Source organism: Scyliorhinus torazame, chromosome 7 (genome assembly GCF_047496885.1).
Source record: "Scyliorhinus torazame isolate Kashiwa2021f chromosome 7, sScyTor2.1, whole genome shotgun sequence".
NCBI lineage: Eukaryota > Metazoa > Chordata > Chondrichthyes > Carcharhiniformes > Scyliorhinidae > Scyliorhinus > Scyliorhinus torazame.
In genome coordinates, this window is record NC_092713.1 from 260089263 (window position 1) to 260377620 (window position 288358).

A 288358-nucleotide genomic window follows, 5' to 3' on the forward strand; every position below is an offset into this window, starting at 1 on the left:
CTCCATGAATAAATCCCCTTTTTGGTCCTGAATTGGCCCCACTCTTATTTTTAACCATCCTTTTATCCCCTTTATGTTAACTGATTCTTTTCACACTACCCCTTTGTTTATCATTTTTTTCCCCCACTTCCTCTCTGAACCTTTTATATTCTGTTTATTTGTTGTATTATCCATCTGACCTCTATCATAAGCTCATTTTTTCTTCTTTGTCTTAACTTCTCCCTCTTTTGTCATGCAAGAGCTCTGTATTTGTTTGCCCTACCTTTCCCCTTTGTGGGAATATAGCTTGATTAGTCTGAACTATGGGTGGCACAGTAGCGCAGTGGTTAGCACTGTTGCATCACAGCTCCAGGGTCCCAGGTTCGATTTCCCACTGGGTCACTGTCTGTGCGGAGTCTGCACATTCTCCCCGTGTCTGCATGGGTTTCCTCCGGGTGCTCCGGTTTCCTCCCACAGTCCAAAGCAGGTTAGGTGGATTGGTCATGCTAAATTGTCCCTTTTTGTCCAAAAAGGTTAGATTGGATTGCGGGTATGGGGTGGAGGTGTGGTCTTAAGCAGGTGCTCTTTCCAAGGGCCAGTGCAGGCTTGATAGGTCGAATGGCCTCCTGCACTATAAATTCGATGATTCTTTAAAGGCAACCCATTGTTTAGTGACCGTTTACTGCCAACAGTTAACTCCAATTTATTCAGCTCAGATCCATTCTTTGTCCCACTAACATTCTTCCCCCCACCCCTGCTAATTATTCTTACTCTGGATTCTTCTTTGTCCTTTTCCATAGCCAGCCTAAACATTTTTATGATACAATATCACGGCCCCAAAAATATTTTCCTTTTGACACTTGATCCACTTGGCCCACTTCATCCCCAAGAATCTGGTGGAGCAATGCCTCCTTTCCTGTAGGTCTGGAAACATGCTGCTGTGGAATATGCTGAACACATTCTAGGGAATCTTGCCCTATTAACATCACAAATAATCCAGTTTATATTTGGATAATGAAAGTTCCCCATTACAATGATTCTATAATTCTTACACCTCTCTTTAATTTAATTGCAAATTTGTTTCTCTACTAGCTGATGGCCTGGAGACAACAATATGAGCAATTTAATTGTACGTTTTCTGTTTCTCAGCTCTAGCTAAATAGATTGCATCCTTGACCCCTCTGGGACATCCACTATCCAGCGCAATGCTGCCCTTAAACAATATTGACGCCCCTCCCATTTTTCTTCCTTTCCTACCTTTCTTGAACACTTTTTTTCCCCAGGAATATTTAATACCCAGTCTAGGTATTCAATTTTGAAATTGAAATCAGGCACAATGGGCTGGATTCTCCGTTTTCGGGACTATGCCCCCATGCCGTCATGCAAACTGTGGCCAGAGAAGCTGGCATCAAAAGGCCACAGATTCGCAGCCTTGCTGGGGGCTAGCAGGCAGCTGTCGTGAAGCTCCGCTCCAGCTGCAGATACGGCCCCCCGCACCTCCGGGTCAGAGGCCGCGCACATGCACGGCTGCAGCTGCCAGCGGCCGTGCCGTGCTCCATGGCGGACTCAGACTGCAGAGCTGGACCGCGGAAATAGTGCCCCCGATCGGCCGAGCGCCCATCCCAGACCGCCCGCACAATAAAGGCACAGTCCCGTATGAGGCCCTCAATACGGTTTGCCTCTTAAAACCCTAGAAACAAGCATGAATAGCACCAAAACTTTCTCACTGTGAACTCACAACTTACTCAAGTCATCACATAAGCTTTCACTTGGCTGGCCATCATACCATGTGGCACATTGGATCAAAGACTAACAGAAACTGACACGTTTTCCCATATTTTCCATGTTGTTGCTTCTCGTATGAATGATCCTGATATCACTTAAAGGTGTCACAATGTGGACTGTGCTTTATTTTTGTCACCATTACCACAAATTGTTCTTGGTAGCCCAGGCATTTTTCTGATGTTAACTACTTGTTCTCTGGCCTCAAACAACTTTACAAATTCTAATTTAATTTCTAAAGTGGTAGTTTTTCTTCTGTGTAGCACCAGCCTCATGGATGCATGTTTAAAACATAGAACATAGAATTTACAGTGCAGAAGGAGGCCATTTGGCCCACCGAGTCTGCACCAACCCTTGGAAAGACCTCCCACTTAAGCCCACCCTTCCACCCTATGCAATTTAGCATAGACGATCAACATAACCTGCACATCTTTGGACTGTGGAAGGAACCCGGAGCACCCGGAGGAAACCCACGCAGACACGGGGAGAACGTGCAGACTCTGCACAGTGACCTATTCCGGAATTGAGCCTGTGACTCTGGAGCTGTGGAGCCACAGTGCTAGCCCCTGTGCTACCGTGCTGCCCATTAAGAGGGGTTCTAAAGGATTAGAGCAGAAAATTACCTGAACACACTAATCACACGTTTCAAATAACCCCAAAAGACTTCAAAATTGCTTCCATCCAGCAATGTCTCACAAGGCCACACCTGGTGCTCCAAAATCAACAGAAGTTTGCAGACTCAGTACAACAGTGAGTAGACCAGGCTGAGTACCACAATTCACCTTTTCCTCTGCAAGCAATTGGGTCCTGCACTGTGCATCACCTTACTGTACAACAAGTTGCTGAAGAAACAAAAGCACATGAAAGCAATCTTACCGTTGCACTCCTTTCTCACTCACATCAATATGATGCTGCCGAGATCATGTGAAAGTGACCAATGCCTTGCACAAACAACTTTATGACAAAAGTTGCAATGTTCAATGCAATAATTTGCCCTATTGAAAGCTCTAGGTTAAAGCAGAATAATTTTTTAAAAAAGTTATTAAGATTTTGCATTGAAAAGAATTACACAACAGAATTACAAAATAATTGTGGTGTTCTTTGTGTTGCTTATTTAGGATGGATTGTGTAGTGTTCCACAAAGACCACAGTACAGCTTTTACTTAAACAAAGCTATGATTTTATTTACACTACTAAACTGGGTTTCGACACTTAGTCCTTTTAGAATACAGAATTGATCAAAACATCTAACTACATTCACCGACTGCTAATCTTCCTCACTGGTATAACTATAATCTAACCTTCTCACACTAACTGCTCTGATGACCTTCAATAGCTGTCTCCTGCTTACCCCGCCCCAGAGATCTAGCATCACTGCTTTATATAGTAGTATCTGCAACTCCCTTTGGTGGCTATTCATGGTACTACATTAACCCAAGTAATGCGGATAGTTATGATAATATCATGATATATTCCCATAAGTAGTATTATGGAGCAGGGTTTAGCGAACACCAAAGTATATCGTGGAGTTCACCTGACCCACAACTTTGAATAGATTTTGGTTATGGGGAACACAATGGCCCACTTTCCAGGTGTGATGCAACAGACATCTTAAGTACTTTTAAACAAAACAAGGTTTATTCTATGAATCCAGTTAACATTTTATAAACACACAGTAAACATCTTCTCAATCACCAACACTGATCCCCCCCCCCCCCAAAGATACAGTACTATATAGGTAGCCCTCAGTAACTTTCCTAACAACATCTATAAGTCAAAGACCCTTTTCAACAAAGACAGTGGGTGGGATTCTCCACTACCCAGCGGGGCGGGGGGTCCCGGTGGGATGGAGTGGCGAAAACCACTCCAGTGTCGGGCCGCCCCAAAGGTGCGGAATTCTCCACATCTTTAGGGCCAAGCCCTCACCTTTAGGGGCTAGGCCCGCGCGGGAGTGGTTGCCGTCCCACCGGCTGGCGTGGAAGGCCTTTGGCGCCAGGCCAGCTGGGGCCGAAGGGACTCCGGTGGAAGTCCGCGCATGCGCGGGGATGACGTCAGCAGGGGAGGGGGTCACCTCCGCGTCGGCCATCGCGGAGGCTATGGCTGACATGGAGGGGAAAGAGTGCCCCCACGGCACAGGCCCGCCTGTGGATTGGTGGACCCCGATCACGGGCCAGCCCACCGTGGGGTAACCCCCCGGAGCCAGATCGCCCTGTGCCCCCCCCAGGACCCTGGAGCTCGCTCACCCCACCTGGTCCCGCCGGTAAGGGAGGTGGTTTAATTCACGCCGGCAGGAACGGCATTACAGCAGCAGGACTTCGGCCCATCGCGGGCCGGAGAACCGCTGGGGGGGGGCCCGCTGACCGGCGCGGCGCGATTCCTGCCCCCGCTGAATCTCCGGTGCCGGAGAATTCGGCGGCCGGCGGGTCGGGATTCACGCCGCCCCCCGACGATTCTCCTACCCGGCGGGGGGTCAGAGAATCCCGCCCAGTAGGTTTGCATTCCTTACAGAAACAGGTATTACTTTGAAATCATCAAGTAATCTGGAGACATTATTTAGCATGCAGAGACCAAAATACACCACCTTGATTTGAATGTAGTTCTCCAATGAAAACAAAACTAAAACTCAGCTACAAAACAGCTTCCAACTCAAAACGAAAGTAAAAGCAGAGCCAGAACCCAGCTCCACCCACACAATGACATCACTGCAGCCACTTGAGAAGACAAGCATTTCTTAGTGATATCCCCATGACAACTCTCCCCAAGAAAAAAAACCATCAACTTTAAGATGGTTTCATTTTTCACCTTTTAACTTTCTTTTAAACAACATTGAAAGTAAATACACTTTTTTGTTTAGCAAAACAAAACATGCAAACATTTATAATAACATAGACCATTTTAGTTCTTCTTCCTCTACTGAACCTGCTTCACTTCATCACATGCGTGACAAAACATCGGCGATCACGTTTTCTCGTCCTGCCACATGTATTATTTTTAAATGAAATGGCTAAAATAAACTCAATCGAAACAGTCTTGCATTGTTATTCCGGAATCGCTCCAAAAATGTCAATGGATTATGATCAGTACATATAATTGTTTCAGACGAATTGCTGGGAATATAAATTTGAAAATGTTGCAAAGCCAGCACAAAGCTCAAACTTTCCTTCTCAATCATTGAATACTTCTTCTAGTGCATATTAATTTCTTTGAAAAATAACCAAGAGGCCTCTCTAGTCCTTCGTCGTCTTCTTGTAAAAGCACCACACCTACCTCCACATCACTCACATCAACAGCCACTTTGAATAGTTTTGTATAATTTGGGATGGCCAACACAGGAACAGTGGTTAACACAGCCTTCAGGCCATCAAATGCCTGTTGACACTGTCCACTGAAAATTGCTACGCTTCTTGAGCAAGTCCGTCAGTGGAGCGACCACACTGCTAAAGTTCAGCACAAATTTCCGGTAAAATCCACTCATGCCAAGAAATTGTATTATTTCCCTTGTCGAGGGTATTGGAAACTCCCCAATAACTTTTGTTTTCACATCCCGTGGGACCAGTCGACCCTGTCCGATTGTATGGCCAAGGAAAGTGACTTGGGCTTTTCCAAATTCACTTTTGGCTAGGTTTACCACCAAACCCGTCTCCTGAAGTCGATTGAATAACTTCATCAGATGCTTCAAATGTTCTTTCCATGTCTGACTAGAAATTACCAGATCGTCGATGTATACCGCACAATTGGGTAATCCTGAAACGACTTTGTTAGTTTTTTTTTCTATTTTTTCTATATTTAGAGTACCCAATTAATTTCTCCAATTAAGGGACAATTTAGCGTGGCCATCCATCTACCCTGCACATCTTTGTGTTGTGGGGGCAAAACCCATGCAAACATGGGGAGAATGTGCAAACTCCACACGGGCAGTGACCCAGAGCCGGGATCGAACCAGGGCTAACCACTGCTCCACTGTGCTGCCCTTTGGCTTTGTTAGTTAACTGTTGAAATGTGGCTGGGGCGTTTTTCATGCCAAATGGCATAACTTTGAATTGGTATATACCATCTGGAGTCACAAAAGCTGAAATCTCATTCACCCTTTCGGATAAAGGTACTTGCCAGTAACCTTTAAGTAAATCCAGTTTGGAAATAAAAGCTGATTGTCCCACCTTCTCAATACAATCCTCCAAACGTGGGATAGGATACGAGTCCGTTCTTGTAACTACATTAACCTTTCTATAGTCCACACACAACCGTTGGGTACCATCCGGTTTCGGTGCCATCACTATGGGTGAGCTCCATTGGCTGCAACCCACTTCAATTATGCCATTTTTAAGCATACTTTCAACTTCCTTGTTAACCTGTGCAAATTTTAAAGGGTTAAGTCTATATGGATGTTGTTTAATTGAAACAGCATTTCCCACATCTACATCATGTATAGCCATTTTAGTACTTCCCAACTTATCTCTACAAAATTGCCCATGTGATATCAATAACTCTTTCAGATCATTTTGTTTCGCCTCTGGAAGGTAACTCAACAATTTATCCCAATTTTTAAGAACATCCTCATTTTCCAATTTAATATGAGGGATGTCAAATTCAAAGTTATCTGGATTTGGTTCTTCACTTTGAGTTAGAATCATTAAAACTTCCTCCTTTTGCTCTCCTTTCCTTTCAAAGTACTTTTTAAGCATATTCACATGACATACTCAGTGAGTTTTCCTTCTATCTGGCATTCTTACCACATAATTCACCTCACATCATTTCCTTTCAATCTGATAAGGTCCACAAAACCTTGCTTTTACAGGTTCACCTGCCACGGGAGGGTTTAAACTAGTATGGCAGGGGGGTGGGCACGGGAGCAATAGGTCAGAAGGTGAGAGCATTGAGGGAGAACTAGGGAATAGGGACAGAGTGGCTCTGAGGCAGAGCAGGTAGGGAGATGTTGCTGAACACAGCGGGTCTGGTGGCCTGAAGTGCATATGTTTTAATGCAAGAAGTATTACGGGTAAGGCAGATGAACTTAGAGCTTGGATTAGTACTTGGAACTATGATGTTGTTGCCATTACAGAGACCTGGTTGAAGGAAGGGCAGGATTGGCAGCTAAACGTTCCAGGATTTAGATGTTTCAGGCGGGATAGAGGGGGATGTAAAAGGGGAGGCGGAGTTGCGCTACTGGTTTGGGAGAATATCACAGCTGTACTGCGAGAGGACACCTCAGAGGGCAGTGAGGCTATATGGGTAGAGATCAGGAATAAGAAGGGTGCAGTCACAATGTTGGGGGTATACTACAGGCCTCCCAACAGCCAGCGGGAGATAGAGGAGCAGATAGGTAGACAGATTTTGGAAAAGAGTAAAAACAACAGGGTTGTGGTGATGGGAGACTTCAACTTCCCCAATATTGACTGGGACTCACTTAGTGCCAGGGGCTTAGACGGGGCGGAGTTTGTAAGGAGCATCCAGGAGGGCTTCTTAAAACAATATATAGACAGTCCAACTAGGGAAGGGGCGGTACTGGACCTGGTATTGGGGAATGAGCCCGGCCAGGTGGTAGATGTTTCAGTAGGGGAGCATTTCAGTAACAGTGACCACAATTCAGTAAGTTTTAAAGTACTGGTGGACAAGGATAAGAGTGGTCCTAGGATGAAGGTGCTAAATTGGGGGAAGGCTAATTATAACAATATTAGGCGGGAACTGAAGAACATAGATTGGGGGCGGATGTTGGAGGGCAAATCAACAGCTGACATGTGGGAGGCTTTCAAGTGGCAGTTGAAAGGAATACAGGACCGGCATGTTCCTGTGAGGAAGAAGGATAAATACGGCAATTGTCGAGAACCTTGGATGACGAGTGATATTGTAGGCCTCGTCAAAATGAAAAAGGAGGCATTTGTCAGGGCTAAAAGGCTGGGAACAGATGAAGCCTGCGTGGAATATAAGGAAAGTAGGAAGGAACTTAAGCAAGGAGTCAGGAGGGCTAGAAGGGGTCACGAAAAATCATTGGCAAATAGGGTTAAGGAAAATCCCAAGGCTTTTTACACGTACATAAAAAGCAAGAGGGTAGCCAGGGAAAGGGTTGGCCCACTGAAGGATAGGCAAGGGAATCTATGTGTGGAGCCAGAGGAAATGGGCGAGGTACTAAATGAATACTTTGCATCAGTATTCACCAAAGAGAAGGAATTGGTAGATGTTGAGTCTGAAGAAGGGGGTGTAGATAGCCTGGGTCACATTGTGATCCAAAATGACGAGGTGTTGGGTGTCTTAAAAAATATTAAGGTAGATAAGTCCCCAGGGCCTGATGGGATCTACCCCAGAATACTGACGGAGGCTGGAGAGGAAATTGCTGAGGCCTTGACAGAAATCTTTGGATCCTCGCTGTCTTCAGGGGATGTCCCGGAGGACTGGAGAATAGCCAATGTTGTTCCTCTGTTTAAGAAGGGTAGCAAGGATAATCCCGGGAACTACAGGCCGGTGAGCCTTACTTCAGTGGTAGGGAAATTACTGGAGAGAATTCTTCGAGACAGGATCTACTCCGATTTGGAAGCAAATGGACGTATTAGTGAGAGGCAACACGGTTTTGTGAAGGGGAGGTCGTGTCTCACTAACTTGATAGAGTTTTTCGAGGAGGTCACTAAGATGATTGATGCAGGTAGGGCAGTAGATGTTGTCTATATGGACTTCAGTAAGGCCTTTGACAAGGTCCCTCATGGTAGACTAGTACAAAAGGTGAAGTCACACGGGATCAGGGGTGAGCTGGCAAGGTGGATACAGAACTGGCTAGGCCATAGAAGGCAGAGAGTAGCAATGGAAGGATGCTTTTCTCATTGGAGGGCTGTGACCAGTGGTGTTCCACAGGGATCAGTGCTGGGACCTTTGCTCTTTGTAGTATATATAAATGATTTGGAGGAAAATGTAACTGGTCTGATTAGTAAGTTTGCAGACGACACAAAGGTTGGTGGAATTGCGGATAGCGATGAGGACTGTCGGAGGATACAGCAGGATTTAGATTGTTTGGAGACTTGGGCGGAGAGATGGCAGATGGAGTTTAATCCGGACAAATGTGAGGTAATGCATTTTGGAAGGTCTAATGCAGGTAGGGAATATACAGTGAATGGTAGAACCCTCAAGAGTATTGAAAGTCAAAGAGATCTAGGAGTACAGGTCCACAGGTCATTGAAAGGGGCAACACAGGTGGAGAAGGTAGTCAAGAAGGCATACGGCATGCTTGCCTTCATTGGCCGGGGCATTGAGTATAAGAATTGGCAAGTCATGTTGCAGCTGTATAGAACCTTAGTTAGGCCACACTTGGAGTATAGTGTTCAATTCTGGTCGCCACACTACCAGAAGGATGTGGAGGCTTTAGAGAAGGTGCAGAAGAGATTTACCAGAATGTTGCCTGGTATGGAGGGCATTAGCTATGAGGAGCGGTTGAATAAACTCGGTTTGTTCTCACTGGAACGAAGGAGGTTGAGGGGAGACCTGATAGAGGTATACAAAATTATGAGGGGCATAGACAGAGTGGATAGTCAGAGGCTATTCCCCAGGGTAGAGGGGTCAATTACTAGGGGGCATAGGTTTAAGGTGAGAGGGGCAAGGTTTAGAGTAGATGTACGAGGCAAATTTTTTACGCAGAGGGTAGTGGGTGCCTGGAACTCGCTACCGGAGGAGGTGGTGGAAGCAGGGACGATAGTGACATTTAAGGGGCATCTTGACAAATACATGAATAGGATGGGAATAGAAGGATACGGACCCAGGAAGTGTAGAAGATTGTAGTTTAGTCGGGCAGTATGGTCGGCACGGGCTTGGAGGGCCGAAGGGCCTGTTCCTGTGCTGTACATTTCTTTGTTCTTTGTTCTTTGTTCACTGGTAACAATACTAAAACTTTATCTCCAATGGCAAAACTATGAACTTTTGCTTACTTGTCCACTACCCGTTTCATCACATGTTGAGCAACCTTTAAATGTTGTCTAGCCAATTCCCCTGCTCTATTTAATCGTTTCCTAAAATTTGACACATAATCCAATAATGTAAGTTCCGACTGCCCACTCACCAATTATTCCTTTATCGATTTAAGTGGTCCTCTTACCTCATGACCAAATTTAGTTCAAAAGGACTGAATTTGGTTGATTCATTAGGTGCATCCCCAAATTGCAAACAGTACAAATGGAATTCCTTTATCCCAATCCTCTGGATAATCTTGACAATACACCCTCAATATTGTCTTTAATGTCTGATGCCACCGTTCTAACACTCCCTGCGATTCTGGATGGTACGCAGTTTATTTAAATTATTTTATTCATAAACTATCCATAATTTCTTTGAATATCCTTGAGGTAAAATTTGATCCTTGATCTGATTGTATTTCTGTGGGTAGTCAATATCTAGTAAAGAATTTAAGTAACTCCACCACAATCGTTTTAGCTGTAATATTACGTACTGGAATGGCCTGTGGAGACCTAGTAGACACATACATTAGTCAAAAGATATTGATTCCCACTTTTCGTTTTAGGAAACGGTCCTACGCAAATGGTTCCTCAAATGCTGGAATGGGTATTAAGGGCACTGGCTTTATCACTGCTTGAGGTTTCCCTATCACTTGACATGTGTGACATGATTGACAAAATTTAACTACATCTTCATGTAGTCCAGGTCAATAAAAATGTTTTTGTATTTTAGCTTGAGTTTTCCTTACTCCCAAATGACCTCCCAGTGGTACCTCATGTGCTACTCGCAACACCTCCTTTCTATACCCTACTGGCAATACCACTTGATGAACTTCTGCCCACTTTTCATCCGCCTTCATATGCAAAGGTCTCCATTTTCTCATCACGACATCATTTTTACGGTAATAACATTCTGGTATACACTCAGATTCCTCTTCTGTCTATACTTTCTGATTGATCCAGGGGGAGGGAGGTATCTTTCTGCTGTAACTTCGCCAATTTTCCTGAACTAAAAATATCCGCCTCATTCTTCACCTGTTCTTGTTCTTTTTCAACCATCTGATCAAAAATTGTTTCTGATAATGACAATTCAACTTCATCTTCACTCTTTGATTTCTCCTCGTCTTAACCTGTGACTTTGCGACCTTGTTACTACACAATCAGGAAAAATCCCAGGATATTCGTCCTTCAACACTTCAGTTGACTGATTTTCCACTGGCTTATCAACCTCAACCACAGTAGGTATCATTTCCACCTGTGATCCAGCTATATCATTACCCAAGATAAACTGTATTCCTGGACAAGATAGTTTCTCTATTACTCCTACTACCATTTCACCACTCTTCACTGGACTTTCCGATCTTTCCTTATAAAATGGAACACTACTCTTCTCACCCTGAATTCCACATATTATCACCTTTTCTGGCAACATTCTTCCCAAACTACATAACTCGTCATCTCTTGCCATCAAAGATTGACTAGCTCCTGTATCTCTTAAAATTGTGACTTCTTTACCTACTCCTCATGGTACACCTGGGTAAACTTTACCCACACAAGTAAATTCTTTATAGAGATCTGGCACCTTCTTATCAATCACCTCTTGATCAGGCTGTACAATCTTTTGCACCTCCTTCGTTTCACTTGGGCTTTCCTTTACCACTTTAACAAACCCCACTGACATCCTATTTTATCACATCAGCCTTCCCAGTGCTTTTCTTCAACCACCAACACTGTGACTTTACATGGCCTAGTTTATTACAGTGAAAACATTTGAAACTTTTCATTTCTCTTCCACCCTCCTGGATTTCTTTTTTAATCTGAGGTACACTCTCCTTATTATCTCCCATCAGATCTCCTTAACTTCTACCACTTGAGTATTTCTCTTTTCCCCAGTTTCTATCCCTCACCGGCTGAAACTGATGTCAGAAACCAAACTTTGATTTATGAACTAATTCATAATTATCTCCCATTTCTGCTGCTAACCTCACAGTTTTAACCCTCTGATCTTCCACATGAATTCGCACTACATCAGGAATTGAATTTTTAAACTCCTTCAAAAGTATAATTTCTCTGAGACCTTCATACATTTGGTCTATTTTCAAAGCCTTTATCCACCTATCAAAATTATTCTGTTTGATCCTTTCAAACTCCATTTTTGTTTGATCAGGTTCTTTTCTTAAATTTCTAAACCTTTGTCTGTAGACTTCAGGCAGTAGTTCATATGCACCTAAGGTGGATATTTTCACCTCATACGTCCCAGATACCTCATCTGATAGTGATGTGAACACTTCACTAGCCCTACCTACCAGCTTTGTTTGAATCAGTAATATCCTCATGTCCTGTGGCCATTTCATTTGTTTAGCTACCTTCTCATCAAACCTTGGCAATGCTTGGACATATTTAAATAGTTCCCCACCAAGCCTTCGACTATGACGCTCTTTCTCTTTATCCTCATCACTATCCTCCAACTGTACTTTTCCCTTTACATCTGCCAATTTTGACTGACTGTCATGTTTCATGGCCATTTTCTGAAGTTCAATCTCTCTCTTTTTCCCATTCCTCTCTATCTCTTTCTCTTTCTTTTTCCTCTCTATTTCTTTCTCTTTTTCTTTTTCCCTGATCTGTACCTCCCTTTCTCTTTCTTGTTCTTCTGCTGGGCTATTCTTTCTATTTCCCTCATTTCGTATTCAAACTGCTTTAATTCTTTTTCATGTTCAAGTTATTTAATCTGTAACTGAATCTTTGCCATTTCTAATGAGTCAGATTGTATCTCAGGCAATTTTAAATGCTCAGCTACCGCCATAAATGCAACAGAGATCTTAAGTATTTTTAAACAAAACAAAGTTTATTCTATGAATCCAGTTAACATTTTATAAAGACATAGTAAACATCTTCTCAATCACCAACACTGATACCCCCCCCCCCCAAAGATACAGTACTCTGTCAGTAACCCGTTGTAACTTTTCTAACAACATCCATAAGTCAAAGACCCTTTTTAACAAAGATAGTAGGTTTGCATTCCTTACAGAAATAGGTATTACTTTGAAATCATCAAGTAATCTGGAGACATTCTTTAGCATGCAGAGACCAAAATACACCTCCTTGGTTTGAATTCAGCTGAAAACGAAAGTAAAAAGCAGAGCCATAACCCAGTTCCATCCACACAATGATATCACTGCAGCCACTTGGGAAGACAAACATTTCTTCAAGTGACATCCCCATGACAGGTGGAAAAAATGGCCTCCTATACATGAATACAGAGTGGAACAGGAGAATGACATGCAATTCGACTCGATACAATCATTAGACAGGATTAGATGCTCATTTATCCCCACCAGAGACTGAGAGATAGATAGGATAAAGCCACAGAAACACAAAATAATGCACCCGCTCCCAAGCCCACAGACCCACAAGCACCACGGACAATCATAATGATTCTCTTTGCGCCATGGTTGGGTGCACACGAACATACATCCCTGTCGACTCCTCTCAATTCCAGCAGTGCCAAAAGGCGCCACTGGCCCATCACAGTCTCGTTTCTTCGGGTACCAGACCCATTTGCACCCATGGAGAAACCAAGAGCGGATTAATCCTTATAAAAAGTCCTAAGGGGAGTTACTTCAATGCCACACTATACAACTAAACCCAATCCATGCCCCAGACAGAAGCAAAATCATCCCAGACAAATGTAAATATAAAGAGAGGACTGGCAGCGACGTGTTTGGATTATGATCAAACTGACAGGGTCTTCCAGCAAATAAGGAATGGGAGTCAAATGCCTCTCCCACATTCCAAACCCACCCATGAAGAGAGAGAGAGACCTAAGCAGATAGAGAAAAAGGAAAAAAAAACAAAATCATCCTCAAGGGAGTCAGAAGGAACCCAATCCTCCTCAGGATAAGGAAGCCTGCACAGGCCGTCGCAGGATAAAGACATGAATTCTTAAATTTAACAACTTAAAAAGACCCAAAAGGGATTAGCTCTAGCCGGAGGTTTATCTTCATTTCACACCGCCCTGCAGGAAAAAAGACAGCAACAAAAAATCAACAACATGATTAACAGGGAGCTACGTTCACGGTTACAAAAGAACTGCAGGGCAATTTTCAGGATAAAGACATCTTCCATGTTGCACGTGAAGACAGAGGATCAGGCATAATCAACAAGAGCTCTTCAGATCTCCCAAGGATTCCAACGATCGGAGCAGGAGACACCATTACTTCCACCATTCCATCTTTCCGAGACCTCGGCGGTCCACCACCTAAGTCCCAGCTGCAGGGAACAACCCAGCAAGCACAGCCTTTCCCAATCCCACACGATAAGCATTGATAACAGGACAACAAAGGACCAGCGATCAGTGGGCCAGAACAACTGACCACTGGCTTCAAAGGCAGAATACGTTGTGCTCCATCGAATCTGATGCACCAAACCTCCAAATTAGGATTACAAAGTCTGGAACTTGTCTCCCACTTCTCGCCACCGTTACTGAAGGCAGTTTTTGTGGGCGGCTTGTTATGGAAACTTAATTTGGAAGAAAATGCAGTTCGTGGGTCAACCAATAAAGTAAGATCTGCATTCCGAAATCCAGAACAGGTTTTCCAAATTATACTTTTAAGCAAATCTTCCGCTCTACTTTTAACAGCCCATTGTGCATGATTTCAATTTCAAAATTGAACATATAGATAGTGTATTAAATAATCCTGGGGAAAAAATGTGTTCAGGAAAGGTAGGAAAGGAAGAAAGGTGGAAGGGGTGTCAATATTGTTTAAGGGCAACATTGCGCTGGAGAGTGGATGTGCCATAGGGGTCAAGGATGGAATCTATTTAGCTAGATCCATCTTCTTGTAACACCACAGCCCCCCACACCAATGTCACAAACATCCACAGCCAGTTTAAACTGTTTGTCATAATTTGGTGTGGTTAGCACTGGCACTTTTGTCAACACAGTTTTTAAATGTTGAAATGCAATTTGACAGTCCTCTGCCCAGTTAAATTTCTTCTTCTTCAAGAGTTTATGGTGTTAGTGGCGATACCACACTGCTAACCTTCGCCAAGAACTTACAATAAAATCCACTCATTCCCAGAAATCTTAAAATCTCTTTTTTTCTTGTAGGTTCTTGAATATCCCAAATAGCCTCTATTTATATTTACTGGGGTGGCGTACTGGACGAGTAATCCAGAGGTACACTCTGGGGACCTGGGTTCGAATATGGCCAGGCCAGGTGGTGAAATTTGAATTCAATTAAAAAGAAATCTGGAATTAAAAGTCTAAAGATGACCATGAAACCATTGCCGATTGTTGTAAAAACCCATCTGGTTCTCTAATATCCTTTAGGGAAGGAAATCTGTCATCCTTACCTGGTCTGCTCTACATGTGACTCCAGATCCACAGCAATGTGGTTGACTCTTAAATGCTCTCAGAGATAGGCAATAAATGCTGGTCCAGCCAGAGACACCAACATCCCATGAATGAATAAAAACAAAATTCACATCTTGTGGAGTCATTTGACCATGTCCCACAATATGCCCTAATTATGAAACTTGAGCTTTAGCAAATTGTCTTTTTGCCAATTTCAGAACCAGATTAGCTTATTTTAAGCATCCAAACAATTATTTTAGATGTTGCAGATATTCTTCCCAACTTCAGCTAAACACCAATAAATCATCAATGTACACTGACAGTCCTTGAATAACTTTATTTTTTAGTCTCTGAAATGTTGCGGGTACGTTCTTGATCCAAATAGCATAACTTTAAATTGAGAAAGACCATTTGGCATCATGAATACTGAAATTCTCTTTGCCCTCTTGGAAAAAGGTATTTGCAAATATCCCTTTAGCAAGTCTATTTTTGTGATGGATTTAGATTGTCCAACTCGTTCAATGCAATCCTCCAAGCGTGGTATAGGAAACAAATCCCTCTTGGTAACAACATGCACTTTCCTGTAATCCACACAAAGTATTTCTGTTCCATCTGGCTTCGGCCCCATTATGGCGAATTCCAATCACTGGAACTCAATTCAATAATGTCATTTTGGAGAATATATTCAATTTCATTGGGTACTTCATTCTGTGATACCTTTGCTGAATTTAACCAATATGGATGTTGTTTTATGGGAACTGTTTCTCCTAAATCTGCATCATGCATCACTGTTTTGCCTAATTTATTCCCACAAATACATTTATACGGCTGCAGCAATTCTTCCAATTCACCTCGGCTCTTGGTTGCAAGCTAACTTAGCCGGTTGTTTAACTTTCCCAGTACTTCCTCATTGCCCAAATTAATTAAATAAAGTCACTCTCAGAATGTAACCCTTCCTCTTCTCATGCACGTCTTCATCTCCTCTATCCCAATACCTCTTAAGCATGTCATCTACCCGGTGTGCGTACCAGATAATTTACTTTGCTCCATTTTCTTTCAATCTGGTACGGTCCACTGATTCTAGCTTTGAATCGGTCCAGGTGTGCCGTCGATTTACCGACACAGGTAATGACACAAACATTTTCTCCCCGCTACAAAACTACAAGTCAGTGCTCTCCTATTAGCCATTACTTTCATTCCCTGTTGTGCTATCTTTAAATGCCTCTTTACCACCTCATAAGCTGCATTGTCTTTCTCTGAATCTCGCTATGTAGTCCAAAAGTGTCATTCCTGATGCCTTCCTTTTTCTTCAATTAATTCTAGTGGTCCTCTAACTTCATGTCCATAAACCAATTCAAAAGGACCAAATAATACAAATGGAATCCCTTTGTCCCAAGCTTGAGGGTAATACGTTCTCATCCCCTTTTTCAAAGTTTGATGCCACCTCTCTGATGCTCCCTATGACACTGGGTGATGCGCTGATGATTTCTACTGTTTTATTTCCAGGCTATTCATGACTTGTTAAATAACCTGACATGAAATTTAACCCTTGATCTGATGGTATCTCTTTCATTAAGCCATATCCATTCAAGAACTCAATGAATTGCTCTACCACTCACTTGGCCGTAATGTTTCTTAATGGTATGGCTTAGGGAAATCGAATTAATATATCCATAATAGCTAACAAGCATTTGCAGTCTCGAAAGTGACCCATCACAGTCAACACGAACTCTTGTAAAAGGTTCTTCGACAGCTGAAATGGGGATCAAAGATTCTTGCTTCATTGCAGCTGGTGGTTTCCCTATTACTTGACATGTGTGCCGTTCAACAAAATGTAACTACATCTTTATGTAATCCTGGCCAGTAAAACTTTTTCTGTACCTTTGCTTGTGTTTTCTTTATACCCAGATTTCCTCCTATTGGAATTTCATAAGCAATCCTTAAAATGTCTTTCCTACACACAGGAGGTAATACAATTTGATGTATTTTTGTCCCATTTGTCATCAGCACAAATATGTGCGGGACACCATGGGCGGGATTCTCCGCCCCGCCGCGCCACGTTTCTCCCCGACCGGCCAGCGGGATTCTCCGTTACACCGGCTGGTCAATGGGGCTTCCCATTGTGGGGCAGCCCCACGCCGCCGGGAAACCCGGCATAACGGAGAATCATGCCGGCGGAGAATCCCGGCCCATTTTCTTATTTTTAGACAACCTTTTACATAATAACATTCAGGAATACACTGAGCCTCCAACGCAGAGTAAGCCATTTGATAAATTTATTTTAATTTGATTTGCCCTGTTGTAATTCTGTCCATCTCTTTAAGCTAAATACATCTGTTTCTTTCCTTTAATTTTTGCATCTTCATTCAGCTTACATAAAGATGTTTTTGTAATGTTCTTTTATTGGGCTGATGTTGAATCTTGATATTGTACTGTGAACAAAGAACATTAGACTTTGTTTTAAAACACAGTTATTTATTACTAGCACACTAACGAATTACTAAAATGTTTAAGATTAATACAGTTGGAAAAAATAACACTAACTTACACTAAGATGCTACAGAGGTACTCTAATATGCGACTGCTACAAACTCCTTAATAACACCTTCCCCTGTAACACATGGGGCTGGATTATCCATTTCTGAGACTAAGTGCTGATGCCAACGGAGAATCCGTGGACTTTTACGACAGAAAAATCGACGGCACACCTGGACCAATTCCTCTACTGTTGAGGGGCTAGCACTGCCGCCGCGTGGAATGCAGTCGATTCCCATGAAAAATGGTGCGGGATTGGCAGGGTCCGTGATTGATATTCAGGAGGCTGACAAGCTGCAGCTGCACACTTCCCACAGATACACTTACCAAAGCCAAAAGGATGACACTGATTTTTCTGGAGCGTGCCCATATAGCTGATGGGCGGCTGGGGCCAGAGGGCACCTGAGGGGTGCCCCGGGAGTACACCTATACAACCCCTGGCACTAAGTTTAAAGTGGCTGTTAGCGGCGTGGGCAGCTGCATGGCTGCCTTTCCAGCCGCGGCAGTGGTGCTCTCTGTCCGTCCACTCCAACCCCACATCCCACCTCCTGGCCACCCCCAGGCCCTGGTAGAAGCACCCTGGCCAGTGGCACAACTGTCTGCAAAGTATGGCAGTGTTGGACACTGGCCGTACGCCCACTCTCTCTCCCTGCAGCCACCATGCCAGATTCACGATTTATGAGAGCACACGTGGACCGTGTTGGGAACTCAGCCCATCGGAGGTGGAGAATCGCGGGTGGGCCTACTAATGATATGCAACAGTAATTAAAGTACGTGCGGTGTGCATCGCATGAACGCCATTTCGAACCGATGCCTGCGCAATTTTGGCGTCAAAATCTATTATCCGCCCAATCGCATGTCCCGATATTGGGGTCAGCTAACGGAGAATCCCACCCATGGTGGGTTCGGATCACGTGCCTGCATACTCGTACCACCTGCTGGAACGACAATAGTTCTACATACGTTATTATTTACATACAGGATGATAAATGTCATGTTAGAGTACCTTTAAGAAATGGGTGTTTATAAATGGGTGTATATAAATATCTGTAGTGAAAGTACCTTTAAGAAATGGGTGTTTACTACTGCAGTGATGTCAGAGAGTGGGCGGAGCTGGCCTGTCTGTCAGCTTTTTACTTTCGTTTTTGAGCAGGCTGCAGGGTGTGTTTTAGTTTCATTTTCAGCGAGTTGCACATGAGTGGGAGGTCATTTGGGAATAAGGAAAACTCAAGCTAAAATCCAGAAACATTTTTATTGGCCTGGACTACATAAAGATGTAGTTAAATTTTGTCAATCATGTCACACATGTCAAGTGATAGGGAAACATCAAGTAGTAATAAAACCAGCGCCCTTAATACCCAATCCAACATTTGAGGAACTTTTTAACAAGGGTCTTAATTAATTGCGTAGGACCGCTTCCTAAAACAAAAAGTGGGAATCAATATCTTTTGACTATAATGGATGTGTCTACTGGGTTTCCAGAGACCATTCCAGTACGTAATGTTACAGCTAAAAAGATTGTGGAGGAGTTACTTAAATTCTTTACTAGATATGGACTACCCACAGAAATACAATCGGATCAAGGATTAAATTTTACCTCAAGGTTACTCAAAGAAGTTATGGATAGCTTAGGAATAAAACAATTTAAATCAACTGCGTACCATCCAGAATCGCAGGGAGCATTAGAAAGGTGGCATCAGACATTAAAGATAATGTTGAGGCTTATTGTCAAGATTATCCAGAGGACTAGGATAAAGGAATTCCATTCGTACTGTTTGCAATTAGGGATGCTCCTAATGAGCCAACCAAATTTAGTCCTTTTGAACTAATCTTTGGTCATGAGGTAAGAGGACCACTTAAATTGATTAAGGAAAAATTGGTGAGTGAGAAATTAAAATCACATTATTGGATTACGTGTCAAATTTTAGGGAACGATTAAATAGAGCAGGTGAATTGACGAGACAACATTTAAAAGTTGCACAAAATGTGATGAAACGGGTAGTGGACAAGAAATCCAAAGTTCGTAGTTTTGCCAGTGGAGATAACGTTTTAGTGTTGTTACCAGTGGTAGGTGAGCCTTTAAAAGCTAGGTTTTGTGGACCGTATCAGATTGAAAGGAAATTATGTGAGGTGAATTATGTAGTTAAAAACACCAGATAGAAGGAAGACTCACCGAGTGTGTCATGTGAATATGCTTAAAAGGTACTTTGAAAGGGAAGGAGAAAAAAAGGTTTTAATGATTTTAACTCAAAGTGATGAACCAAATTCAGATGACTGTGAATTTGACATACCTCAAATTAAATTGGAAAATGAGGATGTTCTTAAAAATTGGGATAAATTGTTGAGTTACCTTCCAGAGGAAAAACAAACTGACCTGGAAGAGTTATTGATGTCACGTGGGCAAGTTTGTAGAGATAAATTGGGAAGTACTAAAATGGCTATACATGATGTAGATGTGGGAAATGCTGTTCCAATCAAACAACATCCATACAGACTTAACCCTTTAAAATCGGCACAGATTAACAAAGAGATTGAGAATATGCTTAAAAATGGCATAATTGAAGTAGGTTGCAGCCAATGGAGCTCACCCATAGTGATGGTACCTAAACCAGACGGTACCCAATGGTTGTGTGTGGACTATAGAAAGGTTAATACAGTTACAAGAACGGACTCTTATCCTATCCCACATATGGAGGATTGCATTGAGAAAGTGGGACAATCAGCTTTTATTTCTAAACTGGATGTACTTAAAGGTTACTGGCAGGTACCTTTATCCGAATGGGCGAAGGAGATTTCAGCTTTTGGGACTCCAGATGGTATATACCAATTCAAAGTTATGCCATTTGGCATGAAAAATGCACCAGCCACATTTCAACGGTTAACTAACAAAGTTGTTTCAGGATTACCCAATTGTGCAGTATACATCGGCGATCTGGTAATTTTCAGCCAGACATGGACAGAACATTTGAAACATCTGATGGAGTTATTTGATCGACTTCAGGAGGCGGGGTTGGTGATTAGCCTAGCCAAAAGTGAATTTGGAAGGCCCAAGTCACTTTCCTCGGCCATACAATCGGACAGGGTCGACTGGTCCCACGGGATGTGAAACCAACAGTTTTTGAGGAATTTTCAATACCCTCAAGACAAAGGGAAATAATGCGATTTCTTGGCATGAGTGGATTTGTTCAAACATTTGTGCAAAGGTTTTGTAGCGTGGTTACTCCATTGATGGGCTTGCTGAAGAAACGTCAAAAATGTCAGTGGACAGCAGACTTTCAACAGGCATTTGACGGCCTGAAAGCTGTGATAACCAATGCTCCTGTCTTGAAGAATTACAAGGGACTCTGTGATCAGATTGAACTAAAGTATCTGACTTTAAAGAGAAATGCCGAGGCATAGAGAAATGGACAGATCGTGCAGAGACCTTCTTGTTCAAAGACACTGTCAATCAGGAAGGATTTCAGTTGGAGGAAGAACAGAAATGGACTATATTATTGTACCTGTTTGCGTGTGTTGTTTTTTTCAAACAAAAAAGTATATTTACTGTGTGCATTTCTTAAAGGATAGTGAAAAGGTGAGAAATGAAACCATGTTAAAGTTGGTGGTTTATTATTTTTTTCTTGGGGGGGGGGGGAGATGTCATGTGAGAGTATCTTTAAGAAATGGGTGTTTATATAAATATCTGTAGTGAGAGTACCTTTAAGAAATGGGTGTTTATTACTGCAGTGATGTCAGAGTGGGTGGAGCTGCCCTGTCGGTCAGCTTTTTACTTTCATTTTTGAGCAGGCTGCAGGGTGTTTTAGTTTTGTTTTCAGTGTGGGAGCTGAAGCCAGACAGAGCAGCTGTACTGTTGTTCTCTCTGCCATCAAAAGACTATCTCTTGATCATTTGGTGAATTCAGAAATATAAATGTTTTCAGTAGTGATTTTAACCTGATGTGCTTCTGATAAAGGTTTTGTTTTAAGTTGTATGGATGTTAAAAAGGAAAGCTTAAATGTTTACTTAGTGTTGTAGTCTTTGGGGGTTGTATTTGAATTAATGGTTGCTAAGATGTTCACGGTGTGTTTTAAAAAGGTTAACTTGAGTTCATAGAATAAACATTGTTTTGCTTTAAAAAATACTTTTCCATTTCTGCTGTACCACACCTGTAGAGTGGGCCATGTGCTCCCCATACCACATTCTAGTAAAAGTTGTGGGTCAGGTGAACTCCATGATACACTTTGGGGTTCTCTAAACCCTGGCCCAGAACATAATACAGATGATAATCTACTTATCATCACAGTTTTCAGATAACCGTATCTCATTTTTCTCATCCTGTATTCTTAACACCTTCTCTTATCTCATCTTATGTGCCTGCAATCTCATTATCACAGAATCAGGAAACACGCTAGAATGCCAGTTTGCAATTTTTCTACCACCTTTTCATTACTATCTGTGATCCAGCTATATCATTCCTTAGAATGAATTGAATCCCTGCAATGGGTAACATTTCTACCACTCCTAAAACTACTTCTCCTGTCTTCAAGTTACTCAAGTTTATTTTCACCAGAGGAATTTTTTTGTCTTGCCATGAATACTGCTTACTCAAACATCTTCCTTCAATATCCCTTCTGGACAGAAATATCTGTATCCTACATTAGTGATTGACTTAAAAATTTGATATATCTGCCCATTCCATTTTGTAAACATGAAAAAACTTTCCCTTCACATAAAAATCCATAAACAAATCAGCTACCTGCGGTTTACTTTGCTCCTGCACAAGTTGTGCACACATTTTCACCTCTTCATTCACTCCCATTGTTTGCAAGTCTGTGTACAAACCTGACAAGCTTATCCTGTTCGTCATTCTCTGATTTAATATAAAAATAATCTTTATTGTCACAAGTAGGCTTACATTAACACTGCAATGAAGTTACTGTGAAAAGCCCCTATTCGCCAGATTCCGGTGCCCGTTCGGGTACACAGAGGGGGAATTCCGAATGTCCAAATTACCTAACAGCACGTCTTTCGGGACTTAGTGGGTGGAAACCCACGTATACACAGGGAGAACGTTTAGACTCCGCAGTGATCCAAGGGAATCGAACCTGAGACCCTGGTACTGTGAAGCAACAGTGCTAACCACTATGCTATCGTGCCGCCCCATTACATCTCCAACCGGCTTGCTATTTAACACCCAGCAGACTGATTTGCCACATCCAGTTTATTACAACGAAAGCAGCTAACCTTCTTCATATCTCTCATTCCCTCAGAACCATCTTTTTTGCTTTTAAGGTGAAGTCTCCTTGGAATTTTCAGCCACTCTCTTGGTTGACTGTCTTTTCTTGCACCATCCATTTCCCATCTTTCTCAGAGTTAAGTGTGTCGTAAAAAGGCTTTAACCTCTGAACCAATTCAGCCGTCGGCAAGGTCCACAGCTTGCCTCGCAATTTTAATTCTTTGTTCCTCCACGGATTCTCATCACTGCAGGTAATGAATCTTTGAATTCTTCTAACAGAATTACTTCTCCAAGAGCCTCATAGGCTTCTTACCATTAATTACATTGTTTTAACCCTTTCAAATTCAATACAAGTCTGTCCAGACTGTTTTCTTATATTTCAAAAGTTTTGTCTGTAAACCTCCAGTACCAACTCCTAAACACTCAATATAACTTTCTTCCCTGTATCATACTCCCGAGACCTTTCCTCTGACAAAGACACATAGACTTCTCTAACCCTACCTACAAGCTGAACAGCGTCCAAATATCTTGCAACTATTTAATTTGTCTTGCTATTTTCTCAAATGAATTTTACAAAATGCCTCAGCATGCTTTGTCAAATTTTGGAAGTGCATGTACAAATCTAAACATCTCCCAGCTCGGTCCATGTCTAGAACTGCTTTCTTCCTCACCTTGCTGTAATGTTTCTGCTTTAACTACCAGCATTTTAAATTGAAATTCTCTCTTTCTCTTTCTACAATGGTTAACTTCTCCACTTCCAACCCTTGGAGAGACACTCGCTTTGTCCCTTTCCTCACTTTCCCCTTTTCCCCCCTGAATCTCTAATTTCTTCCTATTTATTTTTCCTGCATTTCCAACAGTTTCATTTGTAATTAAATTTTAACTAATTCAATTTCCTCACTTTTTGAAATACTTGGTCTGACAACTCTTGTATATTTTAAATGCTTCGCTATCTTTTCAATTACCTCAGCTTTCTTAGTCCTTGCAGGTAACCCCAATTCTAACATATTCACCAATTCCATCTATTTAGCTTTAGGTACACTTTTCAAACTTTCCAAGGTTATATTCTTTATTCCCAAGCAAGTTTTAATCTTGGCAGGAGTCACGTTGCAGTCACCTTATTTTAAATCACACCTCTTCACTTTTTACACACTTTCCTCGCTCTTGCTACATTTTAAAGTCACAAATTCCCCTACAACGGAAGAAGTAGGCTTTTGAAAATCCCCCCAAAGAGCCCCCAATTTTTGTTACGAACCCGGCTGATGTTAATTTGTTCTGTGGTCAATTAATAAAGAATATTTATTATAAAAAAACCACACAAGGACAATAACAGTACAACAGTTAATTACACTGATGACCATGCACACATTATATGAAGTTCCCCCTTGGTTTCCCACTAGCTACATTTCCTGAACGCTGATATGCTTCTGGCGGATCTGGGAACCGCAATTGCAGCCAGTGGGCTGCATAATTGCGATTTATTTCCTACGGCACTCCAGAAATAGGCATAGCATGGTTACTACTGGCTCTCAAACTGTTGTATGGGTCCACCACCGCATTTTACCATTATGTAGACTTTTGTGCCCGAAAAGGAATGAATATCTTGTAAATTATGTATTATTTAAATTCTAGCCATTGCTTTCCTGCAGTCTTATCTTTTAACAGTTTTCCAAACTACCTTGGCTAACTCATCCTATATGGTTTCCATTGTTGAGATGCAAGACCTTAGTTTTGGATAATTTTAAATTCAATATAAAATTGTTTCTTATTATAATCACCCTTGCCTAGAGACTTCTTTCCTACAAGGTTACTAATTAATACTTTTTTATTACACAATGCTAGATAATCTGGTCCCTTGTGGGTACTGTGACATACTGAGTCAGGCAATTATCTTGTATACATTCCATGAACTTGTTGCTCATTCTATTACTGCAAATTTGGTTTGCCCAGTCCATAAAATCAATGTCCTCCATGATTATTGTATTACGTTTACTTGTACCTCTGATTTCCAGGTTTATACTCTATTCTGCACCACAACCATTAGAGGGCCTTGCAACAATGATTGTTTCCCCCCATGCCATTTACTTCGATTCAATCCAGTTCTACTTGTGGATTCGGAGCTCAATTCCTTCTTCGCTACTGACTTTATCCATTATTATCAGGGTTAGCCGCCCCCCTTCTATTTGTCTATCTACTCTAAAGGCTTATTAAAATTCATTCATGGGATGTGGGTGTCACAGGCTCGATCGTTGACCTATCCTTGAACTGATGGCTTGCTGGCCATTTCAGAGGGACGTTAAGTGTCGACCGCATTAGATCAAACTTATTGATGCATCTAATTTGTATTGAATGCTTCGCATAATCAGCTATAGTGCTAATGGTTTTGATTTTTTTCAAATTGTCCTGATATCACCGATATTCTGTGGTCTCCCAATACTGTGCAGAGGAAAACATGAACCAGTGAATTAGAAAGTAGAAATGAGAGATCCGAATGCTCAAGCTATTAGCAACCTCATATTTCGGACTTGATTCTGTTTTCTTCTGCAAATCGTTCCTGCTCTTGAGCATGGGGAAGTATGCACATTTGACGTTTTTGTAGAGCTTAGAATATTTTTTGTAACTTCAAACAAGCTCAAAGTCACTTTGACGGAAGCAGGGATAGGGAAGGAATAAAAAAGGAAAAGAGAGAAGAGTACAAGGGAAAATTTGAAGGGGGGGGGGCAGGAATAGAAAGTAATTTCCAAACATTATATACTGGTTGTTCTCCACCACAAAATCTCCACATCCTTCTATATTACATAGATTTAAGAGAGGCCAACATTCTAATGCACATGAAGCTCAATGCTTTTGCCATTATTAGCTGAAATTGAAGGAAGCTGTTTTGTTGAAGTAACAATTGGAGACAGTTAGTGGAAAAGCAATTTATTGTCCAATTTCTGTCCATTACCTGCAGTTTTGAAAGCTATTCACAATTATTGGACTTAAACACTTGCACAATAAGGCAAATTACATCTGTTACAACATGAGTAAATGAGACATGTTTTTAGAAGTACCACAAAAGGTCAACCAGTTCAAAGCGTAATAAAGATGGGAAGCAGGACCCTGGGAAAAAAAAACTTACATAAGCATTTGACTTCAGGTTTTACATAAATTCAGGCCATTGAAAAGGTATTTTTAAAAAAACCACACATCCATTTTATCCCATCGATGGGCCATTTTACAATGAGCTGAGAAATTGAGATTGTGGGGTTAAGCAAATCAGAATTATTCAAATATTGATTTTTAAAAAATCATTCTTATGAAATTACCATTTGTTCATTCTTTTCCTCCATGTTTAAAAAAACTGCACATCAGTAATTATCTACTATGCGCAATTCTGTGTATAATCGATATAAGCAAATTTTTGAGGTAAGAGGGCCATATTTGATTGTCTGGTCTTTACACAGAATCGCATTGCATGCACATTAAATTATACATTCAAAATTAGATGCAATTCTGAAAAATAATTAAGAATTTATATCTCAACGTACAGTAGCTGCAAATTCTTCTGCCCTCCTGAAAAAGGCACACCTTTAAAATAACTAAAGTGACAGTGTCCTTATTTTATATTTGTAGAAGCAAATTTAGGAAAATATTAATTAAAACTATTTTAAACATTACAAATTAGACATATCAAAATTGGTAACTTTTGAAGGACTAATGTTAATATCATATCCTAATAGATATAATCTATGTCAAGGGGATGCAGTAAGGCAATCGTTTTAAATATATACATATAAAATATATTGTCATTTTAACAGCTCTTATTGTCTAGATTTTGTTAAAAGCACAATGTTTTTATAAATTCACATTAATAGGCTGTATTAAATTTATTAATAGAAGTGAATTAAATATTTTTAGGTTTGGTTAATTTCTCTAATTCTACATGATGTACATGTCTAAATTTCTCGTAGGTTTTGTAGTTCTTCAACTCAGTATTACATGTGAATTCTGTGTTCATATTCTTGGGCTCTACACACATTGGTTGCTTTTTTTGTTGTTTTTGATCACCGTGTCATAATAAATCTGAGTTTTACCTATGCCCTATTTAAAGGGGAAATGCCACCTGATCGGTGTCTTTGGAAAATATTGTGTAGGACACTTTTTAAGAGTATAGCCTGTGTTGTCCTTTTTTTTGGAACTGTAACATGTAGATATTTTGTTGCATTGTGACAATAGATTTCAAAACTCAAACATGGTGAAATACTAAGTGGGTATTGTGTAAAACAAATTTTACTCGGATGAAGCAGGCTATGTTTATCCAACATCTCTTATTGTTCTCTCCCCTAAATTGATCCATAACCTTCTTGTCAATTAGCAAAAAGCAGAAATTCAGTCACAAGATAGTCTGAGAACCAGATGTGTGACTTCAGAAAAAAGTCAACAATAATGTACAGCTCAATCTATCTCATCAATGTTTGAGCCATTTCTCATTATCTCATCTTCCTTTCCTTTTTGATGTTCTGCTCAAAACATGTGATTTATTATGCTTTCCGAATGAAATTAGGCAAAGATCTACTAGTTATTCCTCTTTTGGAGGGAAGTACTTGCAAAATTTGAAGCAGTCCAAGGTACCCAAGATTTTGAGTTTTTTCTAATGCATCCTATGTCCTGAAATGTGGGCTTCAGCTCCTCTGAGAGGTATGGGTAGATTTAACTTTGTTTCTGAATTGGGACTGCCTTTTAAAATTTAAGTAAAGCACACATCCTTTACAACTGTCCTTGTTAAAACAAAGATGAGTGAGCAAAGATGAATGAGTTTCTGTATTGACAAGGGAATCAAAATCAACATACAAGTTACCAGAAATAGCATTCCCAAAGGATCTGCTGCAGATTTGAAAAATCTTGTTGCTACCTATATATAGGCCAGGATTCTCTGTCCATTCACGGCCCATTCTCCAGTTCCCCAGCAGTGAATGGAGTTTTGGCTGAGAGCCATATTCTCCATTCTCACTGGCAGCTGTGGTGGGGCGAACCCAGATCAGAGAATCCCGGCCATAATGTCTATTTAAGTAAATACTGGGATCTGTATGCACGCATGAGATAACATTTTGGAGCATAACTAAATTTGCTTGTAGCTGTCTCCTTACTGTGGAAGGATACAGTGCTGTGTTCAGAATTGGTTGGTGTTAGAATTTATTTTCGCCATTGTTGACTGGTGGCTAGAGCAGAATCTCCTTTTTGGTTCTGAAGACAGTTTCTTTTGTTTTTCTGGGTTTCGGGCATAAATTCAAAAAAATATATATTCTCCCCAAAATGGGAATGGGACCAGCCCATTTTATATGCTTTTTTTTAAAAAAGCATAGTTTTTAAAAAATCACTCCTGACAATTACTGACAGCTGGACTTCAATTATTTTTGTTTATCCTATAATGGATGGTACTAATAAGGTATTAAATATTTTAGAACAAAGAAGTCATCAGAAACATTGCTCTAATGCACAATTTAAAATCAGGTCCCCGGTCTACAATACTGGTAAAAATAGTTCCTGATCACCGAGTATATGTCACTGCTACTTTATGGCACATTATTTAGATTGAAGAAAAAACGCAGCCATATTTTAAACAGCATATTCCCTTCCTCTGGGAAATTAAGAACCAGGGGCAAAATTCTCCTACCCGCCACGCCACATTTCTGCGTCGACCGGCCGGCGGGAGTCTCCGTAACACCGGCCGGTCAATGGGGTTTCCCATTGTGGGGCAGCCCCACGCCGTCGGGAAACCCCCCCGGTGCCGGCAGAACGGAGACTCCCGCCGGCGGAGAATGACGCCCCAGATGTTCAAAATAAAAATAAATTTGGCATTATTTTTGAATCCACTGTTAGCTTGGGACCTCTAGCTAACTGCCAACATCGGGCTGGAAGTGTTTTTAATAAGGTCATGTGCTACATAGATTTGAATTGTCTTTAATGGACTCAAATTATCCATTCATGAGGAACAGAAACACAGGGCAGCATTTTATGTGCCCCCACCAGGCAGTACTTGCGTACCATATTCAAATAGGTAATCAATGGTCAAATGGGTTCATTACCAATCCAATTGACCCCGATAATGCACGGGCCACGCCATGAAATGACTGGCATGGGCAAAAACCAGTTGGGAGCGGGAAGTCGGAATTTTGAGCTCCATTTTTCAAAGGGCGGAAAAGAAAGGGAGGTTCGAGCTTTGGGGGCTCTTCTTTGCAGATTTGGAGAGGTGGGGGGGGTGAGGCCAAGATGGAATCCGATCTTTCATCCTAACCCTCTGCAGCCTTAAACCCAACACCCATCAACCCCTCCCAGCTCAAAACCCTGGATATTTATCAGCTTTGGGGATCTGGGGCTTCTTACTCTTTTTCTTGCAGTTCCGGCAGGCCACTAACATGCACTTGGCACTGCCAGGCCTGATGGAGCTGCCGGTCAATTGGGTTGGAGGGTGGGACTTTCTCCCCAGTGATAGTTATAGGACGGGTTGGCATGGAGTGTTTTCTCCACACCAACGTTACATCGGCGGGGGTGGGGGGTAAAAATTTCTCTGCACCGGACCTTCAACAGCATGATAGCTCTAGTGAAGCATGGGCCATCCACAGAACCAAGGCCGGATCCTCCTGAAATACAGCCGAATGTTATTGTACATCATACTAACAAGGAATCAGCAGTTGCAAATCAGCACATGTTTGGGAAAAATACCCCAATATGCAAAAAAGAATTTAGACCATGACATAAGAATGCAGTAATATACAATCCTGTATTTTTAATTGCCTTGTTCTAAACATCTGGTATCAATATCCAGGATCAGATTTTTTTCTCAAAAGCCACAATTCTGTTATGCCATGGAACTGAATTCATTGAAAAGTATTGGTGACTGAAAAGGGGAAACATTTCCAGGTCAAGCAAAGGAGCATCAAGTTGGGGCTAAAGATTATAGCAGCTCTAAACTGGAAACTGTTGTGCAATTATTTCAGATAGTCCTCCTCCCTGTTTAGAGAGATATTCGATGAAATAATTCCTGAAACATTGGATGAGATTACATTTTCTGTGGACATAAGCAAATCCTCCCCTTAAACACACAATGGAAATTACACCAACACAAGAGAGCATCGGTAAAGAACCTGTTTAAAGACTGAGCTAGCTCGGAATAATTCAGACTTCCACATTATAATCTCAGGGAAATCACATGCTCCGATCTACTTGCTCAATACTTGTCTCTTTTGAACGAATTAAGTGATTCACTTTTTAAAAAAAACTTGCCTTGAGATACCAGTTAATGTAAATCACCAGTCAGACTTGTGCCCCTGAATAATATCTGCGCTAGTTAACACTGATCAAGCAACTATCAAATGTAGCATCACCTGAAATTTAAAATAATTATATGAATACATTTTAAAACAATGGAAGATGGTAAAGAACTGAATTCAATATAGAACACAGAAGGAATGCAGTATACACACACAGATACATATGTAATATCTATCTCATATATATGTATAGGACTTTCAACCTGAGGCAAATGCTATGAGTAGACTCAACCGAATGCTGATGTAGGCACATATATACACTGGGTATTTAGGATTGTTTTCACTTTCTAATGCTTCAAGTCACCTATAATCCCACATTCATTGCATTATTTTCAAGATATGCCAAATGGAGCATTAAGTATGTTCGATACAAGTGTGTACAATACTTCAGAAAATGAGTCAGGATGATAGGTTATGTCATAACGATTAAAGATGCATTCCAAAAGTGACCTTGTGAGGCTGCTGCATGCTTTCATGATAAAACACATGCAAAATAAATCAGACAGTATATGCATTGCACTATGGAAAACCAAACCTTATCCAATAAATGTAGAAATACCAACAGGAAATTTACTGAGATATGTTGAATTTAAATGATAACATGCATCAGAGTTTTTCCGATTGAAGAGACAATATTTTGTGATATTTTGGCATAAAAACTGCTAATATATTTAGTGGGGTTCATGTTAACTTGCTACTGGCATGTGTTGTGCTGCCACCTGCAGCATCAGATGTAATAGTTGCCAAAAAAGGACTCAGCAGCATTTCATTGACTTTGAATCAAATTAAAAACATTACTAGAAATTTCATATCCATAAGTGCATCATTTCCTTTGTATTTATCATAATATTAAAAACATGGTTGCATCACTTAGCATGTGGGTACGGTTAATGTCCCTGTTGCCTCCTCTGCCTGAACAGAAAGACTGCATCTAGAAAGCCTGTATCTGAATGCAGTGAACTGAAACTAGACCCATTTAGGATGTAAATAAGCATCGATTTCCTACGACTGTGATATGATTACTGCAATACTGGTACTACTGTGATTAAAAGCAAAGCATTTTGTCTAAACTGGCTGTTATAATTAGGCTAGTTGGGCAGATAATTGATGTCAACGTCTTCAGATACAATTGATAAGTGTCAGAGGATAAGTTTACTTTTGCCCCATCAATGTGAATGCCATCAGTTCTCTATTCCAAAGTACAAGCGTATTGGAAATTTTACACACTTGATAGTATACAGCACAAGCAATGTTGTGACTTAATTTACTCATGTGGCAAAAAAACAAAACAGAATTTGGAATTAAGCAGTTGAAATGTGTCAATCGCCCACCCACGTCCTACTTTCCCTGCCAATTTTTCAAACTGGCCATTACTGTGCTACATCAAGCCAATATCTTGAAAACAAGCCTCATAGTTAGCTTTGCTGTTGTTGTTTGACAAACATCTTACTACGTAATGAGGCTCAAAGCAAACTGAACAGAGGGTTTTCTGGACTCATATGTACACTAGTTACTGCAATAACTGTGGCTTGTGTGACAATGCCAAAAATGGTGCAAGGGTTTTCTCTTTCACAAAAGGATTTAAAGACAGACATAATTTTAATGCTCCAACTCAGTTAACTATACTAGTTGTTAACCATTCACCAGCTGAGAGTAGAGTGCCAAATTTTGAAGGAAAGCAGAAAGTGACATGTTTAAATTATTTGATTTGAATTACACCCAATTGTATAACACCATCCATGGTGGGTGCGGTAAATTCCTTGGCCCTGGCTGTAGGTGAATGGACCGCAAATAAGAGTAGAAATAGATTTACAAGTTTTATCTGCTTTTACATTCCCTGATTTCTTTTTGCTTTCAGCAGGTGCATTCTGATTACTTACATTTAACTACAATAATAATCAGAACATCTTGAATTACCACAACACTACAATTGTGAACATGAATAGAACTCCCATTCCATGGCAATATTGTCGTCTAACATATTACAAACTGCACACCAGAGGGAAGCATAAATATGGCTGAAATCAACTAGAAATGTATTGAATACAAAGGTAGATTGTAATTAGATTAAGAGTTAAAAAATATAAACTTTTATCACCAGGATTAACTGCAATAAGCTTCTGTCAGTCTAAACTTATAATATGCTTACATTAAGGAATGCATCAACCCCGTCGACGCTGAGAGGGGATTTTCCTAAAAAAGGTCCAGGTGCTTATTGCAGAAGCTGTGCTAGCTCCATTATGGAGCACGGGTACAAATCTAATAGCAATGATGAACCAACAAGCATCGGAACCAACCAAAGTAAATTTTAAAATGTGGCATGGATGGCATGGGCAAATCATTGGCAGAAATTTTGCAGCTTCTTCAAATGTGGCCACTGCATGTTCCTATAAACTATCTAACCTAGGCCATGAGTTTGCAGAAGGGCTGCAAACATGTATCCATACTCTCCAGAAATTAGAGGTTTGACTTGCGGATCACACACCAGTTTTTTTTTGTTGAGTAATTCAAATACCAGTTTGTTCATCTGTAGTTGATCAGTCTCTTTCGAAATGATCAGTTTTTGCATATTTACATGAGAGCAATGAGCAGGCTCACTTGTACAACACGGAATTCAATGATGGCTATAAAGAAAAACTTTAGCAGGCTCAAATTCCACTTAATATAAAAAATACGTACAGATAGAGAGAAAAAACTAAGTTAGCAGTTCTCCTGCATTAACAATACAGTCAACTGTCCAAATTGGCTACATTAGACTTAAAAAGCTAAAAAAGGCACAATTTTCCCTTTTCTGATATACACTGTAAACTTCTCATTAGAATGCATGCATAAAATCAAATCTGTATCACAGTACACAAAAATAAAGTTTACAAACAAAATACATGCAGATTTTCTGTCACCTATGTTTTTCCAATGTACAGTCCTTAGGCTGTAAAACTTCATCTTCTTTTCGCCTCAACCCAGGCCTGATCCTCTCTGTAAACTGTATGTAGTGCTTATGACATAATGGCAAAGCATTTGCAGGACAGACATTTCCAAAATCCCGATCACTTTGCGAAAAGAAAAGCTATGCAGGATAATTTTAAGGCATATTTGTTTCCTGTTTTAAGGCAGTCATTTGTGGTGAAACCGGAGCTGTTTGGCCATGCCAGCCATGACTTTTGGTAACTGATTGCTGATAATTTCCACCAACATTTCAGGGAACTCCACACTGAGTGTCTTGGATTCCACAAAGGTGTAGAAACAAAACTGCAACAACCCTTCAACCAGCTACAAGAGAAAAAAAAAGCACATTAGTAAAGCATGGCATTTGTACAATGGGTTAAAAATCACCAAAATATGAAGAGAATAAAAAATAGACCTGCGAATACAGACTGAAAGTTAGAGATTACATTATTCTAGCAGCAACCTCCCAGGTTATCCACTGTTCCCTAATGGGTGAATAGGTAACTAGCTTAATTATAATAGGAATTGTTGGACACTGCTCATGGAGGTATGTAGGTTCTCAGTTTTGTAAGAAGTATTTTGCTTGTACCTTCCTTGCATCGTAGTCAAAAGTCAGGATCTTGATGTGCGGAAAATTGCAGGATCAGACTTTTACACCATTACTTTCAGATTTTATAATATACCTGGTTTTTCCATGTATTTTATTTCCAGTTTTATTATTCAAATTCTCATGTTACACTCTTGTTAATGATTCTTCCATTACCTATAACACTCATGTCTATGGGTCAGATTCAATCTAGGAATTGAACACATTGGGCGCGATTCTCCACTCCCACGCCGGTTGGGAGAATCGCCTGGGCCGCCAAAATTTCCGGGGACGCCGGTCCGACGCCCTCCCGCGATTCTCCCAAGAGGCGGGAACGGCCCGGTCGAGTTTCGCGGGCCGCAGGCCGGAGAATCGCCGGAGACACCCAAAATGGCGATTCTCCAGCACCCCCGCTATTCTGAGGCCCGGATGGGCCGAGCGGCCAGGCCAAAACGGCGGGTTCCCCATGGCGCCATCCACACCTGGTCGCTGCAGTCGTGGGCGGTGCGTGAATGCTGGAGGGGGGCCTGCGGGGGTGCGAGTGGGGATCCTGCACCGGGGCGTACCTCAGATATGGGTGGCCCGCGATCGGTGCCCACCGATCGTCGGGCTGTCCTCTCTGAAGGAGGACCTCCTTCCTTCCGCGACCCCGCAAGATCCGTCTGCCATCTTCTTGCGGGGCGGACTTATAGAGAGGACGGCAACCGCGCATGCGCGGATGACGTCCGTTATGCGGCGCCGGCCGTGTCATGTATGCGGCGCCGCTTTTACGCGGGCGACAAGGCCTGGCGCGGGTAGATGACGCGGTCCCGATACTGGCCCATTGTCAGGGCCTGAATCGGTCGGGACCGGGGCCGTTCCGCGCCGTCGTGAACCTCGACGGCGTTCACGACAGCGCGGCCACTTCGGCGTGGGGGTGGAGAATCCCGCCAATTATTTACTGCAGATGCCATCCTTCTGATGCAGTATAAAGTTGAGCCCACGTTCACCTTGCAGTTAAGAACGACATTAAAGGTCTCATAGCAAGGGCAGCACGGTGGCGCAGTGGTTAGTGCTGCTGCCTCACGGCGCCGAGGTCCCAGGTTCGATCCCGGCTCTGGGTCACTGTCCGTGTGGAGTTTGCACATTCTCCCTGTGTCTGCGTGGGTTTCGCCCCCACGACCCAAAGATGTGCAGGGTAGGTGAATTGGCCACGCTAAATTGCCCCTTAATTGGAAAAAATGAATTGGATACTCTTAAATTTATTTTGAAAAAGATCTCATAGCAATACAGTGAAGTTGTGATGCGTCAGACCCAGAAGACATGAAATTCCAGTTGAAAAATGAAATGAAATGAAAATCGCTTATTGTCACAAGTAGGCTTCAAATGAAGTTACTGTGAAAAGCCCCTAGTCGCCACATTCCGGCGCCTGTTTGGGGAGGCAGTTACGGGAATTGAACAGTGCTGCTGGCCAGCCTTGGTCTCTTTCAAAGCCAGCGATTTAGCCCAGTGTGCTAAACAGCAAAGTTGCCAAATGCCAGCAGAATAGCAAATTCCATAGAATGATGGCCATGATACCACTGAAATTTCGCACTGGCAACTCTGGATTAGACAAGCTCGTCAATAAATCAGGGTCAAATTAGACCACACAAGAGCACAAAATCATGGAGCCCAAGAAGGCCAATGACCCTCCTGAAGAGCCCAATGAATGCTCACCTATTGTGTAGCTTTAATAATGTAGTTGGAAATGCAAAACATTACTTAAGGGTATGCCACACACTGGGCAGAATTCAATCCTTCTGGCAATGCATTTGGAGGCTGCGGAGCATTTAATCAGGAGGGTATTTTCCCACCTCTGCCAAATTAAATCTGGGGCAGTGAGACTCTTGGGTTTCCTTCTCACCCACAAGCTAAATGAGGCACTTTAGTGGAAATTAACGTCACCTGCTGATGTTTAATCAGCAGTGGGCAGGCAGTGGACTCACGGGGAACTTATAAACAGGGGCTGTTTAGCACAGGGCTAAATCGCTGGCTTTGAAAGCAGACCAAGGAAGGCCAGCAGCACGGTTCGATTCCCGTAACAGCCTCCCCGAACAGGCGCCGGAATGTGGCGACTAGGGGCTTTTCACAGTAACTTCATTTGAAGCCTACTTGTGACAATAAGCGATTTTCATTTCATTTTCATTTCAAAACGCCTCATTCAAAGGCACTCAGTGCCTGATCAAGAGATCTGGGAACAGGCATGGGGTGGCTGGTGAGGTCCTCACCTCTGCCTTTCTTCCGGTTCTCCCCCCACCCCATCCCAGCCCAACTAGCGATCCCCTCCCTGCGATCCCCACCCCACTCTTAGTCAATTGTGGTCTGGGTCCCACATCAACTGTAGGCCTCTGCTGGGTGCATTACCAGCAGCAATTATGCACTGATGGGCAATGGAGAGCTGCTGGCATCTGATTTGCTGGCAGCTATTTAATAACTAGGTGGTATTTTCTTCCATGGGGAAGGTCCAATGTTGGCCTGTTAACTGCCCAATGGGCATTAATTCTGGTAGACATTCTCTAATGGAGGCGATGCAGGCTCCAGTGGGATCTCCAGCCGGCAGGCGAAAGCCCCACACCAACATTAAATTCCGCCCATTGTTGGCATAATCTCTTTCCCACGATTGCTCTGCTTTCATGACTGTCACTCTGGGGCTGCAACCCGCTAACAGGGCAGGTGTTAGGAGCAGCCCAGGTTAATTTCAGTTCTGTTTATGTCACTCCAAATCTGGAGCACACAGTATGATAAAATTCCACTGCTGCACAGTTGGTCTGACCAACCCAAGAACTTTACTTAAAAGCTATACACAATGATAGGCGAATATCATACCACAACAGAGTGGAACAATATGACCGATTCCCATGACAAGACTCCAATCGCAACTGGAATGACAATTAGTTGACTAATAAGCGAGTTGCACCCATCGGTTCTTGCTAGCCTGCTGCTTAGTACTTGAATGTTGAGAGCCTCATTATCAGAAGATTGAAATTAAGCACTTTAAAGAAATGCCAACTCCTTTATTTGTGAAATAAGCATCAACTGCAGCCCTTATTCTCCAATGTACAAGTTGTGCCTCAGTTGGTCGCACTTTTTCCTCTGCATCACCAGGTTCTGGGTTCAAGACCCACTCCAGAGATTTTTTAAAAATCAAAAGGGAACTTTTGCACTGTCGGATGCGAGGTTAAACTGAAGTCCCATCTGCCTGCTTTTGCGGATGTAAAAGGTGCCATGGCACTATCTGGGGAGAAGAGCAGGGTAGCTATACCCATTGTCACAGCCAATATTGCCCATTCCTTTTCACAAGCTGTATGTCAATGACTTCTGCATTTTCCTTCAATCATAAATAAAATAACAAATTTACTGTTTATGGGAGTTGCAATCCTTTACATTTACCATTGAAAATATTGTAAATTAAGTGGTTAAGAACTTTGAAATATCACTGCTTGAATTCATAAGTATTACTGGCAAGTTTGACATGTCCCATCAAAAAAAAAACTGACCAGTACACAGAATTCCAATTAATAGAGATTTTGAGTTGGTAAAGTGCTGGAAATTCAACCCCATCCGGTGATTATTACATTGCTGCTCTGGAAGTCTGCTATTGCTGCCACATTTCCCTAGATTTGCGTCAACCGATTATGGGGGGAGATTTCAACATGGTCCTTGATCCAAGGCTGGACCGGTTCTAGGTTCTAGGTCTGGGAAGGTATCAGCTATGGCTAAGGAACGGGGGTTCATGGAGCACATGGAGGGAGTTGATCCGTGGAGATTCAGGAAGCCAAGCGGTAAGATGTTTTCATTCTACTCCCATGTGCATAAGGTGTATTCTGGGATAAACCTTTTTGTGATGGACAAAACGCTGCTGGCTGAGTTGGTAGATGCTGAATATTCAGCAATAGTGGTGTCAGACCGCGCCCCGCGCTGGGTGGACTTGCAAGTTAGTAAAGGAAAGGCCCAGCGCGCGCAATGGAGGTCGGATGTGGGGCTGTTAGCGGAGGAGGAGATGTGTGAGTGGGTGAGGGTGGTCATTCGGGGATACATTAAGAGTAATGATACGGGAGAGGTGTCGGCGATTGGTCTGGGAGGCATTGATGGTAGTTATCATGGGAGAATTCATCTCAATTCGGGCCCATAAGGATAAGGCTGAGTTGAACAGATCGGTAGGCAAAATTTTACAGGTGGACAGGAGGCGCGCCGAGTCTCCGGATGACGGGCTTTTGGAAGAACGGCAGAGACTGCAGCTAGAATTTGGGCTCCTGTTCACAGGTAAGATGGTGGGACAGCTGAAGAAGGTAAAGGGGGCGGTTTATGAATATGGGGTGAAAGCTAGTAGGATGCTGGCGCATCAGCTGAGGAAAGAGAAAGATAGGGAAAGTGAGGGACATGGGGGAAGGTGGTTCTGGACCCGGCGGGGGTGAATGATGTGTTTCGAGAGTTTTACAATAAATTGTGTAAATCGGAACCCCCAGCCGGGGAGGAGGGGATGAAACAATTTTGGGGAGGGGCTGGAGTTCCTGAGGATAGATGAGGAGTTGGTGGAGGATCTGGGTGCCCCAATTGGGCTTGGAGAGGTTTTGAGGGGTTGGGGGAGGTGCAATCGGGCAAAGCCCCGGGACCGGATGAATAGTTGGTGCAGTTCTATAACAAGTTTTCCGGGCTGTTGGGGCCGCTTTTGGTAAAGGCTTTAATGAGTCAAAGGAGTTGGGTGTGCTCCCCCCACAACGTTATCGCAGGCATCGATTTACCTTATCTTAAAACGGGATAAAGATCCGGAAAGCTGTGTGTCGTTTAGGCCAATCTCCCTGCTAAATGTGGATGCAAAATTACTGGCAAAGATCTTGGCCACACGGATAGAGGTCTGTGTTCCAGGGGTAATAGGGGAGGATCTAGACGTGATTTGTTAAGGGACGACACCTGGCATCCAACATTAGGCGGCTCCTTTACGTGATAATGATGCTTGCGGAGGGGTGGGAGGTCGAGGTGGTGGTGGCCATGGATGCAGAAAAGGCCTATGATCGGGTGGAGTGGAAATATCTGTGGCAGGTCCTGGAAAGGTTTGGGTTTGGGCAGGGATTTGTGGATTGTATCTGGTTGCTATATCAGACACCGGTGGTAAATGTAAGGACGAATCAGGTGCAATCAGAATACTTTAGCCTGTGTCGGGGGACAAGACAGGGATGCCCACTCTCCCCACTACTGTTCACCCTGGCCATTCAGCCGTTGGCAATGGCGCTGTGAAAATTGAACATTTGGCGGGGGATAGTGAGAGGGGGTTGGAACAAAGGGTCTAGCTCTATGCAGATGATTTGCTCCTTTATATAACAGACCCGTTGGGGTTTGCAGGAATTATGGGGATACTTGAGGAATTTGGCCGGTTCTCAGGTTATAAATTGAATATGCGTAAAAGCGAGGCTTTTGCGATCCAGGCAAGGAGGCAGGAGAGGAGATTGAGGGAGATGCCGTTCAAGGTGGTGGGAGGGAGTTTTAGGTATCTGGGGATTCAAGTGGCAAGGGACTGGGGTCAGCTTCACAAAGTAAATTTGGGCAGGTTGATAGAGCAGATGAAAGGTGACTTCCGAAGGTGGGCCGTGCTCCCGCTGTCATTGGCGGGAAGGGTACAGACTGTGAAACTGACAATCCTTCCGAGATTGCTGTTCGATTTCCAGTGTCTCCCAATTTTCATCCCTACGTCGTTTTTTAGGAAGATGAATGCGGCGATCTTGGGTTTTATTTGGGCCGGGGAAGATCCAAAGGTGAAGAAGGTCCTACTTGAGCGGGGGCGCGGGGAGAGGGGACTGGCCCTTCCGAACTTTATCAACTATTACTGGGCGGTTAAAATATTGATGGTTAGGAAGTGGGTAGTGGGGGAGAGGTCAGTGTGGGAGCTGGTAGAGGCGGCACCTTGTAAGGGCACGAGTCTGAAGGCTTTATTAACTGCACCTCTGCTGTTCTCGCCGGCTCAGTACTCCACAAGTCCGGTGGTAGTGGCAGCCCTGAGGGTGTGGAGGCAGTGCAAGCAGCACATGGAACTAGAGGGGGTGTTGGTGTGGTCATCGATCTGTGACAACCACCGGTTCGCTCTGGGAGGAGGGGGGGGGGGGTCGGACAGGGGCTTTAGGAGGTGGCAGCGTGCAGGGATCGAGAGATTCAGAGATCTTTTTATTGAGGAGGGTTTCCCGAGTTTGGAAGAGCTAGAGGAGGAGTTTGGGTTGCCAGGTGAGAATGGGTTCTGGTACTTGCAAGTGCAGGATTTTGTTTGGAGGCAGGTCCGGGGCTTCCTGCATCTCCCACTAAGGGGGTTACAGGATAAGGTGATGTCAAAAACAGGAGTTGGGGAGGGAAGTCTTGGAAATATATAAGGAACTGATGGAGTGGGAAGGGGTTCCAATAGGGGAGGTGAAGAGGAAGTGGGAGGAAGAGTTGCAAGGGGAGTTGGATTATGGGAGGAGGCCCTGAGGATTGTTAATGCATCCTCCTCGTGTGCCAGGCCGATGTTTTGGCCTTTGCCTCCATGATGGCCTGGAGACGGATTCTGTTGGGATGGAGGGACTCGGAGTCTCCAAAGTCGGGTGTTTGGGTCAGCGACATGGCGGGGTTTCTCAGGTTGGAGAAAATCAAATTCGTCTTAAGGGGTTCACTCGGAGGTGGCAGCTGTTCATCGACTTCTTCAAGGAAAATTAGGCCGTCAGCAGCCTCGGGGGCGGGGGGGCATGGAAGTGACGTATATGGGTAGGAAAATCAATGAAGGGAGAACCGTGAAATGGAGTAGTTAGAAGGAACATGATAGTCAGGGTTTATGCTTGGTGGAGAAGGTTATGTTATTGTGGGTTTTTTTGATCTCTTTGTTTAAAAATGTTAAAATTATAAATGCCGTAATAAAATATTTTCTAAAAAAAAAAAAAAAAAATTTCTGCCACATTTCCGACATTGCGAATTACTGTATTTCCAAAAATTACTTCATTAGTTGTAAAGTGCTTTAAGACATCCGGTGGTTGTGAAAAGCGCGATATAAATGGTCCATTCTTTAATCATGACAAGATTTGTAATTTGAATAAGTTGGATGTTACTGTAATGTCATTGAATTACATTCAACTGGCAAGTCGGCTGGGACCAATGATACATTTACTGAAGTTCACTGAAGTTCCCTGGAGTTTTACTCACATCATGCATTGAATCCAGTAGTTTGGTCAGCTGATAAAAACGTTGCCAGTTTTGACTTGAGCTTCCCTCTTTCTTCACTATGGCTTTTCCTAGCTCCTTAATGTAGGAGGTCCGGATTTCATCAAACATAGCCTGGCTCTTCAAACTGTCTATTGGTACTGAAACAGTGCAAAAATAGTGAGGTGAACGTGTTAATTTGTAAATGACAAAAGGCATACAAATTTTCTCCATTTCCACATTTGATTCCTTCAAAGGCAATGACCTCAAAAGAAAACAAGAAACTCATCTTTTCAAGAATCTGCTTTCACTGAAAAACATTTCTTCATTCAAAGAACTTGCATTTGTACAGTGTCATTCGTAGATACCAGTGTTAATGGTCGTCAAATGTGGCCAAACATTTGTATACAACTAGGTTTCACAAACATTAATGTGATAATTGAATGCTAATCTATTTATGGTGATGCAAGTTATGGTTTATGCATTGGTCAGGCCATCAGGAATACACACAAGGCCCCATTGCACTATTCAAAGAGAAACACAGAAGCTATTCCTGAACCGGCATTTAGGGACTTGATGTAGCAAGCATTGTCACAATATTGCACTGATATGTCAGTCTTAGTCTTGGAATAGGGCTTAAATCCATGACCTGCTGATGTAGAGTCTAAACAGCCACCACTGAGCTAAGGTGATAACTGACAACATAACCAGATTTCATACATTTATAACCTTTCTACGTGCGTACAATTGCATTCAGTTTTTTTTTCATATGATGTTTGGATTGAACGCATTAAGAAGTAGGGAAGATTAAAATTTTGCTAATCAACAACTGGTTTGCATTTGTATTCAATTATTTTGCCATAATTCAATTTTGAAATATGTTTTTGAGTCATAAGAGTTTTACAGCACAGAAAAGGCCCTTTGGTCCATTGTGGCTGTGCCGGCCATTAAACACCTATCTGAAGCCCATTTTCCAGCACTTAGTCCACAGCTGTGTTTGCTGTGGCGTTTCAAGTGCTCATCTAAATGCTTCTTAAATGTTGAGTGTTCCCACCTCCACCACCCTTTCAGTCAGTGAATTCCAGATTCTCACTACCCTCTGGGTGGAAAAGCTTTTCCTCAAATCCCCTCTAAATCTCCTGCTCTTTACCTTAAATCTATGTACCCAGATTATTGACACCTCTACTAAGGGGAACAATTTCTTCCTATCTACCATATCTATATCCCTCATAATACTGTATACCTCAAAGAGGTTTCCCATCTCAGCCTTCTCTGCTCTAAGGAAAACAACTCCAACCTATCCAGCCTCACTTCATAGCTGAAATGCTCCAGCTAGGCAACCTCCTGGTGAATCTCCTCTGTACTATTTCTAGTGCAATCACATTAAGAGTGGCCTTGCAGTCATCTAATGATTCAGCTGTAGTCACATATCTTCTTACTTGGCACAGTGCCCACATTGTTACAATGATTAATAGGCATCGCACTGAGACTAAAATCGACAAATTAACAGAAAACAATATGATGTGTCCAGTCTACTTACTATTCCCAAGCAGAATACCTACTTGTACCAAGCAGCAATAATGCCTTCATGCATAGATATTCTTCATAGGCAACCTTAAGGTTTCTGAAATCCATCGCAATGTTGCTCATTCCTTTGCACAAGCTGTACATTGATGACTGCTGCATCCGTTCCCTTTAATCGTAATTAAAATGAAAAATGTCAACAAATTAAATGGTTATGGGGTAGCAGCCCTTTACAATTACAATTGAAAACATTGTAAATTAAGTGGTTAGGAAAATGGAAATATCAGAGGGCTGTTTGAATGCAAAATCTTCCTTTTATAGAAGAAATTATCTCCCAAGTCTAATAAATTTGAAGTTTGCAATTAAAATGCTGTGGGAAATACATGAATATTTTCATCATCAGAACAGCTAAGCAAGATGGGGAACCCTACACAAGTTTCACCTGGCTGCCAGGGCAATTTAGTGACTAATCAATTCCAGCTACAAGAGGAAAGCACCCCCTCTTTAAATTCTGCACCATTCATCCAAAATTATCCACAGTCCATGAGCGGCTGTAGACAACTCTCTTTTCCCTGCTAGTTTCCATGCCACTGCCATTCCTCCCTCTGTCCAGTTTCTGATGTTGTCCACTCATCCAGTCCTTCTCTGACCTCACCTGTTCTAGTCCTTCACTGACCTGTTCTTTGCTGAAGTTTCACCTTCTATTGTTGTCAACATCAGATTCTCACCTTATCTTTTCTAGTGGTTCTACTTTTTCCATGACTCCACTTCAGCTAAAAGTCAAGGAGATTCTGGAACTCCAATTTTCCTGCAAACAAGTTCAATGATTCGTTCTGTCCAGTTGATTTTAAGGACCATTTGCCAGAGCAACATTTCAAATGCTGCAATAATCTTCTCATCAGCCTTATTGTGTGATCTCACATCCTTTACAGTGCAATAATGCTCCACACCAGGGAATTTGCAAGTTGCTTTTCAAGTGCAGGTTGATGTTGGATGCCCTTCATATTTCATTCAGCTGAATAGTTGCAATGTGGGCAATTGCTAGCCTAGCAGTGCTGCTATTCCCATGTGATCATGTTTAATCACATAAATCAAAATTGATCTACGTTCACAATGGTTGGGAACTGACTGTCACACTGCTCTCACCATGAATTGTCATAAATATGTCTTGCTGTTCTGATGCTCAACCTAGACTTCAGACTTGACTTTCTCAGTTCTTTGGTCATCATGGATAGTTCTTGCTTGCCTTCAGCCATGAGTGTGCTGTCGTTAGCAGATCTGATGTTCCAAATGCTGTGACAACCACTACTGTTCCTAGGTATTCTGGGAGAGCAGAACAGACTCATTTTATGACCGTTAACCCTTTGGCATTGAAAAGTAATGGTGAAAGTAGACATTGTTGTCTGACTCTTTTGCCAAACCTGAAAACTCCCAATGAACACTCATCACATTTACCTGTTTGTAAACTCTGAACGAACCAGATTAACGATGTGATACTCCAAATCCACTCTGGGTTTTTCATAGTTCTGCATGGTGGCCTGAGCCAAAGATCTTAGCACAGTGTACAAAGGGTACCTACAATTCCTTGTTATTTTGCTTTTTGACATACTTGGTGTCATGAACTTTAGGCAACGTCACCAGCTCCAAAACTAACCAATCATCTGGTCAATTTCCACTTCTTCCTACTAGGTCAATGGCTTTTTTCACGGAATTTACTGTTGTTGTTCCTCAGGGGGTATGGTAGCTAAGATTTTCAGCTTTCCATTCTCTATGTTTTTAATTGTATGCTTATATTCACTAATCAGCACTTGTGATTTCATCTCTTCCCAAGTTGCAGGCTGCATACTTTCTGCATTCAGATCTGATCCATCGAGTTGGGTGCTGCATAGCTGTCACTGTTTCTTTTTCTGATCAACTTCATAGATCATATTCCTGTCTGCCCCTTTCACACAACTGCCAGCGGTTATATTTATTTTTCCTTTGATAGAGCTGTGACAACCGTGTATACTTCTTTGGTCTGTCCTTACTTTTATTCTTTCATGGGGTGTGGGCGTCACTGACGAGGCCAGCATTTATTGTGAATCCTCAATTGCCCTTGAGAAAGGGCATCTTCTACTGCCTGCGCCTTTTCTTTAAGTCAGGTCATTTTGGCTACTCTGCAAACATTTTTCACTTTCTTAGAAATTTTTGTAACCACTCCTTGATGGCCCATTTGCTTTCCTCCCAGGCACTCTTCAATCAGCTTCAGACATTTGACTGTTATCCGTGGTTTCTTGCCAGTCTCAACTTTCCAGCATATTTCATTCAATGCAGTCTTTATAACAGATGAGAAGCTTTCCAAGTTGGTTTAATTTCTTTCTTTGAAACCATCTCCTGCTGTATGACTTGTTCAAATATACTGGAGTTCTTATGTAAACAATCTGTTTGCCATTTGGGAGAATTTTGCATGTTTCTATCTCCACCACATGTCCTTAGTCCATACAACTGTTGGTCAGACCCACAATCTGCACTAGCCAGAATTCTGGAATCAACATGTTCTGCTTTGTCACATGTACTCATCTAAATATAAAAATCAATTTTTGGGGCAATATCCATTTGTGCAGTTCTTTTTCATGATGCCATAAGAATCTGTACACCTAAATCTATCTTCTTTATGACTATAGATATTAACAAAACATTCAAATATATAGGGAATAAACACTAGTGGTGCGATTTAACGGAAACATTTCTAAGTGCCATTGTGGGTGTGATTGATGGGGTGTTTGACGGCTGCGTTGGTGAGATTTAAAAAAAATATATTTTTATTGAACTTATTTTATATCAAAAAAATTTAAAACAAAATTAATATGCATCAACGAAGCAAATAATTTAAAACAACAGTAACAATACCCTCCTTAATGGAAATACAACCCAAACAATCCTCCACCCCCGCCACTAGCAGTGACCAAGTACAATATGAACAGCTACCACCTACAGTAGAATCCATCAATCCCCCTCACAGTGAACGTGACTTTTGAGATACAGAAACTCCATCAAGTCACCTAGTCACACTGAGAGCCTTGGTGGTGTCGCCTGCCTCCAACTCAGCAGAATCAGCTGCCGAGGGATCAACGAGGCTAATGCCAAGGTATCGCCCCAGCATTCATCCTTAACTCCAGTTGGTCTGACACCCCGAATACAGCTACCAATAGACAGGGCTCGAAATCAAAATTCAGGAGTGTCGACATGGTGCTGAAAAAAGGCCCCCAAAAACCCACCGATTTCAGACAGGACCACAACATGTGCATGTAGTTCACAGGGCCTCTCGAACACTGCTCGCACCTATCTTCAACCACTGCAAAAAATTGACTCATTCTGGCCTTGGCGAGCCCTAAACACCACCTCGAGCTGGATCAAGCTCAACCTCACACGGGATGACTTAGCACCACACTGCAAAAGGCACTCGCTCCACATCTCCTCGTCCAAAATGGGTCCCAGCTCCTCCTCCCACCTGCCTTTCCCCCAAGATCCGTTCGCTGGAGCAAACGGCAGAGACACTGTCACCTCCAAGCCAAACCCTTTGCACAGCCCCAATAATAAAATATCAAATTCAGCAGCCCCAGTCACCCCCACCTGCCTGTCCTCTGTAGAACCCCCCTCTGAATTCGAGTTCTCCCTACCTATATGAAACCCCTTATGAGCCGCTCCATCCCCGCAAAAACGACTTGAAAAACTGTGAGGCATTGAAATCAAAATCGTGGCAAGATATTCAACTTAATGGATTGAACCCATCCTGCCAGCGACACCGGAAGGCTGTCCCACCTTCGTAGATCTGCCCTGACCCTGCTCGCCAGGCTAGTGTAATTCAATTTGCATTGCTGCACCCAATCCTGAGCCACCTGGACGACCACATACCGGAAACTAGTCCCAGCAAGATGGAATGGCAACTTCCCCGCAGCCCAGCTCCTCCCCCTGAAGGGCTAATCACAAAGGACTCATTCTTCTCAAAAGTTTAATATATCCCCTGAGAAGGAGCCAATTTACCCATAATATCCCCCATAACTGGCCCCGGACCTCTTGCATGCAGCAAGATCTCATCCTCATACAAGGACTCCATATTCCATTCCACCTCTCACAAATCCTCTCCAATTGTCCGAGGCCCTCAAAGCGATAACCAATGGCTCGTTCGGCAACACAAACAAGAGACATAGGACATCATCGTCTCGCACCTCCCCATCCTCCCACAGGCAGCCTAAACGATAGAATGGGCGGCATGGTGGCACAGTGGTTAGCACTGCTGCATCACAGCTCCAGGGACCCGGGTTCAATTTCCAACTGAGTGACTGCGTGGAGTTTGCACTTTCTCCCCGTGTCTTCATGGGTTTCCTCCAGGTGCTCTGGCTTTCTCCCACAGTCCAAAGATGTGGAGCTTAGGTGGATTGGCCATGCTAAATTGCCCCTTAGTATCCAAAAAGATTAGGTGGGGTTACTGGGATAGGGTGGAGGTGTGGGCTTAAGTAGGGTGTTCTTTCCAAGGACCAGTGCAGACTCGATGGGCCAAATGGCCTCCTTCTGCACTGTAAATTCTATGATTCTCATAGAATGAATTTGTGGTGTTAGTGCACAGACTAGCAGACGGAGCTTCATATATCAGCCGCACCCATGACACAAACCCAGGACCCAGCCCAAACTTCTCCAGAACCAAGAAAAGATAGCTCCACCCAACCCAATCAAATGCTTTTTCTGCGTCCAGAGACACCATTATCTCAGTCTCCGGCCCCACCGCTGGTGTAAGAACTAAGTTGAGTAACCGCCTCACATTGGACAACAGGTTTTCTACCCTTCACAAAGCCTGTCTGATCTCCCCACTACCTCCAGGAGCCAGGGCTCCAACCTCAATGTTAAGACTTAGCCAAAAGTTTTGTATCCACATTGAGCAGCGAAATCAAGTGGTACAACCCACACTCTGTGGAATCCTTAGCCTTCTTCAGGAGGAGAGAGATGAATGCCTGCCCCAATGTCTCTGGGAGGGTACCCAATGCCAGTGAACCGTTAAACATCCTCAACACCAACGGGGCGAACTGATTCGCAAACTTTTTATAAAATTCTAAAGGGAACCCGTCTGGCCTTGCGCCTTTCCCGTCTGCATCTTCCGTAAAGTCGTGCAAACCTCCTCCAACCTCAGCAGCGCCTACACCTCATCCTACAATTCCTCCTCCAATTTCCCTTAAGATGCTGGTGATCCAGCATAAAATTTTTTTATTTTTTTTTAAGAGTACCCTTCATTTTTTTCTTTTATTTTCTTTTACTAAGAACTCTGCCATCCCCCGCTCGTCCTCTGGCGGCTCCGACTTATAAAGCCCACACAGAAGACCCAAAATGCCTCGTTCACTTTTTCTAGGGCTGAGACCAACCTACTCCCCGGCTCCCGCGGCTGCACAATCTCCCTAGCAGCCACCGCAACTGATGAGCAAAAACACGGCTAGCCTTCTCCCCCATATTCATACACCACCCCCTTTAAGCACCGCAGCTGACGTACCGCCTGACCCATGGGCAACAGGTCGAACTGCATTTGGAGCTTCTTCCTGCGTGATCATAACTCCGGTGTTGGGTCATTTGCATAAGACCAATCTATACCCAGAATTTAGTTCACCAGCTCCTGATATTCCTTCTTGGCCTCCCTATCTACATATGCCTTGTACGAGTTTATCTCCCCCAATTCAGCTTTGGCTTCTCAAACTCTGTTCAACTCAAACACCTCACCTCCGCCCACCAGCTGAGAAAACATCTCCGAAAAATACTCAGTTGGCTCGAGCCCTCCACTCCTTGCGGCAGCCCCACCAACCTGATATTCTTGACCAACGATCCTCCACTTTTAGCTTCAGGCCTTAGTTGCTCTCCGCCACGAGCAGCAACTTAGTGAGGCAAACCGATCTTCATGCTGCGACAAGGCATTCTCCACACTCTTCAACGTCTCACCTTGCGCTTTCTCCACTGTTATAACCTGCCTGCTTACCATTGGCTGGGGACTAATGACAATCCCACAATCCTGTGGGAGTATGAGCTTCCCCAATGAGGGGGGCGGAGAAACCACTAGTAAACTCCAAGTATAAATAAAGCTGGCCAGTTTGGAACCAGCAGGAAGGAGTGTGCAGCAAGGGAAGTTGCTGCTGTTATATATATATGTTATTGTAAATAAATGTTATTACTTTGTATCCTTAAAACTCGTGCTGGATTCTTCGTGGCCCTCACAAAATCCACATTTGAGATCTTTACAAGCTGTTCACGAATCAGGACCGCAGCTCAACAGTGGCTTTAAATGATTCCTTTATCATAGAATTTACAGTGCAGAAGGAGGCTATTCAGCCCATCGAGTCTGCACCGGCCCTTACAAAGAGCACCCTACTCAAGCCCATGGGCGGGATTCTCCACTCCCACGCCGGCGAGGTTCACGACGGCGCGAAACGGCCCCGATCCCGAACGATTCGGGCTCTGACAATGGGCTAGGATCGGGGCCGCGTCATCTACACGTGCCAGGCCTTGTCGCCGCGTAAAGGCGGCGCCGCATAGATGATGCGGCCAGCGCCGCATAACTGCCGTCACCCGCGCATGCGTGGTTGCCGTACTCTCTAAGTCCGCCTCGCAAGAAGATGGCGGACGGCGCCGGGGGGAACCCGCCGTTTTGGCCTGGCCACTCGGCCCATCCGGGCTTTAGAATAGCGGGGGTGCCGGTGGATCGCCATTTTGGGTGCCTCCGGCGATTCTCCGGCCTGCGGAACTCGACCGGGCCATTCCCGCCGCTTGGGAGAATCGCGGGAGGGGGTCAGACCGGCGTCCCGGGAAATTTTGCCGGCCCAGGCGATTCGCCCAACCGGCGCGGGAGTGGAGAATCTCGCCCCATGTATCTACCCTATCCCCGTAACCCCCACTTAACCTTTTTGGACATTAAGGGCAATTTAACATGGCCAATCCACCTAACCCACACATCTTTGGACTGTGGAAGGAAACTGGAGCACCCGGAGGAAACACACACAGACACAGGGAGAACATGCAGACTCCACACAGACAGTGACCCAGCCAGGAATCGAACCTGGGACCCTGGAGCTGTGAAGCAACTGTGCTAACCACTATGCTACTGTGCAGCCCTGCCCTGCCACTCGAACTGCTTTTCCATCTGTTGGCCGAATTCAGCTCCTGCACTATCACCACAGCCAGCGTGTCTAATGCAATGGGCGCACCCATCCAGTTCTTTCAACGGGCTACCCTCCTGAGTTTTCTTTGCACTGAGCTTCGTTGTCGACGTTTTCGACAAGTCTCTGTCGGGCGAAAGTCCCCCAGATCAACTAACTGGGTTTGGGAACCAAAATCCACCGCAACAATGGGTAAATGGCATCAAAAACAAAGATCCAGCCGGGAGCCATCTTTTGTGCGTTTCACTCTTGCAGGATGTCACCGGAATTCCTCACGGCATGTATTTAACGGCACTTTGTGCCGGAAATGAGCCCCCACGAGCATTTCACCATCCCATTCGCCAGAGTAGTGCCACACTGCCTCACCACTAACAAGAGTGAGCTGCTTTTAATGTTCCCTCAACACTCACTCCCAGTCAACACACAAGCATGGCAGTGTGCAGACATGCTCTTCGCTTTGGGGATGCTAACCTGGCCAGGCTTCTCGTCACTGTGGATGCGAGATGGGACATCCTGTTCCCCCGAGAGGGTTGGAGGACCAGCAGCAGGGTCCCCAATACCGCCTGGGAGTCAGTGGCAGCAGCTGTCAGTTCAGGCAGCATGACAAGAAGGACCAGCGTCCAATGTACGAAAAAAACCAACAACATCCACCAAACTGCAAGGTAAGTTTTCACCTCTCTCCTGCCATCAGTTCCACCTGCCACCCCTCAAATTCCCAACCCCGCCCCACACAAATTACTGGCTGACACCTCGCACCTCACATCTTTGTGCTGGTTACTTAGCACCCCCTAGCATAGCCCCTTCATGTCCAGTTGCGATGCCCACACATGCCACCCTAACCTTCCTTGGACACCCCCCCCCCCCCCACCGATACATCAAGTGTGCGGATTACAAAGCCCTCTCTTTGTCCCTCAGGAGAAGATAGCCCATATCCCATATAGATAGGGGCAGCACGGTAGCATTGTGGATAGCCCAATTGCTTCACAGCTCCAGATCCCAGGTTCAATTCCGGCTTGGGTACTCTGTCTGTGCGGAGTCTGCCCATCCTCCCCGTGTGTGCGTGGGTTTCCTCCGGGTGCTCCGGTTTCCTCCCACAGTCCAAAGATGTGCAAATTAGGTGGATTGGCCATGATAAATTGCCCTTAGTGTCCAAAATTGCCCTGAGTGTTGGGTGGGGTTAATGGGTTATGGGGAAAGGGTGGAGGTGTTGACCTTGGGTAGGGTGCTCTTTCCTAGAGCCGGTGCAGACTCGATGGGCCGAATGGCCTCCTTCTGCACTGTAAATTCTATGTAAATATAAAGTGGGGAATGGACAAGAATGGGGGGGGGGGGGCGCGGAGGAAAGAGTACAGAGATCAGAGTCCTCACCCTCTATGAGGAATGGGCCCTGGAGATCACGGGGTTGACCGAGGAGAAGACAGACACTGACAGAGAGGTTGGGCTGCGCCACATAGGTGAAGATCCACTGCCTCTTCACCCAGATGACCTGTCTCAAATGGGTTGCTCAGTCAGAGAGAATTATCCTTCTTTCTCACTGACCACATGCCCATTCTCTCGCAGGACCTCCATTTGATGGGACCTGGCCATCCAAAGTTGTCCCCCACCCACATCCAAAAGGCTATCTCGGAGGAGAGCTACAACGCCGGCGGGATTTCTCGCTGAGGAGCTGGTTAATTCCCGGGAGACTGTTACGGGGCTTTTCACAGTAATTTCATTACAGTGTTAATGTAACCCTACTTGTGACAATAAAGATTATTATTATTACATTTAACTTCAATCTTGCTAATGAGATGGAAATTAATGCAAATTGGGGTCAATGATATGCTTGCCCTATTTGGGCTTAATCCGGAATTCGCCATTGGGAGCATCAGTTATGTGGAAACTGATTCGCGTCCAGTGCGAATCTCAATTTTGGCCGTTCCCGCTATTTAATCGGCGCATCCAGATCCGCTTGGGCACAACGCAGTGGTTAAATCGAGCCATAGAAAAAAATGTGATACACATGGTAAAAGAAAAGCCAACAGCTGGAATAGCAATGACTCAATATCACAGACAAAAAAGAATACTGAGATTCTGTGCCAATAAGTCTCAAATAATAAACACAAAGTTCAAGACAGGGAGATAACAGTGAATGCTATCCTCAGTGTTGTCTCTTCCACATTATGCCAGCATAATCCTACTACTGAATATAGATCACTTTCCATCATAAAACTCATAATTGGGGAATAGCAATTCTACTGAGTATCTGCCAAACACTGGAAAAGAACCTTGAAGCAATCATTACCTTCATCCATTGGCATGTCCAGGAAATGCCAGTCTCCCTGCCCTAGTATTACATTCTCAAATAATGAGAAAAGAATATTACACAAATAAAGTGACATGGATATGAGGAGTGGCTTTATTCCAGTATTATTGATTGTATGCATCAAAATTAAACACAAGAATTTCCCAGACTGCAGCAACGTTTCAATACAGGACCATTTTTCAGATGATTTCCAACTAGCTGTTTTTCCTTACATTCCGTAAACCTTTCCCGTAGCATGATATTGGCTCTTATGTAATTTGACCAAGGTTTTTTGACCAAGTTAATTTGACTGTGGGCAGCACAGTATCACAGTGGTTAGCACTGCTGCCTCACAGCACCAGAGACCCGGGTTCAATTCCAGTCTTGGGTGACCGTCTGTGTGGAGTTTGTACTTTCTCCCAGTTTCTGCGTGGGTTTCCTCTGGGTGTTCTGGTTTCCCCCCACAGTCCAAAGGTGTGCAAGTTAGGTGGATTGCCATTCTGAATTGCTCCTTAGTGTCCATCGACATGCAGATTAGGTGGGCTTATGGGGTTGCAGGGATAGGGCGGGACAGTGGGCCTAGGTGGGCTATTTCAGAGGGTCGGTGCAGACTCCATGGGCCAAATGGCCTTCTTCTGCACTGTAGGAATTCTATGCTTCCATGTTGTTTAACTGCATGTGAGCTTTTGAAGGGTTAATTATATAAAATATTAGTTTGAATATTTGCTACTGTTTGTAGATTTATCCATTAAAGGTTCAGCCCAGTGTGCTTTCGTCCATTGGTTTCACATTCCGTTAAAGTTTCTCTTATTTACATTTTAAACTTTGGTTTGTGCCTTGCCCATCTGTCCCCTGAACCACAATATTAAATTCAATCAAATCATGGTCACTATTTGTAAGATGCTCCACTACTGTCAGGTTATATATTAGTTATGGCTGACATAAAATCAGAAATGTAAGCAACTAGCAATCTATGAAACTAGAGCTGTTTCACATTATAACCATGCCAATGTGACTACGTAGACACCAGTAGGACTGCATGTTCTTGCTATAGAGGGAGTGCACAAAACGTTTACAGACTGATTTATGGGATAGCAGAATTGACGTAGGAGGAGATTTGAGTCGGTTAGCATTGTAATTGCTGGAGTTCAGAAAAATGAGGGGGGAATCTCAAAGAAACCTATGAAATTCTAGACATGGTAGATACAAGAAAGATGTTCCCGATGGTGGGAGTGTCCAGAATCAGGGGTCACAATATGAGGGTACGGGATAAATGATTCAGGACTGAGATGAGGAAAAACGTCTTCATTCAGAGAGTGGTCGGCCTGTGGAATTGGCTATCAAAGGAAGCAGTTGAGGAAAACATTATTTTCAAGAAGCAGCTAGATATGAGGGGGTCAAAGGATATGGGCAGGGGGGGGGGGGGGGGGGGGGGAAGAGAGAGAGAGAGAGAGAGCCGGGATCAGGCTATTGAGTTGGATGATCAGCCATGATAATAATTAATGGTGGAGCAGGCTCGAAGGGCCTCCTCCTGCTTCTATTTTCTATAAAAGATATTTTTGTTGCTCTCAGTTCTAAATAGAATCACAGGGTACCATCGAATCTCATATTTAATTTTGTGCTCTCTGAATCTTGAACTCACAACGAAAGAAAAAGATCTGTTTTTATCCACCCTATTCCAATATTTCATAACTTAAAAATTCCATCAAATTAATTCATAGTATTGTTCGAACAAAAACTGTTCGACCGTCCAACTTTTCATTAGTATGGTAAACTGAAGAGTGCTCTGCAGCACCAGAAATTTCAGCTAAAAGTGAGTGGAATAAATTGAAATAGTTGAATATTAAGGTGCACCAGGTTTCATAGAACACGGAAAGATAGTCAATGAAAATTACTCAATTCTGTGCCCAAGAAAAACTGAAAATGATAGGTATTGGAATCTCTGCATATCATTAAATCAAAAGTATAAACTGTACCTTCTGCTCAGTTCAATGCCATCTCTGGGTGGGCATATAACTTACTGATGTGATTTGTAATGTGACTTATTCAGATCTACTATTTAAAATAAAAATGCACTCGTAATAAAAATCTTTATTAGTGTCACAAGTAGCTTTACATTAACCCTGCAATGAAGTTACTGTGAAAAGCCCCTAGTCGCCACATTTTGGCATCTGTTCGGGTACATAGAGGGAGAATTCAGAATGTCCAAATTATCTAACAGCATGTCTTTCGGGGCTAGCAGGAGGTCGCAGGAGGAAACCGGAGCACCCGGAGGAAACCCACGCAGACACGGGGAGAACATGCAGACTCCGGCACAGACAGTGACCCAGCCGGGAATCGAACCTGGGACCATGGTGCTATGAAGCCACAGTGCTAACCACTGTGCTACCCTAATCATTCTGACTCCGATTACGTTTTTTTGCCGCCTGAGACATAAAGCAAAACTTATTTTGGGGTACAATGACCTGGGCCCGGTAACACAGCAACAATACATTTTATTATCTCGCAAAGTCAATGCGTAAGTGACCATTTTGACTTCCTTATATTCATAACTTTCGAAATTTTCCATGGACCTTTGAAGAAAATGTAATACTCACTCATTGAAGACTAGGTCTGGTGCGAAGAAGAGCATACTGCTATTGACATGTTGATACGATCTCCAGCCAAGACTGAAAACCATTAGAGACATCCATGAATACTGCAGCAAAATCATTTGGTCATCCAGGTGCAAGGATCTAAATCCTGTAGAAGCAGATCAATGCTCATCAGTATGGTTCTACATGGATGGCAACAAATTTTATTGTAAGACAACAGTGCATTACCCACTAAGATATTTACTACGGATGCTGGAAATTGAAACAAAAACAGAAAATCCTGGACAATCTCAGCAGATCTGACAGCATTTGTGGAGAGAGAACGGAGCTAAAGTTTCGAGCCTGGATGACTCTGTCAAAGCTGGAGAGAACTGGAACTAGAATGAGATTTATATGTTGTTGGCGGAGAGGGGGGTTTCTCAAAAAGAAGTTTAACAATTCCTTACACATGCATGAAAAAAATCTATTTATTCTGCCTTTTGAGAATTTGTCACTGAATCAACTTTGTATTCTAATGTATACAAAACCTTATTCCCAGAGAGTGCGCTTAGATTTCATCAGAGGCATTGAGACTCTAAAGCACAAAAACACACATTTGCAGGTATACCTTCCAAATAACGTCAGCAAAATTTCAAGATTGGCTCAAAATATGGACATTGCATGAACAGAGAATCTGGTGTCTATTTTTCCTGCTAAGTTTTTCCCATCATAATGCAAAAAGTGGAGGCTCTCCACCATTGTGTGACTATGAACTTGTCTGGACTCTCTTGAAAAGTTTTCATCTATCCATCTTAAAAACTAATATTCTGTGTGCACTTACTGAAATATACTTGTTTAACAATTTTGAAAGGCATGTAGATCACCTCCACAGACAAACGTTTCAGATGACACTGGGGGTTTGGTGACTATGTCGACCATGTTTCCAGCTGAAGTAGTGTCGTTTCTGTTATGTTAATTAACCCCAGTTGGAAAAATAGGTTTAATGCCTAGATAGATAATCTGGAATTTTTCTTGGTACCCATGACAAGTTGTAGGAGGCATTTGGTTGGTCAGAGCCAGTGATAAGGCATATGATAATGCTTAGGGGGAATATGTTGAATGGCTTTTCCTGTTCCACACCTCTTCAGTTTTATACTCATAATTAGTCCTTCAGCATAGACTGCAACGACAGGATGATTTTAGAAATGTATTTGTAATTACACTAAAAAAAAATTGACTTAATTTTCTAGAGGAAATTTTCTAGAAGGGAACAAATTTATTTTTGTTGGTGAATATTTATGAGGTGCAAGTGCTGGGAAACAAAAAAAAAACATTTTTGTATCCAATGTCAACACCATATCCTGTCAAGATAAGAATAGTGTGAGATGCAAAGTAAAGGACACATTGTACAATCCTAATGATGTTTCTTAAACACCTACAAGGATCTCTACTGCACTAATGTAAAAATATTAGTTTCTGTAATCCCATGTGTGAAGGAGTAGGGTCGGAAAAACTAGAACACGAGGGCAAAGCCTCAGACTGAAGGGACGACCCATTAAAACTGAGACGCGAGGGCAGCACGGTGGCACAGTGATTAGCACTGCTGCCTCACGGCACCAAGGTCCCAGGTTCAATCCTGCCTCTGGGTCACTGTCCATGTGGTGTTTGCACATGCTCCCCGTGTTTACGTGGGTTTCGCCCCCACAACCCAAAGATGTGCAGGCTGGGTGGATTGGTCACACTACATTGCCCCTTATTGGAAAAAATGAATTGGATACTCTAAATTTATTTTAACAAACTGAGACGAGGAGGAATTTCTTCAGCCAGAGGGTGGTGAATCTGTAGAACTGTTCTGCAGAAGACAGTGGAGGCCACATCACTGAATGTCTTTAAGATAAGAGATAGATAGGTTCTTGATTAATAAGAGGATCAGGGGTTATGGGAAGAAGGCAGGAGAATGGGGATGAGAAACATATCAGTCATGACTGAACGGCAGAGCAGGTGGAACAGGCCAAATGGCCTCGTTCTGCTCCTATGTCTTATGGTCTTATGAATTTTTGGTGCTATCCAGTACCCATGATGATTAATAATAGAAAGATACAGGGGATGTATCCAACCAGGAACCGAGTTATACACACCAGAACATTGTTTTTTTTGATTTTATACAACTGACTTTCATGCTCCTGATTTTGGTTCAGGACTCCTAATTCCTATAAGTGTGATTGTGGGTTTTGAAATAAAAAAAGGACAGCATCAAATACAGTTGAGGTGTTCTGTGTGATTGAATAGTGTATCAATACTTGCTGATGTGCAAGAGGACAGCTGTTGCCTATGAAAACGTGCCCTCGTAAGAATTTAACACTTTCAGGGGGGCAAGGGAGGTAATTAAAAATAAATTAATTTTTTCAAAAAGGCAAGGATATATTCAAAAACTTTCACCACAATATTCAAAGCCTTTCATGGAACTTAGTGGTGCGTTACTTACCTGGTAGCGTCTTTGCCCATTTCACAACTGACACCATCTGTAGCCCACCCAAGTTATTCAGTCCTGACAGAAGCCGGTTGGGTGTGTCAGGCAGGGTGCTGTCATATCCTGCGTATAAAAGATCTGGCTCAATCAGCTCAAGGATCGAAATCATGGGAAGATTCAGTGTGGGCAATGGAGAACAAACTAAAGAAGAATCCGGTGATGGTGTCTTTGCTGCAGTTTCTGAGGTGGTGGTATGTGGTGCCTTCATCTTGTTCAATTTCTTTGTCTTCCGAGCTGTAAATAATATAATAAATTGACTGACAGAAGTTTCAAAGTTTTTCATTCAGAAGAAACACTCATCTATAATATAGTTCAGTCCGACTGGAAAGGCCATTTTTGTGCTTGACTAAATAATATTAATTGGTCATGGTTTAGTGAAAAAAATGATTATTGGAATCTATCATGGATTCAAATTTTGATTATTTATTTTTTCTTTTAAATTTAGAGTACCCAATTCATTTTTTTTCCAATTAAGGGTAAATTTAGCGTGGCCAATCCACCTACCCTGCACATCTTTGGGTTGTGGGGGTGAAACCCACGCAAACATGGGGAGAATGTGCAAACTCCACATGGACAGTGACCCAGGGTCGGGATCGAACCTGGGACCTCGGCGCCGTGAGGCAGCAGTCTGACCACTGCACCACCGTGCTGCCCAAGGAATCTATCATGGATGATCACTGCATATTGTAAACGTCCAGCAAAATTAGATCTTTTTGGAGCAATGTAAACAGGAATGTCCTTATTCCAGTAAAATAGAAAACTCTGAAGTGACTGAACAATGCTTTTTTAAATTCATTCATGGACCAGCATTTATTGACCATCCCTGAAGGCATTCAGGGATCAATCACATTGCTGTAGATCTGGAGTCACATATAGGCCAGACCAGGTAAGGATGACAGATTTCCTTGCTTAAAGGACATTGGTGAACCAGATGGGTTTTCACAATAATCGACAATGAGATTCATGGGCCATCTTTCAACTTTTAATTCTAGATTTGTATTGAATTCAAATTTCACCATCTGCTGTGGTATTCGAACCCGGAACCCCAGAACCCTCGCTCTCTGGATTACGAGTCCAGCGACAATACCACTGCATCACTGCTTAAGCGACATGACATTATCATAATAGAAACAACCAAGAATATGTGTAGCTTGATAACTAAATGTGAAACGGAAATGCTTTAGTCAGATGTTAGTCATAACATACCTGAAGATAAGCATGAAATCCCCAAAATCCCCAATTGTAAAGAAATACAAATATTTTGGATGCGCAACATCAACTTCACGAGCCAATCCTGTGTATTTTAGTATTACTGAATAATTATTTAATATTACTGCATCTCCAAAGGAGATGTATTGATCAAGATAAGGTTGAGAATAACATGCCGTGTTTTATAAGGAGAGGAATTTCTTACCACATAATCCACTGGGGTGGATTCTCCACTGCCCAACGCTGATATTGGGTTTCCCAATCGGGTGGGAAATGGAACGTCGGTTAAAAACAGGATCGGCGCTAGACGCCAAACCCCACCCCTTTGCGAGGCGCGGATCCCTTGCCAACGGCAGCAGCAAGCTACACGCTCCGTGTCTGTGGAGTGACTTGCATCAACTTTCATCTGATTAACTGGCTACAAGCCTGAATCTCTACCACTCCAATTATGCACCAACCCCGATAGCGGGAAATCCTCTGGACGGCATTTGGTGCAAGTTTGCCAAGTGTGGCCCTGATGTGGCTGACCCTGTGTTGGGCAAAGGGGTCCAGTGCATGACAGAGACTCCCCCACCACAGCACACATGCATGAGGGCGACCTGGCCTCCCCTCCCCAAACAAAGTTTTTTCTGTAATAATCAACACAAATCAGAGCAAAAGACTGCACAAAATCACAAGCAAATATGAACGCAAAAAAACCTTAACACATAATTAACTTAAATACTTAAACTAACCTAAACAGCTGACCATGCCTAGATCCTTAAAATGGAAATAAATGGCTGCCGTCTCCGGTAGATCTTCTCCACCAACCCTGATGGGTGAATTTGACATCCTCCTCCAAGTGTGGGAATTACATTAAATCACCCAACCGAACAGAGGCACTGGGTGGAGCAAAAGACCTCTAACCAAGCAATATTCATCTCCGGGATATCTGTGAGGCAAAGGCGACAACATCTGCCTCAAACTGATATTATTTGTGCGGACGCTGTCCCTCGGCTCCTTATATATTCGCTTTACCCAGTCCACAAATCTGGGTCCAATTCCGAACCGCTCTCGAACTGCCATCAAGTACCCCCATTCTACCCAGTCAAACGCTTTCTCGGCATCCAATGCCACAACCACCTCTGTTTCCTTCCCCTCCGCCAGATACCATAACCACGTTCAATACCCTCCTAATGTTCGAAAAGAGCTGCCTCCCTCTCACAAACCCCATCTCATCTTCACCTATCACCTTCGGGAGGCACTCCTCTAGCCTACTTGCGTCCACTTTGCGTCCACGTTTAAAAGTGATATGGGCCATATGACCCACACTCTGTCGGATCCTTATCTTTCTTAAGTAACAGGGAAATCGATGCCTGCCCCAAAGTTTGTGGTAACACCCCCTTCCCTATTGCCTCCTCAAACATCCCCACCATCAGCGGTACCAGCTTATTTTTGAATTTATCCTAATATTCCACCAGAAACCCATCCGGCCCTGCCACCTTGCCAGACTGCATCCTCCCAATCCTCTTTTATCTCTTGCTCCACTATTGCCCCCTCTAATGTAGCCCTGTCCCCCTCCCCTAACCTTGGGTACTCCAGCCCATCTAGAAATTCCTGCATCTTCCGGCCTCCCCCAGTGGCTCTGATCTGTACAACCGCTCTGTGAATTCCTTAAAGACCTTGTTAATCTGATCTGGAGCTACCACCAACTTCCCTGCCCTGTCCCGCACCTGGCCCTGTCCTGCACCTGCCGACATCCCAAATATGGCCCCCAGCGGACATGGATCTAAATCTACATGGAGGTGTCTGACATGGTACTAAAAAGGAAGCACAGAAGCCTACGAGTTTGGGGCAGGACCAGAACACATGCATGTGGCTAGCTGGGCCAAGGGAACAGCGATCACACCTATCCTCAACATCTTGGAAAACCCACTCATCGTTGCCCTAGTCAAGTGTATCCTGTGTCAACTGAATTATGCTCAACTGAACACATGAGGACAGGGAGTTAACCCTGTGAAGGGCCTCATTCCAAACCTCACTCGTAAGAATAGGGCTCAATTCACTTTCCCATTTCGATCACACGCTGCTTAGTGGAGCGGAATCTGACGAAATAATATAGCTACATAGGTCCGAAATAGATCCCTCGCCAGGCGGAGCCAGGGACAGATTCCTCTTCATCAAGGAAGAAGGTAATGCCAAAGGAAAGGAAGGAAAAGTCTTACGTCGGAAGTCCTTAAGTTGAAAATACCGAAAAAGTCTGGAGTTGGGTAGCTGGAATTTATCAGCTAACTCCCTAAAACTGACAAACTTCCTCTCCACGAACAGGTCCCCAAAACGCTCCAAACCCTTCAGATCCCAAGATTTAAATGTTGGGTCCAAACCAGAATATAGGAAAAGGTGATTGTTGCAAATAGGGCTAACGAAGACAGGGAAAGGTGCGTAAAATGCTGTTTGACCTATTTCCAAATCCTAAGAGAGAAGATCACCACTGGGTTTAAGGAAAATCTACTGGGGAGAAAAGGGCAATGGTGCAGTGTCTATGGCAAGAAGAGTAGAAGCAGTGTTAGAGCGAGCCTCCATTTGTCCCCAATTAGAATGGGGGGGTCACTGATCCAGAACAAAATTCTTTGAATGTTAGCGGCCCAGAAAATAAAATAAATTGAGGCGGGTCAAGCCCCCTCCCACTCCCTGAAGGTCTGTCCTTTTGAAGCAGAACACTACGGAATCTGGGATTCTTACCTGCCCAAATAAAAGAAGATATCAATTTGTTAACCTTGATAAAAAAGGATCTGGGGAGAAAAATGGGAAGAATTGAAAGAAAAAGAAAAATCTCAGGAGCACGTTCATTTTAATAGTTTGAATCCTACCCGCCAAAGATAGAGGAAGATTGTTTCACCTCCATTTTGACACAATTAATCAGGCCTGTGTAATTCAACTTACAAAGTGAGGCCCAGTTGTGGACCACTGGAATGCAAGATAACAAAAGCTTGTAATAGAAAGGCGAAAAGTTAATGTCACCAGGGTGGAAGGCAGGATCAGGATATTGAACTTGATGATCACCCATGACCATAATGAATGGTGGAGCAGGCTCAAAGGGCCGAATGTCCTCCTCCTGCTTCTATTTTCTATGTATGTTTCTATGTATGTTACCCGGGAAACACTCACTCCTGCCTAAACTCAATTTATCCCCAGAGAAGGAGCCAAAGTTGTTAAGAAACTTCATTATGCCATCGATGGAGAGGGCTGGGTCTGCAAAATAAAGAATTAGGTCATCCACATAGAAACCCGATGCTCTACCCACCCCAACTCCATTGATTAAAACAACCTCAATGCTATAGAGAGCGGCTCTATTGCCATGGCGAACAAGAGTGCCCCTACTCAAGGAAAAATAATCAGAGTACAGTGTTTCTATGAACATTGGCCGTAGGGGCATTATATAACAGGCGAATCATAGAATGTAGTGCAGAAGGAGGCCATTTGGCCCATCGTGTCGGCACTGGCCCTTGGAAAGAGCACCCCACTTAAGCCCACACCTCCACCCTATTCCCGTAACCCAGTAACACCACCTAATCTTTTAGACACTAAGGGGCAATTTAGCATCTTTGGACATCTAAAATAAACACTTCCATTTCACTCTGACAAATGCCTTTTCAGCATCACCTCAGTTCTGGAAGGGACGTATATTGGCCGACGATTGTTGGCCTTTCACGAAGCCTGTTTGATCCTCCGAAATTATATTTGGGAGGCAAGGCTCCAACCGGAGTGCGAACAACTTAGCAAGCAGCTTGACATCTGCATTCAAAAGCGAGATAGGACGATATGAACCACACTCTGTTGGTTCCTTCTCCCTCTTTAGAAGCAAGGAAATAGAGGCTTGAGTGAGGGTCGGAGGCAACGACCCCAGGATAGGGAATCATTGAACGTCCAATAGTAAAGGTAAAAACTGCTCCGAGAACTTCTTGTAAAATTCAATCTGAAAGCCATCTGGACCAGGGGCCTTGCCAGACTGCAGCTGCCCAATACATTTTAAAATCTAATTCGGGACATAACGGGGAGTCCAACTCACTGCTCTTATTCAACTTGACTGTTGGGATGGGTAGACGACCCACAAAGTTGGACATGAAAGATTTATCTGCAGGGGGCTCCAATCGATAAAGATCACGGTGAAAGGATTTAAAAGTCGCATTGACCTGGAGAGGGGCGGAAATGAGGTTACCACCCAAATTGAGTGCCCGAGTGATCACAGCAGGCACTTGACATTTGCGTTTGGTGAGCCAGAAGATGACTGGCTTTCTCCCTGTACTCATAAGTGCCTCTGGAGTGTTGTAACTGATTTATCGCCCTACTAGTAGACAGTAGCTCGATCTGGGTCAGTGATTTTTTTCCTACTTCCAAATAGTTCCGGAGAAAGATCCAGTGAATAACGGTACTCCACCTCTAGAATAGAATCCATCGGACTTGCGGGTGCGGCTATGCAGAGCTAGGTCACATATTTGGTAGCTCCTGCTTGGAACGGACTTTTGGGCTCGTTACAGGGCCCCCACGGCATTTGTTTGCCATTTCCCGGTGTGGGAAGAAGGCTGCAACATTCCCCCGACAGTGTCCCCCAGGAAGGGTATGTCTCTTGGTTGCCAGACACGGCAGAAACAGTAAAAGATTTGGCTGAAACTGCAGGATAAACAGGGCCTCTTCCAGCATGCAGGCAGGGGAAGGGCAAGCTTAAAGCTGCAAGCTGACCTGAGGGCCTGTATCAAAGGTGAATTCTAGCAGCAGAGGGAACAACTGTGAAAAGATCTCATCAAGGCCACTGAAGGGACTTCCGGTTGCGGTGATGCCTAGCTAGCCGCACGCTTCGGCTGCTCCAGCTCCGACGGACCTTCGGGCTCTTTTAAGAGCCCCAACGGGGAATTTTCCGACGACGCAACCCGGTGTGGGGTGTGTGAGAAGGGAGTCCCCCCCAAACGAAGGAGGAAAAAAACGGCGGCGGCGGCTGCAGCGCGAGGAATCGTCGACCAAAGGGTCAGAAAGAGAGAAGTACAAGATGGCGGCGGAGAAAGCGCAGGCGACATGGGGGCCCGAGCAGGATGAAATCGTGAGACGGTGCGTGGAGCTGCTGAAGAGGGAGGTGCTGACCCCGATGCTACAGGCAATTGAGGGGCTCAAGGAGACATTAAAGACCCAGGAGACTGAGCTCCGCGTGGTGGAGCAGAAGGTGACAGATATTGAGGACGAGATCCTGGGCCTGGCGGTTAAGACTCAGACGCACGAGACACTTCATAAAAAGTGCACTGAAAGGATCGAGGCCCTAGAAAACGGAGCGTGAAGGAAGAACCTTCGGATACTAGGTCTCCCTGAGGGTGTGGAAGGAGTGGACTGTGGGGAGTACGCAAGTAAGATGCTGAGCTCACTGATGGGTGCTGAGGCCCCTGCGGGCCCCATGGAGGTGGAGTGGGCAAATCGGATTCCGGCGAGAAGACCAAAAGCGGGAGAACCACCGAGGGCGATAATCGTGCGATTTTACCGCCTTAAGGTCAGAGAAGAGATCCTGAGATGGGCTAAAAAGGTGCGGAGTAGCAGATGGGAGAATGCTGTGGTACGGATATACCAGGATTGGAGTGCGGAGGTGGCGAGGAGGAGGGCGAGCTTCAACCGAGCCAAAGAGGTGTTGCATAAAAGGAAGGTGAAGTTTGGGATGCTGCAGCCGGCAAGACTATGGGTCACGTATCAGGAGAGACACTATTATTTCGAGACGGCGGAGGAAGCATGGTCCTTCATCAAAGAAGAGAAATTGGACCGGAACTGAGGGACTGATGCTGCAGGAAATGTTATTGTTATTGTTTTTGTTAATGTTACGGTGGAAGTTAATTGAGAAGTAAACAGGGAAGGGGGGAGACATTGGGGAAATGTGGGCGCCGGTGAGGGGGGAAAGACGGGACATAGTCGGAGAATGTGGAAGGAGAGGGGGAGGGGAAAGGGAGCTGCGCCATGAGAGGCGGGTCAGGTAAAGGGATGTTCCCGCGCCAGAAAGAATAAGGCGGGAAGACAGGCGCAAGGCGGATGGGAGTTCTCCCACACTGGGGGGGGGGGTCGAGGAGTGAGCAGGAGTAGCCGGGGTCAGTTGAAGTCAGCTGACTGACGGAAGTGATATGGGGGGAGCAATCATGCTAGATAGGGATCTAGCGGGGGGGGGGGGGGGGGGGGGGGGAAACTGGGTTGCTGCTGCGGAAATCCAAAAGGAAATGGCTAAAGAGTGGGTGGGCGGGGATGGTGTGCGACGCTGGGGGAGCGAGCGGGAGCGCGGAGGCGGGATATGGGACTGGCCTAGAGAAGGTAATGGCTAGTCGACACGGGAGGGGGGCAGGTAGCCCCCTAGTGAGGCTGATCACGTGGAACGTGAGAGGCCTGAACGGACCGATAAAAAGGGCCCGAGTGCTCGCGCATTTGAAAGGACTAAGGGCAGACGTGGTTATGCTCCAAGAGACGCACCTAAAGGTGGCGGACCAAGTTAGGCTAAGGAAAGGATGCGTGGGACAGGTGTTCCACTCAGGACTGGACGCAAAGAACAGAGGGGTGGCCATTTTGGTGGGGAAACGGGTAGCATTTGAAGCAAAGAACATTGTAGCAGATAGCGGAGGTAGATATGTAATGGTGAGTGGTAGGCTGGAGGGAATGGAGGTCGTGTTGGTTAATGTGTATGCCCCAAATTGGGACGATGCGGGATTCATGAGACGGATGCTGGGGCGTATACCGGACCTGGAGGCAGGAAACTTGATTTTAGGAGGGGACTTTAATACGGTGCTGGACCCGGGGCTAGATAGATCCAGCTCAAGGACCGGAAGAAGGCCGGCAGCGGCCAAGGTACTTAAGGGGTTTATGGACCAAATGGGGGGGGGGGAAGTGGATCCATGGCGATTTCTTAGACCTAGGGCTAGGGAGTTTTCCTTCTTCTCCCATGTCCATAAAGTGTACTCCCGGATAGATTTTTTTGTGTTGGGAAGGTCGTTGATCTCTAGGGTGGAAGAAGCTGAGTACTCAGCCATAGCGGTTTCGGATCATGCCCCACATTGGGTGGACCTGGAAGTAGGAGAGGACAGGGAGCAGAGAACACTTTGGCGATTAGATGTGGGACTGATGGCGGATGAGGGAGTGTGTGCAAGAGTGCGGGGGTGTATTGAGAGATACCTGGAGGTCAATGACGACGGCGAGGTCCCTGTGGGAGTGGGCTGGGAAGCATTAAAAGCGGTGGTCAGAGGAGAGCTGATCTCTATTGGGGCCCACAAAAGGAAAACAGAGGCCAAGGAAAGGGAAAGATTACTGGGGGAGATTTTAAGGGTGGACAGGGAATTTGCAGAGACCCCGGAGGAGGAATTGTACAGGGAGAGGAGACGACTCCAGACGGAGTTTGACCTTCTGACCACCAGAAAGGCGGAGGTACTGTGGAGGAAGGCACAGGGGAGGAGGCATGAATATGGGGAAAAGGCTAGTCGCCTGTTGGCGCATCAATTGCGAAAGAGGGCAGCAGCGAGGGAGATAGGAGGAATTAGAGACGAAAGGGGAGACACGGTGCGAAGGGCAGGAAAGATAAATGAGGTGTTCAAGACCTTCTATGAGGAACTGTATAGGTCTCAACCCCCAGAGGGAGAGGAGGGGATGCGGCAGTTCCTGGACCAATTGAGGTTCCCGAAAGTGGAGGAGCAGGAGGTGGCAGGCCTGGGGGCGCCGATTGAGGTGGACGAGGTTATTAAGGGACTGGGAAGCATGCAAGCAGGGAAGGCCCCGGGGCCAGACGGGTTCCCGGTGGAACATTACAGAAAATATGTGGACTTGTTGGCCCCGTTGATGGCGAGGACGTTCAATGAGGCCAGGGAAGGGGGGACTCTACCCCCGACGATGTCGGAGGCGACGATATCGCTAATTTTGAAGAGGGACAAAGATCCGTTGCAGTGCGGGTCCTATAGACCTATTTCACTATTGAACGTGGACGCCAAATTGCTGGCAAAGGTACTGGCAGCGAGGATAGAGGACTGTGTCCCGGGGGTGGTGCACGAAGACCAGACAGGGTTCGTAAAAGGGAGACAACTGAATGTTAACGTGCGACGACTATTAGGGGTGATAATGATGCCCCCAGTGGAGGGGGAGGCAGAGATAGTGGCGGCAATGGACGCAGAGAAGGCATTTGATAGGGTGGAGTGGGATTATTTATGGGAAGTGTTAAGGAGGTTTGGGTTTGGGAACGGGTTTATTAGCTGGGTTAGACTTCTTTATGGGGCTCCAACGGCAAGCGTAGTTACAGGTCGACATAGATCGGAGTATTTCCGATTATATAGGGGAACAAGACAGGGATGCCCGCTGTCTCCATTGTTGTTCGCGTTGGCAATTGAACCTCTGGCCATGGCGTTGAGAGACTCCAGGAAATGGAGAGGGGTGATTAGAGGGGGAGAAGAACACCGAGTCTCGTTATACGCAGATGACCTATTGTTATACGTGTCGGACCCAGCGGGGGGGATGATAGAGGTTATGCAAATTTTGAGGGGGTTCGGGGAATTCTTGGGGTATAGGCTAAACATGGGGAAGAGTGAATTATTTGTGATACATCCAGGGGACCAGAGTAGAGAGATAGAAGGCCTACCGCTAAGGAAAGTGGAAAGAAACTTCCGATACCTGGGGATTCAGATCGCTAGGAGCTGGGGAACCTTGCACAGACTTAATCTGACACGGCTGGTAGAACAAATGGAGGAGGACTTCAAGAGGTGGGACATGCAGCCTCTATCGCTGGCGGGCAGGGTGCAAGCAATTAAGATGATGGTCCTCCCGAGGTTCTTATTTGTATTTCAATGTCTCCCTATACTAATCACCAAGACCTTTTTTAATAAAATAGATAGGAGCATCACGAGCTTCGTGTGGGCAGGGAAAATTCCGAGAGTAAGGAGGGGGCTCCTCCAGCGTAGTAGGGACAGAGGAGGACTGGCACTACAGAACTTGGGTGATTATTATTGGGCCGCCAATGTGGCAATGATACGTAGATGGATGATGGAGGGTGAGGGAGCGGCGTGGAAAAGACTGGAGAGAAAGTCCTGTAAAGGGACAAGTTTAGAGGCGCTGGTGACGGCGCCGCTACCGTTCTCACCTAAAAGGTTTACCACAAACCCGGTGGTGGCGGCAACACTGAATATCTGGGGACAGTGGAGGCGACAGAGAGGGGTGCGGGGAGCCCTGGTGGGGTCCCCTATCAGGAACAACCATAGGTTCGCCCCAGGAAGAATGGATGGAGGATTTCAGAGCTGGTACCAGTTGGGAATTAGGAAGGTGGGAGATTTATTTATAGATGGGACTTTTGCGAGCTTTGGAGCATTGGAGGAAAAGTATAAGTTGCCCCGGGGAAATTTCTTGCAATATATGCAGGTGAGGGCGTTTACTAGACAACAGGTGAGGGAATTTCCGTTGCTCCCGACACAGGGGATACAGGACAGGGTGCTTTCAGGGGTGTGGGTCGGAGAGGGCAAGGTGTCAGAGATTTATAGAGAGATGAGGGAAGAGGGGGAGGAGTCGGTGGGTGAACTAAAAGGAAAGTGGGAAGAATTAGGGGAGGAGATAAGAGGAGGGTATGTGGGCTGATGCCCTAAGCAGGGTAAATTCCTCTTCCTCATGCGCCAGGCTTAGCCTGATTCAATTTAAGGTGCTACATAGAGCACACATAACGGGGGCAAGATTGAGCAGGTTCTTTGGAGTGGAGGACAAATGTGGGAGGTGTGGCGGGAGCCCGGCAAACCACGCACATATGTTTTGGGCGTGCCCGGCACTGGAAGGGTATTGGAAGGGAGTGACGGGAGTGATTTCGCAGGTGATGAAGGCCTGGGTCAAACCAGGCTGGGGGTTAGCTCTATTTGGAGTTGCGGAAGAGCCGGGAGTGCAGGAGGCGAAAGAGGCCGATGTCATGGCCTTTGCGTCCCTAATAGCCCGGCGCAGGATCCTACTCATGTGGAAGGAGGTGAAACCCCCCGGACTGGAGGCCTGGGTAAATGATATGGCGGGGTTCATTAAACTGGAGCAGATAAAGTTTGCCCTGAGAGGATCGGCTCAAGGGTTCACCAGGCGGTGGCAGCCATTTCTCGACTACCTAGGGGAACGTTAGAGGGAAGACAGATGACCAGCAGCAGCAACCCAGGGGGAGGGGGGGGGGTTTAAGTTTAGTTTAGGTCAATAGACAATGGGGTTTTGTTACCTGTGTATTGTTAAACATTTCTGTTTTGTTATTGTTTCGTTTGCTTTGTAAGACGGAAAAATTGTTGTTTGGAAAAAATTTTCAATAAAATATATTTAAAAAAAAAAAGAATAGAATCCATCAGCCTCAGCTGCTCTAATTTCTGTAAGCTAACTTACCTCATAGGACTGCTTTAAGAGTCTCCCACAGCCGGGAAGGTGAGATTGAATTGGACCAATTACATTTTGTATAGTCGTCTACAGAGATGGACACCGCTCACAAGGATTTTTATCAGCTAACGATGTACTATCTAATCTCCAGAGTGGACGTTGGGTGGGGCCAGACTCTGGCAACAAATCAGTGAAGTGCGGGGCATGGTCCGAAATAACAACTGCTCAATATTCAGCAGTCACCAACAAAGGGAGGAGAACCCTTACCAAAACAAGGTAAGGGTTCTCCTCCCTTACCAAAAGGGAGGAGAACCCTTACCAATACGCATGGTGCACATGTGGAAAACAAAAGGCGAAATCCCAATCGTTTGGGTGCAAAAAGCACCAAGGATCCACCCAACCCCATCTGAGTCATAAAAGACAAAGCTCTGGCCATCCCAGATGGAACAAAGAGATTTAGGTTTGGGATGATCCAATCTGAGGTCCAAAACACAGTTCAGGTCCTCACCTAAAATAAGGTGATGTGAATCAAAGTTGGTGAGGGAGGCTAACAGAGAGTTAATAAAATTTGTACCACCCCAGTTGGAACCGTAAACGTTGGCCATGACTACTGGAGTGTTCAACAGGGAGCCCCTACAATAACATATGGACCATTGGGATCGGCTATAAATCGGAGAGGAGGGAATCTGGACACTTTTATTAATTAAAATGGACCCTGCCATTGAAACCAGAATGAAAAACCTGCCCAACCCATCCCTTGCACAGGCCTGGTCTGATCCCTGACACACAAGTGGGTCACCTGCAAGAAAACAACATCAGAGTTTAAGCTCTTGAGATGGATAAATGCTCTTGACCTTTTTATTGGGCTATTCAAACCTCTAACGTTCATGGGGACCAAACGGATTGGAGATCTCCCCCGACCCCTAAATTCAGAGTCAGTCATTCCCACCAAGAGAGATCAACCAAGGGATACTGAAAAGATGAAGCAGAATGATTGACCCAAGATGGCTATCAAGGAAAATCAGAAGACTGGACAAAGGAAAATCAATAGACACCATCAGCAGACTACCCCACATACCCCCTTTCCCTCACCAAAACACCATCACCATTGGATGTAACCACACCCAAAAGCAAATAAAAGTGAGGCAAACAAAAGATTAATCCTAAAACTAATACTTACATTTAACAAAATCAAACAAAATAAAAAAGTTCATTTTTTATAGAAAACTACTATAATGAGCTGCAACGAACCCTCCCAAACCAATCCAATTAACTAACTCTCTAGTTAGCAAGGAGACTCCCAACTGGAGTAAAGTAAATAAAATAACAAAACCCCAATTAATTTGTACGCTCCACTAGCAGCTAAATGTCGTGCCAAACAACACAGATGAAAAAGAAAGGAAACCCTATACTACTGTAAAGAACAAAACCCCACATCGTAGCGAACCTCAAATCTAATCCAAGGAAATAAGAACACAACCCCAACATGAACAAGAAAATAAAAACAAGAAATACAAACAATGCAACACGCTAGTCGACAGAGCCATAAACCAGATTAGACAACGCACAACTTGTGCCTTTTAACAAAAGAGCCCGCATCTCCCGGCATGTTGAAAAATAGTCTTTTTCCTCAAATGTGACTTTAAGACGAGCTGGATAGACCATCCTGAACCTGACTCCACTCTTATACAGGGTGGACCTTCACTCCATTAAAGGCGGTTCTTTTTTTCGTGAACTCTGCGCTCATGTCCTGATGCAGCCTAATGGAGTGGCCTTCCCACTTGAGATCACGGTGTTCCCTTCCCCATCGCAGAACCCTGGGCGGGATTCTCTGACCCATCGCAGAACCCTGGGCGGGATTCTCTGACCCCGACGCCGGGTCGGAGAATTGCCGGGCCGGGCGCGACTCACGCGATGCCGCCAGTTCGCCGATTCTCCGGGAACCGCCCGACGTGGCCCCCGCCCCGGCAATTCTCCACCTGGGATGGGCCGAGTGGCTGCCGAGTCCCGCCGGCGCCGTTCACATGTGGTCTTACCCACCACCGTACTGCCCTGTGCACTATTTTATGAAAGAGCAAAAATTAATCATAACACTAGTGCTACAACTGTAGCAGCATGACAGAAACTGATGGAATGAATAGTCAAGTTGATAAGATGCATGCAAATACAAAATGCTTAGAAGATCATTAACATATTAAAAGTTAGGGTGGCACGGTGGTCCAGTGGTTAGCACTGCAGCCACACGGCGCCATGGACCCGGGCTTGATCCCAGCCGTGGGTCACTGTCCATGTGGAGTTTGAACATTCTCCCCGTGTCTGTGTGGGTCTCACCCCCACAAGACCATAAAATATAGGAGCAGAAATAGGCCACTAGGCCCATCGAGTCTGCTCCACCATTCAATCATGGCTGATATTTTTCTCAGCTCCATCCTCCTGCCTTCTCCCCATAACCCCTGATCCCCTTATTGATCATAAACCTATCTATCTCTGTTTTAAAGACACTCAGTGATTTGTCCTCCACAGCTTTCTGCAGCAAAGAATTCCACAGATTCACCACCCTCTGGCCGAAGAAATTCCTCATCATCTCTGTTTTAAAGGATCGTCTCTTTAGTCTGAGATTGTGTCCTCTGCTTCTAGTTTTCCCTACAAGTGGAAACATTCTCTCCACATCCACTTTATCCATCCCTCGCAGTATCCTGTAAGTTTCAATAAGATCCCTCCTCATCCTTCTAAACTCCAACGAGTACAGACCCAGAGTCCTCAATCGTTCCTCTTACGACAAGCTCTCCATTCCAGAGATCAAACCAACCCAAAGACAATCAGGGTAGGTGGATTCGCCACGCTAAATTGCCCTTTAATTGGGAAAAAAAGTTGTGAATGCTGTGCACTTGCTGTAGATACAACTCTAACTTTGTGCATAAAGATTTTTGACTGATGCTCTTATGCTAACACTAATAACGGAAAGCTTGATGTCAACGTTCTTGACATGCTGTAATTCAAAGTCCCTGAACAATAGATGGCACTGTTCTTCCTTCCTACTGTAGTACCTCTATTACCCAGAATTCAGGTCTTCCCAAGGTAACAGCACACCAAAAACGATAAGCAGTAAAGTATTTTGGTCTCAACAGCTGAAAATAAAAATTCATATTAATGCTCCCCCAGTGTTGGCAGACAAATGGCAGTTTCAATCCTTGGCCCCAAAACTCTTCCAGCAAAGTGTTTGTTATATGCCTGATTCCCTCCTGCTCTGCAATGTTCCCACTGCCGTTGCTGGTTAAAATGACTTTTCACCCATCCTGGTCCCTTCTCTAGATTGAATCCAGGTTCTGTCAGTAGCTCCCAGTCACTGCAAAGCAGATTTTGGGGTGCGCTTTTCTGGGCCCGTTCGTAAATCCAGTTATGGCCGCTAACTCTCGCGAGAGGGTCATAACGGGATCTGTGCCAGGGAGATCTCAGAATGAGATCTTCCCCAATCCCCACTGGCGTGGTAATCAGGTTCGCACCCAGCAAGGACGTGAAACTGATTACCATCAATTTGAATGTATTTAAATAAGTCTAAACTGCATAATAGTGTATCTTCCGGGAGACTTCCAATGTCCCAGCCGGAATCAGTATTGCTCTCCAACGGGTGGGATGATTGCGCCAGAGGCGTGTAGGCCAGTGTAGTCCCTGCGTGCCATGTGGTCAGGGCAGGGCAGTGATGGATAGATGGGGGAGGAGGGGAAGGAGGGGGGGGCAGAAAAGAGAAGGCGCTGTCTCTTACCTTTGAGATCAAGACACCCTTTAAAAAAGGGGGCGTCCCGATCTCTGGGGAGCCGGGCTTGCCAGTGTCTTTAGGCCCGCCCCTCAAGAATGACAGCACAAAACACAGCCCTCTGCTTTTAAAATTTTTTTTAGAGTACCCAATTCATTTTATCCAATTAAGGGACAATTTAGTGTGGCCAATCCACCTACCCTGCACATCTTTGGGTTGTGAGGGCGAAACCCACGCAAACACGGGGAGAATGTGCAAACTCCACACGGACAGTGACCCAGGGCCGGGATCGAACTTGGGATCTCGGTGCCGTGAGGCAGCAGTGCTAACTACTGCGCCACCGTGCTGCCCTCCTCTGCTTTTTTTTGGACAAAATATCAGATGATCTGGAGGGAAAACCTGGATGGATAAACAATTTTCAGTCAGAATCTGACACTTTGCCATTTTCTTTGGAAAATTCTGCCCTATGTCTTCCATACTAATGCACAGCTAACATGACAACACAAAACTGGAATTTTTAAACAGCCGCCTGAATGAATTTGATCAACAGGTCATCGCCCAAATATGATGACATTGCTACTTTAATTTTAAGCAAGTTAACACTGCAGTGTATAGAAATAGCACCATGTTTGTTGCAACCTCAAACATGCTGCATTGCACTATCTGACACAACCAAGTGAAACAAACAAACAAACCTCAGGCCAATTCATCCCAGAGTTGGTGTAAATAACATTTTACACATTTGACCATAGTATCTTACGATGGTATGAACATTCATGCAGATTTAATCAAATTTACCGTCAAGATTCATCCCAGCCTGGAGGCACTTTCTATAACGGCAAGCAGGGCAGTTCTTTCGGCGAATCTTATCGATGATGCAGTCATTCCTTCCAGCACAGAGGTAGTTATGCTGTCCTACACAAAAACAGGGGAATAAAATGTTTGAGCAAACCATTAACATAGGAACTTGGGTGAAAGGGCAGAAGAAACACACTCCTGACAAACACAAATTACAACAATCTGTACTGGACAATACCGGTCTGGCTCCAAGCAGGACACGATTGGGAGTCTAAAATTCCAAGCTGTAAGATCCTTAGGAAGGACAGAGAAACTTGGAAAGGAAGAGAAATATCGAAGCTGATAAATGACCTACCTACTGTAGTAGAAAGAGCGGTTTTCAGTAATGATGATCAGGCAGTGGAAACACAATAGAATTAAGGAATAGCAAGGGATTGTAGCAAGAGTGCGCAATCTAACTATGAAGATTAAGAAAGTAGATAGCAAATATAATTTGGCCACAGTGGGAGGTTTTCATTTTCACAGGTTGGGTTCAGTTTCTGAGAACAGTAGCATCAATTATTGAACTAACAAGAGAACGGAGTAATAAATCAGAATGAGTTGATTAACTATCTGCTGATAAAACATCTTAAGCAATCTGACCATTGCTGAATTTAATATCAGGTTTGAGAGACAGACAAAAGCTTTTTTTAAAAATAGGATTTAAATATACAAAGGCAAACTTCAAAGGGATGATTAATAAATTGATTGCAGTAAACATGGCTGAACTGTTAAGGTCAATGATATGGACAAAAATAGTGGAAGTGCCAAAATAAATATTTGACATGCTACAAAACCATCACTCTGAAAAGGCAAAGGATTCACTTGTGCACGTAAGCCAGCACGGTGAATAAATGATGCAACTAATGGTATCAAGCGAAAAGAAAAATCTTACCCGAATACCAGGAAACAGGCCAGGTATAAAAATCAACAAAGAAAGTGGTAAGAGCTAAAATTTAGGAATATGAAAAGAAAAATCAAAGCAACAGTGATAAATGAGAAACTGGGCCATTTAAAACAGATTTTGATGAGGCTCTCAGGCTTTGTGAAAATGGTGCTAGAGGCCTGAATCTCAATCCCAGCTCCTACCATTTTCACAAGGTTGTGGGGAGGGGAAACAGGAGGAGACGGAGGCAGGATGAACTTTAGACATCCGTGCAGGTTGAACCTTGGACGTCTGTGGTTCATGGTGGCAACTATATGTTGGAGGGTGCTACATAAGTGGCCTTCAGTCAGACTTGATTTCCACAGGAAAAGAGTGGGAAATGAGACTTGTGCTCATAAGATCTGATAGGAGCAGGTCTAAACTTACTGGATTTGTTTGGAGAGGTTGGATACCTTTTTGGAGAAGTATGGCATCTTTTGGATATGGTCCCAGGACATCTTCGGGAGAGATCAGGCATCCTTTGGGATTGTTGAAAGTAGACATGAATGTGTGTAATAACTGGATAAACCCATTGGAACTGTCAGATGCATTGAAACTGTGAAACTGTGAAAGGGACCTGTAAAGGCATGGAAATCTCCTGCCCGTTAAATATTTGGGGAACAAACTGCCTGCAGTGTTGAAATAAAAATCAGTGTTTGCCATAAGCCTGAGGACTGCCATTACATGATTAGTGCTGCATGACTAATTTCACAACGTATCATCATCACTGTGGGGTGCTTGTCAGTTCAGTTTGATTGATAGCTCCAAGTGTCTATAAAGATTTTGAAGTGGGGTTATGAATAAAAATACTTGTTCTTAGGAGGGATTAAAGGAAGTTAAATGTAGTGAATAGCTTCTTAATCAATGACTGCGTTTTTGTAAATAGGAATTCATCAATAGACATTTAAGAACTTCATTTAATCTCAACAAGGCTCCTGAAGTTTATCCATGGTGGATGGTGAATTTGCATGGAGGGTGTAAGGGCAAAGGGTTGTTTTGGGGGGGGGGGGGGGGGGGGGGTTGGCATGAGCTGGTTTTGGGTTGGCATGGGGGTATAAAGGGCCATGGAGCATGGGTGGTGGGGTATAGGTGGGCATGGAGGGTATGAAGGGCCATGGGGTGGGTGGAGGGGCACAGGTTGGCATGGAGATTATGAAGGGCCATGGGAGTGGTTGGGGGCATGAAATGGCATGGTTGGGGCATGGTGAAGTGGCGAATGCTCCACAGTTCTTTTTTGTTTTATTCTTCTGTTCATAGCTGGGACAAAAGTGTCAGGGCAGCAAGCTGGGCCTTTTGTCCAGCTTGGCTCCTTACCCAGTAAATCTTGTGGCTGCCCCTCATTTACAAACATGTCTTCTCCGATAACTGGGGAATTGTTCTCGCTGTGAAAGTATTGTTCTTTTTAAAAAATCAGTTGGGTGGCACGGTGGCGCAGTGGTTAGCATTGCTGCCTACAGCACTGAGGGCCCAGGTTCGATCCTGGCCCCGGGTCACTGTCTGTGTGGAGTTTGCACATTCTCCCCGTGTCCGCATGGGTTTTCCCCCACAACCCAAAAATGTGCAGGCTAGGTAGATTGGCCACACTAAATTGCTCCTTAATTGGAAAAATAAATTGGGTACACTAAATTTAAAAAAATAAAATAAAATCAGTTCTGCTCCTGACGACCCATGAATTTCTGAATCTGGGCACTACGCTAGGTGATGGTGGTGGAGCTGGAAAAATGTCCTCCCTGTTCAGCGAACAGAGTCTGAATCCCGCTCAGATTGATGGGATGAAAGTGTTCCCTGTCTGCCGGATTGATGGGTTTCAAATTTATAGCAGTCTGAATAAAATGTTTTTGTGGGAGCAAGATCACAATGCTCACAACTCAGTTTGAAAGACTAACCATTGTAGTTTTAGGTACTATTCATTCAAAAGTCAAACATCAACTTTAGAGAAGCTAATGCTAAAAATCTGCAATGCTAAATTACAGAATATGAAAACAGAAAATGAATTTAAACTATTTAATTCAGACTTCCGGTGGGGTGGGCGAGCAGGGCGGCCGCAAAAAAAAAGAGCTCCCGCCAGTGGCCGCGATTTCGGGGAAATCCCCGAGACCCCACGCACTCCCCGACTATCGTCGGCCTTTGGGGCCGCCACGAGCAGCCAGCGGGGCCGGTTTAAAAGCCGGCGAAGAACCCCGCGCGGGTGTCGGGCGGCGGAGGCTGAGGCGCCAGGCCCGGCAGGTCGGAGCTGTGGGGGCGGAGCTACGAGGAGGCCGTGGCGGCAGGCCCGAGCGCCATGTAGGGAGACTGCTCCACGTCGGATGGCTCCCACCTAGGAATAAGAAGGTTGAAGCCTAGTCCCAGGTGAATGTAGAGGAGAAAGAAAGAAGATTCATGGAAGTTTGGTAAAAGTTTTTTTTTCTCTAAAAAGAAGAATGTCAGATTGATGAAGGGCAGGAGGGTGAAGGGGGAGAGAGGAGAAAGGAAAGAAGATTAAAAAACAATAAGCCGCTAAAGATGCGAAAAGCAGAGTCAAAGAAAGGAGGAAACGCGGGTTCGCCGCCGAAGGAGAAGACAAGCAAAAGCAAAAGTGTTGACAGGATGGCGGAAGCCGAACTGCAAGGCGGGACCGCACTACTTACGGCGGAGAAGATGACCGAGGTGATGGTGGTGGAGCTGGAAAAATGTTTGGTGAGGCACATGGAGATCCTGAGGAAAGAGATGGTGGTCGTGGTGAGGTCATTGTTGGAAGAGGCAATCGGCCCGATCAGGGTGGAGGTGGCAAAGGCATTGGCCGAGGTGAGAGAGCAGGGCGAGAAGATGAAGGAGGTGGAGGAGGCCGTTACACGACACAGCGACCAGGTCACCTCGATGGGGGACGAGCTGCGGAGGGTGGTGGAGGTTAAAAGAGAGCTCTGAGCAAAGCTGGAAGACTTGTAAAACCGCTCAAGGCGGCACAATTTGAGAATTGTGGGCTTGCCCGAAGGGACAGGTGGCTCAAGGCTAACGCAATACTTCGCTCAGAAGTTGGCGGAGCTGATGGGGGAGGGTGAGAACCCCACCCTGTACGAGCTAGACCAAGCTCATCGGTCATTAAGGCCGAAGCCCAAAGTGAACGAGCCACCAAGGGCAGTAATTAATCTGCTTCCATAAGTTTTGCATGAAGGAGAAAGTATTAAGCTGGGCGATGCAGAAGCGTGAAGTGGTACTGCGGTTCGGATCTACCAGGACTGGACGGTGGAGTTGGCAAAAAGACGAGCGGCGTTTGGGCGAGTGAAGGCGGCTTCGTACAAGAAGGGGGTGCGATTTGGTGTGGTGTACCAGGCGAAGTTGAGAGTAACATATAAAGCCAAAGACTTTTATTTTGAGACAGTGGAGGCGGCTGAGGCGTTCATGAGGGCAGAAGGCTTGGGACAGACGTGAAGAGCGGAACTGGAAGAAAGACTGTGGACTGTGTTTGAGCGGCTGGTAAATGTACAAATGTTACAACTTTCTTTTTACTGATTTGTATTGAAATTTGAAATTTACTTCTCTTTGCATTGTTACAGAGTTCAAGTTAATGGCGTTCTGTGTTGCGACGGTTAAATGTTATGTTAATGAATTGTAGGGGTTGGATTGGTGGGTTTGTTTTGGTGTTTCTTTCTCTGGGACTGGGCGGAATGGGGCGAGAGGTATTGGTGGGGGGCAGCCACCCGCGCTAGCTAACTAGAGTCAGTTAGTGAATGGGGGCGAGGTGAGAGGAGGACTGCGGACGTTGGAGCCTGGATAGCAGGCTTCAATGGGTCTATGAGGCGAGCAAGAGGGGGTGGAGGGAGGGACGTTGGGGGATATTTTTGTAGGGGGGGTTCTTTGGAGGGGGGGGGGAAAGGGGTTCGATGTTAACAATGGACAGGGGCGGGTCAGGCTTATGGGGCAGGGCCCGGTGGTATGGTGATGGTGGATAAGAAAGGTGGGGGGGTGAGAGACCCCCAGTAAGGATAATCACGTGGAACATGAGAGGGCTAGGAGGTCTTGCACATCTTAAAAGTTTGAAAGCCGATGTAGCAATGCTGCAGGAGACTCACTTGAGGGTGAAGGACCAGGTGAGACTTAAAAAGGGCTGGGTTAGCCAAGTGTTTCACTCCGGATTTGATGGAAGGGCTCGAGGGGTAGCGGTGCTGGTCAGCAAAAGGGTACGCTTCCAGATGGAGAAGGGGGGTAGATATGTGATTGTGACAGGGGCATTGGAGGGGAGATTAGTGGCGCTGTTAAGTGTATACGGTCCCAATTGGGACGATGTGGGATTCGCGAGGAAGGTGTTTGGGGCTATTCCCGACTTGGCTATGCATGAGCTGATTGTGGGGGGGGCGGGGGGGGGACTGGAACCTGGTGCAGGAGCCAAGGTTGGACAGATCACGGCCGTGCTCGCTGGTCCCATCAGGGGGGGGGCGAAGGCGCTGGCTGGGCTAATGGTGGAAATGGGAGGGGTGGACCCTTGGAGGTTCCTGTACCCAAGGGAACGGGAGTATTCGTTTTTCTCAGCGGTCCAGAAGGTATACTCGCGGATTGACTTTTTTTGGTGGGGAAGGCTTTGCTGGCTGGAGTCAAGGGGTCGGAATACTCTGCAATTGCTGTGTCAGATCACGCTCCACATTGGGTGGATATGGTGCTAGAGAAGGGGGCAGCGCAGAGACCGGGGTGGAAACTGGATGTGGGGCTTTTGGGGAACCAAGTATTCTGTGAGAAAATTGAAAACGTAATTAAGAAATATGTAGGTTTCAATTGTACGGGTGAGGTGTCGAAGGCAGTCGTCTGGGAGGCTCTAAAGGCAGTGGTGAGAGGTGAGGTAATTTTGTTTAAGGCTAGGGTGGATAAGGAGGAGAGGTTGGAGCGGCAGAGGGTAATAGATGAGATGTTGGAGGTAGATAGGAGGTATGCAGAGGATGAGGACCCGGCGAAGCTGGAAAAGAGGAAGGAACTACAGGCGAGCTTCGACCGGCTGTCCACCAGGAACAGGGGCATTGGAGGGGAGATTAGTGGCGCTGTAAGTGTATACGGTCCCAATTGGGACGATGTGGGATTCGCGAGGAAGGTGTTTGGGGCTATTCCCGACTTGGATACGCATGAGCTGATTGTGGGGGGGGACTGGAACCTGGTGCAGGAGCCAAGGTTGGACAGATCACGGTGCGCCAACTGAGACGAGCAAGGGGTGCAGTTTATGAACATGGAGATAAGGCAGGTCAGCTCCGGAGGGAGGCAGCGGCAAGGGAAATTCTTCAGGTGAAGGATAGGGCAGGGAAGTTGGTGGTGGCCCCAGTGCTGATTAACAAGGTTTTTGAGGAGTTTTATGAGAGATTGTACAAGTCAGAGCCACTCGGAGGAGACCGTGAGATGCAGGAATTTCTCAATGGGTTGGAGTACCCGAGGCTAGGGGAGGGGGACAGGGCTACATTAGAAGGAGCAATAGTGGAGCAGGAGATGAAGGATGCAATGGGAGGATGCAGTCGGGGGAGGTGGCAGGGCTGGATGGGTTTCCGGTGGAATATTATAAAAAATTTAAGGATAGGTTGGCACCCCTGATGGTGGGGATGTTTGCGGAGGCGATAGGGAAGGGGGTGTTGCTGCAAACCTTGGGGCAGGCATCGATTTCCCTGTTACTAAAAAAAGATAAGGATCCGACCCACACTCCCGTCGGATCGGCCCATATCACTTCTCAATGTGGACGTAAAAGTGTTGGCGAAGGTACTGGCGGGTAGGCTGGAGGAGTGCCTTCCGAAGGTAATAGGGGAGGATCAGACGGGGTTCGTGAAAGGGAGGCAGCTGTTTTCAAACATTAGGAGGGTTTTGAACGTTGTTATGGCACCGGTGGAAAGAAAGGAAACAGAGGTAGTTGTGGCATTGGACGCCGAGAAGGCGTTTGATCGGGTAGAATGGGGGTACCTGATGGCAATGCTGGAGCGGTTTGGGATTGGACCAAGTTTTGTGAACTGGGTAAAGCTATTATATAAGGATACGAAGGCGAGTGTCCGCACAAATAATATCAGTTTGAGATATTTCTCTCTCCACCGTGGGACGAGACAGGGATGTCCTATGTCCCCCCTGCTGTTTGCACTTGCGATTGAGCCGCTGGCCATCGCATTGAGAAGTTCGGGAGCATGGAAAGGAATAGTGCGGGGTGGCATAGAGCATAGGGTGTCCTTATATGCCGACGACTTGCTGCTGTATGTGTCGGAGCTGAGTGCGTCGATAGGAGGAATATTGGAGCTACTGCGGGTATTTGGGTCTTTCTCGGGGTACAAGTTGAACCTGGACAAGAGTGAGTACTTTATGGTGTCTCGGCCAGGGGTGGGGGGGCTACCATTCCGTAGAGCAGGGACTCATTTTAGGTATCTGGGGGTGCAGGTTGCCCGGGAGTGGGGGAGGCTTCGCAGGTACAACATCACTAGTTTGCTGGGGAGAGTGAAAGCCGATCTGGCAAGGTGGGACGGCCTTCCTCTGTCACTGGCAGGTCGGGTACAGGCGGTTAAAATGAATGTGTTGCCGCGATTCCTGTTTATTTTTCAATGCCTACCGATTTTCCTGCCAAAGTCTTTTTTCAGGGAGATTGAGGGAAGGATTACCTCATTCATATGGGGAGGGAAGGTGGCTAGAGTGAGAAAGGTGCTGCTACAGAGGGGAAGGCAGGCAGGGGGTTTGGGTCTCCCGAACATGTTGTACTACTACTGGGCAGCGAATGTGGAGAAAGTGCGGAGCGGGGTCAGAGGGGTGGATTCTCAGTGGGTCAGAATGGAGGAGTTTGTGCAGGGGGTCGGGGCTGAAGGCACTTGCAACAGCGCCGCTCCCGATAGCTCCGGGGAAATATTCAGGGAGAGCGGTAATAATAGCTTCAGTGAAAATCTGGAGGCAGTTTCGCCAACACTTCGGGTTGGGTTTAGGGCCAAGGGAAATGCCGATTCGGGGGAACCACAGATTTGAGCCAGGGAGGTGGGATGGAAGTTTTCGGAAATGGGAAGAGAAGGGGATTAAGACGCTAAAAGATTTGTTTCTTCGGGGTCGGTTTGAGGGAGCTGGAAGCGAAGTATGGGCTAGAGCAGGGAGAAGAGTTTAGGTACATGCAGGTTCGGGATTTTGCCAGGAAGGAGATACAGAGCTTCCCAGAGGAACCGGCCTCCACATTGCTGGAGGAGGTGTTGACGACAAGGGGACTGGAGAAGGGGACAGTGTCAGCGGTGTACAGAGCTATTCTGGAAGAGGATAAGGCACCACCGGAAGGGATCAAAACAAAGTGGGAGGAAGAGCTGGGAGAGGTTATAGAGGAGGGGGTCTGGTGTGAGGTGCTCCGGAGAGTGAATGCCTCCACCTCATGTGCGAGGTTGGGGCTGATACAGCTGAAGGTGGTATATAGAGCGCACCTCATGAGGGCGAGGATGAGCCGATTTTTTGAAGGAGTAGAGGATGTGTGTGAGCGTTGCGGGGGGGGGGGGCCCGTGAATCACATTCATGTGTTTTGGTCCTGTCCAAAGCTAGGGGAGTACTGGAAGGAGGTGTTTAGGGTAATTTCCAAGGTGGTGCGTGTGAAACTGGACCCGGGTCCCCAGGAGGCCATATTCGGGGTGTCGGACCAGCCAGGGTTGGAAACGGGAGCGGAGGCAGATATCATAGCCTTTGCCTCGTTGATCGCCCGAAGGCGGATCCTGCTGGGATGGAGAGCAGCCTCTCCACCCAGTGCCCTGGCGTGGCGGGGGGACCTGTTGGAATACTTGACCCTTGAGAAGGTTAAGTTCGAACTGAGGGGAAGCTCGGAGGGGTTCTACAAGTCATGGGCACTATTTATTATGCACTTTCAAGAACTGGATAACATCGAACATTAGTTGGGGGGGGGGGGGGGGGTGGGTGGAGAGAGGGGGGCTGTGTAGATTAAGGGTCACTATGGGTAATCCCGGATTCCTTTTTGACATTTGTTTATGTAAACATGTGGGATGAGGTTTGGGGGTTGGTGGGCGGATGGGATCGTTGTTATTATGGGGATTGACATATCTTGCTGATTAATGTTTATTGTTTATTAATTCACCGTTGAAGATTTTTCACAAAGATCAACTGAAGCAATTTTGAATAATTTATTATTAAATTTGTTTTACTGATTTTCTAGATTGTTTTCTTAGACACAAGTTGAATCATTTGCAACTGATTCAACAAGCAAGACTGTTCATGAAACAGGTATTTCATTCTTCCTAATTTCAACAAAATGGCGATAGTTGAACAAATGTAATTCTGCAGTGTCAGAGCACAAGGGAACTCCTCACAGTGGTTCTACTCTGTAATATTGATATATCAAGCTACTGCAAATCACATTTTGACTCCAAGTAGTTATTTCAGGATTCTGCTTCACCATACGCATCACAGGTGTTTTCCCCCCTACAGGAACAATGGAACAATAGACTAGCTAACTGGAATCAAAGAATGGCTTTGGAACCAGAAGGAGTCCATTTTGTCTTTTGTGTCTGCGCCAACGCTCTGCAAGTGCAGATCTTTTTTACAGATTTCCAGAATTCAGCAGAACTTTGCATTTACATCTTCAAGAGCAGCGGTCCCACTCCTGTTCTTTCCTGTCGCCATGCAACTTCTTTTCTCTTCAGATAATTTCCAATTCATTTAGAAAGCCACATATAAATCTGCCTCCACCACACTCTCAGAAAGTGGATCCAGATGCTAACTAAAACTTAAGTTTGAACAAAAATAACTGACAATCTTTGCCTTTTACTACTTTGAACTGATAATTTGTTATAATCAATGTCAATAACGCATATTTCAACATATTTTACCACTAACAGCATAAATCCCATCTGTTTCCTGAGAGCTAGCGCCAACAATCACTTAAGTGGTCTGGTTGAACACCTGGTTTACTGAGTAGTCCCAATGCAGCAATTTTCTAAAAGTTGATTTCCTATCTCCAATTTAATTTACAAATAAATTGATTGCCTCCCTATAACACGTTACTGTCTGCATGAGAACAATTAGGTCAGAGTGAAAACACTTGCTCACTAACAAAAGGAACACTACAATCCGATAAGTAAGCACACCGTTACTCTATTGAATTAATAAGTTTTCACACAAATTTCTAACCGCAAGTTTTTTTATTGCTGGCTACCAGCAGTTCAGAAATAAAGAGGTGGAGTGCACATTAACACTTTCTAAGTAATGCAGAGAAGGAGTCCTCAACAAGAAATGCTTGAATCTTTAATTATTATCTTTAAACGCATTTTGCGTAATGTGATTGAACCCAAAAAGAGTTGAATTTGAATGCATTCAGGAATTTTCATTTGGAAAGATAGACAAAACATGGCATAGACGGCGGCCATCGTCCCTGTGGCAGTTGAAGAAGAGCAATGCAGCCTAATCCCACTTCCCTGTTCTTGGTGCTTAGCCCTATAGGTTATGGCAACTCAAGTGCCTATCCATGTGGTTGTTTTTAAATGCGATGAGGGTTTCTGCTTGTACCACTATTCCAGTGAACTCCAGATTTCCACCATTCTCTGCATGCAAACATTTCCCCTTAACTCCTCTAATCCTTCTGTCAATTACTTTAAATCCATGCTCATTGGTTATTGATCCCACAGAATCGTTAGGCGCAGAAGGAGGCCATTTGACCCATCGTGTTTGCACTGGCTCTCCTTCCCTATCCATTCTATCTGGGCCCCTCAATTTTATACACCTCAATTAAATGTAAAAATAAATATAAAAGAAACAAAATATAACCACAAATTATCCAGTGAAGTTAATCATGCAGTTCTACATTCATGAATCCAAGTTATAAACTGTCAGCTTTGGAGAAACATTTAAGAGACCATTCTAAGAGTCCTTTCTGTTTATTTCCTTCGTTCCCATTTCTTTTATGTTATTTTATTATTTTGGTCCGTGGACCCACAATTGGAATGTGTCATTATGCTGAAGATTCATGGTTGAAGCAGCCTGCTTTTGTCAGGAGACTGTGTTCCCAGGTTTTGTTTTTAGCTCGACTCTTGGCACCAAGTGGATCATAGGAATCAGGTTTGGAGGGCGTCGGATCGATTGGTTAACTGGCAACTGGCAGGCTGGCCAAGGATAGTGTTCCGCCTGACAATGGTCAGTGACTCTCTCTCTCTCTCTCTGATGAATTAATGCTTTATTGTTCTGAAAGCAGTGAATGCCTGGTACATCCTTTGCTGAGAACCTGAAATTGTGGAGTCTGCAGAGAAGGTAGACAACCTTGCCAAGAGAAAACCATCTCAAACCTACAAGGAAGAAGTTTCAAAATGAAAGCTGAACTTCAGAAATACACTAACTAGAAGTCATCCCAGCACAAAAATCTTTATCCTTTTATTTTTATTAATATTTTCTTTTGCATGTCACATGTTAAATTTTCAGACAAAATAGAACTCACATATAGTGAACAATGAAGTATAGCAACAGACTTCAGAAGTACATTAACAGACTAATGAAATAGGGAGAAAAATGACATGAAAGATAATGCAGAGAACTCAAACAGATGCATTTTTGAAGGAGGAATGAGGAAAGGCAATTTAAACTAAATTATGTTATTTTGATGAGGGTCCAAGACCTGGAGATTCCCACAAACATCTTTGAAAATGGCTGGACAAGTTGCTTGGCTGTTAAAAAATCATTCAGGATGTTGGGTTTTATAAATAGACGTTATGCTAAAATTTACAAATCACTGGATCCACCTCAGCTGGAGCATTGTGTCCAATTCTGGGCACCACATTTTAGGAAGGATGTGAAGGCCTTGGGGAGGATACAGAGGAGATTTAACAGAATTACACAAGGAATAAGGGAATTTGGTTATGTGGAGAGACAAAAAAATCTGGTGTTGTTCTCTTCCAGGAAGGGAATATTAGGGGGAGATAATAATTGGGGTCAAAATTCTGAAGTGCTTTGATAGAATGAATAAGGATAAACTGTTAATTTAATTAATAAAGTAGAAATGCTTGGAGATTTGATTATTGTTAACAAGGCTGTTAGTTTCAATATCTGCAGGACTAGGGCATTGACCCAGAGACAATAGAAGCTCGTGATCAATCCAAAGATAGAGGTACGATATTGGAAAAGAGGAATGTGGGAGAAACTGTGATTGGGTGAGTTTTTATGCATGTTCTGTTTCTGGGTTACAACCAGAAACCTTGTTCCTTCAATGTTGCCCAAAAAATTTAAAGGAGGATTACATTTCAACAAAATTACCCATGCGTTCCAAAACAAAATTATAGAATAGTTTTCTGGAGGGTGAATGAAGATAAACTGAAGAGGCAACATGAAACTAAAAGTCACAACTTGTACCCAAGAAACACCAAGGGAGTAAAATGTTCGACAGTATCATGCTCAAAAACCTGCTCATATAGTGCAATATCTTACTTGTATGAAATTAAAAACTATCACTATTACTAATAATGTCAGCTTTAACAATTGTAGAGTCCAAAATGGACTTGATAAAAGGACAATGATACAAGACAGAAGAACCAGAGGGGAAATTAGAATTATTTTCTAATCCAGTGAGTTACGATGATCTGCAAAAGGGTGCTGCAAGCAAATTCAATAGTAACTTTCAAAAGGGCTCTGGATAAATGTCTGAGTCTGAACCCGACTTTTCACAACTTTGGTGACATATTTGACTCCAATTACATATCCCTGCCATCAATAACACGGCCTATTTCTATCTCTTTGTCATCCAATTTTGCTCCTCTCAGCTCATCAGCTGCTGATATACCTATTCCTGCCCGTGTTACCTCTTGAGTTGGTGACTCCAACACTCTTCTGGCTGGACCTCCATGTTCAACCTTCGATAAGCTGGAGGTTATCCAAATCTCTGCTGCCCGTGACCGAACACACACCAAGTCTCATTCATCCATCGCTGACCTAGCTCCTGGTTAAGTAACGCCTCCATTTAAAAATTCTCATCCTTGTTTTCAAATTCCTCTCTGGCCTTGCCTCTCCCCATCTCTGCAATCTCCTCCAGCCCCATAACGGTCCAGGATATCTATGCTCCTCCAATTCCGGCCACCTGAGCAGCCTGATTTTAATTGCCCCACTAGTGGTGGTATGCTTTCAACTGCCAATGCCCCAAGCTCTGGAATTCCTTCCCTAAACTTCTTTGCCTTGTCAACCCCCTTTCCTCCTTTTCAACTCCCCTTAAATGCACTTTGTTGAACAAGCGTTTGGTGACTTGCTCTAATATCTCATTATGCAGCATGGTTGACTCCATTATGGTAAATGCGCTAGATAAATACAAGTTGTTGGTTTTGAAGATACTGTAGCCTAGCAGTAATAGTACTGGACTAGGAACATGGAGGATTAACTTCAAATCCCACCTAGTAATTTGTATAAAATTATGAGGGGCATAGTTAGAGGAGACAGGAAGAAACGATTCTCCTTGGTGGAGAGATCAATGACCAGGGGCATGGGGCAGGAGGATGTGAGGAAAACCTGTTCACCCAGAGGATGGTGGAAGTCTGGAACTCACTACCTGAAAAGGTGGTGGAGGCAGAGACCCTCAGAACATTTAGGGGAGGTGGTGGCTTAATGGTATTGTCACTGGACTAGTAATCCAGAGACCAAGAGTATTGCTCTGGGGTCTCGCCGCTGCGGATGGTGGAATTTACATTCAATAAAAACCTGCTGATGACCATGAAACAATTGTTGATTTCCGTAAAAACCCATCTGGTTCACTAATGTTCTTTAAGGAAGGAAATCTGCCATCCTTTCCTGGTCTGGCCTACATGTGACTCCAGACCCACAACAATGTGGTTGACTCTTAACTGACCCTCAAGGGCAATTAGGGATGGGCAATAAATGCTGGCATAGCCTGTGTTGTCCACATCCCGTGAACAAATTTTTTTAAAGTACTTGCGATGCCAAAGTTTACAAGGCTATGGGCCAAGTGCTAGAAAATGGGATTTGAATAGTTAGGTAGTTGTTTTTGACTGGCACAGACATGATGGGCTGAAGGGCCTTTTCGGTGCTGTAGACCTCTATGACTCTAATTCGTGGGTGAACACCAGGAAAATAACCACAAAGACTTCCAAATGGTTTGAAAAGAACAAACTATTTCAGCACAGAGAACCTGACAGCTTTTTTGAGCCTGACCTACAAAAATGTGATTGATTCTTAATGCTTTCTGAAGTAGCTCAGCAAGTCACCCAGTTGTAAACAATTCCAACAATTGTCAAGAAGGATATTAAGTAGAAGAAATATAATGAAGAATAATATGAAGGCAAACGCAGCCCAGTTGATTCTGCAAAGTTCTCACCAACATTTGAGGGCTGGTGCCCAAGATGGGAGAGCTGTCCCACAGATTAGTCAAGCCACAGTCTGACATATTTGTACTCAAAGGAATTCATTTGAATTTATCTCTCAAAATCAGACCATGTCATGAAGTGATAATTCAACAGTAGACTGTCTCAACAAAAATAATGACTTATTGCTGGATTTCAGACTAATTTCTTCATGTTTGGGCTTATAGAGCTTACCCGAACAGGCGCCGGAATGTGGCGACTATGGGCTTTTCACAGTAACTTCATATTTGTGACAATAAAAGGTTATTATTATATTAGAGACTGTGATAATAAGTCTCAAGACCAAAGATGAGCACTGTTAGAAGGACTGGTACTCCCAGAAGGACACTTCTACCAATGCTAGAGTAAACATGTTTGCAACAGGTACAATGGTGAGGATGAGGTCAAATGCTATCTTCATTGAAATCACCATCTGACACAAGCCTAGTCTGGCAGCAATAATCTTCAGGACTAGTCCAGCTCTGCCACCAGTGGTACAACCACACCACTAAAGTCCATACCCAGATTATATTTGGTGCCTTTGCCTAGGTCTGAGCTTTGGTTCAGTCTAGTACCCTTTCCTCACAGCAAAGTTCCAAAAATCACAGTGAGACAATGTTTTACTGATGTTGGTTGAGGGAAAAATAATCAATCACGATATTCCGCTGCTTTTCTTCAAATAGTGCCATAGAATCTTTACATAGGAACTTCTGAAAAATTGCACTTCTGACAATGGTGTGGAACGGTGGCACAGTGGTTAGTACTGCTACTGCACAGCGCCAGGGACTCAGGTTTGATTCCGACCTCGGGTGAGTGTGTGGAGTTTGCACATTTTCCCAATGTTTGTGTGGGTTTCCCCTGGGTGCTCTGGTTTCCTCCCACAGCCCAAAGATGTGCAGGTTAGATGGAGTGGCCATTCTAAATTGCCCCTTCGTGTCCAAAGGTTAGGTTCAGGTCACAGGGATAGGGCGGGGGATTGGGCCTAGCTAGGATGGTCTTGCAAAGGGTCGGTGCAGATTTGATGGGTCGAATGGCCTTCTTCTGCACTGTAGTGATTCTTGAAATTCCCTCAGTATTGTACTGATGTGTACTTTTATCAGTATTTCTTCCTCAGAGTCAAGGAGTTTAACATTCATTACTCTATGATAGAGTTGGTCTTTATATAAAGAATTCATGAGAAACCGGTTTACCCAAAAAGAGATAAGAATGTGCTATCATAACGAGTAGTTGAGAGATGTAGCACAGATGCATTTAGAGGGAGAGTAGATAAGCACAATAGAGATAGGAATAAAACAACATGCTGATAGGACTAGAAGAGGGATGGGATGAGGCATGTGTGGAACAGAAATGTTGGCACAGACCAGCTCAGTCAAACGGCCTGTTTCTGAGGTGTAGACTCAATGTAATTCATAAATCATCAAGTGACGAGCCAGTTTTGTGATTTGAAACGGTGAGGCGATGTAATTTTGTTCTGACACCATTGCGTGTTCATCTCTTACTACTGAACACCAGTCAGAATCCAGGCTTTACTAACATGCATACTTCACTGACTAGTTAAATATGAAATAGAGTGGACATCTGGGATGACAGATAAAGAGCAAAATTCAATCAGTGCCTCATACCATCTAGCCATACACAAGTAATGACAGAAGTTGCCCGTAGCAACATTACATAAAAACACAATTTCAAGTTCTACATGTACACTCACAACAGACAGCTCTGGCTCAACTCTGACCAGAGACAAAGATTTAATTCAGGAGAACAAATCTTCAACACCGCAGCAGAAATGTTACTGGGAGCCATAGTCATTGCTGTCTCTGGTGCCATCTGCAGTTTCTTGGTTTTATCTGGAACAAATTGAATTATCTGGAGACAATTGTGATGGTAGAGATCTCAGGGGGAGGTCAAGTTCAATCATCCACTTGGGATTTCTGGCTGAAGATGGCTACAAACAGTTCAACCTAGTGTTTTCTACTTGTGCTGGGCTCTGTCATTGAAGATGGAGGTGTTCATGGAACCTTCACCATTAACAACAGGATGTGGCAGTACTGCAAATCTTTAGTGAAGACAAAACAGTTACAGATGCACCAGAGGCCAGCATTGAAGGAGCATAAATTACTGTCTCATCAGTCTACTCTCAATCATCAGCAAAGTGTGTTCAGTGGTCATTATCCAGCCTCACTCGCTCACTGATAATCTGTTCATCGATGCTCATTTATAGTTGTGCCAATACCACTCGGCTCTATGCCTCTTTTGAGTAACGGTCCAAACATGGACAAAGGTTTAATTCCAAAGGCAATGTGAGGATGGCTGCCTCGAACATCAAAGTAGCATGTGACTGAATGCAGAATCACAAATCACTAGTAAAATACAAGTCAAGGGAAATTAGGGGAAAACTCTCCACTGGCTAGAACCATACCTAGCACAAAGCAAGATGGCTGTGATTGGTGTAGGGAATTATCTTAGTACCAGGTAGCAATTCCTCAGGGGAAGACCCTAGGGCCAATCTTGTCAGTTGCTTCATCAATAACCTTTCCTCAATTTTGAAGTGAGAAGTAGAGATGTTTGCTGATTATTATGCATCTGCAATTCGTCAAGTAATGAAGTAGTGCCTACACTCAGCAAAACCTGACAATGTTCTGGCCTGGGTTGTTGCCAAATAACATCTGCACTACACAAGTGCTGGAAGATGATCATCTCCATAAAGAGAGTCAAACACCTATTCCTTCCATTCAACAGCAATACCATCATCAAATAACCTGCCATCAACATCCTGGGGGATTAACCACTGACCAGCAACTTTTCTCGACCAGTCACAAATACTTTGGACACAAGAGCAGGCCAAAGACCGTGTAGTCTGCAGCAAGTGACTCCTCTCCTGAATCCCCAAAGCCTCCCCACCATGTACAAGGCAAAAATTAGGATTCTGATGGAAATCTCTCCACATACCTGGATGAGTGAAACTCTTAACACAACACCGAAGAAGGTGCTTCATGAGCACTCATCCATCACCATAAACAATCATGTCATCCATCATTGCTGCATGGTGGCTGTGGCGTGCATTATCTACAAGATGCACTGCAGGAGGTCACCAAGACTTCTTCTACAGCACCTTTCAAACCGGTGACCTCTACCAACTAGAAGGCCATGGGTTGGAGGCCCATGCACTGCAAAGTTTCCTCCAAGTCAGACAGTATCAGACTTGGAAACGTATCACTGCTGCTTCATTATTGTGTCATGTGAGAGTTCCTTTAAGAAATGGGTGTTTACTAATGCAGTGATGTCAGAGAGTGGGTGGAGCTGGGCTGTCTGTCAGTGTTTTACTTTCGTTTTTGAGCAGGCCGCAGGGTGCGTTTTAGTTTCGTTTTCAGTGTTGGAGCTGAAGCCAGAGCAAGCAGGTGTACTGTGGTTCTCTCTGCCATCAAAAGACTATCTCTTGATCATTTGGTGAATTCAGAATTATAAATATTTTCAGTCGTGACTTTAACCTGATGTGCTTCTTATAAAGGTTTTGTTTTTAAGTCGTATGGATGTTAAAAAGGAAAGCTTAAAAGTTTGCTTCATGTTGTATTCTTTGGGGGTTGTATTTGAATTAATGGTTGCTAAGATGTTCACTGTATGTTTTGAAAAGGTTAACTTGAGTTCATAGAATAAACATTGTTTTGCTTTAAAAAATACTTTTCCATTTCTGCTGTACCGCACCTGTAGAGTGGGCCGTGTGCTCCCCATACCACAATCTATTAAAAGTTGTGGGTCAGGTGATCGCCATAACACACTTTGGGGTTCTCCAAATCCTGGCTCATAACAAATTGGGGGCTCGTCCTGGATAAAAGTCTATCTATTGGATTGACTTAGTGAATTTAAAGAGAGTGAGGGGTGAGCATGTTGTGGTTGCTTTTCAGGTGTGGTATTTCAGTTTAAGTAGGAAGTGTGTTGTGGACAATGGCTCTTTCAGAGGCTCTGAAGTTTTGGGGGTGGAGACGGTCACATGTAGTACCTTACGGACAGAGACTAAAGGCAGACTCTTAGATTTGGCAAAAACATTGCAGTGGAAGCATTGGAACGGGTGCAAAGGAGATTTACCAGGATGCTGCCTGGTTTGCAGGATAGGTCTTATGAGGAAAGGTTGAGGGAGCTAAGACTTTTCTCTTTGGAGCGGAGGAGGATGAGAGGCGACTTAATAGAGGTTTATAAGATGATGAGGGGGATAGATAGAATGGACGTTCAGAGACTATTTCCTCGGTTGGATGTTGCTGCTACAAGGGGGCATAACTATAAGGTTCAAGGTGGAAGATATAGGAGGGATATCCGAGGTGGGTTCTTTACTCAGAGAGTGGTTAGGGTGTGGAATGGACTGCCTGCTGTGATAGTGGAGTCGGACACTTTAGGAACATTCAAGCGGTTATTGGATAGGTACATGGAGCACACCAGAATGACAGGGAGTGGGATAGCTTGATCTTGGTTTCGGACAATGCTCGGCACAACATCGAGGGCCGAAGGGCCTGTTCTGTGCTGTACTGTTCTCTGTTTTATGTTAACATTACCTGACAAAATGCGAAAAGGTGAGGTAATTATGGCGGTGGCTAAACATTTAAAGTTGCCTCAGGTACAGTTTGACTCATTGGAAATGGCAAAAATTCAGTTACAAATTAAACAAATGGAACAAGAGAAAGAATTAACACAGCTTGGATACGAAAGAGAGAGGGGAAAAAAAGAGAGAGAGAGAGGATAAAGAGAGAGAAGAAAGGAGAAAAGAAAGAATAGCCCCAGCAGAACAAAAGAAAGAGAAAGGGAGGAAGATAGAGAGAGTTTGACCTTCAGAAAATGGCCATGAAACATGACAGTCAGTTAAAATTGGCAGACGTAAAGGGAAACGTACAGTTGGTTGATAGTGATGAGGATAGTGAGAAAGAGTGTCCAAGTTGAAGGCTTGGTGGGGATCTATTTAAATATTTCCAAGCATTGCCAAGGTTGACAAGAAGGAGGTGGAAGCCTTTTTCATTTCATTTGAGAAGGTGGCTAAACAAATGAAATGGCCACAGGACATGTGGGTATTACTGATTCAAACAAAGTTGGTAGGTTGGGCTAGTGAGGTGTTTGCATCAATACTGGAGGAGGTATCTGGGTCGTATGAGGTGGTGAAAAAATCCATCTTCGGTGCTTATGAACTAATGCCTGAAGCCTACAGACAAAGGTTTAGAGATTTAGGGAAAGAATTTGGTCAAACATACATGGAGTTTGAAAGGATCAAAAAGAGTAATTTTGGTAGGTGGATAAGGGCTTTGAAAATAGACCAAACGTATGAAGCTCTCAGAGAAATTATACTTTTGGAGGAGTTTAAAAATTCAATTCCTGATGTAGTGAGAACTCATGTGGAAGAACAGAGGGTTAAAACTGCGAGATTAGAAGCAGAAATGGCAGATGATTATGAATTAGTTCATAAATCAAAGCTTGGTTTCCGACACAGGTTTCAGCCTGTGAGGGATAGAAACTGGGGACATGAGAAATACTCAAGTGGTAAAGGTAAAGTTGATCTGATGGGAGATAATAAGGAGAGTGTACCTCAGATTAAAAAAGAAATCCAGGAGGGTGGAAAAGAAATGAAAAATTTCAAATGCTTTCACTGTAATAAACTAGGCCATGTGAAGTCAGTGTTGGTGGTTGAAGAAAAGCACTGGGAAGGCTGATGTGGTAAAACAGGATAAGACAGTGGTATTTTTTAAAGTGGTAAAGGAAAGCCCAAGGGAAGCAAAGGAGGTGCAAAAGATTGTTCAGCCTGATCAAGAGGTGATTGATAAGAAGGTGCCAGATCTCTTTAAAATAATTTAATTGTGTGGGTAAAGTTTACTCATGTGAATCAGGAGGAGAAGGTAAAGAAGTCACAATTTTAAGAGATACGGGAGCTAGTCAATCTTTAATAGTAAGAGATGAGGAGTTACGCAGTTTGGGAACAATGTTGCCAGAAAAGGTGGTAATATGTGGAATTCAGGGTGAGAGGAGTAATGTTCCATTATATAAGGTAAGGTTGGAAAGTCCAGTGAAGAGTGGTGAAGTGGTAGTAGGAGTAATAGAGAAACCATCTTGTCCAAGAACACAGTTTATCTTGGGTAATGATATAGCTGGATCGCAGGTGGGAGTGATGTCTACTGTGGTTGATAACTCAGTGGAAAATCAGACAACTGAAGGGTTGAAGGACGAATATCCCAGGATTTTTCCGGATTGTGAAGTAACAAGGTCGCAAAGTCACAGGTTAAGGCAAGAGGAGAAATCAAAGAGTGAAGATGAAGTTGAAGTGCAATTATCAGAAACGATTTTTGATCAGATGGTTGAAAAAGAACAAGAACAGGTGGAGGATGAGGCGGATATTTTTTAGTTCAGGAAAACTGGCGGTGTTACAACAAAAAGATGTAGAAATAAAACGGATGTATCAGAAAGCATACACGGAAGAGAAATCTGAGTGTATACCAGAGTGTTATTACCGTAAAAGTAATGTCTTGATGAGAAAATGGAGACCTTTACATATGCAGGCGGATGACAAGTGGGCAGACGTTCATCAAGTAGTATTGCCGGTAGGATATAGAAAGGAGGTGTTGTGAGTTGCACATGAGGTACCAGTGGGAGGTCATTTGGGAATAAGGAAAACTCAAGCTAAAATCCAGAAACATTTTTATTGGCCTGGACTACATAAAGATGTAGTTAAATTTTGGCAATCATGTCACACATGTCAAGTGATAGGGAATCCTCAAGCAGTGATAAAACCAGCGGCCTTAATATCCATTCCAGCATTTGAGGAACCTTTTACAAGGGTGCTGATTGATTGGGCAGGACCGCTTCCTAAAACAAAAAGTGGGAATCAATATCTTTTGACTATAATGGATGTGTATACTAGGTTTCCAGAGGCCATTCCAGTACGTAATATTACAGCTAAAAAGATTGTGGAGGAGCTACTTAAATTCTTTACTCGATATGGACTATCCACAGAAATACAATCGGATCAAGGATCAAATTTTACCTCAAGGTTATTCAAAGAAGTTATGGATAGCTTCCTAAAACAAAAAGTGGGAATCAATATCTTTTGACTATAATGGATGTGTATACTAGGTTTCCAGAGGCCATTCCAGTACGTAATATTACAGCTAAAAAGATTGTGGAGGAGCTACTTAAATTCTTTACTCGATATGGACTATCCACAGAAATACAATCGGATCAAGGATCAAATTTTACCTCAAGGTTATTCAAAGAAGTTATGGATAGCTTCGGAATAAAACAATTTAAATCAACTGCGCACCATCCAGAATCACAGAGAGCGTTAGAAAGGTGGCGTCAGACATTAAAGACAATGTTGAGGGCTTATTGTCACGATTATCCAGAGGATTGGGATAAAGGAATTCCATTCGTACAGCTTGCAATTGGGGATGCACCTAATGAATCAACCAAATTTAGTCCTTTTGAACTAATTTTTGGCCATGAGGTAAGAGGACCACTTAAATTGATTAAGGAAAAATTGGTGAGTGAGAAATCAGAACTTACATTATTGGATTACGTGTCAAATTTTAGGGAACGATTAAATAGAGCAGATGAATTGGCTAGACAACATTTAAAAGTTGCACAAAATGTGATGAAACGGGTCGCGGACAAGAAATCCAAAGTTCGTAGTTTTGCCAGTGGAGATAAAGTTTTAGTGTTGTTGCCAGTGGTAGGTGAACCTTTAAAAGCTAGGTTTGGTGGACCTTATCAGATTGAAAGTAAATTAAGTGAGGTGAATTATGTGGTAAAAACGGCGAATAGAAGGAAAACTCAGAGTGTGTTATGTAAATATGCTTAAAAGGTACTTTGAAAGGGAAGGAGAGAAAAAGGAGGAGGCTTTAATGATTCAAATCAAATCCAGATGATTGGAATTTGACATACCTCAAATTAAATTGGAAAACGAGAATGTTCTTAAAAATTGAGATAAATTGTTGAGTTACCTTCCAGAGGAAAAACGGACTGACCTGAAAGAGTTATTGATATCACATGGGCATATTTGTGTAGATAAATTGGGAAGTACTAAAATGGCTATACATGATGTAGATGTGGGAAATGCTGTTCCAATCAAACAACATCCATATAGATGTAACCCTTTAAAATTGGCACAGGTCAACAAAGAGATTGAGAGTGTGCTTAAAAATGGCATAATTGAAGTGGGTTGCAGCCATTGGAGCTCACCCATTGTGATGGTACCTAAACCAGACGGTTGTGTGTGGACTATAAAAAGGTTAATGCAGTTACAAGAATGGACTCTTATCCTATCTCAAGTTTGGAGGATTGCATTGAGAAAGTGGGACAATCAATTTTTATTTCCAAACCGGATTTACTCAAAGGTTACTGGCAAGTACCTTTATCTGAAAGGGCGAAGGAGATTTCAGCTTTTGTGACTCCAGATGGTATATACCAATTCAAAGTTATGCAATTTGGCATGAAAAAGCCCCAGGCACATTTCAACGGTTAACTAACAAAGTTGCTTCAGGATTACCCAATTGTGCGGTATACATCGACGATCTGGTAATTTTCAACCAGACATGGAAAGAACATTTAAAACATCTGATGGAGTTATTTGATCGACTTCAGGAGGCGGGTTTGGTGATAAATCTAGCCAAAAGTGAATTTGGAAACGCCCAGGTCACTTTCCTTGGCCATACAATCGGACAGGGTCGAATGGTCACACAGGATGTGAAACCAACAGTTATTGAGGAGTTTTGAATTCCCTCGCGACAAAGGGAAATAATGCGATTTCTTGGCATGAGTGGATTTGATCGAACATTTGTGCAAACGTTTTGTAGCGTCATTGCTCCACTGATGGACTTGCTGAAGAAGCGTAACAAATTTCGGTGGACAGCGGAGTTTCAACAGACATTTGACTGCCTGAAAGCTGTGATAACCAATGCTCCTGTTTTGGAGAATTACAAGGGACTCTGCGATCAGATTGAACTAAAGTATCTGACTTTAAAGAGAAATGCCGAGGCGTAGAGAAATGGACGGATAGTGCAGAGACCTTCTTGTCCAAAGAGACTGTCAATCAGGAAGGATTTCAGTTGGAGGAAGAAAGAAAAATGGACTATATTATTATACCTGTTTGCGAGTGTTTTTATGAAACAAAAAAGGATATTTACTGTGCGCATTTCTGAAAGGATAGTGAAAAGGTGAACAATGATACCATCTTGAAGTTGATGGTTTATGTTTTTTTCTTGGGGGCAGGTGTCATGTGAGAGTACCTTTAAGAAATGGGTGTTTATAAATGGGTATGTATATAAATATCTGTGGTGAGAGTACCTTTAAGAAATGGGTGTTTACTAATGCAGTGATGTCAGAGAGTGGGTGGAGCTGGGCTGTCTGTCAGCTTTTTAATTTCGTTTTGAGCAGGCTGCAGGGTGTGTTTTAGTTTCGTTTTCAGTGTTGGAGTTGAAGCCAGACCAAGCAGGTGTACTGCTGTTCTCTCTGCCATCAAAAGACTATATCTTGATCATTTGGTGAATTCAGAATTATAAATGTTTTCAGTAGTGACTTTAACCTGATGTGCGCTGGTCAAAGAGACACAGCCTGAGTGAGTGAGACACAGACAGAGTGAGAATTTGAAACTTGGTAATTTGGTGCAGTGAGGTAATTCGGTGAAGAGTGGGAGAAGGTGTTTTTTCCCTACTGTTTTGTTCTCTCTCTTTCTTCTGGTTTGTAACTTTTAATCAGCAGGGAGAGAACCTGAGAACATCTGAGACCCTCAGAAGGCAAGCAATTGATTTTTACTCATTTTCACTTTTATTACCTTTTCAAATTGTGTGTGTGTGGGGGGGAAAGTGAAGTGACATCACAGAAAAGCTGTGACCTGAGTGGCTGGTTGGGAATCTACACTAAATTAAAAAATTAAGCATTGGTAACAAATTAAACATAATTACTTAATTATAATTTAGAGGGGTATCTAAGCCAGATATCGGAGAGTACTATATTTAGCTTTCACATTTATAGTAGAAATCTAGTGCTAGGAAACAGATAGTTAACAGTAACTTTAAAAACTTTAATTTACAAATTAATTGACGCAATGTCAGTTAGAGGGGTGCAGTGCTCTGACTGTGAGATGTGGCAGGTCCCGGAGGCTTCCAGCGTCCCGGATGGCTTCATCTGCAGAAAGTGCACCCAACTGGAGCTCCTCACAGACCGCATGGTTCGGTTGGAGCAGCAATTGGATGCACTTAGGAGCATGCAGGTGGCGGAAAGCGTCATAGATATCAGTTATATAAATGTGGTCACACCCAAGGTGCAGGCAGAGAAATGGGTGACCACCAGAAAGGGCAGGCAGTCAGTGCAGGAATCCCCTGTGGTTGTCCCCCTCTCGAACAGGTATACCCCTTTGGATACTGTCGGGGGGGATAGCCTATCAGGGGAAAACAGCAGCAGCCAGAGCAATGGCACCACGGCTGGCTCTGATGTTCAGACGGGAGGGTCAAAGCGCAGAAGAGCAATAGTAATAGGGGACTCTATAGTCAGGGGCACAGATAGGTGCTTCTGTGGACGTGAAAGTGACTCCAGGATGGTATGTTGCCTCCCTGGTGCCAGGGTCCAGGATGTCTCCGAACGGGTAGAGGGCATCCTGAAGGGGGAGGGCAAACAGGCAGAGGTCGTTGTACATATTGTTACTAACGACATAAGCAGGAAGGGGCATGAGGTCCTGCAGCAGGAGTTCAGGGAGCTAGGCAGAAAGTTAAAAGACAGGACCTCTAGGGTTGTAATCTCGGGATTACTCCCTGTGCCACGTGCCACTGAGGCTAGAAATAGGAAGATAGAGCAGCTAAACACATGGCTAAACAGCTGGTGTAGGAGGGAGGGTTTCCGTTATCTGGACCACTGGGAGCTCTTCCGGAGCAGGTGTGACCTATATAAGGACGGGTTGCATCTAAACTGGAGAGGCATAAATATCCTGGCCGCGAGGTTTGCTAGTGTCACACGGGAGGGTTTAAACTAGTATGGCAGGGGGGTGGGCACGGGATCAATAGGTCAGAAGGTGAGAGCATTGAGGGAGAACTAGGGAATAGGGACAGTGTGGCTCTGAGGCAGAGCAGACAGGGAGAAGTTGCTGAACACAGCGGGTCTGGTGGCCTGAAGTGCATATGTTTTAATGCAAGAAGTATTACGAGTAGTGAGACGTATTAGTGAGAGGCAGCATGGTTTTGTGAAGGGGAGGTCGTGTCTCACTAACTTGATAGAGTTTTTCGAGGAGGTCACAAAGATGATTGATGCAGGTAGGGCAGTGGATGTTGTCTATATGGACTTCAGTAAAGCCTTTGACAAGGTCCCTCATGGTAGACTAGTACAAAAGGTGAAGTCACACGGGATCAGGGGTGAGCTGGCAAGGTGGATACAGAACTGGCTAGGTCATAGAAGGCAGGGAGTAGCAATGGAAGGATGCTTTTCTAATTGGAGGGCTGTGACCAGTGGTGTTCCGCAGGGATCAGTGCTGGGACCTTTGCTGTTTGTAGTATATATAAATGATTTGGAGGAAAATGTAACTGGTCTGATTAGTAAGTTTTCAGACGACACAAAGGTTAGTGGAATTGCGGATAGCGATGAGGACTGTCAGAGGATACGGCAGGATTTAGATTGTTTGGAGACTTGGGCGGAGAGATGGCAGATGGAGTTTAATCCGGACAAATGTGAGGTAATGCATTGTGGAAGGTCTAATGCAGGTAAGGAATATACAGTGAATGGTAGAACCCTCAAGAGTATTGAAAGTCAGAGAGATCTAGGTGTACAGGTCCACAGGTCACTGAAAGGGGCAACACAGGTGGAGAAGGTAGTCAAGAAGGCATACGGCATGCTTGCCTTCATTGGCCGGGACATTGAGTATAAGAATTGGCAAGTCATGTTGCAGTTGTATAGAACCTTAGTTAGGCCACACTTGGAGTATAGTGTTCAATTCTTGTCGCCACACTACCAGAAGGATGTGAAGGCTTTAGAGAGGGTGCAGAAGAGATTTACCAGAATGTTGCCTGGTATGGAGGGCGTTAGCTATGAGGAGCGGTTGAATAAACTCGGTTTCTTCTCACTGGAACGACGGAGGTTGAGGGGCGACCTGATAAGAGGTCTACAAAATTATGAGGGGCATAGACAGAGTGGATAGTCAGAGGCTTTTCCCCAGAGTAGAGGGGTCAATTACTAGGGGGCATAGGTTTAAGGTGAGAGGGGCAAGGTTTAGAGTAGATGTACAAGGCAAGTTTTTTTACACAGAGGGTAGTGGGTGCCTGGAACTCGCAACCGGAGGAGGAAGTGGAAGCAGGAACGATAGTGACATTTAAGGGGCATCTTGACAAATACATGAATAGGATGGGAATAGAGGGATACGGACCCAGGAAGTGTAGAAGATTGTAGTTTAGTCTGGCAGCATGGTCGGCATGGGCTCGGAGGGCCGAAGGGCCTGTTCCTGTGCTGTACATTTCTTTGTTCTTTGTTCTTGCTTCTGATAAAGGTTTTGTTTTTAAGTCGTATGGATGTTAAAAAGGGAAGCTTAAAGGTTTACTTAGTGTTGTATTCTTTGGGGGTTGTATTTGAATTAATGGTTGCTAAGATGTTCACTGTGTGTTTTGAAAAGGTTAACTTGAGTTCATAGAATAAACATTGTTTTGCTTTAAAAAATACTTTTCCATTTCTGCTGTACCACACCTGTAGAATAGACCGTGTGCTCCCCATACCACAATCTATTAAAAGTTGTGGGTGAGGTGAACTCCATGATACACTTTGGGATTCTCTAAACCCTGGCCCATAACAATTGTTGGATCAAAATTCTGGGAACTCCTTTTGCACTGCGGGAGTACCATTACCACACGGATGACAGTCATCCAAGGAGATGGCTTGCAAGCATCTACTCAAAGATGATTGGGAATGATCCCGTGAATTAATATTTTGAAAAATAGGCAGTCATGCCTTGGAGCCTTAAGATCTGTAATTTCCACACTAAACCTCTTTGCCCTGCTTAAAGCCTACCACTTTTGCCAAGCTTCTGACCATTTGCCTTACTATCTCCTACTGTGCCTCAAAGTCAAATTTTGTTTTGTAACACTACAGTGGATCACCTTAAGACGTTTTACTGCATCTACATAACATAACTAATGCAAGCTGTAATTGCTGCTGGTGGCAAAACAGTCCTTTTGGCCAGAGACTGCTGCTGGATGACAAAGGATTAAGTTTGTGGCATTAAAGGCCAGTGACATTGCTGGTAGCCATATTATGTGAAGTCTGTTGCTGGAGCTCATAAAATAGACAATGTGCTGTGTCTGACATTTTACACATTAACAAGTACTGAAAAATCTTGTCCCGGTTTTAATTATTTTTTTTGCTGCAGTGTCTCTACTTATATAGAGCCAGTCAGCTCTATGGATTTGTATTCAGTCTTCTTTTTGAACAAGTAATAGTAAATAAGAGGGCAGGAGCAAATTTTTGAAGTGTATGGACATACTGGAAAAGGACCCACTTCTTACCTTCCACAGCTCTCTTAAAGAAAACTTTGCAACTGCCACATGTAAGAACACCATAATGACATCCAGATGCTTCATCTGAGCAAACCAGACAGACTTTGGCAGGTGGCCCTGAGGCGGCAGTAGAAGTGGAGGCTGTTGATAAGCTTCCTTCAGATTTCAGATCCGTGCTGGAAGAAAAAAAATGTTTTTCAGTTCACATCAAAATAGTCAGATTTGCCAAACAAAAAAAAAATGCAAATTTAGTGTTTCAATTTAAATTACTTTCTGTTAAATTTGTATCACGTGCCAAGAACGGCTTATTTCGCACTGATACAATTTAGTTCTCTGAAATGACCACTCCAAACTTTAATGTTTAAACACAAAGTTTTGTGCAAGTTTCACCAAACCAATACTGGGAATTTGCTGGCAGCATTACAATTCACTTTGCAAAACTAATGAAACTTCGGACTTTTCATTTTGCAAATCCCTTTTGAGTTTCCAATAACTGTGACAAGTACCGTTCAAGGGAGCCCATGCTGTTGCATCATTTTCCTGATTTCAGTGTATTAAGTTCTCTACCTTGGACCCCTGGCACCAATTAATCTGTGCTAAGACCTGTTTGTTCATTCTCTTTTCCCAAATTATCAACTGATCTTAAAGTCACTATACATTTCGTTTCTCTGACATTCCATTACGTTTACTGTGCCTTTAATCTAGTTCAAGTTTATTTTCCGACTGATTCTTGAAAGCTGTCTTTAAATGAAAGGCATCGCCAGAACAGGATTATCCTATAGCAACTGTAAATTTATTAGTCAAAATTTCCAAAATTCTCATGCAATTATCCAAATATCATAGGAAGGCAAGAAAAAAATGGAATGGATCACAGCATATATATCAATATTTACAGAAAATATATTGCTACTTCATGTAGGCTACATCAGTGTGGCTATATATTGAAGCAGAATGGACACACGCAAGAAAATAGGACACTCGGTACTGCGCATACCTCCACTGCATTAACTCAACGCCATTATATTAAGCAGCTCTTCCCGGAGGATTTTTCCTGCCTGGTTGATGCTTTGTAACTACAAAGTTGAAAATTAATTTGTTTTATTAATAGATTCCATCTCACTGAGGGGGCTTCAAGCCAATTCACATCCAACAACTTAGCTCTGAAAAGTCTGCTCACTTAACAACTGTGGCACATTTCACCAGAGCAGCAGAGATGATCTACAACATTCTAAAACAACCCATAATATTCTTAAAAAGCTAATTTGCCCTCTCTCCCAATGCTAACGGATCTTTATAAAATTCCAGGATCTGGATGTGCATCTTCACCAAAAACTAATCAATTCTTCCTTGGGGTTTTTTCCTAATTGTATACCAAGTTTCGTTGAAATCTGTCCATTGGACTTTTGAGATGTATAAGAGAGAAACAAACTAAGAAACAAGGGCAAAACATTGGGGGGCGATTCTCCAAAATGGAGACTAAGTGTTCGCGCCGTCACGACAGGTTCTGTCCCCCACAGGGGGCCAGCACGGCGTCGGAGCGGTTCACGCCGCTCCAGCCTCCCTTCCTGGCGCTGCGCCAACCCACACATGCGCAGTTGGGCCACGCCAACCTGCGCATGCACGGGGGACTTCTTCAGCGCACCGATCCCTACGCAACGTGGCGTGGGGGTTCAGGGGCCGGCCGCGCAACAAAGTAGGCACGGGGGGGGGGGGGGGGGGGGGGGGAGGAGGCTGGCCCACCGATTGGTGGGCCCCGATCGCAGGCCACACCCCATTGGAGCCCCCCCCCGGTGAAGGAGCGCTTTTCCCCGCCTCACAGGCCGCCCCCCAACCCTTTGCGCAGAGTTCCCACCGGCAGTAACCAGGGGTGAACGGCGTCAGCGGGACTTGCTTTTTCTGCACGGCCACTTGGACCAACCGGGCCGGAGAATAGGCGGCCCCGCCGATTCCAGAGGCCCGCACCGCGTCAAACGAGCCGGCGAAAATGGCGCAGATTCTCCGCACCTCGGAGAATCGCGCGCCGTTGTAGGGGCGTCGTGGCACGGTTGCGCCGATTCTCTGGCCCGGCGCGGGGCTTGGAGAATCGCACCCAACACCTCTACAAAACTCCAGCCCAGAAGTAAAAATCTGTTGTTAATTCCATAAATTTTCTTTGTTACTCATACACAAGGCCATCTCTGAAATATTTATTGTATCCTTCATCACCCACATCCATTTCCAACTCACGAGATTCTGCATCTTCCCTGAGGAAAACTCGAAGTCATTTACAACTACATATTTAAACTTTAAATTGTGCATTTTCTGACCCTTTCTACACCATGACACTTCTACAACTGTCATGTTCCCCATCCACACTCTCACCACAACCCTCAAAACTCTTGGTCCCAACAAAACCTTTACTCTCTCCCATTTCACTCTAGTGCTTGGGTAGTCCTAATCTTTGATTTCTCAACTCCAAAGGTCTGGACTTGAGCATTTTCAGTGCACATCAGGTTTAGTCATCCATTGCCACATATAGCACTATTGAGCCTTGTTCTTCTCTGCCAAAACTGGCCACTATTTTAAGATCACTCTTCAGAACCTCTGCCCTCCACTTTCCCTTCCAACAAGTACAAGGAATTTGTATAAAACTGAAGTCATTCATCTAACTTCCTTTCTTTCCCACCAAGCTAAACCTCCCAGATTTACTCACAGCCCTGACCTAAGTCTTTCTCCCATTTACCCTCATATCTTTTCCATCTATGAAGTGTACCTCCTAATCTCTTGATCCCATTCTTATCTAGCTGACCTCAAAACTTCCCTTCATGGCATCTAATGTTAGATTATGTTTTAAAATGGTTCTTCTGCCCCCACTTAGAAAATCTGCCCCTTGACCCTTCTGTCCCTGCAAGCTACTGTTTCACCTACAATCGCCCTTTTCTCTAGTACATGTTGTTGCCTCCCAAATCCATACCCAACTTTCCCATGACTTCAACTTTTAATTTCTCCACTGAAGTGCCCTCCCTGCCATAGTATTTGTCTCCTAGCTACACAAAATCCACTGAGCAAGAGAATGGAAATGTGTTTCGCATCACATCCTTTGTCTCTTGAAAATAATTAAGCAAATTATAAAACAACTAGTTACCGTCATGTCACCATATGCAGTGGTGTTATCAAGTGAAAAACAAGGATTAAAACAGAGTTGATGCAATATATCATGTAGGTGCAGCTTTTTATCCATGCACCTAGGACAAATTCTTAACAATGGGAATTTGGTGTAGTGAGTGAGAAAGTGCTATCTGGCCTAGTTTTTACAAAAATGAGTGGAAGGAAAGAAAGAAACCTAGAAGCATTAATTAGGTGAGCTGGCAGGTGATTAGGGAGTTAAAAGTTTTTTTCTCTCTTTAAACTGGGATAGTACATTAAACTAGTACTTATGATATATGAGTATTATATTAAATTTATAGCATGATTAAACTCCATAACAAAACTACAGATGATCATTGAATAGTGTTGCAAACTTCAAAATTAATTCATTGAATGTAACAGTATAAAGATGACAGGGTAGGTGATATGTTTCAGCTGCAGCATATGCGTGCTAGTGGACGCCTGTGTGATCCACGCCAATCACATCTGCAGCTCAAGGAACTTTGGCTCTGAGTTGATGGACTGGGGTCCAAGCTTCAGGCTCTGCGGTGTATCTAGAAGGGGGAAATATACGTGGGCATGTTGTTCCAGGAGGCAGTCACATCTCTTAGGCTAAGTCTTTCAGATTAGGTCCGTAGTCAGGAACAGCAATGTGTGGCTGCAAGTGAGGCAGGTATGGGAATGCAGAAGGTAGCAAATGAGGAGTCTCAGCCCTTGCAATTGTCCAACAGGTCCACGTTCTTGCGGCTTGTAAGAATAAAAGGAGGGATTGTAGGGTAGATGAGAAAACTGCCACAGCACCATGATACAGCAGGCCATTCAATTGGAGTACAAAGGCAGGGAGACCATAGACAGGGAAATTATAACGTTCTGTGCAGCCAAGATAGCGTGTCCCAAATACAATGCTGTCTGTCTGGTGCCTGGGTGCCAAGTACATCTCTTCAGGAGTGGAGAGAACTTAGGGTGAGACTTAACACTTTTGGGGGCTGCATGCTCCCCCTCTTTGTGGGGGCACCATGTCACCCGCCCTCTCATGAGGTGACAGCCCACCTCCAATGACATGGATCCCCACCTCGAATTACATAAATGCCTTCCTGACAAAACCCACCCTCAGCTTACACAATACAAGGCACAGAAACTCAAAATCAATGCTTGACAGACTGCTTTACTGCTCATAAGTTCATAAGAGCAGAATTAGGCCACCTGGCCCATTGAGTCTGCTCCGCCATTTGATCATGTCTGATCTCATCCTGGCCTTAACCACACCATCATGCCAGTTCTCAAAAACCCTTCAACCCATTACCAATTAAAAATCTTGTCTAACTTGGGCAGCACGGTGGCGCAGTGGTTAGCATTGCTGCCTCACGGCGCCGAGGTTCCAGGTTCAATCCCGGCTCTGGATCACTGTCTGTATGGAGTTTGCACATTCTCCCCGTGTTTGCGTGGGTTTCGCCCCCACAACCCAAAAACATGCAGGGTAGGTGGATTGGCCATGTTAAATTGCCCCTTAATTAGAAAAAATGAATTGGGTACACTAAATTTAAAAGAAAGAAAAAAAAAAAATCTGTCTAACTCCTCCTATAATTTACTCACTGTCCCAGCATCCACTGCACTCTGGGGAAGCGAATTCCACAGATTCAGAACACTTTGGGAGAAGCAGTTTCTCCTCAAATCCATTTTAAATTTGCTACCTCTCTTCCCAAGACTTTGGCCTCCTGTTCTAGAATGCCCCACAAGAGGAAGCATCCATTCCACGTTTATTTTATCCATACCTTTAACTTATAACAACAACAAGCCTGTACGAATTGATAAATTGAAATCCAAGCCTATCTGTTGTCAGCATGACATTAGAGATGGTCAATATTTGTGATGTGTCTTGTGAGGCAAGCAAAAATAAACTGGCTGATGAGCAACAGAGTGGAGAACTCAGCCAATGATATAAAAATAATCTTTATTGTCACAACATTAACACTGCAATGAAGTTGCTGTGAAAAGCTCCTAGTCACCATATACCTGTTTGGGTACACAGAGGGAGAATTCAGAATGTCCAAATTACCTAACAGCACGTCTTTCAGAATTTGTGGGAGGAAACCGGAGAACCCGGAGGAAACCCACGCAGATACAGGGAGAATAGGCAGACTCCACAGTGACCCAAGCCGAGAAATGAACCTGGGACCCTGGATATTTTGACTTGATTTATTATTGTCACATGTATTAGTATACAGTGAAAAGTATTGTTTCTTGCATGCTGTACAAACAATGCATTACCGTACATAGGGAAGGAAGGAGAGACTGCAGCTGTGAAGCAACAGTGCTACACACTGTGCTACCATGATATAACTGCAGCAGAGGCCAGTGCAGGACAGATTGAGACAGTAAAAGTCCACTGCAGGAGCAAATGTAATGCCCAATCCAAGTGTAATATCAGTGGCTTTGCTGGCAACTGTCTTGCAGGATTTGTCCAGAAGTGTTAAGAAACTTTCTGAAAGCCAGTAAAGAGTGATGGGGAATGGTGGTTACTCACCAGTTATAACGGTCTGCGTGACCACTAGCCATTAGATCAGACCAGCATATGTTCTCTTGAAGAACACAGTTTAGAATGAAGAACATGGTAGAGGGACAGATTTTTTAGATTTTCTTGCTTCAGTTGTTTGCAATCTATGGCAACTTACATTAGATAGCTTTTCTTTTGCATTTTTCCTTAAGTTCAGAAAACTACATCAATGTAGGTGGAATCTTGTAAGGATGCAGTTTCAATTGTCAGTATTGCTGAACATGTCAAATGTTCATGACTCATCGTATTCCACAATTATCCACTCTTTTCAATACAGAAAAAGAACGTTCACCGGAAGCATTTGTGACAGGTATTGCTAAAATGATCTTCACGGGCGAAATTCCCCGGCCCCCCGCCGGGTCGGAGAATCGCCGGGGGCTGGCGTGAATCCCGCCCCCGCTGGTTGCCGAAGTCTCCGGCACCGGATATTCGGCGGGGGCGGGAATCGCGCCGCGCCGGTTGGCGGGCCCCCCCGCTCGATTCTCCGGCGCGGATGGGTCGAAGTCCCACCGCTAAAATGCCTGTCCCGCCGGCGTACATTAAATCACCTACCTTACCGGCGGGACAAGGTGGCGTGGGCGGGCTCCGGGGTCTGGGGGGGTCGCGGGGCGATCTGGCCCCGGCGGCTGCCCCCACGGTGGCCTGGCCCGCGATCGGGGCCCACCGATCCGCGGGCGGGCCTGTGCCGTGGGGGCACTCTTTCCCTTTCGCCTCCGCCTCGGTCTCCGCCATGGGGCGGCGCGATGCCCGTCTGATTTGCGCCGTTTTGGGCGCCAGTCGGCGGACATCGCGCCGCTTCCGGAGAATCTCGCCCCCGGTGTGGAAAGGTTACCTGCAAACCATCACCTCCATGTGAGCACAAATCAGCTGGTGGTCTTGAAGCACAGAGCTCATCGATAAAATGAACAAATTGTTTCACTTCATCTTTAGCAAGATTTGTGTCCATGTCCTCCTGGTAGAATTCAATTAACATCTTACTGCAGCAGCTCTGAGCATTCTCATCCAAACTTTTGTCAAAAAGCACACAAAATAATTCAAGTCTTCTTCAGAGATTAATTTCTACTCTGCAATTGCATCATTACTGTGTCACAAATAACATTGACAATCTCAACGATAATCTTCTCTTTCAAAGTGATTTAATTGTCTCTATTTCATCAAAAAATTACTTCCTGTGTTGTGTACGTTATCATTATTCTTTGTTAATGTCAGGTCCTCTACTTCCATTGGAAGTCATTTTGAACTTCCATGACAAACCTTCTAACTGAGGCTAACAATTGTGATGTATCAACATTTTGCGGTGATTTGCTGGCAGCATTAATTGTTTGAAGTGAGCTATTCCACAAAACAGTAAAAACTGTACTTTTATACTTTTCAAACTTCTCTAAGCAATTTGCTTTAGCTTTCTGAATTAGATGTGGCTATATCTGATAAGCATTCCTTTATATCAACAAAATTCACTTTCAAAGCCAGAACAGCATCTGCATGAGCAGACCACCAGGTGTCACAAACTATTTTGACTGTTAAATGTTTTCCATATGCCTGCTCCTAGCGTGATTTCAGTTTCTTCCACCAATACGTGGAAACCGAAAAGAAGCCATATACGTTTTGAACAAAGTCAAAAAAATGTATGGCTGCCTCATACGATTCAGCTGCTGCTTTGCAGAATAAATTCAAGGAGTGATTGGAACATAGAATGAATAATGCACAGAGGCTTGCACGGTTCAGTCTTGCTTGTAGACCTGAATATTTTCCTGCCATATTTAGGGCATTATCAAAGCTCTGTCCATGACAATTTTTGATGCCCAAACCTAAATTTGAAATTATATCCCAAATCATTATCCTCAGGTACTCAGAACTGTGGATTGGAGCTGGAGAAACCAGAGTGATCACTCTACAACTTCACATCGCTGGTCACTTATCTTAAAATTCATGTTAATTGGTCCACATGACTCACATCTGCTATTGAATCAACTATTATGGAATAGTAGTTAGCACCTTTGACTTTATTAGCAATTGGTTTCTGAGCCACTCTGCCATTATAGTGATGAGGTCATCATAGTTTCAGTGCATTAAAAAGTTACTCTTTCCCGAGCCACAATATTGATAACTTTTCAAATGCTCTTTCAGAAGCTTGTAAATTTCATGGAGGTATTCAAGGCAGGCTAAAAAATTATTTCAGATAAGTTACATCTTTGAACGAATGCACACACTTTTAGAAGTTTCATGATCAGTAATAATATCTCTTCCAACATTTCTCAGTTAGAGTACCCATTGACAAATGATTATTTCCCTTTACTAGGGTCAGGGAATAATTTGCAAACATAACAATAGACTGCCTTAGAGGTTTCTGAAGAAAAAAAATCACCCTATTTCTTCTTTTCATCATGCCACTTCTCTTCACCCTCAGCCAATGGGACTCATGAAGACTTCCAAACTGCTTTTGGCCTCGAACCTCAAACTCCTTTCTCAGAGTTTCCATGTTATTTATGTTCTCTGGTCTATTTATTACAAAATATTCAATCACACCCAGTGTAAGAGATTTTGGTCACACGGCAATGTCTTCAGGGTAGGTTTCTTCCCTCACTTCAGCAGCAGAAGAAGAACAATAAGCTTGAGCAGTATCTTGTAGTTCCATTCCTATTTCAGAGGCCACATTATATTTACGTTTCTCAGGCGATGTGTTGTTTCCGGCAGGTTGAAGTCACCAGGCAACCACCAAAACCTTAATGGATGTTGTTGTTGAGGATGAATGTGCAGTTTGGGCCTTTTAAAATAAGTGCCAAATAGTCTTTTGCCTAGCTTCGGCCTCTTGCCTCGCCTTCAACTTCCTGCGTTTTGGATTGCCAGATTCATAGTGTCTCTTCACATTGATGGGGATGATCTCATGATTTCAGCGATTCATGAACCTTCTGTCGAGTGAAGCCTGATTGTCTAAGCTGCTCAAAAGCAGTGACGAATTAAACAAAGTTTATGAGTTGGTAGGGGGGGGTGTGATCATCAGAAATTGTGAAAGGAATTGGATGAGCCAGAGTTCACTGCCAAAATCCTACCAGAGTAACTGGCTGCTGGCAATCATTTTTCGAAAAGCTGTGATGCCGATGGATGGTTAAGGCAAGCAGGTATCACAAAAAACACCGCAATCAATCAGGGAGAGAAATGACTGACACCAAAAAAGGAAGCAAACTCAGCATGCAAAAACAAGAAGAAAGATGATGTTGGTTGCTGCCCAACCCTCTCACTCTCAGATCTGCCTGGATGGCCTCTGGACGAGTTACCCCGCTCCAGCTGCCCACCGCCTGATCCAGTTGCAGCCCAGCCATCTCACTCTCAGCCCTGATGCTTGGCTGGCCTCTGATTGAGTCACCACTCTCCTACTGGTCTCTGCTTCCTGATTCCCTGAGACACTTGCCTGATCTTCTTTACACCTCCCAACCTCTGTTCTGCTTACCTCTCATTCAGATGGCCAGGCCTCGACAACTGTGCTCCTGGCTGACTGCTGGCTATCTGACCTGATGGCCTCTGTTCTTTTTGGTTAGTTGCTTGCCTCCTCAGCCCTGGCCTGGAGGCAGAGAGTCCCCCACTGCTCTGCTCAATGTCTGTTGGCCAGAGCCTCCTCTTCAAATCGCTGAAGGCTTTGCACACTTGCACCATGTTAGGTCGGTGACCTCACATTTGCCTCAGGCTGACCGCCAGACCAAATGCCAAAATCCTAGCTGTTGTTTTGCACCTTTACTCAATTAAAGTTCAAAAACTTCACACCAATTCAGGAGATCCGTGTCTGAACTGCTCTAAATCTCCACCACTTCTCAACGTCTGGCAAATTGTCTGCCCGCTCTAAAGGGGAGACCACCAATCAGATGGCATGAGCCTATCAGCAAATTTAGAGCTACCAAGATTCTGACTGGTGTTCCCACCACAACAGTCACCTCTCTGTATGGGCGCGCTGCAGCACTGTGTTTCACTCAGTCCGTCTCTGGGTGGGAGGAAAAGATCGGGTTTTCATGGTCCACGTGGGTATCAATGAAATGCAGGGCTAAGAAAGATGCATTGTTGAGGGAGTATGAACAGATAGGGGCTATATTAAAAAGCAGAATCACAAAGGCAATAATCTCTGGATTACTACCTGAGCTATGAGCAAATTGGCAGGGTAAATAAGATCAGAGAGATGGGTACATTACTCAAAAAGACTGGTGTGCGAGAAATGGGTTTTGATTCCTGGAGCTGTTGCACCTGCCCTGGGAAAGTGGGAGCTAAAACATTGGGGTAACCATCAGTGCCACACTGGGAATATACCCTGATATTGCCTACAGCACCATCTCTTTGAAGTCCATTGTTCAGCCACCCTCTTTTCCTGCCAACATTTAATCCCAACTCAGTCGACTCAGATGCATTTGCATCCCATTGATGGTGTCTTTCCCCCAGTTAACTATCCCTGCTCTGGACCGTTCCTTGCCCTTTCACATAGCTAACCTAACCATGATACAATGGTCACTATCCCCTAAATGCTCTCCCATTGTAATTTGATCCACTTAAGCCATTACACAGAACCAGGTCCAATGGTGCCTGCCCTCTGTTGGACCGGAACACTACGGCAGAAAACTATTTTGAACACACTACCTGTCCCTTTGCAATATTTCTATCCCAGTCTATATTTGGATAATTGAAGTCCTCCATTATAATTACTCTATAATTCTTGCATCTCTCTGTAATTTTTTTGTAAATTTGTTTTTTTTACATCTCTGCCGACCAATGTTTTTGATTCTTTTTCCTTCCGTACCTCTCGCCAGAGAGATTGGGTCCTTGACCACTCTGGAACATACTCTCTTTCCAGTACAGGTTCAGCCCTTATCCAAAATGCTTGGGGCTGAGTGTGTATCAGATCTCGGAATTTAACTTTTGAGGGGGCAGAACAGCCTGTTCCCGGGATCTGCGTAAGTGCGGTGCGTTGGGACCTGTGTATCGCTCAGAGAACTTCCCCAGAGCCTTGTGGGATTTCCCACTCAAGGCGTCACGTAAGCGCTCGAAGAATGTGGATTTTGGAATTCTTCACAATTTTGGATAAGGGATGTTCAATTTGTACTGAAATCTTTAATCAATACATGGTTCCGCCTGGGATACACCAATAGTTACCCAGAAACAGTTAAAACCACTTCTAACTTCTGGGCAAATATTGTACAGGCCCAGGGGACACACTCCTAGCTACCCCTGCATGGGAATCCCCCAATCTCCCCAACCACGAAGGGATTAACAATGCCAACACCAACTCCTCAGCCATGGGATTCCTCCACAGGGACTTATCTCATCATCATCCCATACCCCCCACCCCTCCACTGCCAATAAGAGGAAGTAAAGGCCCAATATCTCTTTCTCCTCTCGATTTTTCCCCCCAGTTGCTTTAACTTCATAACATTTGATTACAACCCACTTGAAAGGGGAAACAGTTTCTCACTATATAGTGTGTCACAGCCTCCAACATTTTGAATATCTCAGTTAGGTGTTTCAATCACATTTTCTGCTCCAAGAATAAAATCCCAGCTCTTCAATCCCCACATAACGGAAGTCGCCCATTTTTATTATCAAATTGGTATGCCTCGTCTGTAATTTCTCCAAGGCCCTGTCATCTTCTGAAATTGGACACAGTATTCCAGTTGAGGTCTAATTAGTGATTTGTAAAGGTGTAACATGGCTTCCTTGCTTTGTCTTCAATGTCCTTATTTACAAAGTATTCCTCAGGATAATTTCCTAGGAAATGAAATGAAAAAATGAAAATCGCTTATAGGCTTCAAATAAAGTTCCTGTGAAAAGCCCCGAGTCACCACATTCCGCCGCCTGTTTGGGGAGGCTGGTACAGGAATTGAACCAGCGCTGCTGGCCTTGTTCTGCTTTACAAGCCATCTGTTTAGCCCACTGTGCTAAACCAGCCCCTGCCCAACCATCTTCAGCTGTTTCATCAATGACATTCCACCATCATTAGGCAAAAGTGTGGATATTCGCTGATGATTGTACAATGTTCAGCACCAATTATGACTCCTCAGATACTGAAGCAGTTCATGCCCAAATGCAGCAACACATGGACAGCATCCAGGTTTGGGCTGTCACGTGGCAAGTAACATTCATTTCACAGAAGTGCCAGGCAATGACCATCTCCAACAAGAGAGGATCTAACCATTGCCCTCGACACCCAGTAACATTACTATTACTGAATTTCTCACTATTAACATCCTGAAGGTTACCATTAACCAAACCTTTTGCGACTCATGCACTAGCACACCCAGGTCTCTCTGCATAGCGGCATGTTTTAATATTATATCATTTAAATAATAATCCCTTTTGCTATTATTCCTACCAAAATGGATAACCTCACACTTGTCAACATTGTATTCCATCTGCCAGACCCTAGCCCATTCACTTAACCTATCCAAATCCCTCTGCAGACTTCCGGTATCCTCTGCACATTTTGCTTTACCACTCATCTTAATGTCATCTGCAAACTTGGACACATTGCACTTGGTCCCCAACTCTAAACCATCTATGTAAATTGTGAACAATTGTGGGCCCAACACTGAACCCTGAGGGACACCACTAGCTACTGACTGCCAACCAGAGAAACACCCATTAATCCCCACTCTTTGCTTTCTATTAATTAAGCTTGCCCATCACTACTTCCTTAGTGATAACAATCATCTCAAGGTCCTCACCTGTCATAGCCTCATTTCCATCAGTCACTGGCATGTTATTTGTGTCTTCCACTGTGAAGACTGTCTCCCATTATTAAATCTCCCTTCTCATCCTCTAAAGGACCAATATTTACCTTAGCCACTCTTTTTTGTTTTATATATTTGTGATGCAAAGTATGCATCCAGTACTTCAGTCTTGTTCTCTGTCCGCTTAACAATTCCCATTTTTGTTCCTAATAGGCTCCACCATTCTTTTAACTATCCTTTCACTTTTTTTGTTCATAAATATATTATTTAGGTCCTATCTCACATTATCCATCAATATATTTCAAATTCTCTTTTGTCTTATTTCCTTTTTTAAATTTCTCCCTGTGCTCTGCATTCTGCATGGTTTTCAATTGTATTCTGCAGCTGATTTCTACTTCATTTTAACTTCTATTTCCTTTGTGAATCAAGAAGCTTTAGCTTTGCAAGCCTCTAATAAGAAGCCTCTTGGTTTTTTTCTGAACTGAAAACAGACTAATTCCACCAGGCTGTCAAAGAACTGGCTACAGAGACTAGATAAGACTATATAAATCAATCTTGGTTAGACCATATTTGCATATTACAAAAAAGATGCAGAGGCAGATGAAAAAAATATTTACAAGGGTGACACCAAAACCGAGAGGTTGTAAGTATCACAAAAAACTAAATAGATGGAGGTTCTTTTCGCTCTTCAAAGGTAGCCAAAAATTACCGAGTAGAGGTCTTTAAAATTATGAAGGGGTTTAATAGGATAGATGCAGGGAAAATGTGCTCACTTTGAGGGAATCCAGAAGTAGGAGGTCATAAATATAAGACAGTCACTAAAAACTCCAGTAAGAAACTCAGGAGAAACCTCTTAAAGTTTGAATGTGAAATTTGCTACCATATAAAGTAGTAAAGTTGAATTACATAGATAAATTAAAGGGAAGCTGAATAGGTATATGAGCAAGGAACAAAATTAATGAATACTCGATGATAGCCGAGGTGAGCAGGCAGAGAGCTCGAGTAGCATGAACAACGGCTTAGGCCAGTTAGGTTGAATGGACTGTTTTGCTGCTGTAAAATCTGTGTAACCCAAGACGCCAGGAATTCAGAAGTACACCACTACGGAACTGGATGCTTTGCAGCATATTACGACGAGCTGGAGAATGAATTATTTTTAAAGGAACAGAAAGGTATTTCTCTCATGTCCACCTTGAAGAATTTCACCTCAATGTTTTTAAAAACCAAGTGTCCTTTGAGCTGTATAAAAACAAATTCTGCATGTTTTTGGTTTCCTAAAGAGCAATAAATTGCTTACTAGAAACTAATTATTATTTTAGTCAGCATCCCCTTTAATCATTATACAACGCTACTCCCAGGCTGTGTGTGCAAAATGTAATAGCTACTACCACCACCTATTTCATACTGTCTGCAAGTATGCCTTATTTCATTCTTATTCGTTGAATTAAGAGATGGCTTCTTCAGCACAGAATAATCACAGTAGTATTTTGAACAGTTGACATGAGGCTCTCTCCACTCAAATAATTCTCATTTTGCAAACTGTATATTTACACTAGGTTATTCGAATGCTTGTGCCAGCTGTAGAACAAGTAAAGCTGCTATGAAGATTTTGAAACAAAATCTGGATTCTCCTGATAATCCTGTTAGTTCATTCTGTGGTTGCTACCATCAGAAACAGCTAAATTAAATTCTGGCACAAAAAATCTCCCCTATTAGGAAGAAAACTTGCAATGTAACACGAAGAATACCCAAATTGAGATGGTGGGAAACAGGATGGGCTTGATTTTCTCTTAGTGGTGAACAAATGGCCCCAGACATGCATTACATCCACTGGCTTTCTAAGCTATTTTGCAGTAGAACTTACTGTAATTAGAGAGCTATTTTGGCGCAACAACCTCTGGGCAGGATCTGTATGAACAGGGCAACTGCGGATCTCCTTAACCAATCCAACCAAAGAATGGGTCCTGAACCAGGAAGCCGTCCTCAGAATAGTTAATTCAATGTCAAATCAGATACAGTGAGCAAAATAAGTAAAAAAGGGATTAAGAGAGATAAAAGTTCAAAATGTTTATTTAATTTTTAGATTTTCAAAAAACCTTTGTTTATAATTAAAATCTGAAAGATCAGACTTCACACTTGTAAATGCTCATATTGAGTGCCAGAATTGTTGCCTAGCAGTAATTATGATTTACCACACCATCAAAAACGTACTTGTATTGAACAAACAGACCCTAACCTTTTCTGGTGAGTTTACTGGGTATATATCACACGAGTACAGCAACTTCACACCCTATGATGTATTTCAATGCATAGTCTTTCAGTGAGATACCACGATAGTAAAGCTTTTAGAATACCTGCGCACTTCAGGCAGCAGCCTCCTGATTTCCATTTTAACACTGCACATGTGAGCGCAAGGCGTTGCAGTCTGAATTATATTTCAGTAACAGTGAGTAAAGTAAATTTCACCAAACTTTATCCATTAAAAACTGGCTTGATACAGTTAGATTTCTTTAATGGGATGTTGATTGCATCACAGATGTGGTGAGAACTTTGGAAATATGGTTTTGAAATTAATTTTAACCAAAGAACAGATGCTTAGTTGCAGATAGCATTTATTGCCCATCGCTAACTGCCCTCCATTTCAGGGGGCATTTGAGACTTCTTGGTGCTATTTAGGATTACTACAAAAGTGAATAACCTCACACTTCCCCACATTATAGCTGATCTGCCACCTTGTTGGCCACTCACTTAACCAATCTATTTCTTTGCAGCCTCCTCAGAGTTTGCATTCTACCTAACTTTATGTCTTCAACAAACTTAGATCCATTACTCCCAACAACTTAATCTAAGTCACGAAATAGATTGTAATTAGTTACGGCATCAGTAATGATCCTTGTGGTATTCCAAATCTGCCAACTTGAAAATGCCATCCTCTTTGCTTCCTGTCCATTAACCAATTCTTCACCATGCTAATATTTTACTGCCAACTCTCGAATCAAGCGATCTTGCATGTCAATTCGTTTGGCGCCTTAAAATTAAAAAAAAAAATCCAAGTGTATTAAATCTATTGGTTCGCCGACTGGTAACGTCCTCAACAAACAAAATTTGTTAAGACAAACATGGACAAAAGATCTGAATGCTATAGGTGAGGTGAGAGTGACTGCCCTTGACATCAATGCAGCATTTGATCGAGAATGGCATCAAGGAGCTTGAGCTATACTAGAGTCATTGGGAATCAATGGAAAAAAATCTCCGCTGGTTGCAGTCATACCTGGCACAAAGGAAGATGGTTGTGATGGTTCGGGGTCAATCATCTCAACTCCAGAACGTCACTGCAGGAGTTCCTCAGGGTAGTGTCCTAGTCCCAACCATCTTCAGCTGCTTCATCAATGACCTCCTTTCCATCATCAGGTCAAAGTGGGGATGTTTGCGGAAGACTGCAATATTTAGTACCATTCACGACTCCTCAGATAATGAAGCAGTCCATGTCCAATTGCAGCAAGACCTGGGCAATATCCAGGCTTGGGCTGACAGGTGGCAAGTTACATTCGCACCACAAAAGTGCCAGATAATGACCATCTCCTAGAAGAGAGGATCTAACCACCACCCCTTGACATTCAATGGCATTACCATAGCTGAATCCCCCATAATCAATATCCTGGGAGTTACCATTGATCAGAAACTGAACTGGACTAGTCACATTACTACTGTGGCTACTAGGGCAGGTCAAAGGCTAAGAATCCTACGGCGAGTAACTCACCTCCCGACTCCCCAAAGCCTGTCCGCTATCTACAAGGGACAAGTATGTTGGAATACTCTCCACTTGCCTGTAGGAGTGCTGCTCCAACAACACTCAAGGAGCTTGAAACCATCTAGGACAAAGCAGCCCACTTGACTGCTATCCCCTCTACAAACATTCAATCACTATCGATGAACAGTATCAGCCTTGTGTACCATCTACAAAATACACTGTCTAAGGTTCCTTAGACAGCACCTTCCCAACTCACCACCACTACCATCTAGAAGGACAAGAGCAGCAGATATCTGGGAACTCCACCACCTGGAGGTTCCCCTCCAAGTCATTCACCACCCTGACTTGGAATATATCAGCATTTCTTCACTGTTGCTGGGTCAAAATCCTGGAACACTCTCCCCAACAGCACAGTGGGTGTACCTACACCTCAAGGACTTCAGTGGTTCACGAAGGCCACTCACCACCACCTTCTGAAGGGCAACTAGGAATGGGCAATAAAATGTTGACCTCATCAGCACTGCCCACATCCCATAAATGATCTTATTTTTAAAAAGACACAATTTTCCTTTCATAAAAGCATGTTGAGTTTGTTTGATCACACTATGATTTTCGAGGTGCATTGTTAAGATTTACTAATAATAGAGTTCAGCATTCCTTTTGCATCTGGCTCCATAAAGGAACATACTGCACATATCATTGTGCAAAAGGAGGTAGGTGAGACACTTGATTGGCTAAAATTGATAAAGAGGACGTATTGGATAGGCTGACTGGGGTGGGAGGGCAGCTTGTGACTCTGGTTTTGAAAATGAGATGGACAATACTTGAGGGGGAACCATTTACAATGTTAGCTAATTTGGGGGTTCGGAAGGGTGATCAGCAGTTAATTGGGAACGGGATACTGGAGTATGAGGTGTGACTTGTAGACAAGATCAGTTTGAAGAGTTTGTGAGGGAAAATGGGAGAGAAACTGGAGAAAAGTGATTCAAGGATAAGGTGAAGTGAATCTGAGAGATTTGGCTCAGTAAATAAATTGAAGGCTGGGATAAGGTGTGGAGGTGGGGGCTTGTAATGTGCTTTTTTCAACCATTCTTGTGTACTTTTAACAATCCCAAATGGCACCTGACCTCTTCCAAAGGGCATCTTACCTCTCCCAAAGTTGTCCTGAAACTTTTCCCAAAAGGGTAACAATCCAAAAGGATACCCTACCTCTCCAAAGAATGCTGAAGTTTAGACCTTGTCCTATCAGACCTGAAGTGCACAAGTGGTGTTTTGGACAGCTCTATCTATGCAAACATTCAGGCTGTATTATCCAATGGAATGAATATATGGGACACCAGCAACATTGGCATTTACCCGGCAATGTGGAAAATTACCCAGGTATGTCTTGTACATGAAAAACAGGACAAACCCAACCCAGCCAATTACCACCCCATTGATCTACTCTCGATTACCATTAAAGTGATGAAAGGGGGCATCAACAGTGCTATTTAGGGGCCCTTGCTGAACAATAACCTGCTCATTGATGCTCAGCTTGGATTCCAGCAGGGCCATCTGGTTCCTGACCACATTGCAGCCTTGGTTCAAACACAAACAAAAAAAAAGAGCTGGATTCTAGAGGTGAGGTGAGAGTGATTGCCCTTGATATCAAGGCAGCATTTGACTGAGCGTGACATTAAGGAGCCCCAGAAAAACTGGAATCAATGGGAATCAGGAAGAAAACCCTCATTGGAGGTGACCTGGCTGGAGTTGCCCCTGCCACAAAGGAAGATGCTTGTGGTGGTTGGAGGTCAACCGTCTTCGTTCCAGGACATAACTACAAGTTCCTCAGGATAGTGTCCTCGGCCCAACCATCTTCAGCAGCTTCATCAATGACCTTCCCTCCATCATAAGGATGAAGTGGAGATGTTCACTGATGACTATACAATGTTTAGCTCCATTCGTGATTCCTCAGATAGTGAATGTCCAAATGCAGAAAGACCTGGACAATAATCAGGATTGGGCTTACCAGTGGCAATTAGCCACACAAGTGCCAGGCAGTGAACATCTCCAACAAGCGAGAATCTAACCGTGCCCCCCCCCCCCAAATGCTGGTGGACCTACACCAAAGAGATTGTAGCGTTTCAAGAAGGTAGCTACATTAAGACCGACATTAAGCTCAACACCAATTAAACCAACCTTTATACCATATACATGGCAACATTATTATTATGGTCCGACGTCTCATGTGGGATTTTCAATGACGACTGTCATGAGAATGTCGCTTTAAGAAATGTTTGACTGCTCATGTTGCTGCAGTGATGTCAAGAGTGTGGGTGGAGCTGAGCTCTGATTCTGCTTTTTAGTTTCACTTTGAGAAAAGCTTGGGTGTGTCTGTCTGATGCATGATCAATAACTACTAAAACGAGGTTGTAGTCCAACTGAAGGCTTTAATAAGCCAGAACTGTTCCCCAGCAGCTCAGGTACAGAATGAGGGCTGCTGGGACGGCAGTGCGAGGTCGGCCGAGCTGGGGTCCTGGGGCATCCAAGATGGCGTCTCCCATTGGTCGCACATGGTGGTTGGGGGTGGACAAAATGGTGGCGCCCATCCGTCCAGCGTGGTGTCCGAGGGACAAGATGGCGGTGCCCGGGGTCCGCACGTGGGCCTGGGATACGGGGGTGGCGGTGACCGCTGGCCGCCCGGGGCCCCTGGAGATGTTCGCTGTGGCGGTCCGGAGTCGCCGCTGGAGACCGTGGCCACCACTCATGCCTGGCAGACCCCCACGAAATAGCCCTTTTTGCCGCACCCCCTGCAGATGGATGTGCGGGCCGGGCAGCGCTGGCGGGGGTGTTTTCCCTGCCCGCAAAAGCAGCGGGGTCCATCGGGATTGACGGGCACGTAGGATCGGGCGTTCTTGGAGGCATCGTCCATGGACCCTGAAAGGGCCTGTGCCTCCCTAAGTCCCAGAGTGTCTTTCTCTAAAAGACGCTGGCGGATTTCTGAAGAGCTCATACCTGCTACAAAGGCGACCCGGACTAGGAGTTCCGTGTGCCTGCTCGCCGAAACTTGCAGGCAGCCACAGCTTCTGCCCAGCACCAATAGCGTGCGGTAGAATTCCTCCAATGATTCCCCGGGGTTTTGTTGTCTTGTTGCAAGCAGGTGACGAGCGTAGAGTTGATTTACTGGGCGAATATAGTGTCCTTTTAAAAGTTTGATTGCTGCATCAAAATCTTCCGCCTCCTCGATGAGGGTGTAGATCCCAGGGCTTACTCGAGTGCAGGACGTGCAGTTTCTGCTCTCCCGAGGGTGTGCCTCCAGTCGTCTCAAGGTAGCCTTTAAAACACGTCAGCCAGTGCTTAAAAATCGCCACTGAGTTTGTCGCGTGGGGACTGAGTTGCAGACACTCCGGCTTGATTCGGAGGTCCATTCTTTCTATTTAGTTCCAGCTTGTTAAATTGATGCACAATTATGATGCACTACTAAAATGAGGTTGTAGTACAACTGAAGGCATTAATAAGCTAGAACTGTTCCCCAGCAGCTCAGGTGCAGAATGAGGGCTGCTGGGACCGCACGGGTTCTTATACCCCGCCTATCAGGGCGGTGTTACTATACTATACAGCCAATGGTAAACCCCTAGGTTTAACCAATGGTACTTCAGCCTCTCAGGTACCGTAATACCTGATAATACCACACTGTCTTTTTGGTTTTGTTTTTCAGTGTGTTGCAGCTGAAGTCAGCCAAAGCAGCTGTATTGTTGAGCTCTCTGCCATGAAGGACTATCTCTTAATCATTTGGTAAATTCAGAATTATAAATGTTTTCAGTATTGAATGTAAACTCTGATGTGCTTCTGTTTAAAGGTGTGTTAAGTCTTTTGGGTATAAAAGGACAGCATACAGATTACTTAAGACTTGTATTCTTTGGGTGGTGTATTTGATTTACTGGTTGCTAAGATATTCACTGTTTGTTTTAAAAAGGTTAACTTGAGTTCATAGAATAAACATTGTTTTGCTTTAAAAAAGAACTTTTCCCTTTCTGAAGTACCACACTTGTAGAGTGGGCCGTGCGCTCCCCATACCACAATCTATTAAAAGTTGTGGGTCAGGTGAACTCCATGATACACTTTGGGGTTCTCTAAACCCTGACCTATAACACTATCGTAGGTGCTAAAAAGCCTCAAACTGAAACACTGGTTCGGTGTGCATTTAGTGCCATTTTGGTAAAGGAGTTGAAGCACATGCTAGGATCGGCTGCCCAGAAGAAAGGGATGATTGCCACCTAGATTGCTTGTTAGCACTCATTGACAAGGCTGCATTTTGGTGGTTAGCACTTGACCTCATGCCCTCTCCTGACAATGACCAACTGATCACATAAGGAAACAAGTCATTACTGAGGATTTTGAGCAACGCTTAAAGGCAAATCACCTTTTACTGTTCACTTGCTCCTGGAAGTTTAAAAGAGGACTTTTAAAACACTCTGGCAGACTCTCAGCTTCATCAGCACATTGGCAACAGTCATTTAAACAATTCTGAGTACCTCACCTGAAAAGAGTGAATGAGAGCTCCTCTCACTTAATAGAAATAACCAGGAAAAAAGGGAGTGTTAGGTTATGGACATCTTACTCGAGCTCCATTTTGCTTTTTTGGAGAAATGGGGGGAGAAGGTGAGGGCAGGCAGAGCAACAGCGGCAGGCAGAGGAGGGTGTGGTAGACTCCTTCCCTACCCACCATCTCCCCAGGGCTGGAACCTTGGTGTATATGTGCATAAGCCTTATGACAGGACAGATTGGGAGGGCGGTTAATAAAGCATATAGTATCCTAGGCTTTATTGATGGGGCATAGAGTACAACAGCAATGAGGTTATGTCAAACTTGTATTTCACAATAGTTCAGCCCCAGTTAAATTCCTGTTCTGGGCACTGCACATTCAGAAATATGCAAAGACATTAGAGAATATGCAGAAAAGGTTCAGAAGAGTTTCTCCAGATATGAAGAATTTCAGCCACGTAAGTAGGTTGAAGGAGTTGGGTCTATTTTCCTTGGAGGGGAAGGCTGAGAGGAGATTTGATCCGAGGTATTTAAGATCATGAGGATAGATAGGGAAAAGTGTTCGTACTCGTGAAAAGATCAAGAATGAAAAGGCACAGATTCAAAGTAATTAACAAACTGAACAAAAAAGCACATGAAAACCTTTTCACGCAACAAGTGTTCAATGTCTGGAATGCATTGCTTGAGTGTCGTGAAGGCAGATTCAGTTGAGGCATTTAAAAGAAAATTAGACTGTTATCTGAAAAGAAAGAATGTGCAGGGCTGTGAGAAGAGGAATGGCACTAGATAAATTGCTCATTTGGCAAACCAGTGCAGACATGATGAGCCTCGTGGCCTCCTTCAGCACTCAACAATGCTGTCGGAGTTGGTCTATGAAAACTGCTTCTAAATCAGCATGGAGTATTAAACCTGTAGGTGTATGTTTTAGCACCTCCTGGCAAGTTTAATTTATGGTAATCAGTAATGAAGACCAAAATTGCGTGCTAAAAATAGACTTTGATACAGGCAGTTCTTATTAGCATTCAGTTTTCACCCTTCACCATGATGAAGTGGACTTCAAGGTTAGTTGCCAATTGTGTTAACAATATTAATTGCAACAACAACTGAGCCACATTTAACTCCCTGCCATGCTTTTATATCCTTCCACATTGCAATTCAGCACCCACTGGTTGATGGAAAATTCACAACTGATGACAAAACAAGCAAGTAGAAGTCTTTACTGGAGCTTAATCTATTTCTTTTAGTATTCTAACCAACATCAAATTCAGAAAGGAACAACAAGTGATACACTGGCATCATATGCAGGCAAGGGAGGCAGCGCCTGTGAGAGGTGGGGTGCACTGGGGTGAGGTATGTTGCCGAAATCTTCATCCTGGTCGTTTTTGCCTCTAGACTTTACTGTTCAAATGCTCTCCTGGTCTATCATACTGCCGCCACTCAAACCTCAGTTCAACCAAATTCTGCTGCCCATTTCAATCCCAACTAGTACCACTCACCTATTCAATCGGTCCCTCAACAGCTCCAATTTTAAAAATTGATCCATTTGTTCAATCTGTCGTCCTTAGCGGTACAAGCATCCAGAATTTAGTAAATTTCGAAATCCAGCCTTGTGGTTGGCAATCTCGGAGATAACATTGCTCGAAACATTGGAATTCCCTAACTGAATCTTTGCAACTGTCCTGCTACCTTTAACACCTTCCTTCAAATGTACCTCTGTGACCAAACATTTCACCACATCTCCTCACATCTTTTTTGACCTGGTGTCAGGGTTTGTCGGTTTTCATTTATGAGAAATAGTCAGTTTTTTATTTTGGGGGGTGGAGGGTGAAGGAGAATGTCTTATTTCACTCAGGAAGCTACCACAAGGGGCCTATCATGGCATGGAGTCCTCAAGCTACTTTGTTATATAGCCATGAAGATGCAGCAAAGCATTTCCTGGCATTTGGTTAGATAAGGTTTAAAACTACTAATGGATCGAAGTTTCACACTGTAGTGGTCTACATTCTCATCTTTACTGAAATACCAGAGATACATGTGACTTTCTTTCCCCATAGATCTAAAAAAAAATATATATATATATATATATATATATATATGAATATTTTAATTCTCTCATGATCTTTTCTCCATTTGTAGTCTCTCATGCCACATGCCTTTTGAGAATCAGCGATACATTAGAGCTGACCTCTAAAAGATGGGCGAGCATCCGTGGGCTGATTGTGCCTCCAATTTTTCTTCTTTCCACATGGGGATGTGCCCAGCTTGCAGTTCCTTTCTCACCTTGGCAACACCTCGGAAATCAAGAACTTGGACAAAAGCATAACTGCAAAATCACACTTTCCCATTATGTGCTCAAACAAAATATGGATAATGGGAAGAATGACCTTTGGTTGGCAGCAACTACTCTGTTCCAAAATCCACCTAAAAACTGGACCTGGCGTATCACATTGAATATCTTGTCAGTCCTCCAAGTTTCTGGTGTGCTCAGCACCTTTAGGACAAAACACATATCGTTCTATATGTACCTTCAAGTTACCCATCTCAATTTTATAGAAGATATAACATAGCTATCACTGTGAATTACATTTGATAGTACAAGGATAGCAGAACATGGCTTTGTAAATGGAGGCATTTCATGCTAAATAAACAAGGAAGTCGTGTGAAGTCTTTAAATCCCTTGTTTAACTGTATATTTTGAATGCGTTCAATATTAGGTAAAGCGGATAGTGCATTGACCTCCAATACAACTCTTGAATATGATTCTGGGCATCACACTTCAGGAAAGATGTCAAACCCCTGGAGAGTGTACAGGGAGGCTCAGCAGGAGATAAGTGACATCAGTCACGTGAACTGAAGAAGCTGGTATTATTCTTACAGCGGAGAAAGTTAAGACCTAACGGAGATATTCAAAATTATGATGGAGCAAGTAAGAAGAAACTATTTCCTCTTGTAAATAAGTCAGTAACTCGAGGTTACAAATTTTCAATAACTGCCAATAAAACTAGAGCGGAAACAAAGAGAAACCTCTTCACACAGGATTGTTAAACTCTGGAATGCACTACTTGAAAAGGATGGAGGAATCAGATTCTACAGGAACTTTTACTCATTTGCAAGGTTATGGAAAAAAGCTGGGCTTTGCCACAAAATTGGACAGCTTAAGAATCAACTCAAGCACAATCAAGCACAACTGGTCAAATAATCTCTTTCTGTGTGTTATATGATTCTATCAGCGGTATAATTATTATGTTGAGACAAAATAGCAATTAGGAATTAGCTAAACAGATCCTAAAAGGACTGCTGCTTTTAAAATCAAACAGAAGAGTTTAACATTCATTCAGTTTAAATGTTCTGTTGGTACTATATTCACAAAAATCAAGCAGGAACAGATTGCTGCAAATATCTCACATGAATTATTAATCTCAACCTGCGTGTGATGCAAACTTGGCCTCAATCAACTTATACGTTTTTAAATTCTGGGAAATTCCATGGGCATGTTATGACATCTTACCTGCTTTATGTTGAATGAAATCAATTGGCCTGCTTTGTAACTACAAAAGAGAAGCCTCTAGCTAACCCAATCTATTAATTGGGACAGCACGGTGGTGCAGTCCTGGTCACCCCACTTTATAAAGAATATGAGACTCCTTGAGAGGGTGTAGAGGAGATTTACAAGAATGGTCCCAGGGATGAAGGACTTTTGCTCCAAGGTTGCAAGGTGGTGCACTGCTGTCTCATGGCGCTGAGGACCTGGGTTAGATCCTGGCCCCGGGTCACTGTCCGTGTGGAGTTTGCACATTCTCCCCAGGTCTGCATGGGTTTCACTCCCACAACCCAAAAAGATGTGCAGGGTAAGTGAATTGGTCACGCAGGGGCTCTTCACAGTAACTTCATTGCAGTGTTAGTGTAAGCCTACTTGTGACAATAAAGATTTTTAAAATAAATAAATAAATAGATTGTTCCTTGATTGGGAAAAAAAGAATTGGATATTCTTAAAAAAAACAATCTATTAATTCCAGCACATATAATCACACCACGTTTTGAAAAACCATAAGTCATCTTTGAAATCTTCCCAATAATTTAGTTGATATTTTAAGTTGCAATTTAGGGCCCAAGAAAGAACTAGTAGAGTCATGGAGTTATAGAGTCATTTCAGCACAAAATGAGGCCTTTCAACATACTCGCTGTAGAGCAATCTATTTAGACCCATCTTTTCGCTCTATCCCACAGTCCTGCAAGTTTATTTCCCTTAAATGCCTATCCAATTCCCTTTTTGAAATCATTGCAGGCAATGAGTTCCAGATCATTAGCACTTGCTGCATAAAAAGTACTTACCACAATCCCCCGCATCTCTAAGTCCAAAGCCTTGAATCTGTCTCTTCTAGTATTTGCACAATAAGCCAATGGGAACAGCCTTTCTTTGTCAACCATATTTAAGCCTCTCAATCTTGTACACCTCTATCAACTCTACTCTCAATTTTGCTTGCTCCAAGAAGAATAACCACAGCTTCTCCAACCTTGGAGCAAAAGTCCTTCATCCCTGGGACCATTCTTGTAAATCTCCTCTACACCCTCTCAAGGAGTCTCATATTCTTTATAAAGTGGGGTGACCAGGATTAGACACAATACTCTATAGTTATGGTCTAACTTGAGTTTTATAATGGTTGAGCATAACTTTGCTGCTTTTGTACTCCATACCTCGGGCGGGATTCTGCGAAAACCGGCACTCCGGCGTCGGGCCGCCCCGAAGGTACAGAATCCTCCGCACCTTCAGGGGCTAGGCCTGCACCAGAGTGCTTTGCGGCGCGCGAAAGGCCTCCGCCGGCCGGCGAGAGTTGGCGCATGCGCGGGAGCGGCAGCGTGTGCTGGCACATTCCAGCGCATGCACAGGTGGGGGTTCATCTCCCCGTCAGCCATCGCGGACTGTTACAGCGGCCGACGCGGAGGAATACAGTGCCCCCACGGCACAGGCCCGCCCGCGGATCGGTGGGCTCCGATCGCGGGCCAGGCCACCGTGGGGGCACCTCCGGGGCCAGATCCCCCCGCGCACCCCCCCCCGCCCCGAGGAGCCTGGAGGCCGCCTGCGCAGCCAGGCCCCGCCGCTAAGTACCTGTTGTAATTTATGCCGACCAGACTGGCCGAAAACAGGCGGCCACTCAGCCCATCGCGGGCCGGAGAATTGCTGGGGGGGGGCCACTGCCAGCGCCCAGCGCGATTCCCGCCCCCGCCAAAACCCCGCCGATGGGTCGGAGAATCCCTCCCCTTATGCTTTGCTTATTCTTCTCACAATATATTCAGCCACTTGCAAAGATCTATACACATGAATCCCTCTGACCCTGGATCTTTTTTAGAACTTTGCTTTTAAGTCTATCTTGCTCTCCCTAACCGTTCTGCCAAAATGCAACACCTCACACGTCTCTGTATTAAATTCATCTGCCACTTGTCTGTCCTTTCTGCCAAATAATCTATGCCCTTTTGCAATCAATTCGTATCAGCCTCAATGTAGGTCGTAGCCTAAATGCTTGCCACACCTCAGGTTTGCTATGATCAGCAGGTGTTGAACTTTTACTCTGTATCCCAATATGCAATTATTTACACACATTAACAAAATAATAAGCCTAGTACTGACACTTGGAGCACACCACTGTCCTCCAGTCTGAAGAGAGTCATTTACCACAACTCTGTTTTGTCCCGAAGCCATTTCTTTGGGGCAGGACGGTAGCATAGTGGTTAGCACTATGGCTTCACAGTGCCAGGGTCCCAGGTTCAATTCCTAGCTTGGGTTACTGTCTGTGCGGAGTTGGCACGTTCTCCGTGTGTCTGCGTGGGTATCCTCCGGGTGCTCCGGTTTCCTCACACAAGTCCCGAATGACATGCTATTAACAGGTGCCGGATTGTGGCGACTAGGGCTTTTCACAGTAACTTCATTGCAGTGTTAATGTAAGCCTACTTGTGACAATAAAGAACAAAGAAAAATTACAGCACAGGAACAGGCTCTTCGGCCCTCCAAGCCTGCGCCGATCCAGATCCTCTATCTAAAACTGTCGCCTATTTTCTAAGGATCTGTATCCCTCTGCTCCCTGCCCATTAATGTGTCTGTCTAGATACCTCTTAATTGACGCTATCGTGCCCGCCTCAACCACCTCCGCCGGCAACGCGTTCCAGGCACCCACCCACCCTCTGCGTAAGGAACTTTCCCCGCATATCTCCCATAAACTTTTCCCCTTGCACCTTGAACTCGTGACCCCTAGTAATTGAGTCCCCCACTCTGGGAAAAAGCTTCTTGCTATCCACCCCGTCTATACCTCATGATTTTGTAGACCTCCATGAGGTCCAGCCTCAACCTCCGTCTTTCTAATGAAAATAATCCTAATCTCCTCAACCTCTCTTCATAGCTTGCGCCCTCCATACCAGGCAACATCCTGTGAACCTCCTCTGCACCTTCTCCAAAGCATCCACATCCTTTTGGTAATGTGGCGACCAGAACTCTACGCAGTATTCCAAATGTGGCTGAACCAAAGTCTTACACAACTGTAACATGACCTGCCAACTCTTGTACTCAATACTCCTTCCGATGAAGGAAAGCATGCCGTATGCCTTCTTGGCCACTCTATCGACCTACGCAGCCACCTTCAGGCTACAATGGACCTGAACACACAGATCTCTCTGTACATCAATTCTCCCCAGGGCTTTTTGATTTACTGTATAGTTCACTCTTGAATTGGATCTTCCAAAATGCATCACCTCACATTTGCCCAGATTGAACTCCATCTGCCATTTCTCCACCCAGTTCTCCAATCTATCTATATGCTGCTGTATTCTCTGACAGTCCCTTTCACTATCTGCTATTCCACCAATCTCAAGTGTCATCTGCAAACTTGCTAATCAGGCCACCTATACCGTCCTCCAGATCATTTATGTATATCACAATCAACAGTGGTCCCAGCACGGATCCCTGTGGAACACCACTGGTCATAGTTCTCCATTTTAAGAAACTCCCTTCCACTACTACTCTCTGTCTCCTGTTGCCCAGCCAGTTCTTTATCCATCTAGCGAGTACACCATGGACCACATGAGACTTCACTTTCTCCATCAGCCTACCATGGGGAACCTTATCAAATGCCTTACTGAAGTCCATGTATATGACATCTACAGCCCTTCCCTCATCAATCAACTTTGTCACTTCCTCAAAGAATTCTATTAAGTTGGTAAGACATGACCTTTCCTGCACAAAACCATGTTACCTATCACTGATAAGCGCATGTTCTTCCAAATGGGAATAGATCCTATCCCTCGGTATCTTCTCCAGCAGTTTCCCTACCACTGACGTCAGGCTCACCGGTCTATAATTACCTGGATTATCCCTGCTACCCTTCTTAAACAAGGGGACAACATTAGCAATTCTCCAGTCCTCCGGATGCTGCAAAGATATCTGTTAAGGCCCTAGCTATTTCCTCTCTCACTTCCCTCAGTACCCTGGGATAGATCCCATCCGGACCTGGGGACTTGTCCACCTTAATGCCTTTTAGAATACCCAACACACCCTCCCTCCTTATGCCGACTTGACCTAGAGTAATCACACATCTATCCCTAACCTCAACACCCGTCATGTCCCTCTCCTCGGTGAATACCAATGCAAAGTACTTGTTAAGAATCTCACCCATTTTCTCTGAATCCACGCATAGCTTTCCTCCTTCGTCCTTGAGTGGGCAAACCCTTTCTCTAGTTACCCTCTTGCTCCTTATATATGAATAAAAGGCTTTGGGATTTTCCTTAACCCTGTTTGTTAAAGATATTTCATGGCCCCTTTTAGCCCTCTTGATTCCTCGTTTCAGATTGGTCCTACATTCCCGATATTCTTCCAAAGCTTTGTCTGTCTTCAGTCGCCCAGACCTTATGTATGCTTCCTTTTTCCTCTTAGCTAGTCTCACAATTTCACCTGTCATACATGGTTCTCTAATCTTGCCATTTCTATCCCTCATTTTCACAGGGACATGTCTGTCCTGCACTCTAATCAACCTCTCTTTAAAAGCCTTCCACATATCAAATGTGGATTTACCTTCAAAACAGCTGTTCCCAATCCACATTCCCCAGCTCCTGTCGAATTTTGGTATGTTGGCCTTCCCCCAATTTAGCACTCTTCCTTTAGGACCACTCTCGTCTTTGTCCATGAGTATTCTAAAACTTACGGAATTGTGATCACTATTCCCAAAGTAATCCCCAACTGAAACTTCAACCACCTGGCCGGGCTCATTCCCCAACACCAGGTCCAGTATGGCCCCTTCCCGAGTTGGACTATTTACATACTGCTCTAGAAAACCCTCCTGGATGCTCCTTACAAATTCTGCTCCATCTTTACCTCTGACACTAAGTGTATCCCAGTCAATGTTGGGAAAATTAAAATCACCGATCACCACCCATCATCTTTCCATAATCTGTTTACATATTTGTACCTCTATCTCACGCTCACTGTTGGGAGTCCTCCATAGTGCCCACCTTCAGCACAGCTGTGATATCCTCTTTGACCAGTAATGCAACTCCTCCACCCCTTTTACCTCCCTCTCTATCCCACCTGAAGCATCGATATCCTGGGATATTTAGTTGCCAATCATGCCCTTCCCTCAACCAAGTCTCAGTAATAGCAATAACATCATACTCTCAGGTACTAATCCAAGCCCTAAGTTCATCTGCCTTACCTACTACACTTCTTGCATTAAAACAAATGCACGTCAGACCACCAGTCCCTTTGCGTTCATCATCTGCTCCCTGCCTACTCTTCACCTTAGTCATGCTGACTTCATGTTCTTTACAGGCTTTAGTTACTATCTCCTTACTGTCCACTAACCTCTTCATTTGGTTCCCATCCCCTTGCCACATTAGTTTAAAACCTCCCCAACAGCGTTAGCAAAAGCACCCCCAAATACATTGATTCTAGTCCGGCCCAGGTGTAAACCGTCCAATTTGTAGTAGTCCCACCTCCCCTAGAACCGGTCCCAATGTCCCAAAAATCTGAACCCCTCCCTCTTGCACCATCTCTCAAGCCATGCATTCATCCTGCCTATTCTTTCATTTCTACTCTGACTACCACGTGACACTGGTAGCAATCCTGAGATTACTACCTCTGAGGTCTGACTTTTTAAACTTGGCTCCTAACTCCCTAAATTCTGCTTGTAGGACCTCATCCCATTTTTTACCTATATCATTGGTGCCTATATGCACCACAACTGGCTGTTCACCCTCCCCCTTCAGAATGTTCTGCAGCCGATCTGAGATATCCCTGACCCGTGCACCTGGGAGGCAACATACCATTCGGGAGTCTCGTTTCCGACCACAGAACCGCCTATCTACTCCCCTTACAATTAAATCCCCTATGACAATAGCCCTTCCACTCTTTTTCCTGCCCTTCTGTACAGCAAAGCCAGCCACGGTGCCATGAACCTGGCTACTGCGGCCTTCTCCTGGTGAGCCATCTCCCCCAACAGTATCCAAAATGGTATACCCGTTTCGGAGAGAGATGACCGCAGGGGACACCGACACTGCCTTCCTGCATTTTCTCTGCCTTTTGGTCACCCATTCCCTTTCTCACTCAGCAATCCTAATCTGTGGTGTGACCAATTCGCTAAACGTGCCATCCACGACCTCCTCAGCATCGCGGACACTCCAAAGTGAGTCCATTAGCAGCTCCAGAGCCATCATGCGGTCTAACAAGAGCTGCAGCTGGACACACTTCCGGCACGTGAAGAAGCCAGGCACATCAGCCACATCCCTCAGCTCCCACAGTGAGCAAGAGGAGCATAACACGGGTTATTGGACTAGGGGGCAGGAAGTTAGGGGAGTTGCCGTTTAGGGAGATGGGGGTGAGCTTTAGATACTTGGGTATCCAGGTGACGCACAGCTGCATAAGTTGAACCTGGCTCGGCTGGTGGAGCAGATGAAAATGGATTTCAAGAGGTGGGGTGTGCTCCCGCTGTTTTATATTTATATTTTATTATTTTATATCTAAGGTGTGACGGAGACTTCTATTCCACTAACCTCAATTTTGTTAACCAGTCTTTTAGGTGGTACACTGCCAAAGACTTCCTTTTTAAAAAAAATATTTTATTCAAAGTATTTTAATGTAAACAAACAAAGCAGAAGAACAACCAAGCAACTTTATAAACAACTAACACCCATTCCCCCCTACTCCCCTAATACCATCCCCTTCTCACATCCTGCCTTCTCCATTTTAATGCCTTCCCCCCAACCACTCAAACCTCCTTAAAGAAATCAATAAACGGCTTCCACCTCTGGGTAAACCCTTCCACCGACCCCCTCAAGACTATTTAACATTCTCCAGCCTCAGGAATTCCGCCAGGTCACTCGCCCACACCCCCGCTTTCAGGGGCTCCGAATCCTGCCACCCGAGCAAAATCCGACTCCAGGAAATCAGGGAGGCAAAGATGAAACCATTGGCCTCTCTCACCCCCTGGACTCCCGGGTCTTCCGACACCCCGAATATCGCCACCTCTGGATTCGAGACCACCTCTATCCCCAGCACCTTTGAAATCACGCCCGAGAACCCTGCCAGAACTCGCTCAATCTTGGACACGCCCAGAACATGTGGATGTGATTCGTGTCCCCCACCCCCTGCCCACACCTATCCTCTACCCCCACAACCCATTTCCTAATCATAGCAATATTCGCCACCCAGTAGTAATTCATCATATTCGGCAGCGCCAGCCACCCCCCCCCCCCCCCCTCCAAGAAAGCCCTCCTAACCCACGGGGTCATCGCCGCCCACACAATCCAGAGATTAGCACGTTGACCTTCTTAAAAAATGACTTGGGGACGAAGATTGGGAGATTTTGGAACACAAACAGAAACTTTGGCAGCACCGTCATTTTATTGTCTGCACCCGCCTTGCCAGCGACCACACCCCACCTCTGGAAATCCATTTTCATCTGCTCCACCAGCCGAGCCAGGTTCAACTTGTGCAGCTGCGCCCAGCCCCACGTCACCTGGATACCCAAGTATCTAAAGCTCACCCCCACCTCCCTAAACTGCAACTCCCCTAACCTCCTTTCCAGCCCGCTAGTTTCAATCGGGAACACCTTGCTCTTCCCCATATTCAACGTGTATGCCGAAAACTGGCCAAATTCCTCTCGGATCCCCATTATACCTCAGACACTGCGGAACCGGTCTGATATATACAGCAACAGGTCGTCAGCATTAAACGAAACCATATGCTCGACCCCCCCCCCCACCCCCCCCAACCCCCGACACCCCCCAACCCCCCCCCCCCCCGCAAGTCTCTCTCCAGTCCCCCGACGCCAAGGCGAAGAGCAACAGGGAGAGCGGGCACCCCTGCCTCATCCCCTGATGCAGCCCAAAGTACGCCAAACTCAATCGGTTTGTCTGCACGCTAACAACTAGCGCATTACACAGCAACCAGACCCAATCCACAAGCCCCTGCCCGAGTCTGGACCACCCCAACACCTCCAGCAGATACTGCCACTCCACCCGATCGAATGTCGTCTCCATGTCCATCGCCACTATTACCTCCTCCCTCCACTTTCTGCCCCTCCAGAGGCATCATGATTACATTAAGCAGCTTCCTCACGTTCATTGTCAACTGACTCCCCTTCACAAAACCCATTTGATCTTCGCCTATCACCCCCGGGACGGAGTCCTCGATTCGCGAGGCCAACACATTAGACCATAAGAAAAGGAGGAGTAAAATTAGGCCATTCGGCACATTGAGTCTGTTCTACCAATCAATCAAGGCTTTTATGTTTCTCATCCCCATTCTCCTGCCTTCTCCCTATAACCACTGATCCCCTTATTAATCAAGAACCTATCTATCTCTGTCTCAAAGACACTCAGTGATTGGGCCTCCATAGTCTTCTGCGGCAAAGAGATTCACCACCCTCTGGCTGAAGATATTCCTCCTCATCTTAGTTTTAAAGGATCGTCCCTTCCGTCTGAGGTCATGGCCTCGGGTTCTAGTTTTCCCTACTAGTGGACTCGACGTCTACTCTATCTAGGCCTCTCAGTATCCTGTAAATTTCAATAAGATATCCCCTCATCCTTCTAAGCTCCAACGAGTATGGACCCAGAGTCCACAATCGCTCCTCATATGGCAAGCTCTTCATTCCAGGGATCATTCTTGCGAACCTCCTCTGGACCCTTAACAAGGCCAGCACATCCTTCCTTAGCTACGAGCCCCAAAGCTGCTCGCAATACTCCAAATGGGATCTGACCACAGCCTTATACAGCCTCAAAAGTACTTCCCTGCTCTTGTATACTAGCCCTCTTGACATGAATGCTAACAGTGCATTTGCCTTCCTAACCGCCGACTGAGCATGCACATTAACCTTAAGAGAATCTTGAACTAGGACTCCCAAGTCCCTTTGTGCTTCTGATTTCCAAAGCCTTTTTGATTTAGAAAATAGTCTATGACTCCATTCTTCCAGCAAAGTGCATAACCTCACACTTTTCCACATTGTATTCCATCTGCCACTTCTTTGCCCACTCTCCTAGCCTGTCCAAGTCCTTCAGCAGCCCCCTGCTTCCTCAATACTACCTGTTCCTCTGCGTATCTTTGTATCATCTGCAAACTTAACAATAGTGCTCTCAGTTCCTTCTTCCAGGTTGTTAATGTATACAGTGAGAAGTTTTGGTCCCAACACCGACCCTTGAGGCACACCACTAGTCACCAGCTGCCATCCTGAAAAAGACCCCTTTAACCCACTCTCTGCTTTCTGCCAATCCTCTATCCATGCCAGTATCTTAACCAATAACACCATGGGCCCTTAACTTATTTAACAGACTCCTACATGGCACCTTGTCAAAGGCCTTCTGGAAATCCAAATAGATCAAACACCTTCGCCAACAATTTGGCATCTACATTCAGTAACGATATTGGGCGGTACGACCCACACTGCTCCGGATCCTTATCCTTCTTTGATATCAGGGAGATGGAAGCCTGTGACAATGTCGGAGGGAGTTCCCCCTCTCTCTTGCTTCTTTATACCCGCTCAACAGCAGTGGCTCCAGGTCCACCCCAAACTTTTTATAAAACTCCACTGGGAACCCATCCGGCCCTGGAGCCTTCTTTGCCGCATCGTCCCCATACTATCCATCACCCCCCTCAGCCCAATTGGGGCCCCCAGTCCCTGAACCAGTCCCTCCTCTACTTTGGGAAACTCCAGTCTATCCAAAAGCCGCTGCATCTCCTCTCCCCCGGCTGATGGCTCAGACTCGTATAGCCTTCTATAAAATGCCTCAAACATGTCATTCACCTCCTCTGGATCCATCACCACCTTACCCTCATCATCTCTCACTCTGCCAGTCTCCCTCGCCACCTCTTGCTTTCTCAACTGATAGGCCAACATCTGCTCACCTTCTCCCTGTCCTCATACTGCCCCACTGCCTTCACCGTAGACACTAGCCCAAACTCCAACCCCCCCCCCCCTTCACCGTAGGCACTAGCCCAAACTCCAACCCCCCCCCCCTTCACCGTAGACACTAGCCCAAACTCCAACCCCGCCCTTCACCGTAGACACTAGCCCAAACTCCAATCCCCCCCCTCACTCCCCCTCAAACAACCGTTTGACCGACCCATTCAACTCCCTCACATTCCACGTGACCAGCTTGGTCAGAGTGCTCCCCGCCCCCTTCTCCTGCTGATCAGTCATACCCCTTTTTGAACCAGCCCCCGGCCCGCGAGCCTCCAGGTCCATCCTCGGATGACCATCATCAATCTCCTTCCAACTGCGCCACACCCTTGTCACTGATCCCCCCCCCCCCCTCAAACAAAGTACCAGCCTTAACCAAAGACTTCCTTAAAATTTACTTCAACAACATTCAGTGCGTTCACTTCATCAACCAGTTGTTAACTTTGTCAAAAATAAAATTAATTAGGTTCAAGCATAATCAGCTTTTTAAAAATCTATACTGGCTCTTCAGAATCAATGCACATCTTTCCAAGTGCCTGTTCATTTTTTCCCTCATTATTTCTAAAACATTACCCACCACTGATGTTAAACAATAATTCTATTGCTGGTAGGAATGTCCTTACACACTTCCTTGAATAAGAGTACAGTCAACTCCTGTCATTCGTGAACCCCTCAATTGCAAATTCATTTACCCTGCAAATGTACACATAATAGCAGCTCACGGCCCCAAAATTTCATGCATCCATGGTTTTGAATGTGGAACACTCACCTTTCCCACATCTCTCCCATGTAGAAAGTTCAGTTCTATGTATGTACAAGTTAACCCTTCGCGATTTCACACTTGTGACAATTCGCAGGAACAGCAATCCCGCGGATAACGGGAGTTGACTGTATCACATTTACTACTCTCTCATTCTCAGAGTCCTCCCGTGTCTAGGAAGGATTTAAAGATTGTGGCAAGTCCTCCTACTATCTCCATCCTTCTGCCTTTAACAACATGGGAAGCAAGCCATCAGGCGACTTATCAATTCTCATTATAGCCAGTCTTTCCAATACATCCCTGCGTCTTGAATTTCCACTCCATTACTTTTATTATTTCAGTTTTCACCAACATTTTGTCAGCATCCTCCTTTTTTAGTAAATGTCAATTCAACGTATTCATTAGGTTTTCTTGCCTTGTCCTTTGCATCTAGGCATATGTCACACTCTTTGTCCCTAATGGGACTGTTATGGATCAGGAAAGATGTGGGTTAATTTTCTCCATTTTCCCACCTCTCAGCTGACTGAAACAAAATGAATTTTAAGAGGAATGTTTTAACCCTGGAGTGCTGTGCCTTTAAAGAACAGACACAAACAGGCTTCACTGTAAGTTTAAAGAAAAAGAAATAGCAAACATTTATTTCGACAACATCTGAAATGTTGATGCAACAAACACTCACTTCCCAAACGCACAAGCACAGACCCAAGAAAGGATGATTTCTAGAGAGGCAACATGTATTTAAATTACTAGAATGGCCAAACAAAATCAGTCATTTCTTTATCGTTCTTAAGATGATGGTTGAAAATGTTGCAAGCTGGAAGGATTCTGTCCAGGTCCTTTGGAAGACATATGGAGACTGTAAATTTCTGACTTTTTAGTTGAATCTCTGTCGTGAATACAATCTTTAAGGTAAAATAAAATGGCCCCTCTTACAACGGAAACCACTTTCTTTTTGAGGCAGGGTTCTTGCCTTCTGCTAGGCTAGATCTCACTTTTTGAGGTGCTGGTCCTGGGCTGCCCAGGACTTTAATTCGGGTGGTTTCAATAGTGGTTAGAATCCTGATTGTACCGATTCTCACAGCGAGCAGCAGGAAAGGTGGGCAAGGATTTGAGACACATGCTTGAAAACCTTGAATAAAGGGAGATTGAAGATGGGCAGTAATTTGCACTGTAAAAGAGGTCAAAGGTATCATTTTTTGAGGGGGTGGGTAATACGATTTTTAAATACAGAGGGACAGTATTCAAGCAAAAGGTATCATTTATAATGGCAGCGAGCGTGGGCAATCAGAAGGGAAATTGTGTATTAAGTAGCTTGGTAAGAATGGGGTCAAATATGTCAACGGTTGGGTAAACGTGAATGTGAGAAAAGCAGAGGTAGCTGAAAATATGGAACAATCTTGGTTAGTGCCTTTGATAAATTTTAATTTTAAAGTGAGGTGTTGTTTAATACAGTCAGTCAATCACAACTATGCAACATAACTTTCTATGCAAAGTGCAATCAAAACCAGCATTTCTTCACTTACAATTTTGCTGTTTCTCAGCAACCTCAAACTGAGAGTTAAACAAATAGGTTGCTGCACGTGAAATAAAAGTGAAAAGGCTTGTTGTGTAATTAACCTTTAATTCACAACCAATGAGGTAAATCACATGTCAACAGTATTATTGGCATTGTAAAACTTGCTAATAAGATGTTGAAACCTGGAGTATAGTTTCCTCCATTCCCAGAATTTGGGCATCACTACTTATCCCTCATTGCCTGGTGGTGGGCTGCATACATTTGATAAAACAAATCCATAGCTTAAGGATTCAGAAGTGTGAACAATGCAGCAGATAAGCCAACTGAGCAACAGAGCTCTAATAAAGTTTCTGCACTGGCTTGGATCTGGAGCAGAGTAGAAAGAAATCAATTCCTCAGTAGAGTATATGGAACACTAAATCTATAACCGAGCCTGGTGTCTGGTTCAGATGTCAAATTACCAAGTCTGACAGAGAGAAAGCAGACTGCATTCTAATCTTCCATAGGCAAGTGAATCCCAATATGATCATGCTTAGCTTCTTCCTCTTTTAAGCACATGTTCCTCGATCCAGAAAAGAGGATAACCACTGGGGAATTGACTAGTTTGAGCCAAAAGTAATCAGAGAAGCAAGGTACCAGAAATTCCTCATATGATTCAAAGCACATAAAATCTCTATGGGAATTCACATTTGGAACCTTGGTTAAAAAAAGAGTCTTGAATTATAGTGAACACTGACCAGTGCCAGTGACAATACAATGGCATCACCAAGTTCAGTTGGTGTACGGAGAAAAACGGCTGCTTTATAAGTTAATGTGTGCAGTTTGTTAGAAACTACAGATAAATCAAAGCATATTGTTGCTCCCTTCTCTGCTGTATACACCTGACACATTTCTGAGAAACAGATGTGGTGTAATACAGATGGGTGAAGTACATAGGTAACCATCCAGGAAAGTTTGCAAAGTCAGTGCACATGAACCAAGTGATAAATTTCTGTTTAATAGGCAGATACCAAATTCAGAAAGTATTTCACTCTTAGATTCTAATTCACTTTGGTGTTCTAGTGGGTTGTTCAGCACACTAAGCAAAGAGCATCAGACAAAAAAAGGAAAACAATGTGCACTTTTGTAACCTTGACAGAATTTGAAAACCTTGAAGGTTCCAGTGGGCCAGCTGGCAATGGGCCAATTAACAGTAACCAATGATCTTTTCTACGAGCAAACAGGGGCAAGGTTCTTCAGCAATGAAAGTCAGAAAGGCAGTCAGGACCAATCAAACATAATCTGGTTTATTATGCAATATGTTACTTCACACCATCAACAGCGGTAGTTAATTTTAGAATTGTATATAGGGAAACATGAATTTTAATTGCTTTAGAATCTATAAAGAGGGACTTCTAAACTATTACACAATCTCTATTAGCTATCGGTATTTAACGCATTTTCATTTGGAATAATACTGCACATTGTATGAGTGAGTATCTAAAACCACCGAGACCAGTTTGGTCACGAGCACAATCTCCAGTTTGGATTGAGTTCACTGATTGCTGAGGTGAAAGTAGGACGTGAAAATAGGCCTCAAATAAGGGAAAATTAAGAGAGAAAACATTTCACAGTCTTTTCATCATGTTTAATCTTAAGATGTGAGTGACACTGAGACAGCAATTACTGTCCCGAGGGCATTAAGTATCGATCATAGGTGATCACCTATCTCTCCAGTGATACCAAATCGCTTTGTTACAGAGCTTGCCTGGTTCTCAGTTCTGCTTCATCCTCTTTCACAGTTTTAGTAAAGAACTGTTTTTCCTCCTTTCAGTAGAGTAATGGGTTAATACATATGTTAATGAGACCATGATTATATTAATGATGTAATTGGGACGTCAATAGTCAGATGACCGAGGGGCTCCAAGGGAACTAGGCACAGAATAGTCTCTGCCCTAAATACCATGTGCTTACCTGGAGGTCTTTGTAAACAGTTCTTGAAATGAAATTAAATGAAAATCGCTTATTGTCACAAGTAGGCTTCAAATGAAGTTACTGTGAAAAGCCCCTAGTCGCCACATTCCGGCGACTGTTCGGGGAGGCTGGTACGGGAATTGAACCCGCGCTGCTGGCCTGCCTGGGTCTGCTTTAAAATCCAGCTATTTAGCCCTGTGCTAAACCAGCTGTGTTAAACTATATTGACTATCTCAACGCTGTCATATGAAAGCAAAGTCTCATCAAGATTTGGTAAGACTAGGATGCATGATATTAGTAAAACCTCATTAAAGCTCAGCAACAACATCAAAACATGGTAGCAGAGCTGGAGGCCACCAGACTAGCAAACTGTAACCAGATCAGCCCGTGAGAGACGACTGAAAAGAACAAAATTGACTTCATAGCAACAAAGATCAGGGGCGCAATTCTCCCATCGGGAGACTAAGTCCCGGCACCGGACTGAAAACCGGAGTGTTTCACAACGGCGACGGAGGCCGCTCCCAGCCCCCTATTCTCCCGTCCCCGGGGGGCTAGTAGCAGCGTCGCGTCATTTACGCGCGCCGGGCCTTGGCGCCGCGTAAATGACGCGGCCAACGCCGTGTAAATGACGTCAACAGCACATGCGCGGGTTGGCTGGTACTAATCCGCACATGCGCGGTTGCCGTCCTCCCAGAGGCCGCCCCGCAAGAAGATGTTGGATGGATTATTAATGATCTCATCTCCTCCGGAGATTTTTCCTTCTTTAGTATTCCAGATCCACAAACAGGACTGCTCCATCAGGTCCATCATTTCCGCCTGCTCCTGCCCCCTGAACTTGACTCGATTTCCCTTTGAGGTCTACCCACCTATATAAACAACCTTTCAGCTGCTCTCTACCATTTTAACAAATTATAATTTTCTGGCCTGAAGGTCTCTTTTCACTATATATACAATTATTCTATACTTTAATTCGGCACTGGAACTGCCTACACATCCACCCTTTTTTTAATGAACAGTGAGCCTACATTCCCAAGCCCACAACAATCCCCCGTCTGCTAAATTTCTTGTAACATCAAACACCTTGTTCTTTAACTCAACTTACTTCTCACAGATAGGTGTTGTTATCGGAATACTCATTGTTCTAAAGTATGCACATTCTTTTGTAAAGTATGCAAAAAACTGTGTTAGTCCGACTTAGCTCCCCACCAGATTTGTTTCTCCTTTTTCAAAGATAATTATGTGGGTACTACTTTTGTTTTCACACTGATTTAGAGCATTTTAATAATGTTGCTTAAAATGTCATCTCGCCTTTACCTTTATTTTACCCATCTCTGAATCTTCCTTTCACATAGCCTAATCACAGATGTGGATAGGATATCCAATAATATCTATTTGGGTCCAGTGAATCCCACATCTACCGCAATTATACTTCTTTCCACTTCCAGTAAACTTTGTTTCCTTCTCCCAGTTTCTCTGCCTCCATTGCATCTGTTCTTATGGCACAATCCTCTTTTCCAAATCTTCCAAAACAAGCTTCTTTTTCTTGTTTGGTATTGGCATCCAATATTGTCCAATGAGGGTGGCATGGTGGCACAGCGGTTAGTACTGCTGCCTCAGCACCAGGTACCCAGATTCCATTCCAGCATCAGGTGACTGTGTGTATGGAGTTTGCAAACTCTTCTCATGTCTGCCGGGTTTCCTCCGGGTGCTCCGATTTCTTCCCACAGTTCAAGGGTGCAGGTTAGGTTGATTGGCAATACTAAATTGCCCCTCAAGTGTCCAAGGATGTGTAGGTTAGGTTAAGGGGTTATTGGAATATGACAGGGAAGCGGGCTTGGGTGAAGTGCTCTTTCGGAGGGTCGGTGCACTTGATGGGCTGAATGGCCTCTTTCTGCACTGTAGGGATTTTTTGAACAGAGCCCTTAGCCAAGCCTGTCCATTTTCCATCCTTCTGTCCTCACTCTTCTGCCAACCAATCCCACAACACTGTGACAAAGTCCCCCATGTCCTCACTTTTATTCACAAGCCACCACGTTTAACATATATTGCACCATTTCTGCCGCCTCAAACATGATCACGCCATCAAGGGTACCTTTCTCGTCAGCATTCTGAAGCAACATTTGTGACACCCAGCTTCAATCTTCCAACACCCCAACCACCTTCTCCTGGGATCATCCCATGCAGGCACAAACAATGCAATGCCTGCCCATTCCCCCCAACCTTCCACAACACAACCCAGGGTCCCAGACATTCCTATTTACATGTAAATTACAGCAATTTATATCTGTATCATTTAAGTTACTATACTAGCAGTTCAGTGTGGTCTCTTCTACATTGAAAACATCAAGCTAATAGAGAGTGATTGCATTGCTAAATACTTCTTCCCTATTTGCAAGTCAAACTCGAACGCTCCGTTACTTGTCATTCCAATTCTCTGTTCCACTCTGGTTTTGACCATTTGCACAATTCCAATGAGGCTCAATGATGAACACCACTTCATCTTTCTATTAAGCACTTCTCAGCCCTTTGACTATAACTACAACTTTAATTTTATCTGATCATCAGTGCTGGATGGGATGGTATTTTTTTACTCACTTTTTCAGCATGTGGGCTTTGCTGGCTAGGCCGGCATTTGTTGCCCATCCATAACTGCCCTCAAGAAGGTAGTGGTGAGCTGCCTTCTTGAACCGCTGCAGTCCATGTGGTATAGGACACACAGTGTACTATCAGGGAGGGAGTTCCAGGAATTTGACCCAGCATCTGTGAATGGACGGTGATATATTTCCAAGTCAGGATAGTGAGTGACGTGGAGGGGAACTTCCAACCGGTGACGTTCCTATTTATCTGCTGCCCTTGTCCTTCCAGATGGTAGTGGTCTTGGATTTGGAAGGTGCTATCTAAGACACCTTGGTGATTTCCTGCATCTTGTAGATGGTACACACTGCTGCTACTGTGTGTTGGTGGTGGAGGGAGTGAATGTTTGGGAAGGATTGTCAATCCAGCATGCTGCTTTGTCCTGGATGGTGTTGAGCTTCTTGAGTGTTGTTGAAGCTGCACTCATACAGGCAAGTGAGATGTATTTCATCACACTCCTGACGTGTGCCTTGTAGGTAGTGGACAGGCTTTGGGGAGTCAGGAGGCGAGTTACTCGCCACAGGATTCTTAACCTCTGACCTGCTCTTGAGACCACAGTATTTATATGGCTCATCCAGTTCAGTTTCTGGTCAATGGTAAACCCCAGGATGCCGATAGTGGGGGAATTCAGTAATGGTAATCCCACTGAATGTCAAGGCGTGATTGTTTGATTTTCTCTTATTGGAGGTGGTCAGTGCCTGGCACATGTGTGACGCGAATGTTATTTGTTAATTGTCAGCCCAAGCCTCGACATTGTCCAGACCTTGCTGCATTTGCACGTGGACTGCTTCAGTGTCTGAGGCATCACGAATGGTGCATATCCACAAATCTGACCTTAGTAGCTGAAGATGTTGGGCCTCATAGAATTTACAGTGCAGAAGGGGGTCATTCGGCCCATCGAGTTCACACCAGCCCCTGACAAGAGCACCCCACCTAAACCCACACCTCCACCATATCCTTGTAACCCACCTAACCTTTTTGGGGTTACTAAGGGGAAATTTAGCATGGCCAATCCACCTAACCTGCACATCTTTGGACTGTGGGAGAAAACCGGAGCACCTGGAGGAAACCCACGCAGACACAGGGAGAACGTGCAGACTCCACACAGAGTGACCCAAGCCAGGAATTGAACCTGGGACCCTGGTGCTATGAGGCACAGAGCTAATCATGTGCTACCCTTAGGAACTCCTGCAGTGATGTCCTGGAACGGAGGTGACTGCCTCCAACAACCACAACCATTTCCAGAAATGAGTGTGTGTGCGAGAATGAGTATTTGGGGCGAGCACCTCCGTCAGAATACTATTGATAAGGCAGCTTGCACCCATGATGTTTACTTGCTTTTATTTTCTTTTTCCATTTAAAGTCCCAGGCCCTGGAAGTTGTGCCACTTTGCCTTTTCTCAGGTTTTGCTATCTATATTGCTTTTTAATTTTTAAAAATTTTTTTTAAAAGAGTATCCAATTATTTTGCTTTCCAATTAAGGGGCAATTCAGCATGGCCAATCCACCTAACCTGCACATCTCTGGGTTGTGAGGGTGAAACCCATGCAGACTGGGGAGAATGTGCAACTATCTACATTGCTGTACCTTACTTGAAATTTCATTTTTTTTAACTTCTCTGATTATGCTTCATTTCACCTCCTGCCAATATCACAATATGTCTGACATAAATCATTTTTTAATAATATTAATAATAATAATCTTTATTAGTGTCACAAGTAGGCTTACATTAACACTGCAATGAAGTTACTGTGAAAATCCCCCAATTCTCACACTCCGGCGCCTGTTCGGGTACTCGGAGGGAGAATTCAGAATGTCCAATTCACCTAACAAGCACGTCTTTCAGGACTTGTGGGAGGAAACCGGAGCACCCAGAGGAAACCCACACAGACACGGGAGAACATCCAGACTGCACACAGACAGTGACCCAAGCTGAGAATCGAACCAGAGCCTTCTCCACCCAAACAATTCACAGACCATTTTATTTATTATCTGTGTCCTCTATTCCCTGGTTTCCTTCTCCTGGAGTTATTTTACAAGTGCTGTGTATTTGTAATTTTTTTTGTCTTGAAGACATGTCTTAAGTCTTATAACATTATAGACTCATCTTTTTCCACAGATGCAGCTTGACCTGAAGTGTATTTCAAGACTTTTCTGTTTTTAATTTCACACTAAGGAAGGTGCATGAATAGACATTTACATCATTTGGAATATACGAGTTACTAAAATCTTCAAAGGATTACTAATGACAGATAATTTGGGAGATTGGAGTGGTGAGTTTTGCATCTTTATTCTTCAACAATTACTATATCCATTGAGAAGACTGTTTAATTTACACTGACTTCTCTTCTGACAGCTGTGAGCAAATCAGAATTTTGTTGCAGTAATGATAGGAGACATGGTCCAAACTGCAAACCTCCTTGTGACCTTTTAGCTGAGAGTCCCAAACTTTTCCCAATCAGAAATTCGCACAATGGAATAACATGCCAGGGCAAAAATAAATGTGATGCAATTATTGGACCGAAAGCTGGTGAGAGAATTTTAATTTAAAGGTCAGAGTTGCAAGTTCAAAAGCCATCTTCTAATTCACAGGCTCCAGCAACATCAACAACTTCTACGGAATGAATACCTTCTGCATGACTGGCGTAGTTGCTCCTAATGTTTTTTTAAAAAACATATTTTATTCAAGATTTTTTGCCCAAACATAACAGTGCTTAGTGTTTCTTTTAAACAACAATAAAGCAATATAAATAACAGTGGCCAGTTTTAAACAAATAAATAAATAATATATGAACAGAAACAAAAACCAAACTAAATGGCAACTGCCTTGTCAAAAATAAATACTCTCCAAAAATACAATCCAACAGTCCAATATACATTATCTAAAACAAGTGCCTATACATATACAATAACATCCCTGAGAGTCTGTCCGATTCCTCCCCTCCCCCCCCCCCCCCCCCCCTGGGTTGCTGCTGTTGTCTTCTTCTTTTCCATTCCCTCTATCTTTCTGTGAGGTAGTCGACGAACGGTTGCCACCGCCTGGTGAACCCTTGAGCTGAACCCCTTAGTACGAACTTAATCCGTTCTAACTTTATAAACCCTGCCATGTCGTTTATCCAGGTCTCCACACCCGAGGGTTTGGCTTCCTTCCACATTAACAATATCCTGCGCCGGGCTACTAGGGACGCAAAGGCCAAAACATCAGCCTCTCTCGCCTCCTGCACTCCCGGCTCTTCTGCAACCCCAAATATAGCCAACCCCCAGCTTGGTTCGACCTGGACCCCCACCACCTTCGAAAGCACCTTTGCCACCCCCACCCAAAACCCTGTAGTGCCGGGCATGACCAGAACATGTGGGTGTGATTCGCTGGGCTTCTCGAGCATCTCGCACACCTATCCTCTACCCCAAAAAATTTACTGAGCCGTGCTCCAGTCATATGCGCCCTGTGTAACACCTTAAATTGTATCAGGCTTAGCCTGTCACACGAGGACGATGAATTTACCCTACGTAGGGCATCAGCCCACAGCCCCTCCTCAATCTCCTTCCCCAGCTCTTCTTCCCATTTCCCTTTCAGCTCATCTACCATAATCTCCCCCTCGTCCCTCATTTCCCTATATATGTCTGACACCTTACCATCCCCCACCCATGTCTCTGAGATCACTCTATCCTGCACCTCCTGCGTCGGGAGCTGCGGGAATTCCCTCACCTGTTACAAAAGCCCTCAGTTGCCTATACCGAAATGCATTCCCTTGGGGCAACCCATATTTTTCCGTCAGCGCTCCCAGACTCGCAAACGTCCCATCGACGAACAGATCTCTCAATTGTGCTACCCCTGCTCTTTGCCATGCTCCAAATCCCCCATCCATTCTCCCCGGAACAAACCTATGGTTATTTCTTATCGGGGACCGCACCGAGGCTCCCGTCTTTCCCCTATGCCGTCTCCACTGCCCCCAAATTTTCAATGTAGCCACCACCACCGGGCATGTGGTGTATTTCTTCGGTGAGAACGGCAACGGTGCCGTCACCATAGCTTGTAGGCTAGTCCCCCTGCAGGATGCCCTCTCCAATCTCTTCCACGCCGCTCCCTCCTCTTCTCCCATCCACTTACACACCATTGAAATATTGGCAGCCCAGTAGTACTCACTTAGGCTCGGTAGTGCCAGCCCCCCCCCTGTCCCTACTACGCTGCAAAAATCCCCTCCTCACTCTCGGGGTCTTCCCGGCCCACACAAAACCCATAATACTCTTCTCGATTCTTTTGAAAAAAGCCTTCGTGACCACCACCGGGAGGCACTGAAACACAAAAAGGAATCTCGGGAGGACCACAATTTTAACCGCCTGCACCCTACCTGCCAGTGACAGGGACACCATGTCCCATCTCTTAAAGTCCTCCTCCATCTGTTCCACCAACCGCGTTAAATTAAGCCTATGTAATGTACCCCAATTCTTGGCTATCTGGATCCCCAAGTACCGAAAGTCCCTTGTTACCTTCCTCAACGGTAAATCCTCTATTTCTCTGCTCTGCTCCCCTGGATGCACCACAAACAACTCACTTTTCCCCCATGTTCAATTTATACCCTGAAAAATCCCCAAACTCCCCAAGTATCCGCATTATCTCTGGCATCCCCTCCACCGGGTCCGCCACATAAAGCAACAAATCATCCACATACAGAGATACCCGGTGTTCTTCTCCTCCCCCGAGTACTCCCCTCCACTTCCTGGAACCCCTCAATGCTATGGCAGGGGCTCAATCGGCAGTGCAAACAATAACGGGGACAGAGGACATCCCTGCCTCGTCCCTCTATGGAGCCGAAAATAATCAGACCCCCATCCATTCGTGACCACGCTCGCCATCGGGGCCCTATACAGCAACTGTACCCATCTGATATACCCATCTCCAAAGCCAAATCTCCTCAGCACCTCCCACAAATAATCCCACTCCACTCTATCAAATGCTTTCTCGGCATCCATCGCCACCACTATCTCCGCTTCCCCCTCTGGTGGGGGCATCATCATTACCCCTAGCAGCCTCCGTATATTTGTATTCAGCTGTCTCCCCTTCACAAACCCAGTTTGGTCCTCATGAACCACCCCGGGACACAATCCTCTATCCTCGTTGCCATTACCTTAGCCAGAATCTTAGCGTCCACATTCAGGAGGGAAATAGGCCTATAGGACCCGCATTGCAGCGGGTCTTTTTCCTTCTTTAGGAGGAGCGATATCGTTGCCTCTGACATAGTCGGGGGCAGCTGCCCCCTTTCCCTCGCCTCATTAAAGGTTCTCATCAGTAGCGGGGCCAGCAAGTCCATATATTTCCTATAGAATTCAACTGGGAATCCGTCTGGTCTCGGGGCCTTCCCCGCCTGCATGCTCCCAATCCCTTTCACTACTTCCGCCGTCTCAATCTGTGCTCCCAGTCCCGCCCTCTCCTGCTCCTCCACCGTCGGAAATTCCAGCTGATCCAGAAAGCACATCATTCTCTCCATCCCACCCGGGGGCTGAGCTTCATATAATCTTTCATAAAATGCCTTGAACACTCCATTCACGCTCTCCGCTCCCCGCTCCATCTCTCCATCCTCATCTCTCACCCCCCCTATCTCCCTCGCTGCTCCCCTTTTCCTCAGTTGGTGGGCCTGCAACCTGCTCGCCTTCTCCTCATATTCATACTGTACACCCTGTGCCTTCCTCCATTGTGCCTCTGCATTACCCGTAGTCAACAAGTCAAATTCTACATGTAGCCTTTGCCTTTCCCTGTACAGTCCCTCCTCCGGTGCCTCCTCATATTGTCTGTCCACCCTCAGAAGTTCTTTCAACAACCGCTCCCTTTCCCTACCCTCCTGCTTTCCTTTATGTGCCCTAATAGATATCAGCTCCCCTCTAACCACTGCCTTCAGCGCCTCCCAGACCACTCCCACCTGAACCTCCCCATTATCATTGAGTTCCAAGTACCTTTCAATACACCCCCTCACCCTTAAACACACACCCTCATCTGCCAATAATCCCATGTTCATTCTCCAGGGTGGACGCTGTTCTTTTTCCTCCCCTATCTCCAGGTCCACCCAATGTGGAGCGTGATCCGAAATAGCTATAGCCGTGTACTCCGTCCCCGTCACCTTCGGGATCAGTGCCCTTCCCAAAACAAAAAAGTCTATCCGTGAATAAACTTTGTGGACATAGGAGAAAAACGAAAACTCCTTACTCCTAGGTCTACTAAATCTCCAGGGGTCTACTCCTCCCATCTGCTCCATAAAGTCCTTAAGCACCCTAGCTGCAGCCGGCCTCCTTCCGGTCCTGGACCTCAATCTGTCCAGCCCTGGGTCCAGCACCGTATTAAAATCTCCACCCATTACCAACTTCCCCACCTCTAGGTCCGGGATACGTCCTAACATACGCCTCATAAAGTTGGCATCATCCCAGTTCGGGGCATATACGTTCACTAAGACCACCACCTCCCCATGCAATTTGCCACTCACCATCACGTATCTGCCCCCACTATCCGCCACTATGGTCTTTGCCTCAAAAATTACCCGCTTCCCCACTAGTATAGCCACCCCCCTGTTTTTTGCGTCTAGCCCCGAATGAAACACCTGCCCCACCCATCCTTTGCGTAGTCTGACCTGGTCTATCAGTTTCAGATGTGTCTCCTGCAGCATAACCACATCTGCCTTAAGTTTCTTTAGGTGTGCGAGTACCCGTGCCCTCGTTATCGGCCCGTTCAGCCCTCTCACATTCCACGTGATCAGCCGGGTTCGGGGGCTCTTTACCCCCCCCCCCCCCCCCCCCCCTTGTCGACTAGCCATCTCCTTTTTCAATCCAGCTCCTCACCCGGTTCCCACGTAGCCGTATCTCCCCCCAACGGCGCCCTCCCGCCCCGACCACCCCACCCCATACCAGCTCCCCCTTCTCCCCAGCAGCAGCAACCCAGTTAACCCCCCCCCCCCCCCCCGCCACCAGATCCCTCACTAGCGTAATTGCACCCCCCATGTTGCTCCCAGAAGTCAGCAAACTCTGGCCGACCTCGGCTTCCCCCCGTGACCTCGGCTCCCACTGTGCGAGGCCCCCTCCTTCCTGCTTCCCTGTTCCCGCCATGATTACCATAGCGCGGGAACAAAGCCCGGGCTTCCCATTTGGCCCCGCCCCCAATGGCCGGCGCCCCCAGCTCCTCATCCTCCCTCCCCCCCTCCCCCACGACATGGGGAAGAGAGAAAAGTTACAGGGTCACAGGATTAACAACTTGGGAAATCATCTCTTCCCCCCTTTCCCCCTCTTCACCCCACATATTCGCCCCACCACTTTGTCCCAAACGTTCTTTTTCTAGCCCGCTTATTCCAGTTTCTCCTCGACAATAAATGTCCACGCCTCTTCTGCCGTTTCAAAGTAGGGGTGTTTCCCTTGATGTGTGACCCACAGTCTTGCCGGCTGCAGCATTCCAAATTTAACCTTCCTTTTGTGCAGCACCGCCTTGGCCCGATTAAAGCTTGCCCTCCTTCTCGCCACCTCCGCACTCCAATCTTGATATACGCGGATCACCGCGTTCTCCCACCTACTGCTCCGAGTTTTCTTTGCCCATCTGAGGACCATCTCTCTGTCCTTATATCGGAGAAATCTCACCACTATGGCTCGAGGAATTTCTCCAGCCCTCGGTCTTCGCGCCATAACTCGATAGGCTCCCTCCACCTCCAACGGGCCCGTCGGGGCCTCCGATCCCATTAACGAGTGCAGCATCGTGCTCACATATGCCCCGACGTCCGCCCCTTCTGCACCTTCGGGAAGACCAAGAATCCTTAAATTCTTCCTCCTCGCATTATTCTCCAGCACCTCCAGCCTTTCCACACACCTTTTGTGTTGTGCCTCGTGCATCTCTGTCTTCACCACCAGGCCCTGTATGTCGTCCTCATTCTCAGCAGCCTTTGCCTTCACGACCCGAAGCTCCTGCTCCTGGGTCTTTTGCTCCTCCTTTAGCCCTTCAATCGCCTGTAATATCGGGGCCAACAGCTCCTTCTTCATCTCCTTTTTAAGTTCTTCCACGCAACGCCGCAGGAACTCTTGTTGGTCAGGGCCCCATATTAAACTGCCTCCTTCCGACGCCATCTTGCTTTGTGCCTGCCTTCCTGGCCGCTGCTCTAGGGGATCCACCGCAATCCGGCCACTTTCCTCTCCTTTTTCCATCCGTGTCCAGGGGGGATTCCCTTCTGGTTTACCGCACAGTGTTTTTAGCCGTTAAAATTGCTGTTGGGGCTCCTATTCAGAGCCCAAAAGTCCTTTCCACCGGGAGCTGCCGAAACGTGCAACTTAGCTGGTCAGTGCCGCACCCGGAAGTCCTGCTCCTAATGTTTAACGAACAAATTGGCTTGTGTATGCAATACAGTCCCCTGTTAGCTGAAAAAGGATAATAACCGATTATGTAATAATCCTACAGTAATAGCTGATTATGTAATTCAACTATACTTTGCACAACTCTAGTTTGAGACACTCAGCATATTGAGCATTTAATATGCAATTGTCAGACAGATACCTGCAGGGCTAACCAATATTGCTACATAAAATACAAAGGATTAAGCATTGCTGAAAATAACCTGCCATTAAAATAGGAAGTGATACTGTTAAAAATACAGCTGAGAAACACACATGCATCCCGGGGCCTGTAGGCAAACTAGTCAATATTTATACCTCAGAATTTTAATATCCTTTGGACTTCTGCTATAGAACTTTAGTGAAGTATAACCAATGTTTTCAATGGCTACTCATTGGTAACATAAATTATAGCAAGTCGTAGGCAACAGTAACAAAGAGTAATGTTGTCTAACTGAAAATTGTTCCAGACATTCAGGTAGAGCAGGGTTGAGTGAAAAGTAGGAGAGAACTATTGATACAAAATTGATCTGTTCTGGAGGTGGCTTCAGACAAAAACAATCTTTCGCACTGGCTCTGCTGAAACAGTACAAATTAATCTGAATGAGCATTGTGGATTTTCTAACAGCTATGAAGGAATGAGTGACAAATGATAATAACAATTTCCAAACTGGTTTAATTTCTTGGTTTAAAAGTGCTTGACAAGGCAGTGGAGCGATGGCTTTTTGTTTTACTTTAAGGAACCTGGAAATAACCATGCTTGTCCGAATTATGAACAAGAATTTACTGGTTAGCTAATGCGGAGTTTAATGTGCATGCGATTCTTACCTAAATTTTCCAGAGCTACCTTATGAATCACCACAAATTGTTGGATGACATGTATTGTACATGAAGGCACTTTCTTCTGAAGTTGCAGGTGGTTAAAATGGTGCACCATAACTACTCCTGTGCTTAGTCAATGATTTATATTGTACAACACTGCCCTAGACCGACAGTCAGTCCCAAGTGCTGATTTGATTCAATTGGTAGCAATCACTTGGTTAGTGTTTTTACTGTCTTTCTTCTAAGTCTTGCATCTTTCTCCTCTGCCTCTTTGATCCGTCACTACAATTGCTGTTTGACATTGTTTTCAGAGTTTAATAGGGTTTAATCTGATCATGTGGCTAAAAAAAAATCTTTACTTTGTTTTTGCACTTTTAATATAATGAAACATCCCAATGCATTTCACAGGACCATTATAAAATAAGTATAACAACTAACCTCTGCTTAATGACAGATGGTAAGAAAATAAAGGAGTTCATGTCTGCTTCTCTCCTCCCCATTCCTTAACACTTTTGAAACTTCACCTTGTCTCAATCTTATTCCTACTAAGCTGCCGACTGTCCAAAGTTCCCTTTCAGATCCCCACATTAACTGATATAGTTAACCATTCTTTCTCCGGGGGTACTATCACCCTCCTCTTCATATCTACCATCCTCAAAAACCAACTCATGACCCCTGCAAACTGCCAGCCCATCTCCACCATCCCTTTTCGCTCCAAGATTCTTGAACATGCTGGTACTCCCAAATCGGTGTATCTGGTTCTTGGAATTCTATACTGAATTCTCCAATTTTGTTTCTGGCACTGCCACAGTACAAAACAGCCATTAAGTCACAAACAGCATCCGAGATGGATCTGACAGTGGCAAACAGTCCTCCATGATATCAGCCAATCCTCCAATTCTAGCTTCTTGCACATCCCCAACACTGGTGGCTATGGATACAGCTGTCAAGTCCCTAAGCTCTGGAATACCCTCCCTAAACCTCACTGGCTTCCTAGCTCTCTCTCTCTCTCTCTCCTTTCGGACAGTCCTTCTACCTGCTCTTTGGCCAAACATTTGCTCATCTGCCTTAATATCCCTTATATGGCATGTTTAATTTTGTTTAACGCGCTTGGGAAGTTTTATTATGTTAAAGGTGCAAAATAAATACAAGCCGTTGCAAGCTGAAATCTGTTGTTTTAAGCAAAAATGAAGTTGTTCTGACATATTAGGCATATTGTATTACTTCTTTGCTCCAATTTTAAGTCAAGAAGAGCATAAACAACATATTCTATTTCAATAACATACTTCCTGAAGGCAACAGTGCTCAGTGTCCTACACCAAAATTCACATTCGTTGGAGGTCACACACAGTGGCAAAACAACTTGCATTATATAGCATCAAAAACAAAAGCTGCAAGCTGGAATCAAATAAACATATATGCCGATCCACAACAATTTGTCCCCAAAAGGCACCAGTCTCTCTAGAGATCATCCCAAGATGCACAACAAATGTCTTCAAGAGAACATAAGAGAGATTCTAGTCATTGCACTGCAGCATGAAAAAAGTTCTAGCTGACACATATCCCTCAAACAATACCACTAGGCAGATTAACTAGTCCCTTGTGTCAATGTTGTTTGTAGGACTAATTCTCTTTAATCTCTACAAGCATACTGAAGATGTAACCATTTGCAATAAGAAATGCTGAACGACTAGAGGCAAGGTAAACATATTTCTCAACTTTGCTTATAACAATGGCTGTGAGTAATATTTGTAAAATTTGACTGAGATCAGATTTCTCACAATCAATAACTGCTTCAAATCTATCATTGATGAGCAATGCATGTCACCAATTAATTGGTTTAAATTCCAATTTTTAGTCCATGGTCTATGGTCACAGGCCACATGTCTCTTTATCACAGATAACGTGCAGCTTTGCAGGTAAAGTAGGTTGGTTAAGGCAGGGAGGTTAATCTGGATCACTCTGAAGAATTGTGCGGGGCCCTGGATGGGTGCATAGAACCACCACATCCACTGTCCCAACTCTAACCTGACTGGTACAGCCTAATTTCTGTGATTGAGTGATGCAGAGCCTAAGCCCGCAGTAGCTGCTGCTCACACATGTAGTCTTCAGGGTGCCTTCCTGTGCTGGATCATCTGCCTGATGCCGTCCAGCCACGGGAATTGCTACCGCCAGACCAAGTTGAAAGTGGGAATGGGGAGGCCGAGTTGGGGCCCAAGCCCAGGGATGAGGTTGAAAACCGATAGGAAGGTGGTGGGGGGGTATTTTTTAAAGATTTGGGGCTTAGGCCCTGACAGCTTCTTCCCCTCACTCCATCTCTCCCCCACCTGTGCAACGTGGAGACATTCAAGTAATAGGTGGGTGTACGAGGAGGGGATGAGTGAGTGTGTGGGAGCTGAGTGGGGAGGGAGGGCACATAACTGTGTGCACTAGTAAAATATGTCAGTAAAGGTTGTCCATGTCTTGCAGCTCTCAAATGTTTGGAGATTATCCTAAGAGGCTCAGATTCAAATGGTTTGACCACTCCTGGTCTATGCTCACATAGCTGATTTCAGCCAGGGCAACAGTTGACCTCAGCTTCTTCAAGGTAGAAAGGAAAAATAAAAAATGGAGAAAAATAAAGCAGGCCCCACACTCCCAATCATGATCACAACCATATTTTTAAAAATTCATTTATGGGATGTGGGCGTAGCTGGTTAGGCCAGCATTTATTGACGATCTCTAGTTGCCCTTGAAAAGGTGGTGAACCGCCTTCTTGAACCGCTGCAGTCCCTGAGGTGTAGGTACACCCACTGTGCTGTTTGGGAGGGTGTTTCAGGACTTTTGCAAGTGTGCAGAAAGCAGGTGAGGAATAGCAGAGTTGACAGTCTCCATCTTTAGTCTCTATGAAGCAGCTAAATCGCATATCTGAAATTGGGAACTAATTGCAGAAAGCACCAGGAACATAAATTTATGACCAAAAACTCCCAAGATGCACTGTGTTTGAACTCCAATGCACTGCAGTACCACAATTCAAAAATAAATCTCATCTCTTAAAATCTGTGTTTACTACAATTATTTAAATGCCAAGAGTAACATAAGTTTTCAAGCTTCCTTTGTAGACCCAGTGAATAGCATTATGGGAAAGGTGAATATCCATCAGAACCTACCAGTGCAAGAACAATGCCGATTTTCTCTTTCCTGGCTGCTCTTTCACAACATCAACCAAGGTGCCCCAAATTCAAATGCAATACCACCAGATCTAGATTAGCAATTGCAACTTGGGAACTTTTTGGTCTGTGTAGCTGACCACAAAATCTTGTCTCTACCTTTTCCACAGACTCATAGGCAGTGCTGGATAACTTTCGAAATACAACAAAAATGCATCACTTTCTGGGGCCAAGTGATATTTGCAAACGCATGCCAATCATTTTCAAATAGAAACATGGATACAAACTACCTCCACGATCAAACCACTGAAATAATTCAAACTCAAAAACCTATTGGCACAGTAATTCTTGTCAGAACAGGATCACACGACTTCCGGTTGCGGCGATGCCTAGCTAAGCCGCACGTTTCGGCGGCTCCAGCTCCAACGGACCTTCGGGCTCTTTTAAGAGCCCCAACGGGAAATTTTTGCGTGACGAAACCCGGTGTGGGGTGAGTGAATAGGGAGTCCCCCCCCCAACGAAAGAGGAAAATATCGGCGGCGGCGGCTGCAGCGTGAGGAATCCTCGATGAGAGGGACAGAAAGGGAGAAGACAAGATGGCGGCGGAGAAAGCCCAGGCGGCATGGGGGCCCGAGCAAGATGAATTCTTGAGACGGTGAGTGGAGCTACTAAAGAGGGAGGTGCTGACCCCGATGCTACAGGCAATTGAGGGGCTCAAGGAGGCACAAAGGACCCAGGAGACAGAGCTCCGCGTGGTGGAGCAGAAGGTGACGGATAATGAGGACGAGATCCTGGGCCTGGCGGTCAAAACACAGACGCACGAGGCGCTCCACAAAAAGTGCATTGAAAGGATTGAGGCCCTAGAAAACAGAGCGCGAAGGAAGAACCTTCGGATACTGGGTCTCCCTGAGGGAGTGGAAGGAGCGGATTGCGGGGCTTATGTAAGCACGATGCTAAGCTCGTTGATGGGAGCTGAGGCCCCTGCGGGCCCCTTAGAGGTGGAGGGGGCACATCGGATCCCGGCGAGAAGACCAAAAGCGGGAGAACCACCTAGGGCGACAATCGTGCGATTTCACCGCCTTAAAGATAGAGAAGAGGTCCTGAGATGGGCTAAAAAAGTACGGAGTAGCAGATGGGAGAATGCAGTGGTACGGGTGTACCAGGATTGGAGTGCGGAGGTGGCGAGAAGGAGGGCGAGTTTTAACCGAGCCAAGGAGGTGTTACACAAAAAGGTGAAGTTCGGGATGCTGCAGCCGGCACGACTATGGGTCACGTACCAGGAGAGACATCACTATTTCGAAACGGCGGAAGAAGCATGGACCTTTATTAAAGAGGAGAAATTGGATCGGAACTGAGGGACTGATACTGTAGGGAATGTTATTGTCGATGTAAATAGAGAAGTTAATTGGGAAGGGGGGAGACACTAAGAAATGTGGGCGCCGGTGAGGGGGGAAAGAAGGGACATAGGCGGAGAATGAGGAATGGGAGTGGAAAGGGAGCTGCGCCACAAGAGGCGGGTCAGATAAAGGGATGTTCCCGCGCCAGAAAGATAATGGCGGGAAGACAGGCGCAAGTGAGTTCCCCACACGGGGGGGTCAAGGAGGGAGCAGGAGTAGCCGGGGTCAGTTGAAGTCAGCTGACTTGCGGAAGTAATATGGGGGGAGCAATCACGCTAGAAGGGGATCTAGCGGGGGGGGGGGGGGGGGGGGGGGAGATAACTGGGTTGCTGCTGCGGAAATCAAAGAGGAAATGGCTAAAGAGTGGGTGGACGGGGATGGAATGCGACGCCTGGGAAGCGAGTGGGAGCGCGGAGGCGGGATACGGGACTGGCCTAGAGAAGGTGATGGCTAGTCGACACGGGAAGGGGGCAGGTAGCCCCCTAGTGAGGCTGATCACGTGGAACGCGAGAGGCCTGAATGGACCGATTAAAAGGGCCCGAGTGCTCGCGCATTTGAAAGGACTAAGGGCAGACGTGGCTATGCTCCAGGAGACGCACCTGAAGGTGGCGGACCAAGTTAGGTTAAGGAAAGGATGGGTGGGACAGGTGTTCCACTCAGGACTAGATGCGAAGAATAGAGGGGTGGCCATATTGGTGGGGAAACGGGTAGCATTTGAAGCAAGGAGCACTGAAGCAGATAGCAGAGGTAGATATGTAATGGTGAGTGGCAGGCTGGAGGGAATGGAGGTCGTGCTGGTTAATGTATATGCCCCGAATTGGGACGAGGCGGGATTTACGAGACGGATGTTGGGTCGTATACCGGACCTGGAGGTAGGAAACTTGATATTGGGAGGGGACTTCAACACCGTGCTGGACCCAGGGTTAGATAGATCCAGATCGAAGACCGGAAGAAGGCCGGCAACGGCCAAGGTGCTCAAGGGGTTTATGGACCAAATGGGGGGAGTGGATCCATGGTGATTTCTTAGGCCGAGGGCCAGGGAGTTCTCCTTCTTCTCCCATGTCCATAAAGTGTACTCCCGGATAGATTTTTTTGTTCTGGGAAGGTCGTTGATCTCAAGGGTGGAAGAAGCTGAGTATTCAGCCATTGCGGTTTCGGACCATGCCCCACACTGGGTGGACCTGGAACTAGGAGAGGAAAGGGAGCAGCGAGCACTCTGGCGATTGGATGTGGGATTGATGGCGGATGAGGGAGTGTGTGGAAGAGTGCGGGGATGTATTGAGAGGTACCTGGAGGCCAATGACGATGGGGAGGTCCGAGTGGGAGTGGTATGGGAAGCACTAAAATCGGTGGTCAGAGGAGAGCTGATTTCCATTAGGGCCCACAAAGGGAAAACAGAGGCCAAGGAAAGGGAAAGATTACTGGGGGAGATTTTAAGGGTGGACAGGGAATTTGCGGAGACCCCGGAGGAGGGACTGTACAGGGAGAGAAGACGACTCCAGACGGAGTTCGACCTTTTGACTACCAGAAGGGCGGAGGTGCTGTGGAGGAAGGCACAGGGGAGGAGGTATGAATATGGGGAAAAGGCTAGTCGTCTGCTGGCCCATCAGCTGCGAAAGAGGACAGCGGCGAGGGAGATAGGGGGAATTAGAGACGAAAAGGGAGCTACGGTGCGGAGAGCAGGGAAGATAAACGAGGTGTTCAAGACCTTTTATGAAGGACTGTATAGGTCCCAACCCCCGGAGGGAGAGGAGGGGATGCGGCAGTTCCTGGATCAATTGAGGTTCCCGAGGGTGGAGGAGCAGGAGGTGGAAGGCCTGGGGGCACCGATTGGGGTGGACGAGGTTATTAAGGGGCTGGGGAATATGCAGGCAGGGAAGGCTCCGGGACCAGACGGGTTCCCGGTGGAATTTTATAGAAAGTACGTGGACTTGTTGGCCCCGCTGTTGGTGAGGACGTTTAATGAGGCCAGGGAAGGAGGGACTTTACCCCCGACAATGTCGGAGGCGACGATATCGCTAATTCTGAAGCGGGATAAAGATCCGTTGCAGTGCGGGTCATATAGACCTATTTCATTATTGAATGTGGACGCCAAATTGCTGGCAAAGGTACTGGCATCGAGGATAGAGGACTGTGTCCCGGGGGTGGTGCACGAAGACCAGACAGGGTTCGTAAAGGGGAGACAACTGAATGTCAACGTGCGACGACTATTAGGGGTGATAATGATGCCCCCAGTGGAGGGGGAGGCAGAGATAGTGGCGACAATGGATGCAGAGAAGGCATTTGATAGGGTGGAGTGGGAGTACTTATGGGAGGTACTAAGGAGGTTTGGGTTCAGGAATGGGTTTATTAGCTGGGTCAAACTACTTTATGGGGCCCCAACGGCAAGTGTGGTCACGGGTCGGCAAAGATCGGAGTATTTCCGACTATATAGGGGAACAAGACAGGGATGCCCGCTATCTCCAGTGTTGTTCGCGTTGGCAATTGAACCTCTGGCCATGGCGTTGAGAGACTCCAGGAAATGGAGAGGGGTGATTAGAGGGGGAGAAGAACACAGAGTGTCGCTATACGCAGATGACCTACTGTTGTATGTGACGGACCCAGTGGGGGGGATGACAGAGGTCATGCAGATATTGAGGGAGTTCGGAGATTTCTCGGGATATAGGCTTAACATGGGGAAGAGTGAACTATTCGTGATACACCCTGGGGACCAGAGTAGAGAGATAGAAGGCCTGCCTCGAAGGAAAGTGGAAAGAAACTTCCGATACCTGGGGATTCAGATCGCTAGGAGCTGGGGAACTTTACACAGACTTAATCTGACACGATTGGTAGAACAAATGGAGGAGGACTTCAAGAGGTGGGACATGCAGCCTCTGTCGTTGGCGGGCAGAGTGCAGGCAATTAAGATGATGGTCCTCCCGAGGTTCTTATTTGTGTTTCAATGTCTCCCTATACTAATCACTAAGACCTTTTTTTAAAAAATAGATAGGACCATCACGAGCTTCGTGTGGGCAGGGAAAGTCCCGAGGGTAAGAAGGGGGTTCCTACAATGTAGCAGAGACAGAGGAGGATTGGCGCTACCGAATTTGGGCGACTACTATTGGGCCGCCAATGTGGCGATGATTCGTAAATGGATGATGGAGGGAGAGGGAGCGGCGTGGAAAAGACTGGAGAGAAAGTCCTGTAAAGAGACGAGCCTAGAGGCGCTGGTGACGGCGCCGCTACCGCTCTCACCAACAAAGTTTACCACAAACCCAGTGGTGGCAGCAACATTGAATATTTGGGGACAATGGAGGAGACAGAGAGGTGCGCGGGGAGCCCTAGTGGGGTCCCCAATCAGGAACAACCACAGGTTTGCCCCAGGAAGGATGGATAGAGGATTTCAGAGCTGGCACCAGTTGGGAATTAGGAGGGTGGGAGATTTATTTATAGATGGGACGTTTGCGAGCATTGGAGGAAAAGTATAAGTTGCCCCGGGGAAACTTCCTTAGATATATGCAGGTGAGGGCGTTCACAAGACAACAGGTGAGGGAATTTCCGCTGCCACCCGGCACAGGGGATCGAGGACAGAGTGCTTTCGGGGGTGTGGGTCGGGGGGGGACAAGGTGTCAGAGATATACCGAGAGATGAGGGAAGAGGGGGAGGAGCTGGTGGACGAGTTAAAAGGAAAGTGGGAAGAAGTGCTAGGGGAGGAGATAGAGGAGGGTATGTGGGCGGATGCCCTAAGCAGGGTAAATTCCTCTTCCTCGAACGCCAGGCTTAGCCTGATTCAATTCAAGGTGCTACATAGAGCACACATAACGGGAGAAAGATTGAGCAGGTTCTTTGGAGTGGAGGACAAGTGTGGGAGGTACGGCGGAAGCCCGCAAACCACGCACATATGTTTTGGTCGTGCCCGGCACTGGAGGGGTATTGGAAGGGTGTGACGGGAGTGATCTCGAAGGTGGTGAAGGTCCGGGTCAAACCAGGCTGGGGGCGAGCTTTATTTGGAGTTGCGGATGAGCCGGGAGTGCAGGAGGCGAAAGAGGCCGACGTTGTGGCCTTTGCGTCCCTAGCCCGGCGTAGGATTTTACTCATGTGGAAGGAAGCGAAACCCCCCGGACTGGAGGCCTGGATAAACGATATGGCGGGGTTCATAAAATTGGAGCAGATGAAGTTTGTGCTGAGAGGATCGGCTCAAGGGTTCACCAGGCGGTGGCAGCCATTCCTCGACTACCTAGGGGAACGTTAGAGGGAAGACAGATGACCAGCAGCAGCAACCCAGGGGGGGGAGGGGGGTGGAAAGTTTTAGTTTATGTTAAATGATTAGGTTACCATGTTGATTAGTCATTTGTTCACTGTTAAATTTTCTTTTTTGTTATGTTTGATTTGTAAGGGGAAAAAATTGTGATCGAAACATTTTCAATAAAATATATTTTTTTTAAAAAAGAACAGGATCACACAGAATCACAGGAAATAGCAAGTGGGCATTTGGTCAACTGTGCCTTTGCCACACTTGAAATAACTATCCAATGTCCAACTCTTTTCTCACAGCCCTGAAAATTCTTCCTTTCCAAGTATATATAAACTTTGAGAGTAGCAACTGAATCTGCTTTCACAACCCTTTCAGGCAGCACATTCCAGATCACAAGTGTCCATGTAAACATTTCATCACCTCCCCTCTGGTTATTATAAATCTATATCCTCTTGTTATCGATTCTCTTGTTAAGGGGAATAGTATTTTTTCTTATTTATTTTGGTCAAAACTGCACATCATTTTTAAATCGTTTGAAATTACTAGAGTCTACAATTAAAGATGAAGAGACTGATGCAAGGAATCTGATGAACAAGGAAGCTGGTTTGAGGGCACAAATGAAAGCATTGGGTCACTGAGACATGGTTGAGCGAGGGGCAGGATTGGCAGCTCAATATTCCAGGATATAGGATCTTCAGGCAAGATTGGGAGGGGAGGGGGTATCAGAATTTTGATCAGGGAAATCAATTACAGTAGTGAGGGTTGACATCTTAGAAAGTTCTTCAAATGAAGCCATATGGGTAGAACTTAAACCAAAGGGAAAATGCTGGAAAATTTCAGCAGTTCTGGCAGCATCTGTAAGGAGAGAAAGGAGCTAATGTTTCGAGTCCAGGTGACCGTTTGTCAAAGCTGTAGAACTTAAAAACCAAAAAGGAGCAATCACATTGCTGGGAGTGTTCTGGTGGTCCCCTAACATTCCGAAAGAAAGGACAGTACGGTGGCGCAGTGGGTTAGCTCTGCAGCCTCACAGCGTCGAGGTCCCAGGTTAGATCCCGGCTCTGGGTCACTGTCCGTGTGGAGTTTGCACATTCTCCCTGTATTTGCGTGGGTTTCACCCCCACACCCCAAAGATGTGCAGGGTAGGTGGATTGGCCAAGTTAAATTGTCCCTTGATTGGAAAAAAAAAATTAATCGGGTACTTTAAATTTATATTTTAAAAAACATTCTGAAAGAAATAGAAGAGCAGACATGTAGGCAAATTCCAGAAAAGTGTAAAAATAATAAGGTAGTGATAGTGGGGATGTCTTAGTGTGAAAGGTTTAGAGGGAGCAAAATTCTTCAAATGCATCCAGGAGAACGTTTCAAGCCATTACATAGAAGGTTCTACGGGAGAGGGGGTGGCAAATGGATTTATTTATAGACAGATGTAAGGTCATCAACATTTGACATATGAAGAATTAAATAGAATACTTTCCATATGATAAAATGTTGGAAACAGTGGTGGCCCATATATATATATATATATATTATGTCATTAAAATATCATGGACAGGTACAAAGAAAAATGATCAAAAAGGCTCCTACTTTCTGGACTTTACAACTAAAGGATTTGAATACCAAGGGTTAGGAATCACGCTACGGTTACATAAAGTCCTGATTAGATCACTGAAGTACTATTTTCTGTTCTGGGAACCACACATTAGGTCGGATATAATCAGCCTTGCAGAGTGTACAGCATAGACTTACTAGAATGATCCATGGATCCCAAAAGTTAAACTATCAGGAGAGATTACACAAACTAGGGCTCTATTCCCTGCAGTTTAAGATATGCAAGAGGTGATTTGATTGAAGTTTTAAGATATCAAGGGGTGAGGAAGGAGAAAGTACTTGCACTACTTGGGGAATCAAAGAATGGGGACAACCTAAAAGCTAGAGCCAGGCCTTCCAGGATTGAAGTTGGGAAAGACTTAAACAAGCAAAATGTTGGGTGGCACGGTAGCTAGCACTTCTGCCACACAGCACCAGGGACCCGGGTTTGATTCCAACCTTGGGTGACTGTGTGGAGTTTGCACATTCTCCCAGTGTCTGTATGGGTTTTCTCCGGATGCTCCATTTCCTTCCACAATCCAAAGATGTGCAGGTTAGGTGGACTGGCTATGCTAAATTGCCCAATTGTGTCCAATGGCTAGGCGGGATTTCAAGGATGGGGTAGGGAAGTGGGACGGAGTAGGATGCTCTTTCAGACGACTGGTGCATTTGATGGGCCGAATTGCCTCCTTCGGCACTGTAGGGATTGTATGAGTGGTAGAGATTTGGAGAAGTATTTCTGACAAAAGAGCGGGTTAAAGGGAAATGGGGAACAGGTAGGGATGTGGATTTGAAACCAGGAAGAGATCAACCATGATCTGATTGAATGGCGGAGCACGCTCGAAGGGCTGAATTTCCTACTTCTGTTCCTAAGTCCCATGTTCCTGTGCTCTTATTAAATTCACTACAACTTCTCTGCTCTGAAGAGAGCAAATCCAAATTTCCCTAGTCTCTCCATGTAACTGTGACTTCTCATCACTGATACCATTGCACTAAATCTTTTCTGCGCCCCCTCTAAGCTTCCTAAAGTGTGATACCTAGTATTGGATAATTGCACCAGTTGAGGCCTCACCAGTGATTTAATAAGATTTTGCGTAACTTTGTTGGTTTTGTATTCTATGCTTTTATTTATAAAGACATGGATCACCTTATTTTTATTAAATAACAGGTTTATTAATTTGCACTGTCACTTTCAAAGATTTTCAAAAAGCATCAGGTCACAGGTTCTTTTGCATTAAAAATTCTCTGCCATGTGACTGGCCTTGTCATCAGTCACATTGATATTATTCCTTCTGTGCAAGTCTAGCTGGAGCAAAACAGGATTTCCTGCCCTACCACTTTCCCTCCTGTTAAGTCAATCCCAGTTTCTGAAGAGCCACCTTATCTGTTGATCTGTGACTGGATATTTATAGTATAATAATGAGAGCTGGAAAATCACCAGAATAAAATTGCTGCTCAACTTCCCTTTATTCACATGTGCTCTGCCCTCTGCCAGAAATGTTCTTTGGTTTCAAAGAGTAATGTGGGAAAAAAATCCAGAATTAGTTTGAGACCAAGATAAATCATTTTAGTAATTGGTATATATGGCAAGTCCTACAAGTTGGAGACCATTTGGTGCTCAATGAGTTAATGCATTCATTGCCTTAAATTCCATTCAAGACTCCTCTGCAACCTCCCAATAGTGGGGCTTGGTATAACGTTCCAGTCTGTGTTAACGCGTGGTTGTTATTTTGAACTTCGGAACTTCCCCACTGATAACATCGATGGTGGTTACAGATCTTGGCAGGTTGTCAATTGCAGGAGTTTGCTAGTCCTGGCAAACTGTCAGCAGCATTTTTAACTTCCCAGTGAGTTAAACATGTCTGGGAATCACAGCAAGACAGAAACTAAAGATTTTGGCACCAACATTTTGAGGGGGTTTGAGTTGGAAAGAAAGGAGCATTTTAAAAGAGTCTTGGAAAAATCCAGCACATGATGCCTTAATGATCAAAGCTTATTTTATTGATAATTAAAGTATACATTAGATCATCAGAAACCTCCAATAAACAAACAGAAATAAATATTTAACATTAAAAGAATTTTATTTTTTGAAAAATATGCCAAAAGTGTGCACGCTTGCTTTTAGGAAAGGGGATTTACATAGCATGTGGAATTAGGTCACAAGAGCATCCATAATCTCATTGAATTATGGATTGGATTGGATTTGTTTATTGTCACGTGTACCGAGGTACAGTGAAAAGTATTTTTCTGCGAGCATCTCAACAGATCATTAAGTACATGAGAAGAAAAGGGAATAAAAGAAAATACATAATAGGGCAACACAACATATACAATGTAACTACAAAAGCACTGGCTTCGGATGAAGCATACAGGGTGTAGTGTTAATGAAATCAGTCCATAAGAGGGTCATTTAGGAGTCTGTTGACAGTGGGGAAGAAGCTGTTTTTGAGTCTGTTCGTGCGTGTTCTCAGACTTCTGTATCTCCTGCCCGATGGAAGAACAGGTTCAAGGGGCTCAATGGTTTACTTCTGTTCCTATGTTCCGCGGATTCACAAATGCTAAAATGACTCAAATGACAACAGAATTTTAATGAAAGCGCAGTGCATGGATTAAACTGGTAAAAGCGTTGCTGTCAGGTTATGCTTTATGATGCACTACAACTGTTGCAGAAAAGGCAGAACTCAGCCTTTTTTTCAAAATCCAAAATACTGAAAAGGGTAAACTATGTGTTCTTTTAATATTTGTAACCTAAAATAGATGTATAGATTTATTGTCACTCCTCAGTTATGCCAAGCAAACTGAATTTATTTCACAGCTTAAGAGGATTCAAGGGCTTCAATACTCAACCCAACAACGAATTTGCAAAACAGGAAAGAACTATTGCACTAGACAGACAAGCTGCTCACAACAGTCGTTATTTTTTATAATATAATGAAAGAAATAATAAAGAATTAATTTGCATTTATATAACGACTTCCACGACCAGAGGACAGCCCAAAGGATTTCACAGCCAATTAAGTACTTTTAACTGTAATCACAATTGTACAGTAGGGCAACGCAGCAGCTAATATGTACACAACAAAGTCCTATGCATGACATAAATCACTAGACAATCATTGTTTGTGATGTTGGTTGAGGGAGAAATATTGATCAGGACACTGGGAGAACTCTCACTAATCTTCTTTGAATACTGCCATGGGATCTTTTACATCTGTTGGAGAGGAAGACTGTGGTTTAGTGTGCCATGTAAACAATAACATCTTTGACAGTACTTTCTCAGTGCTGCAGTGAAGTGTTAGCCTAGATTATGAGCTCAAGCCTCTGGAACGTGTGGCTGGAATCCAGTCTTCTGACTCAGATGAGATTCCGACCACAGAGCCAAGCTTGACACCCATCAGCAATAATTACTTCCCAAGAATCATTCTTATAAAAGTTTGATCTGAAGCAACAGTGCTTATTATTTCCACAATGAATGAAATTCATCAAGTTTTATTCTGAAATCAGTCTTCTTTTTACAGTTTAATATTCAAAGTTATATGACAACTTTCCCTGTAACTATTGCCAAAATCAAATAGGCACTAGATATAGTTTATGCTCATCTCTCAAACACTACGAAACACAAGCAGAATATTCACTTGAGTAAAATGACTTCACAGAAGAGATCACAGAATTTGATAATAGGCTAGAGGGAAAGGCACCATAAGGATAAATCGGTCAATCTCCAAATACATTAGAGACATGCAAGATAATTGCATGCAAAGGTTCAACACTGACAAATAAATAAAATTGCTTCAAAATAAGTTGAAAGGAAAATTAATGTAGAAAAGAACATAGAAAAATATAACAGCAAAACTGCATTAAAATATATTGTAAACATAGCTTCAAAAGTTTTTTCTTTAAAATCAATTAACTCCAGAACTCTCAGATCTCCCTTTGCTCCCATTCCATATCGGAAAAGGAGGACAAAGAAACCACAAATGCCACATTGTGGTGTGAGGTTTTCAAATATTGTTGCATGAAACGTGAGGCCTTCAATGGGCTTGCCACTTCCCCGTGGTATTATGTATGTCACTCTGTGCACAACAGGAGCGCAGCAGCAAATTATCCACAGGTCCTGTCAAGCAATGATTAAGGGACTAACTAGTCAGGATCTATTTTTGTATCTGTGGGAAAAACATTTACTGAATGATATACACAATACATCTTTACACTTGATAGCATTTAGCTGTCCTTCCTTATGAATCAGCATATACTTCATGTCTCTTGGTATCGCATTACTATTCTGTTTTACGATTTACAATTACTATTTAGCACTCCAATTGATCAGCGAACAAAATGTACTGCCTTGCACGTAAATTAAACTACACTGATCAGAAAGGTCCTGGTTTCAATTCCTGGTCTGTAGAGATTTGACTTTTTAGCAACAATAGTGGTAGATTGCTGAAATCAGCCACAGCATCCCTGGCCTGGTGGGGCAGTAGGATTTTTTTTAAAAAAAAAGCCAACATGGTCTGCTTTGAATTTTCCGAGAAAGGTTAGGACAAGGTACATTACTTTGCCCTGCATCACCTTGGGCGCAATTCTCCAGAAAGATTTCTCAGCGTGGTAGCGAGCAGGAACTGCCGCAAGCTTCCCGGCGCCAGCCAGCTGATTCGCCGGGAATGCACTCTGCATTATTATAATAACCAATATTATCACAAGTAGGCTTACATTAACACTGCCATGAAGTTACTGTGAAAATCCCCTAATCGCCACACTCCCGCATCTGTTCGGGTACACGGAGGGAGAATTCAGAACGTCCAATTCACTTAACAAGCACGTCTTTCAGGACTTGTGGGAGGAAACCGGAGCACCCGAAGAAAACCCACACAGACACAGGAAGAACGTGCAGACTCCGCACAGACAGTGATCCAAGCGGGAATCGAACATGGGACCCTGTGAAGCAATAGTGCTAACTTGTGTGCTTGCAGCACGGGTGAGCTGACACCAACGTGCCCCCTCGCGACCTTTCCACCCCAACTCGAGCATCGACACCCCCCCATGTGGCTCCCAACCCTCCCTTCACCCCCCCCCCCCCCCCGCCCCCCCCAACCACTGTGAACCACGCATGTGGCTAACGATGCCCTCTCTGTGCCTCCACAGAAGCTCTCCCACAAACGCCGGAGAGGGCTCAGACTGGCGGAGGGCTGCCGGACATATGAATCCTCACCGCCTTTGAGTAGCAGGCTCTAGAGGTGACTGGGATAGCCGAGGACAGAGCGGTCACCAATAGGGAGGTCGGCGGACGCTGCAGAAGTGAGGATCCACCGGGCCCCACCTGGAGGACCTGTCATACATAGATAGAATTTACAGTGCAGGAGGTCATTCAGCCCATCGAGTCTGCACTGGCTCTTTGAAAGAGCACCCTACCCAAGCCCACACCTCCACCCTATCCCCATCACTCAGTAACCTCACCCAACACAAAGGGCAATTTTGGACACCAAGGGCAATTTAGCATGGCCAATCTACGTAACCTGCACATCTTTGGACTGTGGGAGGAAACCGGAGCACCCGGAGGAAACCCACGTGCACACGGGGAGAACGTGCAGACTCCGCACAGACAGTGACCCAAGCCGGGAATCGAACCTGGGACCCTGGAGCTGTGAAGCAATTGTGCTAACCACTATGCTACCATACACAAGTTGTTATTGCCATACTGACTGACCCATCCCTCCCATTGACCACATGTCCAATCTCCCACAGGTTCTCCAGCTGACAGCGGCAGCCCATCCTGGGTGGCACCCTCACCTGCCTCCCAGGAGAACACCTCGGAGGAGAGCTCCGAGGATGCCATGATCAACATGTCACAGCTATCATCCCCCCCACCACCCCCCCCACCCCACCAGCGCAGATACACACACCTTGGTGGGAAATGTTAGTGAACAGGTCTCTGGGCACAATGAGATGAGCACCACACAGCCGTGAATGAACATTAGGAGGAGGCAGGAATAGCCAGGTGAGACAGCAGTCGGAGCTCTGCTGGATCCCAGTTCGCAGCCAGATGCTGAGCCTCTGGAACAGTTACCGGAGCTGATGGAGCGGCCGGGACGTTCAGAGGGAGATGTCAGCGACACTCCAGCAGATACATAGCCGATTGGAAGAAGGCTACGGTCGCAGATGTCGTTGCCAGCATTGCGTGGCACCGAGGCCAACTCTGCTAGGGTGGCGACCGCAGTGGAGAGCCTGGTGCACAACATCGGCACCATTAGTGGAGGGAGGTGTTCAAGGCGTGGAACAGTTGGTAACGGCCATGGCTGAGGCACTCGACAGAATGTCCGACTTGCTGGGGGATTGTGACCCAGTACCAGGCTGACCTTGATGGGGTGCTGTGGAACATGTCCCACTCTCAGATGGGAATGGCCGAGGGGCTGCGGAGCTTGTCCCAGTCGCAGATGGGCATTGCTGAGGTGCTGCAGAGCATGGCACACTCACGGAGGAGCATAGCTGAGGGTATTGACACAATGGTGCAGACATCGGGGAGCCGCCAGGGCTGGCAGAGCCAGAAGACGCAGGGGCAGCCGGGGCTCGAACCAATTTGCCCGTCCGTCCCGAAGTGAACCCTGGGGCCCTATGAGCATCGAGCGGGAGGAGAGGGCGCTGGTGCCAACCCAGACCCGTCCCATGGAGTGGGGATAGTGGCCACCAGCTCCTCAGAGTTCCACCTCTCTGATGTGGCCGCGTCTCAAATTCAGCACACGTGACAGGGCGACATGGCTGTGCAGGTGCCGTCGACAAGTGTGCCCAAGCCCTCCGGCCTCGGAGGAGATCTGCCAAGGGCATCAAAGGCCAAGGGATGTGGTAAGCAGCTGGCATGTGCATCAAGGTTAAGCACGTCGAGGATCATTAAGGGCACCGGGGGAGTCACCATCGGGAGAGTGGGGCATTATTGGACACCAGTTACACATTAAAAATCCTTGACCACAAGCGGTATGACATCTCTGTCACTTTCACCCGCAATGCGGCCCGACCTCCGAACCCTAGGCCCATTGCTCCAGGCATCTCCCATAGCATTCACCCACCCTCCAGCTGTGGCCCATCTCCTGGGTGTTCGGATGTTGGCTGCTGTATGTGTGGTGTTGCCTCCTGCAGTGTTCAAGCACAGTGTCCATGAATTAAGGTGTGATTGGGATGCTAAGCAATGACTCCCACATGCTACATGGCCTAGCCACCCACGGAAATCCACTTGGATTGTGTGAATAATAATCTTTATTAGTGTCACAAGTAGGCTTAAATTAACACTAATGAAGTTACTGTGAAAATCCCCTCGTCACCACATTACGGCGCCTGTTCGGGTACACGGAGGGAGAATTTAGAATGTCCAATTGACCAAAAAGGCACTTCTTTTGGGACTTGTGGGAGGAAACTGGAGCACTCAGAGGAAACCCACACAGACACAGGGAGAAGGTGCAGATTCCGCAGTGAACCAAGCCGGGAATCGAACCTGGGTCCCTGGTGCTTTGAAGCAACAGTGCTAACCACTGTGTTACCCTGTTCACTTAAGTGCTCACTTAACCATGAATGCCAATTCCCTATTTACAAGAACCTTCAGCCGCATGGCCAGAGGCCTTGACAGTTGGTGGGTGTTATGGGTAGTTGGTGGGGCAGACAGGCAGAGGCTAGGGTTGCCGCCAGAACAGGTACACACAATCCAGATGTAAGCATGCTGGTGCCGCGTGTGGTTGGCCCTCATAGAGCCGCCTCACCCCTCCACATGGCAGCCCACCCCTCTAGCCGAGCACTGGGGCAGCAAGCCTGGCGCCCCCGGGCTCTTTGCCTGTGAGCAAAGATGGTTACTCACCTCCTTGGCTCCAGTCAATTATTATATGAAAATAGGGCTTAAGTGGTGATAATTGGTTTCTTGCCACATTACGGCGAGTTCCCGATTTCGCCTATGGGAGCGGGCTGGTTGCATTGCAAACTGTTTGGCGCCTGGCGCGGTTCTAGTTTTCGGCCTCTCCCGCTATTCACCGGCCTCATTCGAACGCAACAAGGCCTGAGAATCGCGCCCTATCTAGTTATTGAAAATGCAAGTGGAGAATGTTGATAACGGAAATTGGGCTCTGGACCTGAGTGATGCAAACTATTGTCTATTTCCTTAACCAATCAGACTGAAGGATTGTGATGTTAAGGCCACAAGGACTGAGAAGCAAGTGTGGAATGGATAAATACATTTTCAAATCAGGTACAGAAAGGAAGAGGGAAGGTTTGACGTAGGAGAAAAAAATTAAAATGTTATGTTTTTAAAATCTTTCAATCAAAACCTAAAAAAAAAGATATTCAACATTTGTAGGATAGTCAATATTCAGTCAGAGAGGGGTTAATTGATAGTAATTAATATTCATAATGGCATTAAAACTATAGCTATATTGAAATTAACAAAACTTGCTATGGCAAGTGGTCTTTGCAAATACAGCAATGCCATACAATTCAATGAATTTCAAAGGTGAAGTATGCAGCATGATGCTGTTTTTCTCAAAGCTCAGACAGCAAACTTTTTTAAACATAGGAACGGGAGTAAGCTATTTAGCCCCTCGAGTCTGTTCTGGAATTCAATGAAATCATGGCTGACTTGTAACCAGCTGCAAATACCACCCTTTGCCCTGTAACCCTCACGGTTAACAAAAATCAAACTCAGTTTTATAATTAACAATTGATCTGGTATCAATTGTCATTTGCAGAAGAGAATTCCAACCTTCTACCACTTTCTTTCTACCACTCTGTGTGTAGATGTGCCTCCTAATCTCACTCTTGAATGGTCTAACTAATGTTTGGACTATGCCCCCACCCACCCCAAACCAGCAGAAATAGATTCCCTATATCTATTCTATTGGTTCCCCTTCATACCTTGAATATTCCAACCAAATCACTCTACAACCCTTAAATTCCAGGAATTGAAACCCTAGTTTGTGTATTCGCTTATTTTAATTTAACCCTTGGATCCAAGTATCATTCTGGTAAACCATACTGCATTCTTTCCCAGGACAGTACGTCTTTCCTACGGTGTGATGCATGAACTTCTCCCAGTTCTCCAGGTGTGGTCTAACTAAAGGCTTTCCATAGCTCAACCCTTCTAATCTTTCAATGTGAAGTCCAAAATCCATTAGCCTTTTTTAAAAAATGTATATTTATTGAGATTTCACATTTTAGAGTATGACACAACAAAATTACAAAATAATACATCAACATAAAGAAAAAAGGTTCAACATACATGAGTAGAGAGAGAGACGGCATGAAGCAGCACAGTGGTGAGCACTGCTGCCTCACAGTGCCAGGGACCTGGGTTCAATTCCTGCCATGGGTGACTGCCTGTGTGGAGTGTGCACATTTTCCCCGTGTCTGCGTGGGTTTCCTCCAGTGTTCTGGTTTCCTCCCACAGTCCAAAGATGTACAGGCTAGGTGGATTGTCCATGCTAAATTGTCCCTTAGCATCCAAAAACCTTAGGTGGTGTTACTGGGTTATGGGGGTAGGATGGAGAGTGGGCATAGATAGGGTGCTCTTTCAGAGGGTCGGTGCAGACTCGATGGGCCAAAATGGCCTCCTTCTGCGCTGTGGGGATTCTAATGATCGTGAAGTTGAAGCCTTAACACAAATCCCTGTGGAACACCACTCTTCATTCTTAGCCTCCTAATTAGAATACCTGCCCAATATCCCAACACTGTCTCCCACCGCTCAGCCAACTTCTTCATCAGATCTTGCCTTCAATTCCGTGGTGCCAGTACCTTATGAGGGGCTTTATCAAATGTTTTCTGGATGTCAAAATAAATAACATTCCCCTGTCCGTGCATTAGCCAACTCTTCAAAAAATGCAATCAGGTATATCAAGCATGACCTACCTGTCACAAATCCATGCTGGTTCTCTTGGAAAGCTCAAAGCTTCAAGATGTTCAACCTCTCGATCCATAGTGACAGGCTATTGAAATTTCCTGATAACTGATGTGAAGCGAACTGGTCTATAATTTCCCTGTTTACACTCACATTTCTTAAATAGCAAATAGCGAAGTGACATATGCAATTTTCCAATTTGAAGATTCGAGAATCCAAAGAACTTTATAGTTGGAGCATCTGCAACGTTTTACCTACTACATGCTTTAGACATTTGCCTCGCACCTCAAGCATTTGTAACATATAGGTGGCACTGCTGCCTCACAGCGTCAGAGACCAGGGTTCGATTCCGACCTCTGGCGACTGGAGTTTGCACATTCTTCATATGTCTGTGTTGGTTTCCTCCAGGTGCTCTGGTTTCTTCCTACAGTCCGAAGATGTTAGGTGGATTGGCTATGCTAAATTTCCCCTATGTGGGGTTAGGGGGATAGGGTGGGGGGTTGGGCGCTCTTTCAAAGGGTCAGTGCAGACTCGATGGGCCGATTGGCCTCCTCCTGCACTGTAGGGATTCTATGATTGGAATTTCTCCAATCTCTCCATAATTTCACAGCAAATCATGTCCCAATGGTAGTTCAGCCTCTTAACTGACCAGTTATCTTATTCAGTTATAAGATACTTTATTCATTTATTCAGATTCATATACAAAATCTCAAGAATTGCTAACTGCTAAAAATACTAAGCAAACCATTGAAACACTAAAGTACTCATCAAAAGGGTCAACTTTCTCTTTCTTGCTAACCATTTATTTTATGAACATTACATTTGTACTTTGGTATCATCCAATTTCAGGAATTTGTTAGCTGTGTTACAATGTTGTCATCCAGTGTTATGAACTGTTTCCATTCTGGAGTAATTCAGAGCACATGTTGCTCCATACTGCAAGCAACACTACATGTCAGGTATGACATAGGACCTGTGTACATTTTAACCAATTTATGGTGCGTATGTGTGACATTTACCAGGTGCATAAATTGGAGATAGTAAATTTAGTCCAGTACAGAACACTGAAAAATGTCAATCCAAATACAAAATATTAGAAAATAAAAAGGCCTTTATCATTGTCGGGTCAGGCATCTTTTTAAAAAAACAGGAACTGAATGTGAATTTGAAATAAATAGGAATGGTAAAGTCGCCATAGTTCCAGATGACCATAGGCTTCTTTCCCCTTTGAGAGAGAGACCTGACTGGTCGTGGTTTAACCTGATGATCACCAGACCTCAGGAGAGGGGCAAGGTTGAGAATACCTCCAGTATTTAATTGAACTTGGTGGAAATACAGACACAGAATCCAGAAGGTAAATATATATATATATATATATAAAATTAGGTGCCTCACAGCAGAACTATTCAAATATAGCTGAGGTACATATATCTCAAGAACAGATTTTCTTGACTTCCGGTGGCGGCTATGAGGAAGTAGGTCGCACATTTGGTGGCTCCCGTTTCAGTCGGACTTTTGGACCTGTTCCCCTGACTTTTTTGCGCTTTTGAGCGCGGAACTGGAAAGCAATAGTACTCAGGCACTGAACCCATACAGAGTTGTATGGACTTAAGAAGCCGGAGGGACCGTAAACAGCAGAAGAAGTGGTCAAGCAAGGGCACGGTGGAGGCTGTGAGACCAATATCGACGATGCCCAGAGCAAGGCGCCGACAGCCCAGCCTCCAATGGAGCAGCTGCTACAGGACATGCAGGAGGGCTTTTTAGCTCTGAAGCGCGATAACTTGGAGCCGCTCCAGAAGTCGATGAATCGATTGGAAAAAAGGCTGGATGATCAGGCCGAGAAGCTCCAGAAGCTGGAGAAGACGGTGGAGGAGCAAGCAGACTTTCAAACGGTGGCGGATGTGGAGATTCGGAGGTTGACGGATCAGCAAAAAATGCTCCTGGAAAGGCTGGAGGACCTGGACAACAGATCTCGCCGGCAGAATGTAAGAATCGTTGGCCTCCCGGAGGGGGCTGAGGGGCTGGATGCTGCCACGTATGTGGAGGGTATGTTTCAGAAGCTGCTGGGGAACGAGGTGTTCCCTCACCCGCCGGTGTTGGACAGGGCACACAGAGTACAGGTGAGGCAGCCGCGGCGAGGGGGTCCCGCACGAGCGATGGTGGTCCGGTTCCACAGGTACCTGGACAAGGAGAGGGTTCTGCAATGGGCCAAGAGCACACGAAGCTGTACTTGGGACAATAGCACCCTGTGTGTTTACCAAGACCCGAGTACTGAGGTGGCTAGGAGGAGGGGAGGCTACAGGTAGGTGAAGGAGATTTGGTATAAGAACAAGGTGAAATTCGGGCTGCTTTTTCCGGCGTGACTGTGGGTTACGTATGAGAGTCAGCACCACTATTTCGAGGAACTAGAGGAGGCGATGGACTTTGTTAAGAAGCAAGGGCAGGCCCTGAGCTGAGGACTCTTGGACTCACGGTAGAACTTTTAAGTCGATTTCGTTTCTCTCTCGCTGTGAGAGATGCCTGCATGCTTGGGTCCGTTCTTTTCTACCTTTTTGGGTGGATGTATTTTGGTTGCGATGTGTTTTTCTTGTTCTTTTTCGTGGTTTCCTTGAATGTTTTCTTTTTGGGTTATTTGTTTGGTTGGAGTTTTAGTAGGGGGAAAATATAAAAAAGAAAATAGTTTTAAAAAGGTGCGGTTATGATGGGGGTTTCGGGGGAATTTTTTGCAATCTTTTTCTGTGTTTGGAGGGGAAGGGCTGAGAGTGCCTGGTACTTCTTATCTCGGTTTGTTTGATTTAAATTGCACTACTGTTGGGGATGTTTCTGACTTGTAGAGAGTATTTGTTTAAGCAGGACTAGTTTGGGAAAGTGGTATGGATGGGCTGGGGAGAGGGGATCCAGGGAACAATGGGTGAGAGACACGCTGGCGCCGAAGCTGGAAGCCACCAGGCTAGCTGGGTGGGCTAGTCAACGGAAGCCAGGTGGGAGGTGTTCATATAGTTATATTAGAGCAGGGGTTAGGTGGTAGGATGGTGTTGCAGGGGGGGGGGGGGGGTGTATCTGCTGACAAGGATGGAAATTGGACATGGCAACAGTGGGGAGGTCATGGGTGGAGCCGCCCAGGAGGCGGGTCAGAGGATGCACGACACATGGCTGGGGGCTGGCCAAGGAAAGGGGATGGCTGATCGGCAAAGGGGGGTGGGGGGCACAGGCTGATCACCTGGAATGTTAGAGGGCTAAATGGGCCACATTTGCGGGTTTTGAAGGCGGGCGTTGTCATGCTGCAGGAGACGCACCTGAAAGTGGCAGACCAGGCTAGGCTAAGGAAGGGCTGGGTTAGTCAGGTTTTTCACTCGGGGCTCGACACTAAGACTATGGGGGTCGCGATACTGATTAATAAAAGGGTTCAATTTGAGGCGGAGGGTACAGTTGCGGATGGGGGCGGCAGATTTGTTATGGTTAGGGGTAAACTCGAAGGGGTGAGAGTAGTCTTGGTTAGTGTGTATGCCCCTAATTGGGACGATGTGGATTTTATCAGGAGGTTGCTAGGGAAGATCCCCGACTTGGACTCGCGCAAACTGATCATGGGTGGGGACTTTAACACAGTCCTGGACCCGAGCGTGGATCGGTCGTGTTCAAAAACGGCAGGTTGCCAGCGATGACAAAGGAACTGAGTGGGTTCATGGAGCAAATGGGGGGAGCTGATCCATGGATATTTAGCCGGCCGTCAGCGAGGGAGTTTTCGTACTACTCCCACGTACACAAGGTGTATTCCCGAATTGATTTCTTTGTCATGAGTAGGGAGTTGCTGGCCGGGATGGTGGGGGCAGAATATTCGGCAATTGCCATATCGGACCATGCTCCGCACTGGGTAGATCTACAGATTTGTAAGGATAGCTTTCAGCGCCCACAATGGAGGCTGGAAGTTGGATTGCTAGCGGACGAGGCGGTGTGTGAGAGGCTCAGGGGACTCATGCAGAATTACCTGCAGGTAAATGATACCGAAGAAGTCTCAGCAATGGTGCTCTGGGAGGCACTGAAGGCAGTGGTGAGAGGGGAGCTGATCTCAATCCGGGCTCATAGGGACAGGACAGATAGGGCAGAAACGGACCGACTGGTTAAGGAAATTTTACGGACGGCCAGGAGTTACGCATGGTCCCCGAGGCCAGAGTTACTCAGGAAACGACAGAGGCTGCAGGCTGAGTTCAGGGTGCTGACTACAGGCAAGGCCGTAGAGCAGCTTAGAAAGGCAAAAGACGCAATAAATGAGCATGGAGAGAAGGCCAGCAGAATGCTTGCGCAACAACTGAGGAAGAGAAAAGCGGCTAGGGAGATAGTAAGGATAGCGGTTGGGGAAGGAAATCTGGTGGGGGACCTGGCAGGGCTGAACAAGGTGTTTAGGGACTTCTTTAGTAAGCTGTACACTTCGGAACCCCCAGGGGACCAGAGGGGATGAGGAGATTCCTGAATGGACTGACCTTCCCAAGAGTGGGTAGGGGGGTGGAAGACGGACTGGGGGCCCTGGTCAGGATCAAAGAGGTATTGGGGGGCCTGAAGGTCATGCAGTCGGGTAAAGCCCCGGGGCCGGATGGGTATCCGGTGGAGTTTCATAAAACGTTTGCCGAGATAGTGGGGCCGGTCGGCTGGTCCGGGTTTTTAAACGAGGCAAGAGACAGAGGGGTTCTACCCCCGACGATGTCGCCGGCCACTATTCCGCTTATTCTGAAACGGGAGGCTTGTGGGTCTTACAGGCCGATCTCTTTGATCAACGTAGACGCTAAATTACTGGCCAAGATCTTGGAGACTAGAATTGAGGAATGTGTACCGGACGTAATTGCGGAGGACCAAACCGGGTCCGTAAAGGGTAGGCAACTGGTGCCCAATCTAAGAAGGCTGCTTAATGTGATTATGATGCCCCCGGAGAGCAGGAAGGCATTGATAGTGGTAGCTCTGGATGTGGAAAAGGTTTTTGACCGGGTCGAGTGGGACTGGGGGGAGTGGAACATAAAGTCTCGTTATATGCGGATGACCTGCTGTTATATGTATCGGACCCAATGGCGGTGATGGACAGTATCATGGAAACCCTGAGGGAATTATGGCCGGTTTTCAGGATATAAACTGAACGTGGCTAAGAGCGAGTTGTTCGTAATTCAAGCAAGGGGGCAGGAGAGTCGGCTGAAGGGGTTGCCGTTCAGGCTGGTAGGAGAAACCTTCAGATACTTGGGGATACAGGCGGCACGGGACTGGGGCAAGTTGCATAAGCTCAACCTGTCCCGACTGATGGAACGAGTGAGGGAGGAGGTTCGGAGTTGGGATGCGCTCCCGCTGTCACTAGCGGGGAGGGTGCAGACTGTTAAGATGACGATTCTTCCGAGATTCATGTTCATATTTCAGTGTCTCCCCGTTTTCATCCCGAGGTCCTTCTTTAAGAGGCTGGATAAAATTATCCTGGGATTTGTCTGGGCGGGGAAGTCCCCGCGGGTGAGGAAGGTGATGCTCGAAAGGAACAGAGCTTCAGCAACTACTCCTGGGCGGCCAACATAGCGATGGTAAGGAAATGGATGGTGGGTACGTGGTCGGTTTGGGAGCGGATGGAGGCTGCTTCGTGCAGAGGCACCAGTTTGGCAGCCCTGGTTACGGCGCCTCTGCCGCTCCCGCCGGCACAGTACTCCACTAGCCCTATAGTGGTCGCGGCTCTTCGGATCTGGAGCCAGTGGAGATGGCATATAGGGGAAATGAGAGCATCGGTGTGGACCCCAATCTGCGGCAATCACCTATTTGTCCTGGGGAACATGGACGGTGGGTATCGACTGTGGCGGAGGGCGGGGATTGCGAGGATGGGTGATCTGTTCTTGGAAGGGAGCTTCCCGAGCATGAGGGCGTTGGAGAAGATTGGGCTGGCAGGAGGGAATGACTTTAGATATTTGCAGGTGCGGGATTTCGTGCGCAGGCTGGTGCCGTCCTTCTCACGCCTCCCGCCAAAGGGGAGGTAGGACAGGGTAGTATCGAGGGGTGAGGTAGGTGATGGTAGAGTCTCAGATATTTACAAAGACCTAATGGGAGCTGAGGATACACAGGCTGAGGACCTGAAGCTTAAGTGGGAAGAGGAGTTCGGGGGGGGGGGGGGGGGGGGGGGGGGAGATGGTATTTGGGCAGAAGCTCTGAGCAGAGTAAACACGACCGCAACATGCGCCAGGCTCAGTCTGATCCAGTTTAAGGTCGTGCGCCGGGCCCACATGACGGTAGCCCGGATGAGTAAATTCTTTGGGCTGGAGGACAAGTGTGCTAGATGTGGCAGTGGGCCGCCTAATCACGTGCACATGTTCTGGTCGTGCCCCAAACTCAGGGGGTACTGGCAGGGATTCGCGGATATCATGTCGCGGGTTTTGAAAACTGGGGTGGTAATGAGTCCTAAGGTGGCAATCTTTGGGGTGTCGGAGGACCCGGGAGTCCAGGAGGAGAAGGAGGCCGACGTCTTGGCCTTTGCTTCCCTGGTAGCCCGGCGACGAATGCTGATGGCATGGAGGGACTCAAGGCCCCCGAAGACCGAAGCATAGCGAGCTCTCTCGGTCTAGGGAAAGTTAAGTTCGCCTTGAGAGGTTCATTATTGGGGTTCGCCGGTGGTGGCAGCCATTCATTGACTTCTTCGCGGAGAATTAACCGTCAGCTGGGGGGGTACCGTCAGCTAGGGTAGAGTAGGGGGTGGTTTAGGCAGGTCCTTGCGAGAATGGAGTTGTGGTTTGTACTATGCGTTATTTGCTTTTCTTTTTTGTACAGTACTATATATACTATGTCATTGTTTTAAATGCCAAAGATACCTCAATAAAATTGTTTATTAAAAACAAAAGAACAGATTTTCTTCTTCTAAAGAAAATATTTTTCCAGCATCCTTTACAGAAGTTCCAAATATTAGAAACAGTTCAAAATACACAATTTTTAATGTTTAGACACATGTATCCACTTGGTTAGTTGCAAATCCCAAAACTACAGGCACAGAATGAACAAACAAACGATCACTTACTGAGGACTGCACCGTAAGCAAGTTTGAATATGAACTGTCTTCAGATGTAGGTTATCGCACTTCTTGATTTAAAAAACAAAATAGTTTCCAAAGTGATTCAAAATATTAAATTGTAGAAAAATAATATTTTGAACCTTGCCCCCTCTGCCAAAAGTACTCCGTATTGAATGAAATGCAAAGAAAATTGTCAATCTTCTTTTCTCCACTACCAGCCCCTTTAACATTTTACCCTCAAACAGCTACATGCCATCAAGTTCCCAACCATCTGATCAGCAGCTTCTACTACGTTGCTTCTTTCCCCCTGAATGTGGGAAATAACACTTTGAGTTAATCCTAACTAAAGTTTGCTATAGATTATTAGTAAAATTAGATCATAGGAAAACCCAGAGGGATTGGAAAAACAAGCCACTGCCTAGTCTGTACAAAAATTAATTCAAACACTTTTGCTTACAGATAGATGGCAAGAGAAAATCAGTGCAGTTTGCTCTTCTTCTGCTGTCTGTAATAGTGCATAATCCTTCTTCACTCTGCTGCTTTTCACATAATGCTGGCCGCTGCCATTATAAAATGCCTTTCCTCCATTGTCCAGCTGAGTCGTGTTGCCCTTGTCTAGTTTTATTCTTAACTACCCAGAAATAACTGGAGAATGTCATGAATGGCTTCTCTTCACGCCTTGAAGTATTAACTGGAGCAGCCCAAGGGTCTATCCTTGGCACATACATGCTGTTCCAGCGACATTTATCTGTAGAAATGGCATTAGGTTCCATATGCTGACCACACCCAACTCTATCTCATCACCAACCCTCTTGTTCACACCATTGCCTCGGTCCTGAGTAAGCCACAATTGCCTCTAAACATTGGGAACACCAAAGGCACTGCCTTCAGCCCCTACCACTACCTTGACACAAATCTGATTTGTCATTTTAGTCACTACATTATAGAATCATAGAGTAGAATTGTAGAATGGTTATCATAAAGAAGGATGCCATTCAGCCGGTCATGTCCATGCCAGGTCCCTGCAAGAACAACTCCACTTCCCCATCCTTTCCCCATAGCCCAACAACCATTTTCTCTTCTGTTGTTTATCAGATTCCCTTTCGGAAGCCATGATTTAATCTTTCCAGTCTAATTCACCAAAATTGTAATGCCTCCCAGATTCTAACCACTCACTGCGTAAGAAAGTTTTTCTTCATGGCACTGTTGCGTCTTCTGCCAGTCATCTTAAATTAAGGCCCTCTGGTCGCGACCCTTCTGCCACCTCCCTCTCACAATTTTGAACCCCTCTATTAAATCTTCTCACAACCTTCTCTTCTAGAAGGAAAATAATCCCATCTTCTCCAATCTATGGACATAGCTAAAGTCTCCCATTCCTGGAACCATTATCAAAGATCTTTTCTGCAGCCTAAGCCTTCATAATTCCCCTAAAATGCCGTGCTCAGATTGTTCTGTAAAGGTTCATGATAACTTCCTTGCTTTTGTACTCTCCTCCTTCATTTAAAAAGCTCAAGATCCCATTTGCCTTTTTAACTACTTGCTCAATCCACCCAGCCACCTTCAATAATTTGTGCTCATGTACCCTAATGTTTTTCTGTTCTTGCAGCTCTTTCAGAATTGTACCCTTTAGTTATATTGTTTCTCTTCCTTCTGTCAAATGTATCTGTATTAAATTTCATCTGCCACACGCATGTTCATTCCACCAAACTCTTGAACTTTTATCACTAGCCTTCTCACAATTCAAACACTTTTTTTGTCACCTTCAAATTTTAAAATTACACCATGCACACTCAAGTCTAGATCATGGATACAAATCAAAAAGATTAATAGTCCTACTGTTGATCCCTGGGGAAACTCAACTATATTCCTTCCTCCAGTCTGAAAAACAGTTCACCACTGCTGTCACTTGGCACTCAGCCAACTTCACATCACTGTCCCTTTCATTCCATGGGCTTCAATTTTGCTAACAAACCAGTTACGTGGCACTTTATCAAAAACCATTGCATCCCACCCACAAAAACTGCATTACCCTGATTGACACTCATTACCTCATCAAAAAACTCTGTAAAAGAAATGAGTGAAACATGATTTGCCCTTAACAAATTGGTGATGGTTTTCCTTAATTAATCTACATTTATCCAAACGACTGTTAATGTTGTCCCGGATTATTATTTCTAAAAGCTTTCCCACCACAGAGGTTAAATTGACTGCTGACAACCTCAGCATCCTATCTGACCCAGGAGTTGAGCTTCAAACTTCTGTCCTCTCCTCACAAACACTGCATGCGCGGCCTGGACCATATGCTGCAGAAGCCCATAAACGCTTTTGGTACTCTCAGACTTGTCTTTTCCAATGCACTTGGCGGGTTCTCACTTAAGCTCACCCAGAACTCTGCATCCAGTATCCTAACTCAAATCACCCATCACCTCTTATGCTTCCTGGGCTACACTAAACAAAGAAAAGTACAGCACAGAACCAGGCCTTTCCGCCCTCCAAGCTTGCAACGAACATACTGCCAGTCTAAACTAAACTCTTCTACACTTCTGGGATCCATATCTCTCTATTTCCATCCTATTCATGTATTTGTCAAGACGACCCTTAAACGTCACTATCGTTTCTGCTTCAACCACCTCTTCTGGCAGCTAGTTCCAAGCACCCACTACCCTCTTGTGTAAAAAAAACCTTACCTCGCACATCTCCTCTAAACTTTGCCCCTTAAGACTTTATACCTATGTCCTCCAGTAATTCACCCCTCCACCCTGGGAAAAAGCTTCTGACTATCCACTCTGTCCAGGCCCCTCATATAGACTTCTATCAGGTCGCCCCTCAACCTCCGGCGCTCCAGTGAGAACAAACCGAGTTTATCCAACCTCTCCTCATGGCTAATGCCCTTCATACCAGGCAACATCCTGATAAACCTCCTCTGCACTCTCTCCAAAGCCTCAACATCCTTCTGGTTCTGTGGCGACCAGAATGGAATACTATATTCCAAGTGTGGCCAAACTAAGGTTCTATACAGCTGCAGCATGACTTGCCAATTTTTATATTCAATGCCCCGGCCGATAAACACAAGCATGCCGTATGCCTTCTTGACTACCTTTTCCACTTGCGTTGCCTGTGGACCTGTACACACAGATCCCTCTGCCTGTCAATACTCTTAAGGGTTCTACCATTCACTGTATATTTCCCACCTGTACGAGACCTTCCAAAATGTATTTTTCTAAATTAAACTCCATCTGCCATCTCTCCGCACAAGTCTCCAACCGATCTATATCTTGCTGGATCCTCTGACAGCCATCACCACTATTCGCAATTTCACCAACCTTTGTGTCATCCGCAATCTTATTAATTTTCCTTCAAATCATTTATATATACTACAAACAGCAACGGTCACAGCACAGATCCCTGCAGAACACAACTAGTCACAGCCCTCCATTCAGAAAAGCATCCTTCCACTGCTACCATCTGTCTTCGATGACCAACCCAGTTCTGTATCCATCTTGCCAGCTCACCTCTGATCCAGTGTGACTTCACCTTTTGTACCAGTCTGCCATGAGGGACCTTGTCAAAGGCCTTACTAAAGCCCATGTAGACATCCACTGCCCTACCTTCATCAATCATCTTTGTCACTTCCACGAAAACCTTGATCAGGTTAGTGAGCCACGACCTCCCCTTCACAAAACCACGCCGCCTCTTGCTAATACGTCCACTCACTTCCAAATGGGAATAAATCCTGTCTCGGGCTGGTTTAGCACAGGGCTAAATCGCTGGCTTTGAAAGCAGACCAAGGCAGGCCAGCAGCACGGTTCAATTCCCGTACCAGCCTCCCCGAACAGGCGCCGGAATATGGCGACTAGGGGCTTTTCACAGTAACTTCATTTGAAGCCTACTTGTGACAATAAGCGATTTTCATTTCATTTCATTTCATTCTTGAAGCATTCTCTCCAATGATTTGCCTACCACTGTGGTAAGGCTCACCGGCCTGTAATTTCCTGGATTACCCATGCTACCCTTCTTAAACAAAGGAACAACATTGGCTATTCTCCAGTTCTCTGGGACCTCACCTGTAGCCAGTGAGGATACAAAGTCTCTCTTGCCTTCCTCAGTATTCTGGGGTAGAACCCATTAGGCCCTGGGGACATATCTACATTAATGTTTTTCAAGAAGCGCAACACCTCCTCTTTTTGGATCTCTCAATGTGACCCAGACTATCTACACACCCTTCCCCAGACTCAACATCCACCAAGTCCTTCTCCTTCGTGAATACAGATGCAAAGTACTCATTTAGTACCTCACCCATTTCCTCTGGCTCCACACATAGATTCCCTCCCCTGTCCTTCAGTGGCCAACCTTTTCCTTGGCTACCCTCTTGCTTTTTATGTACATATAAAAAACCTTGGGATTTTCCTTAATCCTGTTTGCCAATTACTTTTTGTGACCCCTTTTAGCCCTCCTGACTCCCTGCTTAAGTTCCTTCCTATTTTGCTTATATTCCTCAGGGGCTTGGTCTGCTCCCAGCCTTCAAATGCTTCCTTTTTGACGATGCTCAGAATACCTTTCATTATCCAAGGTTCCCGAAACTAACCATACTTATCCTTCATCCTCACAGGAACATGCCGGTCCTGAATTTCTATCAACTGACATTTGAAAGCCTCCCACATGTCAGATGTTGACTTGTCCTCAAACATCTGCCCCAAATTTAGCTTCTTCAGTCTCTGCTTAATATTGTTATAATTAGGCTTCCCCCAATTTAGTACCTTCACCCGAGAACCACTCTTATTCTTGTTCACCAGTCCCTTAAAGCTTACTGAATTGTGGTCACGGTTCCCAAAATGCTCCCCTACTGAAACTTCTACCACCTGGCCGTGTGCATTCCCCAATAATAATAATAATCTTTATTGTCACAAGTAGGCTTACATTGCAATGAAGTTACTGTGGAAAGCCCCTAGTCGCCACATTCCGGCACCTGTTCGGGTACACAGAGGGAGAATTCAGAATGTCCAAATTACCTAACAGCATGTCTTTTGGGACCAGTGGGAGGAAACCAGAGCACCTGGAGGAAACCCTCGCAGACACAGGGAGAACGCACAGACTCCACACAGACAGTGACCCAGCCGGGAATCAAACCTGGGACTCTGACGCTGTGAAGTCACAGTGCTAACCACTGTGCTACCGTGTTGCCCCAGGTCCAGTACAGCCCCCTCTCTAGTTGGACTTTCTACATATTGTTTTAAGAAGCCCTCCTGGATGTTCCTTACAAACTCTGCCCCATCCAAGCCCCTAGCACTAAGTGAGTCCAGTCAATATTGGGGAAGTTAAAATCCCTCACCACAACAACCCTGTTGCTTTTAAACGTTTCCAAAATCTGCCTACCTATCTGCTCCTCTATCTCTCGCTGACTGCTGGGAGGCTTGTAGTAGACCTCCAACATTGTGACTGCACCATTCCTATTCCTGAGCTCGACCCATACTGCCGCGGTGCCCTCGGAGGTGTTCTCCCGCAGTACAGCTGTGATATCCTCCCTAATCATTTGTGCAACTCCCCCACCCCTTTTACATCCCCTCTATCCCACCTGAAACCCCCCACCCCTTTTACATCCCCTCTATCCCACCTGAAACATCTAAATCCTGGAATGTTTAGCTGCCAATCCTGTCCTTCCCTCAACCAAGTCTCAATTATGACAACAACTTCATTGTTCCAAGTACTAATATAAGGTCTAAGTTCATCTGCCTTACCTGTTATACTTCTCACATTGAAGTAAATGCACATCAGACCACCAGTTCTGCTGTGTTCAGTAACATCTCCCTGCCTGCTCTTCCTCGGACTCTTACTGGCCCCATTCTCTAGTTCCCCCTCAGTTATTTCACCAGCTGACCTATTGCTCCGGTTCCCACCCCCTGCCACACTAGTTTAAACCTTCCCGTGTGAGCCAGTTAACTGGCTCTTGAACCTCACCCATGCCCATCTCTGTAACCTCTTCCAACCTTACAACCCTTGAAGATCTCCCAGATTCTTCAAGTGGCCATGTATACATCCACCATTCCTCTCAATCCACCATTGGTAGTTGTGCATTTAGGGCCCAAGCTCTGAATTCTCTAAAGCTCCCTGTCTCTGCACTTTCCTCTCCCCCTCTCCAAGATTTACCTTTCAACCCCACTTTGTCCAAGCTTTAAGTCATCTCTCAAAATTTCTCCTCATTTGCAAAAAATTATTGATGTCCACCGACCTATCAAGCACGGAGTGCTCCTAAAACACATGGACTGCAGAAGTTCAAAGTCCGGTTTCCTCCCACAGTGCAAAGATGTGCATTGGGTGGATTGGCCATGCTAAATTGCCCTTAAGGTCCAAAAAAGGTTAGGTGGGGTTACTGGGTTATGGAGATAGGGTGGAGGTGTGGGCTTAAGTGGGGTTCTCTTTCCAGGGGCTGGTGCAGACTCGATGGGCGAGTGGCCTAATTCTGCTCCTATGTCTTATGGGAATAAATGCTGGCTTAGCCAGCAATATTCACATCCACTGAACATAATTTGAATATACAGCTTAACAATTTAGTAGACAGAATGCAGTGACAGTTAACAGACTAAATAAAGACAGGAGTCATGTTTCAAGGTCAACGGCATATTGTATTCCATTGGATACATATTTTAAATGAGTGTCTGGTTTGACTGGAGAAATATTTATTTTTATTGTTGACACAGATTAAATGGATTGAAGAACATAAATATTTTTTCTTGAGAACTGCATATATTCTGCAAGGACATTCATGCCTACAATACATTCATAAACTTTATTAATTAAATAAACAGATCATGTTTGATATTTCTAATGCTAAACCAATACTGGTAAATGATCAATAGTATGTCAGAATAATAGATAACGTGGAAAGCTGTAATATATTGTAATATTCCCTTATGGAATTATTGTCTGAAAGAAACTTGCAATAACGGTCTATTAACCTTCCATCTCCAATGCTATGAAAGCTTACATCGAGCTACTGCACGCACGTGACTAGATATAATGTAGTTAAAAATCGATTGAAATGTAGATGTTTATAAAAATGACTCAGAACAATATCCTCGGCTTCAATTCAGTCTAGGGCACTGCTAAACCCTCAACTGCTTTAGCTGCATCAATTGCAAGTAAGAACAAAAGGGAAACAATACAAATCTGCAGATATGTTTAAGGTACAGTAAGTAGAACCTATTGAAATCACTTGTGAAATGACAGGTCAGTTTCAGCAAGAATGTCACAGAAAGTCATCAAAATTGTTTATGCTAAAAGTAGTGCTCACTTACAAAGAATCAGAAAATTAAATCGGTATCAGAAAGTTTACAAAACAAATTCAGAAAAATTGGAAGTATTGTAATGGGGCTTCATTGTAAAGCAACAATTAAAGCAGAGTTACGGAATGGCAACATCGTGTATGTAGCTACTGCTGCGCTACATCATCATTCAAGCTTAACCATTCTCTGAAAAGGAACTGTGGGCTCTCAGCAGGAAAAGCACAGAGAGACTGAGATTTTCCAATCCATCTGGAAAGAAATAAACATAAGTTTTTTTCCATCTCTTTCTCAGTTATTTTCTCCTCTCTAGGGAATGACAGATGGCAGGTGTCCTTCAGCAATCAAATCCAAATTGCCATTATTGAATTCGTGACTGGTACTGGGCTATTTGATCATATAAAGGAGAGGGACAGGTGACCTGTGGGATGTCAGACATGCACATACATTTTAGCAGGGGTCATGGCACAGTGATCAAGACTGAGAATTCTGGTTTAATTTCCCCTCTGTAACCCGAAATGGCAGGAAGGGAGAGGGGTTAATTTCTCCTCTGTAACCTGAAAGGGGGTGAGGTGCAGACACAGGGAGTCTGCATGTTCTCCCCATGTCTGCATGGGTTTCCTCCGGATGCTCTGGTTTCCTCCCACAGTCCTGAAAGACGTGCTTGTTAGATGAATTGGACATTCTGAATTCGCCGGAATGTGGTGACTAGGGGATTTTCACAGTAACTTCATTGCAGTGTTAATGTAAGCCTACTTGTGGCAATAATAAAGATTATATTATATGAACTTGCTGTGGTCAACAAAATGAGCTCTTATTTGAGCTCTCAATTTTCATCTGGAAGGAATAACAATGCCTTTATGTTACTTACCTAGTTGGAAAGAGAATACTGACCATCCTGGTCACAAATATTTTCAAAATAAAAAAATTGTAGGGAAAGTTTAAACACCATTGTTTGCATTTTAATTATGCAAATATTTTCTCTTCCCTCACTTCAAAGATAATGTCTATATGTCATTTAATTTCTGGGGAAAAACTGCTCTTCTTTCTCCCACTTATAAACTTGAAAGAACTAAAGAAAACATGGGTTTCAGTCCCTCAAACAGAAAATCTAGATTAATTAACACAGCAAAAGCTTTTGGGAACCCTCTTTTGGTGGAAATCATTCTTCATTATTTAAATTGAGTTTATTAATAAAACTAGCATCACTAAAATAAATGTTGCAGCTTCAAATTGTATACCTAAGCAGTGACCGTACAGGTTCTGGTAGTCAGGCCTCATCCAAGATGGCAGCACTATTAATGAACTTTCCCAAGTTAATTTCCTTTAGGGTGCATTGATTTCACCTTAAAATATAGAGATAAAGTTCCCAATATGTGATTTTTAATAATATTATCTCTCCTTTATTTTCTCACTTGTAGCAGTTTGGAACATTCGAGACTAGTTACAAATTTCACCTGGCTGGAAGTCCATACCTAAAGGTCCAGCAACCAGAGTTTTGACTGCAACACTTCTCCTTAACCATATAGGAAATATTAAATGAACACTTGTCCAAACTTAAGCTAAGGACTAGGGGTCTGATTAATTCAAGTGAGCACAACAACGTCTTTATGAGGTTCCGACACTGCACTCCCTCATTCATGCACAGCTTTTGCTGCCAGATTGCAAATTACCTTCAACTTACACCCAAGTATAAAAGCCACACAGAACTTTTTTCATGTCCATTCTGTTAAGGAATGTGTTTTTTTTTTAAATATAGACCAGCAACATTGTCAACCTTTGCATCTGCAGCCTATGTTTTGAGTCCTTATTGGACATAATAAATAGAAAATTGATATTTTAACCACTTATTACAAAAGCTGTTTTCAGTCTTGGTAATGCTATAGCACCAAAGATGATATAAACAAAAATGGTATAAACAAATCCATTCAATACAAGACAAAATGAGAAACGCGAATAGCAAAAGGCATTCATGATTATGTAGACATTATGTCTAATTTTAGTCACTACATTTATAAAGACAAAAATATAATAGCAAAGGATTCAATGAACATACAGAAAGAAATATACTCAGTTCAAAGCCAGAGATAACCATTAAAAAGGCTAAAGAAGCTAAATTTTATTACTGCATGTTAAATACATTTATGCAGGGAACATACAAGCAAGGAGTAGGAATAGGTCATTCAGCTCCTCAAACGTACTCCGCTAGAGAATGTAATTTTCTTTCAATGATGAAAGGAATTAATTTAACAGATGTATAGAGAGAATACTGTGTAGGACCATGGCCCTAAGAGTTAGTTAAAAACATTGCAAGTTAAAATTGAACTGAAGGAGTATTTTTCCCTATACTTAGGCATTAACACATGCAATACAGCTGCTGAAATCTGGGTTCTTTCCCCTGTGGCATTCACAATCTGTAAAACATTATTTCCTGCAAAATAGACTTACCATTTTGGTGAATTGATAACCATTTTGTTGAAACAATACAATTTTAGGAGGAATACTAATAAAACATTGGGAAAAAGATAGAACTGATATTGATTTTAAAATTGTTCATCCAATGCTTTGTATGCATTTCCGTTGTAGAAGAGTCTTTACCTTTCTTAGTATGAAAAGGAAAGTCTTTAGCCACAAGCCAAGCAATAAAATACCTTAACAGGAATCATTTGTAATTCCAATAGAAGGAAATAACAAAAAACAGCTGGTCTTATTGAAACCTCCCAAAAAATACAGATCAAAAATTGTAAGAATCTCAATCTGCTATTGAAGGACTGGCATTCCAGCAAATCCAGGAAGAAATTAAACTGTTGATTTTTAAAAAAGGACAAAAATCTCACTGCCTGAGTTGCTTCAGAGCAGGATTAAGATCTTTTATTTAAGAAAGCCATCTTTCCACTCCACCATGATTGAATGGTGGAGTGGACTCGATGGGCCGAATGGCCTTACTTCCGCTCCTATGTCTTATGGTCTAAAGGCAGATACTCAGGCTTACTCAGTACTGGGACTGCCATTTAGTTGATTTCCTGGCAGATCCATTCTCAGGAAATCAGCTAATCTGCAGAGTGCAATTTTGTGTGTGTTTGTGCACCCACTTGAAACACTTTGAAGCAGTTCAGAAGTAAATTTGGATGCTTACAGTATTATTCCTCCTCTGTAATTCACCCAACTCATCAATTAGTTCCTGTCAAATTAGAGCTGGCTGTAAGCCTGTGAATACAGCAATGTTGTTCCCTTGATGAAGAGTGCAGAGATTAAATGAAATGAAAATCGCTTATTGTCACAAGTAGGCTTCAAATGAAGTTACTGTGAAAAGCCCCTAGTCGCCACATTCTGCCGCCTGTTTGGGAAAGCTGGTACGAGATTTGAATCAAGGGTTGAGCAAAGCAAGAGTTCAGAGTTATGAAATGTTTTTAATTATTCCATGGCAGTCAATGGCAGCATTTGTGCAGACTGGAAAAGAACTGGTCAATATTACTCTAGATATGAACTCTCACCAAATCCCCATTCCAATCTAGTCTGCCTTTATTGGTATTGGCACAGAGGTTTTCTTGCCAACCAAACATGAATCAATCAAGGCAGCACACGTTTACCAGTCACTAATAAGATTAGAATCATTTTAAATAGTGCAATCACATAATAACTATTAGCTAATGGGTTCACATAAAAGCATGGCTTATGTCGGAGTTATAGTTTCAGTGCTAATATTGCAATATAAATTTTACGGGTTAAATGAAATATCATTGATTGCCAAAGCCGATCTCTCACTTGCAGCATCACAAACAATGATTTCCCTTGCTCGACATCCAGCAATGTACTTCAATTCAATCCAGCAATGTACTTCAATTCAAACGCTCAAATAGTCTGCAACATTTATTTTTAAAAGGAGAAACTAGAAAGACATTCCCCAATTACAAATAGCACTCTTACAAATATTAAATTCAAACAGATGACTATTTAATAATATCCGTCATATCCTTGCATTTTGTCTGTTGAAATGTGACAAATATTAACATAGCTGCAACGTTTGATGCTGCATTTTGTAACCTACATTAAGTTTTGTTTTAGAAATAGTGGTAAGAAGCCTGGATTCTGGCTCAACTTCAAAACCTATTTTAGCAAAATAAATCAAACTAAGTAACAGTGGACAGGAATGATGTAAACAAATTTTCCAAGTTTTGCAGTAAATTTTGACCAACAGTTATTGTATCTCTTCCGATTGAACCACCCATCCCAAACCTAAGCCTGTAAAGATGGTTCTCAAAATCAAGTTAGCAGAGAAGTTTGTTACCAGACAGTGAGTTCAGATGCTCCTATAATCCTGTTCGGTGGAGTTTTTGGAGTAATTGTCTTTTGGACAAATACTTCATTTTTATCTTTAGCTGGGCAATATTTTTGGATTAATGGATTTAATACTGTCCAAGGTGAGACTAAATACCAATTCTGATTAAATATGAACCAAATACAAATGTTTACAGTAATTTTCAAGAATTTAATTTTCTAAAATCATATCTATAAAAAAAATCACCAACACACACTAATTGATCCCTCAAGTCATGCAAGGACTGGACAAAGTGTAGTCTTCTGTATAAAGGGGTTAGACTACAGGGATAACCGGCAAGGAAGATATAATTCGGTTCAATTGTTTAATGCCAAATAACAGTTACATTTTCTTGTGCCAAATATTCTATCATTAATACTTAATATATCAACAAAATTTCGGGCAAGTTGGAAAATAGTGTTTTTAAAAAAATATATATTTATTCAAGTTTTTCAACACATTTTCAACAAACCCCCCCACAAAAAGAAAGCAACAATAACGCAACAAGTAGAAATTATACACTGGATTTCCCCCATATACAGTAACCCCCCATGTAACAGTAAAAAGCACAAATAGGGGGAAAAAAAACACATTGACCCAAACACCACCCCAAGAGAAACCCCCCCGCCCCTGGGTTGCTGCTGCTGCTGACCTCCTCCTAACGCTCCGCGAGATAGTCTAGGAACGGTTGCCACCGCCTGAGGAACGCCTGCACAGACCCTCGCAAGGCAAACTTTATCCTCTCCAGTTTGATGAACCCTGCCATGTCATTGATCCAAGCTTCCACACTAGGGGGCTATTTGGTTGTGGCACAATAGATTCTCTCCATCGAGGCACCGTATAGGTGTAATTACATCACAACAAATTTACAGATTATTCCCACCTTTAAATGTAGATAAAAGAAATGAGCCCAGGTTGTCCCAAAGCACTTCATACAATCATAGAATTTACAGTGCAGAAGGCCATTTGGCTCATCGGGTCCGTACCAGCACTTGGAAAGAGCACCCTACTTAACCCCACACCTCCGCTCTATCCTCGTAACCCAGTAACCCCACCTAATCTTTTGGGCACTAAGGGGCAACTTAGCATGGCCAATCCACCTAACCTGCACATCTTTGGACTATGGGAAGAAACCAGAACACCCAGAGGAAACCTACACAGACACTGAGAGAAAGTGCAAGCTCCACAAAGTCACCAGAGGTCAGAATCGAACCTGGGTTCCTGGTGCTGTGATACAGCAGTGCCAACTACTGTGCCACTATGCCGCCTATAGCCAAGGAAGTACTGATTTTTATTTCTGCCACAAAGTACACCTTGCTCTCACAATGACCAGCTCCGGTAACACGAAAAGGTATCTGGTTATAGGTTTAAAGCAAAAAAGATGCTTACCTATTGTACTTTGCTGGCAAAACACCTCTCCCAGAGCAGATGTTCCCCATTCTGCTTTCAGACAGATTTGCATTGGGACGCTGGCGTATTTCCCAGGCTTGAGCGACCGTTGTGAAAGGCGAAACAAAGCTGAAGGTGGGTTTCTGATCGCTGCTGGTTTGCACCGGTTCTGTGCTGTACAGATAAATGGACTCCTTGCCTGCAATATGGGCTCCTGCTGCCCCATTGGCAGCTCTACAGTAACCCCTGCTGACTTGCTCTTGTTTGATGACTCCAGGAGTAACCAATTCGATGTAACTCTCCTGTTCTTGTTTCACCTCCTTGGGGGCAGTGGTTGCAGCTAGCAAAGGTGTCCAAATATTCTCCCTGCTTTCAGTAGGCCTACTCTCTAGAGTTGGCCAGGGAGCAATACACTCTTCAATTGGCTGCAGATCCACCAGACTGTCCTTGAGCAGTGGAGGCTCAGAGGACAGAGGCGACAGCAAACCCAACTCATCATCTCCGCAGAATGCGGTCAGGCTCCAGGGACTGCCTTGCTGCTTTTCCTCCCTTGGAGACGGGAAGAACTCGAGATCAGGCAGAAAATCCACTGAACTGCCATCCTCGAGGACTCCCAGAAAATCATCCTCACAACCACTTTGGTACAGGCCGACATCTGTGTCACTCTTTACTCTATTCCCTGCATCCTGCAACTCATTTAGGGCAGCAAGGCTCTGTTCCAACTCAGACAGGTCACTGGCTGCCTGGGAAAGATGTTGCTGCTGGCCACTAGCTCCATTTGCGATCCGAACTCCATCCAGTTGCTGCTTGTTACTATTGTTGCTGTCATGTGGCAAGAACTGCATTATGGGCCCAGGCATGGCTGTCATCATCTCCCCACCTTCCATTACTCCTTCACAGTCTTTCAGACTGCCACTTCCTTCACTTAAGCCAGCAACTACATTCCAGATTTGCTTCCCTGGTTTCATTTTCTCATCCTCTGCAAAATTCGCCATCACGGAGCTGGGCACTCACAGCACAATCTGCAACAAAGAAAATTACATTTCAGCTAGAGCGCTTAGCATCACAAAATAAACCGAGAAAATGAAATGAGCATCAGCTGTCAGCATCTTCCAAGAGACTTCAAACTTTCTCCAGTCTGATTCAAACATACATGCCTATCTCAATCTTAAAATCCAACTTCCCACTAATCACTACACAGTCCGAAACTCAATAACACAATTCAACTCCATCTGTGAAAACCTCTGACTTACGAGGCACAGAATGAATTCACCCTGCCATAGCAGTAAAATGACCTTAATGAAATTATATTCTCTATGAATACAATTGTAACGCATTTTCCCTCTTTGACCTCTCGGTGGTCTCTAGAAGTCTCCAAGATTCAATCCCTGGCAGCCCCTTTTTCTCATTTACATACTGTCCATCAACGACATCACCCACAGCTATGGAGACAACATCCAGATGTACGCTTGTCACATTTAAACAATTAAAAACCTTCAGACTTCTATTTCTTACTGCAATATTGGAGAATCAAAATCCAACAGCAATATAATATAGATATAATTTTCATAATAAATAGTCGAAAATCTCTTCTCAACTGTGTTTTCTGCCTTGTGAACAGTTTGGTCTATACATGTGGCATAGAGAACACTGTGCATCTCAGGACACAACAGAAAAGAAAATCTGAGTGACTAATCTCATTTTTAATTATTTAACTAAGTTTCAAACCACTTCCAAATCCCCTATCAAAGCACCTGTCGTGCATTTAGAATACTAGTCTGAACCAGCATTCATATTTAATGAACAACCTAAATGAAGTCTTTTAAGTCCAATTTGCTGTGGGTAACTGCTCAACACAAGTTTTTACTGTTGAATTTACACCTCTCTGTATCAGTCACCTGCAATGGGAAACAATGCTGTTGTTAATTTAGGCTATAATGTTTCTTAATTCTCTGGGTGGTCAATGTCTCAGTTACAATGTATACATTATGCTCACTTTTCTATGCTATCCTGCTATGACGTACCTAACAGCTAGTCTACAGACAGGTACAAGTGCTAAAACATTTACCTATTGATATTGCAACGTTTTTCCATAATCTATTGGTGCCTCCTAAAAAAAATTTCAAACAGTCCCTTATGCTGCCATTCTCTGTACATTGTAGTCTCCTTACTGATGGCTCCTTGTCTTACTGTGATTATATTTCTATGTACTATCTACATTTGCATTTCCTAACAAGACACTTTTGTCTATCTCCACAAATTATCTTTAGCTTTAATAGGCAACTGGGACCATTAGCAACCAAATGCTAATAAAACATGGCTGAAAAAAGTAACCAGTTCTCTAGAGAAACACAAAGCACGTTTAATGAATTTCAAAACAAACCTATGTCAAATGGATTGAAAAAGAGAGCATAGCAACCAACAGCGAGAAGACCCCTTAATTTAAATTTAGCCACTATTAAAAATAACAAAATATCGAAATGGTAAAACTCTAAAATGAAGAGAATAGGAAATGTGATGTTTGAAAGTAGGTACCCTTCCAGCTCAGGTGTTCACTTTCCGTTAAAGGCCTAAGAGGACTTGCAAATGCCTATCCCCACATTCGCAAGAATGATCCCCAGAATGAAGAGCTTGTCATATCAAGAGTGGTTGAGGGCTCTGGGTCTGTACTCATTGGATTTTAGACGGATGAGGGGGAAATCTTAATGAAACTTACAGGATACTAAGAGGCCTAGATAGAGTGGACATGGAGAGCCTGCTTCCACTAGTAGGAGACTAGAACCCAAGGGCACATCCTCAGACTGAAGGGACGATCCTTCAAAACAGAGATGAGGAGGAATTTCTTCAGCCAGAGGGTGGTTAATCTGTGGAACTCATTGCCGTAGAAGGCTGTGGAGGCCAAATCACTGAGTGTCTTTAAGACAGAGATGGATAGGTTCTTGATTAATATGAGGATCAGAGGTTATGGGGAGAAGGCAGGAGAATGGGGATGAGAAACATATCAGCCATGATTGAATGGTGGAGCAGACTCGATGGGCCGAATGGCCTAATTCTGCTCCCATGTCTTATGGTCTCATTCAACTCACGTATGTATCTTGCCTGGAGACTCGGTCCTGGCATTGAACTTTGATCGCAAAGATATTTACTGAGCGATGTTCACAGCCAACGGTTCAGAATGCGCTGCGCTGCCCACAATGCAAGGAGATTTTAAAGTTTGACAGAAACCCTCTGTGCTGCCAACAAACAGCTCTGTTCCTGGCACCTGCAGCACTGACAAGCTTGCACACATCAAATGACAAAGCTCGGGGGGCGGGGGATCACTGATACTGCCAGAGTCAGCACAACCCCAAAAGAGCCTGAAGAAGAAGAAAAAGTGAATTCATTCAGGTTGCTCTGTAAATCGATGGGGGCTGGTTACCTCAGCGACTCCGGCTCTCTAAACTTCATTATTTCAAAAATTGGCAGCCAGCTCATTTCACCAACTTGTGCAACAAGTGCCCCCACTCCTCTTGGTATCAGGTTTGGAGGAGGACGGACTCCCCACCCCCGGAGTCGCGATCCAGGGACAGATCGGTGTGAAACCTGCCTCAGTTTGTATTCCTCCCCCGCGGCTGGGCCAGAGCCCGCTTTACTCCCCCCGATCGCAGCCTCCGAGCCCACTGACAGCCCACGCCGCCCCGCCGAGTTGCACCCGGTTCTCCGCCCACCTCATGGCGCCGCTCGGCCTTCACGCTCTTGAAGCCCCCGACCGCGCCGCCCTCGCCCTCCTCCTCCTCCTCCTCCTCCGCCGCCGCCGCTCGTCTTTCCTTCTCGATCCTAAAATGTCCTCTTCAGCTGTCGCTCGGCCGAGAATGCGCACGCACGCACGTCAACCCCCTCTCTCCGTAGCGCGGTCACGTAACACGCCGCGCGCTCACCTCGCCCCCCCCCCCCACCCCACGCAGGCGCGCAGCCATTATGCCCCCGACGCACGGGAACACGTTGATCTCGGTGACGTCAACGGCGCTGATTTAAAGCCAAATCCCTGGCAAACAGAACAAAACCTAACATCTCGACGTTGTTCAATCTTTGAAACGAAACGCCTCGGTTCAAAGATCCGAGTTCCGCGCAGGATTAAGAGCGCGGCCGAGATGGCAGCAGATTAAAGTTGGACACCCCAAAATACTGACACGTCAAACTTTGCCCTGAAGCAACGCCGCTTTAATTAAACACATCGCAATGTCCAACTTTCACCGTCTCCGCTCGTACTGCCCGGGTGGAGGGAGAGGGAGGGGGGAGAGAGGGAGGGGGATGGATAGGGGGGGGGGGGGGGGGGGGTAAGCCCAGGATCCAAACGTTTTTCAAGATCGAAGTCTCCGCCGTGAGGGAGGCGGGAAAGAAAACGAGCAGCGTTAGATAGCGATGTATTGATCTAAAAAAACACTTCCGCTCTTTTGCCAACAATTAATCAAAATAAATAATCCTCGTCAATAACTCCATCTGAGTCGAGGCCTCGACCCCCCAACAGCAAGAATGTAGCCATTTATAAATAAATATATGTGACTCCCTCCTCAGTGGGGTGTGCAACAGTTTGGTGTCGGGTCAGCTGTCAACGCAGCCGCCTTTTGGATTTACTTTGCATCGTTTTACGCGCAATGTACCGATTTGCCAACTTACGTCCACAAACATTCGCTGCTGCTGCTGCCGCCGCGATGTAAAATCCTCAGTGAGAGCTGTCTGAGAATCAATCCATTTCTCCACAGGATCCTGAAACGTCTTGGAGCAGCAGGCAGGCGCTGACTGAAGTTGTTGCAGAGAGAGAAAGAGAGACAGCTCTCTCCGTCTCCGCCACTGAATAGCCCTGGACTGTAGGTGGAGCAATCAGGCAAATTGGCTGCAAATCATTTTGTGGATGTGCACCGCAAAATGTCACTTTCCTCTCCGTGGAAAATAAATTAATAAATGCACTCTCTGCCCGTTGCCACTGCTGAATTTGCCCAACGTTCACAAACTCTTCAGTACTTCATTCGCGCGCGTCTTTTCTCCAACCCCCTGCGGATTAAGTGAACATTTGCAGTAATTAGTTCATCACAAACGTAACACTGAGTTGCGTCAGAAGATGTGCCCCTTCCCTTACCTGTGTGTTCCATGTTTCTATCCTTCTGCCGATCTTCGGTTCTGCCGCAGTCACCTTCTCACGCCTCTTTTCTACTTTTCCTTTTGGGTGACTACGGAATGTTATAGCTAGTGAAGAAAGGAGGGACCAATGGCAGCATTTGAAAATGAAATGAAAATCGCTTATTGTCACAAGTAGGCTTCAATGAAGTTACTGTGAAAAGCCCCTAGTCGCCACATTCCGGCGCCTGTTCGGGGAGGCTGGTACGGGAATTGAACCATGCTGCTGGTCTGCCTTGGTCTGCTTTAAAAGCCAGCGACTTAGCCCAGTGTGCTAAACCATTGGGGTGGGGGATTTGTGGACCCTCTTTCCATCTTAATTTCCCTTTCTAACTATTCAGTTACTCACCCTAACTCTTCCCTTTTGAACTACCGATATACTCTTATATTTCATCCTCCCCCCTCCTGAATTTGGCAGTCATTTCAGCCAAAAACCTCAATCCCCTCCATCCACTCACAATAAGGGTCAGTGGCTAAAGGCCCCACTCGAGGCTCCATCAAGCCCAATAAGTATCCCTCTTTCCTATCCCCTCTTGATTTTCCATTTGTTCCTTCAAATAAACTTTATTTTCTTTCAAATATCAATTTAAAAATAAAATTAGAATGGGTAAAGAACTTCTTTATTTGTACAATTTGTCTGTACCTCCTCTTAGAACTACAAAGGAAATAGAACATGGAATCCAGCCATTTGGCTCAATTAGTCTGTGTATTTTCCACATGAGCAATAGACCTCATCGCATGTGCCTGTACTGTTCCAATATTCCTTCAATTTCCTTTCCTTTAAACACCTATTCTTAAATATTAACATGGTTTTCTGCTTCAGTCAGTAATATGGGTATTACATTTCACAGCATCATAATCCTCTGTGTATAACAATTTCTCCTTCCTTCTGTCCTCTAGCTCTTAGATTGGTCAACTACTGGAGACAGTCCATTTCTACTTAACCTCTTTATCAAGTTCATCATCCCTGTCAAATCTTGCCCGGATCTCTTTTGTTGTAACAAAAACAGCTCTGGTTTTTCAAGTTTTTCTTTGTATCTCCTCTTACCGAACACCATGCTTGTGAATCCCGACTGTTCTCAGCTATGGTTCGGTTGGTAGCACACTCAACTCTAAGCAAACAGGTTATGAGTTTCAGTTCTGCTCCAAAGACTTGGCCAGGACATGTGACACTCCAGTGCTATGCTGGAGACTGGCGCACAGTTGGAGGTGCCATCGTTCAGATGATCTGTTAAACTGAGGCCTTCAAGCCTAACAGATGACTGTAAAATATTCTATTTCACAGAAGAGCAATTCTCCCTGCTGTCATGTCCAATATTTTAGTCATCAACCAGTATCACAGAAATAGGTTACCTGGCCACAACTATGTTGCTGTATGTGATACATTGTGTTTGCAAATTAGTTGGTTCTTTAAAAAATATATATTTTTAAATTCTCTCCTCATACTTTCCTTATCTCCTTCCACCTTTACCTGCATCCTCTCTTTTAAAAAAAAAAATATCTATAGGTCCTATGTGTCCAGTTCATTCTTTTTGCAATTTTAGCTTGATTTTAACCTCCATTTCTCCACTGGATTTTGAAACATGAAGTTGTCTCCTTTATAGAGCATAGTAAGAAGTCTTACAACACCAGGTTAAAGTCCAACAGGTTTGTTTCAAACACTAGCTTTCGGAGCACTGCTCCTTCCTCAGGTGAATGAAGAGGTATGTTCCAGAAACATATATATAGACAAAGTCAAAGATAGAAGACAATGCTTTGAATGTGAGCATTTGCAGGTAATTAAGCCTTTACAGATCCAGAGATAGGGGTAACCCCAGGTTAAAGAGGTGTGAATTGTCTCAAGCCAGGACAGTTGGTAGGATTTCGTAAGCCCAGGCCAGATGGTGGGGGATGAATGTAATGCAACATGAATCCAAGGTCCCAGTTGAGGCCATACTCATGTGTGCGGAACTTGGCTATAAGTTTCGGCTCGGCGATTTTGCGTTGTCGCGCATGCTGAAGGCCGCCTTGGAGAACGCTTACCCGGAGATCAGAGGCTGAATGCCCTTGACTGCTGAAGTGTTCCCCGACTGGAAGGGAACATTCCTGCCTGGCGATTGTCGTGCGATATCCGTTCATCCATTGTCGCAGCGTCTGCATGGTCTCGACAATGTACCACGCTTCGGGACATCCTTTCCTGCAGCATATGAGGTAGATAACGTTGGCCGAGTCGCATGAGTATGTACCGCGTACCTGGTGGGTGGTGTTCTTACGTGTAATGGTGGTACCCATGTTGATGATCTGGCACGTCTTGCAGAGATTGCCAGCACGGTTGTTTGGTGTCGTGGTCGCTGTTCTGAAGGCTAGGTAGTTTGCTGCAAACAATGGTTGGTTTGAGGTTGTGCGGTTGTTTGAAGGCAAGTAGTGGCAAGATGTTCATCTTCATCGATGACGCGTTGAAGGCTGTGAAGAAGATGTCGTAGTTTTTCCGCTCTGGGGAAGTACTGGATGACGAAGGGTACTCTGTCGGTTGTGTCCCGTGTTTGTCTTCTGAGGAGGCCAGTGCGTTACTTTGCTGTGGCGTGTTGGAACTGTCGATCGATGAGTCGAGCGCCATATCCCGTTCGTACGAGGGCATCTTTCAGCGTCTGTAGATGTCTGTTACATTCCTTCTTGTCTGAGCAGATCCTGTGTATACAAAGGGCTTGTCCATAGGGGATGGCTTCTTTAATGTGTTTTGGGTGGAAGCTGGAGAAGTGAAGCATCGTGAGGGTATCCGTGGGCTTGCGGTAAAACAAAGTGCTGAGGTGACCGTCCTTGATGGAGATGAGTGTGTCCAAGAATGCAACCGATTTTGGAGAGGAGTCCATGGTGAGTCTGATGATGGGATGGAACTTATCGGTGTCATCGTGTAGCTGTTTCAGTGATTCTTCGCTGTGGGTCCAAAGGAAAAAAATGTTATCGATGTATCTGGTATATAACATCGGTTGAAGGTCCTGTGCGGTGAGGAGGTCTTGTTCAAACTTGTGCATGAACATGTTGGCATATTGAGGAGCGAATTTGGTCCCCATGGCTGTTCCGTGCATCTGGATGAAGAACTTATTGTCGAAGGTGAAGACATTGTGATCCATAATGAAGCGGATGAATTGCATCTGGAAATTGGCAGTTGTCGGTGTTGAGTACTGAGGCTGTTGTCCTTTATAGAAGTATATATTTAATTTCATTGCAGTGTTAATGTAAGCCGACTTGTGACAATAAAGATTATTATTATATTTGTTCTGTAACACTGCAATCTCCCTTTTGAGAATACCATAGTGTTGATCTATAGTTTCTTTTTCTATATGGACCTGAAACACTCTGGTCTCGACACCCAGGATGCTGACTCACAGTTAACTCACCTACCTGTTTACACCCATTTGATTTTTGGATTTTCCTCTTATGTTTAAAAAGTTATTTTGAACATTTAAAAAAAATCTGGTGCTGAGAAGAAAGTTTGAGTGATGAAAAAGTTCAGGAAGTGTTCAGCGTAACTTGTTGGAACCCTGTAGTCAGGAGTGCACATGCACACAGCCCCCTGTGCCTGTCACACAATGTTTTTGAACATTGAAGATATTTCTGAGAGTGCCATCTACTCTACTTGCAGAAAGATGGAGAGAGAAAAAGTGGTAGAAATTCAAACTGAAATTATTCCACTGCAGCAAAGTTTGAGTAGGTTCAAAATCCTAAACTTAACGATTATTATGTGCTGCTCCATAGCCCTTATACAGATGTTTCTTACATTCAGTTGCTTTTAGGAACTAGATTATAGGCATTGGGGGAAGAAAATAGAGAGATAAGCAGTAGAAACTCATTATGATGTAGTTTTGATCAGACCTTAGGGTTTCAGCAGTGTCCATGACTATCTGTAGTGTGACTGAAGGAAATTTTGAACAGATCCTTCACAGATGGGGAAGTGATACAAAGCCTGCCTGTCGCATTCACCCTGAATCCGCCATACCCTTTTCCTCAACCCGGATTCTCTCCCCCTCCCAACTGTGGTTGACAGGCCCCTCAACTATAGTCAATTTACTGCACTTTTGCCCTCTCCCCTTACATTCCCTGTCAGGACCGCAACAGGATTCTTCCTATTCGCCTTTTACACTCCACAGCCGCCACACTGACAGGGTTATCCTCTGCCATTTCAGTCGCCAATCACATGATGCCACTAAAAATACCATCCTCCCCTCCTCTCCCCTGTCGGCATTTGGAAGGGACTATTTCCTCTGTGACACCCTGGTCGCTTCCTCATTCACTCCCAATACCTCATCCCCTCCCCATGACATCTTCCCATGCAATTACAGGAGGTGTAACATCAGCCCTTTTATCTCCACTCTCTTCACTGTCCAAGGCCACACACACTCTTTTAAGGTGAGGCAGCAATTTGCTTGTACATCTTTCAATTTAGCATTCTGTATTCACTGGTCATAATGTAGTTTCCTCTAACCTGGGAAGAATAAATGGAGATTCGGTGACAGCTTTGCAGACATCTTCACTAAGTCCATAAGCATGACTCCTGAGATTCCAGTTGCTTACCATTTTAATTAACCTCCTTGCCCTCATGTTCATATTTCTACCCTTGGCCTGCTGTTATGTTCCATTGAAATTCAAGGCAAGCTTCAGGAACAGCACCTCATCATCCAATTAGGCACAATACACCCTCCTGGACTCAACAATGAGTTCAACAATTTCACACCATGAACTCAGTACCCCATTTTAATTCTGTTTCTTTTGCCATGTGCTGACTTAAAACTTGTTTTTCATATTTTTATTTTCAGACGGAGCTGTTCATTATTCTGGCATTCATACTCACTCTGGACAACTGTTTTGTCACTTTACTACAATCATTGCCTTTTGTGCCATGACATCTTTGTCATTTAAACTTTTATGTCCTCTGCCATCTTCAAAACCTTCAATCCACACCATTCCCCTTTTTAATGGCATAAAACCCATTAAATTTCACATTCAACGTGAAACACTAACTCTGCTTCTCTCTCCATAGACGCATCTAGATCTGTTGAATATTTACTTTTTCTTGCAAATTGGGTGGAAATTTGGTGGAAATTCTTAGTTTCACATAGTATTTGTTCATCACATTCAATGAAATATTGCAAATATCTGTGCTATATTTTGTATAGAAATAATGGAGTTATTTGGAATATACAAAATCCTCTACTGATTAAAACTATTTACTTGATAGATGATCCAGAATGTTTTAAGGCCCTTAATGACCTTTGCAAAACAGCCTGAGCCTGACCTTAAGTTTGTGGAACAATTATACTTTGTGGAACAATCATCCAGTATGTGCTGAACAACATTTGAATTTGAGGCCTTAATGGTCCATAGAATCCTATACTTTCTACTAATAATCATAGAATCCCCACAGTGCAGAAGGAGGCCATTCAACCCATCGAGTGCACTGACCCTCTGAAAGAGCAACCTACCAGTCCCACTCCCCTGCCCCATCCCCGAAACCCCACCCAGCCGCTGGACACTAATGGGCAATTTAGAATGGCCAGTCCACCTAGCCCGCACATCTTTGGACTGTGGGAGGAACCCAGAGCACCCGGAAGAAACGCACGCAGACACGAGAAGAAGGTGCAAACTCCACACAGACAATTACCCGAGGCTGGATTTGAACCTGCTATGAGGCAGCAGTTTTAACCACTGAGCCACCATGCAGCCCAATAATCACTTGGCATCTCCAGTGTTCAGGAAAGGAGACACTCACTTTGTACATAACATAGTTCCAAGGGATTTGGAAGAAATAGCATTAAAGATTCATCTAAATATTAATTTGGGGTTACCTGCACATTATGTTCTGACACCCTGATGTGTAGAACAAAGATGTAAGTTGTGCTTATATGAAAGGGTTAAGAAGGTTGCGGAAAAAACAACATAATGATAAGGGAAATATGATTCAGCAATTTCCTAATTGTTTTATTCATTTTTTTCCCCTGCTAGAATTTTTCAAAGTCTGTTGCACAATAGCCTTAAAACATTGAGATCACAGACAGCAGTTCCTATAAAAGTGAAGATTATATTGTATAATAATCTTTATTAGTGTCACAAGCAGGCTTACATTAACACTGCAATGAAGTTACTGTAAAAATCCCCTAGTTGCCACACTCCGGCGCCTGTTCGGGTACACTGAGGGAGAATTCAGAATGTCCAAATCACCTAACAGCACATTTTTCGAGACTTGTGGGAGGAAACGGGAGCCCCCGCAGAAAACCCACGCAGACACAGGGAATGTGCAGACACCACACAGACAGTGACCCAAGCCGGGAATCGAACCCGGGTCCTTGGTGCTGTGAAGCAACAATGCTAACCACTGTGCTACCATGCCGCCCATATTTCAGGGAACTGACATCTATTATTGCTGCAAGAAGAAATATTTTGACCAGTTTTCTTGTGAAACAGGCGCACCATTTGAGCAGGAAACTGAGCTTTCATACATTGTCCCCCTGTTGGCACCAAGGGTCTACATTAACTACACGGTCCTCCTGAACAGTAGTTTTCACCCAGTTAAGTTTCAAGTAGTATCTGAACACAAAGGTATCATCACCCATAACATTGATCATTATCCAGTGAACACCTGGAAATGTTTTAATTACCCAGCATTCCACAATGCCTGCTTCATCTGAGGGAGAAGAAAAATTGAATGGTTGGCTCGTCCAAGTACTGGTACTTTTGCTATTAAGTATTCTACATCAATGGCTGCTGATTCCACTGAGAAATTCCCAAATCGCATCTTAAGCCTAGAAACACCTGCATCTATTTGCTGTTCTCCAGCTGCCATCTCCACCTCCAAGAAAAGTTCATCAAGACAGCACCTCTGACAATGTACCACTCCCTCAGTGCTGCAGAGGTGCGTCAGCTGAGATTATGTGCCCAAGCCTCTGAAGTGGACAATGCACCTACAATCTCCTCACTCAGAGGTGAATGGTCTACCAACTGAGCAACAGCAAAATGAATAATTCTGATCCATCGTGGGGAATTAGACATATTGCACATGTTCAGAATACATAATCTAAAGTCAAACTCACAGAATCTTAGTCCTGAGAAAGAATGTCAAAATAAAAGGATTTTGGGATTTGCTGAAAATGCTCAGGTAAAAAGTACTGCACTAGACACAATGGATAAAATAAATCATATTATTGGGAAATACATAATTATTTGATGTTTTACTTTTTTAATGCCTATTTCAGATCTTCAAAATTTTAATTGCGGATGGAAACTATAATGATTGAAAAACATTTAGGAAAGCATTTTGAGCAAACTGTGGAATCCTGATGGCCAAATTGTGCAACCACGGGGTGATATACTCTCACTATTACTTTTAAAACTATTGTATAGTACACATTGTGACACCTGAAAAATTGAAAAGGCACTTCATATCAGCATCTACAGGAATAAAGGTTCCTTAGCTACATATAATGAGATTCAAGTGCACACCCCAAGAACTAGATTTACTATATAATAGACAGATACATATTGGGTGGGAGATCAAGTGGGGTGGAATGGTTGCTATCAGGAGGCAATGCAGTAAAACCTCCAAGAATAGATTCAAACAGAGTTGACAACTTTACTCTTCACACAGGATTTTATGACCCTCACATTGAACTCCTTCCTCTGCAATAATCTCCCAGTACTAGGCCCAATATGTAAAAGAGCATGTTACTTTATTAAAATAAGCTTAATCCCAAAGGTTCCTGAGCGGATCTCTCATCCAATCAAGCATTAACCTGTTAACTAAATATTACTTGTGTTGAATTGTGTGCCGGTGACTAGGGTTTCATTTGACCATGTATAAAACAATCCAATTAAAACTATGTGCAATTGAATTAGGAGGTGTATGCTTGTAATGTTTAACTCTGTAAATAAGTATAAAGCTGAGTAAAGATTTGTTCTAGTACTATCCTATACCAGCTGGCTTTCTAAAAGATAATGGGCGCGATTCTCCGACCCCCCCACCAGGTCAGAGAATCGCAGGGGGCCGGCGTGAATCCCGCCCCCGCTGTGTATCGAATTCTCCGCCACCGGTGATTCGGCGGGGGCGGGAATCGCGCCGCGCCGGTCAGCGGGAATCCCTCGGTGATTCTCCGGTCCGCGATGGGCCGAAGTCCCGCCGCTGTCAACCCACGCCAGCCGGCGTGGATTGAACCACCTTTGGGACGGCGGGACATGGTGGCACGGGCGGGCTCCGGGGTCCTGGGGGGGGCGATCTGGCCCCGGGGGGTGCCCCCGGGATGGGTGGCCCGCGATCGGGGCCCACCCATCCGCGGGCGGGCCTGTGCCGTGGGGGCACTCTTTTCCTTCCGCCTTCGCCATGGTCTCCACTATGGCGGAGGGGGAAGAGACTTCCTCTACTGCGCATGCGCGGGGATGCCTTGAGCGGCCGCTGATGCTCCCGCGCATGCGGGGCACCAAAGGCCTTTCCCGCCAGCTGGCGGGGCGGAAATCAGTCCGGTGTGGGCCTAGCCCCTCAAGGTAAGGGCTCGGCCCCTCAAGATGTGGAGAATTCTGCACCTTCGGGGCGGCGCAATGCCAGACTGATTCGCGCCGTTTTGGCTCCGGTCGGCGGACATCGCGCCGATTACGGAGAATCCCACCCAATGTTCCCATCTCACAGTGGTTCTGCACTCTGATCCAAAAATTGGGGCTGTTGTTTTTGCATGTGATTGTGTAATGAACCAAAGACCCCAAGTGAGAGGATCGGACAGAAGATATAAAGATTTTGGATGAGATTATTGGAGAAAGTGAGTAGCTTTGTGTATGTGGGGTAAGTGGCGGCAGAAGATGGGAATGGGTATTAAGCAATGGATTAGCTCTGATTGAAGTAATTGGAGGAAGTCCAATGGAGGTTATGGAATAGAAGAGTACCACTGAAACTGAAAGGAAGAATCTACAAAATAAGATTTACAAGACTGGCCTTGTTTTATAGTGCAGAAATTTGGGCAACATCAAGAAGAAAGGAATAACGGCAGAATATGGATACTGTGATGGACACGTGGAGTGACGAGAAAGGTCAAGATCAGGAATCAGAACATTAGAGGGCTAGTGAAAATTATGGAAGCATCGAAGAAAATAGCTGAGAAGATACTGAAATGTCTGGTCATCTGTTGTGGAGAGAGAGGACATGTAGTGACTGGTGAGTGATGAAGATGGGTCTTCCACGATTTAAACACAATAGGGAGATTGAAAAGAATGGGTGACAGACAGGGGAATATGGAGAAAGGTGATCAACCAGCAGTGCGGGGACTCCAAGAAAGTGGGAGAAGTTGAAAGAAGAAAGCGTGATGAACAAACATGATGCAAGATTTAGCCGTACATTTAACGGTAAATACAAGAAGACAGTTAAAAAGATAAATATGGTAAGTTTCACTGTTAGCTCACAATGTTAGTCCACAGCAGCATAGTTCAGATGTGGGGACCAGCCTGCCTGATTCACAATACTTTTGATTGTTAATTTTCGTCAGTAGAATTGGTGACTGGAAGCCTTGCCTTGTAAAGTCTACCTTTAATCGTAACAAACCCCAATGCAACACTTTGTCAGATAACTTATATGAAATTGTAGCAAATCATAGATCATAGAATTTACAGTGCAGAAGGAGGCCATTCGGCCTATCGAGTCTGCACCGGCTCTTGGAAAGAGCACCCTACCCAAGATCAACACCTCCACCCTATCCCCATAACCCAGTAATCCCACCCAACACTAAGGGCAATTTTGGACACTAAGGGCAATTTATCATGGCCAATCCACCTAACCTGCACATCTTTGGACTGTGGGAGAAAACCGGAGCACTCGGAGGAAACCCACGCACACACGGGGAGAATGTGCAGACTCCACACAGACAGTGACCCATGTTGGAATCGAACCTGGGACCCTGGAGCTGTGAAGCAATTGTGCTATCCACAATGCTACCGTGCTGCCCCATTGTTATGAATAATAGCCTACAGTGTAACAGACACTGAATAAATTAAATGAACCAGAAGTGATTTGGAGACTGGTAAAACTGATTTTAAATGTATCAACCATTCATAAAATCATACTCTTTGTTTCTTTATTCAGCAAAACAGTTTCAAGGGGACATTAAGATGAAGAGCAAGTATCTAAAATAAATCATGAAAACTGTTGCACCAGTTGTCGATGATACTTAGGTCACCTATTTAAATTGCCTGTGAATACATATTTCATCTACCCAGAAAAAATAACGACTGAAATAACTACAAACAATTCAAAGTCCAGGTGCATTACTCATAACAATTTTTGCATCAATGGATGGTCAAACAGGAACACTATGCCAGTGATTATGTAATCTGCACTTGCTGTCTATGAAGCCAACACGGTAGCACGGTGGCAGGTGGCACAGAAGGACCAAAGTGAAGTGTAAGCATACAGAATTTCCTGAGGTCAGCCTCATTGTGTATGTATAGCAAGCAAGCTTCTAGCTACAATTGTCTGATGGCAGGATGTCTATTTGCTGGAGGACATGCAAAAAAGAAATTGCAGCTGCAGCTTTCAAAGACTTAAAGACTTTTCTCAGCATCACCATCTTCAGATGTTACTTTGGAGTGCTTTTGCAAAAACCGCAGTAATGAAGGGGTGGTCTCTTTGAGATGTCTGTGCCTCCTTCCCATTATAGTACATGTAATATGCTGAAAGATGGGCGACCACCAGGAAGATTAATGAATGAACGGTTTATTAAAGTAAGAAACTATGTACATGACTCCAAACTCCCAACTAACTGGGAAACCTGTACACTGCCCCCAGGGTTTGCACGCTCCAGCCCAATTGGCCAATCGGGTCAGATGGCCCTACAGCAACTCGCTCCCTTAAAGGGGCACACTACCACATCCCTCCTCCTTTAAATTGCTGATCAACTTTCTTCAAATAACAAAGGAACCATTTACAAAAATATTCAACAAGTCGCTCTCAAAACAATCTCTTATAAGGTAAGTCAGTCAGTGGACTTCTTAATCCTTTTAGTGTGCCACAATTCATTGACGGGTACTTCAGCAGTAGAGGTAACTACGGTTTGAATCTCAACGGGTTTACTTTCGATTTGAGAAGGTGAACCCATACAGTAGTTTCCCCAGTTCCCCCAAGAACATTACTGGGTTTGTCCTCAGGGTAGCTAGCTGCAACATTACTTTAATCCGTAACCATATCACTGACTATCCAGGTTGTTCTACTGGTTCTGTGTGTGGTTCTCTCCTCCTCAAATGGTCCAGGTATTTTTAACCTTCTCCCTTGAACCTCTAACTCATGCGATGCTGGACTTGTTTTGGCCACAACCGTTCCTGGACCAACATCAAAATTCTTCACATAAACTAAATCATCCACCTCAAATGTTGTTTCAGCTTTCTTTGAGTCATGGTGAATTTCTGTTTGTTCTATTTAGCCTCCACCCCAAATGTAGAAATATAAGATCCAATTGTGTTCTAATGCTTCTCTCCATTAGTAACTTAGTGGGTGTAACACCTGTGGTGACATGGGGTGTAGTTTGGAAGGTGAGCAGGAACCAGGTCAGTCTGAGTTTTAATGGGGCTGATGACTTTTTTCATGGTGGCTTTGAGTGTTTGGACGGCTCTCTCAGCCAGTCCATTTGAAGCAGGGAGGTAGGGAGCAATTCAAATATGTTGAGTGCCATTGGTTCTTATAAAATGTTGAAATTCTTCACTTGTAAAAGCAGTCCTATTATCTGAGAGAAAAAGCTCAGGCAACCCGTGGGTGGCAAATGTCTGTCACAATTTCTCTAGTGTTGCTGATAAGGCCGTTGGCTTCATTTTGTGTAATTCCAACCACTTGGAATGAGCATCAATGATAAGCAAGAACATGGAGCTCATAAATGAGCCCTTGAAGCCGACACGTAATCTCACCCAGGGTCACCCTGACCACTCCCAAATGTACATGAGGGTTACTGTTATAACCTGCCTACTGACGATTGGCTGGGGACTAATGATTATCCCACAATCCTATGGGAGTATGAACTTCCCCAATGAGGGGGGCGGAGAAACTCCTACTATAAATAAGCTGGCCAGTCCAGGAACCAAGAGGAAGGAGAAGGTAGCAAGGGAAGTTACTGCTACGACTATGTATATATTGTTATAGTAAATAAACTTTATTATTTTGTATCCTTAAAACTCGTGCTGGATTCTTCGGGGCCTTTACAAAACTGGCGACGAAGGTAAAAGTGAATAGCTGTCTACACTGCTGAAGCCACCTCCCTGGATTTTTGTTGGATACAGGTTGGAAGTTGTTTTCTATTATACCATGCCTCTGTACGGACGTTTGGATGTTTTTGATGCTGCGCTGGAAAGCTGGAACCAGTACACACAACGGATGCGTTACTATTTCCGGGCAAACAATATCACTGAAAACGAGTGCCAGGTGGTCATATTGCTCACCGCCTGCGGGCCGCATACGTTTGGGGTGATTAGGAGCCTTACGTACCAACTGCGCCGGACACCAAAACGTTTGACGAACTTGTGAATATAGTGGGGCAACACTTTAACCCAACCCCGTCCACGATAGTCCAGCGTTACCGGTTTAATACCGCTGAGAGGACCCCTGGAGAATCCCTTGCCGATTTTTTATCCAGGCTACGCATGGATTGCGGAATACTGTGACTATGGTGAGACCTTGTCAGAAATGTTACGCGACCGTTTGGTTTGCGGTATTAACAATGCGGCCACCCAGAGAAAGTTGTTAGCGGAGCCAACATTGACTTTTCAACAGGCAATACAAATAGTCTTGTCCCGAGAGAGCGCAGAGCGAGGAGTACAGGAGCTACAGGGAATGGAAGTGCATGCCTTGGGGCGAAACCCTTTCCGCCCAAAAATGTCCCCCCGCACTCCTGCGGTACCTTGGGCGAGGCAACGACCAGACCGACGCCAGTGGCCATCGGACATTCCTCCCCGAAGGGATCCTTCTCCAGAGCCAATGGATGAGGAGCCATGTCCGTGTCAGACTTGTAGGCGCCGACCCCGTCGCGGACGGCGGTCCTGGGGACGCCAGAGGCGCCGTCGTTCCGACCGAAACTGGGACCAGCCCAGGGGCCGTAACTGGGACCAGCCCAGAGGCCGTACCTTCCATGTGGATGAACCTGCGGTGACCACCCCTGAGGACGTGGAGACGGAGGATGACTGCCTGCAGCTGCATTGTGTGGCAGCTCCCCGTGTGGCCCCCATTAAGGTGACAGTACGGGTCAATGGCCACCCGCTGGAGATGGAGTTGGATACTGGCGCAGCGGTCTCCGTGATCGCCCAGAGGACATTCGACCGCATCAAGCAGGGTATACAGACCCTTACACTAACTGACTCACAGGCCAGGTTGGCCACCTACACGGGGGAACCACTGGACATTGCAGGAACTACAATGACCCCTGTTGTCTATGGACGCCAGGAGGGGCGTTTCCCACTTATCGTAGTGCGTGGCCATGGGCCCAGCCTGTTGGGTCGGGACTGGTTGCGCCATTTGCGGTTGCAATGGCAGCACATCCTCCAAACAGTTTCTGGAGGGTTGACTGAGGTGCTAGGACGATATCCAGAGGTATTCCAGCCTGGTCTGGGGAAAATAAAAGGGGCCGTAGCCCGTATCCAAGTTGAACCAGGAGCCACACCGCGCTATTTCCGGGCGCGCCCAGTGCCTTACGCTTTGCTCGAGAAGGTAGAAGGGGAGCTCACTCGTTTGGAGAGTTTGGGTATTATCAGGCCTGTCCGTTTTGCTGACTGGGCAGCACCAATTGTGCCAGTAATGAAGCCAGATGCCACAGTTCGCTTGTGTGGCGACTATAAACTTACAGTGAATACAGTTTCCCGACTCGACCGATACCCAATGCCTCGCATAGAGGATCTCTACGCGAAACTTGCAGGCGGACTCTCATTCACAAAATTAGATATGAGTCACGCCTACCTGCAGTTGGAGCTGGACCCTGCCTCCCGACCATATGTAACAATTAACACACACCGGGGCCTGTATGAATATACACGGTTGCCCTTTGGAGTATCCTCTGCCTGCGCAATTTTTCAACGTGTTATGGAGGGCATTTTGAGAGGTTTACCACGTGTGGCTGTCTACCTAGATGACGTGTTGATTACAGGGACGTCGGAGCAAGAGCATTTGGAAAATCTGGAGGCTGTCCTTAAACGCCTTTCGGAGGCTGGAGTCCGTTTACGTCACACAAAGTGCGTATTTCAGGCAAAAGAAGTAGTCTACCTAGGTTATCGGGTGGACCGCGAGGGTCTGCACCCCGTCGCAGAGAAGGTGCGTGCAATTCAACATGCCCCCACCCCGACTGACACTTCGCATCTTCGTTCTTTTCTCGGTCTCGTAAACTATTACGGGAAGTTCCTCCCCAATCTGGCAACTACGCTGGCCCCCTTACACCTGCTGCTAAAGAAAAATCACACCTGGGTTTGGGGTCAGCCGCAAGAAACCGCTTTCCGGCGGGTAAAGCAACAATTGTCGTCGTCTGGGTTACTAACCCACTATGATCCGGGAAAGCCTTTGCTCGTCACATGTGATGCATCCCCGTATGGTATTGGGGCTGTCCTGTCCCACAAGATGGAGAACGGGGCCGAGCGACCGATAGCTTTCGCCTCCCGCACATTGACTGCAGCGGAGAAGAAGTACGCGCAGATCGAGAAGGAGGGCCTGGCAGTGGTTTTCGCGGTGAAACGCTTCCACCAGTATGTGTACGGCCGCCATTTCACTATCGTGACTGATCATAAGCCCCTGCTGGGACTCTTCAGAGAGGATAAGCCGATACCGCCCATTGCTTCTGCACGGATCCAGCGCTGGGCTTTGTTGCTTGCTGCATATGAGTATTCTCTGGAGCACAAACCAGGTACGCAGATAGCAAATGCCGACGCACTGAGCCGATTGCCTTTATCGACCGGCCCCATGTCAACCCCCACGACCGGTGAGGTGGTCGCAACCCTAAATTTTATGGACACCTTGCCTGTCACGGCATCACAGATCCGTGAGTGGACCCAGATGGAGCCAGTCCTGTCAAAGGTTCGGCACATAGTCCTGTATGGTGGGCAGCATAGACAGCTCCCAGGCGAGTTACGGGCATTTTCCTCCAAGCTGTCAGAGTTCAGCGTGGAAGACGGCATCCTCTTGTGGGGGACGCGTGTGGTTGTCCCGGAAAAAGGCCAGGAGCTGATATTATCAGACTTGCACAATGGGCATCCGGGCGTGACCAAGATGAAAATGTTGGCCCGGAGTTATGTCTGGTGGCCAGGCCTCGACACCGACATTGAGAAGGTGGCCCAAAACTGCTCCATTTGCCAGGAGCATCAGAAGCTTCCGCCGGCCGCGCCCCTACATCACTGGGAATGGCCAGGGCGGCCTTGGGCACGCTTACATGCAGATTTCGCAGGCCCTTTTCAGGGATCCATGTTCCTCCTACTAATTGACGCCCAGTCCAAATGGCTGGAGGTGCATAAGATGCAGGGGACAACGTCCTGCGCAACAATTGAAAAAATGCGTTTATCATTTAGCACGCATGGCCTCCCCGAGGTGCTGGTCACGGATAATGGCACTCCATTCACGAGTGAGGAGTTTGCTAGGTTTACAAAGATGAACGGCATCCGCCATATCCGCACTGCCCCTTACCACCCGGCTTCAAATGGGTTGGCAGAGCGTGCAGTGCAAACATTCAAAAGAGACCTAAAGAAGCAGTCTTCCGGATCAATGGACACGAGACTGGCTCGGTTTTTGTTTACGTACAGGACCACCCCCCATACAGTGACTGGGGTAGCTCCCGCAGAACTCCTAATGGGCCGGAGACTTCGCACCCGCCTTAGTATGGTCTTCCCGGACATTGGCGCAAAAGTACGCCGCACACAAGACCGGCAGGGACCGGGATTGTCTCAGCATCGTCCGATTCGGCAGTTTGCGCCCGGTGACCCAGTATTCGTGCGGAATTTTGCTGGTGGTGCCCAATGGGTTCCTGGGGTAATCCTTCGCCAAACGGGCCCTATATCGTACCAAGTGCAAGCCCAGGGTCGTCTCCAGCGAAAACATGTAGACCACGTCCGGTCCAGAAGATCATCCCCGCAAAAGATTCCCCGCCCCCGGAGCTCAGTTCAACAGCGGCAAAGACCACAAACAAGGGAAGGTAGTCCTCCAAATCTTCCACTGGTGCCTCACTCAAAGCCTGCGCAGGTCATGACGGGACCGAATGGGGACAGAGACGCTGACATGACGGAGGCAGCAGACTCTGACTCCGAGATGGAGACACAGGATGAATCAGAGGGGAAATCCTCGGGTCCACAGGCCGTGGATGTACAACCGCGCCGTTCATCACGGAAGCGCCGGTCTCCGTCTCGTTATACGCCGCCTGATCCAGCGCCACGTGCAAATGGCGTCCGGCCTGCGGCCAAACGAGTTCGACGCCTTCCTTCGCCAGGGCCTACGGTGGATTCCTTGGACTTTGGGGGGGAGGGATGTTATAACCTGCCTACTGACGATTGGCTGGGGACTAATGATTATCCCACAATCCTATGGGAGTATGAACTTCCCCAATGAGGGGGGCGGAGAAACTCCTACTATAAATAAGCTGGCCAGTCCAGGAACCAAGAGGAAGGAGAAGGTAGCAAGGGAAGTTACTGCTACGACTATGTATATATTGTTATAGTAAATAAACTTTATTATTTTGTATCCTTAAAACTCGTGCTGGATTCTTCGGGGCCTTTACAAAAGTTACAATGGCAAATATTCCTGCATTTAACACTGGTCACATTCTTTGACCAGATTCCCTATGTTGATATCCATCGTGGGCCACTACATGTAACTGCTTGAGAGCACGTTGATCATCCCAGGACGGGCACAGTGTAGCTCTCATAACAATAGTTTTCTAGCGGGGGTGAGAATGACTACCTTTGCACCACATCATAATATTCCATCTTCACAACTTAACTTGTCTTTTCTCATCTGAAAGGGTCGTAGCAGCGCACACCTATGATCATTATGCAAGCCATGAAGGACTATGTACTTGACTCAAGGTAATAAGAGGTCTTTTGGGTCCAAAGCTTGGCCTGCCTTGTCAACACTGGCAATGTATCAAGAAAGTGCAAAGCAAGAACGATCTCCTGTGGTACTGGTGGAGGTGGTAGACTCTGAGATAGGGGAAGATGACTCAAAACATCCAGGTTCGAAATGTGGGTGTCCGCCCTATGTTAAAATGTGAGTGGTAGGCTGCTAGCAATAGAGTCCTGTGTTGGACCCTAACTGGAGCTATGGGGTGGGGTGCGGGGGTGGGGGGGGGGGGGGGGGGGGGGATGGTGAGGAATGGCTTTATCCTCCCTAAATAACCACAAAAGGGGTTTGTGGTCAGTAACAACTGTGAAGTGTCATCCATAGACATATTGGCAGAACGTTTTGACTCCAAATATTACGGCTAGTCCCTCCTTTTCAATTTGGGAGTAAACTTGTTCAGCACTGGTGAAAGTCCTCGAGACTTGATGATAGGCCTTTCTGCACCATCTTCCATCTTATGGGCCAAAACCACCCCTATTCCATAAAGGGATGCATTGCAGGTAAGGATTATTTCCTTTGATAGATTAAAATGGACCAAGAGACTGGATAACTGTAAAGCTAGTATAATCTGTTTAAAGGGTCTTTATGATGCTCTTTCCAATACCACCTCTGGTGCTTCTTGCGTAGTATGTGTAAGGGTGCGAACATTGTGGAAAGATTGGGAATAAATCTGCTGTAATAGTTCACCATTCCTAAAAAGGATTTAAATTCCGACGTATTTTTGGGGGCCAGTGCATCCTTAATTGCATTGATTTTCTCCTCCATGGGGTGCAGCCCTTTGGTCTCTAGTCTGAATCCTAGGTATGTCACCTCATGAGCTTTGAACATACATTTTTCTCTTCTCAGCCTTACTCCAGCTTACTCTTTTTAAAACTTCTTCGAGATTTGCTAGGTTCTCTTCTTCAGGTGCCCCTGTAATCAGTATGTCAAACAGCTGGACAATCATCTTGGGTAAGTCCTGTAGTAAACTATCCATCATGCGCTGGAATATCGCACAGGCAGATGAGACACTGAAGGGTAACCAGGTATACAGGTATAAGCCTTTGTTGGTATTTAGGGTAACAAATTCCCTGGAAGTTTCATCTAAGTCTCATTCTTGATACACATGACGCATATCAAGTTTGGTGTAAATTAAACCTCCTGCTAATTTATCATATAATCTTCAATTTTTGGTATTGGGTACTGGTCCTACTCAAGTCCACACCTCCACCACATCCCCTCAACCCAGTAACCCCACCTAATCTTTTTGGACACTAAGGGCAATTTAGCACGGCCAATCCACCTAACCTGCACATCATTGGACTGTAGGAGGAAACCGGAGCACCCGGAGGAAACCCACGCAGACACGGGAGAACGGCCAGAGTCCGCATAAACAGTGGCCCAAGCTGGGAATCAAACCTGGGACCCTGAAGCTGTGAAGCAACAGTGGTAACCACTGTGCTACCGTGTGTTATGGGCCAGTGTTCAGAGAACCCCAAAGTGTATCATGGAGTTCACCTGACCCACAACTTTGAATAGATTGTGGTATGGGGAGCACACGGCCCACTCTACAGGTGTGGTACAGCAAAAATGGAAAAGTATTTTTTTAAGCAAAACAATGTTTATTCTATGAACCCAAGTTAACCTTTTAAAATATACTGTGAACATCTTAGCAACCATTAATTCAAATACAACCCCCAAAGAATACAACACTAAGTGGGGCTGTTTAGCACGGGGCTAAATCTCTGGCTTTGAAAGCAGACCAAGGCAGGCCAGCAGCATGGTTCAATTCCCGAACCAGCCTCCCCGAACAGGTGCTGGAATGTGGCGACTAGGGGCTTTTCATAGTAGCATCATTTGAAGCCTACTTGTGACAATAAGTGATTTTGGGGCAGCACGATAGCATTGTGGATAGCACAATTGCTTCACAGCTCCAGGGTCCCAGGTTCGATTCCCGGCTTGGGTTACTGTCTGTGCGGAGTCTGCACATTCTCCCCGTGTGTGCATGGGTTTCCTCCGGGTGCTCCGGTTTCCTCCCACAGTCCAAAGATGTGCAGGTTAGGTGGACTGGCCATGCTAAATTGCCCTTAGTGTCCAAAATTGCCCTTAGTGTTGGGTGGGGCTACTGGGTTATGGGGATAGGATGGAGGTGTGGACCTTGGGTCGGGTGCTCTTTCCGAGAGCCGGTGCAGACTCGGTGGGCCGAATGGCCTCCTTCTGCACTGTAAATTCTATGATCATCAGTAAGCTGTCCTTTTAGCATCCAGAAAACGTTTTAAAAAACCTTTAAACAGAAGCACATCAGGTTAAGATCATTACTGTTATTAGTTTTAAATCACCAGGATCGATTTACAGTCTTTAGATTACAGAGAGACTCTAATAGACCTTCTGGCTGTGACTGCAGCTATCCAGCTCTGAAAATGAAACTAAAACACACCCTGCAGCAAACAGCCTAAAACGAAAGTAAAAAGCTGACAGACAGCCTAGATCCACCCACACTCTGACATCACTGCAGTAATATGAGCAGCCAAACATTTCTTAAAGCGACATTCTCATGACATGTGCCACCCATAAATTCTTACAATTTTTAAAATCACAAACAGGGCTCTCCATTAATGTTTTTCCTCTCTGTGAAGAAACCATCCCTCCCCAACCACAAAACTGAATGAACACCAGTGAAAATGTTGAACATCATAAATATCCAACTCCTAGTTTCACAGTCGAAAGAATTTGGAGCACACGCAAATTTATTAATCAAGAACATTTCTATCTCTGTCTTAAAGACACACAGTGACTTGGCCTCCACAGCCTTCTGTGGCAATGAGTTCCACAAATTCACCACCCTCTGGCTGATGAAATTCCTCCTCATCTCTGTTTTAAAGGATCGTCCCTTCAGTCTGAGGCTGTGCCCTCGGGTTCTGGTTTCTCCGACTAGTGGAAACATTCTATCCATGTTCACTCTATCTAGGCCTCTCAGTATTCTGTAAGTTTGAATAAGATCCCCCCTCATCCTTCTAAACACCATCGAGTACAGACCCAGAGTCCTCAAACGTTCCTCATATGACACGTCCTTCATTCCGGGGATCATTCTTGTGAACCTCCTCTGGACCCTCTCCAAGGCCAGCACATCTTTCCTTAGATATGGAGCCCAAAACTGCTCACAATATTCCAAATGGAGTCTGACCAGAGGCTTATACAGTCTCAACAGTGCATCCCTGCTCTTGTATTGTATCCCTCTCGACATGAATGCTAAACGTGCACTTTCCTTCCTAACTGCCAATTGAACCTGCATGTTTACCATAAGAAAATCCTGAACTAGGACTCCTAAGTCCCTTTGTGCTTCTGATTTCCGAAGCCTTTTCCCATTTAGAAAATAGTCTATGCCTCTATTCTTCCGACCAAATTGCACAACCTCACACTTTTCTACATTGTATTCCATCTGCCTCTTCTTTGTCCACCCTCCTAGCCTGTCCAAGTCCTTCTGCTGCCTCTCTCCTTCCTCAACACCACCTATCCGTCGACATATCTTTGTATCATCTGCAAACGTAGCAACAATGCCATCAGTTCCTTCTTCCAGATCATTAATGTGTATCGTGAATAGCTGACCGTGTGGAACACCACTAGTCACCTGCTGCCATCCTAAAAAAGACCCTTTTATCCCCACTCTCTGCCTTCTGCCAGTCAGCCAATCCTCGATCCATGCCAGCACCTTGCCCCTAACACCATGGGCTCTTATCTTATTTAACAGTCTCCTGTACGGCACCTTGTCAAAGCCCTTCTGGAAATCCAAATAGAACACGTCCACTGGTTATCCTTTGTCTAACTTTCTCGTTACCGCCTCAAAGAATTCTAACAGATTTGTCAGGCATGACCTTCTCTTGACGAATCTGTGCTATATTACCATGCACTTCTAAGTACTCCGCAATCTCATCCGTAATAATTGATTCTAAAATCTTACCAACAACCGAAGTCAGGCTAAACGGCCTATAATTTCCTGTCTTCTATCTCCCTCCCTTTTTAAACAGGGGTGCTACATTAGCAATTTTCCAATTCTTTGGGACCCTCCCTGCCTCCAGTGATTCCTGAAAAATCACCACCAATGCCTCCACAATCTCCTCAGCTATATCCTTCGGAAATCTGGGGTGTAGTCCATCTGGTCCGGGTGATTTATCCACCTTCAGACCTTTCAGTTTCCCCAGCACTTTCTCCCAAGTGATGACAATTTCACTCACCTTTGCCCCCGACTCTATTGAAGTTCTGGTATCCCACTGATGTCTTCCACTGTGAAGACTGATACAAAGTATCTATTCAGTTCCTCTGCAATTTCTTTGTTCCCTTTTACGACTTCTCCAGCCTCATTTTCCAGTGGTCCAATGTCCATTCTTGTCTCTCTCTTACCTTTTCTATATTGAAAAAGCTCTTGCAGTCTTCTTTTATATTACTTGCTAGCTTACACTCCTATTTCATCTCCCCCTACCCCTAATTGCTCTTTAAGTTCTCCTTTACTTGCTTCTAAAGGCTTCCCAATTCTCTGGCTTCCCACTAATTCTCGCCACTTTGTATGCTTTTACTTTTGCTTTTATGCTGTCCTTGACTTCCCTTGTCAACCTTGGTTGCCTTGTCCTCTCCTTAGCATGCTTCCTCCTCCTTGGGATAAATTTCTGTTCTGCCTCCCGAATAACCCCCCAAAACTCCTGCCATTGCTGTTCCACTGTTTTCCCTGCTGGACTCCCCTTCCAATCAACTCTGGCCAGCTCCTCCCTCATGTCTTTGTAGTTACATTTACTCAAGTGTAAAACATCTGATTCCAGCTTCTCCCTCTCAAACTGCAGGGTAACTTCTATTATATTGTGGTCACTACTCCCGAAGGGTTCCTTCACCTTAAGTTCTCTAATCAGGTCTGCCTCATTACACATCACCAAATCCAGAATTGCTTGTTCCCTAGTGGGCTCTACCACAGGCTGCTCCAAAAAAACATCTCGTAGATATTCCACAAATTCCTTTTCTTGGGATCTGATACTAACCTGATTTTCCCAGTCCAGCTACATATTGAAATCCCCCATAATTATTGTAATATTGCCTTTCTTATATGCCTTTTCTATCTCCTGATTTATTTTCTGCCCCACATCCTGACTACTGCTAGGGGGACTGTACATAACTCCCATCAAGGTCTTTTTACCGTTGCGATTCCTCAACTCTACCCACACAGATTCTACTGCACAAGTGGCTAGCACTGTGGCCTCACAGCGCCAGGGTCCCAGGTTTGATTCCCTACTGGGTCACTATCTGTGCGGAGTCTGCACGTTCTCCCCGTGTCTGCGTGGGTTTCCTCTGCGTGCTCCAGTTTCCTCCCACAGTCCAAAGACGTGTAGATTAGGTGGATTGGCCATGCTAAATTGCCCTTAGTGTCCAAAAATAAAAAAGGTTAGGAGGGGTTATTGGGTTACGGGGATAGAGTGGAAGTGAGGGCTAAAGTGGGTCGGTGCAGACTCAATGGACCGAATGGTCTCCTTCTGCATTGTATGTTCTATGTTCTATGTTCTACGCCTTCAGACCCTATATTGCTTTGTGCTATCAATTTAAGTTCATTTCTTACTAACAATGCAACCCCGCCCCCCCTTACCCATCTGCCTGTCCTTTCGATGGGGCACATCTCCTTGGATATTTAGATCCCAGCCCTGATCCCCTTGCACATCTCTGTGATGCCCAAAACATCGTACCCGCCAATTTCAATATGCGCAACAAATCTTGTTTTGTATACTGTGCGCATTGAGGTCCAACACCCTCAGTCCTGCGTTGACCACCTCCCTTCTCATAGTTGTCCCCTTTTTTGCTGTGCCTGAAGTTGGATTCCTGCTACTTTCTATACTCTCTGCTCTGTTACATGTTTTGGAAACTTTACTAACCTCTCCTGAGCCCTCGACCCCTTTAACTCATTTAAAGGCCTCATCATTAATCTGCACTCTCACCTTCTCCTTTAACTTTGGTTTCTAATTTTCCATTAAACTGAACCCTTCCCCCCACTATTTAGTTTAAAACCCTACCTACAGCCCTAATCATGTGATTCACCGGGACTCTAGTCTCAGCTTGATTCAGGTGAAGACTGTCCCATCGGAACAGCTCCCTCCTTCCCCCAAGTGCCAATGTCCCATGAATTCAAACCCATTTCTCCCACACCAAGCTTTGATCCATGCATTTACCTCTTTAATCCCCGTTCCTGTCCACACAGCGAGCAAGAATTCCAAAGGGATTGGAGAAGGTCAAGTGCTGAAGCTCCTGCAACACTACCTCCTGGATCCCTCTACCTGCCACACTCTCCTGAGCCTAACCACTGTCTGAATTCAGGTTAGATAGTGTAATGGGTGTGACTACCTCCTGAAACACAGTGTCAAGGTACCACTCCCCCTTCCTAAAGTGTCGCAGCGTCCGAAGATCAGAATCCAGATCATCAACTCTGAGCCGGAGTTCCTCAAACAACCAACACTTATTACAGTTGTGGTAATTGGGAACCACAATGGGGTCCACCAGATTCGTGCAACAGGGCAAGGTTTACAATTGGGGGAAGGGTAAATACGATGTTGTCAGACAAGAATTGAAGTGCATAAGTTGGGAACATAGGCTGGCAGGGAAGGACACAAGTGAAATGTGGAACTTGTTCAAGGAACAGGTGCTACGTGTCCTTGATATGTATGTCCCTGTCAGGCAGGGAAGAGATGGTCGAGTGAGGGAACCATGGTTGACAAGAGAGGTTGAATGTCTTGTTAAGAGGAAAAAGGTGACTTATGTAAGGCTGAGGAAACAAGGTTCAGACAGGGCATTGGAGGGATACAAGATAGCCAGGAGGGAACTGAAGAAAGGGATTAGGAGAGCTAAGAGAGGGCATGAACAATCTTTGGCGGGTAGGATCAAGGAAAACCCCAAGGCCTTTTACACATATGTGAGAAATATGAGAATGACTAGAGCGAGGGTAGGTCCGATCAAGGACGGTAGCGGGAGATTGTGTATTGAGTCTGAAGAGATAGGAGAGGTCTTGAATGAGTACTTTTCTTCTGTATTTACAAATGAGAGGGGCGATATTGTTGGGGAGGACAGTGTGAAACAGATTGGTAAGCTCGAGGAAATACTTGTTAGGAAGGAAGATGTGTTGGGCATTTTGAAAAACTTGAGGATAGACAAGTCCCCCGGGCCTGACGGGATATATCCAAGGATTCTATGGGAAGCAAGAGATGAAATTGCAGAGCCGTTGGCAATTATCTTTTCGTCCTCACTGTCAACAGGGGTGGTACCAGGGGATTGGAGAGTGGCGAATGTCGTGCCCCTGTTCAAAAAAGGAACTAGGGATAACCCTGGGAATTACAGGCCAGTTAGTCTTACTTCGGTGGTAGGCAATGTAATGGAAAGGGTACTGAAGGATAGGATTTCTGAGCATCTGGAAAGACACTGCTTGATTAGGGATAGTCAGCACGGATTTGTGAGGGGTAGGTCTTGCCTTACAAATCTTATTGAATTCTTTGAGGAGGTGACCAAGCATGTGGATGAAGGTAAAGCAGTGGATGTAGTGTACATGGATTTTAGTAAGGCATTTGATAAAGTTCCCCATGGTAGGCTTCTGCACAAAGTAAGGAGGCATGGGAAATTTGGCCAGTTGGATAACGAACTGGCTAACCGATAGAAGTCAGAGAGTGGTGGTGGATGGCAAATATTCAGCCTGGATCCCAGTTACCAGTGGTGTACCGCAGGGATCAGTTCTGGGTCCTCTGCTGTTTGTGATTTTCATTAATGACTTGGATGAGGGAGTTGAAGGGTGGGTCAGTAAATTTGCAGACGATACGAAGATTGGTGGAGTTGTGGATAGTAAGGAGGGCTGTTGTCGGCTGCAAAGAGACATAGATAGGATGCAGAGCTGGGCTGAGAAGTGGCAGATGGAGTTTAACCCTGAAAAGTGTGAGGTTGTCCATTTTGGAAGGACAAATATGAATGCGGAATACAGGGTTAACGGTAGAGTTCTTGGCATTGTGGAGGAGCAGAGAGACCTTGGGGTCTATGTTCATACATCTTTGAAAGTTGCCACTCAAGTGGATAGAGCTGTGAAGAAGGCCTATGGTGTGCTCGCGTTCATTAACAGAGGGATTGAATTTAAGAGCCATGAGGTAATGATGCAGCTGTACAAAACCTTGGTAAGGCCACATTTGGAGTACTGTGTACAGTTCTGGTCACCTCATTTTAGGAAGGATGTGGAAGCTCTGGAAAAGGTGCAAAGAAGATTTACCAGGATGTTGCCTGGAATGGAGAGTAGGTCTTACGAGGAAAGGTTGAGGGTGCTAGGCCTTTTCTCATTAGAGCGGAGAAGGATGAGGGGCGACTTGATAGAGGTTTATAAGATGATCAGGGGAATAGATAGAGTAGACAGTCAGAGACTTTTTCCCCAGGTGGAACACACCATTACAAGGGGACATAAATTTAAGGTGAAAGGTGGAAGATATAGGAGGGATATCAGAGGTAGGTTCTTTACCCAGAGAGTAGTGGGGGCATGGAATGCACTGCCTGTGGAAGTAGTTGAGTCGGAAACATTAGGGACCTTCAAGCAGCTGTTGGATAGGTACATGGATTACGGGAAAATGATATAGTGTAGATTTATTTGTTCTTAAGGGCAGCACGGTAGCATTGTGGATAGCACAATTGCTTCACAGATCCATGGTCCCAGGTTCGATTCCAGCTTGGGTCATTGTCTGTGCGGAGTATGCACGTCCTCCCCGTGTCTGCGTGGGTTTCCTCCGGGTGCTCCGGTTTCCTCCCACAGTCCAAAGATGTGTGGGTTAGGTGAATTGGCCAATGATAAATTGCCCTTAATGTCCAAATTGCCCTTGGTGTTGGGTGGAGGTGTTGAGTTTGGGTAGGGTGCTCTTTCCAAGAGCTGGTGCAGACTCAAGGGGCCGAATGGCCTCCTTCTGCACTGTAAATTCAATGATAAGCTATGATTAACCTAGGACAAAGGTTCGGCACAACATCGTGGGCCGAAGGGCCTGTTCTGTGCTGTATTTTCTATGTTCTATGTTCTATGTTCTATGTTCTATGTTATACCACATCATGCAGAAACAGCACATCACCTGGCCCTGCATCTCTATTTTATTTAATTAGTTAAAACATTTTTTTTTTCAAATTTCTAGTTAGTTTTAGTCTTACTAATCTGCAAAATATTGCTCTTTTTACCCTTAATCTGAAAGAAACTAAGAATAGGTCATGCAAATTAGCAGTTACTCACCAGCCTAAAAATTTACGGTTTTCCTATGACGTCACACCTGCATTGTTTTTATAAACTCAACCCGCTGCTTATAGGGTCCCCCTCAGCTCCCGCTCTTTCTAAATCTTCGCTCTGACTCTCAGCTCCTGCTCTTTCTAAATCTCCGCTCTGACTCTCAGCTCCCGCTCTTTCTAAATCTCCGCTCTGACTCTCAGCTCTCGCTCTTTCTAAATCTCCGCTCTGACTCTCAGCTCCTGCTCTTTCTAAATCTACGCTCTGACTCTCAGCTCCCGCTCTTTCTAAATCTCAGCACTGACTCTCAGCTCTCGCTCTTTCTAAATCTCCGCTCTGACTCTCAGCTCCTGCTCTTTCTAAATCTCCGCTCTGACTCAGCTCCCACTCTTTCTAAATCACCGCTCTGACTCTCAGCTCCCGCTCTTTCTAAATCTCCGCTCTGACTCTCAGCTCCCGTTCTTTCTAAATCTCAGCACTGACTCTCAGCTCCCGCTCTTTCTAAATCTCCGCTCTGACTCTCAGCTCCCGCTCTTTCTAAATCTCCGCTCTGACTCTCAGCTCCCGCTCCTTTTAAATCTCCGCTCTGACTCCCAGCTCCCGCTCTTTCTAAATCTCTGCTCTGACTCTCAGCTCTCGCTCTTTCTAAATCTCCGCTCTGACTCTCAGCTCCCGCTCTTTCTAAATCTCCGCTCTGACTCTCAGCTCCCGCTACTGATAAATCTCAGCTCTGACTCCCAGCTCCCGCTCTTTCTAAATCTCCGCTCTGACTCTCAGCTCCCGCTACTTATAAATCTCAGCTCTGACTCTCAGCTCCCGCTCTTTCTAAATCTCAGCTCTGACTCTTAGCTCCCGCTCTTTCTAAATCTCAGCACTGACTCTCAGCTCCCGCTCTTTCTAAATCTCAGCACTGACTCTCAGCTCCCTCTCTTTCTAAATCTCCGCTCAGACTCTCAGCTCCTGCTCTTTTCAAACTTCCGCTCTGACTCTCAGCTCCCGCTCCTTATAAATCTCTGCTCTGACTCAGCTCCCGCTCTTTCTAAATCTCAGCTCTGACTCAGCTCCCACTCTTTCTAAATCTACGCTCTGACTCTCAGCTCCCGCTCTTTCTAAATCTCCACTCTGACTCTCAGCTCCCGCTCTTTCTAAATCTCCGCTCTGACTCTCAGCTCCCGCTCCTTTTAAATCTCCGCTCTGACTCCCAGCTCCCGCTCTTTCTAAATCTCTGCTCTGACTCTCAGCTCCCGCTCTTTTTAAATCTCCGCTCTGACTCTCAGCTCCCGCTCTTTCTAAATCTCAGCACTGACTCTCAGCTCTCGCTCTTTCTAAATCTCAGCTCTGACTCTCAGCTCCCGCTCTTTCTAAATCTCAGCACTGACTCTCAGCTCCCGCTCTTTCTAAATCTCCGCTCAGACTCTCAGCTCCTGCTCTTTTCAAACTTCCGCTCTGACTCTCAGCGCCCGCTCCTTATAAATCTCCGCTCTGACTCAGCTCCCGCTCTTTCTAAATCTCCGCTCAGACTCTCAGCTCCTGCTCTTTTCAAACTTCCGCTCTGACTCTCAGCGCCCGCTCCTTATAAATCTCCGCTCTGACTCAGCTCCCGCTCTTTCTAAATCTCAGCTCTGACTCAGCTCCCACTCTTTCTAAATCTCAGCTCTGACTCAGCTCCCACTCTTTCTAAATCTCCGCTCTGACTCTCAGCTCCCGCTCTTTCTAAATCTCCGCTCTGACTCTCAGCTCCCGCTCTTTCTAAATCTCCGCTCTGACTCTCAGCTCCCGCTCCTTTTAAATCTCCGCTCTGACTCCCAGCTCCCGCTCTTTCTAAATCTCTGCTCTGACTCTCAGCTCCCGCTCTTTTTAAATCTCCGCTCTGACTCTCAGCTCCCGCTCTTTCTAAATCTCCGCTCTGACTCTCAGCTCCCGCTCTTTCTAAATCTCCGCTCTGACTCTCAGCTCCCGCTCTTTCTAAATCTCCGCTCTGACTCTCAGCTCTCGCTCTTTCTAAATCTCCGCTCTGACTCTCAGCTCCTGCTCTTTCTAAATCTACGCTCTGACTCTCAGCTCCCGCTCTTTCTAAATCTCAGCACTGACTCTCAGCTCTCGCTCTTTCTAAATCTCCGCTCTGACTCTCAGCTCCTGCTCTTTCTAAATCTCCGCTCTGACTCAGCTCCCACTCTTTCTAAATCACCGCTCTGACTCTCAGCTCCCGCTCTTTCTAAATCTCCGCTCTGACTCTCAGCTCCCGTTCTTTCTAAATCTCAGCACTGACTCTCAGCTCCCGCTCTTTCTAAATCTCCGCTCTGACTCTCAGCTCCCGCTCTTTCTAAATCTCCGCTCTGACTCTCAGCTCCCGCTCCTTTTAAATCTCCGCTCTGACTCCCAGCTCCCGCTCTTTCTAAATCTCTGCTCTGACTCTCAGCTCTCGCTCTTTCTAAATCTCCGCTCTGACTCTCAGCTCCCGCTCTTTCTAAATCTCCGCTCTGACTCTCAGCTCCCGCTACTGATAAATCTCAGCTCTGACTCCCAGCTCCCGCTCTTTCTAAATCTCCGCTCTGACTCTCAGCTCCCGCTACTTATAAATCTCAGCTCTGACTCTCAGCTCCCGCTCTTTCTAAATCTCAGCTCTGACTCTTAGCTCCCGCTCTTTCTAAATCTCAGCACTGACTCTCAGCTCCCGCTCTTTCTAAATCTCAGCACTGACTCTCAGCTCCCTCTCTTTCTAAATCTCCGCTCAGACTCTCAGCTCCTGCTCTTTTCAAACTTCCGCTCTGACTCTCAGCTCCCGCTCCTTATAAATCTCTGCTCTGACTCAGCTCCCGCTCTTTCTAAATCTCAGCTCTGACTCAGCTCCCACTCTTTCTAAATCTACGCTCTGACTCTCAGCTCCCGCTCTTTCTAAATCTCCACTCTGACTCTCAGCTCCCGCTCTTTCTAAATCTCCGCTCTGACTCTCAGCTCCCGCTCCTTTTAAATCTCCGCTCTGACTCCCAGCTCCCGCTCTTTCTAAATCTCTGCTCTGACTCTCAGCTCCCGCTCTTTTTAAATCTCCGCTCTGACTCTCAGCTCCCGCTCTTTCTAAATCTCAGCACTGACTCTCAGCTCTCGCTCTTTCTAAATCTCAGCTCTGACTCTCAGCTCCCGCTCTTTCTAAATCTCAGCACTGACTCTCAGCTCCCGCTCTTTCTAAATCTCCGCTCAGACTCTCAGCTCCTGCTCTTTTCAAACTTCCGCTCTGACTCTCAGCGCCCGCTCCTTATAAATCTCCGCTCTGACTCAGCTCCCGCTCTTTCTAAATCTCCGCTCAGACTCTCAGCTCCTGCTCTTTTCAAACTTCCGCTCTGACTCTCAGCGCCCGCTCCTTATAAATCTCCGCTCTGACTCAGCTCCCGCTCTTTCTAAATCTCAGCTCTGACTCAGCTCCCACTCTTTCTAAATCTCAGCTCTGACTCAGCTCCCACTCTTTCTAAATCTCCGCTCTGACTCTCAGCTCCCGCTCTTTCTAAATCTCCGCTCTGACTCTCAGCTCCCGCTCTTTCTAAATCTCCGCTCTGACTCTCAGCTCCCGCTCCTTTTAAATCTCCGCTCTGACTCCCAGCTCCCGCTCTTTCTAAATCTCTGCTCTGACTCTCAGCTCCCGCTCTTTTTAAATCTCCGCTCTGACTCTCAGCTCCCGCTCTTTCTAAATCTCCGCTCTGACTCTCAGCTCCCGCTCTTTCTAAATCTCCGCTCTGACTCTCAGCTCCCGCTCTTTCTAAATCTCCGCTCTGACTCTCAGCTCTCGCTCTTTCTAAATCTCCGCTCTGACTCTCAGCTCCTGCTCTTTCTAAATCTACGCTCTGACTCTCAGCTCCCGCTCTTTCTAAATCTCAGCACTGACTCTCAGCTCTCGCTCTTTCTAAATCTCCGCTCTGACTCTCAGCTCCTGCTCTTTCTAAATCTCCGCTCTGACTCAGCTCCCACTCTTTCTAAATCACCGCTCTGACTCTCAGCTCCCGCTCTTTCTAAATCTCCGCTCTGACTCTCAGCTCCAGTTCTTTCTAAATCTCAGCACTGACTCTCAGCTCCCGCTCTTTCTAAATCTCCGCTCTGACTCTCAGCTCCCGCTCTTTCTAAATCTCCGCTCTGACTCTCAGCTCCCGCTCCTTTTAAATCTCCGCTCTGACTCCCAGCTCCCGCTCTTTCTAAATCTCTGCTCTGACTCTCAGCTCTCGCTCTTTCTAAATCTCCGCTCTGACTCTCAGCTCCCGCTCTTTCTAAATCTCCGCTCTGACTCTCAGCTCCCGCTACTGATAAATCTCAGCTCTGACTCCCAGCTCCCGCTCTTTCTAAATCTCCGCTCTGACTCTCAGCTCCCGCTACTTATAAATCTCAGCTCTGACTCTCAGCTCCCGCTCTTTCTAAATCTCAGCTCTGACTCTTAGCTCCCGCTCTTTCTAAATCTCAGCACTGACTCTCAGCTCCCGCTCTTTCTAAATCTCAGCACTGACTCTCAGCTCCCTCTCTTTCTAAATCTCCGCTCAGACTCTCAGCTCCTGCTCTTTTCAAACTTCCGCTCTGACTCTCAGCTCCCGCTCCTTATAAATCTCTGCTCTGACTCAGCTCCCGCTCTTTCTAAATCTCAGCTCTGACTCAGCTCCCACTCTTTCTAAATCTACGCTCTGACTCTCAGCTCCCGCTCTTTCTAAATCTCCACTCTGACTCTCAGCTCCCGCTCTTTCTAAATCTCCGCTCTGACTCTCAGCTCCCGCTCCTTTTAAATCTCCGCTCTGACTCCCAGCTCCCGCTCTTTCTAAATCTCTGCTCTGACTCTCAGCTCCCGCTCTTTTTAAATCTCCGCTCTGACTCTCAGCTCCCGCTCTTTCTAAATCTCAGCACTGACTCTCAGCTCTCGCTCTTTCTAAATCTCAGCTCTGACTCTCAGCTCCCGCTCTTTCTAAATCTCAGCACTGACTCTCAGCTCCCGCTCTTTCTAAATCTCCGCTCAGACTCTCAGCTCCTGCTCTTTTCAAACTTCCGCTCTGACTCTCAGCGCCCGCTCCTTATAAATCTCCGCTCTGACTCAGCTCCCGCTCTTTCTAAATCTCCGCTCAGACTCTCAGCTCCTGCTCTTTTCAAACTTCCGCTCTGACTCTCAGCGCCCGCTCCTTATAAATCTCCGCTCTGACTCAGCTCCCGCTCTTTCTAAATCTCAGCTCTGACTCAGCTCCCACTCTTTCTAAATCTCAGCTCTGACTCAGCTCCCACTCTTTCTAAATCTCCGCTCTGACTCTCAGCTCCCGCTCTTTCTAAATCTCCGCTCTGACTCTCAGCTCCCGCTCTTTCTAAATCTCCGCTCTGACTCTCAGCTCCCGCTCCTTTTAAATCTCCGCTCTGACTCCCAGCTCCCGCTCTTTCTAAATCTCTGCTCTGACTCTCAGCTCCCGCTCTTTTTAAATCTCCGCTCTGACTCTCAGCTCCCGCTCTTTCTAAATCTCCGCTCTGACTCTCAGCTCCCGCTCTTTCTAAATCTCCGCTCTGACTCTCAGCTCCCGCTCTTTCTCAATCTCTGCTCTGACTCTCAGCTCCCGCTCTTTCTAAATCTCCGCTCTGACTCTCAGCTCCCGCTCTTTCTAAATCTCCGCTCTGACTCTCAGCTCCCACTCTTTCTAAATCTCCACTCTGACTCTCAGCTCCCGCTCTTTCTAAATCTCCGCTCTGACTCTCAGCTCCCGCTCTTTCTAAATCTCCGCTCTGACTCTCAGCTCCTGCTACTTATAAATCTCAGCTCTGACTCTCAGCTCCCGCTCTTTCTAAATCTCAGCTCTAACTCTTAGCTCCTGCTCTTTCTAAATCTCAGCACTGACTCTCAGCTCCCGCTCTTTCTAAATCTCAGCTCAGACTCACAGCTCCTGCTCTTTTCAAACTTCCGCTCTGACTCTCAGCTCCCGCTCCTTATAAATCTCCGCTCTGACTCAGCTCTCGCTCTTTCTAAATCTCCGCTCTGACCCTCAACTCCCGCTCTTTCTAAATCCCCGCTCTGACTCTCAGCTCCTGCTCCTTATAAATCTCCGCTCTGGCTCAGCTCTCGCTCTTTCTAAATCTCCGCTCTGACTCTCAGCTCCCGCACTTTATAAATCACCGCTCTGACTCTGAGCTCCTGATCCTTATATATCTCTGCCCTGAATCTAAGCTCTCGCTCCTTATAAATCTCAGCTCTGACTCTCAGCACCCGCTCTTTATAATTGTCCTCGCTGACTCTCAGCTCCCGCTCCAACCAGTGCGGTGCGATTCCCGCCCCCGCCGGATTTTCGGTGCCGGAGAATTCGGCGGCCGTCGGGGGCGGGATTCACGCCGCCCCCCGGCGTTTCTCCGACCTGGCGGGGGTCTGAAAATCCCGCCCCATGTGTGCTGTGTCCTTTTATATGGGTGTGTGTAATGCCCCCTTGTGGTAGTGTCACTTTGTGCTTGTTGTCGATGTTGTTGCTTTTGATACGCGTCTTGTTATTGTCTTTGATGTGGTTTTTGCCCATTGGTTGTGTCCTATCTTACTGACCTATTGATTGAATATCTGTGTGTCATGCCTCTGGTGCTCCCTCTGGTGTCTAGCTCGGTGTTGTGTGTTCACATTAACCCCTTGAGTACGTACAGTGATGCATATCACCACATCCCCCCTTTTTTCGTGTTACATATTTTCTGTACAGTGGTCAAGAAAATTGAACAAAATAGGAAGATGAGTGATGACATGTACAAATCATGATGACACAATAAGTCCAAATCATATGTACGAGTCCAAAGTTCAGTAATTAATATGGGCGAGTGGCTTTCTTGTTTGGTTGGTGATGTTGATGGTGGCATTGCTTTGTAAACGCCGTCAGTGTCCCTGTGCTTACGGAACCAAGAAGTGGTCAAATCACTTTGTTGTCTGAGGTGGACTCTTTCTTTCTTTCGACGCTTGTGGTGGTAATTCTTGATGGCATCTGTCCTGAAAGCCAGGTTGCCTGTTGGTAGCGCAGCAAACGTGAACTGGCAAGATGCATCGCCCTGCCATGGTATGTCATTGTACTGAGCTGAGCAGTAACAGTGTCCCGCATTTGCAGAGTTGAACCATGTCGTACCAGTCGTAGTTCCATTGTTGTTGTTTTTGTCGTGCTTGTTGTCGACGTTGTTGCCTTTGGTACGCGTCTTGTTATTGTCTTTGATGTGGTTTTTGTGATGGTTGGTTTTGTTGTCGTGTTTGCTGCGCTCATGGACTACACTCTGTGGATAATATGAGTCCTTCACACAGTTACTCATGTCAGCCTCCTTTGTGGCATCTGCTGTTTCCTTGAGCGTGCCGTCACTGAGTTCGCGGCGCTCCCTGTTTGGAGTCATGTCCGGCTTACTTGAGTCAGTTTTGGCTTGTCAATGCTCCCCGTCTGGAGTCTGGTCTGTTTCACCTGAGTCAGTTTTGGCTTGTCGATGCTCACCGTCTGGAGCCCTTTCTGGTTCACCTGAATTAGCTTTGGTTTCTTGACGCTCCCCGTCCAGAGTCATTGCAGGTTCCCTTGAGTCAGCTGAGGTTTGTTGATGCTCCCCATCCGGAGTCATTTCAGGTTCACTTGCATCTTCTGAGGTTTCTTGATGCTCCACGTCCGGAGTCAAAAAGTTCAGGAATGCATTTGCTTGTGGAGAGGCTCGAGCGGATGAGGTTTGAAGTAACGTGGTGACACCGGAGTCACCAGTAGTCTCATTGTGATTGTCGAGTGCCTCTGTACACACTAGCTGAGGTCTGTCACGTTGCACATCTGGTATGGGAAGTAGGATGCCGTCGTCACTTGTCGCACATACAGTGGGTAGAGCCTCAGTGTCTTCTTGTCATTCACCTGAGCTGGGTAGACTGTCAGAGTCTTCTTCTGATGGCTCAAACAATCTGGGTGGACTGTCATAGTCGGCTTGCTGTGCATTTGAGCGTGGCAGACTGTCATAGTCTTTCTGTTGTTCACTTGAGTGTGGCAGACCTGCATCGTCTGCTGCTGGTTGTTCAGAGGAGGTTGCTAGACCCTCATGGTCTTATCCATGCAAGGACTGCGCTCTGAAATCTTGTGTTCCTTCCATCATGGAGTCCGTCCACGAGCTCGCTGTGGAAGCTTGTGTCACTCTCTCTGTGGAGTCTTGCAGCGTTCCTTGTGTGGAATCATGCATTGGTCTCGCTGTGGAGACTGTCATCACTTTTTGTTTATGCAAGGACTGCGCTCTGGAGTCTTGCGTTGCTTTTATCGTGGCGTCTGTCCATGAGCTCGCTGTGGAGGCTTGTATCACTGGAGTCACTTTCTGTGTGGAGATGTACAGTTGTCCCGCTGTGGAGTCTTTCATCACTTTCTGTGTGGAGGCTGGGACCCTTCATGGTGCGTGGACCACTCTCTGTGTGGCGTCAGGGACTCTGCGCGGTACGTGGACCACTTTCTGTGTGGAGTCGGGGACTCTTCGCGGCGCGTGGAACACTCTGTGTGGCAGCAGGCCGCTCTCTGTGGGCTTGTACCGCTCTGTCTCTTGGTGTCAGGCCGCAGCATAATCCTGCACTCACGAGTCGGGATGTCATATATACTGGGCTGAAGATGCTCAAATCCGAAGAACACATCCGCATCTGTGTCAGATTCTACACTGTAGAACACATCTCGTTGCGGTTCGGATTTGGTACTGGGGTCGCCATCTCCAATGATGAAATCATCGTCTGAGTTGTGGTCTTTAAGGACTGTATCATCTCTTTGGGCGGTGCTAACTGCTTGTTGCAGGGTTCTGTGGAGGTTACTTTCAGCTACTGCTCAGAGTTCACGCATTGTGCTGTCGTTCCAGGTGAAAGAATCTTATTTTGAGGCTTAACATTTTTTTTTCTTGTTTTGGGACATTTCCCCTTTAAGTGGGCGTGGTCCGGGGCCTCAGACATCATGATGCTTGTGACGTAGAGCGTAGGAAGCGATTGCGCATGCGCAGATCGCTGTACCTTTACTTTGCGCATTTCTCTCAACTGCGCATGTGCGGCACCTCTTCCAAGATGGCCACAAATCAAAATTATCGTTCGCTGCTCACCCACCCCGGCCTCGTGGTTAGTGTTGGCGCCTCTTTTACCATTTTCTGTTGGTTTCTTTGTCTTTTCCTCGCAGTATCATTCGAACTTGTCCAGGACTGTTTGGAATTCACTCTTGTCTTGCCCTGTGGAGAACTTGAATGTTTTGAAGATTTCTTCTGCTCTTGCACCCGCGATGGTGAGCAGAAGCTCTGTCTTTTCAGCATCGGCCATGTCTTGTAGGTTGGCTGCTACCAGGAAGATCTCAAACCTTTGCCTGAATGCACGCCAGTTTGCACTGAGATTGCTGTGGCACCTGAGCCGCTGTGGAACTGGAATCTCGAACATCTTGCCTGGGTGCTTTTGCTGGTTGTCACTGTTAGGTGAGTTGAAACTATATGGATTTAAACAGTTGCTCCTTGGTACAATGTTTTGTTATGCTCTTGAAGTAACATAAGCTGCTTCCTTGATGTGCACTCAGACCTGGAGATAGTTTTAACACATTTGTTAAACTGTTAACAATTCTCCTACTTGGATTGGACTCTCCTGTTAATCCTGCTATAGCTACTCAGACAATCTAACCAGTCTGCTACAATCCACGTGGTGGGTGTGATGTGTTTCAATCAACCCTCTCTGTAAGTGTCTCCACTGGAAAGAGGAAGATTATGTGTGCTGTGTTCTTTTATATGGGTGTCTGTAATGCCCCCCTGTGGTAGTGTCACCTCTTTGTGTGTCGTGACTGCCCATTGGTCGTGTCCTATCTTAGTGACCTATTGGATGAATGTCTGTGTGTCATGTCTCTGGTCCTCCCTCTGGTGTCTAGCTAGGTGTAGTGTGTTCATATTAACCCCTTGTATATTGACAGTGATGCATATCACCACATCGGCTTCCCCTCTTTAAATCTCCGCTCTGACTCTCGGCTCCCGCTCTTTATAAATTTGCGCTCTGACTCTCAGCTCCCGCTCTTTATAAATCTCTGCTCTGACTCTCAGCTCCCGCTCTTTTCAAACTTCCGCTCTGACTCTCAGCTCCCGCTCTTTTCAAACTTCCGCTCTGACTCTCAGCTCCCGCTCTTTTCAAACTTCCGCTCTGACTCTCAGCCCCTGCTCTTTATAAATCTCCACTCTGATCTCAGCTCCCGCTCTTTATAAACTTCCGCTCTGGCTCTCAGCTCCCGCTCTTTTCAAACTTCCGCTCTGACTCTCGGCTCCCACTCTTTATAAATCTCCGCTCTGACTCTCAGCTCCCGCTCTTAATAAACCTCCACTTTGACTCGCAGCTCCTGATCTTTATAAATCTCCGTTCTGACTCTCAGCTCCCGCTCATTATAAGTTTCCGCTCTGGCTTTCAGTTCCCGCTCTTTTTAGATCTCAGTTCTGACTCTCAGCTCCCGCTCTTTGTAAATCTCTGCTCTGCCTCTCAGCTCACGCTTTTAAAAATCTCTCCTCTGGCGCTCAGCTCCCGCTCTTTTTAAAGCGCTCTGCTTCTCAGTTCCAGCGTCTTATAAATCGATGCTCTGACTCTGAGCTCCAGCTCTGCCTCTCGGCTCCCGCTCTTTTTAAATGTCCGCCAAGTGGTTGATCGAGCTCATTTTCTGGTGAATGGTAATCTCCAAGGATATATTGATGTAGGATTCAGCAATGGCAATACTGTCAAATATAAAGGGGAAATGTATAGCTTTGCTATTTTTGGAGATGCTTGTTGTCTGGCATTTGTGTGGTATGATTGTCATTTGTCACTTATCAGCTAAAGCTTGGATGCTTTATTATCTGAGGAGTTTCAAATGGTATGGAACGGTATTTGGGTCGGTTAGCTCAGCTGGCTGGATGGCTAGTTTGTGACTGTGTGATGCCAACAACATGGGTTCAATTCCTGTACTGGCTGAGGTTATTCATGAAGGTGCCTTCTCAACCTTGCCCTTGCCTGCAGTGCGACGACTGTCAGGGTAATTCACCACCAGTCAGCCCCCTCTCAAATGGGAGAGCAGCCTATGGTCCTCAGGGGACTATGATGATTTTCAGTTCGAAATCTTTAGTTAACAAAAATCTATCAATCTTAGATTTAAAGTGAACAATTGACCTTGCATCAACTGCTGTTTGCAGAAGAGAGTTCCAAATTTCTACCACTCTTTACGTGTGGTAGATCCTTCAAACCTTAACCCTTTAAATACTTGTTTGCAAAATCTCTCCTTGCAATTTAATGCTTGGTATCATCTGGCCAACTGATGCTGCACTTCCTTCAACACCAACATATTCTTCCTAAGGTGCGATGCACAGAACTCAGCACAGTTCTCCAAGTGTGGTCTAACCTGATCTAGTTCATTAGACATAGACTTAATTAACCTTTTGATTATTTCTGAATGTGTCCATATCGCTGCAATAATCCAGGTACATAAGTCACAATCAATGGGCTGGATTTTCCGCAGCCCCGCGCCGAAATTGCGTTTGGCGTGGGTACGGAGAATCAACGTTTGTGATGAAATCGGGCCCGGCGCCGGTCTGGCAATTCTCCGGGACCCGAGAATCGGCGTTTTTGTGAATTACTCCGCGCAGCTGGGGGGCCATTGCCAGAGGCCTGCTCAGCGATCCTCCGCTCCTAGCAGGCCAAGTTCCTGACGGCGTGGTTCTAAACACCAATTGCCATTCGGGAACCTCGCGTGGTGGCTGCGGACTCAGTCTGTGGCCGCCCTGGTGTGGGGGTGGGGGTTCCCGGGTGGGGGGGGGGAGAGCCTTGCGGGCGTCCGGGGGACAGATCAGGCTGGTCAGATTCAAGGGTGCGCGGCCAATCAGGGGGGGGGCCTACACTTCGGAGCTGCGTCCGCGGTCTGAGTTCGCCATGGCGCTTGGCGCATCCGTTAGGGGCCCCCGCCGTGCGCATGCATGGACTCGAAACTGGAAGTGCGGGGGCCCGTATCCGCAGCTGAAGCTGCGTGAATTCCTTCGGGTCCCTGCCAGTCCCCTGAAGGGGAGTGAATTGGTTTCTTTTTTTTCGAGGAAACTCCGGAGTGAACGCCAGTGTTTTTACGCCAGCGTGGGGACATAGCCCCATTTTGGGAGAATCCAAAGAACAACAAAAGAACAAAGAAATGTACAGCACCGGAACAGGCCCTTCGGCCCTCCAAACCCGTGCCGACCATGCTGCCCGACTAAACTACAATCTTCTACACTTCCTGGGTCCGTATCCCTCTATTCCCATCCTATTCATGTATTTGTCAAGATGCCCCTTAAATGTCACTATCGTCCCTGCTTCCACCACCTCCTCCGGTAGCGAGTTCCAGGCACCCACTACCCTCTGCGTAAAAAACTTGCCTCGTACATCTACTCTAAACCTTGCTCCTCTCACCCTAAACCTATGCCCCCTAGTAATTGACCCTTCTACTCCGGGAAAAAGCCTCTGACTATCCACTCTGTCTATGCCTCTCATAATTTTGTAGACCTCTATCAGGTCTCCCCTCAACCTCCTTCGTTGCAGTGAGAACAAACCGAGTTTATTCAACCGCTCCTCATAGCTAATGCCCTCCATACCAGGCAACATTCTGGTAAATCTCTTCTGCACCCTCTCTAAAGCCTCCACATCCTTCTGGTAGTGTGGCGACCAGAATTGAACACTATACTCCAAGTGTGGCCTAACTAAGGTTCTATACAGCTGCAACATGACTTGCCAATCCTTATACTCAATGCCCCGGCCAATGAAGGCAAGCATGCCGTATGCCTTCTTGACTACCTTCTCCACCTGTGTTGCCCCTTTCAGTGACCTGTGGACCTGTACTCCTAGACCTCTTTGACTGTCAATACTCTTGAGGGTTCTACCATTCACTGTATATTCCCTACCTGCATGAGACCTTCCAAAATGCATTACCTCACATTTGTCCGGATTAAACTCCATCTGCCATCTCTCCGCCCAAGTCTCCAAGCAATCTAAATCCTGCTGTATCCTCTGACAGTCCTCATCGCTATCCGCAATTCCACCAACCTTTGTGTCGTCTGCAAACTTACTAATCAGACCAGTTACATTTTCCTCCAAATCATTTATATATACTACAAACAGCAAAGGTCCCAGCACTGATCCCTGTGGAACACCACTGGTCACAGCCCTCCAATTAGAAAAGCATCCTTCCATTGCTACTCTCTGCCTTCTATGACCTAGCCAGTTCTGTATCCACCTTGACAGCTCTCCCCTGATCCCGCGTGACTTCACCTTTTGTACTAGTCTACCATGAGGGACCTTGTCAAAGGCCTTACTAAAGTCCATATAGACAACATCCACTGCCCTACCTGCATCAATCATCTTAGTGACCTCCTCGAAAAACTCTATCAAGTTAGTGAGACACGACCTCCCCTTCACAAAACCATGCTGCCTCTCACTAATACGTTCATTTGCTTCCAAATGGGAGTAGATCCTGTCTCGAAGAATTCTCTCCAGTAATTTCCCTACCACTGAAGTAAGGCTCATCGGCCTTTAGTTCCCTGGATTATCCTTGCTACCCTTCTTAAACAGAGGAACAACATTGGCTATTCTCCAGTCCTCCGGGACATCACCTGAAGACAGTGAGGATCCAAAGATTTCTGTCAAGGCCTCAGCAATTTCCTCTCCAGCCTCCTTCAGTATTCTGGGGTAGATCCCATCAGGCCCTGGGGACTTATCTACCTTAATATTTTTTAAGACACCCAACACCTCGTCTTTTTGGATCTCAATGTGACCCAGGCTATCTACACACCCTTCTCCAGACTCAACATCTCCCAATTTCTTCTCTTTGGTGAATACTGATGCAAAGTATTCATTTAGTACCTCGCCCACTTCCTCTGGCTCCACACATAGATTCCCTTGCCTATCCTTCAGTGGGCCAACCCTTTCCCTGGCTACCCTCTTGCTTTTTATGTACGTGTAAAAAGCCTTGGGATTTTCCTTAACCCTATTTGCCAATGACTTTTCGTGACACCTTCTAGCCCTCCTGACTCCTTGCTTAAGTTCCTTCCTACTTTCCTTATATTCCACGCAGGCTTCGTCTGTTCCCAGCCTTTTAGCCCTGACAAATGCCTCCTTTTTCTTTTTGACAAGGCCTACAATATCTCTTGTTATCCAAGGTTTCCAAAAATTGCCGTATTTATCCTTCTTCCTCACAGGGACATGCCGGTCCTGAATTCCTTTCAACTGACACTTGAAAGCCTCCCACATGTCAGATGTTGATTTGCCCTCAAACATCCGCCCCCAATCTATGTTCTTCAGTTCCCGCCTAATATTGTTATAATTAGCCTTCCCCCAATTTAGCACATTCATCCACGGACCACTCTTATCCTTGTCCACCAGTACTTTAAAACTTACTGAATTGTGATCACTGTTACCGAAATGCTCCCCTACTGAAACATCTACCACCTGGCCGGGCTCATTCCTCAATACCAGGTCCAGTACCACCCCTCCCCTAGTTGGACTGTCTACATATTGTTTTAAGAAGCCCTCCTGGATGCTCCTTACAAACTCTGCCCCGTCTAAGCCCCTGGCACTAAGTGAGTCCCAGTCAATATTGGGGAAGTTGAAGTCTCCCATCACCACAACCCTGTTGTTTTTACTCTTTTCCAAAATCTGTCTACCTATCTGCTCCTCTATCTCCCACTGGCTGTTGGGAGGCCTGTAGTAAACCCCCAACATTGTGACTGCACCCTTCTTATTCCTGATCTCTACCCATATAGCCTCACTGCCCTCTGAGGAGTCCTCCCGCAGTACAGCTGTGATATTCTCCCTAACCAGTAGCGCAACTCCGCCACCCCTTTTACATCCCCCTCTATCCCGCCCCATTTGTCTGAAATTCAAGAATCCTTATAGTGCAAAAGGAAGCCATTTGGCCCAGCGCCTCTGCACCAACCCTCCAAAAGAGCACCCCACCCAAGCTCACTTCCACACTCTCTCCTGTAGCACCACCTAATCTTTGGACACTACGGGGCAATTTAGCATGGCCAATCCACCTCTTTGGACTGTGGGAGGAAACTGGAGCACCTGGAGGAAACCCACGCAGACACGGGGAGAACGTGCAGACTCCGCACAGACAGTCACCCAAGGTCAGAATTTAACCCGTGTCCCTGGCGCTGTGAGGCAGCAGTGCTAACCATTGTGCCACAAGTCTCTTTGGGCCTACACTATTTCAAGCTTTTCACCAGTTACAGTGTATTCTTACCAATCTGTCCCAATCCAAAGTGAATGACCCCACGCTTTTGAAATGAAATCCATTTTCCACTGTTTTTTTCCCCCATTCACTTAATCTATTAGTATCGCTTGGTAATTTTCTGCTCTCATCTACACTGCTTATAAGGCTGCATATCTTTGTGACAAAGGCAAATTAGGTACATTGGTTACCATCATTTCAGTTGTTTGGAAATATAGTGAACATTTCGGCCAAATCGCAGATTCCTGGGGGACACCAGCTAGTCACATTGTAACAATTAGAGTACCTATCCATTATCCTTACTGTCTGTCTCCTGTCACTCAGCTAATTTCTGAATAAGGTCAATACTTTTCCTTCAGTTCCATGAATTTCAATTTAATCAGCGTTTCTTAGGCGGGACTTTATTGAATGCCTTGTTTATGTCATGAACCTGCCTGCAGCCAGCTGTAGACAGTATTCAAAGTGGCCTCAATTGGTTTGTGTCTCCCAGTATTGAGTTTAGAATGGCAGTTTAGATAATAATCATACGTGAATAGTTTATGGAGGAAAAACAGATTGTAGACAATTGGGAAGATCCCTGAGATATACATATGTTAATATATAGTCAAGGAAGTTGATGGGCAGACAGCCGAAGACACAGAGTTCTAATCAAAGAACAACAAAAGTATAATTGCCCAGACTCTGGAAAGCCAGGAGAGGCAGTTACCATCTAGCAGTCTCAAAAAGCAGACAGACCAATTTCCAGCCACCAAACCTGAAGACCAAGTTTACAACAAAGAAGCCTCTAAGTCTTAGAGCTAAGGCATTGCAGAAAACCTTTGTAACAACAGGTTTAAAATATCTTTGCTGGACCAGGAAAAAGATGGTTCCCAGATTTGAGAATCCTCCCTGTATTATGTGGTATCTATTGCTGGTTATTCAACTTGGATGTTTTTGGGGCAACAGGGGATGTCTTACAGAGTTCAGGTATTGTAAGTTTATATTGTAACAAATGGTGTATTTTTTAAAAAAATGTTTTTATCATGGCATTTATATATCTACATCAAACACACCTAAAACCAAAAAGAGAACAAAAGTGTTATAACAAATAAATAACTAAAACCCCCATGCCCCACCATTCACCCTTCACGAGCCTCCTCCCATAACCCAGCCTCCAGCACCCACCCCAGCTCTTCCTCCTACTTCGCTTCTCCTATTGGGGCGCCCTCCCAGTCCATTAATTCTTTGTAAATCTCCAACACACTGCCCTCACCAACCTCTGTTTGCGACACCACTTTGTCCTGCAACCCTGGGGGCAGCAGGTCAAGGAAGGACGGCACCTGTTTCCTCACATAGTCCCGAACCCGTAACCGGAACCCATTCCCGCTAGGCAGCTCATACTCATCTACCAACCCCTCCAAGCTCGAAAAGCTGCCCCCACAAACAGATCCCCAAACCGTTCAATCCCTGCTTGCCACCACCCCCGGAACCCTGCGTCCAACCCCCGCTGGAACAAACCTGTGATTCCCGCAAATTGGAGCCAAACCAAGGCTCCCTCCAACCTTAGGTGCTGCGGCCACTGTCCCCATGTCCTCCAACTGCTCCCTTCTTCTCGACCCTCTTCTGGTCTGTGGATCCATTCAGCAGCCCCACCAGTGGAGTCAAACTTTTCTCCAGCCAGTCCTACACCTCTTTTCTACAACACATCTGCCCTACAAACAGGGAAAAGTTCCAAAAGGACAGCCTCGAGTGGGAGCTGCCAAATGCGCGACCACTCACATCATGGCTGCCACCACCGGAGGTCCAACAAAGGGTATGTTCAAATGGTCTTTAATAATTGTTACCCGATGACTGGACTATTTATTCTCACTGAGTTTCACTTGTCTCCTCACACCAAAACAAAACAAAACTATACACCCCCATGAACCGGTGTTCCAAGTTGGGAAACCCTCACTGATAACATCAGCATGCTTCATGGCATTTATACATAGATATTTTTCTTTCAACAGATGTTGGGCTAACTAATCGATAGTAATATGGGCAGAATTCTCCGATCTGTGACTAAGACAATTGCCGGGGGTGGGAAAAGGGAGTTTCCCACTGCAGAGGCTGACAGGAAGCCTATTGTCTGGCACTGACCTCATTAATTATGCATCTGGTTTAGTGCCATATTGCATGGTGGGGTGGGATTGATTGTGCACATCCCACCTTTATATCTGGGTACCATATTTAACAAGCACCCAACATCACTGACCCATCATTTAAGAAAGTAGATGGACCTCCAGGAACATACTGAGGCTGGGAGATGGACCTCCTCTGAGACAGTGAAGCTGGAAGAGCCACCTGATAGATGCTCTCCCCACCACCTGCTGTGGTCATCCAGATTCCAGGGTCACTGGCGGCCTCCATCCCAAATTGCGGAGGCAGCCCCAGGCATTCCATAGGTCCTGACTTCTGCTCACCAAGTTGTTCCAGATGTGTTCTGGACCAGCGTGGTTTCCCACTGGCACCTCGGAAAATTGTGTGTGAGAGGAAGATACCAGCCAGGTCATCATCTGCATTCCATTAACAGGGTACAAATCAGTTTCATGCTGGCCGCCAGCGTATGTCCCGAACTGCCATGTGGGCACCAGCAGAAGATCCCACAGGAAATTCACACCAATGTAAAACCAATTTGTGGGCCTCCTACCGAATTCTCCCACCCACCCATCATTGAACCTGTCGGCGAGGGCATGGGGGACTTCCGCTCATGGTTTTCTCTCTTGATTTCCCCATAAATTGGAGTGACAAATGCAATTTTCAAATTTAAAGGAATGGTTCTTGGAATGGATTCTCCAACTTCCCACCATCAGTGGCAGAGGTCCTGATGTGGTGGAGAATTGAATGTTTGGCAAAAAGGTTCAGAGCTACATGCTCCACGCTGGTGGCCTGATGCAAATAGGTCATTTGAACCCATTTGCATTTGATTAACGGGCTGGATGCCCGATTCTCCTTGCCTCTGTGCTGCATCAGCCCTCTCGGCCATGATTCATGCGGGTATGGTCCTGACACAGTCGACCTTGGAGGGGGTCAAGGGGTAGGTATGTAATGTAGGTTCCCCCAAAGTTCATCAGAGGGTCCCTCCCCCCAAAAATCCTGCCTATCCCAGCCTCCCATTAGAACCCCCCATCAGACCCCTAAAGCAGATACCCACATATTAGAGGCCCCCATATCAGCACATCAAAAGCAGTTACGTGCTTTCTGCAGAGAAAAAGAGGACATGAAAGCACTTATCTCTTATCTCCTAGATGTTTATAAACATTATGGTTAGCTTTTGATGTGGTGACAACCTGCCAATCATAGCTAGATGTTTATAAACATTGTGGTTAGGTTCACAGCAGGGTACTTGAAATGCATTCAAGTGTGAAAGGAGATGAAAATAAATAATCCAGACATCTGGATGTTTGGAAGCAAATACTCTGTCAATTACAGACTTTAAAAACTATTTCTCTTTGAAAATTAATGGAAGCCTCGCAAATTAAAGGATCTAAGGGGGTTTAAAGACTTGCGATTTGTTTTGACTTTCTATGAAATAACATCTGCTGCTTTCTACACTTCTGTCTGAGTCAGCAGGTGTAAGGGATAGGTAAGTGAAAAAGCAGTGATTTTGCTCTGTGTCTGCCTGGACTGCTGTTTAGCTTCCAGGCGTGGGTGATTGAGGGGAGGGGGGTCTCTGATGTGAGGGTGTCTCTACTGAATCCTTGGAGCTCCCCACCATGAATACATCACATGGCAAGGGAGAGTGAATTGCGCTTGGGTGCCAGTCCTAGCCCCAGTGCAGACCAGGAGCAGTTCTACTCAGACAGGAGAACCTAGTCTCCCAAACAGACAAGCCTGCCCCATGACTCAAGAGAATTTTGGAAGATTTTAGTTCAGGATTCTGCAATGTTCTTATTTTCTTCTTGTAAAACCTTGTGATAAAAACTATCTGGTTCTGGGGTCTTGTCACTCTTTAGTGCTATTCTTTCCTTCATTATTGCTATTTTGATGATTTGTTTTGATAAGTTCTCAACCCTGATTCAATATCATGTTGCTTGAGATGTCTGGCATGCTATCCTCTTGCTCTGCTGTAAAATCTGATCAAATTTTTCAACATGTTCATACCCTTACTTCGATTTGCAACATAACTGTTAACAATTTTCAGGGAGCCCATGACCACCTCCTTTTACTTAAAGTAATTGTAAAAAGTGTTTGTGTTGATTTTGGGTTCCCTTGCAACTTCCATTCTATGCCCCCTTTTTTTCATTCATACTTTTGTTGTTCTTTGTATCTCTCCCGTTGCCAAGATCTGCGCTTTCTTTTTGTTGCATTTTTGCATGCTTTTTCATTTAGTTTTATGATGTCCCTTAATTTCTTTAATTACCATTGGCTGGTTTTTTTGGCAAGCAAAGTGATCTCCTGCCTGTTTGTAAATAGATGAACATGTAGTATGGACTAAATTTTATTGTAAAGTTATCTTTGCAGGCCCACCATTTCTATATAACAGTTTCATATAAAACTACAGCAATATACTGTGATGCTGTGACCTGGTGCAGCACAGGCGTAGATATTGGAAAGAACTGTTTCTGAAGCTTAACATGCTGGATGAGTCACGATTGAACAGGATGAGAGGAATCTCTTTGTGCAAGACAATTTTGCCACACACTTGGTATAGTGAGTTTTGTTTTCTTTCACAGGATGTGGGCATCGGTGGCAAGGCCAGCGTTTATTTTCCAACCCAAGTTGCCTGTCCGACAAAGTGCCAAAAATTCAGCTGCATTGAGAAGCCTCAGATTTACAGCGGCAACTATTGTCAGAGATGTGTTCTCATTATCTCCTCCTGATTTCTGCCACAGAACCAAATTTGGAGGGAGAACATGCCTTTGCCACAACGGCATCACCAGATGGGGTAGAAGCCACAGACCGAGCACCATCACATTATTCCAGCACACCTTCCAATAACGCAACTGCAGTCACATCAGTCAGTCCACATGTGAGATTAGAAAGGGTGGTCATGGATGAAGAACATGTCATGCGTGAATAGGAGGAGGTAAGAAAAGCAAAGGCAGCTGTGGGAGTTCCCCTCGGAGGGCAGATTACAGACCCAGCGACGCTTCTCTGGGGCACAAACGCAGGGTCTCGGGAGTCTCACTAAAGGAGGCTCTACTTCGACCACCAGCAATGGATCCATTCCCATACATCAGAGCTCCCTGAGGCAATGCACGGTCATGGACTGAGAATGGAGTTGTCCTTCAGTTCATATGCACCAACATGGTTCAGGATTTTAAATGCATGAACTCCTCTATTGAGAAAGTGGCCAACCTCTTGGAGAGCCATGTATGGCATCACGCTGAATAGGTGAAGGAGCAGTGCACTGACATTCACAGAATGCACACGATGTTTTACAGCATGGACTGACTGGTCAGTGATGCTTTTGGCACAAAGCTGTCTGGAGTGGATGTCAGTTGCACCCTGGTGCTCCACTCCAGCAATCCAGAGAGCTGTTAAAACAGTGAGGAGGATAAGGGTGCGATCTCTCAGTGCTCTGGCACTGACTTTGTTCTGCCTGTGAGAACGCATCCATTAAACACAAAGTTTAAAAGGTGCCATTCATACTGATGATAGATGATACACTACACTCCAGAAGTCTCAGTGCCCCAAGGATATTTAATGCAACAGGGTGCTGTGATGGAGGCAACCACTACATTGATGCCAGTTCAGAACCCTCAGGAGGTGCCTAATCTGCACCTCCACAATGAAGATGACCACCATGTGCATCTCAGCTTCAAGACAGCATGCAAAAAGGCAGCTTCCACTTCATCCAAGGCCACAAAGGAAGCATACGTAAAGGTGGCTGAGAACAATAGCCACTGCATCATTCATTGCAGTGAGTGGGTCACTTAGGTGACTTCCATTTGTGACTGTAAATTGTTACTTTTTAATTAAATTGCTGTGCAAGCATGATTCGAGAAACGGAAAACTGGAAAAGAGGGAAGAAGTGATGAAGGGGACTAATGGTCTATGAACTGAGATTGTTGGTATGTTGCCTTCTGTGCATTGTCAGTAAGGATGGACCCTTTTCAACCTTGTGTGTTGAATGGATGTGTTCTCACAGATACTGCCAAGTCAGTGCAAAGCATGCTGCTAATGGTCAGATATGCTCTATGTTCACAACATCCTTATAAGAGCTTTGACTCCTGAGATGGTTTCGGACTCCTCCCTGGACAGTATGGGCACCATTCTGCTCTGCATCTTCCTCTTCCTGCAATGAGATGTTTTGATATAACACTTCACCTTCTCCCAGATTCAGAAGACTGATAGCCTGCTAATGGATGCCTTCATGAGCAGACTGTCGCAGCTCTGTGATTCTGTCGGAGGATCAGTAAAGCTGTGAGCAGCCATATCTTCCCCTGGTCCCCTAGAAGCCATCCACGGATTTCCATTGGTGACATGAAGAGCTGGGGCACCCTGGATTACAGAGGATGAAGACATTGTTCAGCTGAGGGTAGTGGCATGCAGATGCTTAAAAACGTGTGCCTGCTTACCAGCTGAATGTTTAGGAAGTTGAAGCCCTTACTCTTGTTGAATCTCGCTAGCCAGTCGCTTACTGCCGTAATGGCCGAATGTGTGCAATTGATGATGCCCTGGGCAAATCCAGAGATGCAAGCAAATCCCACTGTCCTTTGTGCCTGTGAGACCACATCTGTTTGAAGTTGTATGTACTGTCCAGCTTTCACAAATAGAGCAGCAATGACCTGCAAGATGTAGTGGTCACCAAGGTCTGCTGATCCTTAGAAGGAGCCAGAAGTGAAGATGTTCAAGGCCACAGTAACTTTAACAGCTTCTGGCAAGGCATGGTGAGCAGTGCTGTCAGGTCGAAGGTCTTTCTCAACAAATGGATAAATTTCAGTGAGAATCTGCCTAGATAGGTGCAATCTCCTGAGGCACTGATTCTCTACCATGTCCAGGTTGCTTCTTCTATGACAATGCACGTAATGCTGAGTGTATGGCTTTCAATGCCATCCTATCCCTCATCCCTCTCCTTTGTCTCTCCATGCCCAGGGCTCTGCCTCTCTTCCTGAAGATGTTGAGCCCATCAGTACTCAACCCTATCTCCAAGTACCTTAATCCTAAACCCAAGCAGTTACTTTGCTTATGGTCAGCTGCATTCGCAAGGCTTACTGTACACCCCTCTTGTAACTGCACAATCTCTCGAAGGTCACAATTATAATAACACAGTAATCTTTATTATTGCCACAAGTAGGCTTACATTAACACTGCCATGAAGTTACTGTGAAAATCCCTTAGTTGCCACATCCTGGCGCCTGTTTGGGTACACAGAAAGAAAATTCAGAATGTCCAATTCACCTAACAGCACGCCTTTTGGAACTTGCGGGAGGAAACCAGAGCACCTGGAGGAAACCCACACAGACACGGGGAGAACCAATGGGTTTTTCGCACAGACAGTGACCCAAGCCGGGAATCGAACCCGGGTCCCTGGCGCTGTGAAGCAACAGTGCTAACCACTGTGTTGCTGTGCCACCCATAATCTAATGTTGAAGAGATCTCTTAAAGCTGTCACAAGATCTGGAATAATCAAGGTTTGCAGCACAGAAATTACTAGTCCTTCATGTGAAAAATCCCCAAATAACTATTTTTGTGTTTGAACATTTGTTTATATACCTACACCGTCAGCAGCAAAGCTTTTCCTGTTTATTTAACTTCCTTATCCATAGTATCAGCCTTTGGAACTCCATCCCTGGGGCCCCAATATTTAAAGACATATCATTTGCTAAACTGTGTAGTCAGAGCTTGCATTCAGTTCTGAGATATCTGTGCCATGTCCATTGGTGCTTCAGCATTTCTTCTCAAGCTTTCCTGTGTGGTTAACAATCAAATACATAAGGTAATTAATTACCATATATAGTCCTGTTAAAAGCGAGTCTTTCAGATCAAGGTTTTTGGCAAAAAGTTGGGCTTTCATTTTTACAAGAGTAATATTTTTTAAAATGTGTTCATGGGACGTGGGTGTCGCAGGCTGTGCCAGCATTTACTGCCCTTCCCTAATTGCCCATAAGGGGGCAGTTAAGAGTCAACCACATTGCTGTGGGCCTGGAGCCACATGTAGGCCAGACCAGGTAAGGATGGCAGATTTCTTTCCCTAAAGGGCACCAGTGAACCAATGGGTTTTTCTGACAATTGACAATGATTTCATGCTCATAATTAGACTTTTTAAATCGAGATATATTATTGAGTTTTAATCCTACCACCTGCTGTGGTGAGATTCTAACCTGAGTCCCCAGATCATTATTCTGTGTCTCTGGGTTACTGGTCCAGTGACAATACCACTATGCCACCGCCTCCCCTTTAGGGGATGAAATCATGTTGGGGGGACAATTGTTATCTTAAAACATTTAAAATATTTACCAATTACTGGTAAGCTATGCAATGCTCTTGGTAAACTAAGCAATGGCAACCATATCCGATATTTCTTCTTGGATACAACGAGGGTGATTAAAGTTCCACTTAATTACCATATCTACAAGTAAAGATTTATTTCACACTTTAATTTTGTTAATTGTAGTGCCATCCTCTTCCATTGTCTCACTACTTAACTGTTTATGGCGGTACATTGCAGAGTTGCTAGATCAGAGGTTACTCCCGTCCAAAACTAGGCAAAGCAGGGCCAAATTGCAACATTTTATTTCTCCTGTCAAAATTTAATAAGATACAGTGTGAATCATGGTTGCAGAGGATGATCTGAAAATGCACTTTTATTATTGACTTTTTATTTATTAAATAATAACTTCCATGGAGCCAGATATTAATTTATGCACACAGTATTTAATTAAATAAAATCCATGCACGAATTTCTACAATTTTATTCAGGACCTTTTTTGTGATTGGCGGCAGTTGCCAGTTTCTAGAGTTCCCAGTTTAAATTTCCTCATCCCAAACAGTTTTACAGGATGTAATATACGGATCATTGTAACAAAAAAAAAAGTATACAATTCAAAAGAATTCGTAGATATGACGATTTTATCAGGAAATTGAAATTACTGACAGTAACAGGTTATTTATCAAACCGTAGCTGGTTAAAAGGGGTAGACTGAGCACGGTGGTTCAGTGAGTAGCATTGCAGCCTCACGGCGCTGAGGTCCCCGGTTCGATCCTGGCTCTGGGTCACTGTCCGTGTGGGGTTTGCACATTCTCCCCGTGCTTGTGTGGGTTTCGCCCCCACAACCCAAAGATGTGCAGGGTAAGTGGATTGGCTGCGCTAAATTGCCCCTTAATTGGAACAATGAATTGGGTGCTCTAAATTTATATTTAAAAAAAGGGCTAGACTGGCAGGAATGCAATTTCTTACCTGGCAACACAGTTAGTTGCGTCTCTTGTTTTCCAAATGCCCTGCATCTGAATGGATTCATAATTGAAAGTATATCTCATCTCAAATAACTTTATAAGATGAAATAAGGAGTGTGGTACCAGAGGATATTGTGATTAAAATGTAGGTAATTTAATAGTATTTGTGGTATGACCATAACATCAGGAAATTATAATTACCAGCAATAACATGTGTTTATACTATTTTGGTGTAGCGTCATAGACCAAAACACATTGTTCTACTATCCCTCAAAAACTGGGGTGGACTTATATTCGACATTTATTCGAAAAATTAAGGATTTTTTAGGCTAAAGGTCTCAGGTCAACTTTTACATGAGATCGAATATTACTCAAGTACAGGGTAACTTTATTAGAGTTCCCTTCAACTATATGATGCTAAATATTTTAATACCTGAAACAGAGGGCTGGATTCTCTGACCCTGAGGCTAAGTGCTGACGCCGTCGTAAACGCTGTCGTGTTTCCTGACGGCGTCAACATGGCTTCAGGATCAACAATTCTGGCCCCTACAGGGGGCCAGCATGCACTAGAGTCATGCACTGGAGTGACCCATGCCGCTCCAGCTGGCATTCCCGGCATCAACTGGGCACCGCAGGGTCTGCGCATGCGCAGTGGCACCGGCGCCAACGCATGCATGCGCAGTGGCTCCCTTCTCCGCGCCGGCCAAGACGCAACATGGCGTAGGGCTACTGGGGCCGGCACAGAAGAAAGGAGTCCCCCAGCCCGAGAGGCTGGCCTGCCGATTGTTGGGTCCCGATTGTGGGCCAGGCCACAGCGTAGGCCCCCCCGGGGTTGGGCCATCCTCCCCCCCCCCCCCCCCCCCCACAGGCCGCCCCCGGACCCTTCCACGCTGAGGTCCCACCGGGTAAGACCAGGTTAGAACGGTACCGGCGGGACTCGGGTTTTTTGTTCCGGCCACTCTGCCCATCCCGGGCGGGGAATCGCCGGGGGGGGGTGCCCCATAGAGCGCCCCCCAGCTGTCGCCATGCCGACCGCGCCAGCGCCAATGGCGGTGATTCTCTGCTCTGCGGAGAATTGCGTCCCGGCGGCGTGGCGCATACGCGCCAATTGCAGAGATTCTCTGGCCCGGCCCCGGGCTGAGAGAATCCCGCCCAGAAATTTTGCAAAATTTGTGACGAGAAATTGGCAGTTCTTCACTCCCACTGCATATTATAATGTATGTTGCAGAGAATTGGGTAGGGGCTGATAATGTCTGTGGCCTTGACTAGCTTGTAATCTGTGGAGAAAGTGCTCTTTTGATCAATAATTTGGAAAAGCTCTCGATACTTCAGAACTCCTGACTTACTGAAATAAAGGCAAATTACTACGAATGCTGTAAATCTGAAATAAAAACAGAAAATGCTAAAGAACTCAGGTCTTTAGAAGGTTCATTTAGATCCAAAATGTTAATTCTGTTTCTCTCCATAGGTGCTGCCAGACCTGCGGAATTTATCCAGCATTTTCTGTTTTTATTCCTGCTGCCTTATTTGAAGTGGGGCTGGTTTAGCACACTGGGCTAAATCACTGGCTTTTAAAGCAGACCATGGCAGGCCAGCAACACGGTTCAATTCCCGTAACAGCCTCCCCGAACAGGCACCGGAATGTGATGACTAGGGGCTTTTCACAGTAACTTCATTTGAAGCCTACTTGTGACAATAAGTGATTTTCATTTCATTCAAGTAGCCAATGCAATTAGCATTAAACATTACACAATTCAGTTGAAATTCAGCAATATTTTTCAGTGCAATTAAAAAAAAAAATCATTTTTACGGGATGTGGGCATCGCTGGCAAGGCCAGCATTTGTTGCCCATCCCTAATTGTCCTTGAGAAGGTGGCGGTAAGCTGGCTTCTTGAATCGCTGCAGTCCATGTGGTGTAGGTACATATACATTGCAGTTAGGAGTGAGCTCGAGGATTTTGACCCAGCGACAATGAAGGAACGCCAATATATTCAGGATGGTGAGTGACTTGGAGGGGAACTTCCAAGTGGTGATGTTCCCATGTATCTGCTGCCTTTGTCCTTCTAGATGGTAGTGGTCGTGGATTTAGGAGGTACTGTCTAAGGAGCCTTGGTGAGTTCCTGCAGTGCATCTTGCAGATGGTACATGATGATGGAGGGAGTGAATGTTTGTGGAAGGGGTGCCAATCAAATGGGTTGCTTTGTCCTGGATGGTTTTGGGCTTCTTCTTCAGTGTTGTTGGAGCCGCACTCATCCAGGCAAGTGGGGTGTATTCCATTACGCTCCTGACTTGTGACTTGTATGTGGCAGTCAGACTTTAGGGAGTCAGGAGGTGAGTTATTCACTGCAGGATTCTTAACCTCTGACCTGTTCTTGTACACAGTATTTATATGGCTAGTCCAGTTCAATTTCTGGTCAGTGGTAACCCCCAGAATGTTGAAAATGGGGGATTCTTGATGATGATGCCATTGAATGTCAAGGGGCGATGGTTTGATTCTCTCTGATTCAAGATGGTCATTGCCTGGCACTTCTGTGGCGTGAATGTTACTTCTCACATGTCAGCCCAAGCCTGGATATTGTCCAGGTCTTGCTTCATTTGGATATTGACTGCTTCAGTCTCTGAATCATTGTGAATGGTGCTGAACATCGCGCAATCATCAGCGGACGTCCCCAGTTCTGACCTTATGAAGGATGGAAGATCATTGATGAAACAGCTGAAGTTGGTTGGGCCTAAGACACTACCCTGAAGAACTTCTACAGTGATGTTCTGGGACTGAGCTGACTGACCTCCAACAAACATAGCCTAAATGCTCACTTAAATGTACAAGTGTAGATCCTGCCCAGCAAGATCTATTAGATCTCGTGAGGTTTTCCGAGCGTCGCAAAGCTCGCAAAAGGGCTCTCACAAGATGTAATAGCCTCACTGCGTCACTGGGTCAGGTGCGACAAGGCCATTCGATTGCGCCTAATGGCTCCGAAAATATTGAAGCAGGGTATCTCATTGAGAATTGTTGATTGGATTTCTCCCCTATTCTTCAGGTTAAATTATATTTGAGCCAAAAATTGCAGGAAATGTATTTTAGCAATGGTGTGGCTACATCATTGAGGCTCTGGGACCCCATGGACTTTCAGTCCAATTGTCTGTATGTCCTTAACCAGTGAAATTTAAGGATAGGAAAAGAAATAGGGAGAATTATGGGGAAGAAAATAGGGTGAATTATAGTCAAATTAGATAAATATAGGGAGCTGGAGTGGCTTATTGGTTAGCTCTCCTACCTCTGAACCAGAAGGCCCTTGGCCCACTCCAGGACTTGCTAGCTCTAAAGAACCTAGCCACTCAATCAGACAATGCGTATCTGTGTTAGTCCCCAGCCTGGATAAATAGGGTGGGTGGCATAACCCTACAGGAGTGTGAAAAAGCTTTTTAGTCAACACTGAAGAAATCAGAAGTGTTGGTACATTTCAACCCAAAGTTACCACCACAACTTGTCTGCGATTCCTCAGCGTATGGAGTTGGGTGGTGGTGTCATACATACCACCTTCAGGGAAAGAAAGACGGATAACTTTTACGTCGTGTCCCTTAATAAGTGCGGAATCAAAATACGCCCAGTTGGAGAAGGAGGCACTGAGTATTACTTTTGGCATGAGAAAATTTCACCATACCACTATGGTCGTCACTTCACATTGCTGATCGATCACAGGCCTTTAACAGCTAATTTTGGGGCACATAAAGGTATTCCTTCGTCGGCTGCAAGCAAACATCAACAATGGTTTTTAACATTATCTGCACATTCTTACGAGATCAGATACCGTCAGTCAAAGAGCCAAGCCAATGCTGAAGCATTGTCAAGTTTGCCTTTGCCTGCTGGTCTGATGCCACTAAGTAATGAAAATATCTTCTATTGTGCACAGATAAAACATGTTTCTATGACTGTAGCTCACATCCAACGACATACCAGATATGATCGCGTGCTGGGGAAGGTACTGGAAATGGTATTAAAATGGAGGATAGCAGGAACACATCCTGAATTGAAGCCATATGTTTCCAGAAAGCTCAAGTTAACAGTACAGGGAGGATGCCTTTTGTGGGGGATGAGGTTAAAAATTCCTCCAAACTTGTGTTATGGGCCAGGGTTTAGAGAACCCCAAAGTGTATCATGGAGTTCACCTGACCCACAACTTTTAATAGATTGTGGTATGGGGAGCACACGGCTCACTCTACAGGTGTGGTACAACAGAAATTGAAAAGTATTTAACAAAACAAAACAATGTTTATTCTATGAACTCAAGTTAACCTTTTTAAAACAAACAGTGAATATCTTAGCAACCATTAATTCAAAGATAACCCCTAAAGAATACAACACTAAGTAATCTGTATGCTGTCCTTTTAACACCCAAAATACTTAACAAACCTTTAAACAGAAGCACATCAGGGTTTACATTCACTACTGAAAACATTTATAATTCTTCTGAATTCACCCAATGATCAAGAGATAGTCCTTCATGGCAGAGAGATCAACAGTACAGTTGCTTTGTCTGACTTCAGCTGCAACACACTGCAAAACAAAACCAAAATGCCAGACACACCCAAGCTTTTCTCAAAGTGAAACTAAAAAGCAGAACCAGAGCTCAGCTCCACCCACACTCTGACATCACTGCAGTAACATGAGCAGCTAACCATTTCTTAAAGCGACATTCTCATGACACTTGCAACAGAGGTTATTAGATCTAGATGAAGGACACCCAGGTATTGTTCGATTGAAGGACCTCGTGAGGAGCTACTGCTGGTGGTCAGGAATCGACACCCAGATCAAGAAAAAAGCAGGACTGTGCCGGTCATGTGTGTGGGTAACGAACGCACTGCCATTGTCCCCATTGAATCCATATGAATGGCTTAAATTGCCTTGGCAATCTTTATACATTGACTTTGCAGGTTCATTTGAGGGACACATGTTCATGGTCATCATAGATGCACATTCCAAGTGGCCTGATATCATGCTAATGAAGTCAATAACTGTGGAACAAACCATTAAAAAACTTGATGAGGCTTTCACCAGATTTGGGAAACCAGAATAAATTATGAGTGATAATGATCCGCAATTCATGGCTCAGGAGTTTGAGGATTATATAACAATGACTCTTATCCAATAGATAAAATCAGCAACTTACTACCCATCCATCAATGATTTAGCCAAAAGGTTTGTCCAGTCTTTGAAGCATGCACTGAAATCCTTCAAGGTTCATTAAAAGGTTGTCTAAACAGTTTCTTGGTGATTTATCGCAACACCACACAAGCAACACAGATTTCCACAGGCTTTACCACTATCGAAGAGGAAGCTGAGAACTACATTTGATCTACTTTGACCAGAGGAGACGTCTGAGATAGTAGAACCCAATTTGCAGTCGGAAATCTTAAGAATAGAAGGTAATTCCAAAAGACACTTGTTTCAAGAAGGAGAGCAAATTTAGGCATACAGCTATACCACCAGCGAGACGTGGGTTCCTGCAAATGTATTAGCTCAAACTGGCCCTGTTTCCTATACTGTACAAACTGAAGATGAGCTAGTGTGGAGGCAACATGCAGATCAGTTAGCTACACGCATCAATGTGCCAGTACCGTGTATGCTCCGGATGAACTGTCGTCCATACTAACAGATCATGTGACTGTGACTTCTTTTTAAAAATAAATTTAGAGTACCGAATTATTTTTTTTTCCAATTAAGGGGAAATTTAGCGTGGCCAATCCACCTAACCTGCACATCTTTGGGTTGTGGGGGTGAAACCCACGCAGACATGGGGAGAATGTGCAAACTCCACACGGTCAGTGACCCATGGCCGGGATTCAAACCCGGGTCCTCAGCGCCGCAGTCTCAGTGCTAACCACTGCGCCACATGCCGCCCGTGACTGTAACTTCTGATTAATCAGTAGAAACTGATGTTGCTGAAGAAACCCTTGCTCCTACTAGTCTTCCTTCTGCAAACCAGACTGTAATGCCTTCCGGGCTGGAGACACCCTCTGAAGACCCAAAGAGTACCTCTAAGGTCAAGAACAACCAAATTCCTGAAGTCCCAGGCAACAAGTGCGGAATAGACACCCACCAGATTGTCTCATTACTGTGCAATGATTCATTGCCTGCCCTTGTATATATGTTTCAATGCCGATGTAAAAGTACTATGGTTAACTGTTGTTATGGGACTTTAACAGTAAAGGGGGAGGGTGTTTTCTATTTGGGGTTGTTGTTGTGTTGGTGCATGGTTACTTTCAGAGTCTAGTCACGTGTATAGTTTGTGACATCATCAGCTGCTTCGAGGGCTTTGCCTCAATCTAGATCAAGCCTTTTTAGAGTTAGCAGCTATTCAATAAACTTGTGTTGTTATCTGCATCAAACCCCTCGTGCTACAACTTCACGTTATTTTGTCCAGAGTCCAGAACATAGCAAACAATTTCTCTCTATTTACTCCGTCCAAACCGCTCATGAGCTTGAATTTCCATCAAATCTCTCCTCAGTCTTTATTTCTCCAAGGAAACTTCTCCAGTTTATCTTCATAGTTCCTCATCTGAAGAACCATTGTTCTGAATAATTTTGTGCACTCTCTCCAATGCTTTCGCATCCTTCCTAAAGTCTAGAACTCAATGCAATACTTCAGCTGAGGACAAACTGGTCTTATACAAGTTCAATCTAACTTCCTTGCTCTTGTTTTCTATGCCCCTACTAATAAAGCATAGGATACTGTATGCTTAATTAATTGTGCTCTTAACCTGTCCTGCCAATGACTCAGTTCCTTATGCACATACAAGGTCCGCCTGCTCCTAACTCTCTGTAGAGTTGTACCCTTTATTTTATGTTCCCCAGCATCACATTTAATTACCAATGATGCTCTGGGGAATCCCTTTAGGAAGTTCCCATGTAAGGGTTTATCCAGTGTTATAACCCCAATAGAGGTCCCGGGATCAGGACCATACGGTTTCCCATTACCTCCCTGGAATATGAACTTTCTCTTTAAGTAGACGGGGCTTCCAGAATAAAAACCCGGCCCGGGTGCAGGTCAGAGATGGGGAGTGGAGGAGTTTCGGATTTGTATTGTAATAAACCTTGTTCGTTAACTTCTACTCACCATTGATGTGTTCTGTTTACCGTGGATTCAACACCCAGCAATTGCCCAGAAGCGCTCACTTCCTCTCAACATTTGCGCTGGACTGGAACCATCGACAGAAGCGATTTAAATCACTAACCTCAAGTGGATCTGCCGTTTTTACCCTGGTTGTTACTCTATAAGAGATAGAAAGAAAAAAAATCACTTCTAACTCCAGAGTACCCATTTAAAAACCCAAACCCAACCTGGCATGGCACATTCCGCATACACATGATCCCCAGGGGACCCACCAAACTGCCCCCCACAATGCATACATCCCGGCCCGACCCTACACCGGACACCACGGCCCCCCCACACCTCTCCCGACCCGACCGCACCATCGCCCACCTGCTCCTATCCGACCAACTCAACCGCCCTGACCCAACCCGACACGCCCCCGCCCAATCCACCCATGACCCGATCAGTCCCCTCCCTTCCCAGCCTGACCCGAACACCTCTTGATTGGACCCTCTTCCCCCATCATGATCTGCCCGACCCAACCTGACTCGACCACCCCACCTCCAGGTCCAATCTGACCCCACGCCCTGCTCATGAGGTGCGACTCACCACTCCCCCCAACCATCAGCCACCCCATACGATCCGACCCGAACACACCCCCCAACCCTAGTCTGAAACCCCCTCCTCTCCTGGTCGAACCCTACCCAACCCAATCTCCCCCCCCAACCCCCTCCCCGACCCTGCTGGTCTCCCCCCTCTCTCAACCGGTTTTCCTGATTGCCTGAACCACGTCTCTTTAAAATTTACTTTCTCCCTTTAAATTGTGCCCTTAAACATCTCCATGATGGCAGCTCGTTCCTTTCTTCCCTGTGCCCCAGTTAGTCCACATCGATAAGCCGGGGAGCACGCTTCACTGCTCCTGTCTCACACAGCCTGAATGACGAAGATTGGGTGAAAGAGGGGCTTTGGAATTTCAGCGAGGCTAAGTCCATCCAGAGTGGCAATCCACCAGAGATTGCCCTTCCGAGGAAGTTACGGATGGTCTCTCCATATTGTTCCTGCCAAAATGAATCACTTCACATTGCTCTGCATTGAACTTCATCTACCACCTGACTGCTCACTCCACCAACTTGTCTTAGGGGCTGGTTTAGCGCAGGGCTAAAGAGTTGGCTTTTAAAGCAGACCAAGGTAGGCCAGCAGCACGGTTCAATTCCTGTACCAGCCTCCCCGAACAGGCGCTGGAATGTGGCGACTAGGGGCTTTTCACAGTAACTTCATTTGAAGCCTACTCGTGACAATAAGCGATTTTCATTTCAAGGGTTTTGTCCTTTTGAAGTTCTACAATGTCCTCCCCACAGTTGACAATGCTTCCAAGGTTAGCATCTTCTGCAAATTTTGAAACATTCGCACTGTACACCAATGTCTAGATCATTAATATATATCAGGAAAAGCAAAGGTCCCCAAATTAACACCTGGAGAACTCCACTGCAAAACCTTCTCCAGCCCAAAAGGCATCCATCAATCACGATTCTTTGTTTCCTGTCACTCAGCCAATGTTATCTATGCGACTGTCCCTTTTATTCTGAGATTTTCCAAAGCACCAGCTGAAGTTAATGGCAGATTGGACCTGTCTGGCACTCTTCCTCTGTATTTCCTTATTGGAGCTAGCCAGATTGAGAGGAATATGGGCGGGAGGGTAATTGTGAGCAGGGAGTATGGAACCAGGCAACTCTGGGCAAGTTAGCACCCTCTGAGATCAATGGTAAATTGGAAGGCAGAATTTGGGGAGCTCTGTCCAATCGTGGGACCTGTTTTGCGCAGGTAAACAGAGGCCCCGGAAAAGCAACCGCCCAGTGTTAAATTTAAAGTGGGGGTTAAATATGAGGCACGTAACCGTATTATAATATATTTAAATTGCCAACCTATCTACCGTGAGCTTGTCAGCCTCTGCCCAGCCTCGGTTCATAATAATCGCTTATTGTCACAAGTAGGCTTCAATGAAGTTACTGTGAAAAGCCCCTAGTCGCCACATTCCGGTGCCTGTTCGGGGAGGCCGGTACGGGAATTGAACCCGCACTGCTGGCCTTGTTCTGCATTACAAGCCAGCAACTGGAAATAGGAAGCTTGGCGGGCAGGTTGTTTCTGATTTTAAACATTTCAACATTCCCCCAAACTTAAATTCATCCATTTTGGGGGTTAATGTTCCCACCACTGAATCCGTATGAAAAATGAGCTTAAGTCCACCTGTCTCTCTTCACACTGAGGTGAGGCAGCTGTTAAGGAAGCACTGGCACAGCTTCACAATGATTTGCTTGATAATAAGACCAGGGAGACGAGTTTGTAATCTATTTAATGTGATAAATGGAAACATAACACCTAACTTTATTTGATCCCTCACAGGGAGTGTAGCATTTTAACAATGTTAGATTTTGTACGAGGTTAAATTTATCGGCTTTATATCCAAAGAACACTGACAGAATTATTTTCAAGTTTGCTCCCAGATGCAGGTTTCTGTGGCTTTTGGCACTGCAGAATATGATGCTGTTGCTTTTGCACCTTACTGATTTCTATGCTTAAAAGATTGCAAAATAATGGGTGGAATATTCCCCAAAAAATGATAAAGTGCCCTTTCGGGCTCGAAAGCCGGTGCAATCCGTCGTCTTGGCTGGCGTGACATTGATCCCAATCTTCCCACACTTTGTGCAATAATAATAATAACCTTTTATTGTCACAAGTATGAAGTTACTGTGAAAAGCCCCTCGTCGTCACATTCCTGTGCCTGTTCGGATAAGCTGGTACGGGAATTGAACCCACGCTGCTGACCTTGCTTTGCATCACAAACCAGCTAACTAGCCCACTGAGCTAAACCAGCCCTAATAACTAAACCCCCAAGTGAAACATGCCTAGTTGGAGTCCCCAGGCGTCTGATTCACCTGACCTGGGGCTCAGCTGTGGACTACTAACAAGGGGGAGCTGCATGAAACGGTCCCTCTGCACTCACTCCTAGTCAAACCAGGAGAACGGCAGCGCGGAGACCTGCTCCTTATTTTCTGGAGGGAGACCTCAACAGGCTTTGAGTGTAGAAGAGGTGGGGCACCCTGTACCCCGTAGGAGACCCCAAAGTAAGATGACTAATTCCGCCTGGGATGCGGTGGCAGTTGCAGCCAGTGCCAGCAGCCAGATAAGGAGGCCTGGTGTTCAATGTCGAAAGAAAATGAATGACCTCCTACAAGCTGCAAGGGTGAATTCCCACCTGTTTCCTCCTGGCATCAGCCTCATCTCAGTCGCATCTACCACCCTGGAATGTCACCATTAATCCACTCGCTGCCACGTGCAGCCTCCCAACACCCAACCTCCCGGCATCTTCCTCAGAACCCCCTGGTACTCCTCATCACAACCCCTTCCTGTCTAGGCACGGTGCCCACATATGCTACTTGCTAAAGACCCCCAACCCACCAGGCTCACAATGCCCTCTTCATGTCCCTACAGGAAAAGATAGCTCATAATAAAAGTAAAAGGGAGAAAACAGGTGGTGGGAATGTCCAAGTTAAGACTCCTCACCCGCTATGAGGAAAGGATGGCGGAGATCTCAGGGGAGAGCCAGGAGACGCCATGACTGACTGAACCAGAGAAGTGAGGATCCGCTGCACCTTCATCCATATGACCTACCACAAATGAGTTGTTAGTTGCCCAGACACTTGTCCTTCCCAATTACTGAACCCATGTCCCTTGTCTTGCAGGATCACCATCTGATGAGGCCGGACCATCTGAAATCATAGCCCCCCCCCGTAACCATCAACATGCACCCCGTAGGAGAGCTCCGAGGAATGCAGCGAAGAGGCATCACATCCATCACCTGCACCATCCACCAGCACAGAGACACACACCTCGGTGGGCGATCTTAGCAGGCAGGCTTCAGGGTCTGTTGAGCACCACATAGCTGCTGATGCACATCAGGGGCAGACAGGAACGTCCCATGGAGGGAGAAGTTGGAGATTTGTTGGATCCCAGGACACAGCTACCCCCCCCCCAGCCAGATGCTGAGTGTCTGGAAAAGTTTCTCCCTGAGCTGCTGGAGCTGCAAAGACAGAGCCGAGAAATCCAGGAGGGGTTGTCAATGACATTTCTGCAACTGAAAGGCCGATTGGAGGAGTTCTGAAGCCTTCAGTCGGAGAAGATGTTGCCGGTATTGTGTGGCGCCCAGGCCAACAGTGCAAGGGTGGCAACCACAGTGGAAGGCCTGGGGTAGGACGCCTGAACCATGAGTGGAGGAATCCAAGGTTTGGAGCAGTCTCTGAGGACCATGACTGACGTCCTCGAGAGCATGTCCTAGTTACAGACGACCATCGCTCAAGGGCTCCAGAGATTGGCGCGGACTCAGAGGACCCTTGCAGAGGGCTTCAACACCATGGTGCAGACAATGGAGGAACTCCAGGACTGGCAACAACACATGACACAGAGGCTTCTGGTGCCCATTTCCAGCTGCCCTCCATCCAAGAAAGTAGCCTTGGGGACCATGAGCACCCTGAGGAAGGTGGAAGTTCTGGACCCATCCCAGGGTGTTCCACCAAGGCTGGTGGTCTGCAGCCCTTCTGACTCCCCCCTTCCTGATACCGGTGCATCTAAGGGGCAGCAGGCAGAACAGGGTGACACGGCAACAGCAGTGACAGCCAAAAGTCTGCCAAGAGCTCAAGGTCCAGGCCCTCCAGAGGATGCCTGCAAGGGCATCACAGGCTACAGGGCATGGATCGCAGCAGGCCACCTCCACCTCTGATGTGCATCCTGGGCTTACACTAGATTTTGCAGTAAGCCAAGCAGGTTTAGGAAGTTTTAAGAGCACAGAGTGGCAACAGGTGAAGTCAGACACCGTTAGTAAGGGAGTAGTTAATGTTGCATTGTTAAGAACCACCACATTAAATATTTGGAGTAGTGGACGAACCGGGAGTGCAGGAGGCGAAAGAGGCCGGCATTCTGGCCTTTGCGTCCCTAGTAGCCCGGCGAAGGATCTTGCTAATGTGGAAGGAGGCGAAGCCCCCCAGCCTGGAGGCCTGGATAAATGATATGGCTGGGTTCATAAAGTTGGAGAGGATTAAGTTTGCCTTGAGAGGGTCTGCGCAAGGGTTCTGCAGGCGGTGGCAACCGTTCCTAGACTATCTCGCGGAGCGTTAGAGGAAGGTCGGTTAGCAGCAGCAACCTTGGGGGGGGACGGGACGTCCTGGGAAGGGGGGGGGGGGAGGGGGGGGGAAAGGGGGGACTGCCTGGGAGGGTGGATGAGCAAGAGATAACATGAAGGGTTGGGGAAACTGGCACGTACGGGAGAGGGCCAGTGTACAAGGCTGTGTAAATATATAATTTTGCCATGTATATATCTTGCTCTGCGCGATTTCTCATTTTTTTGTTACGGGGGGGGGTTATTGTTTGTAAGGGAGAAAAGTTGTGTTAAAAAACTTTAATAAATATATTTTTTAAAAAAGAATCACCACATTAAAAAATATGGCACCTCAAAGCCGCAACACATCTGCCTTTGACCCCTATCCCATAGGGAGCGTTTATCCCCCCACCTGAACTCAGGTCCTCCTGCAGGTCCCCCAAGCAAACACTACAGGTGAGGCCCACAACGACAGGCATCCTGGACTCACTGTTTCTTCACTGACTGAACCCCTGGCCTTGCCCCTTTCCCCCCTTGGAGCAGTGGGACAAAGAAATGTGCCCCCAACCATCACTCGGATATGAACTCAGGAGTAAATATGCAGCCAGCAGATGGACAGGAGCCAGACATAAGCAGAGCCTGAGGAGCATCACAGCATTCCTCACAGTGAGTTGTCATCACCCTCCTGCATTGACTCACTCACATTTCCAACCCAAGGCCAGCACCCTGGGAAGATGTCAATGAGACCTCGGGTGGGGGGGGCAGGTGGGTTCTGGAGCTTCCTAGTTCGTGAATCTGAATGCCATGAGAGCCTCCCTGGTCCTCCTGGCCTGTTGCACCCTGGTCCTCAATCCGCTGGGTCCTCCTCTGGCTCATCCTCCACTTCCTCCTGGTTCTGCTCCTCATCAGAGGAAGTGGCATGTTCCCTCTCCTCCAGAATGTCACCCCACAGCTGCACCAGATTATGGAGGGCACAGCTGACTACAACAATGTGGTAGACCCTCTGGAGGCTGTAATGAAGAACACCACCAGAGCAGTACAGGCATCTTCAGCAGCCCAATGCACTGCTTGATCACTGTCCGGGTGGCATTGTGAGCCTCATTATAACGGGACCCTGCCTCGGTCTCTGGCCTCCACACAGGCGTCAATAGCCATGACCTCAACAGGTAGTCCTTGTCCCTCGTGAGTAATCCCGGCAGCCTGGGGTGGTCCTTGAAGACCCTGGGGATCTCCGTGTTATCATGTACTTATCATGCACGCTCCCTGGGTAACGCGCACATACGTGATTGTTGTTGAGGCGGTGGCCACACACAAGTTGAACTTTTAGGGACTGGAACCCCTTTTGATTGATGAAGGGCACTCCCTGTTTCCACGGTGCTCTCAAGGCCACATGCCTGCAATCAATGGCCCCCTGGACATGAGGCACCTCGGTGATGGCAGCAAATCCTATAGCCCTGACATCTTGGTGGGCATGTCCAGATTTAAGTTGTGTAGTCAAAGAGCATGCAGAGCATCCATGACTTCTTGGATGCACTTGTGGGCTGAGGACTGAGATATGCCATACATGACCCTTCTCAAGCCCTGGAGTGACCCAGTAGCGAAGAGGTTCAGTGCTGCCATGACCTTCAAGGCAACTGGAAGGTTGTCCTCCTCCACAAGGTGCCAGGTCCCCAAGGATGTGGCAGTGGTGCTGCACTGTCTCCTCAGTCAACCGGAGTCTTCGGCGGTACTTAGTGTCCAACAGCTCATTGAAGCACAAGTGAATCCTGTACACCCAGGGTCTCCTTCTCTGTTGCTTTCTCCCCTCCTCAGCCTGATGGGTGGCCGGGGACTGAGCCTGACCAGCTTCTCCCTGTTGTTCTGGTGCAGGCTCCAGCCTGGATTGGCCTTGTCTGAGTCGGCAATATCTGTCCGTCTCCAGAGCAGTAATCAGGATGATTGTCAGCTCCACTGGCTCCATCTCAAACAGCTCAATAATTTGGGAAGAACGGGAGAAGGAGAGAGAGAAAGAGGCAGTCAGTTAGGTAATCCTTCCTGTAATCCTCAATCTCTTCCCCTTGTCCTCATGACCCTAGAGGCTGACAACCCATCGCCATCTCCGGCGGCCAGCACCACCTCTATTATTTGCTGGCATGGCACTTCATCGCTTCAATGTCCACGAGCGCTGCCTATGCCCCTTCATAGTCGTCAACGTTCTCCCCTCTAGTTGTTCCCTCCCTTTGGATCAGCAGCAGAGGGATCTACCATGTGTTGTGGCACAAGGACACCCATGTGAACCTTGAGGGCTCCTGAATCCCCCAGCACTATCAGGTGGTCAGTTCTGTGAGGCTCTAGCCGCTCCCTCCCGAAGCCCAACACCAATCCCTCAACATTTGACACTTATTGATTCAACCCCAATCCTTGACTTGGAGAATTAGGGCAGCTGGGAGTGGTGCAGGACAAATGGTGATAGCCAATTGGTTGGACGAGCATGACTCACAGGTATGTTAGAAGGCACAGGTGCTCTCAGAGACAGAAAAGAGCAAGACTAATAGACACCATGGACACTAGTTGGACTTCCCATTACATTTTTTTGGCTTGATGTGGAGATGCCGGCGTTGGACTGGGGTGAGCACAGTACGAAGTCTTACAACACCAGGTTAAAGTCCAACAGGTTTGTTTCGATGTCACTAGCTTTCGGAGCGCTGCTCCTTCCTCAGGTGAATGAAGAGGTATGTTCCAGAAACACATATATAGACAGATTCAAAGATGCCAAACAATGCTTGGAATGCGACCATTAGCAGGTGATTAAATCTTTACAGATCCAGAGATGGGGTAACCCCAGGTTAAAGAGGTGTGAATTGTGTCAAGCCAGGACAGTTGGTAGGATTTCGAAGGCCTTATGGTGGGAGATGAATGTAATGCGACATGAATCCCAGGTCCCGGTTGAGGCCGCACTCATGTGTGCGGAACCTGGCTATAAGTTTCTGCTCGGCGATTCTGCGTTGTCGCGCGTCCTGAAGGCCGCCTTGGAGAACGCTTACCCGGAGATCAGAGGCTGAATGCCCTTGACTGCTGAAGTGTTCCCCGACTGGAAGGGAACATTCCTGCCTGGTGATTGTTGCGCGATGTCCGTTCATTCGTTGTCGCAGCGTCTGCATGGTCTCGCCAATGTACCACGCTTCGGGACATCCTTTCCTGCAGCGTATGAGGTAGACAACGTTGGCCGAGTCGCACGAGTATGTACCGCGTACCTGGTGGGTGGTGTTCTCACGTGTAATAGTGGTATCCATGTCGATGATCTGGCACGTCTTGCAGAGATTGCCATGGCAGGGTTGTGTGGTGTCGTGGTCACTGTTCTGAAGACTGGGTAGTTTGCTGCAAACAATGGTTTGTTTGAGGTTGCGTGGTTGTTTGAAGGCAAGTAGAGGGGGTGTGGGGATGACCTTGGCAAGATGTTCATCGTCATCAATGACGTGTTGAAGGCTGTGAAGAAGATGACGTAGTTTCTCCGCTCCAGGGAAGTACTGGATTTTTTTGGCTGTCATACATACCTTCACACATGAGGGGCGGGATTCTCCGGCCCACAGGCGGGTCGGCCCCCCCAAATCCCATCGACGTGCATCGCGCCACGCACCTCGGAGGATGTCGAGGACCGGCGCGATGCAGCGGGCCCCGGGGCCGCCCAAATACTCCGGGCCGGATGGGCCGAAGTCCCACTGACATGACTACGGGCTGGGGGGGCTGGGGGGGGGGCGGCTGGGGAGTGGCTGGGGGGGGGGCTGGGGGGGCTGGGTGGGAGGCTGGGGGGAGCTGGGGGGTGCTGGGGGTGGGGGAGGGGCTGGAGGGAGGGGGAAGAGCTCGGGGGAGGCGGAGGGGGGCTGGGGGGGACAGTGGGGGTGTTGGGGAGGGTGTGTGATGGAGAGAGTGCGTGATGGAGAGGGTGCATCTGGGAGGATGGGGGGGGGTGCGGGGATGGCGAGTGTTGGAGAGGGTGAGTGCCGGGGAGGAGAGAGGGGTGGGTGTTTGGGGACAGTGTGTGCCGGGGAGGGGGGGGGTGTCTGCCTGGCCATGTGACAGCTGGCAACAGTCGCAACCATGCAGCCCATGGCACCAGGCTGCGGGGGGTGCGGGGGTATCGGCAATGGTGACATGTCGTCTATACCCCCCACACCCACCCCCCAACCCCTGCAGGCCGTTATGTTTAGTCATCACCCAGCGATGTTGGCCGCCATGTCGGGAGCCGCACTTCTACATGTTGCCCTGTGGGAGCTGAAGCAGGAGCGTGGCGGGGGAGGCGGCAGAGGCTGCTGCAGAGGAGCGTGCTGCAGGGAGGCAGGTGGCAGCTGCCCAGGCTGGAGGGCTGCCCGCACGACAGGATGAGGAGGAGGAGGTGGTGGTGGTGCCACGGCGACAGAGACGCCCGATGAGGCCCCGCTAGTCGTACCAGGACCTCACGGACCGGGCATGCAGGAGGAGACTCCGGATGAGTCAGGAAACCGTGGCACACATCTGCCACCTGATGGCACACCAGGCACTGCGTGGGACTGGGGGAGGACACCCTCTCCCTGTGGCTGTGCATTGTGAGCGTACCTTTAAGAAATGGGTGTTTATAAATGGGTGTGTATATAAATATCTGTAGTGAGAGTGCTTTTAAGAAATGAGTGTTTACTGCTGCAATGATGACAGAGAGTGGGTGGAGCTGGGCTGTCTGTCAGCTTTTTATTTTCGTTTTTGAGCAGGATGCAGGGTGTGTTTCTAGTTTCGTTTTCAGTGTTGGAGCTGAAGCCAGACCAAGCAAGTGTACTGCTGTTCTCTCTGCCATCAAAAGACTATCTCTGGATCATTTGGTGAATTCAGAATTATAAATGTTTTCAGTAGCGACTTTAACCCGATCTGCTTCTGATGAAGGTTTTGTTTTTTAAGTTGTATGGATGTTAAAAAGGAACGCTTAAAGGTTTACTTAGTGTTGTAGTCTTTGGGGGTTGTATTTGAATTAATGGTTGCTAAGATGTTCACTGTATGTTTTAAAAAGGTTAACTTGAGTTCATAGAATAAACATTTTCCATTTCTGCTGTACCACACCTGTAGAGTGGACCGTGTGCTCCCCATACCACAATCTATTAAAAGTTGTGGGTCAGGTGAACTCCATGATACACTTTGGGGTTCTCTAAACCCTGACCCATAACAAATTGGGGGCTCGAGGAGGATAGAAGTCTATCTATTGGATTGGCTTAGTGAACTTAAAAACAGTGAGGGGTGAGCATATTGTGGTTGCTTTTCAGGTGTGGTATTCTTGTTTAAATGGGGAGTGTGTTGTGGACAATGGCTCTTTCAGAGGCTCTGAAGTTTTGGGGGATGGAGACGGTCACACGCAGTACCTTACGGACAGAGACTAAAAGCAGACTTTTAGACTTGGCAAAAACACTGCAGTTAACATTACCTGACAAAATGCGAAAAGATGAGGGGATTATGGCAGTGGCTAAGCATTTAAAGGTGCCTGAGATATAGTTTGCCTAATTGGAAATGGCAAAAATTCAGTTACAAATTAAACAAATGGAACATGAGAAATAATTAAAGCAGCTTGAATATGAAAGAGAGGAAAAAGAAAGAGAGAGAGAGCGGAAAAAGAAAGAGAAAGAGATAGAGCGGAAAGAGAAACAGAGAGAGAGGAAAAAGAAAAGGAGACAGAAGAAAGGAGAAAAGAAAGAATAGCCCCAGCAGAACAAAAAGAAAGAGAAAGGGAGGTACAGATCAGGGAAAAAGATAAAGAGAGAGAGTTTGAACTTCAGAAAATGGCCATGAAACATGACAGTCAGTTAAAATTGGCAGACGTAAAGGGGAACGTACAGTTGGATGATAGTGATGAGGATAGTGAGAAAGAGCTTCAAAGTCAAAGGCTTGGTGGGCATCTATTTAAATATATCCAAGCATTGCCAAGGTTTGATGAGAAGGAGGTAGAAGCATTTTTCATTTCATTTGAGAAGGTAGCTAAACAAATGAAATGGCCACAGGACATATGGGTATTACTGATTCAAACAAAGCTGATAGGTAGGGCTAGTGAAGTTTTTAAATCATTACCGGAGGAGGTATCTGGGACATATGAGGAGGTGAAAAAAATCTATCTTAGGTGCATATGAACTAGTGCCTGAAGCCTACAGACAAAGGTTTAGAAATTTAGGGAAAGAATTTGGTCAAACATACATGGAGTTTGAAAGGCTCAAACAGTGTAATTTTGATAGGTGGATAAGGGCTTTGAAAATAGACCAAACGCATGAACATAGAACATAGAACATAGAAAATACAGCACAGAACAGGCCCTTCGGCCCACGATGTTGTGCCGAACCTTTGTCCTAGATTAATCATAGATTATCATTGGATTTACAGTGCAGAAGGAGGCCATTCGGCCCTTTGAGTCTGCACCAGCTCTTGGAAAGAGCACCCTACCCAAACTCAACACCTCCACCCAACACCAAGGGCAATTTGGACATTAAGGGCAATTTATCATTGGCCAATTCACCTAAACCGCACATCTTTGGACTGTGGGAGGAAACCGGAGCACCCGGAGGAAACCCACGCAGACAAGGGGAGGTCGTGCAGACTCCGCACAGACAATGACCCAAGCCGGAATCGAACCTGGGACCATGGATCTGTGAAGCAATTGTGCTATCCACAATGCTACCGTGCTGCCCTTAAGAACAAATAAATCTACACTATATCATTTTCCCGTAATCCATGTACCTATCCAACAGCTGCTTGAAGGTCCCTAATGTTTCCGACTCAACTACTTCCACAGGCAGTGCATTCCATGCCCCCACTACTCTCTGGGTAAAGAACCTACCTCTGATATCCCTCCTATATCTTCCACCTTTCACCTTAAATTTATGTCCCCTTGTAATGGTGTGTTCCACCTGGGGAAAAAGTCTCTGACTGTCTACTCTATCTATTCCCCTGATCATCTTATAAACCTCTATCAAGTCGCCCCTCATCCTTCTCCGCTCTAATGAGAAAAGGCCTAGCACCCTCAACCTTTCCTCGTAAGACCTACTCTCCATTCCAGGCAACATCCTGGTAAATCTTCTTTGCACCTTTTCCAGAGCTTCCACATCCTTCCTAAAATGAGGCGACCAGAACTGTACACAGTACTCCAAATGTGGCCTTACCAAAGTTTTGTACAGCTGCATCATCACCTCACGGCTCTTAAATTCAATCCCTCTGTTAATGAACGCGAGCACACCATAGGCCTTCTTCACAGCTCTATCCACTTGAGTGGCAACTTTCAAAGATGTATGAACATAGACCCCAAGGTCTCTCTGCTCCTCCACAATGCCAAGAACTCTACCGTTAACCCTGTATTCCGCATTCATATTTGTCCTTCCAAAATGGACAACCTCACACTTTTCAGGGTTAAACTCCATCTGCCACTTCTCAGCCCAGCTCTGCATCCTATCTATGTCTCTTTGCAGCCGACAACAGCCCTCCTTACTATCCACAACTCCACCAATCTTCGTATCGTCTGCAAATTTACTGACCCACCCTTCAACTCCCTCATCCAAGTCATTAATGAAAATCACAAACAGCAGAGGACCCAGAACTGATCCCTGCGGTACACCACTGGTAACGGGGATCCAGGCTGAATATTTGCCATCCACCACCACTCTCTGACTTCTATCGGTTAGCCAGTTCGTTATCCAACTGGCCAAATTTCCCACTATCCCATGCCTCCTTACTTTGTGCAGAAGCCTACCATGGGGAACTTTATCAAATGCCTTACTAAAATCCATGTACACTACATCCACTGCTTTACCTTCATCCACATGCTTGGTCACCTCCTCAAAGAATTCAATAAGATTTGTAAGGCAAGACCTACCCCTCACAAATCCGTGCTGACTATCCCGAATCAAGCAGTGTCTTTCCAGATGCTCAGAAATCCTATCCTTCAGTACCCTTTCCATTACTTTGCCTACCACCGAAGTAAGACTAACTGGCCTGTAAGTCTGAAGCTCGCAGAGAAATTATACTTCAGGAGGAGTTTAAAAATTCAATTTCTGATGCAGTGAGTACTCATGTGGTAGAGCAGAGGAATAAAACTGCGAGATTAGCAGCGGAAATGGTAGATGATTATGAATTAGTTCATAAATCAAAGCTTAGTTTCTGACATCAGTTTCAGCCTGTGAGGGATAGAAACTGGGGACATGAGAAATACTCAAGTGGTAAAGGTAAAGGTGATCTGATGGGAGATAATAAGGAGAGTGTACCTCAGATTAAAAAAGAAATCCAGGAGGGTGGAAAAGAAAAGAAAAGTTTCAAATGTTTTCACTGAAATAAACTAGGCCATGTAAAGTCACAGTGTTGGTGGTTGAAGAAAAGCACTGGGAAGGTTGATGTGGTAAAATAGGATAAGATAGTGGGGTTTGTTAAAGTGATAAAGGAAAGCTCAAGTGAAGTGAAGGAGGTGCAAAAGATTGTACAGCCTGATCAAGAGGTGATTGATAAGAAGGTGCCAGATCTCTATGAAGAATTTACTTGTGTGGGTAAAGTTTACTCATGTGTATCAGGAGGAGCAGTTAGAGAAGTCACAATTTTAAGAGATACGGGAGCTAGTCAATCTTTAATGGTAAGAGATGAGGAGTTATGTAGCCTGGGAAGAATGTTGCCAGAAAAGGTGGTAATATGTGGAATTCAGGGTGAGAGGAATAGTGTTCAATTATATAAGGTAAGGTTGGATAGTCCAGTGAAGAGTGGTGAAGTGGTAATAGGAGTAATAGAGAAACTATCTTGTCCAGGAATACAGTTTATCTTGGGTAATGATATAGCTGGATCGCAGGTGGGAGTGATGCCTACTGTGGTTGATAAGCCAGTGGAAAATCAGACAACCTGTGCACCGGGCCAGCCGGAATGCCCGGGCAGCGGGTTTCGCTGCCATGGCCAGGATGCCCATGGTCCAGAGGGCGATCGATAGGATGCACCTCACCATGCGGCCACCTGCGGATAACAGGGCCGTGTTCACGAATAGGAAGGGGACCTATTCCATGAACGTGCAGGTGGTCTGTGACCACCGCATGAGGATCCTGCACGTCTGCACCTGGTACCTGGGCAGTGTACATGACTCATTCGTATTGGCGCAATCTTTCATCCCCACCATGTTCGAGGGACGCCCCCCCCCCCCGGCTGAGGGGCTGGTTGCTGGGCAACAGGGGTTACCCGTTACGGTCATGGCTGATGACGCCTATACGGAGGCCACAGACTGACAGAGAACCGCTACAACGATGCCCATGCAGCGACCAGGGGTGTGATAGAGAGGTACTTTGGGCTGCTGAAGATGCGCTTCTGGTGCCTGGACCGCTCTGGAGGGGCCCTTCAGTACCCGTCAGATAGGGTCGGCTGCATCGTTGTGGTCTGCTGCGTCCTGCACAACACAGCCCAGCAGAGGGGCGATGTGCTGCAGGCAGAGGAGGGGGAGGGGGAGGAGCAGCAAGACAAGGCGCAGACCTCCCCAGATGAGCAGGATGGGGGCAATGGTCAGGACAGACGGGGTAGATATGGACTGGAGGCTGCCCACCATGACCGGCTGGGCCAGCGGGCACGGGACAGGCTGATAGCCGCCCGGTTCACGGACTAGGGGGGCGTGGGAATCGCCGAGTATGGGCACAGACTGCACACCACGGCACCAGCCTACCTCACTCACCCCACCCACCCAACACCAACCACCCTCACCCCACCCACCCACCACCAACCACCCTCACCCCACGCATCCAACACCAACCACCCTCACCCCGCCCACCCAACACCAACCATCCTCACCCCGCCCACCCAACATCAACCACCCTCACCCCACCCACCCAACACCAACCACCCTCACCCCGCCCACCCAACACCAACCACCCGCACCCCACCACACAGCACCCCTCCATTGCACATCCACCTGCGGCACAACGGCTGGGCTCACACAGTTGCCGGTGGACGCGTGTCTATTGCAGGCCATGGAGGATGATGACAACCCGCCCTGCGATGAGCTCTGGGCTCTACATCGTTGGACAATATCTGACCCATGGCCACAGTACCACCCTCCACCCGGACCGTCCCTGCATGCGGCTGTGACACTGCAGCGCACGGTCCTGTCGTCTGCCCGGGGGGATGATGAGGGCGACTTGGGGGGGAGGGGGGGCACACTCACCTGAGGCCGATGTTCTATCACCCCTCACACACCCACTGGCGCTCACCTCACACCACACCCCCGCACGCATCGGACAGAGCACAAAGGCAGCTTCTGTAGGTATGAAAGTGATTTTAATAACAAACAGTTCATACACGTGCCCTAGCCCCAGAACTAATCTGTGCCCTGCACCCGTGCCAACTTACTCAGTGTCTAATTTTTTGGCCTTACGGGCCCTATGACTACGTCTAGGTGGTTCCCCAGACGGTGCAGCAGAACTGGAGTGGACTCCTGTGATTCCTGCCCTGTGACTAGGGATCCCTTTGGCGGCCGTTTCCTGGGGCGGCCCAGCCTAGACGGGCCAGGCTGCGGCTCGGGCGACTGGGATGGCGAGCTGCCAGCCTGTCCTGCCCGTTGCCCACAGATGCACCTGGGATGGAAGGGGGGTGCCTCTACATGGGTCAGGGATGCGAACGGACCAAGCACCCGACACCCCCCCCCGACTCCTGGCGCTGCCAGTCCTGGAGGCCCGCCCTGGTATCAACAAGGTCTGCAAGTTTGCAGCCATGGAGCTCAGGGAGTTGGCCATCCCTGTCTGTGTCTGGGCAACGCTGGCCAGCACCTGGGCAATGGCGCCGATGCCCACGGCGATGGCCTGCAGAGACTGGGCCATTGCCTGCTGAGACTGGGCCACGCCATTGAGCACCTCTGCGATCTGCTGCTGGCTCTGGTTCATGGCTGCCTGTGAGAGGGCAGCCATGTCCAGGGCCATGGACGCCGCCTGCACGGAAAGCCCCACACCTTGCATACTGCGACCCATATCTGACACCGTCGCACCCATTGCCTCCACCGCGGACGCCACCCGTGCGGTGTCAGCCTGGGTGGCACGCATGACCGGCACCACTACCTACTCCTGCACGCTGGTGGACTCCTCCACCTTCGCCTGCAGCTGCCGCAAGCCGGCCCCCACCCCCTTCGGTCGTCCCTTGGTCCGTGCCTGCATCGGATCTATGGGTGGGTGTGGTAACCCCAGGAACCTGGGACCCGTCTGGGCGACAGATGGTTGCCTGCGCCGGGCTGTCCTCCAACCGCCCGGCCCCTCAGCTGCTCCTGCCTCCACCTGCTGTACCGGGGCGACTGGGTTGTGCCCACCAGTTAGTGTCCCAGATGCCTCATTGCTAAAGTGCCCAACCAAGGTGAGTGTCACTGCGATGGTGGAGGGTGTAGGAGATAGCAGTGGAGTAATGGCGAGCTCCTCACCTGACCTGAAGTTCAGGGTCCCCTGGAGTGGGGAATTCCTGTCCATCCGTCCCCTGTGTGTGTGTGTCGTGTGCGTCAGTGTCCTGGGCGTTGGTATCCTGTGTGTTCGGGTCCTGTGTGTCGGTGTCCTGTGTGTCGGTGTCCTGTGCGTCGGTGTACCGTGCGTCAGTGTCCTGGGCGTCAGGGTCTTGTGTGTCGGTGTCCTGTGCGTCAGTGTCCTGTGCGTCAGTGTCCTGTGCGTCAGTGTCCTGTGTGTCAGTGTCCTGTGTGTCGGTGTCCTGTGCGTCAGTGTCCTGTGCGTCAGTGTCCTGTGCGTCAGTGTCCTGTGTGTCAGTGTCCTGTGTGTCGGTGTCCTGTGCGTCAGTGTCCTGTGCGTCAGTGTCCTGTGTGTCGGTGTCCTGTGCGTCAGTGTCCTGTGCGTCAGTGTCCTGTGCGTCAGTGTCCTGTGTGTCGGTGTCCTGTGCGTCAGTGTCCTGTGCGTCAGTCTCCTGTGTGTCAGTGTCCTGTGTGTCGGTGTCCTGTGCGTCAGTGTCCTGTGCGTCAGTCTCCTGTGCGTCAGTCTCCTGTGCATCAGTGTTCTGTGCGTCAGTGTCCTGGGTCGGCTGTGCCAGGGGCCTGTTGCTGGGGCTGCCCTCCTCGTCGCTGGGTCTGGCACGCCGGCATCGCTGAACTCGCACTAGATGTGGGCGGCGTCCGCCTGGTGCTCCGAGTCTGCCCCTGGCTTGTGGCTGCCCTGGAACGTGCTGGGGGCGTCGTGTGCCTGATTGACCATGTCTGTCCCCCTTCCCCCATATCCCCCCTCCCCCACCCCCATATCCTCCTTCCTTCATATCCTTCCTTCCCCATATCCACCAATACCCCCTTCCCCCATTTCCCCCTTCCCCATATCCTTCATACCCCCTTCCCCATCTCCCCCTTCCCCCATATCCCACCTTCCCCCATATCCCCCTTCTGCCATATCCACTTCCCCATATCCCCCCTTCCCCTATGTCCCCCCTTCCCCCACTTCCCCTCTCCCCTATATCCCCCTTCCCATATCCCCCATATTCCCCTTCCCCCATATATCCCTTCCCCCATACACCCCTTCCCCCATATCCCCCTTCACCCTATCCCCCCTTCCCCCATATCCCCCCTATCCCCCTGTCCATATCCCCCATACCGCATATCCCTTCCCCATATCCCCCTTCACCCCATCCCCCCTTCCCCCACATCCCCTTCCCCCATATCTCCCTTCTCCCATATCCCCCCATATCCCCCCTTCCCCTTCCCCCATATCCCCTTCACCCTATCCCCCTTCCCCATATCCCCCTTCCCCCAGATCCCCCCCTTCCACCATATCCCCCTTCCCCCATATCCCCCATATCCCCCCTTCCCCCATATCCCCCCTTCCCCATATCCCCCCTCCCCCATATCCCACCTTCCCCCATATCCCCCTTCCCCCATATCCCCCAAATTTGTGGATATGGGTGAAGGGGGATGGGGGAAGGGGGGAATATGGGGACGGGGGGATATGGGGGAAGGGGGATATGGAAGAAGGGGAGATATGCGGGAAGGGGGATATGGGGCATGGGGGATATGTGGAAGGGGGGATATGGGGGAAGGGGGATATGGGGAAGGGGGATATGGGGAAGGGGGATATGGGGGAAGGGGATATGGAGGAAGGGGGAATATGGGGGAAGGAGGATATGGAGGAAAGGGATATGGTGGATGGGGGATATGGGAGAAGGGGGGATATGGGGGAGGGGGGATATGGGGGAGGGGGGATATGGGGGAAAGGGATATGGGGAAGGGGGATATGGGGAAGGGGATATAGGGGAAGTGGGGATGGGGTAGGGGGAATGGGGGACAGGCAGTGGGGGATCTCACTTGGCACTGCGCAGTGGGTGGCCATTTTGCCAGATCCCCCTTATCCCCCCTTCCACCATATCCCCCCTTCCCCCACCCCCTTCACCCATATCCCCAAATTTGGGGAAATATGCGGGAAGGGGGATATGGGGGAAGGGGGGATATGGGGGAAGGGGGATATGGGGAAGGGGGGATAGGGTGAAGGGGGATATGGGGGAAGGGGGGATATGGGAGAAGGGAGATATGGGGGAAGGGGATGTGGGGGAAGGGGGATATGGGGGAAGGTGGGATATGGGGGAAGGGGGATGGGGTGAAGGGTGATATGGGGAAGGGGATATGGGGTATCGGGGATATGGGAAGGGGGATATGGGGGATATGGGGGAAGGGGGATAGGGTGAAGGGGGGATATGGGGGAAGGGGTGTATGGGGAAGGGATATATGGGGGAAGGGGAATATGGGGGATATGGGAAGGGGGATATAGGGGAGAGGGGAAGTGGGGGAAGGGGGGACATGAGGAAGGGGGGATATGGGGAAGTGGATATGGGGGAAGGGGGGATATGGTGGAAGGTGGGATATGGGGGAAGGGGGCGATGGGGAAGGGGATATGAGGGATATAGGGGAAGTGGGGATGGGGGAAGGCGAATGGGGGACAGGCAGTGGGGGATCTCACTTGGTGCTGCGCGGTGGGCGGCCATTTTGCTGGGTCACCAGGGGGGTGGGGTCGTCGTTTGTGCAGTGACGCCGCGCGAATGGCGTCACGCTGCTACTAGCCCATTCCTGGCTGGAGAATTCGCGACGTTTCGGGGGGCCTAACGCCGGAGTGATTCATGCCGTTTTGGTGCCGGATTCTAGCCATCGCGCCGATTCATGGAGAATTCCGCCCAAGATGCCTGGGGCAGCCATTGAACGTAAAGCCCGACAGCGCTACCCGTGCATCGTGCCAAACCCCCCACCTGAATTAACTGTACAGCCTTCTCTCTCTGGGTGACATGCAAAAGGCCCGTTATGACGACTATCTTCAGTCTTATTATTACTTCCTTTCATCCATATCAGGAGCCCCGATTCCCAAGGTCACTGAGTAATGAAATCTCCGCTCTCTGTCACTCCGCCTGAAAATTCAACAGTGGCTATGAGAAGGTTACCAGTTACAAAGCGTTACACTCTAATGTCTGAGTGGAGCCAGCTGATTGATTGAAAAAATATTAACTCACAAGCAAGCCACAGTGCTCTGTCTTAATTGTGAGTGAATAAAACCTGAGTTGGGTCAGACCCCAGGTGTGCAATGGAGGAAGCTCTTTACAGTTAATGGGGTGTGAAATGCAGTGGAAACAAACAATTTGAATAGGTCCTATGAAGCTGACAGCAGCTAGCTAAACCGTGGAGACTCATAAAGGTTAATGGGGTGTAAAATCGAATATAAACAAAAAAACCCACAAAGTCTTTCATGTTGGCAGACGGCAAGACTGAAACCACACAGCCTTTTGAAACTTCAGGGAGGGTGAAATTAATTTTAAACTAATAACTGCAAAGGATCTAATGCAGGCAGACTGCAACAGTGAGACAACACTGCCTTTAGAAACTTCAAGGGGTTTGAAATGATTCTCAAAGAGACAAGCTGCAAAATGGCTCTGACCTTTGAGAGGATTTTCAGACAGACAGGCAGCAGCTCCCGAGCCCCCTCCCCGCAAGTCCCAGCTCCCTTGAGGACCATGCCCCTCAGCATGTGGCGACTGGCTGCTTTTCCCTTCGGCACCCTGGAAGGAAGTGGAGAGGGGTACTCACTTCCTTCATCCCTCTCAGAGTACATGACGCCTGGTCCCCATTTTTAAAGACCAGTAATAATTGGCGCCCGGGTGACATCCCGATGGAGGGCGGGAGGTTTCCGTGGGGCCAGGACATCTGACTTTAATCTCGCTAATGAGATTACAACGAATTCAAATGCATGCAAACCACGTTCTCGCCTTTTTTGGCCGGAAGCGGATTATGCCAGCGCGGAGTGCTCTGGCAGGTCGCAAACTGATTTGCGCCTGGTGCAAACCCTCTTTTGGACCTCATACCAGATTTTCCTGACATAATGGGATTTGTGCTGGGTGTAACGCGGCTGGAAAATCACCCCCCTGTCTTGATGCTTCTCACAGTTGTGCAGTAAGATTGCTGAATAAGCAATTCATGTTGAGCAGTAACAAAGGAGAAAGGTTGAAAGATATGGGGGGATTCCCTGTCCTGCCGGCAGCAGGATCTTCCGTCTCGACAGCCGGCCAATGGGGTTTCCCATTGTGGGCACCCCCACGCCATCGGAAGATCTGCGGGCGTGAGTCCGCTGCCGGCGAAGTGGAGGGTCTCGCCAACGGAAAATCCAGCACATGAGATCTCCCGGAAAAAGAGGCGATTTCTGGCGACAGGCAGCCTTGCAAATAAAATGGAATTAGAGAGGCCCTTTGCGGATACACTAAAAATGGGGCAGCACGGTAGCACAATGCTTCACAGTGCCAGGGTCCCAGGTTCGATTCCCGGCTTGGGTAACTGTCTGTGCGGAGTCTGCACGTTCTCCCGTGTCTGTGTGGGTTTCCTCCGGGTGCTCCGGTTTCCTCCCACAAGTCCTGAAAGACATGCTGTTAGGTAATTTGGACATTCTGAATTCTCCCTCTGTGTACCCGAACAGGCGTCGGTATGTGGCGACTAGGGGCTTTTCACAGTAACTTCATTGCTGTGTTAATGTAAGCCTACATGTGACAATAAAGATTATTATTATTATTGTCTCCTGTGTATTCCCCCCCTGTGACTCCTGATCCACCTGCTAGGAATACACTGTGCTTCATTTACATAAAACAGGGCCTTGGCCAAACACTTCTGAGGTGTTCTGCACTCAACATTCTGAAAATTTTTGATGTTATATATCTGACAGTGATGAGCCTGTATTAAAATATGTCACTGTTACAGCCCACAGGGGGCTGTATAAGTACACCTGGCTTTGGGGTGTCATTGGTATGCGCAATGTTCCAGCAAGTGATAGAAAACATTCTCCAAGGGCTCCCAAATGGGTCGTCTACCTGGACAATGTGCTCAATGAGCCACCGAGAAGGAACACCTCATCAACCTAGAAGAGGTCCTCCGATGGCGTTCCGACGTGGTTGTCTGACTGAAAAGGGGCAAGTGCGTCTTCCAAGTGAACGAGGTCACATATTTGGGGTACCGCGTCAATAAGGACGGGTTGCATCCAGTGGAGAAAAAAGCTTGGGCCCTCAAAGCAGCCTCGACACCTGGGATCGCGACAGAGCTGAGCTCTTTCCTCGGACTTGTCAACTCTTATGGGAAGCTCTTCCCGTACCTGGCTGCCTTGTTAACGTCTTTAGACGTGCTTCCAAAAAAGAACCAGAAATGGCCGTGGAAAGCGCCACAAGTGGAAGCATTCACCAGGGTGAAGCAGAAATTGCTATCTTCAAAACTGTTGACACATTACAACCCGTTGAAGCCGCTCATCCTCACGTGTGATACCTCTCCATCTGCCGTTATTGGGACGATGGGTTGGAAATTCGAATAGGCAACGTGGCCAATCTCTGGCCAATGCGGAGTGCAGCTTTATGCAGATTGAAAATGTAAGTTTGGCCATGATTTTTGCAGTTGAAAAATTTCATCAGTACATCTCCAGGTTTCATTTTACAGTAATCACAGACATTAAGCCTTACTCGGCCTGTTCAAGGAGGATAAATTGATACCGCCGATTGCTTCAGCCAGCATCCAACGGTGGGCTGTGTATAATATTGTACATTTGGGCACATCAATAATTTAACCAGATGCCGAACGACCTTACTTGCGATTCAGCAGCGTCCTCTTTCCAAGTGGGAATAACTGCGTGGATGCTTGAGGACGTAAAGCGCAATGACAGGGGGCGAGATTCTCCGACCTCCCGCCGGGTCGGAGAATCGCCAGGGGCTGGCGTGAATCCCGCCCCCGGCGGTTGCCGAATTCTCCACCACTGGATATTCGGCGGGGGCGGGAATCGCGCCTCGCCGGTTGGCGGCCACCCCCCCGCGATTCTCCGGCCCGGATGGGCCGAAGTCCCGCCGCTAAAATGCCGGTCCCGCCGGCGTAAATTAAACCACTTACCTTACCAGCGGGACAAGGCAGCGCGGGCGGGCTCTGGGGTCCTGGGGGGGGGGGGGGCGTGGGGCGATCTGGCTCCGGGGGGTGCCCCCACGGTGGCCTGGCCCACGATCGGGGCCCACCGGTCCGCGGGCGGGCCTGTGCCGTGGGGGCACTCTTTCCCTTCCGCCTTCGCCACGGTCTCCACCATGGCGGAGGCGGAAGAGACTCCCCCCACTGCGCATGCGCGGGAATGCCGTCAGCGGCCGCTGACGCTCCCGCGCATGCGCCGCCCGGAGATGTCATTTCCGCGCCAGCTGGCAGGGCACCAAAGGCCTTTTCCGCCAGCTGGCGGGGCGGACATTCGTCCGGCGCCGGCCTAGCCCCTCAAGGTTGGGGCTCGGCCCCCAAAGATTGCACCTTTGGGGTGGCACGATGCCCGACTGATTTGCGCCATTTTGGGCGGCAGTTGGCGGACATCGCGCCGATACCGGAGAATTTCGCCCAGGGTGGGTGAAGCAAATGCAGGAACTGGCCCTCCTGAGGTGTCTGGCTGCTCATCACACGCTTCTGTCTGTAACGTTCAGCACCCGTGAGGAATATCAGAAACATTAACTTTAACAAAATGCCGCTGACATGTAAATCAGAGCAATAGCAGGAAGCCTTTTAATTTACCAGAAGGCCGGCAAGCAGCAAGTGTTCAGGGTTGCGTACATGTCTTAGCCCATTACTAACCTGAACGTGACAGCTATACCCTAACCTCTCCAGATGCTACAAGCTTCGTGGTTTGTGTCTATTCAGGAACAGTAAAGTTTCCTCCTCATGCCTAAGGGGTCTAATGCCACCATGGCGGCACGGCTGCACAGTGGTTAGCACCGTTGCTTCACAGCGCCAGGGTCCCAGGTTCGATTCCCGGCTTGGGTCATTGTCTGTGCGGAGTCTGCACGTTCTCCTCGTGTCTCTGTGGGTTTCCTCCGGGTGCTCCAGTTTCCATAAGTCCCGAAAGATGTGCTGTTAGGTAATTTGGACATTCTGAATTCTCCCTCCGTGTATCTGAACAGGCGCCGGAATGTGATGACTAGGGGCTTTCCACGGTAACCATTGCAGTGTTAACGTAAGCGTACTTGTGACAATAAAGATTATTATTATTTCTCCAGCTGCGACGATGCTTTGCCTCTGATTGTGAACACTTTTCCAAGGAACATAATGATTTTCAGAGTCTCATTTACAATCTGTTTACCCAGGTATTTGCAGATATCACTTGTGAAAGTGAATCATGCTTCCAGCAGTATCTCGGCCATGGTCACCCAGGATCTCATCTAACTTGGTCAGCTGTTAACAGCACGGCTGATGGTAAACACTGGGCTATTCCAAATCCCAGAAGGGAAACATGAAATGACTGCCCCTTAACTGTATTTTGCAATTTTATCTATTGCGAGGAACAATTTGAAAACCAAAGATTGATGTCCCAGACATTTTGTGATGATTATCGATATAATAAAATATTTATTAAGCAAGACAATAAACAACAATAAAAACAACTAGAAGGACACTTAACTAAAACAATGGCTATATAGTATCCCTAACTTTACCCAGTTCCAAAGGTCTTTATTTGACTACCTTGAGAAAAATCATTCAACAAAATCCAGTTACATTACCACACCAGGCAGTTATATCTTTTGGTGTTGGTCCTGATGTAAGACAAAACAACTGACTGTTTAAGGTAGGCTTTCGCCACAGACATGGCTTGCTGGGTGTTCAAACATTTATTCCTGGTGTGGCCTGAGGACTCAAAATAGCTGCCCGTGCATAGGTTGAATTGCTTCTGATATGCAGTTTATCTATCCCCTTTCGATCTTATGTATCTGAACTAACCTCTACAGAAGTCAAGCTTAATTACCTTCATTTCATGAATCTACCTTTTAGAATGTAAATGAAAGGTTTGCATCTTGTCTCTTCCTTTGAACCCCCAACATCTTCTTCAAACCCTTTATGTTCCATTCCCCACTGTTGCCAGCTTTCACTAGGTCAACATCTGTTTGCTGTGTTGCTGCGCTCATCAACATATCAAAAGCACAAGTTCTATGACTCTAATTGAACTGTTCCTGTCTTTGGAAGTTTTAATTTTTGAATAATTTTTAAAATATAAAACCAGCAGAACACAATCCGAGTTATTGGATTTCCCTGATATTTTCATGTCTTCACAATTTTTCCTGATACAGGCCAGGAAGGCCATACAAATAATTTTTTAATTAAATAACTCGTGTGTTGGCAATGGTCTCACTGAGACCTTCCTCCACACTGAGTACACATCATTTTTCTGAGGCAGGCTGCTTTTGGTGCTTCAGAGGTTGAGGGAGCTGTTTTCATTCATATTTCCAAGCAGGATTGGGGCAGTAATGGATCAAAAATCACCAGCGCTCATCCTAGTACCCCCTTTCCCACTGAAGTCCAGCTATAACCACAACTTTTCAGTGGGCCGGGAAACAGGCAAGCAGTGCTCCTGCCCAAAACACGTGGATTTGCTTCTTTTAAAAAATATTTTTATTAAAGTTTTTACATTTTATACACTATACACTCGTTAAAAGTAGATGCAATGGTTGCAGTTTACAAGTTGTTCCTTCTCCATGTCTCTCCTCCTCCCCCCCCCCCCCCCCCCCACCCCCAACCCCCTTCTTTGTTATTTCAGGGTCCTTTCCTTGGCCCTGTATTGTGGGTAGTTGTCTGTTTTTTGTACATGGGTGGTGCCCTCCTTCTCCCTCCCCCCCCTCATTGTCGCTTGGTCTCCCCCCTCCTTTTCTCCCCTCTCCCTATCCTGTTGTAGGCTGTTGCTCTTTTTAGCCTTAGTCTATTGGCTCTGATTACGTCACCTTTGCTCACGAGTCGGCAGGTATCTTTATGATACCGCCACGTGGTTCAAGTTCAGGTTATGATTAATAATACAGCACACCGCTTAGTAAGGATTAAAACAACGGTCATTTATTATATACAACAAGCAATATTAATACCCTAATACTACTTTATATATACTAAACCTATCACTACTGGCCAATACTTAACTTAGGAAGAGCCCACCAGGTCAGGGAAACGAATGGCTTGTCCAATCAGATCTGGCCCGCGGGATTCAAAAGGCTGCTACAGGTCGGTGGCTAGGTGTCTCTACCGGATAGCGATCGCTGGATTCAAACTTACAGTTGCCGGTTTCTGGTCTTGCGAAGGTCTCGAGCAGGCGAAGAGGAGAGAGAGAGATCTGAACTTGGACCCCCACTTTTATAGGGCCCAGGGGCTTCCCGCCTCCCGGGGCGGCCCTTGAACCTGAGTCCCAAGTGATTGGATCTGTCCCCAATCTCTGGGGTCGATGTGTCCAATGGTGAGGCGATTCCTCGATCGGGGGGTGGTCGCTCACCTGTCTTTGTTTCGGCCACTGCAGGCGCCGACAGGTCTGACCCGGTATTCAATTGCTAATATGTTGCAATTGTTCCCGGGGATAGCCGATTTAACTGTGGATGTCTGAATAGATGGGCTGCAAACAGTCCTGAATGCAACTGCAAATACCTGGGTTGATGGGCTGTTGATAGCCCTGAGTATCGATCTGGGCTACCTTCCCAGAGCCGAATATGCAATACTGTCTGCAGCTGCCTGCTTGTGTCTTCTTAGCTGCTTTTCCCAGCAGTCTTTTGGGTTAGCCATTTTAAACTGGGTTTTGGCCAGATTAATCGGAACACAGCCATTTTACGTGGCTACAAGGCCTGCCTTTGAGAGTTCTCTTTCTGTCTGCTCCCTGTGGCCCCGTTGGCTCCCTTGCGAACCCCCTCCCCCCTCTGTTAGTTGTTGGCTTCGAACAGGTCTTGGAACGCGTTAGTAAATGGCCTCCATGTTTTGTGGAAGCCCTCCTCTGACCCTGAGATGGTCAGATTAATCTTCTGCAGGTGGAGAAATTCCAAAATGTCTGCCAGCCAGTCAGCAGCTGAGGGTGGTGCTGCTGATTGCCAGCCGAGCTGGATTCTCCGGCGGGCGATTATGGATGCCAAGTAGTTCTGGCTTGTTCGATACCCCAAAGACTGCCAATCTTGGACACGGCTCCACCCTCAACCTCCACAACCTTGGAAACCGCCTCGAAGACGTCTGTTGAGAACCCGACAAGACTGGGGCATGCCCAGAACATGTGGGCGTAGTTGGCCGGGCCTCCCTGGCACCGTTCACATTTGTCCTCCACCTCCGGGAAGAACCTGCTCATTCGGGTTCCTGTCAGGTGCGCTCTGTGCACCACTTTAAACTGCATGAGGCTTAGCCTTGCGCAGGAGGATGTGGAGTTGGCCTTGAGCAGTGCTTCGCTCCAGAGCCCGCACCATTTCCCTCCGTAGCTTTCTCCCATTTTTCCCTTGTTTTGTCCAGTGGGGAATGCGTCCTTTCTGTAAGTTGTTGGTACAGGTCCCTGCAGTTCCTCTTCCCCCGATGTCTGCGTCCAGTAACTCTTCCAACATTGTGTTTCTCGGGGCCTTTCGGTATGATGCCGTATCCTTGCGGAGAAAGTTTTTGACCTGCAGACGTTGGAGTTCATTCCCGCTCGGTAGTTCCAGTCTCTCTGTCAGCTCCTCTAAGGTCACTAATCAGTCCTCCGTGTAAAAGTCCCGAACCATCAGTGTTCCCCACCCCCGTCCTGTCTCCACCTCTTAAAGGTCGAGCATGGCTGGTGGAAACCTGTGGTTGCCACAGATGGGGGCTATGGTGGATTCCTCGGGCAGACCGAAGTGCTGCCTCATCTGGTTCCAAGTTCTCAGGGTTGCTGCCACTACTGGGTTTGTTGGCGGGGATGGGAGAGCTGCTGTGGCGAGGGCCCAGAAGGTCATTCCTGTACAGGCGGACTCCTCCACCCTCACCCATTTTGTGCTTGGCTCCTTTACCCACACTCTCACTTTTTTAGCCATGGCTACTCAGGTAATATTGCAAGTTAGGGAGGGTCAGACCCCCCCCCACCCCCCGCCCCCCCGCCCCCATGCTTCTTCTCCTTTGTAGTATTGTTTTGGGGATCCTTGGATTCTTCCATTCACAAAAACACCATAATAATTTTGTCTATTGCCTGGAAGAAGGCCTCGGGGATGTAGATCAGTATGGAGGGGCTGGTTTAGCTCACTGGGCTAAATTGCTGGTTTTAAAGCAGACCAAGGCAGGCCAGCAGAACGGTTCAATTCCCGTACCAGCCTCCCCGAACAGGCGCCGGAATGTGGCGACTAGGGGCTTTTCACAGTAACGTCATTTGAAGCCTACTTGTGACAATAAACAATTTTCATTTTCATCTGACTAGGAAGAGAGTCCTAGGCAGTACATTCATCTTGATCATCTGCACCCACTCGGCCAGCGAAAGTGGAAGTGCATCCCATCTCAGTAGGTCCTTACTTCCTCCACCAGACTTTTCAGGTTCCATTTGTGGGTCAGTGTCCAGTCATGGGCTATCTGGATCCCCAGGTAGCAGGATTTGCTTTGGGCTATTTTAAATGGTAGACAATCCAGTTCTGCCCCTCCCCCTCACCTGGAATACTTTGGTCTTGCCCAGGTTAAGTTCGTAGCCCGAGAATGCTCCAAACTCTCCCAGGAGCTTCATGATTTCTTTCAAGCTGTTTTGAGGATCCAAGATGTAGAGATTAGGGCGACATGGCGGCACAGTGGTTAGCACTGCTGTCTCACAGCACCAGGGACCCAGGTTCTATTCCATCCTTGGGTCACTATCTGTGTGGAGTTTGTACGTTCTCCCCGTGTCTATGTGGGTTTCCTCCGGGTGCTCCGGTTTCCTCTCACAGTCCAAGATGTCTGGGGTAGGTGGATTGGCCATGATAAATTGCCCCTTAGTGCAGGTTAGGTCATGGGGTTTCAGAGATGAGGCGGGTGGAGTGCTCATTTGAAGGGTCGGTGCAGACTCGATGGGCTGAATGGCCTCCTTCTGCACTGTAAGGATTCTATGATTCAAAAAGGAGCTGGTCATCCACATAGAGTGAGACTCTGTGCTCTCTGCCTCCTCTTCAGGTTCCTTTCTAGCCTCCCGCGTCTCGCAGGACGATCTCCAGCGGTTCAATTGCCAGGGCGAAAAAGGGCGGGGGCAGTGGGCATCCCTGCCTTGTATCACTGTGCAGCTGGAAATATTCAGAGCTGGTGGTGGTGGTCTGTACCCTCACCATGAGGGCATTGTACAAGAGTTTCCATATGAGGTGAACCCTGTCCCCAGCCCAATCGCTGACGTACCTCAGTGAGGTGATTTCACTCGGCTCTGTCGAAGGCCTTTTATCCTCTGGTGACCTCTCGCCAGATGGGGTCAGCATCACATTCAGTCAGATGTTCGCAGTTAGCTGTCTACCCTTAGCAACTCCTGTCTGGTCTGCGACCATCTCTGGTACGCAGTTCTCCAGTCTCTTGGCCAGGACTTTGCGAGTATTTTCGTGTCCACATTGAGCAGCGAAATGGGTTTGTATGATCCGCACTCCACTGGATCTTTTGGCTTTTTTGGGTATCAGCGATATTGTGGCCTGTGTTAGAATTGGAGGCATGGTGCCCCTCGCTAGTGAGTCTGCGAACATCTCCCACAGGTGCCGGCGTGCCGGTGCGAATGTTTTGTAAAAGTCCGCCGGGATTGGCTTCCAGCTCCTTCCCTGCCTGCATGGAGTTGATGCTCTCCGTAACTTCTCCCAGTCCTAGCGGTGCTTCCAGCTCCCTCCATCTATCATCCCCCACGACTGGCATGTCCAGTCCATCGAGGAACCGTTTCACCCCCGAGTCGGGGGGCTCGGAGGTGTACACTCCCCGGTAGAAGGCCATGAAAGCTTTGTTGACTTTTTTTGGTTCGGCTACCAGTCTGCCTGCTGTCCGGGTTGCCGGAGTCCCCCTCCCGGGGGTGGCCGGAGACTTCGTGCCTGGTGGGTCTGATTTTCCGGGCTAAATTCAGCCAAAAGTGCCTATTTTGCTGCGTTATGGAAGAGAGCCACCTGATATGTGACTGCTCAGCACATCCTTGTCGTCGGAAGCTTCTGAATTTGCATCTTACTTCATATATAGGGTCCTGATGTAATTTTGGGCTTTCTCCATGCAGAACATCACCCAGCAGAATTAAGCACGGAATGGTTGAAACAGTGGTCATTAAAGGGATTGTTGTGAACTGTTCCCTTAAACAGGGTGCGGGGTGGTGGTGAGTGGCGGGGGTGGGGGAGGGGGACGCGGAGGAGAGGCAGGGATAGGTGACAATGGCTTGACTATCTCTCTGGTGCCATCAGGTGGACAATGGGGTCACTTTGTCAACTGTCTCCCAAAGCGCCCCCAAAACAAAAAAAATCAGCCCCCTGGCTTAATAGACATTGCATCTATCAGCCCTCCCCCTGAAAATACTGACATTCTTCGGCCATTGCAAACCCATATCTCCCCACCTCCTCCCCAGCCCCTCCTCCACCATCCTTCTGTGATGTTCAATTTAAATTCCACCTCCCTCGTTGTCTTTTTCGCCTTGAATACGTGCGTCACCTGTTATGCTTCTGGCAATTTCTGTTGTAGCAGCTGAATCCTGCCTCGATTATTCTCTGTGAATCTCACCAAAATCCTATCCTGCATTCCCAACAACGCTCACTCACCCCACCCTCACCTGTTCCCCACCCAGCCCCCTTCCCACCTGCGCCATCCCCTGCAAAGAAAATGCAGCCGTGTGTTGGCAGCATCACAAGGACAAATGTTAACCCCACCTCATCACTTTACTAATGATTGCAGGAAAATTCAAGCCATAATTAGATTTTCACAAGTGTATTTTTAGATGTTCTATTTCATAGTTGTAATTTTGCTTTGAATTTATCATTTCCAATGTTTTACTATTTGCTCTTCAGCTCTTTTGATAATGTAAATCACTTCGGACTTTAGCCATATACTATTTCTTACATTTTAAAATCTGTTCTGGAGATGCACACGGACATTTATAAAGAGAAAGGGCAGGTCATGATGATGTTTTCATCACAACTAAAGGCTTAAAAATAAACCGTTTTTTTGATTCATGCAGTACAAAAATAGGAATTAACAGATGTACCACTCACTGACAAGAGAAATCTGTTTCATGGATGATGTAAAAGAGATCATTCAGAGATGTAAAATGGAAAAATGAATGTGCAAACAGTGAGAGATGAAACGACGCTGGGGAAGTCCATGCAAAGGAAAATGTGAGAAATGAAGGAAAAATGGATTTAAAAAACTGCGAATGTGGCTGATGAATTAACACATAATTGCAAATGATGTACAATGTGATAGAAATTGGCTATTGCCTGTTTTTGTGCTCAGAATTGAGTGTAAATTATGAAATCTTTAATAAAATATTATTAAAAAAAATATATGTTCTTGTGTGCAATCATGTTTCTTCAAGAACCGAGTCACATGACATGCGTGACATCATCGGCTACTTTGCGGGCTTTTGGGGGTCTAATGCCAAACCTTGTACAATAAAGAACTATTCAATAAACCTCTGTTGATCTTGCATTAAACCCCATGTGCCCCCCAAATTCCCAAGCCCCAAAGTTATTTTTCTTGTACTGTTTGCCCTTAGATACAACAGCTTACAATAAGAATAATCATCTTTATTGTCACAAGTAGGCTTACATTAACAATGCAAACAAGTTACTGTGAAAAGCCTCTAGTCGCCATATTCCAGCGCCTGTTCGGGTACACTGAGGGAGAATTCAGAATGTCCAATTCACCTAACAGCACGTCTTTTGGGGCTTGTGGGAGGAAACCAGAGTACCTGGAGGAAACCCGCACAGACACAGGGAGAAAGTGCTGACTCCGCACAGACAGTGACCCAAGCCGGGAATCGAACCTGGGACCCTGGCATTGTGAAGCAACAGTGTTAACCACTTCAGCCTAAGATCTTGGGGATAAGCCATCAAGAGTTGGTTAAAATATTAAAAGCTGATGACTTCCGGGTGCGGTGATGCACTGCTAAGCCGCACGTTTCGGCACCTCCCGTTCCAACGGACTTTTGGGCTCTTATCGGGAGCCCCAACGGAATTTTTTTTGACCTAACCCAGTGTGGGGTGACGAAGGAAGGAGTCCCCCCGGGTGTGTATGGAAAGGAGCGGTGGTAGTGGCCAGATTGCGAAGGATCCTTTGGAGCAGCGGCAGAGAAGAGAAGGGAGAAGCAAGATGGCGGCGGATGGAGCCCAGATGGTATGGGGCCCGGACCAGCAGGAGTTTCTCCGACGATGCGTGGAGGAGCTCAAGAAAGAGGTGCTGGCGCCGATGCTACTGGCAATCGAGGGACTGAAGGAAACACAAAAGGTCCAGGCGATGGAGCTCCGTGGAGTGAAGGCAAAGGCAGCCGAGAATGAAGATGAGATACAGGGCCTGGTGGTAAAACCGGAGACACATGAGGCACTACACAAGAGGTGCATAGAAAGGCTGGAAGCCCTGGAGAACAGCTCGAGGAGGAAAAACCTACGGATTCTAGGTCTCCCCGAAGGAGCAGAGTGAGCTGATGCTGGGGCTTATGTGAGCACGATGCTCCACACACTAATGGGAGCTGAGGCCCCAACGGGCCCCCTGGAAGTGGAGGGAGCGTACCGGGTCCTCGTGAGAAGACCAAAGGCAGGTGAAACACCAAGAGCAATAGTGGTGAAGTTCCATCGCTACAGGGACAGAGAGATGGTCCTGAGCTGGGCCAAGAAGGCACGGAGTAGCAAATGGGAGAATGCGGTGATTCGTGTGTGTCAGGACTGGAGTGCGGTGGTGGCGAGAAGGAGGGTGAGCTTTAACCGGGCCAAGGCGGTGCTCCATAGGAAGAAAATTAAATTTGGGATGCTGCAGCCGGCGCGACTGTGGGTCACGCATCAGGGCAAGCACCACTACTTCGAGACGGCGGAGGAGGCAAGGACATTTATCCAAGAAGAGAAACTGGACTAGATTTGAGAGTTTGATGTTTGGAGAGAAGCAGCGAGGCGGTGGTACAGAAATGTAAAGTAGGGAAAGGGGAGGGCTACTGTATAGCAATGTTGGATGGGGAATTTCTCTCCCCCTGATGGGGGGGACACGAAGAAATGTGGGCGCCGGTGGGAAAAGGGACAGGGAAGGGGAATGAGGGAACTGCACCATAGGGGGTGGGGCCGAGAGGAAAGCGCGGGTATTTTCCCGCACTATGGAAATTATAGCGGGAAAACGGGCGCAAAGAGTGAACGGGGGAAGCCGAGGTCAGCCAGAGTTAGCTGACTTCCGGAAGCAATATGGGGGGAGTAATCAAGCTAGAGGGGGATCTGGGGGGGGGGGGGGGGATCAACTGGGTTGCTGCTGCTGAGTGCAAGGGGGAGCTGGTAAGAGATGAGGTGGTCGGGGCGGGAAGGCGCTACCTGGGGGTCAGACGGGTGCGTGGGACCTGGATGAGGAGATATCCCTAAAAAACGGGATGGCTAGTCGACGAGGGGGGGGGGGTGAATGGCCCCCCAATCCGGCTGATCACGTGGAATGTGAGAGGCTTAAATGGGCCAATTAAGAGGGCACGGGTGTTTGCGCACTTAAAGAGACTGAAGGCGGACGTGGTTATGCTCCAGGAGACGCACCTGAAGTTGGTGGATCAGGTTAGACTAAGAAAAGGATGGGTGGGACAGGTATTCCACTCAGGGTTGGATGCGAAAAACAGAGGGGTGGCAATATTGGTGGGGAAACGTGTATCATTCGAGGCTAAGAACATAGTGGTGGACAGTGGGGGCAGATATGTGATGGCGAGTGGCAGACTGCAGGGCGAGGCGGTTGTGCTGGTGAATGTATATGCCCCGAATTGGGATGACGCGGGATTCATGAAGCGAATGCTGGGACGTATCCCGGACCTGGAGGTGGGAAATTTGATAATGGGGGGGGGGGACTTTAACACAGTGCTGGATCCAGGGCTAGACCGGTGCAGATCCAGGACTGGGAGAAGGCCGGCAGCGGCCAAGGTGCTTAAGGGATTTATGGAACAAATGGGGGGAGTGGATCTGTGGAGATTCGCCAGGCCAATGGCTAAAGAGTTCTCTTTCTTCTCCCACGTCCATAAGGTATACTCCCGTATAGACTTTTTCGTTTTGGGAAGGGCACTGATCCCGAAAATGGCAGGAACGGAGTACTCGGCCATAGCCGTTTCAGACCTCGCCCCCCCATTGGGTGGATCTGGAACTAGGAGAGGAAAGGGAGCAGCGCCCACTCTGGCGACTAGATATGGGACTACTGGCGGACGAGGGGGTCTGCGGAAGGGTGAGGGGGTGTATTGAACGATACCTGGAGGTCAACGACGATGGGGAGGTTCAGGTGGGGGTAGTATGGGAAGCGCTGAAGGCGGTGGTTAGAGGAGAGCTGATCTCCATTAGAGCCCACAAGGGGAAACAAGAGGGCAAAGAAAGAGAGAGATTAGTGGGGGAAATTTTGAGGGTGGATAAAAAATATGCAGAGGCCCCAGACGAAGGGCTATACAGAGAAAGACGAAGACTACAGACGGAGTTTGACCTGCTGACCACGGGAAAGGCAGAGGCACAGTGGAGTAAGGCACAGGGGATGCAATATGAGTATGGGGAAAAGGCGAGCCGGCAGCTAGCCCAACAACTTCGGAAGAGGATGGCGGCGAGAGAGATCGGGGGAGTTAGGGACGAAACGGGAAATTTGGAGCAGAGAGCAGGGAAAGTGAACAAGGTGTTCAAGACCTTTTACGAGAGGCTATACAAGTC

The 288358-nt window shown here is 46.0% G+C and overlaps 1 protein-coding gene across 2 annotated transcripts; it reads right to left on the minus strand.

The window, feature by feature from the left end:
- Positions 1-25701: 25701 nt before the first annotated feature.
- On the minus strand, positions 25702-195932 carry LOC140426994 (glucocorticoid receptor-like). 2 transcript variants are annotated; one of them, XM_072512350.1, is made up of 9 exons: positions 195757-195932; positions 191101-192122; positions 100754-100920; positions 73008-73124; positions 56849-57127; positions 54388-54532; positions 42376-42506; positions 40817-40974; positions 25702-33378 (listed from the first exon to the last, which is right to left on the minus strand). In XM_072512350.1, exons 2-9 carry the CDS (start codon positions 192093-192095, stop codon positions 33223-33225), a joined length of 2148 nt encoding a protein of 715 aa, XP_072368451.1. In that variant the 5' UTR covers positions 192096-192122; positions 195757-195932; the 3' UTR covers positions 25702-33222. The 2 variants fall into 2 exon arrangements, with proteins under 2 accessions (XP_072368451.1, XP_072368450.1); XM_072512349.1 differs by lacking the exon at positions 195757-195932 and adding an exon at positions 194808-194890.
- Between the last annotated feature and the right edge of the window lie 92426 nt (positions 195933-288358).

What these genes read in the sequence shown, in the direction of transcription:
- LOC140426994 (XM_072512350.1), bottom strand. Translation starts at nt 192,095, where the DNA reads ATGGCGAATTTTGCAGAGGATGAGAAAATGAAACCAGGGAAGCAAATC. An exon ending in ATGGGCAAAGACGCTACCAG is followed by an intron (nt 54,533 to 56,848) that starts GTAAGTAACGCA and finishes CTGCTTCTACAG; the next exon opens with GATTTAGATCCTTGCACCTG. An exon ending in CCAGACCTAGTCTTCAATGA is followed by an intron (nt 42,507 to 54,387) that starts GTGAGTATTACA and finishes TTACGATTAAAG; the next exon opens with GGAACGGATGCAGCAGTCAT.